This window comes from Mercenaria mercenaria, chromosome 7, assembly GCF_021730395.1.
Source record: "Mercenaria mercenaria strain notata chromosome 7, MADL_Memer_1, whole genome shotgun sequence".
NCBI lineage: Eukaryota > Metazoa > Mollusca > Bivalvia > Venerida > Veneridae > Mercenaria > Mercenaria mercenaria.
In genome coordinates this window covers 51,733,873-52,022,230 of record NC_069367.1, presented here as the reverse complement: position 1 = coordinate 52,022,230, position 288,358 = coordinate 51,733,873, and the positions used below count along the sequence as shown (strand labels likewise).

At 34.6% G+C, this 288,358-nt stretch overlaps 4 protein-coding genes across 7 annotated transcripts; 2 read left to right on the top strand and 2 right to left on the bottom strand.

Moving 5' to 3' along the window:
• Nucleotides 1-20,491: 20,491 nt before the first annotated feature.
• On the bottom strand, nt 20,492-24,798 carry LOC123564956 (uncharacterized). The gene is made up of 2 exons (XM_053547175.1): nt 23,910-24,798; nt 20,492-23,304 (listed from the first exon to the last, which is right to left on the bottom strand). Exons 1-2 carry the CDS (start codon nt 24,796-24,798, stop codon nt 20,492-20,494), a joined length of 3,702 nt encoding a protein of 1,233 aa, XP_053403150.1.
• A 61,741-nt stretch (nt 24,799-86,539) lies between these two features.
• LOC123554163 (tyrosine-protein kinase SRK3-like) lies at nt 86,540-201,141 on the top strand. Of its 4 annotated transcripts, none has more exons than XM_045344104.2 (10): nt 86,540-86,963; nt 154,600-154,709; nt 180,863-181,262; nt 181,718-181,821; nt 183,828-183,992; nt 188,793-188,957; nt 190,715-190,971; nt 191,715-191,868; nt 192,232-192,363; nt 193,391-201,141. In XM_045344104.2, exons 1-10 carry the CDS (start codon nt 86,881-86,883, stop codon nt 193,567-193,569), a joined length of 1,749 nt encoding a protein of 582 aa, XP_045200039.2. In that variant the 5' UTR covers nt 86,540-86,880; the 3' UTR covers nt 193,570-201,141. The 4 variants fall into 4 exon arrangements, with proteins under 4 accessions (XP_045200039.2, XP_045200041.2, XP_045200042.2 ...); XM_045344103.2 differs by lacking the exons at nt 86,540-86,963; nt 154,600-154,709 and adding exons at nt 175,418-175,571; nt 178,539-179,493; XM_045344106.2 differs by lacking the exons at nt 86,540-86,963; nt 154,600-154,709 and adding an exon at nt 154,769-154,885.
• A 24,065-nt stretch (nt 201,142-225,206) lies between these two features.
• On the top strand, nt 225,207-235,426 carry LOC123554165 (galactose-3-O-sulfotransferase 3-like). The gene is made up of 5 exons (XM_045344109.2): nt 225,207-225,444; nt 229,549-229,586; nt 230,356-230,482; nt 231,236-231,342; nt 232,881-235,426. The coding sequence occupies exons 1-5, from the start codon at nt 225,442-225,444 to the stop codon at nt 233,803-233,805; spliced, it is 1,200 nt and encodes a 399-aa protein (XP_045200044.2). The 5' UTR covers nt 225,207-225,441; the 3' UTR covers nt 233,806-235,426.
• A 5,948-nt stretch (nt 235,427-241,374) lies between these two features.
• Nucleotides 241,375-285,881, bottom strand: LOC123554166 (importin-5-like). Its single transcript, XM_045344110.2, has 26 exons — nt 285,728-285,881; nt 280,885-280,965; nt 275,364-275,556; nt 271,388-271,490; nt 270,311-270,512; nt 269,470-269,595; nt 268,839-268,959; nt 268,329-268,416; nt 267,432-267,538; nt 263,028-263,152; nt 262,168-262,257; nt 261,572-261,745; nt 260,915-261,015; nt 259,749-259,866; nt 257,824-257,907; nt 256,454-256,586; nt 255,777-255,838; nt 255,301-255,457; nt 252,993-253,165; nt 251,596-251,763; nt 250,792-250,914; nt 249,195-249,269; nt 248,674-248,818; nt 246,035-246,263; nt 245,119-245,260; nt 241,375-244,643 (listed from the first exon to the last, which is right to left on the bottom strand). The coding sequence occupies exons 1-26, from the start codon at nt 285,806-285,808 to the stop codon at nt 244,539-244,541; spliced, it is 3,306 nt and encodes a 1,101-aa protein (XP_045200045.2). The 5' UTR covers nt 285,809-285,881; the 3' UTR covers nt 241,375-244,538.
• Nucleotides 285,882-288,358: the final 2,477 nt, after the last annotated feature.

The window sequence follows — 288,358 nt, the reverse complement described above, 5'->3', positions numbered from 1 at the left end:
AAATGTATGTCGTAAACATACCACCGTACACAAGCGACCTGTATGTCTTATTTTCCATAATTAATTTCAAGGATTCCTTGGTTCAAGTCGGAGAAGGCTTCAGTCGACGGGAAATTACAGTTACAAACCAAGTACTTCTACATTAGCATTCACTATCAATGATCGACTTTCAAGATATAAAAAGGCCTTTATTTATATTTTAGGTGCTCGTATAAATCCCATTCCAAAAACATAAACTCTAAGGACAATCTCAATATGTTGGTGTCATGAAACACAAATATATTAACCACAACTTCCCTGTCAGTCATGTGTGCCTACTTTTTATCGAGTCAACACAGAAAACGTCTTTTTGCAGATGTAAGTTTTCATGTTTATGTTAATAAAATGGCCACAAATCACATGCAGATGAGATACATGGCTAATGAATTAATTCCTGCTGTGCCGATATAATTGCTGACTTGAAATGTCATTCTGAACTCGTATGTAAAAGCTGTGGAATTTCAGATGTTATTTTGCGGTTATAAATAACTTTGCTGTCACACAATTCTAAAGTTGTTGTCCAAATCTGTCAACTTTCTAGTGCTCTAAAAAAGTTGCTATCAGTGCTTCCATTTTCTCCAAAACAAATTATTGTTCGTAGCAGATGTTAAATAAAGCAAACATTTTTGTATGTCAACAAATTTGATATGTACAATGTATCTCGGCAATACATGCTGCGGTTTCTTCTAATGCTGTTATATGTATATATACTACTCAAAACTCAAGGGCCACTGTTTTCTCCGATGCTAGCTGTCAGGTTGTAATTAATGCTCGTGGACACCATACAAGATATTGAAATTTATTCCATGCAGCATTTGGAAAAAAATCACTTTTACAAATTTCCACCTACTTACGTATTTTCAAGTTTTTGCGCTTAGCCCTTACCATGCTAAATTTCTATTATGGACTGGTCCATCTTCCAATTTGGGCAGTCCCATTTATCATTTGAAGGGGTGTTTACTAAAAATTTACTGACTGAATAGCGAACAGTGCAGACCATGATCAGACTGCACGGATGTGCAGGTTGATCTTGGTCTGCACTGGTCGCAAAGGCAGAATCACTTGCCGCCAGCAGGCTAAGGGTTAGATAACTTTACACTCATGTTCTAGTTCAATAATTCAACTCAGATGACTAGTTAATCGATTTTATCAAATAAACAATGCAACAAAAACTAAATATATCATAAACTGTTCACTGTGTTAACCCAAACAATACAAGTTACAGAATGTGGACCATATCAAATTTTGAGTAGTATATATAAATGTTTTGTAAACGATATATTAATACATGTATCTCTTATTTCACTTTTCCAGTTAAATATATATAGATATAAAACAAAACGAGTCAATTTCAACATAGTTATATGCATGTTTCTTAGGATAACTAGAAAAAGATCTTTCAGAAGATTCTTAGAAGGCATTGAACGCAACCAAGTCAGCCAAGTGCAGACTCAGTTTGATTGAGTGATTTAACGAAAGGTACTAAAAAATATTCAGCACCCATTACGCCCACACCCTCACCTTAAACCGGCGCAAGCGGAACTTTATTATACTAATACAGATATGGAACTCATCGAAGTGTGTGGGAATCAATTTATAACAATATGGCACGTAATAAATCATTGCACATTTAATCAATTTGATCAAATACCGTACCTTATATAATAGAGCAGTATAAATCAATGCTATTTAACATATGGCTAGGCTATTTTCAATGAAAGTAATTTCTTTGCTTCCTGTTAGTTCTTAGAAAGGATTAGTGGTATCTTTGATCATTCATCTATAGAAACTTTCAACACAAGAGTGTGGACGAAACATATGCACTGTTATGATTATTATAGAAATATTAATTGCTAGATACAAATTAAGACAAATGAGTCATTTATTACATAAACCTAGTATATGCGTATTTGATTTTTCTGACCTGATCTATGTTTGCCTTGTTATGATAATAGGTCAGACTCTGGTCATAATTGTTTTTACATTCATTTTTACTATAACAGACTTCCGCTTACGCTGGTGCTAGGGGATCGTGAGAGGAACATAGTCAAACCGAGTCTGTTATTATGTTACTTGCTTGCGTTTTATACTTCCAAAGGATCTTTTTATAGATTTTATCACTTATCCTAACAGCGGTCTTTAAGTGCCGTATGGTAGCACTAAAATGTCTCCCCGTACTTGTACCCAGTGTAGTTATATTTTCTGGTCCATCATTCAGTTTTACCATACTCTGCTGAAGCGTAAGAGGTGTTGCACATTTCTTAACCTTTCAATTAAACCGTGTCCACGATTATGCTCTGTTGCGTTCTATGATTCTAAAAGATCATTTCACAGATTTTATTAAAATACGCATCTTTTCTTTGAGAATTGTCTTTGGCTGTATAGTACAATTACAGGTACAAAACTAAAGTATTGCTTATAGTAATGTGAATAAAATGTGTATTCAATACATTTATCTCTTAGTTTGTACGTATTATACAATTTGTTATTGCATGACTTCTTATATAAATAACCGGTCCGTAGTTGTGATATAGACTTGTCTACACTTCAGCACCATATTGCTACGATAAAGCCAAACCTTGAAATAAAAAATACGGAAAAAATATTCTGATATTATATTGTATAACACATTAAATCGATTGTTGGTCAATAGTAAAAACTATTGACTTCCTTTGGGCCTACTACAATAGCTTTGGCTATAAACTTGCAGGTTATTTAATAAATGTAGTTTTATATTCACAAGCTTTACCCGTCCGAACCCCTGTATCTTAGTAATTGATTCTGTTTGAATTATTGAAAAAAGTAGAACACATACCAAAGCATTTCTGATTTAAAGGACATTTAGCTCACTGGTAGGCGTAATGATCATGCAACATGCAATATGTTCTTTATGGTGTACTCTGCTGGTTGTAGTTGTCGTTTGTAATAAATCAAATGGAATATAATATCAAAGTAGGTACATTTCATAATTAACGTGTAGGTGAGAAGCGGGATGCAGAATATGGCGAAGTTTTCAATTTTTTATATGTATATAGTTAAACAAATAAGATTGCATTAATATCACTTAAAGCTCAAACAGTTTTGATGAGAGAAAAAATCAGAAATGTATTTCTGCAAAGCGAGTAGAAAATTTCTTTTGAAATGTTCTGAGGTCTGAATAGTAGGCTTTCCAAAATATATGCTTGTCGCTTTTTAGGTTGGTGCGTTGGTGTGCACATGAGAATCAGATAGTGTATGGTGTAGGAGTTTTTAGCTCACCTGAGCCAAAGGCTCATGGTGAGCTTTTGTGACCGCTTAATGTCCGTCGTCAGTCGTTTCGTGCATCGTGCGTCGTCCGTCCGTCAACATTTTCTTAAAAAATCTTCTTCTTGAAAACCACTGGGCAGAATTAAACCCAACTTTACAGGTAGCCCCCTTTGAAAATTGTGCAAAGAATTGAACTCCATGCAGAACTCTGGTCGCCATGGCAACCGAAAGGAAACATTTAAAAAATCTTCTTGTCCAAAACCACAAGGCATAGAGCCTTGATATTTGGCGTGTAACATCATTTAATGGTCACAATTTTTACATAGCCTTATATAGGAATAAACTTTAAAAAGACCTAGGCCTTTGATATTTGGTATGTAGCATTGCCTTGTGATTTTCTACCAAATTTATTCAAATTATACCCCAGGGGTGAAAAGAGGCCCTGGGGGTCTCAAGTTTTACATAGACTTTTATAGGGGGAAAAATGAAACTGCAAGGTATATGTTTTTGATATTTGGTGTGTTGCTTTGCCTAGTGTTCCTCTACCAAAATTGTTCAAATTAAGTCCCAAGGTTCAAAAGTGGCCCTGCCCAAGAGGTCCCAAGTTTAACATAGACTTATATAGGAATAAAAGAATACAAGTCCTCTTGTCTGAAAGTTCAAGGCCTAGGCCTTTGATATTTGGTACTAATACGTAGCATTGCCTAGTGGATCTATTTTTAGACTGTTCAAATTATGCCCCTGGGATGAAAAGAGGCCCCGCCCTGAGGGTCACTTGTTATATGATTTATATAGGAAAATATACTTCAAAAATTATCAGATCATATTTCCTAGACTGTTTAATTATGATTTCCTGATGTCCCCAAGTGAATGGCTCACTAGACAGTGACCTTGACCTACTTTCTTGTTGTTTTTTTTAACATACAGCCTTGAAATTTAGATGACATGTACAGTTTTTCACACCAATCTTAAAACTGACTTTCAGTGACCGTGAATGTGACCTACTGACCTACTTTCTTAATATCTTAGCATCAGTTTGCCATTTGAAACAGGTGGCTCATATTACTCAGGTGAGCAATTCAGGGTCATCATGACCCTCTTATTTGATGACCCTCTTGTTTAAAAGTTGATGAAACATATAAAAGTTGATGAAATATTTCATCGGTCTTTGATTGTTTCATTGAATAAGTATCATTTCATATTTGCATACTTCTCAGTATTGTACAGTTTTGTTTGTCTTGTAGACAAAATTATAACACTTGATTTAAAGTTTATCATAATAATAATTGTAGTATCTCAATGCTTAAAACAGTTAAAACTGAGGACGACACCAATCAGTTTGGATACGATTTCTCACAGTTTAGACTAGATACTTGTTTCTCTGAGGGCGATCCTTCGTTCTAGTATTAGTAGCCTGTGATTGTAATCCTGTGGATTTTTTCCTATATTTTGAAAAGTTATGTTTTTATGAAAGCTTATGTGATACCTTAAAAGAATTCCATTGGTAACACTTTTGTCGACCATCAGTATGGCGGCCATCTTGAATTTCAAAATGGCTGCTATATTTCAATAAGTACGCCATTATATATTCAATCTAGCCTTCAAATAAAACTTTTTTTTCTAAGACCTAAAAATTTACATTTCTAAATGGTAAAGGCTTGTATATATAATGTTTCTTTAAAGTTTTAATTAAGGTTTTATATGAAAAACATAATTTTCAAATGCAAATATAGGTAGAAAATAGTCTTTTTCAATAATTTAATTATTAAATGATAAAATAAGTCATTTTTTAAAAGAAGTAATATAACTACTGTAAGTACAAGCGTAAGACATTCATCTGAAACATAAGATCAATTGTTTAAAGACATTGTATTTATAAATCATAATTGACAGAGTGAAGCAAAAGCCCCAGCTGCAATGAATATCTATTATGATGTAAGAAAATACAAATATGGTGATGAAATTAGAGTTGTTACCTGAAATTCCTCTCAAATAAATATCACCACTTAAACTAGAAAGTCAGTTCTTTACATGTAAGGGTACAGCTTTTCCTTAAGCTAATACAGGAAGCTTGCTACAAATAAAATATAATAGTGACACTGTCATAAATTAAGATACTGTTGTAGAAAATGATAAGTTTAAGCATTAGCAGATGTGAATTACTTAAGTATAAAAGTAAGATATGACTTTTATAAACTGTCTGCAGCCTTACACAGACAAGCATTGTTAATAGCAATTTCAGTTTATGAACTAGTTGAAGTAACATCTGTACATCTAAATTCGGATATAAATAAGTCTATCTCTATGAAATATGACGAATTCCATCCCTCCCCCTTTCCTTCATACACTCACTGTATCTTTGACATTTCCCACACATGCACACTCGCTATACCTTTGATAACTCTTTTATTCTAACTGTCACTATTATAGTCTCAAATATCTATATGTATAAGAAGTCCATTGTGCTACGGAAGGCATCAGTCAAACTGTGAATAGATACATGCAGTTTAAGTGCAGAATGTTAATTCTGATACGTGTTCTTTCATGATTTGATGATTTCAGTCACATTTAATTCAATATCTCCAGACAACTGAGTATAAACAGTTGCAAATTGGGAACGTAAGTATCACAATCGCCCAATAAATGAGTCCTGAACAGGTCTTATCATAACATTTACTTGAAAAATGCATGACTGTGGCTGCTTGATTAAATAAAAGTTTCTTCAACAAAGCTGCCAACCGTAGGTATGGCAATAACATCGTTAGTCCATAGTAACGTAGTATGGGAATCAATGTTCAAATCTAATTCCTTTCTATATTGTATTAACTATTTCTTGAAATGTCGACTAACTGATGAGTCTAAAGTTGAATAAACAAAATGAAATGCCACAGAACAAAACTGAAGTCCCTTGACTTCCTTGACCTCTTGTGGTATCGGCGTCTTTAGTATTGTGTGAAATTTCCGAGATTATAAAACGTTTTACTACACATGCTTATGAGTATAAATATGGTCATTTCTAGAAATTACTCTGGTTGAGCATCACTAAGTTTTACATTTTTGATAACAAATTCATTGAATATCACATTACACTGCCCAGAAATGTAAAAGTTCTATTGAATAATATTTCATTTTTAACAATCTAACTGTTCTAGATGTACAATTAATAAGGTATCTCCATAGCCCAGTGGTGGAGGATGTTACTATCAAATCACTTGGCCATAGTCTTTGAGGGTTCGAGTCCAGCTTTGGTCATCACATGAGTCTGCTTGCGGTAGGTCAGCGGTTCTACCAGGTGCCCACCTATGCCGAAATAATGCACAGAATGGAACACGAGTCTTCCTCAACAATTGCAGCTAAAAAGTTGCGGTATGTCCTGCACTGTGTCTAGGTGATATAAAACTTCAACATATATGTACAGCATAAACTGGGCCATGAACTTTTGTTTTGCTAGAGTTTATGTCCCATCAAAACAATTTAAGAATATGGCAATTTTCAGTTTTGAATGGTAAAGGAAGCCCTCGCGCCCGCCATTATAGGCGTGGGCAGATGTCTGGGTGGAACCAACAATCTTCGGTAAACCAGTTGCATTGCTAACTTGCCCAAAAAACTTTACGTCACTTGAAGGGTTTCAACCCCATATAGGTGATTGCAAAATGATTTGCAAGTCAACGGCCAGCTTTGAATGGTAAAAGAAGGCCCGATAGCCACTCAGATATGCATTGCTCTGAAATTTTCGCCTTTTGATATCAGTATAACACCACAAAAAGAACATTTGATAACGATAACAACAATGTGTCTTAAAATTACTTCCTGGTATTTCCTATTTATTTCATTCAAGTTAAAAAATTTGGAATAAAACATTGTATATTATAACACAATTGCAGTTGATTTATTTAGCTCCGAAATTGAGAAAAAGATACAATGTGGATGTTCATTCTAAAATATCTGGATATATCTCTCACATTTTGTAATTATCTCCCTCTTTGTTAAACCTAAAAATACATACAGATAATAACGCACAAAGTTCAGCTTGACTTATTTAATGTAATAAATGCAATCATTTCAATGATAACTGAATAATATCAATAATATAGGATGTCATTAAGCAAATGCACATTTTTTTGTTTTTTACCTCCCTTTACTGTCTTTATCATATGTTATCGATGTGCTTTAAATTGTAAAGATTAACTCAGTAGACATACAGTATTGTATATTTAGATATTTTTTGTATAAAAGAATGTATATTGTTAGTTGCATGTCTCTATTTTGAAGATATTGCAAATTATACTAAATTTATAAAGTTACAAGTGATTTATCTCCCTTTAAGCACAAATAACTCCATTTTAAAGATACATTATAGAATAAAATGTTCTATTCGAACTTGTTTAATACACTCTAGTATTTATGTAACATACAAAGTGCATACAGTACATTTTAGAGAATTTCAATTGGTAAGAAAATGGAAAATAGCATAATTTGAGGCGGCTATTTTGAAATCAAGATGGCCGCCAAAATAATGATGATAAAAATTTTACCAATAGATTTGAGAGACTTGGTGTTTAAACTTTCAGAAAAATACAACTTCGTAAAATATAGCAAACAAAATCACAAACTCATATTTTCGGACAATTTGCCACAGACTATAGTTTGAATTGTTTGCATTTTTACGGTAATATATCTTGAAATTTAAGCTCCAATAAAGATAAAAGAAGTCGTTTTTTTCTATTCATGATAATGAAAATGTTACTACGAGAAATGTACTTCTGTTGCTTAGGTTCCTGAAAAAATATATATCGATACAAACCAACTTAAAAAGGTTATTGGACGCTATTCGTTCCTAATGATATGTAAAACGTAATTTTCATTGAAATCACACAGTACCTCGGTGTGAAAAGATTTCCATAGAAAATATTAAACAAATTGATTATAAAACTGTTGCAAAACCGTAAGTTCTTACAACAAGCAGCGTATGCTCTAAAACTGGAAACTGGAAGGACACCCAGACATCTTTCGAGACATTGCATGAATTTCTACATACCTTAATGCGATACGCTAAAATTGAATTTCATGCGTATTTTGAGGTTACAATAATCATATGACGTTTAAAAGTGATAAATGGATAAGGACCAGTTCAGGTTTTGCTGTGTGATATTAAAGGCACTGACCTTAGATTTGGCTAAACAAATTATCTTTCTTTAAACTTGAAGTCTGGTCATATTATGAACATTAGGAATTTTTTTGATTCTACAAATCTTAAAAAAAGCCAAATTAAGAAAATACATGCTCGATTCAGGAATCGGATCCGGGTAGCCATGGCAATAAATATGTTCCTTCGGTCTTCAACAATACAGCACGGAGGAATACGCACTTCATGATCGTTAAATATAAAGCTTTATAATTAAGACAGTTTAACATTGAAAGTGGTCAGTCTGCACTCACTGTCCGCGGTTTAACTGTTCAGCATTATATCTGGTCTCTTGGAGAACTCATATTTCAACATTTTTCCAGACGCCAAAGCAAAGTGCTGAACTCTCCGTAACATATATAACTTTTTGAATAATTTCAGTTTTATATATAATTTATTTTCATTGCTATTTCAAAGTATCAGCTGTCATATATTCTTTACTTTGATATCAATAACAAAACGCATCTGTGTATCTCTTGGGCCTCTTGTTTAATGATATATTGCATTTTCTCATTTATATCGCAAGTTCATAATTACAGAACAATAGGTCGTAGTCTTTTTTGCTTCGTTTACAGTAGTTGCGGCGAAGTTTATACACATTGTTAGGTTTTAGCATAACGTTCTAAAACACGCTGAATCTGAGTAAATCAGCAGCATGATATTATGTTTTCAATATGAGAAGATCATGAAGCAAACTACATGAGAATAACGTTTCCTGAATTTAATGGAACAAATACATATGGAAACTGATTTTCCGGATTAAGTCTGTCCTTTAGATTTCATAAGAACGTTCAACATATAACTACAAACAACTTTCAAAACTGAGATGTGTTTTAGGCAGTGCAACATATCTGTATAAATTGTTCATGCACTTGCAACATAATTGCAACAAGTGTAGTCATTTTGTATAAAAATAGATTACATGAATTTACTATGCAGCTACCGAATTGAGATTTGAGTATCTTGAATTACTGATTTCAGGCCAAGAGTCGAAATGCTAAGGTCTTGAAACAACCAATATTATTTAATCATTATTGTTACTTTGCGGTAGGAGTTACAGAATTACTTCAGTTTTGGCATAATTTGTGTCCAGATGTATTCGGGAAGTGTACGTCAGTTTACTTTGAGCTCTTATTTAATTACCTCTACTATAACTTTCAGCGAAGATGATTTTCTGGACATGGTGGTGTTATTAATAAGAAATCTTTAGTTATATCAGCTTTTACATGATTCAATGAAACTTTTGTCTGTTCATGTCAAGTATCTATGATATTTTACACGATATGTGGAGTGTCTCGAAACTAGTAAATGGTATTTAAATGTTTCTTAATTCAACTGTTTTTGTTAACGAAATATGCCAGCGTACATTGCATATAATTTTGATGCTGTCTGAGATTTTAAGGAAATTTGTAAAGTTAAAGTAATCCGTAAGCGATATAACAGCTTATGTATTCTATTAGAGGATACTACGTGGTTTCTCTGAATCGTAAGATGTAAAACAAAATTAATCTGTCAACTGATATGTCAGAGGATCCTTTGGAAGCAGCCAAGTCAAAAAATAGCAGACACTAGATTAAGCCTATTTATGAAGGATAACGAAACATGCATCGCCCATAACGCCCATCAACACTAGCTTTAACGGACCTCTATATGAAATAGACACTATGGCCAACAAAAGACCAGAAAATATAGCAACGCACTGAGGGAAGGTTGTTTTTTTTTCAACAAATTTAACTCTGAAATAGCAACTGGACACAAAATATGCAAATGAAAATAACCTGTAATAATCCTAAACCTAAACTAATAAGATTATTAACGTCGTCATGATAAAGACAAAAAAAATCATAGGAAAATTATTTAATTTTTTGGCATACCAATATTGTACTACTTCTTTTAACATGTACAAGAGAGATACAACGTCGTATCCTCATGATTGTTTTTCATATCTGGCAACATAATATGAAGAAATTTAATCGAAATATATCTGGATCAATAGATGAAAATGTAGTACATAATAAATGAATGAACATTGAATGCTTAAATGAGTTCGATTACATACCTCACATGAAAATTTTCAACGACATCAATTTCTGACTCTCTGTTCTTTCTTTGAATACGGAGTCTTTTTTTAGCTTTATCCATTCATTTATATAGATATTTAGGAAGAAGAGTGGACGAATTATTAAACTCCATCATATTAATAAAACGTTTAATTGAGGTGTATTCTTCACGTTGCTTTGAAAATAATGATTTTCAAAAGTTTTCCTTTGAACCCAGAAGATATGGGCAAATAAAAAGTAAAATGTCTTGTTTGTTTAATATAACAACTCCTTCCAAAATTATTTCTTTATTCTTTTATGTGACATGGTTATAATTTTGGTTCAAATTTCAATTTCACAGAATCATTGCTTCTTTGTTTATAAAAAGGCAGACGGCAGTTTACCTCGAAGCCGTGGTGCCGGTAACATGATATCACCATACATCATTTGTCAGCAGTTCTTATGTGTTGCTGTTTGAATGTACAAGTAATTTATGAAAATCTTAATCTCGTGAACCAGGTTCGCTATTATTTTGCTTAGTTGCAGTCTATGCTTCTAAACGATGTATTCATACATTTTATTTACAATATTTTAATATTTCAAAATGTACAACCAAAATAACATATTACAAAACAGTCCATATTTTGAACTTTCAAAGATGGATGGACAAAGAACGTATGGGTTCAAGATATCAATCCATGATATTTATACTACTATTTGTTTCCTACTCCGTTTTTCTGCTTTTTCCGGCTTTTGTGCCCAAGCCTGCGTCGGGGCTATATGTCACTTACAATGACATTTCTTTTTTTTCTCAATGTCTAAAGCTACATTCAATACAGTTATCTTTACTACGTTTACACATACATATTATTTGCTGATAAAATCTTAGCTGCAGTAGTCCACTCGAAAATAATAATGCGTTTAATTATCTAATTTTTTTGGTTTTGAATAACTGAGGAAAGGAATTGCAAACAAAACATATTTGATATATTAAAAGATACCAACTCACTAGTAGGCGTAATGAACATGCAACATGCAATTTATTCTTTGAAATACACTGCGATGCTAATTGTAAGACAAGAATAGCTACTGCCGTTTGTTCTAAATGCAATGCAAACAAATCCAATAGAAGATATGGTAGTTTTGATTTTTGCGAGGTTACGAATATTGTCGAAATATTGAACAGGCTAAATAATGGTGAAACGTCTCTCATAAACAGACTAAGAGTCTGATACCGTTTTGCTTAGTTGTGTACTATGTTTCCAAATGATCTCCTTATATATTTTTATCAAATATCACAACAACATTGTGCTAGTCGTCGAAGCGAACTTCAACTCAGTGTGGTTATTCTTATGGTCCGTTATGATGATTGAGTCTAATCAACGTTTCTAGATATGAATTGAATTCCGTTCAGGACATGAGAGTTGTTGTTCATTTTATTATTTCTCAGGAACTGATTCGGAAAATAAAATCTGTAAGAAGATCCCTTGTAAGCATAGAATACAACCTAGCAAAATAATAGCAAACTCGGTTTTATGGAGTGAAACACCCATCACGCCCTCTAGCACTGGCTTTAGAGGAACTCTATTACACAGATTCCATGATCCCAAACCTAATTCTATGCTTCGAAATGACTTCTTACAACTTTTATTACTTTTGTCAACCTGGAATCATAAGTAAAGAGAAGCATTCTAAATGTGTTTTATCGTCGTTGTATAAAGCAGTCCTATAAATATAAATATATTCAAAGGAATTATTATTTGAATTCATATTGATGTCAGTTGGCTTCATTGCAACTGCACAATATGATGTGACTCGATGTCTTTGTTGATCTTGTTACTGATATTTTTGCAATATAAGTCGTCCAAAAATTACCAAATTAACAAAGTGTAATCACTATTATCACAAATACAGGGTATGGACTTTGATGGGGTGTTGTTTAACTAGGTATTCGCTATTTATTTATGGATATTACATATTTAAATTAAGTTTACTGTGGTATGGTACATGTCTCTATCTTTAGATTTCTTTTTCTGGCTGTAACTTTGATATGAGGATTTTTAACCTTTGCACAATATTCAAACATATTGATGCGATGTGCAAAGCGCATGCTTGGCTCACCTTGAGCCAGTGTCAAGGTCGTACAATGATGTTATAAGACATTTTGATGTAATTTCCTGCCCGTTTCATATTGCATCATTCTCAGAAAATATTTTCCTGAAATACCGGCGAGCAAGCATATCTGTTATCTCAACGAGGCTTGGCCGAGTGGTTAGTAATTTAGGGTGTAGAACGTACGATCAGAAGGCCGTACGTTTGAACCCCACGCAGAATACGCAACCGATAAAACTGGTGAGAAGCAAGGGAAATGATTAATCATTAGTGTATACATGTATATCAAACATTTATCATTTTTACACAACTTCTTATGTAAATCGCCTATATTTTGTGCTGTATAAACGATCAGTTTATATATACTCTTTTTAGGTCAAACACTTTTTAAAACATGAAAACTAATGTCTTATATCATATGAAAAAAACAATATTGGGAATATATTAATCAAAATGTGGACATTAATCAACCGTGTACAGCCATGCAACTGCAGGACAAACCATGGACGAGACCATGGTTTCGGCAAAGCGGCTAATTAAAGACCATCATTCCTAGAATATAGGAAATATGTATCCTTCCATAATTTTTTTTTTAATTTTATATTGATAAATTAATATTTATATGTGATCGTCAAATAATGCTAGCTTTAACTGCACCAACCTTGAAATTCCATGTAGAAATGACAATACCTGAGCTGATCATGCAAAGAAACTGACATTTTTCTCCCGCCCCTTCTAAAAATTACAGTAACAAGTGTGATTACACTAGGCAACTTTGTTGCTTGCTACGATAATCATGGAGTTTTGCGTCGGTGTAAGCATACTTGTTTTATTGACACATCCGACACTCTAATCGCCTTTACCCTGTATTTAAGATGCTTAGTTGGATTCATATTCAACAACATCTTGAGTAAAAACATGATTTACTGCCGCTGTAAAACGTGTTTTTTTAACTTGCAATTAGTGAGTAAATGTGTTGGTGCATGCTGTTTTTGGTTTTATGATAAAACGTCACAATTTAACGTTAGTTTCAACAAGTCCATTTCCATTTAAAATGCTAGTTTACTGATGCATCGGAATCTATAACATCAATGTAAGGCTAGATAGCCTGCCCGCTTAGCTCAGTAGGGAGAGCGTTCGTCTACGGATCGCGGGGTCGCGAGTTCGATCCCCGGGCGGAGCGTATGTTCTCCGTGACGATTTGATAAAAGACATTGTGTCTGAAATCATTCGTCCTCCACCTCTGATAATTCATATGGGGAAGTTGGCAGTTACTTGCCAAGAACAGGTTTGTACTAGTACAGAATCAAGGAACACTGGTTAGGTTAACTGTCCGCCGTTACATGTCTGAAATACTGTTGAAAACGGCGTTAAACCCAACACAAAAAAAAAGAAAATGTAAGGCTACATTATGATCTATGCCAATTTATGTATATGACAGAGCGAAAAGAAAGTTACACATTATAAAATATACGTGTAATTTTCAAACTTTGATGAATACAGGTCCAGACTAAGGCAGTTTCATACGTGGCAATTCCAAACGCTCTACTTTTATATCCTTTAGACACCTGTACCATGTTTCCGATATTACGACTTTGGTACTTTCACGCTTTTGTAGCAATCATTTTGCCCAGCCGTCGAATGAATAAAGCTTAACCTAGTATTCGTGCACACATGGTACCATCGCCATGAATACAGGCCTGGCCGTTCGAAAAACAAATAAAATGGCTTTGTACAAAAATTTCTGCCAGTTTCATACGAGACATTGTCAGTTCAAAAACAGTTAAAAGTTTTAACTAGTTTTGAAATTCATGGCATGTCGAAAATCAATACTTGAAGATGATCAAATGACATATTAAGCCTTGAATACATCCACCCTCTCTGCAAATCAAGTTTCTTTTGTCGTCAAGTACCAAGGATGATGTGTCAAGGAGAAATGATTTTTGTAACAAGTTATAACTCTCTTATTTCCATTTTGTGTTTAAATGTTCCTAATATATATTCTAACATTCCATACAAGTTCTAAGACATTATGTTATCTCTTTTCAACTCTTTGATCCTCTAAACGCCTTAAACTTTTGTTACTTGTGTTTCATACTTTTGATTAAAACGCTTTTCTTGTACAAGATTAGCCGTAAGGAAAATACAGCGTTTCTTTGAAAATTCAATTTATTTTGATTAACTTAGACACAGGCTTTACATTTAGACTGGAGTCTTAGTCGTGGAAATTTCTTTCATTTACAAAATTATTATTTCCTTTTGAACAAAAACCTACAAGAATAACAAAGGTATGATTTTCCCATTAAATATCACTGTTTAAAACATTTTCCTTATACGATTAATAACATTTCACAGTATCTTACGTTTCATTTCTTTCGTTCGCTGCGCCCCGAGGACATTACATTCCAAAATAGTATGTTAGGTACAATAAAATAGTATAATAGATACCGCAAAATATTTTGCATTAAACAAAAGATGAGATGAAGCATCAGATTTGCTTGCCAGCTTGTTAAGGAAATATTACCTAAACGAGTGGCACAATGATTAAACAATTTTAACTGTCTTTTTACTTTAGTAAACAGGGTTAATATAGCTTGGAGAAGCAGCACCAGTAGATTAAGAACACAAATTCTGCAATCTTAAAAGTTAGTCTATGTAACTCGTTTTCTTTCCCTTATCGGAATCCTGCTTAAATATACGTGAGAAAAAAAAACAATGCTTTCATGAATTCCAAATGAAATATGCTTTATGACTAAACTGCCTTTATAGACTATTCTCCAATGGATTAACCAAAAAAAAATGTTTGTTTCGTACTATTCCGGAAAATTGTCCTGACATTCTAAAATATTATTTTTCGAGGAGCTTTGCAGGAATTTTAGGAATATTTTATGATTAATTCATATACAATTACAATAATGTGTAATAATACATTTTGTCATTCCTTTCAGATCTTTGTTCTTGTTAAACATTCAGAGATTCCCATTTTCGAAACACATTGAAAGTCATTTGACAAAAGCTTATATATCTGCAGACGCTTTTTATATTGACAGTACCTATATAAAATGGCACTGCTATTGTTTATGATTATAATCATAAATTTGTAAGTTTCAAGTTCATAAACTTTAGAATTAAATGAAACTTGATCAGAATAAATATGACACTATATGTAACAATTCTGGTATATTTAGGTAATATACTAACACATCACACTTGTTCTTAAATGTAGAAAACCCTACGATAATTAAAAGTATTGTCACTGTACATTGCCTGGACATAAACACTGATCAAAAGAAGGGTATTATGGGGTATTAAGAACGACAGGAAAATGCCATGGGCCAATTTAGTATCCAAGATACACCAAAATATATCTTTCGAGAATGTTACACGCAGAAAAGTCTATTTAGTTTAATGCGATACTTTGAAACTAGATGTCATACGTATTTTGACATAACGGATATGTTAAAACGGTAAGAAGATACATTTAAAAAAAACAGTAAAATATAGCTTTAAGTAAGATCTATGTTGTATTTCTGCTTTAATTGTAGTTTTTTATGATAATATGGTAACTTTGTGTGCTTGTCAAGCAAGTAGTCAAATTGTCATTTCGATTCATTTCTCTCTTACTTCAACGCTGACACTTTGTGGTGCGACCTTTTCATTTTCATTCATAATTACTTTAATGTATCATCTGCCACATATTCATTATTTTAATATTGATAACAAAACACAATCTGCTCCCTCTTGGGTCTCTTGTTTAATGATATATTGATCTCTATTATTTCATTTCTCCCTCATGTAAATAAAAATCCACTGACAATTCAATGTGTTACGTATTACATTTACAGCGCATGTGCCAAAATCTGTCTTTTTATTTCATCAACATGGTTAGACTAAAGCGTCACCAACCGAAACACTGTCGAGGTACGTTAATGGCAAAGTAAATCCCCTATATAAGTGACCCCCACCCGCACACACACACTTCTTCCGGAATGCCAGACATCTTAATCCCCCCACCCTCAATAAACAGGATCCTGTCTGGTCCGGTCTGATAAGGGTCCATAAAACCCCTGCAGACGTGTCGGAGGATCATAAATTTTATTGATATGTACAGGTAATTGGTTATTTCCTATGTTTTGCATTTTATTGACTGAAACGCAACTTTTTTCAGAATATACACAAAATTATGTTCAGTCATGTTGAGTAATGTCTTGGCCAATTAAATTATAAGTCTTACAGCAAAGCAATTCTCAACCTTTTAGAAAACTCTCACCTTTATTTAATAAAAAATAAAATAATTATTTAAAACTGAATAACAGAAATGACAAGTATTTTTATTCAATAATTATTATTATTATCTTTATATCTAAGTAACAAAATAAAACCAGAAAAATGATCATTGCTGGATTTTATTAGAAATTAAAGAAGCGTTTAGTTGCATTTTTGATAAATAAAAAAGAAATATGGACAGATTGATTGTATCTTATCACTTTGTTTGTTTAGCCCAAATTTAATCAGGCTTTCTAAACTCGTTATAAAGGTGAGAACTGGTTTGCTATAAAGGTGCGAAATATCACATGCAATCTATGTACTGCGCAGTAGCTATACAAGTTTATTAGTTTATTTAAGTCTCATTCATGTATAAAACAAACATTGACATTTACAATATAAAAAAACATTAAGACAACATATACATGACCAATCTATAAAGATTTACAGGAGACTAAAACATACACATTTTATGAATTGCACGTGGTTTCGAAACAATATACCAATTAAAACAGGCAACCTAGAACTTTGCTGTCTCATTCATTTATAAAACCAACATTGACCATTACAATAAACAGCTCGTCCGACTTTTCAGTGCTTGACTATGAATTAGAGCTACGCAAGTATAAAACAAAAAAAAATACACAAAAGGGGCCTAACTCTGTCAAAATTCAGATAAGAGCTATGGGGATACAGTAGCTTATGATGATGAACAGAAGCTAGTCTATCAATGGTCCAGTCTTGTATATTGGCCGTTACCGCCAATACGCAGACCGTATCATCCCCATAGGCCACATACCTCGCATACCAGAACCAGTGTCTTTAAATACGAATAAATCAGCTGCATCATATTATGTATAAATGACAAAATGACAGCAATTTAAAAACATAGAGTAAAACGGTATCGGTAAAGTACATTAAATGTTTACGAGAATATAGAAGAAGCATATTTATCGATATGACACAATTATGCAGTAGGCGTGGCGTGTAATCTATAAATAACCTGTGTACTGACAACAATCGAACGTATATAAATGATTTGTATTAGATGTGTTTTTAAAGTTTTAAAAGTTTATGGTTAATAAAACAAGAAACGCGGCAATGCCACGAAACCAGGTTTTCAAGACTTTTCATAAGAATAAAAAAGTATACTGAATCACAGTGCACCACTTTAAAGCACAATCCATTTCTAGTTGTTATGTGCATGACAAGATGGAATACATTAGCTTGTTACAGAAGCATGCAAACTACACATAAGCTGGTGTTAGGCAAGCAAACTGAAGTACACCAGCATTTGTTTTACCAAAGTAAGTGAAATAATCATTGATAATAGGCTTCTGAAAACTATATCAAACATGTAAAATTTAAATACTGTGGTATAACCTTTATTGGAGTAGCTAATTTTGCACAATCTTGTCTCACAATTAAATGGTTCTATAGCATTTAAATGGATACAAGAGTTCAACAAATCAAGAATACCTTTAAATAGCAGCCCAGATCATTTTATGATCACTCCAGTATGTCTCGAGAGTGCCGCCTTTGGTCCCAGGATCTGTACTGTACACCTGGTCAAGGGCTGAATGGTAGTCTGTCGTTTCTTCATGGATGACGGGTTTGGCTCTAAACTGTCTGTACATAGAGTCTACAAGTTGGATACATTTAGATGGGTCCAGATGGTTAATGTTGAAGTCTCCAACAATTATGGTAGTAATGTTCATTGATCGGAGCCTGCATGAAAGGTTCATGATATTTTCAGCGTTTCCTGGTGGTCTACAGTATATTGATAGTATTTCATACTGGAGATTGTCCTTAGAAACCACCAAACTAGCCCCCTCAATACTAGGTTCTGTGTACTGCTGGCTTGACAATACTTCAACACCTATTCTGACATAAATGAATGTTCCTGAGTGAGGCCGGTGTCTTTTTCTATCTGTGTATACACATATTGGGTTTTGGAAACCAGCCAGTTGATATTGATCAATTTGATCATTACGTGAAGCCCAGGTTTCTTGGATAATCAGTACATCTACGTTGGAAAGCCTGTCATCTACGCGATAATGTTTCACATGCTTATGTAGTGAACGAGCATTGTGGCACACAACAGTGATGGAACATTCTTCCTCAATTCCATGTTCACATACAAACATTCCCTCAGTTCGTAGACGATTTATTTCTTCTTGAACAAGTGGGTCCACTGCAATGGATTTTGGATCGAAGTCCAGCAAACGAAGTCCTTCCAGTGTACGTAGTCTGCTCAAGGCAACATAGACCATATGTTTCTGAATTGTACCTTTAAGTGAGATTGCAGCCTTATCCATCGTGGAGCCCTGCGATTTATGGATTGTGATAGCCTCAGCAGGCGTGAGGGGGAACTGTTTTCTTACAACTCTAACTTTACTGTTATTACCGACCTGAAATTCCTTCTGGACCCTTAAAATTGGCGTCCATGATTTGCTTATATCTGCACTTGCTAAGTAGAGGTGCCTGTTCTGCTGTCTTGTCACTGCACCTATATCTTCTTCAGGAAATATGATCCAGGCAACAGAGGAATTATTGTTGACACACTGAACCATCATTATTTTGCAGGTGGCACCATTAGTGAGACCATCAGAGGTATTTATATTGTGTGTAATCATATAGTTACCAGACTCCTTTAGTAACAGATTGTAGAGCAAGTTCTGTGTCTTCTTAGGTTGAAGTGCTTTAGCTTGTTCTAGAAGTGTCCTTGCTCCACTTGCTGAGACATGCCCCTGCAGGTAAACAGAAGCCACTGATATGAATCTCAGTCCTCCTTTCTGTGACAGTGCACGGTTGTTGTAGTCATTCACATCAGCATTTCGACTATACAAGTGCAGATAATCACTCAAGTCTTCATTTTTGGACAATTTAGAGGATATAAGATCTACATCCGATTTTGTGTGTTTGCACTCTCTTATACGGTTCAAACAGTGGGCAAACTGAGCATCATCTTTCTGACGCATGACTGTAGTCAACTCATACATATGGACCATATCCTGTCAAAGGTTGTTCATTAAAGGTCCATACTGATCTCCATTGTTGGCAAACACCCATGAGTCTCCAACCGGTCGGAGCTGAAACAGATCACCTACAAGGATGAGTGAAACTCCACCAAATGGTTTGGTTGAATCAAATATTTGCAGAAGTCTGCTGCAAACAAAGTTGAACAGATTTACCCCAACCATTGAAATCTCATCGATGATCAACACCTTGAGCATTTGAAATTGGCATCGTAGAGTATTGAGTGTACTGTGATCACAGGGGACATAGGTCGCCAGACTTTTGATGGGTGGACTATTGAATAAGCTGTGGAGTGTGTTCCCAATAACATTATAAGCAGCTTTTCCAGTGGGTGCAGCAATAACAACCTTCATGTTATCAGGATTTTCCCCTGGAACTTTATCAAAGTAGCGTGACAAAGCCTGGTAGACTAGTTTAAGGACATGACTTTTGCCCACACCAGCTCCTCCCGAAAGGAATGCACAATAGGACACTGTTGCATTTTTTGTTCTAGATAAGATTTCATAGAAGATCTGCCTCTGTTCTTTGTTCAGGGACAAAGCTAGCTCAAGGTATTCATGATCACTTAGTCTATATTTGGAATTGTCACTTCTTGTTTATCTACAGATCCTCCTATATCAAGAGCCACATCGTACACTGCCATCCTCTCATTTGGAGGTTGAAGTAGGGAATTTTGGTCTTCTTTGTCCATTCTAGCATCATCTTCTGACTGTCGAGCTGCAGGTGCTACCTCATCCAGTTCTTCATCTAATCTCTCTTCAGCAATAGCTTTTATCGCCTTTTCCATAGCATCTGTGGCTGTCTGAAACTTTTGCCGTAGTTCCAAGATCTGTTCACGCCATTTTGTGTACTCTTGTTCATATGTGCTTGATCTTTCTTTTAGTTTTAACTCATCTCTAAAGGGTCTGAAAAGCATCAACTGTTCTCTATAGTGCAACTCTGGATCTTTCCTTACATTAAATTTGACATAGCGAATAACTTTTGGAGTTGTTCGTCGTACAAGACGATATCCATCTGCAAGTCTGATATCCATTCCAGGCGTTATATTTTCAACATTATTGTCAATTTCGTCTATGTTAATTTCTAGTTCCTTTGTTGATTCTACTTTCCTTGGTGGTTTTCTTTCGAACAATGAGGCAAATTCTGCAAGACATACATTTTCTAACACTTTTGGTCTATTTTGATATTTGTCGATCATTCCTGAGCATGTTACATCAGTGGAGTTGTTGGGCAGATGTTCAATCTGTGACATGGGTCTAAGAATTTCCACACGTTTTTCAGGTGGTGAGGTGTTTATGAATATAACATCCCGTGAGCTTTGTGTCAAAGGAAGTTGAAGTAGCAGATAGATAGCTTCCTGTGCAGAAACTTCGCAGTGGTTGAGGAACTTGTTTGCTATAAGTCTGACTTTCTCACAGAGTTTCAGGTTCCCTCGTTTGGCTTCTTCCGTTGCAGTTTGTAATAACTGACTCATTCCACGCTGGGATTTCATGATGTAGCTGGCGATGTAAACGCACACAGCCCAAGGGTCTAAGACATACTGTAGATCTGTATTGGCTTGCCAAATCTTCGAAACCTGTAGGTTGTACCCATTGACTCTTACATCTTTGACCTGCCTCTTGAGTAGAACTTGCTTCTTCTTCAGTGATGATCGCACAGCATCCAGGTATTGTTCATATGTTAAGTCACATTTCTGGAGGAACTGTTCAAAGTCAAGATTTTCATCTTTAGCTAGAGTTTTCATAACTTTCATGACTTTTTCATAGTTTTGTTTACTGGTTTTGAGTACATCCTTGTTTGTGGTTGAGTCAAATGGTTCTAGAATTTTAGTCTCCTTCATAGGTGGCAGGGGGAATCCATAACGACAAATTTCCTTCCCCTTTTTCTTACATGATTTTGAATGGCGATGGACTTGTAACTGAATGTATTGCATACTCTTGTCCTCTACATCTGAAGAAGTAGTAATGTTCATACCAATGAATTTTATGACCTTCTCATCGCTGTCAATACCATACACAGGGGCATCCTTGGCCCAAAAGAGGCAATGGAGGTGTGGAGATCCTCTTTGTTGGAACTCAACACGTATGAAGTAGTCCTCTAATTTCCCAATTGGAGACACACTAGATCTCAGGATGTTATTGAGAAAGAGTTGAGTTCGGTAATGAAAATGACGTGCACATGTTGTGGGATTTTTCTGTATAAGGTCGCATTTTTCCATCCATGACAAGTCTGCAATGTCATCTTCTGTGAAGTTTTTGCCATTCTTTTTGCACAAAAGTGCCAGTAGGTCAGTCCATCTGGTTTCTGCTGCTGAAAATGTTGCAAAAAATGTTGGGAGTCCAAGCTGGTTGATCACTGCAAACAATTCTTTTTGCTTTGTTTGGTAATATGATGGTGATGACCGCAAATTCTTCAAGAATCGAAAGCCTTCATCATGTTTTAGAATATGTTCTATCTGAACTGATGATTTTAGTTCTCCAGCTGTGAATGAGACATTTTTTGTCTTTCTCAGTGCTGTGGTAGCCATGTATTTGACCTGGAGGGCCTGTAGCTTCTTGAGTTTGAAGAATATGTTTGGTACTGACTTTGAAAATCTTCCATCCACATGCCTTAGCTCTGCTTTACAGATGGAGCTATACTTCACTGGAACTAATCTGTCTTCATCTTCACACCTTTTTTGACCAGCAAATAGTACAGGGAATGACTTTTCTTCTGCATATGTATCCATGAATAAGCTTATAGGATGGCTGTTTTCACCTGGAGCAATCTGTAAGGCATGTACACCATCATCAGTGAAATCTGTGTTTTGGAACAAGGTATCTTTATTGCCAGCCCCTGCTTGTTCCTCTTCACTAAGCTCATTCCATGTGTCCTCCAACTCATCTATTTGGTCACCATGGTTAGCATCCTTATCTCTGGATTGGAGTTCCTTTAGGTCATCTTCAGATGCAAAACTGATCTCATTCTTTTCTTCATGCTGAAACCATTCTTCATTCAACAGCACCCCTTCTTCTTGGTAAAGAACACTGTTTTCTATGAAGTATTTGGTTAAGTCATAGATAACCTTTGGTCTTACAGTTTCATGGTAAAGAGCCGATTTGTACCGAGTTCTTCTTTTGAACAGCAAGTGAATTGTCTCAGTATCTGTAAACCTTCTAGGAAGACTGGAGACTACCTGTGATGGGTCCATTGGTACATTTACTGTATTCCCATATATACCTATTTGCTTTCCAACCCCTAGCTGTTTTAATTGCATGAAAGGAATTCTGAGTGCACAGCATCTCTCCTCTGTCTCTGTAGGGTTAACTGATGATAAATGGTCTGGTAGCTCAGGTAAAGTAAATCCATTTGCTGCTGAAAGTGGTGGTATCTTAGCCGCTGTAACATATTTATAGCATGTTTTACACACCCACTCTTCATCTGACACACTTGTGTAATTAGTCAATACAGTGTCTAAAAATTCCTCAGAAATTCTCTTGTTAATTAGGTGTTGGCGCCCAACAGTATACACACTGTGCTGGTTGAAAGTTTGATGGCAACATGTACAAACAAAATCATCACCTCTTTTCAAAAGATCACTAAAAATATTTACTTGCTGTTCAAGCGATGGGACTTTCCCACGAACTTTTCACTTTCCTGCTGCAAAATTCTCTCTCTGATTTTTCTTTTTCCAGCAGATCTCCATTTCTTTCTGGTATGCATTTCCTTTCTTTTACGGATTGAATCAGAACGTACTTTCTTTTTGATAGCAGATGTGGCAATATTTTCTTTTTTTCGGTAGCTATCATCGAGTCTTTTAAATCTACGTGTTTTATTTCTCTGTTGGTTTTCAGCTTCCTTTGCACCGTCATGACTTCTGATCACGTGGCGCAGCTTGTTTCTTTTTATATTTTCAGTAAGTCTTTCATTTGGATTTTTCCTTTTTAAATGGCGTGTTATATTCCTGTTTTCATTTTCTGCCCGCTTAATGTCTGGATCACTACGTTTCACATGTCTCTTTTCATTTTCTGCCCGCTTAATGTCTGGATCACTACGTTTCACATGTCTCTTTTCATTTTCAATCCGCTTAATGTCTGGATCACTACGTTTCACTCGTCTCTTTTCATTTTCAATCCGCTTAATGTCTGGATCACTACGTTTCACATGTCTCTTTTCATTTTCAATCCGCTTATTGTCTGGATCACTACGTTTCACTCGTCTCTTTTCATTTTCAATCCGCTTAATGTCTGGATCACTACGTTTCACTCGTCTCTTTTCCTTTTCAATCCGCTTATTGTCTGGATCACTACGTTTCACTCGTCTCTTTTCATTTTCAATCCGCTTAATGTCTGGATCACTACGTTTCACATGTCTCTTTTCATTTTCTGCCCGCTTAATGTCTGGATCACTACGTTTCACTCGTCTCTTTTCATTTTCAATCCGCTTATTGTCTGGATCACTACGTTTCACTCGTCTCTTTTCCCTTTCAATCCGCTTATTGTCTGGATCACTACGTTTCACTCGTCTCTTTTCCCTTTCAAAATCTCTCTTAGAGGGAATATTTCTCTGTCTCTGTTTATATTGTCGGTTATATTCCTGTTTTGTCAAGTTGGCTTGTTTCAGAACTTCACTCCAAAGCATTGACTTTTCCCCAACATTGTTTCCTGCTTTCTCAGGTCCGACAGTGATAACCACATCGAAGTGATCCCCTGTGTGATGATCCAGATAAATACTCTTTTCATTCAGCTGCACAGAATTATCTACAAAGTGTGCTGTATGATTTAGCCACTTCATCTGATTTCCATATTTGGAATATGTGTAAATGTTTGTTCTAAGCAGATGTGCCATGGAAATTATTTCTGCCTGTGTAGCCCAAACATTATTTTCTGTCATTCTTGACTGGGTGATATACTGGGCCATGGAAGTATTCGGTGGAAGCAGTGTACTTAAAACTTGACTGTAACTGCACATGTGTAGCACCAGAACTAGTCTCATATAATTTGTAGTATGATTGATCTCCACACACAAGGTAGGACATACATCTAAAAAAACAATTCCCATCACCTCTGATTTTCACACATTTTCCTGGAGCCTCGATATTACGTGGCTGACTTGAAGTTAGATTTTCAACAATGTTCAGCTGCACATCATAAACTTCATTTATTTCCAGACATTTGCTTACTTGCCAGTTCAAGTCAACATTATTAAACACAATTGGTTGCTGATTTTCTTCAGTAATACATGCTGGTTTTGTTTTCTCAGTTTGCTTCCTTTGTTTATCAAGTTGCCTTTTTTTATCTTCAGAGAGTTTCTTAAGACGAGGCATCTTGTGTTACTGAAAATATATTGACAGAGTTTAATTGAGAAAACGAGAAAAAGGAGTATTAGGCCAGGTAACCAAAACACGTCAAAGATTTTCCCCAGCCAATTGCTTTTTTTCGGCCTCCTCCACCCCTACAGCCGACCTATCCACCCATTCTGCATTTTATTTTAATATGTTACAATTGTTTTCAATGTTAACAAACAGCCTTAAATCAGACAAGTATTACAGATGAATAAAATATTAGTGAAAATTACTGGCAAAACAGAAAATTTACTAACAAATAATGACATGCTTAAAAACACTTTTTTATCTTCAAATGAAAACTGTCTTAGCCACTGAATTTCAAAACTGGTCCATAAAAAATACAACTGGTTGACTGGGGTTAAATCTTTTTGTGAAAATACAGACAGGCATGCAACTACATATATATATATATATAACTTGCATATGTTAAGTTACTATATGATTGTTAAACTACAAATGTCCAAATCATGCACAAATCATTTCATGACAGCAAAAGTGATTGTTTCATCCAAATCTTATAACAACAGAACAGTTAGTGTCCAACATATTGAAGGGCTTAGATATAAATTCACTAGCTTGTTTTCTAACAATCATTGGTGCATAGCATTCCTTGGCAGTGAATAAAATATCTTCATACCGGTAATGGTTCCATCATGTCAAGTGTCACAAAAATGAACTAAGAACTGATTTTCTACAGTCAACTGCCCTTTAAAATGAGGGTGTAAATAGTGAACTGATCACAAATTGTTAATTGCTCTCCCTTGGCAGTGAATAAAATATCTTCATACCGGTAATGGTTCCACCATGTCAAGTGTCACAAAAATGAACTAAGAATTGATATCTTCATAATGGTTAAACCATGTCAAGTGTCACAAAAATGAACTAAGAACTGATTTTCTACAGTCAACTGCCCTTTAAATGAGGGTGTAAATAGTGAACTGATCACAAATTGTTAATTGCTCTCCCTTGGCAGTGAATAAAATATCTTCATACCGGTAATGGTTCCACCATGTCAAGTGTCACAAAAATGAACTAAGAATTGATATCTTCATAATGGTTCCACCATGTCAAGTGTCACAAAAATGAACTAAGAACTGATTTTCTACAGTCAACTGCCCTTTAAATGAGGGTGTAAATAGTGAACTGATCACAAATTGTTAATTGCTCTCCCTTGGCAGTGAATAAAATATCTTCATACCGGTAATGGTTCCACCATGTCAAGTGTCACAAAAATGAACTAAGAATTGATATCTTCATAATGGTTAAACCATGTCAAGTGTCACAAAAATGAACTAAGAACTGATTTTCTACAGTCAACTGCCCTTTAAATGAGGGTGTAAATAGTGAACTGATCACAAATTGTTAATTGCTTTCGCAGTCATCTGGACTGGCCTTGGAAGTTGAGCATGTGTCAGAGCTTGTGATCTTGAATGATGAACAAGTGTTTTTCTGGCTTTCCTCTTCCATGCTAATGTCTATTTCGGAAACACTTGTGTCTGGGAAAGTGTCATCCAGCTCTTCTTTAAGACGCTTGATCTCTTTCTCCATTCTGTCATTCTTCAAACCCAGTTCATATTGTCTCTTTACAGCCACTCGTTGCTGTCTGTCAGCCTCCTGTTTTTCCTTCTCTAGTTCTCTGATCATTTCCTTTGATCTTTTCTCCAGCTGCCTGACCTTAGTTCTCACCCTGTTGAAGGTCTGAGTTCCTGACTCCTTGTCCGCTGTAAACATGTCAAATCCTGCTGCTTTCAGGTGAGTGTCTATATCTTCCACTGCCTCTGTCAGCATATCCTTGAATTTTGTGGGGGTATTTGAAGCTATTTTTGGTTAGATATTATTAGATTAGTACTGAAAGAGAGCAAGATACCATGAATTCTCAAGTTTATAATTTGAACTGCCTCATGTTAAATGCATCAAAATATTTAACGACGCATTAAAATGTCCCCACCCCACTTCCAGGGGAAGGAGACATAATTGAAAATAAGTGTTCCAATTTTAGAAAAGAATGTGTATCAGTCCCAATTTTTAGAAAAAAAAATATTTGGATGCATGAACATGGACAAACAATGCATATATATTGAACACAAAAATTGCAAGATTAGTGTGCTGACTCATGAGAAAAAGTCCCTGAAAAGACCGTGGAAGATGTACCGGAAACTGGAGTCAAAGGTGCTCCATGAAAGCATTGGTTTAAGATTCAGTTGGGTATTCTGTTTGGAAGTACTTAACTAAACAATGACAAATAATATTAAACTTGTGACATTACATAAAGTTTAATGCATAAATGAAATTTAAAGTTTTTTTCTCATGAAGCGACTCACTTTGAAGACTCTTTAGCCTAAACCACTGTCAATGTGGGCATATACACCCCAAAACAAGACAACCTTACTCCCAATAATTTTGATATTTTGGGGGTTTTTTATGTTAGATGCAATGCTTAGCTGCTGCAGAAGGTGATATAGAAAGCTGTTGCAACACAAAGCCAGCAAGGTTATTATACTGTTAAACATGCAATCACAACAACCAAATGTGATTAAATATGGGATGAGATGGTGAAGCCTGAATGCAAAAGGTTAAACTATCTACAGTTTGAAGGAACTACTCTAGTTTTCTCTGATACGAAGTTGTGCTCATTACTTGATGTTTTATTTCATGACGATATCAGTCATGCAGCATGTATATATATATATATATATATATATATATATATATATATATATAGACATATGAAATAAAACCATTTGAAAAATATAAAATGATTAAAGCAGTCAACCACAACGTGTATACACGTACCTATTTGAATAAATCTGCTAAATACTTTAAGAACTAATATATTTTTCACACAAACAGACAAAACGCCAAACAGACAAAACGCCTGTCAAACTGCATTCAACCGCATATCAAAAGTCAACAACACATCCTAACAAGAGGGCCATGATGGCCCTATATCGCTCACCTGTTATCATTGCACTTGAGGACAAGAAGGTCCTCCGAAATAATATCTAAGTCCAAAGGACAGGAACATCAAAGGGAAGAAATTTAACCAAAAAGAAAAAAAATTCTTACAAGGTACAGATATGTCAAAATACACCTAAAATTGGAGGTACCATCCATGTTGTTCCACAGAAAAGTGGTCTCGGTTTTTCCCTACGGCCAATAATAAAAAAGTTACTAAAAATAAGCTATTTATAGTAACGTAAAAGGGAAGTAATTAAAAAAAAATTATTGTAAGTGAACAAAAGAAGGATCTGCCAAATAAATCTGTTGACATAAATGAAATTTCAGATCAGTATCTTCATTAGTTACGGAGATATACCCATTTTAATTTGAAATAAAGGGAGGTAATTTGACATAAAATCAGTCCATAGTTATCTACCCTGATTGGCTCAGTCCAACTAATGACAATAATGAAATTTCAAATAAGTCCTATAAGTACTTACTGATATAAATCCATTTTGATTACAATCAGGGGAGGTAATCAGATATAAAATAACTCTGGAACCTACGATTGGATCTGATTTGTCATGGAATCCAAGATTTATTGTTGTTGAAGATATTTTGGAAGTTTGTATCAAATAAAACCATAAATGAAGTATCTATATGGCTGCAAAAGCCAAAATAGCCAATTTTGGACCTTTAAGGGGCCATAACTCTGGAACCCATGATGGAATCTGGCCAGTTCAAGAAAGGAACCAAGATTTTGTGGTAATACAAGTTGTGTGCAAGTTTGGTTAAAATCAAATCATAAATGAAGCTGCTATTGTGCAGACAAGGTCAAAATAGCTAATTTTGGCCCTTTCAGGGGCCATAACTCTGGAACCCATTATGGGATCTGGCCGGTTTAAAAAAGGAATTGAGATCCTATGGTGACACAAGTTTTGTGCAAGTTTGATTAAATTCAAATCATAAATGAAGCTGCTATTGTGCAGACAAGGTCAAAATAGCTAATTCTGACCCTTTCAGGGGCCATAACTCTGGAACCCATAATGGAATTTTGCCAGTTCAAGAAAGGAACCAAGATCTTATGGTGATACACGTTGTGTGCAAGTTTGGTTAAAATAAAATCATAAACGAAACCACTATCGTGCTGACAATAAATTGTTGACGCACGCACGCACGCACGGACGCACAGACCACGGACGACGGGTGATCACAAAAGCTCACGTTGTCACTATGTGACAGGTGAGCTAAAAATAGCCGCTGGGAAAATACCTAATCAGCAGAAAACACCTTTGTCTTGATATAAGCTATATACATATATCTTCAGATGATAAGCTTAATGTACACTAAGTTTCATCATAATAGCTCATTCCTAACTGAAGTTATTGACCGAAAACTGAAGTTATTGACCGAAAACTGTTTTTCTATTTTTAGTAACAATGACCTTGACCTTGATCCCAGAAACCCCAAAATCAATCCCAGCCTTTGTCTTGATATAAGCGACATACATACCTGTATTTGCAGATGTAATTTTAATTTTGTGGTTGTTTAGTAATCATTGTAATTCTTTTGTTTTTCTAAGTCCACAAAAAACTCCTTACCAGGTAGAGATACCTTAAAATACACCTTAAATTAGAAAGTAACAACTATGTTGTACCACAGAAAAGTGGTCTTGGTTTTTCCCTACGGTCAATTATAAAAAAAGTTACAATATAAGTTATTTATAGTAACAACTAAGGGAAGTTAATATTAAAAGAAAAAAAATACAAAAATACAAAAATACAAAAAAAAACAAGCAAATTCGATGAATTGGTACCCCCCGCCGAAAGGGTTTGTGGTGAGGAATGGCAAAAAAATATATCCGTCCAAAAGTTAAAGATGTTAATAATTAAGAAGCAAATAAATTCATTAGTCAAAATCAATTTAACAGAAAACAAATGTTTAATTAAAGAGTACACAATAAATGTATGATACTTTGATCCTGACTAAAGAATTTATTTTGAATGGGATATGCTTTTTGTGATAAGCTTAGCTTTTAAAATTAAATGCAGTTAATTGAAATGTGAGCTTGAAGTTTAACTGGAATGAAATATTTCTTTGAGTGGTTTGGCACCAGGTGTTGCTGATTAACATGTACATTTGAACTTAAAAGAACAGATGTCCTTAAGAGAACACAGGTAAGATATTTTGAACATGGCTGAGGGCAAGGTTTGTGCAGTCACAACTTAACATGTTGAAAGTTTGAACATTTAAAAAAAAAAAAAAAAAAAAGGAATGGAAATATAATTATATATGTATATATTTATTTTTTTAGGGGGAGGGTGTGCGGGGGAACGGGAGAGGAAACAAAATTTCACATGTTGATTATAAATATTGATGGAAAATTAAAAATGAAAAAAAAAAGGTAAAAGGGTGAAGTTGGGGGGGGGAGAGGGGGGCTGCAGAGGATGCATGATCAGTGGTGGGCATGAATGTATGGAGGAGTGAGGTGGGGGAACTTGCATGCTGATAAATAATCATGGAAGGTTTGAAAAAAAATCTAAAATAAGAAATGAAAAAAAATAAATTATTATTTGTTTTTTTTGCGGGGAAGGGGGTTGGGAGGGGGAGGGGGTGTGACCAAGGCAAGTGGGTGACCAGGTGTAGGTGCGCAACTTCACATGTTTCTAATAAATGTTCACAGAAAAGAATGAAAGAAATTTAATGAAATTCTGCCGAATGGTAAGTTTGTTATGTACAAATATGTGGATTTTTAGACAATTAAAGGGCAATAACTCTGAAGTTACAAAAGAAATCCGTACAAAATTGTGAGTGCACAACCACATTATAGTGCTCTAAATTCTGTTAAAGTTTCATAGTTCAAGGTCAAATATATCAAAAGTTATGATGCAGAAATTGCCATATTTATAGTACCCTATATAGTTAACACTAGAAACTTCTAAGGGCCATAACTCTGGTGTTACTTGGGCAATCTGACTGAAACTTGACGGGCCGCAAGAACTCATAGTAGTGAACACGTATATGAAGTTTTAAATAAATATTCCCAACCATTTCCTAGATATGGCTCCGGACAGACGGACGGACGGACGGAAAGACGGACGGAAGGACGGACGGACGGACAACGCCAAAACTATATCCCTCCGACTTTCGTCGGGGGATAATAAACATGCAAGGTTTTATGAATCTATATCAAATACTTTTTGAGGTAGGCGTGTCACAAGGTGAAAATAATCATTTTTTACTATTTCAGGGGCCATAACTCTATAAATAGGGGGCGGAGCCAGACGAAAAATAGGAGGTGCGCAAGTTCATATCATGATAAAGACTCATGGAAGGTTTCATAAATTTATATCAAATACTTTTTGAGCTAGGTGTATCACGAACTTCGGATGGACGGACAGACGGATGGACGGACAGACAGACAAGACCAAATCTATATGCCCCCACCACTCATGGGGGTCGGGGGGCACAAAATTTAACTTCTAAGAATCTATTAAAAATTTAGAATAGACAAACTTACCATCAATGTTTGCACTCAAGCAGGTGATAACTGATTATGAAATATAAGCTTGTAAAATAACTGTGAACTGAAGCCATGAGGAAAGTGTGCATATTTTGTATTTGTGACAAACAAATACAGGTAATCTTTTGTCTGCCTGATTAGTTGCGTGGAAAAGGGCCTATTTAAATGTATCTCAATTTTGATTAGCTTTTATGGCTTCAGTTTATTGGTGAATAGACAGATCCAAAACTGTCAATCATTAATGTTTACATAAACAGACTATCCAATCAGGACTGTCAAACTTGTGAGCAATTGACATTGGTATGAATAAAATAACAAAAGGGGGAGGAGTAAGATGAAAGTGGAATTGTCCATTCAGAGGCTCACTTTTGATTAGCTTTCAGGCTTTAAGTTTATTGGTCAATTCAGAGTTGCTACCCTTGAATCTTCTTAAGTAGATAATTATCATCTGTAAATAATTTGTAGAAAAAGACAATACAACCATGTAACTACTGATAATTTCCAGAAAATTAGACACCAGTGAAAAATCTATATTTGTCATAAAACATAATAACATTATACTGAAAAAAAAATCAGAATAGATATTTTTCCTTATTTTGATTGAATCAATTAGCAGTTTTGCATATAGGATTCAATGGAAGTGGGAATAGGAAGGATTTTTATTATCTGAAAACAATTGTTGAATCTGCATAGAATTTGGGGGAGGGAGTGTATTCAGCCAAAAATATATGTCTAATACAAATAAATTGACAAACATTCAGCAGTAATAAAAATCATTCTTTTACATGTGCACAATACAATTTGACCACTGAGCATTTATAGCTTTTTTGGTGAGGCTGATATGTGGATTTAATGACTGCAGTTGATATTGCTTTCATCAGGTTGATAAATCCACATATCGACCAAATTCAAAAGGCAACAGTTGTTTTATTATTAACTGCAGCCTACTCATAAGTATCAACAGTAAGTGTAATTATCTGCAGCCTTTGGTCACTTTTCATGGTAATTCATGTATGTTGTCACACTGTTTTGACATGAAAACGTGATGACGTCAAAGCTGGATGTCAATACGAGTTTTTGGCCCCATCTTCAAGTCAATACGACTTTTTATCATTGATCATGTGACTACATGTATACAAATGGAAAGAACTATAGATATATATTTAATTATGATATTTTATGGTCACTGCTAAGAATGAAAAAAAAATTGACTTTTAGCCACAGCTTCCATGAGATGAGCCAAAACGGTTCATAACCATACACTGATATCCATGTATGAAACTGTTATAAACCATTATTCAGTAAGGACTCAGTATATACTAAAGAAAAAAGTGACAATGACCAAAGTAAAACATCTATAACACTACAAGTTAGAAATCTTGAACATGGCTGGCCATGGTGTGGTTGGGATGTTGAAGAATTGAACATTTTTTTAATAAAGCAATTTACATGTTGATAATTATTTGTTGATAATTATTTATGGAATGTTTGAAAAGAACTTAGCATGAGGAATGAAAAAAAATTGTTTTCTTTTGGCATGGGGGTTGGGGGGGGGGGGAATTGCAAGGGGGGGGGGGGGGGGGATCCGGTGTTGGTATACAACTTCTCATGTTTATTATAATTTTCATGGTAAAGAATGAAAGAAGTCTGATGAAATATTACCATTTTGTTGTTTCGTTACATAAAAATTTGTGGATTTTTAAATAATAAAAGGGCAATAACTCTGAAGTTAGTAAAGAGATTCTGACAAAATTGTGTGTGCACAACCACATTATGGTGATCTAAATTCTGTTTAAGTTTCATAGTTCTAGGTAAAATATATCAAAAGTTATGATGCAGAAATTGCCATATGTATAGATCTATAGTACCCTATAGAGTTAACACCAGAAACTTCTAAGGGCCGGACAACGCCAAAACTATATCCCTCCGACTTCGTCGGGGGATAAAAAATTGTAAGTCCACACAGAAATCCTTACCAGGTAGAGATTGGTCAAAATACACCTCAAAATTGGATGTAACATGCATGTTGTACTACAGAAAAGTGGTCTCGATTTTTCCCTAAGTCTAGTAATGAAAAAGTTACAATATAAGCTATTTATAGTAACAACAAAGGGAAGTAATTCTAAAGAAGGGAACTGCGCAAGACACTTCGTCTCATGATGGTGTATAATTGTGCCAAGTTACATCAAAATCCCTCTATGCATGAAGAGGATATGCTCCGGACAAAGTTTTCATTCTTGTATCCTTTGACCTCTAAGTGTGACCTTGACCTTAGACCTAGGGACCTGGTTCTTGCGCATGACACTCCGTCTCATGATGGTGAACAATTGTGCCAACTTTCATCAAAATCCCTCCATGCATATAGAAGATATGCTAACCCTAACCCTAACCTAACCCTAACCCTATTTTTAGTAACAATGACCTTGACCTTGATCCCAGAAACCCCAAAAACAATCCCAAGCTACAACTTTATATAAGTTTTCTATACACCAAGTTTCATCATGATAGCTCATTCCTAAGTTAAGTTATTGACCGGAAACCCTTTTACTATTTTAAGTAACAGTGACCTTGACCTTGACCCCAGAAACCCCAAAATCAATCCCAGTCTTTGTCTTGATATAAGCTACGTACATACCAAGTTTTATTCAAATATCTTTACCGAAACAAAAGTTATTGACCGGAAACACCAGTCTGACGCCGCCGCCGCCGCCGCCGCCGCCCGCCCGCCCGACCGACATCTACCCCAATCTAATAACTCAGGTTTTCGTTGAAAACCTGGTTAATAAAGCAGTAGAGTATAGATGTAGTTCATGGTCAGTGGCAGTTTTTCTCAGGCGTTTAAGGAGTGTAAGAAAGGTAATCGCGGCTCTTACCCGGGATGACAAAATTCAATAAATTTAAATATATATATCATAATCTATTTATTATTTTGGAAATTTAGACACAGTTTAGAGGGGTATAACATTTAAAAACATTACAATAACAATAAATACTCCAGCCAAGACCCAGACATGTTCCAAAACTAACACCCGGGCCTTGAATTAAGACCCCTTTTTAATTATATCATATGAATCTAATTCTTTGGAATCAATCCAGGCGCCGACCTGTATCTGGCAACGGGTCTCAAAATTCAAGTCTCGCTGGGCCTACGATTGATTAGTTAGACTAGAAACAGTCATAACTACGCAGCGCAGCGTAAACAAATAAAAACGGATAAAACAAAACAAAACAAAGCATCATATTATGCTCCTAATACAAGCATGATCATGAAGCAAAAACATATGAACACGTAAATAAATTTTCTTACGGAGAACAAACAAAAAGTGAAAGTAACTGCGATCGATTTTAGAATCATGCAGTCCTGCTATGATTATATTGTATTAATTACGACGTTTAAGAGATGATTTGACGGTCAGTGCCAAGCGTTTATATCTCTCTGTCGTGATATACATCTCTAAATGTAAAAACACAGAAGCGATAATGAGTTATTAGAGGAAATAATGTATGGCATTTTTATGTACACAAATGCATTCTCCATAGAGGAAACTAATTATCCGGATAGCTTCTTTCATTGTACAAAACTGCTGTACATTTTATGTGATGACAGCATTGCTAAAATTGAATTTGATAATGTGCAAGAACGTGTGAAATATAACTACATTAAAGTCCACTGAAAATTAAAAGTTTTAATGATATACATCACATCTACAGCTACTTTTCATACATAATATACCTAAACATTGACACAAATGTAGTCAACTACAGGGTTTATTATGTTACCTATACTACATATATACCATGGAAATATTCTCTGTAAGATAATGAGCGGGAAAAAAAGATATCTTTATATATTCTTGCTTTCTTTCTTTTTGCTTCGTTTATCGATTGCTTCACATTTTAGGGAAATGCTTAAATATCAATTAACAGATCATTCCAAATTATGTTTAATTCATTTCCGCACATTATTTCTGTGTGTCCGCTAAAATGTAAAGCTAACAACTGTGAAATTGTAGCTGTTACATTAATGACTGTATCCATTCAAATTGTTGCAAATACTAATGGCAACTTGCACATATTTCACACATAAAATATTGTGGTACACAGATTGGTAAGTATCCAAGTTCATAATAATTTATATTGAAAACATATACTTTGTTCTATACCTGTGTTTGAAATATTCAGCAAAATGGTGTATTTTCTAATCTGAAAGTGACAATGTGCGCATCTTACTGCATATAGTATTTGAAATGTAGGTTTATTCCTGTCTCAGTCATTCGTAGATAGGTGATGATAGTTACCTATCAGAGACTTTGTTTTGAGCTTAGCCTAGCTTTCGGTTCCGTCGTGGAACCTAGCATATAGTATGTTTTTGGTGAATGGTTTATAAAAGCCATTTTTGGTTGCTATGCATTTAAATGTGTTAACGACAATGCCGCACAAGTATTTGAAGTTGATTCTTTAGAAAAAAAGAAATCGGACTAATTAAATAATAGTTCTTTCTTCAATCTTCTACGCAATTATCTCCCTTAGAGATTTCTGAAGTTGAAGGGAAGCAACTCCTGCGTGCAGTCTGACTTTTCTTAAAAAGACTGTCCCAGTCTAAATAAGAAAAATCATATTTGAAAAGTTATTATTTCGTACTGGTAGCAGGAAGAGTTTGGTATATCGGGTTAAAAGCAGCTATGATTTCCTCCACTCGTTTTACATAAACATCTATTTCAGCCGGATGTTTACTTGATAAATGCATTTAATTCCACTTTAACATAGCAGTAAGTATAGTTTTATAAAGAAACATAGAAATATATCCTCCAAACATATGAACAGGCCTACGAATATCAAATTGTGCATTTGTAAGTACAACAAATGCAATAGCACCATAATTTGAACTGTAAACCAGCACTTTTGTGTTCAGATATGTATAAACTAAAAGTTAAATCTTAACGGTATTCCTACTTTTAAATATTGTACACTACTTCGTTGTTAGTTACTTAAAACATATTTAATTAAACATGTGTTTTTCATTTTTAAACTTGTACGAGGTAAAATAAGAGAAAACTGTATTGAAGTACTTTTAAAATTATATTAAATCGGAGTAGTTCTGAAGAAAATAATTCGATACTTTTGTCACATGAACTTTTTATGCTGAATATTATCATGTTTATTATGTTTATGACTGTTAAAATATAAATGCAGGGAAGACATTGAACTTTGTGCTAGTGGTCTGAATGTTGCGCACGACATGTAGTCTCATTATAGGAAATATCCGTGCCAAGAAGTATAAAAAGCCCTTCATGAATGACAAAGGTATAAACCGAAGGTATAATCCGACCGGAAAGGAAAATAATTGACTTTTTAAGTTTCAAATGCTGTGGTCTGGGCATTGTTGCTTTCAATACATCGTCTGATTAAATTTGAGTTAGGGACCTGGTTAAAGTAGCTGTAACTAAATATGTGTGCCAAGTAATATTGTAATCCAGTCCCTCAGTGGATGGCAGAGTCCTTGACCGGAAATGTAACAGACCATGTTAATACCATGTTAGCCAGTTATTAGCCTGATTTTGTCTTGTTTTGTGTCTGACATGACATCTTATTGTCGAAAACATTTGTGCTAGGTAATACTAAAATACCTTCACGGAGTCATGGACCGGACAGGATTATTGAAAATTCATCTTCTTGTGTGACCTTGATCTTGACCTTCAAAATTCCTAGGAAGATTGAACTTACAAAGTAGATGACCTCTATGGTGAAGCCAATTGGTTTGATATCAGTCAATTAAAAGGTCTACATTACTGAGATCTTCAGCATGGTGTGTCATTTCATTATCTTCTTCATATACTTGGCATCATTCAAATAACCTAAACAGTTTGTTTGTTGTTGTTTTTTCAGCAGTATTTATTTGTGTCAAAGCCCGTCTATCTGTCTGTCTGTCGACCATTGGATTTCTATTGATAACTGAAGAATACTTCGGTCTAAAGGCGCTAGAAGATAACCCCTATTGTTTTAGCGGTCAGTTGAGAAAAGCACATAGTGATCCCGGGAGGTCATTATAGGGAACATGCGTATTTTAAAGACACAAATGTGATGTGTGACAGTCTTATTATTAATAGAAAAAAAACTGATGAAAAATTTTAACAGCAATCATGTAACATGTTCTGTACATGGCGTATGCCTCACAATACATGTTACTGGTTAACAAATGTAAAAACAATTTTACAAGAGATGGGATTATTATGCGTCAGTCTTCTTTATATTATATTTTATTAATATAATCCTCTTTTGAGTCCGGCTCAAAAGACTTATCGCAACGCCGTGAGGGTGTACGTAACTCTAGTGTAATGACACTAGGACCATTCCCTGTGATATGAAATACATATACCATTTCAGTGCAGGTACCATTCAGTATGCACATAGTCAATACATAGTATATATTTTTTGATGTACACGACTAGAGGCCTTTTTCGCTTGCTGCATCTGTTTTGCTGTTTGAAAACAACAAAAACCTGACTAACTTAATTGTATCGCTCGCTGGTGGGCGTAATTTCAAAGCAGTATACAACAATTTCCTTTTGAAGCACACTTAGAGCTATGATATGAATCTCTTTTGTCATGTGTTTTATGTGACATGTAAATCAAATTAAATGGAATAAGATGCTAAAATAGATACGTTTGAATATATTTCAGACTCGTGCATTCGAATATATGTGGGTAGCTATTACAATGGCGAATGCTGAAAAACCTTGACAATTTCATGCCTAATTTTGGAGATTACGTAAAATCGCTATTGATATATTTAACTGAAAAGGCATTAGTCCTAATGAATAGGCCTAAACAGTTTTATTATGTTTACGAGTACAGGTAAATGTAGATTGATGAGTTTTTTAAAATTCAAAAATGGCATCTGTAATTATCTTTCATTTGATTTGGAAAGTAATGATTAAATAAACATAATGTTTGGCTTCAAATACTAAAAGTTCGTTGCTGAAAACATTTACTTAATGAAACCTAGAGTTTCCATAGATCTTATATATGATTTTAGATTTCGTATAAAAACACAACTTTATGAAAAAGTATGAGCATTAGGTCGATTTGACTTCAGGTCTTTGTGAGTTGCCGCGGCAACGGCAATGATAACGATGATGTTGCTGGTGTGTTATATATTTGAAAACTACTAGATTGATATTACAGAAAAATCAGTTTAGGGGTGAAACAGTGAATGGTTCGTAATCAGCTTTTACTACGATATGTAAATACCCATATGTCACTTTAGTCAGAGACAAGAATGAATGGAATCCGAAATGCCTCCAAGATATTATTCAAAATAATTGTGGGTCTTGGTAATTGATATTTGTCCTTTACCATGCAAATTTAATCTGCATTAATGTACTTGATTTAATTTACTAGGAAATATTAAAACCAAAGGCCGTGTTGCGTTGTAACACTTTGATTAAGACTTTCTATATAATTCTAATAAACTGTTATTCTGAGGACTACCTCTGTAATTAGATTTATTAACTAACTGCCGATGGTGGAAACATTGTTTACGGTGCCTACGTGCTCTCGTGATAATCAATGACTGGTGGTGTATGCAGATAAATTGTCCTCTCTAAAAACAGAAGTATTATGTTTTACTCTCAGAAACGATCTAAAGGAAAAGGATAATACCATGTTGGATAAGGTAAAGTGTGTTACCAATCTTGTAATATAATTATGTATGTAAACATGTATGTAACAGATATTCTTCGATGGCAATCATTCTAAGCAATTTGTCTGTTAGCGTTGAGTAAATATTTGAATCCTCAGTCAACTCTACAAGTGTAGGCAGGAATAAATAATCGAATCTGTGATACGGAATCTTTTGAAACTTTGAAAAAGAAATGGTCCATCATTGGAAAGTGTATTATGGCAACATGTTTAAGAAAAATTATATTTGTCAAATACTTGTCTCAAATTAGATCAACAAACAGGCTTAATTGAAAGCAGGTGCATATTCCTAGACGTGTGCGTTAAATCAATTAATAAATATAATGCGGTTTCATTAAAGACATACATTATTATATCATTAACGTTCGGACTCTGTGTTTCCATCTTTATGTGTATCTTAAACTTTTATTGAAAATTATAATTATAAACAAGTAGTCCAGAAAGCAAAGCTTCTGCAGATTCTTATTATAACTTACAGAAAGTGCGAATCAATGCGATAGGTGGTATATAGTCAGGCATAAAGTTTGATATTCTTTTGACACCCTGAAATACTATATAAATCAAACAAACTTTGAACCAGAAGGCAATATCAGAATGTATTAAAAGAGTACTCACCAAGCCAGTATAAATAGTACGTTCTCGTACACCATTTTCATCAATGTTTATACATCGAATATGACCATAATATATTCGCAGTGATCAAACAAATTAAAGACCTGTTTAAAAAGATCATGTATTACGATTCCTGTATAACTCCAGGACCGAGACAGATATAATAAATAACAGTTAAAAGAAGATACTTTTTAACTATGAAGGCAGAGATTAAACATGTGCTCAAATACAGAGACAACCATGTTTAGAAAACAGGGCCTTTTATTTTGAAAAGTCAAGATGAAATTTCAGTTATTATCCCCCGCCGATGAAATCGGGAGCGGGGTATTGAAATGGCGTTGTCCTTCCGCCAGTCCGTGCGTCCGTCCGTCCGCAGCCATTTCTTAGTAACTAGCAATTAGAATTTCACGAAACTTGAAATAAACGTGAACCAAAATGCCCGTCAATTTTTTTATTTATTTTTTTGATTGGTCAATTTCCCTTAGAGTTATTACCCCTTGATTTAATGAAAAATGCCCAAAAATGTCCGTCCGCAGCCATTTCTCAGTAACTATCAGGTAGAATTTCATAAAACTTGAAATAAACATGCACCAACATACTGATGATGCCCGTCAAGTTTTGTTTTTTTTGGATTGGTCAATTTACCTTAGGGTTATTGCCCTTGATTTAATGAAAAATCCACGTCTGCAGCCATTTCTCAGTAACAAGCTGGTAGAATTTCAACTTGAAATAAATATGAACCAACATACTTCGATGATGCCTGTCATTTTGTTTTTCAATTGGTCAATTTTCCTTAGATTTATTGCCCTTTAATTGTTTAAAAATCTACAGAATTGTACATAACAAACCAACCAATTGGTAGAATTTCATTAAACTTCGTTCATTCTTTTCCATGAACATTTATTATAAACATGTGAAGTTTTGTACCCACACCTGGTCACCACCTTGCCTTTGTCACGCCCCCCCCCCCCCCCCCCCCCACGCGCACGCCACGACAAAATTATTCATTCCTTTCCTTTTTATTATTTTTTTTCAAACCTTCCATGAAAATTTATTAGCATGCAAAGTTGTACCGTTCCCCCACCTCACTCTCCATTCATTGTTGCCCACCACCCCGATCATGCATCCCCATTCCCCACCCATTTTTTTTTTTTTTTTTTTTTTTCATTTTTAATTTTCCATCAATATTTATAATCAACATGTGAAATTTGGTGCCCTCACCCGGTCACCCCCCCCATCCCCCCCCCCCCCCCCCCCCCCCCCACACACACACACAAAAAAATCATTTTCTGTTAAAATGATTTTGACTATGAAATTATTTGCTTCTTAGTAACATACTTATATTTTGCCAGATATATTTTTTGCCATTCCTCACCTCAAGTCCTTTCGGCGGGGGATACCAATTCATCGAATTTGCTTGTTTGAATATATTTATAGTTAGCAAACAGAACAAAAATTTTATACACGTATCAATCTACCCTTGTCACTAATTTGTTTCTCTTAATGTATAACGTTCGGCAATATTGAATTATTTGAGTTATTTAATCAAGTATAATTCTGTGAAGTGCCCGGTAATTTACTTCTTCGCAAGTCAATGTGCATCGTATATTCTTGAGTAATTCAATGAAATAGCTTAGCCATCAACAGAAGCAGTAGTATTAGATAAAAGAGCAGGTTGATCGAAGCTAAGTGATATATTAACAAAATGATTGTAATAAGAACTATTCTAGATGTATTTTTCTGGATTTTGACTGAATGGAGCATTGAATATCATCTGCTAGGATGTAAGGTAACGTTATAACTGAGCGACATCATTTGTTTACACTTAAAATATATATATATATTGCATCTCCGAGAACTTTTATTTCGTCATATTTTATTTTGACATACACTGATTCATGAGTTTAATGACTTAGCATATTCTGCATACGAATAATACTCATTCCTAGTGTGTAAAATTTTATACAAACTAATGCCAGATGTTACAAAAAAAAACTTCATCTCACGCTGATAAACTAAATAAAAGCCAAGGGTCTGTGGCAGTGTATGTTTTCTGCCCTGTACTCGGCTCTGTTAAACACTTTTTGCTTGTATAACATGTTTCAGATTAAAATGGTTCTCTTGTACAAGATTAGCTTTAAGGGGTTTCCTATGTGTCCGTGAAGATTCAGTTAATTTTGATTAACTAAGTGCAGACAATGTTCCTAGACAAGAATCAAAGCCAGAGAAATTTCGTCCATTTCTTCAGACAAAATATGTATGGAAATGCATGCTATGTAAGGGACATTTTATCAGATAGCAATCCGTTTGGAATTAATGTTGTATCTATTACAGATTGTTTTTTCTTGCTTTTCTTGTCAATTGATGTTATAGGTTTGCATTACAAACTTCTTGAAAAATACATCGCCCAAAGGTTTATATGTGCATGTTAAGACCAAGATATGTTTTATAAATTTGTCTGTGTTTTAAAAACTTTGAAAACGAATATACTCATACAGATAGTTAGATAGAAAACCGTTTCCTTTTGTCACAGGCCTACAGGGTATAAATTGGAGTTATGTCATTCTAGTGAATATTACTTTTTATGAATCTTCAAATAAGGAAATATTCTGTATTTACTTTACAATTCTGAATAATGTATGTGTATGTAAAATTTATTTTATCAACGATAAATGTATTCCTCTTGGAAACAAGTTAAACAGATATGTTGATAGCACAATTTTCTGAGCGACATCTTTTAAATTGAAGTGTCTGTGTACCTTAAAGGAAACGTGTATATATTATTGAATATTAACATTGAAAAAATGCATGCCAAGTTCACTGTAAAGCAGAACAAAACATTATATGATATATGTCTGTCCTAACTCAGAATTCTCTCCCTTTACTTATACAATCCAAAGTAAGTACTCGAAAAAACATGTGAAATAACGAAAAATAAATATAAGGTACAGATCTATTTACAGTGAACTACGGCAGACATAAGTTTTGATATTCTTTTGACACAGGACCAAACAAACATTCATTGTGCTAATCGTACAAATGTGCTTTGTATCAGAAGGTAGTACATTCTCGTACACTATATTTTATCAATGTTTATACATCGAATATGACAATAATATATTCGCATTCAATTTGAGCAAACAAATTAAAGACCTGTTTAAAAAGTTATTCCGATTTCCTTATGACTCTAGGACCGAGATCATATATAAAGAATAAAAGTTACCGTATTCTCGTCTAGTAGGCAGACAGAGATTACACATGTTCTCAAATACAGATAAAGATAGAAGTTGGGCGTTATTTTAAATGTGTCTGAGTAGAAGTAAAGATGAAATTCCAATTATATGATTATTTGCAAAAGTTAACAAACAGAACGAAAATTATATACACATATCAATCTAACCTTGCCACTTATTTGTTTCATTTAATTATATTTTCATAAATGTACAACGTTCGGCAATACTGAATTATTTGAGTTATTTAATTCAAAATAACTCAGCGAAATGCCACGTACTCATTCAATGGTAATGTTGTACTTCACAAATCAATGTGCATTGTATATTCTAGAGTAATTCGATTAAAGCTTATATATCAAAAGAAGCAATAGCATAAGATAAATGGGCAGGTTGATTGAGGCTATGTGATATATTTACAAATCATTTCTATAAATGATTGTAATTAGAGCTATCTTGAATGAGATTCGTTTTAATTCGTTTTTATTGTTTGAAATGGTCTTAATAAATATACATATACTTATTGTTAATTTCAAACTTTAAATAAAAGGTACACTTACTTTTTTGTCCAGCACGAAACCTTATGATTCTGTATTTTCCGGATGTACATGCTTTTCAGTGAATTTAATGCTTTTGAGAAGAAAACATCTATCATTTTTTAATGATAATTTAATTAAATTAAACATGACAAGGTAACTCATAACACACGCTATGTTTAGATAAAAAAGAAAAACCGTGCCAAAATACACTAAGAGCACATAATGGTTTCCCGTTCTGTAAAGTGAATATGTATTGCATCTCTGTGCAGGTCTATGTCCTTAGATTTTATTATTTTAATATACACAGATATATTATAAGCTTCATAGCTAAGCATTTCTTAGTATTCAAAAAAACACACATTTCTTGTGTGTGTGAAATTTTATACAGACCAATGCCAAATGTTACAAAAGACTTCGTATTACACTATTAAACTCAATAAATATGTGATCAAACAGCCAAAGTTCTGAGTCAGTATGTTTTCTCCCTTCTACTCGGATCTATCAAACGATTTCAGATTGTATTACATGTTTTAGGTGAAAATGATTTTCTTGTACAAGATTACTTTGAAGGATTATCATGTGTTTCTGTGAAAATTCAATTAATATTGATTTACCCCGTATACACAATGTACATGTACTTAGACAAGAATCTGTGCCAGGGAAATTTTCTCAATTTCGTCAGAAAACTGTATCGAAAGGCACATTTTATCTGATAGCAACCAATTTAGAATTACTGCTGCATTTATTACAGTTTGTTTTTTCGTGTTTTTCCTGTCGGTTGCCTTATTGGTGAATCAAAATATAGTTGATGTTATAAGATTGCATTACATCGTTTTGAAAAATACTGTATCTTCGTCCAAAGGATTATATGTGCATATAAAGACCAAGAGACTTCTTGCAAATTAGTCTGTTTACTTATATTTAAAACAAATGAAACAAATACTTATAAAATATATAACGGAAAACCGTTCTCTTTTCTCACAAGCGTACAGGGTCTAATCATAAATAAGTGAGTTATGATATCAATTTTAGGGATCGCCAAATAAGGAAATATTCAGAATGTTATTTTACATTTCTGAATTATTTACAATTCTTTAACATTTATCTAATAACAGCCAACAGGATATCTTTGCAAAACCAGGATTTGGGCAAATTTCACTACATTTTTAAGTGACTTAGGAACTTCTATTTTGGTTTAAATGGTAGTTTAGGGACCATGGGGCAATAAATGAATGAGTTTTGAATATTTCAAAATTATGTATGCACAAAAAAAATCAATTAAATATATTTTCCGATCAGATCTTCCCAAAATCCAGTTGGATATTTTCCCATATTTCGGCTTGCTGGATTTTTTTCCGGGCGGACATGATGAAATTTTAAAAGTTGGGTAAAAATGCTTGGATAGTGTTAAAATGGTATGTATGAACTTTATCATTTTTGTTTTCAATCGGAATTTTTTCCAGTAATAAAAACTGGAAAAAAATCCGATTGGAAATTTTATTTTTGTTTTCGTATTTGTACATAGACATGATTTTCGAGAATATTTTGTATGCTTTAAGTGAGTATGCAATATATATCACATGGAAGTGAGACAACTTAAAATCCTTTCACCAGCACATAGCGCGAGTGACAATGGGACAATTGCCTTGTGAGATATATTTCATATTCACAAACAAATATTTTTTTAATTGAGCCAGTTGGACATGGCATTACTAAGATGTTGAACATATTCTCAACAAAAACAATAGGCAGCTACTAACAATGGCTGCAAGGAGTATGTTCATTTGCTTTTTGGATGCAGTAAAACAGAGTAACACAATGTGAGTGAAAACTATCATTTTTAATTTCTTACCAGAGTATTTTGAATGTTGTAGCCTTGTACTGACTAACAAATTTACCGAAAATCCCAAAATAATTTAAATCGGTGAACTAAAATTTACATAGTGGAATAATTAGTTTAAAACACACAAGCTTGTAAAACAATATTTACCACACTGTCTTTATAGCAGCCTTGTGCTAAACTACGATAAATGTTCATCTCGCAAGGGCGATTTTCGGCACTCGTATATACTGTTTAACAGCTTGCGATTTCCAAAGACTCATTTTCATGATTGCATCCTCAGAGAAATCTCTTATAGAAGCGTATGACTAAACGAATGTGTTTTATAGTGAGAGGAATCACCAGGAGGCAAATCTTTGTCTTACACGTTTCCATTTATCATCTTTTCGATGTTGTCATCACGTATTTGCGTTAAGCAATTGATGTGTGTGTTTGTTCGGGTTTAAATCTTTATCAACACTGTATAGAAACGAAAGTTGAAGGTTTGCTTCTTAAGTGCAATAAATCCGTTTCTCCTGGAAAAACATTAAACAGACATGTTTTCTTTTTTTAAACAACTTTAATATAACAGTATCATGTATGTATTTCAAAGAAAAGTGTCTTTATTATTAAATATAAATATAGAAGATGCATGCCAAGTTAACTGTTAATCAAAACAAAATATTAAGTGGAATATGTCTGTCAAAGAGCCAGATTTGTCTCCCTTTACTTATAAAGTCGAAAATAAGTACTCGGTAAGTCATGTTTGAGACCGATAGATGTCGGCCCGGTATCATTTCTCCATTTTTGCTGTATACCAGAACAATCGTTTTGTGGACATTTGGACAATTATGAATTTCAATAGTGAAATGTCGTCCTGCAGAAAACAGACACAACAACTGTTAAAGACAAAATTTACATAATGTCAATAAATACGCAGTCAAAATAGGGATGACTTGAAATTGGAAACTTCAAAATTTCAAAGAACTACTTACTAGGATACAACGACCGGGAAGTACTTCAAGACCGGGAGACACCAGAGTAAGTAATTTATATAATACAAAATCTCTTTACACTGAATAATAGCCAATGTATGTATTACTCTCCCAAAGGATATTGTCACCATTACTTTAGTTAGAAAACCTTCACTCGAGAAACAAAATGTTTTAAATTATGGTTTATACATCGAGAAACAATATCAAAATGTTTTAAATTATAGTTTAAACATCGAGAAACAAAATGTTTTAAATTATGGTTTATACATAATGAAAATATTAACTGAAACCAATACGTTCAAAGAAGTCACTGCCCTCTATCTGGAACACAACGAACTTTAAAAGATTTATTTATTTATTTATTTGGGTTTTACGGCGCACCAACAGGGGCGTAGGGACGATTTGAGCATTGGGGCGGCGGAGGGGGTGGGTGTGGGAGGGGGTATCCCCCTCCTATGAACGGGGTCCGGGAAAATTTTGCATATAGCTAGAGTAAATGGTGCAATCTGGCGACTTCTTGGATTGCTCAGTATCTGTTGATCATACTCGTTTTTTTTCGAGTTTTCACCCCTATTTACAGTTTACTATGTTTAAACACTGTAATGGCGGTACGATGTTAGATACGGACAATGTCTTGCCAGGGTAAAACCAGTAATGTCTAAGTAGGGGATCGAGCACAAGACCCTGACTTAAAGGGGTAATCCAATCCTTACAGCATTTTAGTCATTAAATGGCATTATAAAGGTAAAACGCAATTCACTGTTTTCTTTGAACCATTGAGGGTTCTTTTTACCAAATGATCGATTTGGAAATGCAAAATTGCGAGGCAAAAAATTGATTGGCCTTTTATATTTTTATGTAGAAGCTGTAATACTTGTTAATTTTACTAGATCTGTAAAATCTACGAGGATTTTTCTACATTTTATGCGTTGAATTTAATCATTATGATTGGTGCCTTTAATTTTCAAACAACATGTTTAAGTGTCAAAAATATTTAATTTAATATATTTTATGTAAAGACATCTAAAGATCCCGACTTGCATTTGTGTTTTACTCAAGATACTTTCCTTTGTCAGGAGAATTTGAGACACAACATTAATTGCAATTAATCGCAAGTTTGGCAGTAAACAATTAAAAACGATTAACTTTCATTAATTGAATTAATGTATTGTCTATAATCCGAGTCTGCGGGGCGTGAAAATACGGCGACCTTGGTCGTTGCGGATTATCGATTTTGTACAATACCCGGTCACCAAGGGGATCTAGCAAGGTGTCGGTGATATGACAAGATTCTGTGTACATATCAGTCGCCGATGCACTTCATGATAAATGGAAGACCGCTGTATTTATTTTCAATTATATTTTCTAGCCTTTTCAAAATTTACGAGTTCGGCATTTCGCCGCTCCTCGACATATTGGGGCGGCGGGCGCCGCCCCTGCCGCCCCAGCTCCTACGCCCTTGACCAACACAATATAGGTTATATGGCGCCAAACAGGACTACAAATTTTGGTTTCATATCTCATTTACATCGAAATAAAAATATGAGGTATGGAATCAAAATTTGCATACCTGCTGGAATCACAGAGTTACAGCAAAACCAAGTGTTAAGACCCTATTAGTCGCCTCTTACGATCGTGCAAGGGTAAGGCAGTGGTTCCAATTCTTTTCATACATAGATCGTCCCAGAACCACATGGGGCGAACTTTAGAAGAAATCAGTAAATGCGATAATAGAAATTTTACATTAAGCTTTTACCAATGTCTTAGGTTCGAGAAGACATTCATGAGAGAGATGAATATGCAAGATGCGTTTATCAAACCAGTACATTCAACGAAATCAGTTCACTTATCCGCAATACGGGGAAGGAAAATAGTTTAACAAACCGTAGAAAAACAAACAACAATATCCAACTAACTTAATGTTATTCTCTTTTGTCAACAGAAATTGGATGGAAAAAAACGGGCAACCTTCGGAAAGTATGCTAAATCATAGGCATTCAGTGGAAATTTCTATTTACATTCATGTGATGCGCTTATATCCTTTCTACGGACCTAGCGTAATGAAACGTATAGAAAAATCGATCTCTTAAAAACCACTTGCTACACACATAAAACGTCAATAACGTAATTAAACGGTATGAAAAATAGCCTTCCTGAAAGCCATGTACATTTAGACTAGAAAGGCCACCATTTTTCAATTTCTGTATAACTTTGACATGTACTTATATTCATTACAATACGAGTTTGAAAAAATAACTTCAAAAACATTTGCTAAATATCTATTTTATTATGATATTATGATATAGGGTTAACAAATTGGTAAGATGTAAATATAATTACATAATGAAATCAATTCATCTGTAGCAGTCAAATTCTGAAGCAATTAGATGCAAAGAACAAAACTTAAATTTGTCAAGCTATATTCGTAAAAATCGAAAATTATTGATTTCAAATTATTACGTATCGAAACTCTGTGGATCGTTCACTAAATATCATTTAATAAATGAAATAAACGTATTTTTCTTGTAGCAATATAGCCCATTACGGTACGTTTTGTTGCTAAAACGCCATAACGTAATTTATTGTTGTTCAAATATACATTACGGATTTTTCGTATTCTTCCAATAAAATTCCAAAATTTGTGCATTTTGTTCTAGTTAGTATTATATGTTATTGAAAAAATCCATTACAGTACTTTTTGTAAAGATAACGTAATGTATTGCTGTACAAATGTGCATTAGGAAGTCTACTATGTATGAAAAACGTTTTTACGTACTGTTACGTTATATCTAAGCGTTTTACATATTTTTACGCAGTGGCTATATGGATAGCTAAATTTCCTACCGTTTTATTACGCAACGGCCGTGTACCTAGTATTGAGCTTGGCTTTTGGGAACACATAATTTCGAAACGCGTTATTACGTCATGGCTGTTCTACACGTATACCTCGTGGCCGTCGAAAGGATATTTCATGCATGTTTTGACTCGCAACTTGGAAATGATGTGAATACAACGGCTTGACTAATTGTAGTGTTGACAACTGCATGAAATGAAACAACCGATTTTTTTTGAGGTTTTGAAATTCGTTTTTTAAAAAAAAAAACAAATAGATATAGGTTTTGATATATAGCAAGTACTTTTACCAAACAACATTTAAAATGTTTTCCTTTTCAATGGGATTTATGATTTTCTTGAATGATATTTTATAGTATGGTTTGAAAAGACAATGAAACACTTTACAGTCCGTCCTTAATCAAGTAGTAGTTGTTGTAGCAGAAACAGTAGCAGCAAAATTGTGCCAGTAGTAGTAGTAAAAGTAGTAGAAGTAGTAGTAGTGTGAGAATGAGGCAGCTGCAGCAGTGGTGGTAGTTAATGAATTAGCAGTAGAAGTAGTAAGTAGTAATAACAGTAGCAACAGTACCAGCAGCAGTAGTATTAGCACTTGTAACAACTGAAGCAGTAGCAGTAGTAGCAGCCTTAGAATAAGAAATAACTGTAGCAGCAGCAACAGCAGTAGTAGCAGTAGACTTGATAGTAGAAAGAGTAGTAGCAGAAGCAGCAGCAACAGCAGCAGTAGTAGTAGCAGCAGAAAACTCAGATGAAGCGTTTTGCGGAGAAAGCATTATTTAGTCTAACAATGCATCCGTAGGCTCTTTATCAAAATCCGAGAATGGGTTTAGAATAAGGTTTCCCCATTATATTAAGTTTAGAAAAAGAAGTTAAATTACCATAAGTCTTACACAAAATAAACTAATGGAGCACAAAGGTGGTAGTCACAACTAGGCTCGTGTGAATTAGGTATGTGATTATGGACGGATGGACGACCGGACGTAAAGATGCCGAAAGCAAAGCAATGATAAATATATATATCTGTACCTCAAGATGACTATAGAATACGATTCGACACTAAATAGCACGGAAAGAACCTGTGAAAAGTATGATTTTCTTGTTCACGCCGACTTTGGACAGACACACAGGTCGCGTTTAAAAATGTGAACAATAGGATTTTCTTCAAAAGTGTGAGTAACTGGTTAAAAGAAAAAGGATCTGTGAGAAACTTAGTCCTAAGTATTCATGTATTGAATCACGGAAACTTACGATTGTGTAGTAACTTACGAGAATAGCTTCCGAAAGACATATTGATAAGGAATCGCCAGTTTATTAGCGCTATTTAATTACAAGACGCTAAATTTGACAGCAATGGCTATTATAAATATCCATTATGTCTGACATTGATTTTGACGAATACAAATAAATGCCACAGAAAGGATAGAAATTACTCACGCCATTTTGCTGATTGATAGAAAAATAAATATTCATATTTTGGGCGAGATTATTCCGTGGTTTGAGATTACATTCGCGCTGATGTACTTTTTATGTCAGAATATTTCTCTTTTTTTTGTATTTACTGCATTTGCTGTCATTGGAGTTACCGGAACAACGATTAGATAGCAGCGAGATATTTTTGCATGACACGTCGTCTAATCTAGGAAAATATTTGGGCAAACTGTTTTGTACGACAAGGTTATGGACCAGACAGGGAAAAAGCCTTTTAACCTTTGATAAATAATGATATTCAAGATGATGTGAGCTCAAATTTGGACAGAACTCAGTCATCATATTCAATGAAATTTTCTTTCTTCATACACTGAAAATTTCTGTGAGAAATCCTTTTCGTTCTACACTAATCTCAACAGTCATTAAAGTCAGAGATAATTATGCCAGAAAGAGGATTTTATGGCAAAAGACACTATCGACTGATGCCCAGTCCGGTAAATTACTAGTTTCTTCTGAATTTTAATATATAAGAAGTCCTCCTTGAAAAAATCTTAACTAAAGATTGATTTACAATGCCCCGTTTTTCTTGCAAAGGAAATATTAGCATATATTTTCTATTGATAAAAGAAAAGGCAAACAATCGCCCCAGGCATGTTGTCAGGTAGCCTTACGTGAATATTATATCTTCAAGCACAGACTACCAGCAGAAAGAAACAGTTGAAATAGTATTTCCTTCCTTTGGACACTTTGAAAGTGAAATAGTTTATCATACGGGTGTGAATTGTGACAATGGTTCATGAATTATTAGTAAAAACAAAATCATTAAAGGATTATGAAATACAATTAAAAAGATAATATTGTAAAATAAAGAAAGAAATTTATACATGCGAGATATACATTCATATTGTTTTGCTACTATGTTTATTCAAGGAGAAAACACAATTTTGCACGATACAGACACGCTAGTCTATTTAAGTGGATGAATGGGCCAAATTGACGTGTAAATTATGTGTGATTAAGATAAACATGCAGTTCCTATTCAATATTAGCGATTTTTGTCTTGGTGTCCTATCGATATCTTTCAGATTACGCAATTTCAACGTCGTCAGTTACTTTCAAAAAAGTAAAATTTAATTACTTCGCATCGATAAAAACACGTGCTTGATTTTCTGTTTTCGTGAAGATGGATAAACTGTCGTGTGATTAGTTTAAATGGAAACCAAGATACAATATAACTCCATCTTATTTCTAAAAAAACCCATATAATTCAATTGTTAAATCCTTTGACACTAGTGCGCCATACTGAGAAAAAATCTATAGGATATAATGTTATATATGATTTTATTGTTTCAAAAACGTTTCGGAATATTGACTTATTTGAGTGATGTGGTGTCTAGGACTCAGGAAATGGCAAGGTTGCACTTAATGATATCAATTTGCATTGCGTGCCCTTCATCTCGGAGATATAAACAGAAGCAATGATATTAGATAACAGTGCATGTTTGATCGAAGCTAAGTGATATATTGACAGGTCGTTATAAACGCTTTTGATCATCGTGATATCTTATCCTAGGTTCTATCAACTATAACAAATTGCACGACACACTCGCTTAGCGCAATGCATGGTTACTATTACATTCTAGATTATACGTATTAATTGGCAAACTGTTATACTATAATGCTTTGACAACAATTGACTGGATATATATTGTGTCTGTCGTTCCAACCGGAGTCGTCGGCTTTATAGCACGCTTTGGTAATAAGCATGGCTGGACAAGAAAATGAACCGAGCTCACAAGTTCTCTATAACTGAATTACTATAAATAAAGAAACTTCGACTGCAAATAAAAGCAAATGTCAGCTTGACAGTTTTCTGCAAGATAAACCTATATTTGTTATTTGTTCTACGTGACAAGTAAAACAGATCAGCAAGAATAAAATGTCATAAATATCTGTGAAAGCGTGATGTTTGTGAAATTGAGAACTTTCTCGAAATCTTGTAAAATATTTTTGATGAAATAGGATTGTTATTATATGACCTTGATCTATAATGTTGTGTTCGGTTCGAATGGAGGGCTGATATAATCCACTTAAGCCGAATGCATGATTGCATATCAATTTAATGTTAACGGACCATTTTATCTCTACTAATGTAATTTTTTTCATATAGAAGAGCTATTATTTTTACTCTTTCGTCGGTGTCCTCGTCCGCATTACAACGTTTTGCAGATTTTGAACTAAAATGTGGTCATTTTCCAACAAAGAAAAGTTTTCTAAAGCTTTGTATGTAAGCTGGGCTTCAAATAGTCAGGCACCCTGTAATTAGACAGCTGTTGTTATTATAGACATCCACATATGTTTGTATTATCTTATACATCCACATATTTTTGTATTATCTTAAACAAGAAAGACTATGATTTTAGGCACTCATTTGAAACGGTCCACACATTTTCACATGGAACGTCCAGACGCCATAAATTAATGTACACATCATTTATGACGTAACACTAGTCGTCACGAATAAAGCAAGTTCTCCTAACATTGTCGTTATTTTTCCATATCTGATGAGAACTTAGTATTCTTTGTGAAATACAAACTGTTTATCAAAAGGAAAATATGCAGGTATATAATTGAAGTTCTAAGTTAAACATAATCTTATTTATCAGTTAACTGCAATCAGTAAAACGTTTCAAAAACACTCCTCACGCATCGTTTCAAACAGAGACAAAATAGACATCAATACGAAATATAAGATATTGGTCAAAATAATTGGGTTTTAGGGTAAATGGGACAGGTTTTTTGCATGATTTTTTTATTATATCGTAAAATAATAAAACAGATGCATTGTGCGTTGCAACGCGTGTATATTTTCAATTTGATTATCAGACTGAATATAAATAATGCTAATAAAACGTACTACTGAGGATGACCTAGGAAATTAGACTTATTAACTAATGATCAATGCTGGAAACAGTGTTCGTGGTAATTATCTTGCCTCCCAGCACGTGTCCACGTGTTTGCGTGATAATAAATGTATTGAATGTGTTAATTGGTTTGTGCAGATGAATAGTTATGTCAATTTATTTCTGCCTGTAGGCATATGTCATAGTGTTTTCACTTTCAGAAACTGTCTGAGATAAATGTGTAATATAATATTCATTTCACACTATATTAACAAAATATAATAAACGGATTGAACAGTAAAAGTTAATCGACATTATTCATCATTCTTTAGTCTGTTTGATCCATCAAACGTTTAATGTTTATTCGTATTTAAACGGTTTGTTCTCTTGTGCGACATAAGCTGTGTTTTGAAAACGCACACCGCGTAGATATGTCCCTTAGACAAAACTGCAGCACTTTCGTCCTATTCCGCTTAAAAAGTAAAGTGTTAAATTTGGCAAATTAAGAGTTCACAGATAAGTATTGATTTCATATTACATCAAACGATAAAGTGAGAAAAAATGGGAATGCTTTACGAGTTCATGAATTCAAAATGAAATGAGCCGTGCCATGAGAAAACCAACAAACAACGTTTGCGACCAGCATGGATCCAGGCGAGCCTGCGCATCCGCGCAGTCTGGTCATGATCCATGCTGTTCGCTTTCAAAGCCTACTGTAATTAGGGAAACCGTTAGTGAACAGCATGGATCCTGACCAGACTGTGCGGATGCGCAGGCTCGTCTGGATCAATGCTGGTCACAAACGCACTATGTTGGTTTTTTCATTGCCCGGTTCAAATAAGTTTAGAGCTCAACGACTTTTGTAGATTATTTTACAATTACTTTATTAAAGCAAATTATTCACAATTTTCTGGGAAACCGATTTACATGTTATTTTTCTAGAAACAAAGCATTCCTGGAAATTATAAACCAATTGAAGAGGAATATATTATTATTACTGTGCAGAAATAAGAGTGGTAATTATTAGAAGTACACAGTTTGGATTTCGATAACCTTGTATTGAATAGAATCGCTTAAAACTCTGGTCTTCCATAAACTGACAATGGGTATATTAGATAAAAAGTTAAATTTTTATAGTTATAATTGCAAGTTGTGCTCAATAATATGTTATGAAATATTTATGATGTACAACCGATTATATATTTGATGTATATCTTATTTAACTATTACAACTAACTTGACATTGACTTCGAAAAAAGGTAATAAACTAACAGAAAAATGAAGCATCAGTCATACAAACTTAATCTCACTTTTGACAAGTCGTTGAGCGATATAAATGTGGATAAATAAGTCAGTGACATGTCGAGAATCACTATGCAAGAAAAACTTAGGTGAGTATACCTTTAAAACTTTTAGTGTTCGTACTAAACCGGGATATTTTGTAAATGTTTCTTTATCTTTTACTTGACTTGTTTTACAAAACTAACATTTCATTACAATTTATGAAGAACTTAATTTTCAGATTCATCGATATCGACGATTTTTTATCACGTGGATGAAAGATGAAATGTGTATAAAATGGTAGCATCCAACTGTTGCTGAACGAACTATATTTTCAACATTGTCGAGGCCACTTTGTAATACCCAGGTTATATCGGTACTACTTTATTAAGTTTATTAAGAAAAATAGCATTATAAATTGAATAAAGTCTTGATGCAATTATCCTTTCTTAAGCGTCTGATCTCCGGAAAATCTGGAAAAGATGTGTAGCAAAAAAGGAAAACTCGAGATTTAACCCGATATAGGCATAGATGCATTATATCTTGTAGAATTTATTGTTTCAAATGTTAACTTGTGTAGGTCAGGTTAGCAAAATCATTAAAACAGCAATACTGTTCAAGTAATATACGTGTCTGCCGAACTATGAATATTTAAATGTTGTTTCTTCTTCCATGATCAGAAGACGTTTAATAGTTTGACCAATACATGACCTGTATCTTAATCAGTGCCATCTATATTTCCCGAAATTGCTACGAATCATTATTAATGACGTATTTACTGGGAATGGTAATGTGGTAATGGACAATATCAAGCGATTGAATGATCTTGAACAGTGCAATGTATGTATAACGTGTTTCAATAAACTTGTAAAATTGAATGTTTCATTACATTTAAACGTAATGCATTTCGAATAGTCAAACACACAATTTAAAATGAATGCTTCTGACATTCTAAGATTGTGGAAGTCAGGCCCAGCTATATACCTGCGTTAGTACCTGGATATGGCTTCAGAATGCAAAAAAAAAAAATGGCCGCGGATATAATTAATATATGTTCGTCAATACCATTCTGCATATACATAATAAATGACTGTTATACAAAGGCAGTGATCAAACTTATCTTCGACACGGTTAATGAGATGTCCCGATTATCACATAGGTAAGGTTTGCTCCTACAATTAAGTTTAACTTTCCACACAAACTGATTAACTCCTTGTCTTCCCTACACATCTTGGGAAATGTAACATGCCTGGCAGTAAGAAGAGAAAACGGTAATTGTTTAGAAAATCAAAATGAATTTCAAATCAGGAAATGTTACCAACCATATAAAAGTATGGCAATCGTAAGTTTTCTCAGTACTCAGTACGTATTATTTTTCTGACCCTTTCGTATCATGAGCTTAAGCCGGTGTTAGGGATATACATAGCGGATGCTGCACATTTCATTACCCCTTATGAACAGACTTATTCAAATCGAGTTTGCTATTAGACCGTTACCTTTTCTGTCTAAGAGATACCGGTATGTGGTTACTCTATATGCTACTTTTTAATTCCATTTTAATCCACGTGTATCGCCCTCTGATACGTTTCGTCTTTCTTTCAAGTTAAAGCAATTGGTTGTAATGGCACATCCGAAACAAGAAATATCTTTAAAAATGATGGTCGGCGAATTGTAATAAGGAAAGAAGTTTATGAATTTTTCATCTAACATTCATCTTTCATCTAACATTTTTCAAATTGCAAAACTAAACACCGCACTTTAACAATATAAATGGTTCTCTTTTAATTTTTCGCAAAGGTTTCGTAGGGTTGCAATTTTGTTTCGTTTATCCTTAGACGAATAATTACAGCAGTAGTTTGATGAAGATTCATGAAGCGGTTCATGAGAAGAGGTCATTAAACGTGTTTATATTTTTAGCTAAATTGGTTTCTATCCCCATTTGTAACAAAATAGCAGGAGACCTTACGATATTGTTACACATCGAGTTTGATAAAAATCCATTACATTTTAGTGGTTAATGCGTATCTACTTTTAGCTATAGTGGTCCCTAATAGGGCCCAAGTTCCTATATAGATAAATTTGGAAGAGGACCTTATAATGATGCTCCAGACCAAGTATGACAAAGATCCACCAAGCTGTTCATGAGACGCAGTATAAACGCATTTCTAGTTTTAGCTATTGCAGCCCCTAAAAGGGGTCAAATGTCCCAGCTGAACAAAGTTGGCTGCGGGCCTAATAAAGATGCTACAACTCAAGTTTGATTAGAATACATGAGAAAAAATCAATTAAAGGATTTTTTTTATTTATTATTTTTATTTATTTCTAAAATAGGCCAACTGATCCGGCTTTAACAAATGCATATTCGCTATTCATGAATCTTTGGACGATGACTAACACCTATAAAAAAAGTGAAGGTCAAGCAAAACATACAATTGTAATTATTTCAATATTACTGTTTTATAAACAAAGTTTGACCGTAGTCATATCACATAGATAAACTGTATGCAGCGTACCTTCATTTCAGGCTAATTAGATTCAGTCATTATATAGCATATATATAATGAAACAGAATTCAATTGAGTTCAATATTTGCATACAATACTAAAGAAAAATATTCATATATAATAAATCAGTTAAATAATTTAAAACAAATATATCAAAGCAAACAAGTACTCGTTTTGATATGCAATCTGAATATGTCACAAAAGCAAGAAAACTTTTCATATACAGACGACAACTGTAACAAGGAAAATCTTTTAAAAAGCACTTCTCTACATAAAAGACTCTTATTACACCCTTATTCATGTGATACGCAGACCGTATTCAGCTCTTTCTTTAATTTGATATATGTTGGTATTTGAACAGGTTTTTATCATATTTATTAAACTTACTTATCATTTTGAGATATATCAATATTCTTGCTAAATATACTGAGCCAAAGTTAGCTTTAAAACTGTAAACAGCGTCGTTTAGGATAAACGTTTTGTCTACATTTCACTCAGCGTAACACAATCAACAGAGTGAAAGAAATTGACACTCTCGTCCAATCAGGCAGAGTGTTGCATAAATCTTCCATTTTGATGAATTATCTATTATGCGTTATCAAGTAGTTTGATTTGCAAACTGAAGTCACGTGGCATAGGTAACGGAAACGAATTTAGACGGCGTCGCCGAAAAATTGAAAAACTACAATTTCACCATTTAGTCATGTGAAATAATACTTCCTTGTTTCAATCAATTTTCGAAATATTGACTTATTGTAAAACACCTCATCTCAGTCAATGACAATGAGGCACTTAATAAATCAATGTGCACTGTACGCTTTTGATACCGGAGATATTAAAAGAAGCAATGCTTTTAGATAATAGGGCGTGTTTAATTGAAGCTAAGTGATAGATTGACAAATAATAATATAATGTTATTAATCAAGCAATTTCATATTGGCCTTGTTATTTGTCCAAGGGTTGTCGTCTTTAAAGCCAATATGAAATTGCTTGATTAATGATAGTATTATTATTCAACTTTAGACTGTTGGCGGTAACAGTATAAGAACTCTGTGAGTTACCTTACTGCAGCTATGCGCGTTCAGGTGAAAAAACTTGACAAGTTGTTAAACTTATTTTAGACATCATAATCATTTTAGCCGGTAAAACAGAATGAATTGTATGATTGTATGTAGGTACTTGAGACTAATTTTGAGAGATGTTTTTGATGTGACATAATCAAGAGTAACTAAAAATTACCTTATTTTTGAATTCCTATTTATTTTCTTTAGTGAGTTATCTTAGCATTTGAACTGCGATAAAAACGTCTTTAAAAGGCATTTCCTTTTAGGCTGCAGGCAACGAGACACAAAATTGTACACATATGTGTTGATCAAGATAATAGAACCAACCAAGCACAAATTATACACTCTTATGCCTCGTTTAATTCTTATCCGAAATTGTTTGCAGTTCACAACTGACACTCTTGTTCGCCAATTTATTTATCCACTTTCCAGCATTTGAATCGCTATTTATCGTTGCACAAATAGTCCATACTGTCAAAATGTCTGTTAAAGATAAGCCTCATCCTTTTAATTAATCTGAGTTTCCGTGTTTTCTCATTATTTTCCTTGACAACTAAGGAAACACTTGCATTTTACACAATACCGAATAAGCGAAAGAATCGTTGTAATCTATGAACACGTACATCCCGCTCAGTCATACTTGGTTATTACATGAACATGTTAGATGATTTTTTGTCAAAATGTGAAAAAAAAATGTAATCTATAACTCTGATGTAAAAACAAAATGGCGTCATTTAAAATCTAACGGAAGTAAACTTCTCCGTATTGGCCCTTCTCTTTTGAACCATCAAAATGCTTGAATTCCGTATTGGCCCTGTTTTTCTCGTATTGGCCCTGTTTTTTTTCATATTGGCTCAGTTATGTTTTGTATTAGCTCTGTCTGTTTCATATGATGTTTGCAATTGATCTTATACAATGTGTAATATTGTAAAGTTGAATAATAATAAACTATTTTAAGCGCCATGCTATTGTAATATAGGCCGTTTTTCTTTGTTTCATACCACTCTTACAAACACAGATATGACATGACTGTACATACTCGGTAAAATTTATATAATACCCGAGATTGTATTAAAATATGGTATAAATAAAACATTTTTCTGACTCTCTTCACGCCATAGATCTTCAACTTTTAAGTAAATACAATCTGCTATGTAAAGATAGCACTAATAATTTCTGTTGGCATCCTGGTTATACATGAATTCAAGGAAACGATGAAATTTAGAAGGCTGCGACAGCGATCCTAAACTTGAATATTTCTCAATTAAAGTCCCTTTTACAGATTTTGAATATGATATTAATACGTATATTTGTTGTTAATGTTACTTATTGTTTATGGCAAGATCCCAAGACGATGGCCGTCTTGGGATCTTGCCATAAACAATAAGTAACAATGTATCAATCCAAAACTTGCCAAATGGTATCCTAGCAATAGGATTATCCGTCGAGAAGAAGTTATTTAAGCTCAGTGCAGTATAGGGCACGCGCGATGTACCCATTCATAACTTTTAAAACGAGAAACTGTTTCAGAATGTGCGCCCCGTTTTGCACCGCCCGAGTAAAGTACTACAGTTTGCATGTAATAAAGGTCAACCGAGCACGAACCAAGTTGATACAGATGAATCGAAAAATACACGAATGTCATATAATATTCAAGAATTGTACATTGTAACTGAGTTTCCGTTACATATTCGACTACAACAATTATAACTAAACGCATGTCTTCTTCCACTTACCACGCAGAAATTGCAAAATGCCACAAATAGGGCCATAACTCCGCTGCATATCATTGAACCATAATATTAAACGATGCACACAATTAAGCTTGGCAGTGATATAAATGTTTTCGAGGAACACACAAGCAAATTATATTTTATGCAAAGTGAATGTCGTCAAGTTCCGAACCCAAACGGTAGAGAATTGGTTGAACATACTCGGTGTGCTAAACCGCTAAGATAATTTGTTATTAGAATGGAAAGAAAAACAAGTATTTAGTTTTTGACAAGTTACAATGTTTTTATCTATTTATTTATAGTTATGATGTTAAGTCTCGTGTTATCGTTCGGGAATAGTCCAGCTGGTAAAATTATGCCATAATCACTGTTTCTCTGAATGCGAGAACTGAATTTATCATTTCTGTGGATAACCAATTACCGGCTTCAAGAAAATCATTTACCAATTATCTAATATGTATCCAGTCGTGTGCTACCTTATGTCAAAATTCTAATGTTTTACTTCTACGTGAAACAAAGATGCATTAAATTTGAAATGCTAAGATATTATTCAAATTAACTGGGTTGAGGACAATTGAAATATGTCATTTTATGCACATTGATTTTAGTCTTTAATCTTAGTTTTGTGAGATAAAAACATTCCGCGGTGTAACACATGTATATTTTCAATCTGATCTTATGACAGTGTTTATAGATAATGTTAATAATATGTATTAGAGGGGATCGTTGTTCTGTTACTACCGCGGTAATTAGATTTATTAACTAACTGTCGTTGCTGGAAACATTGTTAACGGTAATTATCTGGTCTTCCCTCTACGTTCGCCAGTGATAATAAATGAAGTGAATGCGTTAATTGGTATGTGCGTATAGATAGCTATGTCAAATTCATTTCTGTCTGTAGACAAAGTAATAGTGTTTTGACTTCGAAAAAAACCGTATTGGATGCATAAACAATTTACTAGAAAACAGGTACGACTAATTGTCTTTGTGTTATTTTGCTATTTCTGTATCATGTGTTGAATCGTAGGGTTAAATTCATTAACTAAAAGATTATGTTGTAAGTGCGTCATAAAAATGTATTTCTATTGATAAAAGCTTTATTCAATGCATTTTTTAAAGTAAAGATACTAAAATAATTAATCATTTTATTGCTGGCTATAGAGTATAATATTACAGGGTTGATTACTGCGTTGCATATTTTCTTTTGAATACATTTTTGAATGTTAGTTTGAACATACTATAACATTCATCAGGTTCAGATTTTAAAAAAATTGTATTATTCCAGTGAAAACAAAATTAATTCCAGATTAAATAGTGTTTATTGTTTTGACTGGCGGCACAAACAAATCGAAAGCAGTTTTTTTCAAAATGTCTAGTTCAGACTAAAACCACTGTATAGGACATTATCTAATTAAGAAAATAAGTGTTCACACGAATGTTTTTGTCCCTCAAATATGAAATATGTGGGTTTTTTTTTTCAAAATGTTCTTTGACCGTTATTTTGATATACTTTATTTGTATCTCTTTGAAATTAAAACAACTCACAATTTAAATGAATAAATATAATAGTCTGTGCTATCAGAGAGATAAAACTTCGAAACGTTTGGCATTAGAAGGTCCTCATATTTGAAAGTTCTGCGCGTTACGAAGTATAGAGTAGAACGTATGTCTTAACGTAGCGGGGTACAAATGCATTGAGTCATTTGTGCGTGAAAGTCACGTGGTAATTTGGCGGGACAAATGTACAAGATAACGTAGCGTTTTCAGTTCTAGGCTTGACTTCGTCGATACAACACGTCAGCTTTTCGAAAACAGTGTTCTAGTTTCAGTTTATATTATATCTTAACAGAGCGGCTGTTACAAGTATTTTTGTATTATCAACGTGGCCTTGTTTAACCCAAAGGTTCATATACTTGAATATTTCTGGTTATGTTTGTCACATGAATTTTAAACATACTTTACTGTATTGTTCACACAAATATGCTCGGACAAATCTAGTAATTCTTGAAAGACTGTTACGTTAAAACTTGGAGCATTAAGTACGTGAAATGCCTCGAATTTAAAAATCCCGTAAAACGTTATCCTGAGGGCAGCTTGACACTTGCAACGGGTAAAGGTTTCCTCCTTTAAAAAAAGTGGGGGTTTTCCTGAGCGGTCATGGTGTTTTATCAATAACGGATAATATTTTTTGTACGAGGTAAAATACATTATAGAAATTTAAGCAAGGAGTTGCAAAAAATCCAATATGTAATGTAAATGATCATGAAAAACGTAGTTAAAACAGGTATTCTCTAAGACATTTACTATCTTAGTAAATCATACTGTTGTAGAGTTATACGTATACAGCATATTGTAATATTCAAACAGAAAATGCCTTTACAGTGCATGGTTGGTGTTTTTTATTTTGAGATTTTATTTGTTAATTTTATGAGTCACCTGTAAACATGAACTGTATCATATTTCATATGAAAAAAAAATGTATTTATTAGCAACTCCTCCAAAATAAATCGAAGTCTTGCTCACTGCAAGTAGTGTTTGTTATTTGTGAGAGGTACGTTAAACGTAGAATTGTCATACGGACTAACTATAAATGCGTCTTTGCGTTCATGATTACCATATGGACTGATATAATATGTGCCATTTTGGCAGGCATTTTACTGAAATGGTGCAAGGTGAAATAATGAGTTTTGTCACTGCCGGCAGTTTTTCGTGGGCTCGCTAAACGTTAATATCTGTCATTTATAACGTTGTGGCAACACGCAATTATGTAGACTTATAATACATATAAGATTTGAATGTGCATTAATCTTTAACATCTATGGGCTACATATGTTTCCGAGATTGGAGGATATAAACCAATAGCTCTGAACACTGTGCGGGAGTTTACTTATTCACATTTTAATTTCTTACAGCCTGCGTAATCAGTGTAAAGGTTGGGCTTTCGTTTTAAACCAGTACTACATCATAGAATGTATACTATGTTACATAAACTAATTCCAAATGTTCCAATAAATTTAGTTCAAATAACCAAAATTCTGAGGATTATCTTTTCTTTGAGTTTATGTTTCTTATTTCTGATTTACTAAAGGAACTAAAGCTTGAGGGAGTTAGTGTGGAGTTTGTTAATAATTCATAATACCCAGTTCTATGCGAGTATAAGCTATACTGATCGTCTTTGAAACTGCGCAGTTTTTGAGACTGTGCCAGTACTTATAAGGTATCTAGACATATAAGGTATAATTTCTAACATCTATTTTGAAATTGTTCATGCTTCAAAATAAATTGGATGATTTATTGAGAAAATCATGTTTTTCAAATTGCGATGAATTTTAAGCAATATACGATGTAAATATGGTGCAAAATGATTGTCTCGCAGCTGGCTGACTGGAGGAAAACATTATATTTCACTGATATAGATTTTTAATGGCGGCATCTTCCAAAATCACGTCACAAGAGAGGTTGTCTTGCAATGTAGTCAGAAATGTTGACGCAGTTCATACAAATGGGTTGATTGTGTACACTTTATATGTATCTTAAACGATATAGTATGTCGTTCCCTGTAAAATGTCTTAATTTTTTGGTAATTTTAGTCCCATTCTCAAAATGGATAATTAAACGAATTTAAGGTCAAAGTTAATATGAACGAATATAAGCTGCATCGACATTAAAAGGCATCAACAAGTATCAAATGAAAAAAGTTTTGACTTTGGAACCGCAATCAAAAGTGACTTAGAGCTACGTCTTTAAATACTTTAAATTTGCTACTCAGAGTTAAGAGAGATGTGCTTTTTCAAAACCGTGAAGTGTACGATAACTGCATAAAGATTCGTTATAGATGATGCGTATATTGAATTAAAACTTTAAAGTTCTTATACATGCATACCTAGCTCAGTTATATAGAATAATCATTAAATATTTGTTATTACATAATCACCAAATGCCGAATAAAATCAGGTGAGTACTCGTATCAAACACCTATATGTAGATTACAGGGATAACTCAAAGTGGTAGTATAAAATTGTTTTATCAAATTGAACCATGAAGAATATCTTTCGAATATAACAGCATACTTTCTTCATCGACTGCGAAATCTTTCTACTGGTGGGTGATTTTCACTTCCACTTCCACGTTTCTCGAAGTTAAACACAAGGAGCACTTAGCATGTTGAGGGAAACTTCGAAGGGAACCAGCTACTAGATGGTTCGATTAGTCTTTCGCCCCTATATCCAAGTTTGACGATCGATTTGCACGTCAGAATCGCTGCGGGCCTCCAGTAATATAAAAACTTGTCAAGACGTATCATGAAAAAATACATATTCAGCATGTTGCATATAAACTCACAGAAGCTAAAATATGAAAGTATTTCCACTATTAGAGCAGGAGATCTAGAAATAATGAAAATGGTTTAGAAACTACAATAAAACAGCGACTTCTAATTATAAGCAACATTTTCTGGAAATCCAGGCATCCTTCGGGAATACTGCTGATCATAAATACCATACGGAAATTTCTATTTACTTTGATTAGATACTCTGAAATTGGATTTCATGCCTGCTGTGACACAACAATGATGATATAAACTAGAAAGTGATACATGAATGCAGCAATTTATTTCAGGCTAAACAAGATTGGTTATTTGTATCCGATTTATACGCATTTGTACCGGGAAATTAAAAACAAAACCACAGATATTTCTTTGTACTGACATGTTTGCATAGACAGAATTTGAAATTATTATGAAAAAAGTTTAATCAAAAATAGATCTTTTTCTATAGATGCACATGCATTATGTTCTCAGAATTCTCGTCTTAACTAAGGTTTGTCAGGTTTGCCAAGTCAGAAATTTGTCAAGCAGGTCTTCTATGTCATTTGCATGCATGCTGATTTATGACTGCTATGATTAAAAATTGATGTTTCTTTTGTAAATGATTAGGACATATGTAAAGGTATGTCCGTTATCTGACCTGTATCTTCAACAATAACATATCTTCCACATTTGCTATGTGTCAAACCGTCTGTAGAATGAATACAGATTGAATTTCTTCTGAATACTTATTTGGATATTGGAAAAAATTACAAAGATATATATGATAGTTCAAATGCTTTGGGACACCTTTAATTAAAATTATACCAATACATTTGTCCCAGATATTCGTAAGGATTTGAAAAAATAAATGAAATCATTGAACTCTTTAGGGTGGTTTCTAAATAAAGAGGTAAAGACGTTGGAAAACATTTTATACTGTAGAAAGAAAATGAGAAGAGACCAAATACTATTTTGTAATATCATTTCATTATCCGTTGTAATGGGAATTTAATTCGATAAAATGTTTCTATATCTTTTCCTTGATCACGCTTGGAAAAGTTTTTTACCCGCTAAGAATGTCCATTTCTAACATTTTTTTTTTTTTTAGAATAACTTTCATTCAAAATAAAATATTAGTGCAAATCCACACAGTTCTACGGTACATGTACAAGTGCCTTTACTTTATAAAAAATAAAAAATACAAATTAATTGTTAACTTAATCATCGGTTCATACCGAACAACGTGGGCACAATTTTCGCAAAAAGTGTACTTGTGAAAGCACAGTTTTTACATATGAGCCGAGCCATGAGAAAACCAACATAGTGGGTGTGCGACCAGCATGGATCCAGACCAGCCTGCGCATCCGCGCAGTCTGGTCAGGATCCATGCTGTTCGCTAACAGTTTCTCCAATTCCAATAGGCTTTAAAAGCGTACAGCATGGAGCCTGACCATGGCACGGCTCATATAAAGATTTCGTAATTTTTACATTATCTGATCCATGCTGTTCGCTAACAGTTTCTCCAATTCCAATAGGCTTTAAAAGCGAACAGCATGGAGCGGATTCGCAGGCTGGTCTGGATCCATGCTGGTTGCAAACCCACTATCTTGGTTTTCTCATGGCACGGCTCATATAATGTAAATTGCTATCACAACAACTATAGAACTATAGACCAGACACTTATTGACAGCAAATCTTTTTTTTTTTTTTTTTGTAATGTTATTGCGGTACGATTTATATATGAATTCTTATTCTGAGCCGGAACTATTTTCATTAAAATTCAAGTAGAAATGTCAATACAAAAAAGATTGCTGTCTACATAATTTTCAGAAACAATTTCTGTATATTTAGAACATAGTTTTTTTCTGTTATGTTGCCTGTTACGCGAAACCTCATATACTGCACATCTATTATTTGTAATTCCATGCATAAGGTACTATATATCAACATTTTTATCATTATGAATACATAATTAGCTAACTATCTGGTCTCTACTTTAATGGTTTATTTTAATATTCAATTCATTTTCCTTTGCTTTGGCTATAAATCACAATTCTATACCTCTCTATCGATATAAAATCTTTGCTTTGGCAGTCTTTGAAAATTATTTATACCTCTCTACCGAGATAAACATCCCCTTTGATGAATACAAAGACGATAATTATTTCCTGGAGAAAACAATTAATTTTGTTTTTATGTACATCATCACTGAAAATTCATTTTTCATGTGGGCAATTATTTATCCATTAAAGTTTCCTGTTTCTTTGGGGTTTTTTTACCAATTTCGACTGATTTAGTGATATATTACGGTTACAAATGTATGAAAATGCTTTTATATACAAAAATAATACTTTAACAAGTAAACACCTTGTCCGGTTAAATGCTTTGCGTTTCAATGCATAACAGGTCAGGTTACAGGTATTTTCCCCAGTGGCCATTGACCGTTCCAAGGCGGTGCCCCACTGTGTTCCTTTGTTTGTTCGTTTTGTCCTCATGTTTTGGCGTTGTGTGTGCGCGCGTGTATGTGTATGTGTGCGTGTGTGTGTGCTTGTTGGTTTCGGTTTGGGGAGGCTGCGTTTTTGGTACGTGGCATTCCCTGTTTGATATTTGTCTTTGTTTTTTAAATATTTTTGACAGATTGTGAAAAATACGACTATGTAGTGAAAAATTACTGCCCCATCATCCCAAAAACTCAACATATTTTCTTTCAATTTTAAAAGTTATTGTTAAACACACAAGTTTACATATTGCAAAACTGAACAGTATTATATTTTTTCCGATTTCCATATATCCATACCGTTATTTCATATTGATATTTAGCAAAAATGATATATAAAAGTATAGCGGTTGTATACCAGCAATTATATTATAAACCAGTATTTTTATGTCTTCTTAATTAAAGTACTAGCACAGTCTTACAGAAAGGACTCAAAAGAGTGAGAAAAGGAATGGCCAAAGGTAACATGTCAAATATGCAAGCAAAATAATGGTTAAGACATTTAGGTACAATCAATACAGGAGACAAGAATCAAGATATTAAAGATATTGAGCAGAGAACACATACTTTTTTCTTTTGAAAATCATGATGCCTTAGTTATCAATGCATATCAATATGAAATTAATGTTATATTTAGGAAAGGGAATTTGTATATTACAGATATAACGACGATCCATGTACCACTAGCACTTTTTTCTAAATAAGTTAAACCGTGAACACCAGGCGTTACTGTATTAAACCATAAAAGTGTTTCTGGGAATTTTCTACTTGCTTTGATGTGGTAACCGGGAATAGGATTTAGTGTGTATTTAGATTAAACAATGATGTTATATTGACTCGAAACCGATACATAAATACCTTTGTTAGTTCTACATGTAATGGTGTCCGTTGACCATCTACTACTTGATTAGAAATGAAGAATAAATTCGTTTCTTTCTTTCTTTCTTTCTTTAAATAAAACCTTCATTTGAAGCACTCGAATAATTGGTTATTATTATAGGGAAAAAGCTATTCGATTAAGCTGTGTGGTAGGTCATAATTGAACAACTTCAAGTCAGTATACCTTTGACAAGTTTGAACTATATCAGAATCCTTCTACTTGTGTCTGGCTTAAAATAGTTGCTTAAAAACTTGCCGTGCTGGTAAATAAGTTCAATTCTGTGTACCTTTTTCAAACCTAAATGATGTTAATTTCCCATATGTTCGTCCTCTACATATGTTTATGTAGCGAAAATATCATTTATTTGCTAAGCACAAGGTTACACTCCCTGAAAACTTTTTAATATTGCATTAAGTTTGATTTCAAATGTAGTCTTAAGCTTTTTTGTTAAGCTTTCAAAGCGACATTGCATATTCTACTTTATTAGTGTTTTTGTTGCGTATGTTTCTCGTAAACTGTTTCCTTCCATCCAAACTTTAATATATTGGTATACTAACTACTACTACAAAATGATGGCAAATATCGTATAAAAAAATCTGATTTATGATTGGTACATTTTAACTTTTAATAATATTTTCCATTGAAAATTACTTCAGGCATGTTACCTACCAGATTTGAGGAATATTGGAATATTCAGTCAAGTCTACAAGGCAAATACTCTGAATAAAACTTCCTTTTGTGCTTTGGTATGTTCGGAAACTTTTCAAGGGAGTTTCTCAAATGAGAATGGATTTTTACGCCGCTTTATTACCATTAAAGGATTATGCTCTATGTTGATATATTTTTGTATTATGACTTACAAAACAGTTTTTATATTTAAAATGTTTGTGAAAACCAAATACTTATAGAACCTAGAGTGGAAATGCATTGCATTAAAACCAAACGCACGATTCAAAATGATACGCACAAAGACGTTCTTTGACCGATTAGATATACTTATTGGGTAATAAATCTTTAAATGATTCAATATGTTTACCACCATGTATAAATAAAGATTAAGATTATGATTCCGCGGAAAAAAATCGTTTTATTTTTCACTGTGCAGACAAGTTATTTTAGTTTAATAATAAAATGGTCAAGCAAAACTGACGATTAAATGCAGTGTAATGTTGATAAATTGTGATTTTATTGTCTTGTTGAAATATTAGATAAGTATTGCAGCACGTAGTTATCAGTTTCTGTCCTTGATACTCATAAAGAGAAATAAGTAATTATATTTTCTTCATACTCTTATAAATTAAAACATACCGTACGCTAGAAACTTTGCGCAAACGCTGATTAGTGTAGTCAGAGTGTTGTCACTGGACCAAGATAAAGTACAATTCCAATGAAAACTATTTTCACATCACTTAAATGCGGCAGGATCATCACAATACCGCTGAATCATTAAAACTTAAGACATTAAATTATCTGTATAACTTCGTGTTTCAAATCGTTTGTAATATTCATTATTTTGAGCTAATATGTAATTCAAATTCCCACAGTTTCCGGAACTCAGCCATTGACAAGGTGATACCTTACAAATCAATGCTCATTGTATGCTCATGGTGAAATCAATCAACTGTAAGAGATAATAACTAAAAGCAATATTAGATAATGAAGCAGGTTTGATTGAAGGTAAGTGATATATTGATAATCGTTTGACGCCGTGGGAATGCAATAAAGCCATTACATAATGTTGGTAGTTACTAGTGTACTGACAATACTTTGGCCGAGTTGACTTTGTTCATAGAAGTTAAAGAAAGAGGAAATTGTGATGCTTCTGCGGGAAAAACTATTTGATTAATAGATTACACTGTATCACATAATCTGTTGCTATTTTGCTAGGTTATTCCGCTCGGTTTAATGAATTTATAACACAGTATTTACCCTAAGGGGTACCAAATGTTTGTCATTTTGATAAAGGCCTTAATAGGGCCGAAACGTTAATAAAACTGAGTGGGAACTATAGAGTCTTTAATGAATTTAGTTTTGAAAATGTGAATAGGGATTTTTATGTTCGTCGTGCTATTGTTTTAAGTGTGATTTTTTAAATATTATATACACAAGTACGTTGAAACTGTACACACGCATATTTTTTATTGTAACAATGTCCAGACAATGTTTATAAATAATGCTACTTATCGCCGCTGTTCGGTTACTGCCACTTTGATTAGGTTTATCAACTAACTACTATTGTTGGAAACAGTAATAAGGGTAATTAATTTGTTTCTTAGCACGATCTCGCGTTGCTGTGTACTAATAAACGAAATGAATGTGTTAACTTGTATATGCAGGTAAATAGTTACGACTGTAACCACAATAATATAGTGGTTTTACTATATGAAAGTGTCTTGAAATATAATGAAGTTGGATAAATACAAACAACCTTCATATAGGTAGGATTAATTTACTAAAACTTTGTCTCTGAATATTACTGCATGTTCCTGTTGCATCGAACAAAAACTTCATAAATTAACGAAATTTCTTACAAATAATGTAATTTTATACATAGAAGTTTAATTCTATTTATGTTTAGAATATATAGTACGAGTTCTGAAAAAAAACTCCTCTTTTCATGCTGTCTGCTCTAGAAAACTCATGAGGTTTTTAAAGATAAGTATTATACCGTTATTATGCTTACGTTCTTCTTGCCTGTCCATCTTAAAATTCACAGTGGAAATTAAATATTAAATTAAGTTTTTTATTGTTACTTATAATTGCGGAAGTATATTCCTAACCATTCTCTAGACTTAATTTTCTCATCTACTGACATAAAATGTGTTTTTGTTATCAGGATTATTACATATGGACTGACAAATTGTGTGTCTCTGTTTTCCGGATAACTATAAGGAAAGATATGTTTCTTTGTTTTGGAAGTCGTAATGAAAACAAAGCAATTATTTGCTAGGAAACGGTACAATGAGAAATAAAGAAATGTTGTTACAGTGCATATCACCTGTTTCGATTTCCTAAAGATATATAGAACTCAAGCCGTGTTTTTTTTTCATCATAAAACATTTGACAACACTCCAAATACGATTGTTGTGTTTGGAAACTGATCCCTAGGTGAATATGTTTTTGGAAATCTAAACCTCATAGACCATTACTATTCATAATGTTTATACTGAATTTTTGAGAAGTAATTTAAGATACATTTCGTCGTATCAACGTGCTTTGCCTGTACAACACACGTATTGTTTTGTAGAAAATACCAAATTCCTTGTTGAAAAGACGTTTGCTCTTTCACTGTATGTTGGTTGTGTGTGTAAAATATATATCTAGATACAGTAACGAAAATGGTTAACTTCTATATTGAAACATAGCTGTAATTTGTCATGTACATGTTTTATAATATTTTTAACTGTGGGGGTACCTGGAACAATATCTTAGGAACACAATAGTTATAGACATTATGACAAAATTATATAGAAATTGAAGTTTGATATCACCTACAAAATAGAACACGGACAGTCGAAATACATGTGATATAAAACATATTTTTTTGTTCAAAACAGAACAATATCTCTTAAAAGCCTCTTTTACTTGTTCTGAACAGTATGGTATTTTGTTTATAAAAAGCAAATGTCTAAGAGGCATAAAACCCTGAAACAAAAGTTCACTTCAGGTTTTAAAAGAAGACCGTTATGAGCGACTTTATATCACAAGAGTTGGTGTGTTCAATTAATTTGTAATCATAATATTCCTTTCATCTCATTTTTATTTCAATGCTGAAAGCAAGGTCGTTGTAGAGTAAGGAGGATCCGCAATATAGCTGGCTTCGAAGAAAAGACAAAAAAAGGAATAAAACTTCCATGACACGGGAAAGAAAGAGAAAAAGTCAAGGATCCGTAGAATCAATTCATTGAAGATAGTTGGCTTACACGCAAACAATATGATAGTGAATTCTGTACAATGTCCATTTTCCCATAATAGGCAAGTGTTTCTAGTTTGCTTTCCTATAAAATGTATTGAAACTCACGAATCTTGATTTACATATCCCGAGTTAACAGAAAATAGTGAGAGAAAATGAATACTTGATGAGCTCTTGAATTTGAAATGAAATATGCTTTATGACTTAATGGCTTTTATAGATTAGTCTGTAATAAATTAACCAAGGCTGATTGTTTCAAACCAGTCATGCTTCGAAAACTTCTTTTGACATTTTGCTTTTGGAATTTCTAGCAACCAAGAACTCCAAAACATTTGTGATAAATAATATATATTTAAAAGGATTCTAGTCAGTAAGACCGATTTTCGAAATATATTCAGTTTTCGATGACCTTTATATTAGTTGCAATGACTCAGGTGTAAAACTATTATGTCTGCTTATTGTTTCATTACTGCAACTGCGTGTGTAAAGTTCAAACTTCGTATGCTTACTAACTCTGTCTAACTATTATTATGAAAGGTATGTAATTATATGGACTGTTTACTGATGTTTTATCAAACTGATCCTGTTATTTACTGTGACTGGGAAAGAGTGATAAATTAACTGAGAACATCTATAAAACTATCAACACTATACTGTGAAACGATTGGTAATGTCTGAAAGGATATAAATGTAGATCTGGAATAAATCAGGGAGTTTTACCATTTCCAAACTATGTCAGGTGAGTGTGTGTGTGTGTGTGTGTGTGTGTGTGTGTGTGTGTGTGTGTGTGTGTGTGTGTGTTCGGGTTTAACGTCTTTTTCAACAAATTTTCAGTCATATAAACGACGGTGTCTACTTGTAGCAGTGAGCACAATGCCCAACTTTATAGTGCTGCCTCAATGGAATATCACGCCGTAGACATGTGACATGATACCCCACCCAGTCACATTATACTGACACCGGGCTGACCAGTCCTAGCACTACCCTCTTAATGCTGAGCGCCAAGCGAGGAAGCTACTAGTACCATTTTTTACGTCTTTGGTATGACGCGGCCGAGGATCGAACCCACGACCTCCCGCAAGCGAAGCGGACGCTCTACCACTAGTCTACCGAGGCGGTTATGTCAGGTGAGTACTCATTTTAAAACATTTTTGTACGATATTAGATATTTTTTATATCGAAGACTACTTTTACAAAGTGTATAGCATTGAGATTCCACCCTTAAAATATAAAAGGCACTCCCAAATTTAGTAGTAGCAAGTCTATCCTTGTTATTTTAATCTAATAGATTTAATATTTTCAATTTTTTCTCCTATTACAAAACCTTCAGTACGTGATATGGAAAAATTCTCCCACGGGTGACCGAGTTGGGTTTTTTTTTTCTTTTTTTTTTTTTTTGGTTTTTTTTTTTTTTTTTTTTTTTTTCAAAATTATTGACATGTCATCGAGGGACGTTATATATGTGTCACACATTTTTTAGAGGTAATACGTAAACAGATTTAATCATACCGTTCCCTGCATATCACTTTTGAGGTACTTTAAGTACGAAAACTGTTTCCACTACCACAGCAGGAAATTAAGAAGGAATAACAATAATGAAGAAACGAAAATAAAGCAGCTATTTTCTTATTATAAGAAACACAAACATCCCTCAGGAATAATTCTGTATTATATAAACTATACGGAGCTTTCTATTTGGTTTAATACGATACTCTGAAACTGGATTCAATACGTGTTTTGGACCAAGAGTGATGCCAAAAAGTAAACCATTCGTATATAAAACGATATGATTAGGATATAAAAACAGTGAGCAGGGTTTTTTATTTCAAAAGGCTGCAGCACACACCAGGACCCATTTTAGATATCCATTTAACACTCAAAATAAAAGAGGGAATCAGGTTTGATGCATGAGAAGTATTTTTAGCCTCATAACACACTGCAGAATCAGTTGACAATTATACCCAAAATTGCAATAGCTGTATATGACTTATATTGCAATGACTAATATAACACTGCAATTGTTTTATAATGAAAATACGAAATGGTGGCATTTTACTTAAGTCAATAACAGAAAATGTAATGTTTTGGATGTATAAATTCCTGCGACAGGAGAGAAAGTAAGCTGTGAATGAGTATTCTAACCGTAAATGAATGTCCAATCGGTTCTTTAACATATATATGCTTACTAGTAGTTCACGGTTCTGTGTCCAGTATGTTTGACCATTTAACTCTAACGGATATAGGTAAATCAGGAAGTGATATATTATTACAACAATAGGAAAAAGCATAATACAACAATATGAATCGAAGTGTTTTAAATTACTTTACATACGTTCAGAACTGTAAGTAGTTCTTGGCAGTGTTACTGATCCTTTCAATTAAATTTTCATCTGTTTCGAGTAAGAACAGTGTGTTACAAGGATTTTATTTCTTGCTAGAGATTGTATTTGTACCATTTTATTTGGTTATTGAAAACAAATAAAGAAGTCAATGTATTAAATAAAAGCTTGCTACAAGTGTTTTATACGTATGTTAAATTATGAATAAAAGGTAATCTAAGATTATACTTTATGGAATTTATCATTCTAACTTGATATGCACACGTCAGGTTTCTACCATAAAAACGCACACAAGTCTTAAAAGTAATATATATGTTTCTGCTGAATTATGGCCTTATGAAATGATGTTTTTTTATGAATATTCAGAGGACATTCAATGTCATGACCGATGCTTACCCTGTATCTTCCTAAATAATATTAGGCTATTTCTTCCACAACTGCAGCGTATCAAATCTATTCTGGAATGATTGCTGATTGAATTGTGGTATTCCCTGTGAACGGCTGTGTGGATATTGGAAAATATCGAATTACTCTTTCCATTCTGTATGATAGTATAAAATACTCTGGACAAACGTTATTAAAAGTTTACAAACAGTTTTACAAAAATTAGTTGGAGACTTTCGCTTATCTATAGATTTTTGCATGCAAAATCAATGGCATTTAAGTGGCAAATTAATGGGCTAAGTCAAGTTAAGATAACTTTAAATTAAAGATGCGAACTATATGGTTAGTTTCACTTTAATATGGCAATTGAATTGTGGAGAAGTAGGGGCTCCGTGGTTAAGTTGTTATTACCGTTCGCTTCGGGTTACTTGCCCCGCATGGCTGTTATGTTCAAAACCTCGCTTGGGTGTAGAATTCTTTCATGTGTAGAAGTCATCCAGCTGATTTGTTTTACCCAGGTTCCATCTCGTGCCTGAAATGATGTCTTGAAAGGGCACATTGGGTCTTCCTACAATAATATAATTATAACCTAAAGTAGACTTACAAAGTCTGTTGAGATCAAGTAATCTGTAATGAGTTTTTTTTCTTTCATCATAACGACACTGATATTTTCTAAGAAAACTCTTTCCTCATTAGGTTCATCTCAACAGAGTCAGAGATAAGATATATTGTATTTTGTTTTCAGAAAGTGCTATTTGGGAGGACTTCATGGCAGAGATATTTGTTTTAAAGAACTCTTACGACTGATGCCAGTCTAAACCGAATCTCGGATACAAATATTAAGAAATAAAAAAGCAGAGAAAGATTCGAAACATAAACCAACAAGTCTGGCTTGTGACCTGTGGAGTTTCCACTTTTTCCATTGTATTCTGTGTGATTTTACTTGCAAGTCGCTATATGACATGTAATTTTGTCGTAAAACTGGAGAGAAAAAAAATGCATCAGTGGTAAAGTTACACCAAACAAAAAAGGTAATTTGTACATTTATGAGAATCCCATAGAAATAATTTTGTTGTCTTCAGTAATTTTCTATCAGATATAAATAAATAATATGTAAACCAAGAACTGATATGATATTAGTTTGGTTTCGTCTTCTAGTAGGAAAGATTGTATAACATTTGCAAATTCATGTTCAAATTGAAGAAAGTAATGTTCAGTTTGAATGTTATTTTGCAAATGCAATATCATATATAAACCCAGAAAAGAAAAATAATCCGTCCCTAGTCCTTATAATGCAAATAAAACAATTTTCAAGTCCGACCTAACGGTGTTTTAAATTAGACTCTTCGTAAACAAAATTTGTCCAGTCTTTCTGGTCAAGACAGTTACTGTGAGGAGAAAATGAATAGCTTTTACGAAAGGTTTTGTCTGGAAGCTATAACGTTATTACCAATATCCATTTTAACTGATGTCTGTTTCATCACAATGAGGACGTCAGAATTGGTTTTGATCGTTGTTTGCCTCTGTTCTCAATGAAACATCTCTAAAGGGCAATTCTCCTTATGACAGTAATCACGTTTCAATAAAAGCTGGAAGTGAGAGCAATACTTGAGAGCAATACTTTAATATTAAAAAGATATAAGTGGCATTAGCCATCGAGTTTATCGAAGTACAAACTCTGTCTACATTACTATTTTCGAGTTGAAATCATTATCTGTATACACACTAGTAGTGGTTTTACAAAGATTTGTTTCGATATTCCTTTCGATAATCATAACCTGGAAACGCTTTTCGCCATCAGACCGATGTTCTTTAACCCTTGCTGGCGGCAAGTGATCCTGCCTTTGCGACCAGTGCAGACCAAAATCAGCCTGCACATCCGTGCAGTCTGATCATGGTCTGCACTGTTCGCCATTCAGTCGGTATCTTTTTGGTAAGCAGCCCTTTTAACTATTAATGGTACTGTCCAAATTGAAAGATGGAAAAGTTCATAATAGAAAAGCAGGGTAAAGGTTAAAGATACTGTTAGTGAAAAGAATGTAATAACGTCCTATTTCAGTCCAAAAAATGTTCTTTCTAAAGTAACGAAATATGGAAACGTAAATTTTACCTTCTACGTTGCCGCCTGAACAGTCACGTTTACCATATGAACACTTACAAAAGTAATTGAATGGTTACCATGTTAACGGAGACGTTGTGGAATATGAAGCGAGTAAATAAAGGTATATTATAGATTCTGTTTTCATCACAGAACAATGTTTAAAATCAAAGTTTACTGTAGCACCTACAAACCACACACTCTTTTATCTATATAATGCTGTATTGCGGACAATTTATTACAATGTTTATCAAAATGCTGGAGACATCTTTTAATAGGCCCCCAAGAGGTCGTTTGATAGATTGCCGTCTAGATAATTTACTTATAAAATTCTGTACTTAGATTTTAGATAGAGTTTGGCTATAACGTTACAAGTATCGTCCCTAATATTGTGTGGTCATTATTAATATCATTATACCAATTTGCGATTAATAGCTAGGCATAACAAGCTATTTCTTGGGTCATTATCTTACTGTCATATTGATCTGTATATTAATATTTGCTTTCACAGTCTTTGGCAATCATTTATACCTCTCGATCGGGATTACCATCTTTGCTTCGGCTGGTAGTCAGTGGCATTTATACCCTTCTATCGCGAAGAACATCTTTGTTTGGCTGTCACTGGCAATCATTTATAACTCTCTATTACAGAAGTGGTAATGAGTTATTGGAGAAAACTATCACTGAAATGCATTTGTCATATGGGAAGCTAACTATTTGATAACTGGATAATTATTGCTGTTTTTTCCACAGTTCGAACACGGGATTGCAGTGGTTATAAAAGATAATAAAGACATTGGTAAAGTAAAAGAATGATATCCATAAAAATACACAGGAAATCCAAACTTTTTTTCCGGGAACTATAATACGAATAACGACATTTATTATATACCTATATAAATTTTGTAAAAAATCGGCTTGTATTTCACAATTAAATATGAACAGACAGACAAAAATTCCGTACTGTACCTTTTAAATTCCGTATTGTACCTTCCGTATTGTATGCTGCCGGACTATTTTCATTAATATGCATGACCCGACACATTTCTATAAATAGCGCACATAAAAAACTTCACTAAGTTCCATTTAATATCGATAAACATTGAAGATTTTGTTCAAGAACAAAACAAGAATCAAAATGGTAAAGGTATATAATAAAAGGGTCATTATAACAGTAGCTAGATCTGGGACTTTGTATTCGGCTCTCGTGGATCTTGCAAGGTCGGATCACACTCGGCGCTTGCGCGCCTCGTGAGATCCGATCTGGCAAAATCCACTCGAGCCGAATACTGCATCCCAGATCGAGCTACTGTTATAATAACCCTATTATATAATAACAATAGTAAGACTTAGAATATGAATACTACGACACTGGATAACAATATCAAAGATACAGTAACAATAACGAAATATAGAATAACAATAATGCTTTTACCATAAGAATATCGAACATACAATAAGAATAACGACATATACAATAACAATAGTAAGATTTAGAATATGAATACTACGACACTGGATAACAATATCAAAGATACAGTAACAATAACGAAATATAGAATAACAATAATGCTTTTACCATAAGAATATCGATTATACAATAAGAATATTAGCAATTAGGAGTGACCTGTCGCTTTTATTTTTAGATTTGGATTTTCCAGACTGTTCCATTTATTAAATAAGGGGTTGAAAGCTATTTGACTTTTTTTAAACTATAAATATATTTCAAATAATGCACAGATTGAAATTGCATCTGTAGCTCAGTTAGTACGATTGAGGAATCTTGTTAGTGAATTAACTTTTGCGATTAGGAGGCTGTTGGTTCGAATCCCATACAGGGCGATTTGTTTTATGATTGAATTTGTTTTATTTACATTTTTCATGTTCATTTTTTTTAAATTTCATTTTATTTCATCATTTCAATTTCATTTTTAATTTCATTCGTACAAGTTCAATACATTCAATACATTTCAAACACACGCGTCCAATCGAGCATCTTCACACTCGCTGGCGGTGTCGGTTTCCTCCGAATCAGTGTCATCAGCTAGTTGAATGACCAAATTGTCAAGAGCTATGTCAACCATGTTGAATAATTCACAATGAAGAAGATATTTGAAAAACCTATGTTATATGCGAAAATAGCAAAATGATACAAGTAATGCGATTCAAATACATGTTTAACATTAACATCATTTTAAAATGTATATTAGCAAAATATAAAATGAAAAGTAGAGATAGTACCTAAATTTTTCAAATCATAGGTTTGAAGTTAAAAAGCTTTGAAATGAATACAAATGTCCATATATTTCTCAAAAACAGAAATATAGACAATATTTTAACCAGAAGTGTGGAGTTATGAGCATTTAATATGTTCATGTTAACGAAAATTTTGTGATCAAGGAAATGTAACTCTTCTTGAACATGGAGAGCATAAACATCAAAGGGACATAATATAGTCAATATTTTCTAATTGGGTGCATTTGATTTAACATTCAACTTTGATCTGGATTGCTAAATAGTGATCCATGATACTGTGTGCTAAAAATTTAGAACATCTGGAACAGTCTATTAACAGCAAAACTATGCTTTGGCAGAATCTAAATAGTTAAGCTCTAACTGGGACTCGAACCCAGGACCTCTCACACCTAAGGCAGACACTCTACCACTTCCCTATAACAGCAGTAGCTAATAGCTATGCAGTTTAATTGCTGGATTACATTGCGTGAACTGGAACAATAATCGGTGAACTCCGGATTATTGGCGCATTCGCTTTGTTACCTAACGGCAATTTTTGTGTAAAAAAAAAAATATAATCTAATGCTGCCAACGTCATAATCGGTCAAATCTGCCCAAATTTCTCTGACGTGTTGTTCAGAGTATGAACTTACTAACTGGTAGTACCAGTGAAATATTACTTACACTGAATCTTTTATATTTGCCCTTTTTGCAGCTGTCGAACGGCAAAGATGGTGAGTTTTGTCCAAATATAAGTAATTATTTTATCAGTTTTGAGAGGATTTCAATTGATGGGAAATTACAGTTACAAACTAAATACCTTTCTGCAACACATGGAGTCATTAGCATTCACTGTCAGTCAGTATTATGACTAAGATCGACTGTCATTCATTCATTTCAAAGTTTCATAGACAGAGTCCGTTGTTTACATTTTTATCGTAACCGGTGCACTTGTAAAAATCACTTTAGTTTGAAAAATCAAAGTATGCGAAGAGCTATGGTACGGTCTCTATGAAAAGAAAAAATTTAATCTCCGTTGGAATTCGAACTCACAAAAGTTAGATTCTAGAGCAGCCACGCTTACCACTGCATCACGGCGTCTAATTGTCGAAGAAGGCAGTCATTTAAATATTCATTATAAAAATAAGTTATAAAAAGGTAAGGTACTCCTTTACTAAAGTAACCTTTCAAATCTATTAATAAAAGCGACAGGTCACTCCTAAATGCTAGTAACGACATATACAATAACAATAGCAAAATTAAGAATATGAATGAAATGACATTGAATAACAATAACAGACATACAATAATAATAAAATAGATTATATAATTTAGCTACGTTTGACATGCCATATATGTCTTCCTTTCTTCAAAATCCTTTGATATTTTGTACTACTCAAATAGTGGAAAATGTAAAAAAAAATCATGATAAGTGTTTTCCAATTTATACCTGGAACATGTGAAATATTAGCAGATATTTTCCATTGACAATCAGTCTAGGCATGTTGTCAATTAGCCTTGAGTAAATATTGGAATATCCAGCAAACACTACATCTCTACAGGCCGGAATAATAGTTCTTTCTGCGATGTGGTATCTTTGGAGACTTCAAAAATTGGAAAATTTATTATTCGAGAGTGGATTATGACAACACATCTTGATTAATTAATATTAGCATAAAAGGATTGATACACATACAATTTTTGAAACCAGTTTTAGTTGGAAAAGGTATGGATTTTTTTGTTATATTTTCTGGTCCTTCGGGATCATTGATTTTAACTCATTTAGATTTGAAGATTGAATACTGCTTAAGCCGGTGCTAGGGGGCGTGGGCAGTGTTGCATTTTCCATTACTGCTCATGAACAGACTCAATCAAACCGAGTCTGCAATTTTCACTGTTTGCTTTGTTTTCGGTGCTTCCGAGGGATCTAATTTCCAGATTTTATTTACTTCACAACAGCGGGTGTTAAGTGCTGTGTGGCGGCCGTAAAAAGTCGCCCCGACTTCATCTCAGTGTTGTTATATTTTCTGGTCCTTCGGGATCATTGAATGCAACTCATTTAGATTTGAAGATTGAATACTGCTTAAGCCGGTGCTAGGGGGCGTGGGCAGTGTTGCATTTTCCATTACTGCTCATGAACAGACTCAATCAAACCGAGTCTGCAATTTTCACTGTTTGCTTTGTTTTCGGTGCTTCCGAGGGATCTAATTTCCAGATTTTATATTCTATCCAACTATAGCTGTGAACACTAACACATTTTCATTTCATCTTTACATCTCATGCAATTATTGTATGCCCTCACAGGCACTTTCAATAACCTATAGAAAATGCAGTTATACCAAAATACGCAAAATATGATTTAGATCTCCTTATCTAAAGTTGGGAATGCTTGGCCAGTTATATGTATTTCAACTACGTATACATGAACGTTTCTTCTTATCGAGAAAATGGACATATGTTCAGAAAATATTTAGATCAATATGTGCGTATACATAATACATGACAGATATATAATGACAGGCATCAAACTAATTAACGACAAGGATAAATAACGCCTAATTATTCCAGGACCGGGGTATTCTCTGTAGAAAGTCAATTACTTAACTCTCACAACAAATTTATTTGGCAGAGAAATAGGCCTTTTTCCCTCTGTCTAATGATAACACATATTTTCGCGGGAAAAAAAAACTATATTTTGTCTGATTTTTTACACAGATATAATTATAGTCATATGGCAACTTTGTGGCTATAAATGGTGGAGGAAGACCACCCAGGTGCACCCACGAGCATTATTTAAGGCATGGAGAGCACCTTGGCTTCCTCAGGCTAGCTGTTTGGTTTCCAGACATGAAAGATTTCACATCGAGAGAGAGGTTTCGAGTGTAAACGGAAATGGGCAAGAGCAACATTTATAGCATGTATAAAAAGGCATTGTTTATGAAACGGATATTATGTATCTGCGAATAAATTTGTTTTTGCACTCTGCAGACACGTTATTCTTCCTAAGTGGATAGAAGAGGCCAAGTTGACCGATAAATGCAGAGTAATGCTGATGCATGAGCAATATCCTCTTTGTGATAGTGACTTTTGTCATTTATGGTCATTGTCATAATTCTGTATTAACTTGTAAGTGCGTAGGTATCAATTTAAGTCTGCTATACATAGAAAAAGAAGTAAATAACTGACTTTAGATTTTCTCATAATGTACGCCAGACCAGATTGATGTTTATTTGTGCAAAGGTGGTCGAAACTCTCGATTACCGGTTACTTCAGCCACGGAAACATAATTAATATGTTGTTAATACGACAGAATTCCTTTCGAATATCTACACTCGGACCATATATAATTAGATATGTCTTTATCATAATCTCATCTACATATTGAACATAAAGAAGTTACCTTATACAACGAATCCATACACAGCACGTCAGTAAAAGAATCATATCATAGTAGGTATAATCAAACACAGACATATGGACAACATTGCATAAAAAATCCGTGCAGTTGTTGCTAATTTCAAAGTAAAAATGTAAAATAATACAGAAAATGCGGGTTCTTCTCGTACAAAAACTAAAATCAAGCAATATGTTCTGTATTTTTTAAACTGCCGTTTGTGTGCGTAAAACATGTTGCATGTTATTTTCTATGCCAAGAACGTTTCGTAATATTTACCATTTTGAGTAAATATGTAATTTAAACAGCGTAGCGTCTGGGACTCAGTCAATGACAATGTGGTACTTAATAAATCAATGTGTAATGTATGCTTTTGACGAGTTTGATTAAATACAGATCTCAACAGATGCAATATTAGATAATAGAGCAGGCTTGATTGAAACTGAATGATGTATTCGTAAATCATTATAAAGATTTTATATCACCATGCTTAGGTCAGTAATTCAAATCCTTCTTTGTTTCATATAAAAAAACGACAACTTCAGGTCGTCTTTACGTATCTTTAGAGAACATCACTTTTTCCTACACCTATTTTTCATGAAAGTTCTATCACAAATTAACGAAAAAATGAAAAGAAAATAGGGGGTTATGTAGTTCCTAGTGAAATGCCAGTCAGTTGTGGTCTGCTACCCTAAAAATGGCGCATATTGCAATAAACACCTACTTCCGGTTTCGATCTGCAAAACTTGCCATGTGGGGTCTATGAACATGAAAACCGTCTCATTTCATGCAGAATGTATTCTAGTAGTGAAAAATGGTGATTAAAGCACTCGTTCTACACGAATTTGCGCAAAAAAAAGGAAAATTAGGATCTATTTATTATGGACTTCTTTCGACTACACCACGGAAGCACATTTTCGACCGAATTACTGACCTTATTCCACAGTGGTACGTTTAGGACACACACTTAATTTTTTCTAGATTACGTTAGGTCGTGCGTTCACCATCTTTTCACGAGCGTACGACATATTATGTAATAATATGTATTAAGGGTGTGTAGTAAATTCGTTCCTATTCGTTTTTGTAACCCTGATAAACTGAATAGTGTCGAATGGATTTTGTTGCACGTCTTGCATTGTTACTGTAAAACCTGTTTAGTATACAAGAATGCCATCAAATGCAATTAAGCATGTAGACCGTAAGCTAGATTTCACATTTAAAAAGTGTGCCAAGTTTGGATAATGCCATTTCGGATAAAATCAAGCTGTTGAATATTTTACAGGCTAGCTTTTCAATTCCATAACTAATATTGATTGAACGTTTTCATACCTATAAGCTACTTTAGCCAGAACCATGAATTTATTTAAGTGACCAGTACATGTAAACTGTATAATTCAGTGGATGGAAGCAGTGAAAATATTTGCCTTTTCGGAATTGAGTGATTTCAAAATATATATGTTTTATAGACAAAGAATCCAGTTTGTCCGGAAATTATAATGTTTTTCTTCAATTTTCTTAAACTGATATACGTTCTTGTTTGAATGTTTAAATTACAGCGGTACTTAAAAACTCATTTGAAAATGAAGCCTATGGTGAAAATAGGAACAAACTTACACTCTTTATTATGTGGAGCGTTCGAGATCATTTAGTCTTAAAGAAATACCTTCTATGCATATACGTATAGTACTGTTAAAATACATAAACTTGTTGATTCATGTTTACATAAACTGTATTTAGTTAGTGTTCATGGTTTTAAATATGAAATTTCGGTCTAGTATACCTTTATAGTTACTTGGAATGAAAAAAAAGTCTTTTTAATAGGCCTTAATATTTTACGAGATACCAAATCCCTAATTTTAACAAAGTTTTTAAGACACGTTGTAAGATTGTCTGGGTCTAATAATTAGTTATTCCTTCGCAAGTCTCTACCGATATATTACCGTCTTTACTGATATGTTTGCGAATACATTAGAGAATCTATAGAGATTTTTTTGCGAATACCTTGGCGAGTCTATGCTGACATCTTCTGTGAGTATCTACTGATATCATCGCGATGATAACGATTACGATGATAATGTCGAGATATTGGTGGAACAATATTACCTCTAATATATTCAGAATCATCGTAAAACAATTATCCAATGAGTGCAATCGTTTGCAACTATATGTCAGTAGTCCCAAGTTTCACATCAGAGACAATGATGCATTGAATATCAGATGCCTTTAAGATACTCAAAATAATTGGGTTTCAAGAAAATTGAGATATTTCTTTTGAAAGCAAATTTGATTAATCACTACTTGATATAAATTACCAGAGAATTTTGAAATGGAGCCTTTTATTAATTGTAACATGGTTTTGCAATATCTTATAATGCACTAATGAAATTTCTCACATGATTTGAAAAGTACATTTTAATAGCATTTTAATTATTCAACAGTGATGTGTTCATGTGACTTTTTTAACCAAAAAAAACGGATTGAGGTCGTAGGATAGCAGTGTGTTTACTATCTCTCTAATTAGATTTATTAACTGCCAATGCTGGAAGCATTGTTAACGGTAATTATCTTGTCTCCCAGCACGTGCTCACGTGCTCATGTAATAATAAATGAATTGAATGTGTTAATTGGGGTCTGCAGATAACTAGTTATGTCGATTTGCTTCTGTCTGTATAGAGCAATTGTGATCTTACAGCCAGAAACTGTCTGAAATAAAGGAGTGATATTTTACTGGATAAAGATAAAGGTAAGCTTTATTGCCCTTGTAATATATTTGTTAAAATGTTTGCAGTGAATAGTTTTGTTGTACACATTTTTTCATTCGCAATAGCTTAATTCTGTGCAAATAATGGTAATGTTTAGTAAGAATTTATTGCCAGTTACAGAATCTACTAACTACGTTATGTAAATGTATTTTGTGTAAATATATATATATACACGACTTTTATCAAATTACATAGAGAAAACTAAATAACAGGAACACAGACATTATTCAAGATGTATGAATATGTTTAGTCTTTTTTCGGAAAATGCTATACAAATATTCAAGAACATCACACAAGTGAGAGTACATGATTCTTTGCATTCTGTTTTTATCATACTTATGTCTTTGTTTCTGAAAATTCTTTAGACATTTTAGAGTTTGTCATCAAAATCATAGAAAAGATGCATTGCTGGGATATCTAAGGCGATTAACTTTTCATTCAAGTATGTTTTAACATGTTTTTAATTTGTAAAAGTTAGAACCAAGCGATTTTCAAGTGAGAGTATTTCATAAAGGGGGAGAAATGAAAGGCTTAAAAGCAAACGTTTCCATTTTATCGGCAAGTCAGTATATATAAAAGCTAAGTTTACATAAAAAAGTTTCGCCTGATCAAATAGCCAAAGTTATGAGGCATTACATTTCATCCTTTGATCACTCAGATCCATCAAACGTTTTAATTTCATGTTTCTTGTTTCAGATTGAAACATTTAATCTCTTGTACGAAATAAGCCTTGAGGGAAATACTTTTTTTTGTTTTTTTTTTCATTACCTAAGTACAGATAGGTCACTCTGACAATTATTAGATCTCACCAATAGGAATTCCACCCGTTTATTCACAGAAAATATGTGGAGGGTGACATGTATTATGTACAGCTTTCTGGTTTAACACGTCGTTAAGAACCGCATCAGAGTTTGCTATAAATTTATTGGATTAACTAAAAGATGTTTCCGGGATTGTCACTTCGACAGGTATCAAATCTCAGATCTCACCCATGGGAATCATATAAATTATGTGGATGGTAACATGTATCTGGTTTTATTCATCGTCATAAAAAAACACGTCAGATTTATGTAAAAAGTTGCTGGTAAAACTAAAAGATGTTTTGTTGTTGTTGTTTTTTCCCGTGAGGTTTTGTTTAGTATCACTCACTGGAGCATATTTAAATACAATGAAGAACGATTATATATCTGCATAATTAAGTTGTAAGTTATATTTTTATTTCAGTGCTGAGCCGTTAGAACAAAGATCATCTGTGTTAGATTCAACAAAATAGCTAAGTTCAAGGAGAACCACACAAAGCATACGGATAAATCTCCCTATATTTAATAATTTAATATATTTCCTTCTTTTTAAACATATTGGAATGTACAAATAAGTGTTGATTTACATATCAGTGCTATTGGAAAATGCGATAAAAGAGAATGCCTGATACGTGCATGACTTCGAAATAAATTATGCTTCATGACTAAATGGATTTTATAGATTATATTACAACTACCTAACTCAAACGGATTGTTTCAAACCATTCTGGGAAAACGGTTTTTGATGTGTTACTTTCTAGCTACAAAACATTCCGGAAAATTATATACCGTTGGAGAGGAATAAATCCTGTATAACGAACATAAACAGAATTCATGATAACAACATTAAATAAATGTCATATATCACTGTATATTGACTGGAAATGTCTGACGATTCATGAAAGGATATAAATGTGGATATACAATGATCGGGAATAAGTCAAGGACATGCCGAGTATCACCCATTCCAGACAAAGTCAGGTGAGTACTTCTGTTTTTATGTACTTTACAAAAACAAATGTACTTTACACAAATTCACGGCCATTTTTATAAAATTATAAGTGTTAAACATTAATTGATCTATTTTCACCCCGGAAGTGTGGAAAAGTCGCAATAAAATCAAGGTGGCACTGCGTCTATTATTATGATTTAAGTTCTGCCGAGAAAAATTAACATGGTACTCTACTTCCATGACTAAATTTTCCGAACGTTAAATGAAAAAAATCTTCTTTGGATGAACTATTTTTACTTCCATTGCCGAAGTGTGAGACATAACAGTGAGAACGGTACGTGAAATATACTTATTTACAGCTATCATAAATAAAAATACTATCAACCTTGCTTAAGAAACTATTAACAAACCACTTTTTCAGTTCCTTTTGTTTGGTTTAAGAATGAATTTAATTGCTGATTGTAATACAATACCAAACAGCTATTTCTCCTAATAACAAACAACATTTCTAGAAATCCAGAAATCCTTCGAAAGATTGCTAAATCATAGACAAAAGGCTATGCGGAAATTCGTATATTTACTTTAATGTGATAGGCTGAAATTGGATTTCTTGCCTTAGATGATGTAATACTCGAAAACAATTCATGAATACGAGCACTTAATAAAGACTTTAAAACAACATTGGTGATATTTGTACCCTACATATGGTAACCAATAACATAAGTACTGACATAAAACATAAAATGTAAATGTTAGTGAAATTAAATGTTGTAGGCTGAAATTGTTGTCAAGTGAGGACAGATAATAAACAAAGACGGCCACGAACGTCGTTCCAATTTTACCTTGAAGTGGTCTTGTGAGAAAACTCGCAATTATGTGCGTATTTGACTATTATTCTGTCGTTTTTAATTTCACGGTGTCTGGTTTTATGAGGGTTTTAAAAAGTAATAAGTTGTCATGCGTGAAAGCGTGAAGTTCATACTAATGTGAAGAAGTGAAGTGACAAGATTTCACAGTTTTAAGTTGAACATTGCGAAATCATGAAAAACACTAATAAATTCGCAGCAAACACTTCTTTGAAAGCGATATGTGACAGTGTCTTGTTCTCATAAACGATGTAATGTTACGCTAAAGTACCACCTTTTCATTATCTCTATACCCTTTTCATTGTGTATCAATTTATTATTGATACGAACACACAATTAGCTCTCTCTTGGGTCACTGCTTAATGATATATTGATCTGTATGTTCATTTTTCTTTACTTTGGCAATCATTGGTAAACGTTTATACCTCTATTGAGATAAACATCACGTTAAAGAGAGCACAGAAGCGGTAATGAGTTTCTGAGTAAATAATTGTCAATTACTGAAATACAGTTTTCATACAGGCAGGTAATTATCCTTTGCAGATTTGGTTGATTTGCCGTAGATTAATGCAATTGATTTTATGATATTATAATTATGGTTATAAACGCATGGTAATATGCTAAGCAAAGGATTAAAGCTTTAGCGGTTTGTTGTTGTTGCTGTTGTTTTGTTTTGTGTGTGTGTGTGTGTGTGTGTGTGTGTGTGTGTTTTGTTGTTGTTTTGTTGGGGGTGGGGGTTGTTGTTTGTTTTGTTTTTTGTTGTTGTGAGGGGATTTTTTTGTTTCGTAACATCGGGATATCGCTGGGATGTTTACTTGAGTATATGAATTATACACGTTCATACATACACTGATGGCTACGATTGTAGAATGCGTCGTTCTTATCACTTGTCTTTTCCTAATGAATTCTGGGTATAATAGTCAAAATTGCATGTAGTGCATGTGTTATATAGCCAAAGAAAGTTTTGCGTATTAGAAAATCAGGAACCACTCCTCCAAATTTCGTACGTTATTCAACATTTGTGGTTTGCACACTGGCCTTCCAATCCTGAGGTCGGGGGTTCGATCCCTGGCAGCTACTCGGGAATTTTCAGAAACGCTTTTTAGTGTTTCCCACCCAACTAGAGGTGTACTGGTCAGGAACCCAGGCAATCCTTGCGTGTATCAGTGCTATACACTGGACACGTTAAAGAACCAGACTGTCTATTCGCAACGAGCTAGGCTAAGTTAGCCGGACAAGCTTGTATCTGATTTCTGATCTCTCTGTCGTGGGGCTTTGTCTCACTCTGTCCGTCTGGTCAGATCGCTCTGTCTGTACTAGTAGAGGATGAATTATGCGCCCTTTGTGGCTGCATTTGAACTATGTAAAACGCCTTTGAACGTGAAATTGATCATGAAAAAGGCGCTATATAAATCTGGTATAATAATAATAATGATAATAATAATAATAATATAATAACATTATCCATATTTTATATAAACTGTATATATCTTAAATATTGAAATTTTATTAATGCATAATAACAAATAATTCCTCAGCCAAATGCAAAATGGAGTAACAGCAGTAGCTGATATATATGTCATTATTATACATATCTATTATCTCTTCTGACATTTATTTTGGCGAGTACAAATGAGGGGAACAGCAATGTGATTTGTATTAGACAGACAATCAATCACGCCCGGGTGATGAAGTTATTGCACAGATTCATAGACATGTTATTATCCCTATTCTGATCAAGCTGTTCTTCAGTTTACGTGTTCTGGCATTCGCTATAACACTGCCATTCCAAATTAGCGTGATATTTGAACAAAGTTTACTGTGAGTATAAGCTAAGAAGTCTGAATTTACATAGACATCATTCGAAGCAAAGTAAATATTTACATGAATGGCTAACATAACAGTCTATCAAAGAAAACACAATTGCTGAGAATATGAAGTTTGGTAAAGGACGCCATATATGTTAGAAATAACTCGCTGTTAAAAATTTAACTTTATTGCATACACCCTGCTTACGTTTCACAATAAAATGTTAGAAGTTTGATATCTACTTTTCATAGATCTTCAATCAGCTTCTTAATTATTATCTCCCTATATACATTCTACGTGTGCACGGAAGTGTTGTTTTTTTTTTTTTTTTTTTTGTTTTGTTTTTTTTTGTTTTTTTGTTTTTTTGGTTGTTGTTGTTGTTTTCAGCTTCATTTGTGTGTTTCATTTTGGTTTAGTGAACATTTTTTTCAGGAATCGTATACCTGCCAGCCCTGCAGAGTCAATGCAAATGAAAGGGTAATAACGCCAAAAAGTAATAACACCTGACAACTCTGCAGCGTAAATGTCGATATATTGGTGGAACAGTATTACCTGTAAAATATCAGAATTATCGTAAAACAATTATCCAATGAGATGAGTGCAGTCTTTTGCAACCATATGTCAGTAGTCCAAAGTTTCACATCAGAAACAATGATGCATTGAATATTAGATGCCTTTAAGATACTCAAAATAATTGGGTTTCAAGAAAATTGAGATATTTCTTTTGAAAGCAAATTTGATCAATCACTATTTGATACAATTTACTAGAGAATAGTGAAATGGGGCCTTTTATTAATTGCAATATATTTTTGCAATATCTTATAATGCACTTATGAAATTTCTCACATGTTTAGAAAAATACATTTTAACAGCATATTAAACGTAATGAGTTTCTGTGTAAATAATTGTCAATTACTGAAATACATTTTTCATACAGGCAGGTAATTATCCTTCGCAGATTTGGTTGATTTGCCGTAGATAAATGCAGTTGATTTTATGGTATTATAATTATGGTTATAAATGCATGATAATATGTAAAGCAAAGGATTAAAGCTTTAGCGTTTTTGTTCTGTGGGGATTTTTTTTTTTTTTTTTTTTTTTTTTTTTTTTGTAACATCGGAATATCGCCGGGATGTTACTTTGGGTATATGAATTATACACTTTCATACATACACTTATGGCTACGATTGTAGAATTCTTCGTTCTTATCACTTGCCTTTTCCTATTGAATTCTGGGTATAAATTGCACGTAGTGCATGTGTTATATAGCAAAAGAAAGTTTTATCCGGGTATTAGAAAATCAGAAACCACTCCTCCCAATTTCGTACATTATTCAGCATTATGCATATAATATAAACTGTATATCTTAAATATTGAAATCTTATTAATACGTAATAACCAACAATTCCTCAGCCAAATGCAAAAAGGAGTAACAGCAGTAGCTGATATATATATCATTATTATACATATCTATTATCGCTTCTGACATTTATTTTGGCGAGTACAAATGAGGGGAACAGCAATGTGATTTGTATTAAACAGACAATCAATCACGCCCGGGTGATGAAGTTATTGCACAGATTCATAGATACGTTATTATCCCTGTTCTGTAATTTCTGATCATGCTGTTCTTCGGTTTACATGTTCTGGCATTCGCTATAACACTAGCGTAATACTTGAAGAAACTTTACTGTATAAGTTAAGAAATGTGATTGTACGTAGACAGATTCATCCGTAAGGAACCATGTAAATATTTACATTACTGGCTAACATAATATCTATTGAAGGAAATAAAATTGTTGAGAATATGAAGTTTGGTACAGAAAGCCACATATTTTAGAAAAAAATCGCTTTTTTAAATTTAATTGTACTGCATCCACTCTGCATACGTTTCACAATAATTATTTTTTGATTATCTACTGTCAGTACAATTTATTATACTCGCTAAATGTTATTGGTAAATCGTCCAGTAATTTGTTCGCTTTCGATCAGCTTCTAAGTCATTATGTCCCAATATACATTCTAAGTGTCCGTGGCATTTTTCAGCTTCATTTGTGTGTTTTACATGGGTTTAGTAAACTTTTTTTCACTAATCGTATACCTGCCAACCGTGCAGAGTCCATGCAAATGAAAGAGTAATAACGCCTGACAACTCTGCAGCGTCAATGCAAATTAAAGAGTATTAACAGATATCTACCCTGCAGAGTGAATACAATTTAAAGTGTAATTACCCATGACAGCTCTGCAGATTCACTACAAATGAAAACGTAATAGAAGATACCCCTGCAGAGTTAGTGCAATTAAACGAGTAAATCCAAATGGAATATTCATAGTAAGCATAAAAATATATTATGCATGAAATGAAAGAAAATGTTTTGCGGAGTATACATATCTAGACATGATTTTGTGATATTTAAAATGTATATAAATGATATGTCATGTAGGATTCACAATTAAAAGGATTTGCTTTGGTTAAAAAAAGATACTATTATTGATGATAATTTGCGAATTTGCGACTGTCCATGCTAATTATCAGGGAGCTTCTAAAACCAGCGTTATGTTGACGTCATTCAGTGAAACGCTTGAACCTAAATTATAGCCGAGAACTGGAAACTTGTTCTCAGGAAGATAGTAGCATATTTAATATAACATATCTTGAATTAAAAAAAATACAGCTTTATCAAATAAGTCAGCGTAATTTGATTTAAAGAAGTCTTTTACGATTAACATCTCTTCTCTTATACAATTGTCAAGAAAAACATCATCTTTGCATAAGCAAAGAGTAGAGCGGGAATTCCATAAATACGTAAAGCAGAATCAGCCATTGTGCTTCTAGTATGCAGTTGGCATTCATATATTCATATCCTAAGACGTGTAAAAATTATTTAAAAACGGGCATGTTGCATTATGAAGTAGGAGAAGCAAAATATGAGCCAGTTTCACTGCAAGTGCAGAACTTTCATTATTGAAACTACCGGAGAAACTGTAGTAAAAATATAACTTTGAATTAGAAGTAAAAGAAGACATCATCCGGGGTTGAGCTATAATAAATACATTTGAAATACTTTTTGTGGGATATGTTGAATTCAAATCCCATACATGTAGTGACATTAGTATAAAGTGATACAAGAAATACAACGGCTTTGATCTTAAAAGACATAATTTGTTTTCTTTGGTGTTTTGACTTCGTTGTTGCAAGCTGATTATTTTCTGATTAATATTCTCTCTCTCTCTCTCTCTCTCTCTCTCTCTCTCTCTCTCTCTCTCTCTCTCTTCTCTTCTCTTTTTTAAAGTGGGGGTCCGAGGGGTTTCGAAATCTTCTGATTGGGTTAATTTCAAAATTGCAGATTTGATATATAGACTGAGGCAGTACCTTTCGCTACAGACTCTCCGCAAAGTAGTATGAGCTTAAAGTCAAGAGCGGCTTCTGATGTAATACGTATCTTTTTATTTATATTTACTAACAATATCAAAATACATCCCGGAGAAATCGTCCTTGTGTCTATGTGTCTGTGCACAAGATATGTTAGCCCGGAGAAAACAGTGGCGTCCAAAATGAGCGTGTCTAACGCAATTAAGAATTAAGCTAGTCGGACAACCCGTCTAATACAATATCCAGAAAGCATTAAGTCCCAATTTGGGCAATTTATATTATTCGTTCTGCATTCATCTAGTATGCCGAAATATTAATTCTATACGAATCCCAGAGGAATCTTTTGGTTAGCTGAAAAAAAATGGACACAAATGTAGCAATTATAGATCAGCGTCAAATAATATCAAATGATTGAAACTGCTTTTGCCCCGCCATCTTATGATCCGATGCAGTTTGAGCAGATGCACAGACATCTGATTTGATTTTTATGCTAGGCAACTGAAGTTTTGATTTGTTTGATCTCCAAGTCCTAGAAGCTAAACGTTACATCTCCCACTTAATAGACGGCTGATGCTCTGTTGTCATATCAATAAACTGATTGAAAGAGTTCGACATCTGTCAAAATAGATATATGTACGTTTGTTTCTGGGAAAATATTTTGAAATAAAAAAAACGTGCGGCGTGTGTGTACAACCCTGACTAGGAAAAAGTAAAATAAACAAATGACACACTGAATATAGAGAATAGAATCGAAGCCACGTTAAACCTTATGACAAAAAATATGAGAGCACTGAGGTGTTTTCCCTATATATATACTTAAACAATAATAGTTATTTGTTAAAAGATCCTTTGAAAGCATAAAACCCAAGCAAGCAGCATAATAGCAGACTGAGTCTTTACATGAGAGATAACGGAATGTGGGCCCCTAGCACCGCCTTAAGCGGTTATCATAGTAAAAATGAATGTACTCCATGATCCAAAAGGACCTGAAAATATAACAACACGAGTTCGTTGGAGACAATAATATAATGTAAGCAAACTATAATGTGATAGCTTACTCTCCTTGCCAAAAAAATTCTTTTTATACTCATGGGTGATGGAGAAGGGGGTCGGCTATAAATTGTTAATAATTACTTCAGTTTTAATTTAATCAACCTTTTAGTGTAAGAAATGATAATCTTGTTTGATAAAAATGGCATCTGACACAACAATATTTAGTATCTCTTTTAGTTTTTCAAAGTAACATTTACTCGTGTACAGTGATATGAATAACATTTTGACTGAAGAAAAAACATACTGACTTCATAGTAACACGTTTGAACAAATAGACATTTTCTAAATTTTACTTTTTATTGATGTTTATACGGAATCATAGCCGCATATTTTGTTTTTCACATTGTTATTTCTATAATGCTTCCATATGATGATGACCACGGCACTCTTTCTAGGACATTTCCAATAAAATACAAATAATACTTAAAGTTCTTTATTATTGCCAATTAGATATCAATTAGGTATTCTCTTCATTCATTGACAAAAATTGTAATAACTGATTATGTGTTAAACGAGAACTGAAGACCAGTTTGGCTGTTTACTATTTATTTTCGTGTTAGAGCACAGTGTACTTCTTTAAATTCACCTAAAATATCAGAACTGGTGTCATGTGAAAAATGTGCTAAAGATATCAGGAATACTCGATACCATAACGTCCGGTTTGATTTGCCGATGTAATACCAGCCAAATCATCACTGTCTAATAACATTTATTAGAAAATAAATTATACGACATAGAGCTACTTTGACGTCGTACCTAGACGATTCTACTGCAGATTTAGCTTTAACGTTTAATATTTAATGTTTGTTCATCAGTAAAAAGATAATAATAAATGCCCTTATAACTGTGCGTCAATAATAGGTATCGTTGGTCAATTATGTCGTATTTTCAGAAAAGTGACAATAAAGTGCTCAACGTCCCTATCATTTTCGTTACTAAAAATTTGAGCTTAATGCAGGATCCCTTGCAGTCGCAAACTGGATGCATTGCACCAACATTGTCATATTGTCTGATTTTTGCTTATATATGCAAAACCTTAATATATTAATCCCGTATCAGTGTTACAATAGTAATATTGTGTACAATATGGCATACCTTATTATATAGAAGCCAAAGAGATTATTTATCAGAAGCTATATTGATTACAGATTTGCAAGTTCCCTGGCTTGATTTTGTTGCAATACGCCAGAAATGACAACAGTGGCTATTATGTATACCCATTATGTCTACCGACATTCATTTCGGGAAATACAAATTCGGGGTTGTATTAGATAGACAATCAGTCATGTCTGACTGATTGGATCATTGCTATGAATGACAGTCGATACACTACAGGCAAATGCAATAACACTCAAAAAAAATGTTGCCATAATATAGCAGAATTTTATTTACTATGTTTCTTTCTCTGTTGTTCACAAATAAAAATGTTTAAGCTGCTCTTGTGACTACTAATACTAATACGACTACTGTAAATAACACTGCTCCTGCTGCTGGTGCTGCTGCTACTACTACTACTACTACTGCTGCTGCTGCTCCTACTGAAATGTACTTTCTCTGCTACAGTCATCATCGGTAGCAGGTCATCAGGAGCAATACTCGTATATAATGGATTTAATAATTTAATATCGTAAATATATCATACCTAGATTGTCTTAAATTGATGATTTTTTTCTACCAGAACTTCTAAATACAATATATGCAATATACTATGGTTTCTGATGCTTAAATAGGGTTTTATTTTAGTTAACTTCTTTTCATTTGACCACCAACCCGTGTAAATTTAAAAGCAAGACAAAATGGCTGTTGCGCAAATATGCTTAGGTAGCAGGGTACACTTTCGAATTTTGGCCCCCGTTAATATTTGTTATAAAGAGAACATTGTGATTTTGGATGTCTGTAAATTAAGGTGTGAGATAATGATTATTAATTCTTTAGAAAATTTATACAGCCGATACATGTAAAATTCTGATGTCAGTTGGAAAACTAACTGCTGGTAGCTTTGTATGATCAATGAGACACCATTTCGCGGAAAAATTCAATTCACGGAAGGGTTCTGTGCTTGTTGATTGATACTCAGGAACATTTTCGTTATTTTCCGAAAAAACGAGCTGGATGGGCCCCCATTCCGTTTATGTCCTGACGTTCAGTAAGGACTATTAAATTAAGAAATGCAATAAAATTGGACAGTGTTCTTGCAGCGGGATCATTGTAGACTGTTCAAAAGGTGCAAAATTGATGATTTTGGCACGCTGTTTTTCATGGATGATGTAAACCTTTCGCTTTGATAACTTTCTTTATTCTTGTATGAGAATCCTGATCTTGCCATTAATTAAAAGCACAAAACATGCACACAATCTATAAAATAGCCGCCCAAATTTTGCTCATAGGGGAAGTGCAATATTGCGACTCGCTACATGTAAGACCGTCCGTGCCCAAAATTTTCGCATCTAAGTGTACCTTGCTACCTTATTTACACATGTAATCCTGAGGCAAAAGAGGTTTGTTCGTCGAATACGTTGACTATGATGAGCATAGATGTTCCAATCTAACCACAATACCGTCACCGATTGAGCTGTAACACCGGAAGAAGTTGGCATCAACTCAGATAAAATGTATGACATCAGGCAGTGAATCTATGTATAAAATGAATAATAAATATTTGAAAACAAATATGTAATATATTTTATGGCTACACAGATAGCAAGTTGGGAAATCAAGATACAACTTTCAAACCCCATTTCATATTATAAAAACTGCTCAATATCTCGAATTAGGAAATCAAGATACAACCTTCAAAATGTAGATTATTCAATGTCTCTGAAGTAACAAAATATATTCAGACCTTTTCTGTTCGAGACATTTGATCAATCACGGCGGATTGATGTTCTTTTTTTTCTATATCTCGTAATATGTAAATATTCTGTACCGTTACATAGCGGATAGGGGAGAGGAGAATTTCAAACAATTTGTAGGAGGTATCAATAGAAGTGATAATGGATATTGAAATATTGATCTGATGCTCCTTTTTTGTTTGCTTTGCCAGACATTGGTCATCATTTTCCCCTGTCTGTTGAGATGTACAGCTTTGCTTTTGCAGTCTTTAGCATTGATATACATATTTGCTCTGGCAATCCTTGGCATTGTCTGATACCTCTCATTCGAATTAAACATTTTGTTTCGGCATTATCAAAAAAAGAAAATTATCTTTGCTTTGGCAGTCATCTGCTGTCATTTATATCAGCTGTTGTCATTTTTTTGTATATCAAAACACTGAAAAACATTTTTTTCATGTGCAACTGACATAAAACTTTTTATTTACGTGAAAAGGAATATCAGATTTCCTTTTGGAAATATGCTTATTAATAATAATCAAAAGTACTCTATAAAAATTTCTGTACCCTGAAATTAGAATTTGTGCCTGTTTCGAGGGAACTGTGATGATATCAACTCTTATTGTGATACATGGAAACAAAAGATTGATTTAAGACAAGCGTGTAGTTTTCAGGAAGCTGTATGTAATTGTCTTGATTTAGTGATGTGAAAAGCGAAATGAAAATGTTGGTCTTATTCTTCTTTTTCTTCTTTGTTTCTTTGCTTGGGAGGGTGGTGTTAATTTTCCAGATAATTTCAAAAATACAGATTTGATAATTTAGGGCTGACCGTTCGCTGAATACTTTTGCAGTATGTTAGACGTGTTTTTAATAATTCAAAGTTGTTTGTTTTTTTTAGTAATATTAGTTTGAGCATTTCGTGTCCAACTGTTCATCATTTAAACTGTAGGGGTTTTGTGAACTTTTATTTTGCAGAAACTGACGTTATCAAACTGTGATGTTTACTAACACTATCAAAACATTTGTAAGAGATCTTCCTTGTGTCGACATTTCCATGCACATTTACTCGTTCTGCATTCCTCAAGTATGCTAAAGTAAGAACGCTATATGAATCATAGAGAAACCACTGGATTAGTTAAAAGACATAAGTGCAAGTAATTTTATCTGTTATATATAAGCTTGATCGAAATGGCTTTTGGTATGTTTGTGTAAATGCACAAAAGTAATAGACGTTTAAAATATTTAAGTATTGTGTAGCTGCAAATGCACATGTATCAGCAAATAATATTGCGATTCGTTTTGTTTCTCAAAGACATTGATGTTAGAAATTTGACCTCTAAGCTCTCTGTTTTGTCTCTTATCCCTAGATCTTTGAATTCCCTGTCGTGGATGTCTGATGTTATCTAATTATTCTGCAGTTACTGTGGCATTTATCAATAAATGAAAACAAGGAATCGTTGTATTGAAAAAGAGTGAAATGAAAGGATGTGTGCTTGAAACCCTTTTGATTAATTTAAAAAAAAAAACAATTATCAACATTACTAGTTTAATAGGAATCTTGTGAAGGAATAAGTTATTGCATATTAGTACAAAATCAGCTATTATTTGAATTAACATTTACTTATATGACAAAAGGCGCCTATATCTGTCAAAAATAGAGGAAAATTAGTATTTGTATTATAATTTGTGTCTAATGAACTTTAGCTGCGTTGTGAGAAACGGTTTTCTTCCTGAAAAACTAAAGTTGTAGTTGTTAATTATTGGAAATGGAATGGGAAAAATGTAAAACCCCTTACATTGCAGAAATAGACCAAGAATCAACAGCGGCATTTTCAGCATACAGTTACATCGGGACCCCTTAATGCATATTCAACATGCTATCAAGAGTACATTTATATGGTATCAATTTTTGGTTGCGGGTTTATCCCGCTACCAAAGTTAAGTGTATTTCTGACAATCATGTAGTATCTTTATTTGATTCCAAATCACATCCAAAGGAAGGATGTTCATGTGCTACACAAAGTAGTCCCATTCAAGAACACTGCGGATGAATTATCAATGATCAAGTAGTTCTTATTCATCCTCCATCCATTCACACTGGTCATTTAGATTATATAAGATCTGTCAATGATTAGGTATTCCAGCCCATGGTTAAATCACTGACTTCCCGCTGTTCATGTAAGGTCAGGCAGAGTTTATCTTAGATATGAGGCACATTAGTATTTGTTTCTTATACATATATATTTATAGATTTGCATTTTAAATGAAAATAATTCTAGCAAAACCCGCAACCACCAGACATCTCAAGGCTTTAATTATAAAGGGTGTCACAGTTTGTAACAGAGAGAAGCCAAAGACAAGCGATTGATACAGACTTGCCGTTTTACAACAGTACACCAGCACGGGCAACTTTTGTTAGTATGTATATCCATTATGTCTACTGACATTCGTTTCGGCAAGACAATCAACACGCCTTGTTTATTGAAATCACTTTACTGATTGATAGTCGATACTTTACGGCAACATGTTTTCATTTCTAAATAAATTCATGTAAAAACTTTAATATACAACGACGTTTCAGACACAAATCAAGAGGTGTCGAAGATAAAGTATGTAAGCTTTTAAGTTATTGTCTTTTATTCTCTTCAACAACACATACAAATTTTAAAAAGAGGGACAAAACGGCTGAATATTGTAGGAATTATAAACTCGGTCCAGTCAAACTGCAGTGACATCCGTCTTAGGAAAAATGAACTGTACAACAGGAAGATTCGTCAATTTAAGTAGAAATAAAGATATGGCATTCAACGCTGGCTAATTGTATATATAAATATAAATTTAAAAAAAAAGATATTGTACATACAAAGATAGCAGTGAATGAGCTGGAACATCTAGATACGACTATATAATATGATGTCATGAAGCAGAATTGATGAAAATGTTTCGCAACTGACAAAAAAGCGTACGACCTTTTCTAGACGACATTTGATCAATCAACATTGATTGATATTCCACTTTCTGCCTTATCTAAGAAAATGTAAATACTCTGTGATAAAGGACAAGAAATGTTCAAAGAACAAAAAATTCATTGATAGTGTTTACTGTATTGGCTGAAAATCCATTTTATTTGATGCATTCTAAAGTAAAATGTATTTTTTTCTACACCTTGACATTTTTATATCATATTTACTGTACGATTTCTGGTGTTTCAATATGCTTTCATCCCCTTACGTTATTTTTCTTTTACGATTAAAAGATTGTAATGTCTATAAAAGAAAAAGAGGCGGATACTACATCAATTATATCTTTTTAGAAAGGACAATGAGTTTATGATTTCTTAATTCACGAAACGTTTATTCAGATGACCAAATACACAAGTCCATATATTTATTACCTGAAAAAGATATATGTATGTAAGTTGTAGACTGTCTTGGGCAGTACTGAGCAGTCAATCAATGAAACAAACTCATCGGTCTATTTTGACGTGACTGGGTGTCTATTTATTACGAAATATTATTTTGTTCCTTTATCTATGAATGATAGTTGACTTTGTGGATATACGTTATAGCCACTGCAATCATGCCTGGCGTATTTTAGTAAAGGGCGCTGTTTATTTCGGAGTAGAAGTACAAAAAGCACAGAGAAAAAACTTTTGATAAATAATCTCTTTAGGTTAACAATGTTTAAAAGACATACTCTGTGTTACGTATATTGTTCGTTTTAACCTAGAGTATATATTGACATTAAATGCTGTGCGGCGAAAACAAAACACGACAATTTCGTAGCTTATATACACTTTTTAACACTATGAAATGACAAAGCACTGTGAAAATAGTTTAATGTTTTTCATGGTTTAATTGTAATACTGATCTTACTTACATTGCCTATGACTGAATCTAAATAAGGCAAACATTGAACAAAGTCAATACAGGAGTTGTTCATTTTGCTTCAGATATTTTACACGGTCATTTTCTAAATATCAAGTAATAGATTTTCTGTTTTCACAATGCGATGAGGATAATGTCATTTAATTTACTTGCATTTAGCTATCGTTTCACACTAAAAATACTGTCGAATTTGATATTTTTGATAGTATCTCTAAATACTTTTTTGGAAAACTCAGTGTGAGCATTCATGTGCAGTGTTTAAATACGGAAACAGCTAAACAGATTTTAACCCGATAACTCGACAAGAGATTTGAATAGTGACACAATTAACTACTTCACAAGCTGATGCAACAAAAGTACTTTCTTTTAGGGTAACTGCGCAAAAGTTACGTAATGAGAAGTTAAATTGATATGAACGAGTTCTGTTCGGCATCTAGGGGTAATGACATACAACGGTGTGATTGTTTACTATTCCCAAGCCCCTGACAGTTGATATTGATGTACATATCAAATATATTGCGTTGCGTTCATATGCACTCAGAACATCATTTTTTTAATTGTCTTTTAATGAATATTTCAGCATGTGGTGGAAATAATGTTTTAGTTCTATTGCCAATCATGCATTTTGCCTTAGGTCGATTCATTAATGAAACAATAAACCAAAATGTATCTCCAATGGGACGAAAAGTGATTTCCTACACTTGCTATGCAAATGATTAACGTTTTGAAATGAAATGAGAATGTGCACGTATTGAGGAAATTTTGCTACATGTCAGTTCTGTCAGCATTTCTCTATGATCTACCTTTCTGAAATACCTACGCAAACCTGACTGGCTCACGAAGTACACGAACTGATGATACAAGTTATCCTTTACATGACTAACTGGTATTCTGTGTGTGGGACTTTGATTTTGCTTAATAAAATATTCTTGCTCCAACATACTGAACAAATTTCTGCTTTCCAAATCACTGAAAGAAAAATCTGGCTCCAAGTCAGGTTTTTTCTTCAATATTTCCATTACTCTGGAAGCCATATTCTATGCTATGAAATAGCTTTAATATTTATTATTCTATAATTCTATAATAAGGTTTAAAGTCTTATATAAATTACCGAAGAAGAGTGCGAGATTGGTTTGAAAGTATTAAAGCTGTGTATTGTAATTTTCTCTACAATATGTTATACTGATAGTTTCAGTATATGAACAGTTTTATATACCTTATACATAGGCGTAAGAACGGGACACAATCTTTTGAGTATATATAGATATATATTAATTATTTCCTTTTTATTTATAAGACCATAGTGAAAATTTTATAACTGATACTGATATCTTGTAAAAGCTCACCAGATTTCAGCATTTAGCTTTTGAAATATTCAAAACCATCTGCACTACCACTACCTACAAGGATCACACACCCTAATTAAGATTTCTATTCAACATACCCTTTTTTCCAAGGCTTGTTAACATTATATAACTTAAACCTAAAGTTATCGACATCCATAATAAGTGTTGAGATCCTCTTAGAGTTCAGGATTTGGTATACACAAATTATAAAATTTTACGGGGAAGGACTGCCATACCACCTCATATAAAAATATCACAACACGTTCTCAGAATAAGATAACCATTTTATTGATAACAGCACTCAAACACCAAATAATATTAGTAACTATTTATAATTTTTAACTCTTTATAATAAAAGGTTTATTCAAAATACATACTTCTCTTCAGATAGACACTTGATGGTAGAAATGGCTTTATCTTAAATGCAGGATTTCAGGAGTTGGTGTTTAAAATACCAATATATTGCAGGATGCGGATATCCTCCCCCATCCTTCTACATCCTGGTTTTACATACACACATATATAGTATCTTATTCAGAGATGCATCCAACGCAACATTTTCCAAAACTACTGCAAGCATACATTTTTAAAGCCTAGTATCCAGATCTCGGGGCATTTCAAAAGAAATTGTCTGCTCGATGTTCTCGCAAATCTTGTATTAGTAATGTTATATTAAGCTGAAGTCCAGGAAAGAGCAGAAAACAAAGCCACTGTGTTTTAGTTATACAAGATATTTTACTTCTTCTACCTTTTTCTATCCATTAGACTGCCTGCACCTTGTGTTACGTCTAGACAGTTATCACCTTTGTTTATCTGAGAGCATTTATTTAAAAAAGGGTGAACTTTATTGCATTTACATCAGATAAGCCACACAGGTCCAGAGGCCAATGCATGCACATGATGTTCACAGGTAGTACAATTTATTATATGGAAAAAAAATCCAAGAAATGGGGAAAGTGTATCTCCAAATATACATCAAAATGCACAAGAACTGTTCTGAAATATTTTTTTTGTTTAAGCATGCCCCCGGACCCCTTAATTTGTCCCAATCAACATCCAATTCGGCTGGCTCTGCTCCTTTGGGTTCATTCAATTATATGATTTAAATGTATGAACATTAAAAGCAATTTTTCCTACCATTTTTGCTTACAGAAGTATATTACTGTGCTCAAAATAAGGAACAGTAATTTAGGTCAATTGCTTCTATCTAAAAATTCAATCAAAGAGACTTGCATTTAGCAATTTCATGTGTAGTATCATCATATATCAAAAAAGTACAACTAAATGTCTTTTAAAATTTCAGTCATATAAAGTAATTTAAATTTTAATCTGCATAAGTATAACGTCCGAGGGGCAATAAGAAAGCCACATTCAAAGAACACAGCCGCCCATACAACACTCCACACGAAAAATGTGTATGCGTACCCTTTATCGATTCAAGAATACACGCATATTCGATGTGAAGTTGTATGTTAATATTCAGTGTGTTCGAGTTTAACGTCTTTTTCAACAATTTTTTGTTCAGAATCTTTTAATACATTAAGCAGGCCTGTTTCCATATACCGAATAGACTATACACATGGCTTTTACATACAAACTCTAGCCAGGATTGTGTGCAATCTAACAGATCGTATAAGTGAACTCGGAATCTTTTAATACATTAAGCAGGCCTGTTTCCATATACCGAACAGACCATACACATAGCTTTTACATACAAACTCTAGCCAGGATTGTGTGCAATCTAACAGATCGTATACCTTAAAGTATGATTATGTGGAAGCCAGTGAGATTATTTAGAATGGCTCTATTGATACAGAAATGCCATTTCTCTGGCTTGATGTTATTGAAATACGCCAGAAATGACAACAGCGGCTATTTAGTTTATCCATTATGTCTTCCAGTTTTCTTTCTGCAATTACAAATTACTTGGAAATAATTTTGTTTCGTATTACGCGGACAATCAATCATTCAGATTTATGTGAGCTTTTCACTGATTGATAAAGATTGGCTTATAACTACGATCAGTCAGATTTGTGTAACGAACTTGCGAATCGCATACATCAGGGTTTGTTTACCCTTTGACCATTGTGCATTAGAATGTGTTTGCAATGCATCAAAAATAAAAAAGAAACCGAAAATAACCAGAGCCCTGGATATGCCCTGGAAAATATTTATGTCTTTACACGTTTTCTGCATACTGCCTTGAACTTAAAAATGCATGAGCGCAATTTCAACCGCGAAAGTAATGTCTGGTTTAATGTAGATCTACACAAAGTCTTTATCTTACATCTTGGTGGTAAAACGAAATAGTAGTTCTCCAAACGAACATGATACCTTTTGACAAAAATCATTAAATGGTATAAATCAAATTGACTCATTCAGGGCTGTATCATGTAAATGTGCAATTAACGCAGACTATAATATTTGTTTATCATTGCAAGAGCATTTAACGACTCAGGCATACGAATGCTAAATGAGCCGCAGCATGAGAAAACCAACATAGTGGGTTTGCGACCAGCATGGATCCAGACCAGCCTGCGCATCCGCGCAGTCTGGTCAGGCTCCATGCTGTTCGCTTTTATAGCCTATTGGAATTGGAGAAACTGTTAGCGAACAGCATGGATCCTGACCAGACTGCGCGGATGCGCAGGCTGGTCTGGATCCATGCTGGTCGCAAACCCACTATGTTGGTTTTCCCATGGCACGGCTCAAATATGCATATGTGTTGTAAGTTGATCATTTTGAATTAAGTTTGTTTCGTTTAGCAGAATGTATGTTAACCGCAATAATTTAACATGTTTTCTCAAAAAGTATAATTCTTGAGATTTGGGATAAAATTACTTTAGGCTGAACAGTCGGCTGATAATAAGGATTTTTGAAACGTATCCGTATTTTTAAGTCAGCTATGAAAATATGTAAGTAGAAAATATTGCTAAAGCCCAAATGATATGCCGTTTAAATATGCTAAAATGATAATAATACAATAATAATAATAATATTTTAGTAAAGTGTACATAACAAAAGAAAGCATGCAAACTTATTTCCAATTATGACATTCTTTCAGCAAGAGTAAGAAAGGTAAAGAAAAAACTATGCATACATATCCTTCGCTCAATAACATATTTTTCATATGATATATATCTTATTCATTCGACACACTCCTGAGCCAATTATAATGTCAGTTAATAAAAGCATCTTTAGTGGCTCCAAGTGCTTAACATAAGGCAATAGTCAAGAAAAGAGTTATGGTTAATGGCCGCCATGATGAAAAGAATGTATAAAAATCAAAATTGTAGAAATCAGGAAATGTGGACATAAAAATACCAAGAAATACAAATTTTCTAAGATTAAAAGGGCCATAACTCTAACAAAACGCAGTATAGAATTATCGTTCTCTACCTACTTACTAATCTGATCATAATAAGTATGTATGGTATACATGTGTACAAGGTGTCAGATCTGTTACTTTCATAGTATTCAGTTAAAGTAAAGTGACACAAAATATTTAACCAAGAAATTCCAATTTTCTTAGTACAAAAAATTCCTTATTTCTGACAAAGTGCATGCAAGAGTTATTGTTCTTGGACTAGGTACTCATCTAATGATGATAAACAATATTACAAAGTTTTTCTGACAGTATTCAATTAATATGGACCAAAACAAAGTATTTAAGGAAGAAATTCCAATTATGTAGGTATAAAAATGCCCATAATTCTGACAAAATGCGTACGAGAAGTATTGTTCTACTTATCTTACGATGCTTAATAATAATAAAAAAAACGTTTTAAAGATATAGATCTTATAGTTAGAAAATACAGACCTAAACAAAAGTCATAACTAGACGGCAATACTCCGTAGATGTTATTCAAACATTAAACGAGCTGAAATACATATTAAGTATTAGGTAAAAATAAAAAGATAAGTCAGTCGCCTAAATAGTATTCCCTATATATTCTACATAAAATGGACAATTTCCGCAGAGCTGCCACACATAGCTAGACACATTTCAGAGAACAAATCCTTACCTTATTTAAAGTCTTATGACATGACAAAATTGAAACAGAATGTCTATTGGAGAGAAAAGCAAATATCATGTATCTTCTAAAAGAGATTTCTCTTGTCACATTAGCTTACTGTAAACCCACATCAAACACACTGCTGTGACCCGGTTGTACTACTTCTACTACAGTTGACTCACTTTCTCTCATATTGTTTCTCCCAAAATGTCAAAATTACATCAACAATGAAATTTAAACAACTAGCATCAATTTAGACCTATTTGGCCGTGTTACGTTATTTTCGCAGGGTCAAAAAAAACGAGAAGGGAATTCTAGAAATATTTTCATTCCGTTTACACTGTGTTCAATAAATTTTCCTCCATAACGTGACACCACCAGGTGGCCTTTAGTATAGCCAGGCCTAATTAAAAAATATGTTTTTTTAGTTTTCAGGAATTTAATTGTACTGTTGAAGGAAACTACATCCCTCTGATACAAATCTGGGACGGTTTCAGTCACAAATGCAAGTGAATATATATATGTATGTATGAAATCATTCGAAACAGAAAATAGATTTTTAGCGAATATACAAATACGAAAACCTGAGCTAAGAAACCTATTTATGTCTTTTAATCTCCATTTAATATGAAAAAGCAGAGCTTTGTTTCCTTAAATCGAAGGAAATGTTAAGAAAAAATAATAGCTGTCGGGATTTGATGGAAAACATTTCATGCGTCACGACTGACTTGTATTTCCTACATTTTTTGAAAAAGTAAATATATTTTCGCAAGGTCAAACAACGAGAAGGGAATTCTAGAAATATTTTTATTCCGTTTACACTGTTGACATTTTAATGATTGTTGATTAAGATGCCGCATCTCAAGATACGAACCCATGCAAAAGCAGGTATTTCGTGATGTAAACCAAAATATACACCGCACATAATTCTGCTTAAGTTATGTGTTTTGTGACAATTTTTGGACACTGTGCAAAGTATGCGATTACTCAGATTTTGCGCTTGAGTATTATTTCGTCATGTTAACTTATATTAAAAGTACATCCGCGAAAATTGTAGGAAAATTTAGTTTGGGATTGATTTATAAATGTTAAAACAGTAGTTACACAGATGTAAGTTCAGTTCTTGGATCATGGACTGAAGATCATTACCTGTGGGAAGGCTATTGTTGTATATGTAAACCTATTTTTAAGACTAAACAAATGCAGATATTTTGTCGCTATGTTGGCTGATCGAAGACACGAAAGATACAGCAGGACGACAAAGAAGGGCGTCAGAATGACATTTTCGTGCCTGCAAACAGAACAATGAAAATTTGACATGCCGGAAATCAGTCATCATGACATCTTTTAGCTTGTTACACTAAACACTTTGAATAATGACTTTGCTCTAGTGACATTGTGTATTCCTGTACACTAACGATGGCATTGTCACTGGTACAGAGACAAACGAAAGATGTTATCTTTTAACTTGTGACATGCACTTTTCAACGACACTGATAACTCCGAAATGTAGTTTTGCGACGGTGAACTGCGTTACATTTAATATGTCATTAAACGACATTTCCTCATAAAGGATAATATTCATATGGCGATGCGTTTTCATGCAAATTAATTGACTTGCTATTTGAAAGAGATTGAAATACAGTGTGATTTCCAGTGAAAATGTCTTTATATGAGACTATGCCTGCAAAATAGTTTGTCTTCTGCATTCCATATAAACTTACTACCAATTGATGGCAACATATAAAAAAGATTTATGTAACATTCTGTCGTTTATAATAAATTCTTTCATAATGAAAGTTACTTTTTCGGCTAAATATCAGTTGTAATGCACGCCTTCTAATTTCTATTTTTTTATTTTTTTATATATATCACACCTCGAGATGTCATATATCGTACTTACTGAAATAACTTTTCTGGTGTTTTAAAATCTTTTCATAATACATCATTTTAATGATTTGCGGTCTGTAGATATCCTTCTATGATATTCATCTAGTGCTTACTGATGTTATGTTGCGGGGTTGTTTCCGACATGAAATGTATCACCTCATTTTAATCATAGTTCCCCACGTGCCTGTACTATATAATGAGGGGATTAAACTACCATCCTCTGTAGGTCTCCTAGCGCAACCAGCGAAATAGTGGAGACTGAGTATCTGGCTGTATACATAGACTGCAACTAGTTGAATAGTATAATAATTGGTTTTTGTTGTTGTTTTAAACGTCACACCTGCACAGTTGTATGTCATATGGTGACTTACCAGGTTCAGACGGTGGAAGAAGACACTAGCTGGATCTCTGGGCAATTTCAGGCAGGCTTAGGTAGAACCACTGACATTTCATATGCAAGCTGGAAGGCTTCTTTGTGTTTGCCAGTTTTTAAACATGAAGTGTTTGATATAATGAATGGTAAAGAAATTAAACCAACTTTCTCATATTTCATGCAATAAAAATATAATTGCATTACTTTTAGTAATCATTATTCATAAATATTAATGGTGAGTACTAAACGGTGATAGCGAGCCTGACGTGATTATTAACATGACTATACTTATATTTGCACCGGGCGTAGCGTTACTGGCATAGGTTACAGGATTCTGTCCTTTGCCATTTTTTACTATTTATAAGTATATCAATAAATTAATAATTCAGTGTAATTCCTAGAAATACGTTTTGCATATTTGTACAATATGCTAATATCAATAGTTTACAAATGTACCATGTATATGCCATTCTAAGCAAAAGATTGTTTTAGACTTTTTAGCACCTTCAGTAATATAATGTTGTTTTTCTCAGTTAAAAAAAATTTCTTTCAGCTCTGCTAGGAAGTGTAATTACTATATGAATTCTAGTTTATATAGCCGTTCATTTTACGAAGGATTTTTCAGTAGGCAATCAGTATCAAACTTCACCGGAAAGATATTGAATTGGGCAAAGTGCAAGAAATGATATCCTCTGAACCTCAGTGGCATCCAGTATGGCGTGTCTGGGGCAATTAGGGACTTAATTTGCTTGGATACACTATCTAATATAATATTTGTTAGGTCTGATTTTGGCCAATTTGGAATACACAACAAACATTCATCATGTCTGTCGAAATAGGAGCTACTTATAAATCCCAGTGGAATCATTTGCTTTCCTTTAAGAAATTACTGAAATGGTTTTTATCAGTTATAGATTAGTTGCAAAGCCAATAACTCAACATAATTTGTGTTGATTAATAATCAATCCAATGCGGTAATCGCAAATAAACAAATAAACTCAAGTATGACCAGTTTTATGATGTTTGATATTATGCCATCACAATCAGTTTTCTGTAAAAACTGAGAATCCGAGGATTTTATACCTTAATTGAAACAAATATAACTTTTGCGAAAAAAAAGAAACAAATTGATAAATATTTCAGTTATGTTGAAATGTATTAACAAATTAAACAATCATATTGCCTTTTTTGCAGTTAAAACATTTGATACAGTGATTTTGTTTACGTATTAAGAGATAAAAATTGTGGGGAATTTAGTTATGAAATAGTTGAATAGAAACAGATGTTTTAACCTTTTTTCCAAAAGCATTACAAGTGAAGTCATTCTCACCCATGTATCTTTCATATATGCTTGTGGGTAACTACTTCAGCTTTAACATTATTAATGTATTGGCAGTCACCTATAGAGCTAGCAGAGAAGCGTTACTTAGAATATACATGCGCAAGTCTTTTTTATCAAAACTGCTGGGTTATATTATTATCATTATTGTATTCAAGACAGTAAGAATAGTTCTTGATACATCCAAAATGTTGAATTTTTATGTTGTTAGCATGTTATAAATGATTTCATATTGTATGAAGACGTCCGCGGTGCAATGTTTTCACAATTTTTCAGTCAACCATGTAAACAGCATGTCTGAGACCAATAAATGTGTTAAAATACTCTTTGATGTTACCACAGTGCACAATATTTACATTTTCCTAGAGAAGAGACAAAGGGAACATCAATCAGCTGTGATAGATCAAATGTCTTGAAGACAGAGACTGCTGGCTATTTTGCCTTTCCAAACATTTCCAACGACTTACAGACCATGCTATGACATATGATTCATTTGTCATTCTGCAAGACAAATTGTTGGTCGTTTGTCTTTTTGTTTTTCAGATATCAAGCATGTTGATAAACTCAAATCTATAATCTCTTCGTTTCGTGAATGTACCACCATTTTAACATTATTAGTAAGTACAAAATCTATAGACAATACGCCGACGTCAAATGCTGTCCCGGGTTATAAATAATGATCTTATAACTTTTTATATACACTTTTCAACGACATAAAGTATGCCCATGATTTTCATGGTTTAATTGAAATTCTGATCTTACATACATTTCTGTAAACAATTCTGTTAAGGTATTAAAGAAGGCAAACAAGTAATAGAAAACAGACATTAGATTTCATAATGTTGAAATGTTATAGGTATCTTGTTTGTTATTTGTTCAGTTAGGTTCATGCAAATGTATATTTACTGTTTAGTACTGACTTTGCAATCGTGGTCAAATAGTCCAACAAATCTAAATATTATTCCTATACATATTCTACATAAAACGGGCTATGCTCATAGAACTGTCACATATAGCTAAACCCAGTTCAAATAAAAATCCTTACCTCATTTTAAGGGCTTATCCTAAACCTGACCCAAAAATGTAATATGGTGAAATGTAGGGGGTCATACTTATTCTAAGAGAGATTTTGCCTCTCACGTATTCTTTATTTTATTTACTTATTGTTTTTGCAAAATTCACATCAATATTTTTAATAAAACAGATCTATTGTCTGAAACCCTGATTATATAAATCAGTGAGATTATTTATTAATGTCTCTGTTGATACGGAATTGCCATTTCTCTGCCTTGATGCTATTGAGATAAGCCAGAAATGACAACAGTGGCTATTTAGTTTATCCATTATATATGCCGGGTTTTTTTTCTTTCTGCAATTACAACTGATGGGGAAAGAATTGTGTTTCATATTACGTGGACAATCAATCATTCAGATTTATTTGAGCATTTCTCTGATTGATGGACATTGGCCTGTAAGAGTAGTCAGATTTATGTATTGAACTTGCAGATTACAAGCTGCGGATTTTTGTTATTTTGTTTACCCTTCGAACCTTCCAAGGTAGAATGCATAAGATCAGAATCTGAATGCAATTCATCAAATAAAACTGGAAACTGGAAAAGATTCTCCGCGTGTGCTTTTAACTGCAAAAAAGTGCATGAACGAAATGGTTTTAATTTTTAGAAATAGTGTCTGGTTTATACCATTTAACATTTAAATGGTTTAGCAAAAATACAATTCCCCAAATGTATATTATAATGATCTGGATATACATCTGAATGATAAAACGACGGTGCAATATACATGCTAAAAATTATAAAAAAAATTATAAAACGACTCATTCAGTTATGTCATGTTGAATGTGCAATCGATACACACTGTGATACAATAAACGAGTTAGTCATATTAATCATAAATACGCAGGTGATCATTTTGAATTAAATGTTTTAAGTTTAATAAAAATGAATGTTGTAGAAAATTTGAAAACAGCTAATTCAACATGATAGTGGTTCAGGAAAACAGTTTTTGATCTGAGAAAAAAACTGTTTTAAGCTGAAAAATGTAAAATGCACAGTTTCATTTTAGTGCGTTTATCTGAATCTTAACATCTTACCTTGCTGTGTATGCAATAAGTCTCTTTAATTAACCCTTAGCCTGCTGCAGGCGAATTTAACAGCCTTTGCAAACAGCTTGGAACCAGATCAGACGCCGATTAAATCTGCGTCTGATCAGGTTCCAAGCTGTTTACTACTCTGACAATATTTCTTCCAATTTTGGAGCAAATTGAATGAACTTTACAATTTTAGTAGATGACATTTCCAGCAGACGACAATTTATCTAGCATGCTAAGGGTTAATACACACACCAAAACCACGGGTTTGCGCATCAGATAACAAGATCACAACATACATGAATAAACAATGTTGCTTAAACCCAAATGTTACGCGACTAAACCAAGCTTTAATTCGTATATGATAGTAATATTAAAAACCTTTATTTAGTGAAGGTGACACACAAAGTGAACATAACAAAGGAAAGCATGGAAACGAATTTCTGGTATGACCTTCTTTTTTACAATAGAAAAAAAGACGTATGAATGCTGATCATTTGCCCGGTCATATACTTTCTTCAATATAATATATCTCATTCGTTTGACAGACACTCATTAACATGAAAATTCTACTTAACAAAAGCACTACTTGACATAAGACAACATAAAGAAAAGTGTTATGGTTTTTGGCCGTCATGATGGAGAAAAAGTTTCAAAAGTTTCAAGAAATGGGACATAAACAAAACTCAGTCAAGAAATACCTTCTTTTCAGGTAAAATGAACAGTAATTATGACGGAATGCAAGAGAGAGTTATGTTTCTTGACCTACTTATTAATCTCATGACAAGAATTGTGCAAAGTTTCAGCTTTTATAGTATACAAGAAGTTTAAATTTTCTGAGCGATTAAGGGATCATAATAAGACAGACTGATGGTTGTTGGCTTACGTACTCGCGTTATGATGATAAACAAGTGTACAAGGTTTCAAAGCTATGCCACTCAAATTAATCGAGTAAGGTTGACCTAAACAAAATATTTAACAAAGAAATTCTAACAAAAAAAAATATGATATTTTTTAAAAAATGTACGCGAGAGTTAAGTTTCTCGGCCTACATACTTAACTTGTGGTGATCAGCAACTTTCCATAGTTGCTGTTAAAGTATTTAATTAAAGTAGAACTAAATACATTTTTGACAAAGAACTTGCAATTTTCAAAGTACAAGAAAGGCCATAATTTTGATAAAATTCATGTTAGAGTTATGGTTTTGGGTCTATTTATTCATTTAATGATGATAAGTAAGTTTTAAAGCAATAGCTCTTACAGGTTTCAGAAAAGTCTTAACAAAAGCAAATGCCGACGCCAAAAATTAAGAGACGGCAATACTCTTAGATGATTTTCAAAATTTGAGTTTTCAAGAATGTTTAAAGCAAACTGTATCCCTCTCATAGACGTCGAGAATGGTGTCAATGACAAACTGTATGCATGAAATATTTCGAAAGATACGGTATATATTAATGAATACACAATAAGCAAACCCTGTGCTGGGAAAACCAGATATGTCTTGTAAATTCCATGCAGTATCAAAAGGCAGAGCGCTGTTTCCGCAAATAGAAGGAAATGTACCTGACGGTCTATTGTGTGCGAGACATTTCATCAATCATGACTCACTGATATTCCCTTTCTTCTTGCACATTGTATAGCAAGGTCAGTAGGAGACAAGGTAATTTCGAGATATATGTACATTCCATTTACGTTCTTTGCATTGTAATGATTGTTGGCCGAACACACTGCATCATATAAAAATGGGTACACAATTTTAAAATTCCATTTGTCGAACTTACATTGGTATTTGCTAACGTTGTGAATATCATTTCACAATCTTTACAGATTCGACAACATGTAATTCTTCTGACGTCATGTTGGCGGGGCGAAAACAGGAACATACTATAGGAAAACTTAGGACAGGGGTCAGAGGAACATTCTCATGCCCGCCAACACAACAGAAAAAAAATCGACAGGCATGTCATCTTGTAGCTTTATACACAAAACACCTTGAATAATGACTGCACTATTCATATATACTCTAGTGTCTCTCCTTGGGAATGTCACTAGTATAGAGACAATAAAATTCTATCTTTTAACTTGTGACATGCACTTTCCAACGACACGAATAACTCCGAAATGTAACTTTGGAACCGGTAAACTGCATTAAACGAGTCTAATGGGGGTTTGTACTCTGCTTCCTTTGATTTGCAGAGAAGGCACAAGATTTGACGAGGTATCCGTCCATACCATCAGAAGCTACAGTCGTATCCAACATTTATAATTGTAATCATTTAATATGGTATATATGCGATGAATCATTTATCTTCATTTTAGTCTGTAAATGAAATTATATACTACGATTCCTCAAACATAAATCAAGAGGTTTCGAACATAAAGACTTAAGCTTATTTCAGTTGTATTTGTTTTCCTTTTATTTCATCTCGACCCGTCAACAACACGGACAAAATAGCTGTTAGTATATCATATACACGAAAGTTTTTCTTATGTACATACATCTGTGACAGAAGCTTTTTTCTCATTAATGGCAGCAAGCAAAAAAAAAAGATATGTGTAACATTCAACGCACACGGTGCTTCCAAACAAACAGCAATGACAACCACCTTAGACAGAAGCTGGTGCCAATGACAGATGATTGTGAATACGTCAATAATATATAGTTGTAAATATACAGTCAGTTCTGTAGATAAATGGAAACCCCAGATACAACTTAGAAACATGATATTTTATCAGAAAGGAGATTATTGTCTCTGAATCGACGAACATGTTTAGCAACTGACAAAATAGCGTACGGCCTTTTGTATTCAAGACATTTGATCAATCACAATTGATTGATATTCTCCTTTGTTCCTTATCTAGGAAATGTAAATATTCTGTACCGTGATAGAGTCGATGGAACACGAGACAATTTCAAACAATCATATTTCATTCATAGTGTTTACTTTGCGAGCTTAAAATCCATTTTAATACATTACTTTTCAAGCATTATTTTTACTTTAATACATCACACGTTCTTATGCCTTACCGTCTATAGTAACTTTTTCCTGGTGGCTTTCACCATCCTTTCATAGTACACCATTTATAATGAAGTGTCTTTCAAAGACCACCAGTACTTGTACATGTTGGGTTCTTGTCAGCATGAAATGTATCACGTTTATAAGATTCTTTCACTGGTTGTAGGTGCAGATGGGAATATCCTGCCTCGAGGGTAACTGTTTGGAAGTGTCTAGGGGTACGGATCCGTACCTCCAGAATCTGATTCTAGAGGTACGGATCCGTACCTCTAGACAAGCCTGTTAGGGGTTTTCTAGGGGTACGGACCTCCGTTTTTCTAGAGATTAAAGGTCATTTACATTTCAAATTTTGTTGAAAATGAAATAACAAATAACATTTCATCAGAATTCACCTTAAACCTGGATCTAAATGGTTTACAGATAACAACATTCATCCGATTTGTTACATTTTCTTTCGGAACGTAAATAACCGAGGAACACCAAATAAATCACGAAGTTTCGAACTGGCAGAAAAAAAAAGATATAAAGATTAAACAAAATAATTCTAAGTATGTTGGGGGAAAACTATTTTTAATTGATAATTAGCCCTTATGTATTTACGCGTTTTTCACACATTTGGTTGCCGTTACGAGATACATGGGACGTTTTCACAAACAGTTTCTTTTACTTAATGTTGCTTAATTGATTATTAAAGTTCCGTGCCGATTATCATTATACACCAATGTACATTGTTAAATAACAAAAAAGATTGGTGCATATTATTATGCCTAATTTATTTATTTATTTGCTGAATTTCAAATAGAATTCATTTAAGGGATAGATTCATTCATTAATCTAGCTGTTATCAACAGTTTATTTGATAACAAACTATATATAATTCCTATCGGCACAGAACAGTGTATTCATTTGGAGTTCCTCGAATATTTAGGTTTTGAAAGAGAAGGTAAACAATCGGACGAAAGCTGGTATCTGTAAACCAATTAGATCCAAGTTTTAAGTGAAGACTGGTTAAGACTTTGTTGTTATTTCATTTTCAACAAAATTTAAGATATAAATAACCCTAAATCTCTAGAAAAAAGAGGTCCGTACCCCTAGAAAACCCCTAACAGGCTTGTCTAGAGGTACGGATCCGTACCTCTAGAATCAGATTCTAGAGGTACGGATCCGTACCCCTAGACACTTCCTAACTGTTTAGGGGGTAACGAGGCTCCCTGCCGAGTTACCGCCTAAACAGTTACCCGAGAGCCGGATATTTCCATCTGCACATATAACCAGTGACAGAATCTTTTTCTTGCATATCGATTTCAAGAAATAATAATAATAATAAAATCAATCGGACGGCTTTCTTTTTAGAACTATTTCTTATAGCAGTGTATTTAAACAAAGCGCGGGAAACCAACGTCCGTAAACAGGAAGGACGTCATGACGTTTCAAAACAAATAATAATGTTTAGTTCCGGTATTGTTTTATCAGTTGCAGCGTAACGTTATGAATGTTTGATAAAATAACGTGATTTGAATAGAGAAATATACTATCAGGAACTAATAGGAACTGTCAGGGTATTGAATTTTTATTCCGTTTTTTAAATAAAATATAAATTACTACATAAATCTTCTACATATATGTAGTTCGTAATACGTCATTTACAGCACGAGAGTCATCTTACACCCCGGGGTGTAAGATGGAGTTTTCCAGCACCGGTAAAAATACCGGAAATCCCCGTCTGGTATGCAAGAAATTTTAATCTTAGTTGCCCCTGTTCATGTCCGTGACATAAGCAATTAAGCTACCTGACTGTTATTAGTCAAGTTTTACCTAAGAAGGTTCTGAGAGCAACGTACAGGGGGAGGGGTAAATGTCATACCGACACAGTTATAGGTCATATGGCGTTTTCCGGCTTTTGACGGTGGAGGAAGACGACAGGTTCATTTCGGACAATTTCAAAATAGAGCGGACAACTAAGACCATTGAATTTCCGTAAGCCAAATAGATGCCTTCTTCGTGTTTAAAAGTAAGACGCTCAAAGATTTTTCGAGCTACAGCGATGAAAGGCAAGTGACCGGTATACCAACAGATCTATTATTTTGCACTTTCATCTCCCTCGTCCATCTCGTCCCCCTCCACCCCCCTCGCCCTTTCAGTTTTAACATGAAATATAGGATTAAACACTAAACTTAATATTAAAGAATTACATTCAACTTTCATATTCTTGTTAATGATCAACATTCATAAAAATAAAACCTCAATACAATGTTTCTTCCCTGAACATACAAGCTGGTAAGATTTTCATTGATAGCATTTTTGCTTGTTATTTAAAAGACATAAACTAACTGTATACAAAAAAAATGACATTGCGAGTCACAACATGCTGGGAACAGATAACTCATTTTGTTAAGGCGTAAAAAATTGTTTGTTTCCGGTGTCCCGACCTACCCTTAATTTTTGGCCCGACCCTAAATGTTTTTATGGCCTTGGAGAATATGTTTTTCAACTTTTTAACAAAAAGTTGCAAAAAAGCACTTTTTATGCCCTAAACATGGTCAGTGGTGTTAGAAATCAACTTACTGATGCTCTAAAGGCATAACCCCCTTATCTGTATTCATTTTTGACACAAAAATAATTTCCGAAAAGTCTCCCTTAAATTAAAAAAAAAAAATTTAAAAAAAATTCCGACCTACCTACCCAATTTTTGTTAGCATTTTTTGTTAGCATGTTACCGGAAACAAAGAATTGTTTAGGCCTAAAGCACACCATTTAATCTGGCTGTTCTTTATTTCATATAAATCCTATTTACTTATGTTATTTCAACATTTTCTAGAATATCAGATTTTCAAAGACTTACATTCCCATAAAAAAACTATATTGCTACCATAGAAAAACGGTGCAAATTTTACATAAGAACGTTACTTTCCATTTAAAACAACCGTCTAAATGAACTCCCTTTCGCTTTTTTCAATGTCTTTTGTAGAGACATTTAATCGTACACCTCCATTTTTCTGGCATGCTATAAGGCCACAAATAAATACTAAAAATCAGTAATAGGGCACGGGGAAGAAAAGAGAGATGAGAACTATTTTCATTTGGATTACTTTTGTAATTTGATAGTGATCTGTCTTTACAATAAATACACACTGAAAGATTGAATTAATGGAAAGTTGATTCAAAAACATAACAGTTGAATATGTCTGAAACAAAACATGCTTACACACGTATTTTCATGTATGAGAGGATTTTTGCTTGTTTGTTTATTATTCTGGCAATCGTAAATAAAAGGTTTATTGTTGTACTTGTCATATAAAACAAAAAATATATATTGGCAAGTTTTATTGACACTGTACGTAATTAAATCACGAAGTGAAAAGTAAATAATAAAATGTTTAGCATTATATTTAGTTCTACTTGAAAGCGTAATTGATGTATGAATCATTCATATCTATGAAGAGTTTATGAGATTTGGAAAATACCATTTGCCTCCTCTGCTCTAAAAGTCTGTAAAAAAGTGTTTTTGAACAATAATAATCAAAATACATTTTTCAAGAGTCTTAACTCGGTCTTTAAAAGATAGAGCAAAGTACGGAATATTGTTATCCTGTTAATGTCTTCCAAATTGGCGTGTCTGATGCAATTAGGGAATTGAGCTGCTTGGATAAACTATCTAATGTCTAATTTGGGCAATTTGGAACACATGCAAAACCTTCCAATATATCAGTCGAAATAAGAACTCTACAAATCCTAACGGAATCTTTTACTTTCCTTTATATCCTTATCAATTATTGATGAGTGGCATAACCTATTTCTTATCCTAAATTGTGTTTGATTTTATTATCCAATGAAGTAATAGTAAATGAATAAATATGATATTTGAAATTTGTTTTAAGGAAATATGGATGTGGCTAGTTTCTGTTCGTTAACTTATAGATGTTTTGTTCCATGCTGTCACATCCAGTTTTCTGCCAAAACCCATTCCTAGGATTCCGGCTATACCTAAACTGAAATATATATAAACTTTGCAGATGAAAGAAATCTACTTAAATATATTTGAGTCATGATCAAAGGTGGTAACCAGTTGTATTTGTTCTATGCTTTTTCAAATAAGATATTTCGTAAAAAGCTTTTATCCTCGTCTATATATCAAATTTCATCAAGACATTAAACATGCGGAATGATAAAGAAAATCCCCATGCTCTCTTGTACTTTGAAAATTATCAAAATATTTTTGGATTTTTCCAGACACTTTACATATTTATCCATTCTTTTTCAGTGTATCTTTCATGTCTAAACATAGTTAGTTGCTTGTTGATAACTACTTAAATAACACACGTATGATTATTTTAAATATTTTACATGTATTACCATTATGGTATAATAGACGGTGTGATTAATTTTTAATCTTGTTTTGTTGCAAGTTGTTGACGGTTTCATCCTGCGTTACTATATTAAACTTTCATCCATTCATTCTTGTACATGGTGCTGTTAGCTCGGCATGCTGCCGTGTTTTCACAATTATTCAGACATATGTAAACAACATGACAGAGATTAATAGTTATGCTAAAATACCCTTGTCCAGTTCTGATCTTAACACAATATTTACATTTTCCTAGCAAAGAAACAAAGGAATATCAGTCGGCCCTAATTGATAAAAAGGCTTAAACACAAAGGTGTTCACAGTTTGTAGATCATGTTAAAATACATTATGATATATGACATATTATTGCACGTTTGCGTTTTTGTTTTAGATATCGAATATGTTGATGAACTAAAAACGATACCCTCTTCGTTTTTTCTTTGATTAAAACAAATTACCACGTTTCCAAATTATATAAAAGTTTTATAAAAGTTATTATTTAGGAGTTAATAACGCTACAATCTCCATTGATTTCTGATTTTACTCCAGAGAGTTTTCAATGTTTATACATATCTTCTGCTCGCAAATAGTAAAACATCATTTCCATTATGACTTAACGTAATAAATATCAAGAGACGCTCTTAAATGTGCAGGGAAATGTAGGAAATACATGCATACAAATACAGATACAAATCACCAAACACAATGCATGGAAGAAACTTAAACTGTCCTCTTAAACTACAATACAAACCTTACCCTGTCCTTTACAGCCCCAGATTTAACAAGGTTTGTTTCCATTCAAATAAATAGTTACTTTTATTTCATAATGCTATGCTACTGATATGACACTGGTTGGTTCCATACCTACAAGCATTGACATTAATCGTATAATTTAGTGAAGAACAGCTCATCAAATCATTGTGACCATGTGTATCTATTGAATACAAAACACAAGTTTCTGTTCCCATCATGAATGAATGTCGGTAGATACTAGTATCATGAGTATGAATAATTGTCTCATAATGCTATCATGTCCGACATATCTAGAGAGATGGCCTGGCAGCCTACAGTTGTCCGCCAGTGGAAAAGTGTGATTAATTTTTGGGCTCGGCTGTGTAATACTGGTAATGTTCGTTTGAATAAGAGGGTCGCACTGTGGGCAGCATCAAGGGCTACCAACTCTCGTAAAACTTGGTACACCGTAGTAAAGGCTAAACTGATTGAATGTCATTTGCATATGTACTGTGATATTAGGAATCCTGCTCCTAAGCAATATATTACTGAGACCGTCTGTAAATCACTCATGGACAAGTTTGTAAATGATTGGAAGGAAAGTTTAAACAGTCAAGTTGGTAAATCGAGAAAAGGTAGAAATAAGCTTAGAACATATTGTACTTTCAAAAGAGAATTTAGTGTAGAAAAATATTGTCAAATGATATTACCACCTTCACACAGGTCGGCATACTGTAAATTTAGGTGTGGGGTAGCACCAATCAGACTGGAAACTGGTCGGTATGAGAATTTAGCCATTGAAGAAAGAAAATGCCCATTTTGTGATACCGTTGAGACAGAGTCACATGTACTGTTTAACTGCTACTTGTATGATGACTTACGAAAAAGTCTTTTTGAAAAAGCTTTGTCTGTAAATCCTTTGTTTGAAAATATGCCAGAATCCGAAAAGCTAGCATTTATTTTTACAAATAAGGAGACAATTAGATCATGTGCCAGAACCTGTTTTCTTATTCTTAATAGAAGAAAGTCTTATCTTTGTAAATAATGTCATTATAATTCTTAACCTAGTCATATTCGTTTAGCTCATCTAAGTAACAGTCGCTAATCAGTTCATCTTAGATCTGATCTGGGTGATATATGATTTTTTAAAAAGTTTTTTATATAAGCGCATTAGTGCCTGTATTTCTTCTCAAAATTGTAATCTTGAACTTCGTCTTAGTTGTGTTTTAATGAAAGATTAGCAGCTACTACTTAGTTTTACCATGTACTGTAGATTATATAATCAATTTTATTATGTACCTTTCAAAGTGCATCATTTTGTATTGTAAGAGGCAAAATGGCCCCTTCTTGCTGTGGTGCATTTGGAATGCACGACTCTGAAACAATTTCATGAATTTATTAGCTCGTCTTTTCGAAGGATATGTAGAGCTATTGCATTCGCATATGCGGATAAAGTCAAGTGTCTGTGTTACTGGCTATTGACTTAGAATCTAAATAGGTGTTGATTATCAAAATGTACGCCAGGAGTGACACTCACCATAACTATATTTGAATTTGACAGAATTATGCCCCTTTAATTGTAATGTAGTGGTTTTGGATAAAGTTTCTGACAAGTTACATACTATTGTCACTATTACAGATTTTGACTTGAAGCTTAAAGTAGTAATTATTATAGTAATCTACACCAGGAGAAACAACCTCCATAACTCTTATTTGAATTTTGGTAGAATTATGCCTGTTTTTTAACTCTTAATTAAGAGTCAGGCACTGAGAAAGGTCAAGCGTGCTGTATTACGGACAGCTCTTGGTTGCATTTATGGTTTCTGAGTGGTGGGTCCCAGGTGCATTGGAGCAAGTGGTGTCACAGCTGATACAGTCTCTTATAGTCCTACTTATAGAGCGGCTATGTACTTAGTTTTATTTATGTATAATTGAATTGTAAACTTGCATGTTTGCATAAAGATGAGACTAAAATAAAAAATAAAACAATACATGCATGCACAACACAACACAACCACAACCACAACATAGTATACACATACACACAACTTCAGTACACACACGCACACACACACACACACACACACAAACATGCACCACTTGAAATGAACACAACACAATATGCAACACAATACACTTGCAATAGTTTTACTGTGATTTTAATAGTGTAATGTACTATTTTTTTAAAAAAAAAGTCTCTTGTAATTCTATATAGAATGGCCATTTACTTGTATGATATGTGATTTTTTATTGTTTGTATATGTGTATAAAATGTAAATGGATGAGACTCTAATAAAATAAAATATATATCTACATAACTGGAAAGAACACAATAAGTATCTTTTGACCCTAAGTATCAGTGTTTTAACACATGCACTATGTTAAATTGCACACTTCTGACCAGAGAATACAACGATGCCAAATACTGTGCTAAGCAAACGAAACGTGTCATCTTGTAACGCGTTTCATAGATTTACCAGCGACGCAAAGAATATTGAAAACATTTCCATGTCTTTTATACATTTTTTTTAAATTGTTCTTACGTACGTTGCTCATGCAAATGCTTAAATTTAATTTACAGGAATAAAGCAAACAATTAATGATAAAAACAGACTTCAGAATTTCATAACGTTGAAATGATATGGGTGTCTTTAACGTCTGACGTTTTCCATCGGACGAAGAATTTATAATGATTTTGCAAGCTAAATAAAGGAAACAAATCTAATACTGTTTGTTGGATAATTCATATCCAATGTTCTGTGATCAAAATGATAAAGGGCACACGTTAGACTGCCTAGATTTACAGGGGCCTTAATGTGGTGACAAGATTAACGATTTCACAAGTAGATGCATAACTGCGCAAAGTTAAATTGATCAATGAGGTCTGTTTAGTATCTGATTGAGGGGAAGGGAGTGCAATAGTATGCATTGCTGCGAGTGCCTTTGATTCTCAACTCTCTGATGGTTGATATTGATGTACATATTAATTGTATGATATTGCATTTATATGCAGACGACATGTAATTTTTTTTTTTATTATCTATTAATGAATATTTCAACATATGGCGGAAATAATATAGCAGTTCTAACGGCAATCATGCATTTGCCTCAACTTATTTCATTAATGAAATAGTAAACCAAAATATATTTCCTGTGGGACGAACAGTAATGCGATTTCCTACATTTTATATGCTGATGATTTTCATTTTGAAATTAAATGAGAATGTGCACATCCACCGATTTTTCCTGTCAACATTTCTCTATGACATGCTGTCCTGAAGTACCTACACAAAACTAACTGGTTCGGGATTTACACGAATTAGTACATGCTGACCTAAAAGGAATATTGCTCCCGTTTTCATTGGCAGACACGAATTTTCTTGAAAATGTCGGAATTGCGTTCTTACTATACAAGGAACTAATTATCCTTTAACGGTTTAACGGAGTTTATTGCTAACTAATAGCGCATTAATGATTTGCCCATTTTACAAAATGCAAAAAGGTTTCAATTGATATTTCCTGCTTTGATTTTGCTTTCCGACGGCTTATATTGTATCATCTCTCAGCAGAAGAAAGTATGCAGCAGATAGCCCTTTGATGTATGCACCAGTGAGAAAAAAATAATTTAAAAAGATTGTCGTGTTCTGAACAATTGTTACTTAAAAGCAAAGAAAATCTCCTATATAAATGACCCCCCTCCACCCCCAAATACCAGACTTTTTAATCCCCAATATACAAGATCCTGTCTGGTCCAGTCTGATAACGGTCCATAAAACCCCTGTAGACTTGACATGTAGCCTAACCCAGCGGGCACAACAACGTTGAAACAACGTTGAAACAACGTCAGACTTCATCGTTGAAACAACGTTGAAATATAGTTGGATTTGAAAGGTGAAATGACGTTGAAATTTCAACGTTGAAAGCACGTCAGGATTTCAACCATATTTCAACGTTGAAATATGGTTGAAGTCCTGGCGGTTGGTGGTTGAAATATGGTTGAAATCCCGACGGTTTTTCAAATTTGAAATATGACGTATCTTAAAAGACATTTTTGTGATGCATTATAATGATGTCTTTATGACAAGAAAAAATAAGGCATTAATGTCTGTTTTAAATGTGAATTCCAACCATAATCCAACGAATATAAAAGAACTGGTATTTTAGGCATTGTTTTTTTTTTATTTATCTAGCACTTGTAATCAGCATGTATATTTTCTGATCTTTATTACATAGATCTGTGATCGTCTTTTATCTAAATAACATAGTAAGTCCATTAATAGCTTAGTTCTCAAAATCTTCATCACGGCAAAACAACTGGACCTGGTATCACCTGAAATGTATTAAAGGATTTGAGTGTTTTACAATTATCATTTAAAATTTTCATGTAAATCAAATAAAAATGCAAAAACAGTGATGATGAATAACGTGCTGATAAAACAATTAATGGATGCATTTAAAATATTATCAACATTTTCTGATTAAGCTATATCCCCTCCAAGTTTTTAAGTATGAGTCGATTTTAAAGAAAAATGCAGATTTAAAAAAAAACTAATGATATTAAAGTACATACACGTCAGTTTATTTAAATATAATATTATTGATGAATATAATTACTAAGTTATAATAATGTTTTAAGTATTGTACTCACTTCCTCTGCGTCATTCTTTTGTACATGATGTATAAACAGCTAGTTAAACCTCTATCAGACTTACTGAATTAATGTGTAAACTAATACCAGGATACAGGCGTGACTAATAGATAACATGTGTAGAGAGAGATGGACCTTTGGTTACCATGGTTACAAACGTGTTATAAATTTTCCCAACAAATCCCAGTATAATCATCCCGAATATTTTAAAATGTATGAATATTATTATTAAAAGTAATTAAACCATTTCGAAAAGAGCTAGACAGCACCCAAATTACAATAACAATGAGGAACATTTTTCGGGAAGTGCAAAAATATCATCTACAAGTTTTAGTCTATTTTCATGAATTTTGGAACGCTAATAAATACATTGTATTTTGAAAATACAATCAAAAAAAATTTTACCTGTCAGTTCTACAATGAATTAAGGAAATTATCAAACTTTTGAACCAGCATATCTATCTAATTTCATATTTTTTCCCCAACAGTTTAAATACATGTTCATTTTTCCGTGGAAACTTAAGGTAGATTTCTTATACTACATAGGTATTTGTAGATGCCATTTGAATTATGTTTTGTTTCAAACTAAAAAAATCAGAAAGACAATGCATATATATGTATATATAGTTTATATCTCTGACATTGGTCAGATATCAACCTTATTTCAACGTTGAAACAACGTTGATTTTCGACACCATCTCTTCGTTGAGAGTTCGACGTTGAATCAACGTTGGATCAACGTTGTTTTATGACCTGACCATATTTCAACCATATTTCAACGTTGAAATGACGTCGTGTGCCCGCTGGGTAATTATTGTCAGAGATTCATAAATTTTATTGCCTACAGATAAATTGGTTATTTCCTGTGTTTTGCATTTTATTGATTAAAATGCTGTTTTTTTTTTTTTTTGTTTTTTTTTTTTGTTCTAAAAAGAATGTACACAAAATTATTTTAACTGATGTTGAGTAATGTCCCGACCAATTAAATAATAACTCTTATAGCGAAGTAATTCTTCTCACTCCTTAACAATTAAATAATTACTTAAAATTTGATAAAACAAATTAAAAGTTTGTTTATTCAATGATTATGATCTTTTTATCAAAAGTAACAAAATAAAACCAGGGAAAGAAATGATAATTGCTGGATTTTATTAGAAATTAAAGAAGCGTTCAGTTGCATTTTTAATAGATAAAATGGAATATGGACAGAAGGATTCTACATATTAAAAATGCATAATTCCCCTTGTGTTGTCTATATATAACGATTCTTTTATGTATAATAAAATCCAGCAATAAAGAGATATCATTGTTCAAAATACACATAATTTATAATTTCTAAAAGCTATGTGCCTGAATGCATTTTTTGTATTTTTGATTAAAAAAAACAAAAAAAAAAAAAAAAAAAAAACAACGCAATGATGAAATTTAATTGTTAAAAAACTTTGATTATTGAAAATATGAAAAAAACACTGTTGTATCTTATCACTTTGTTTATTAAGCCCTAATTCAATCAAGCTTTCTAAACTCGTTATAAAGGTGAGAACTGATTTGCTATGAAGGTGAGAAATATCACCTGTAATTTATGTACTGCACAGTAGCTATACAGTAGCTTATTATGATAAACAGAAACAAGTCTATCAATGGTCCAGTCTTGTGTATTGGCCCTTACCACCAATACGCAGACCTTATCATTCCCATAGGCCACATACCTGGCATACTAGAATCAGTGTCTTTAAAGGCCTAGATTTTGGCAGTGGGCCAAGGGATTTCTGTCTTCATCAGCACAGTTGGGGGCTAATGACCATCACAGTATGGTTCCAATAAACAAGGGTCATTGTTTATTGGAGAGTCAGTGTACCTTTCAAGTGTATCAATTAGTGAGAAGGGGAAACAATGTAATTTATTTTAAATTAATGAATAATTAATAATATTAAATTTTTACAAGGATTTTTTTTTTGGTGCGGGGGGAGGGGCATTTCTATGTTAAGAAAAATATTGTTGATCAAACACAATAATAAAATAATCAGAAACTTATTTTCACACTAATAAAATAATGAGAAACTTACTTAAAGAAATATGCAAGTTTTTATTTTTTCAAATTCTGTCTGGAGAATTGTGATATTTCAGAAAAATGTGACTTTCACTCATCTAAAGCTGGAAGAATACTGTAGATAACATTTGTCTAAAATTGAAAACAGTATGTGCATTACAAAGTTACAAAGCAAAGCAGCATACTAAAAATGAAAATTGAGTGTAGGTGGAACATAATAATTTTATATTAATTTGTTTGTCAGCACAAAGAACTCATGAAGTTTTCACAATACTTGTGTTTTATTATCAGTATTATTTTCAAATTTATTACTGTATCTTTTATCATCCTTTATGTAATATAGTAATAATAATTATAATGATTATTATTATTATTATTATTATTATTATTATTATTATTATAACATTAAAGTAATAGTTATTATCATCTATATAATATCAAAATAATAATTATTATTATTATCATTCCACATTCACTAAGAAAAATTAATTTCTTTCAACTCCACTGCACACATCTTCATGGTCTAGTTGGGGCCCCTGCTGCGCTAATTGCCCTCTAATCAGTTACTGTTACATAATCCCTGATAAGCAGCAGATAAGATGGGAGTTGTATATTGGATTTCGGGGGGGGGGGGGGGGGGCACTTATATAGTAGTGAATCTCTAATGACGAGAAAGTTGGTTACTTATTCCTTATTCCTTATTCCTTTTTCGAATAAGGAATAAGTAATTAGTTACTTTTTGTTACTTATTCCTTATTCAAATGCGAATAAGTAACAGACACATTAACACCAGATAAAGTCTCATCTCTACAAAACGTGTTCTGGAACACATCTATATCTATTTCGCCAAAGCAATGATAAAAGTCGAATAAGGAATAAAGTAACGGGATTCATTTTGTTAACTTATTCCTTATTCAAACGCGAATAAGTAACACACAAATTTACAACAAAATAAAGTGTCATCGCGTTTACGTTTTCTTCAGCATGATTTAATTATTAGTGTTTAAGTACTACTAAGCGTGTTCTGAATACATGTCATATGTTTTCTCCGAGAAAATGAAAAAACTCGACATCTGGAATAAGTAACTGGCGTTATTTGGTTATTATTCCTTATTCCAAACGCGAATAAAGTAACAGCAAATGAATACCATATTAAAGTCTCACCTGATCACATTCTTCAACATGAATTTAATTATTCACTATTAGACCTACAAAAACGTGTTAGGAAACACCATGTCATATTGTTTTCTCCGAGAAATGAAATAATCGAATAGATAGTAACTGGCGTTATTTTTGTCACTTATTCCTTATTCTGAAACGCGATTAAGTAACAGGCAAATGAATACCAATATAAAGTTCTCACCTCTTGTCACCATTTCTTCAACATGATTTAATTATCACTATTAGACTACAAACGTGTTTGTGAAACAGATGTCATATTGTTTTCTCCGAGAATAAAAAAAACTCGAATAAGGAAATAAGTAAACTGCGTTATTTTGTTACTTATTCCTTATTCCCTTCCACAGGTAAACAGGCAAATGAATACCATACCCAAATGGTCTCACTCGTTCACCATTTTTTCAACATGATTTAATTACTCACTATTAGACTACAAAATGTGTTCTGGAACATTTCATATTCGTTTTCGCCGGACACTGTATTACGGCGAATAAGGAATAAGTAACTGGATTCATTTTGTTACTTTTCTTATTCAACGCGAATAAGTAACAGACAAAATTAACAACAAAAAAAAGTCTTCATCGCGTTCACTATTTTTTCAACATCATTTAATTACTCACTATAAGCCTACAAAATGTGTTATGAACACATGCCATGTCTTTTTTCGCCTAGATATTTTAATAGCCGAATAAGGAATAAGTAATCCTTAGTTTCATTGTGGTACTACATATTCCTTATTTCCTTATTCAAACGCGGAATAAGTTACAGAGAATAACACCAGATTAAGTCTATCACGTCACATTTTTTTTTAATTATTGATTTAGTAAACACTCTTTTCAACCTACCAAACGTCGATTCGAACACTGACATTTTTCCTTCAATCAGATAAATTGCAGAATTCGAATAATTAGAACTGGAAAAAGTAAAAGATGATGAACTTTGATAAAACTCATCTCGTTCATCATTTTTCAACTAGATTTGATTATTCACTGTAACACCTACTAACGTGTTTTTTCTGAACACATGTCATAATCGCTTTTCGCCGAGAACTGATATATGTCGAATAAGGAATAAGTTAACTGGATTCATTTTGTTACTTATTTCTTATTCATACACCACGAATAAAGTAACAGACAAATTAACAGCAAGAATGTCTAAGCGCGTTCACGATTTCTTCAACATTATTTTTTACTCACTATAAGACCTACAAACGTGTTCTGAAACATGGCCAGATGTCTTTTTTTCGCCTGAAAATATTACATGTCGATAATATTAGGTAAAACTAGTTTCATTTTGTTACTATTCCTTATTTCTTATTCAATCGCGGAAAAAAGTAACAGAGAAATAAACACCAGATTTAAGGTCATATCACGTTCTCATTTTTTTCAGTAAATTTGTAACAACGTTTCAACCTACAAAATCGTGTCCGCCACAACTGACATTTTCATTTCATCTGAAAATGCAGAAGTCGAATAATTAGACTGGAAAAGTAAAAGATGATGAACTTAGATAACAACGTTATCGGTCATTTCATTTCTTCAACTTGATTTTATACTCTCCATATCTCACGTGTTCTGAACACATGACTTATCGTTTTCGCCCGGAACTGACTACGTCGAATATGGTATCAGTAACTGGATTCATTTGGTTACTTATCCGTATTCAATCGCTTATATGTAAATGACAATTTAACAACAAAAAATGTCATCGCGTTCACTCTTTCTTCAACATCTTTTAATTTACTCAAATATAAGACTAGACCCCCCCCTTACAAAACGTGTCTGAAACACATGCCATGTCTTTTTTGTTTCGCCTAGAAATATTACATGTCGAAAAAGGAATAGTAACTAGTTTCAGTTTGTGACTTATTCATTATTTCTTATTCAAACGCGAATAAGTAACAGAGAAATAACACCAGTTTAAGTCTCTTCACGTTCACCATTTTTGTCAATATGATTTTTTTAGTAACACACTTTTCAAACATACAAAAGTGTTCGTAACACATGACATTTTTCTTGTATCTGAAAATTGCCGATGTTCGAATATTTAGAACTGGAAAAGTAAATGATGTATGAACTTAAGATAACACTCATCTCGTTCATCATTTCTTCAACTTGATTTTATTTACTCACTATAACACCTACAAAACGTACTGTTCTGACACATGTTCATATCGTGTTTCAACGAGAGCTGATATACTTCGAATAAGGAATAAGTATACTGGATTCATGTTGTTACTTTTTCCTTATTCTAACGCGAATAAGTAACGGACAATTTACAGCAAATAAAAGTGTCAAAGCTTTTCACTATGTCTCAGGCATGATTTTAATTATTCAGTTTAAGACCTACTAAACGTGTTCTGAAACCTCATGTCATTATTGTTTCTCGAGAATTGAAAAAAACTCGAATAAGGTATAGTTAATTGGTTTCATTTTTGTTACTTAGTCCTTAATTCAAAAAGGAATAAGTAACAAAAAAATTAAACATGTCTCCTCTCTGAAATTAATCACAGTGTTACTTTTTTATGTATGAAATTATACCAAACAGAAATATAGGACAGTATCTTTCAATGATTATTACAGAAAAAAAGAATTGTGAAATGTCTTCCGTTTTCATGTAGAAACAGTAAAAATGCCACAAATAAAATATGGTAACATGTTTCAGTGGTAAAATTAAACCATAGTTTTATCTTTAATAACTATTAACAACAATTCTGTTCTGTAAGTTCATTCTAGTGTTATGGAACCTTTAAAAAGAAAACATTCTTGTTTAGATAAAATGAAAAAGAGCACTGCTTAATTCGGGAATCCGATCCGACTTCAACTCATCGATACCATTTGAAAAGAACTGTATATTGATGGCAAGGGAACGTAGGCACATTTTTCAAGTCAATAGTAAATATTCCATTCGGTATATTGCTTGTTACCGATAGAGGAATCAATACTGATTTTCACCCATTTCACCAGGATCGGTTCCTTTGTCAATCTTAAGGTAGATTTTTGAATAAAAAACAACACTGAAATATTTTGTACTTAATATGCAATACGTTGCGGTTCAGACATGTAATGTGGATCTTATTTAGGCATGAAAAAAACGTATACTTCCAAAAATCCAAAATCAGACTCTCTGTGCGCGGTTCGTAACGGAAGTACACATTTTCTATTCGATTACTATATTCTCTCTCTGTACATCGCATGCTACTGTGAAGGCATGGGATGTTCGGTAGGTTTGGTTCCCGATTATTTTGGAGTAGTGATCACCAAAAAGTATGTTGTAAGGGGACGTTGGAGAAGAAAACATCTATAGGACAAATTACAGCATTAGAGCCATAAGTTCTTGCATGCGTTTTATACCAATATATATTTGATGGACACGAAGTTTAAATCTTCGATATAATACACATCCTTGAAAACAGTATTTTCTTTGAAGCTGCAATTAAATAATATTTATGTCATAAAATGGTGGATATTGGCACATTACGCTCATCAGTAGTAAATATTGCGGTGACTAGAAAGATCTTTAGTAGTTACAGAGGATATGTACTTGCTTAATTACATAAAAGGGGCATAAATTTTGCTGATTATACAGCTAAACAGTTCTGGGACTTGGCCAGTTACCTAACATAATGACACTGAAGAAATGTGTGAACTTTCGACCAAATACCTGAACTTTCACGCACAACTTATTGGAAAAACATTAAGTGACGCGATGCCTACGTTCAGTATGAGTAGAAAAGCTCTTTCTTTTTCTTTTCTTCGAAAAGTGGACCTTCAATTTTTGCAACAAAGCGGGGGAAAAGTTTTCATTTGTCTGTGTACGCGCCCAGGATAAAATATTCTGGTCTTTCCCTTGGGAAAAACGTTGTCTAAATAGCGTGCTACTTTGGTTACGTTCACATAGTACTGGCAACTATTACGGACGTTCAAAAACTATAAAAATAATTGCAACGGAACATACCCCAACCTACTGTGACAACGATCTATTTGAAATGTGATAGGCAAGAAAAATGATTTTGCATGTGATGCTGTGTAAGGAACACGCTGGTTTTCCACACACTTGGTCGGTTTTGGTAAAAAAAAACTCCCTAACACTCGTTTTTTCCATTCCACCCACTGTCCTTCGGTTAGGGAAAAACTGGTCTTACACAAACAGTAAGATCCTTATAGCCACTATCTTCTCAATATCTCCAAACTAATATTATATATATAGATATATATATATATATATATATATATATATATATATATATATATATATATATATACACAACAAAAAATACTTTTAAAATCATCGCATGATCACTTTGTTCAAATGTGTCATAAATGTTCCCACGGAATGGTCAATTGCCTTCGTTGTGTACATCTGTAAACAAAGGTCTTAAATTGATCTACCTCAAATGCTTTTTCAATTTATTGCAAGGGCTTTTTATTAAAGTTTTCTATTGACTAAGGAACTAGCAATTGCAAAAATTAAATTACGTGCTTCTGTTCAGTGTAGCAAGTTACAATAACCTACCATATACTTTTGTAAGTCATATCAGGATATAGTTTCTTACATTTGCATACCTAGCAAAACAAAATGTCATGCATTACACATGATGTTTTTTTTTTTTAATATAATATAAAAAGTTTCATCAAACAAGTTCAGCTATTGTAGCATTATCATTTTTGTACACTTCTTGAAATAATTGACGAATCGTTCTGGCGGGGTACTAACAGAAGTTTAAGTCAATAATATGGATAAGGGAATTGATTATGTATTGTTCTCGGTAACAACATAAGCATCTGTCATACGTATAAAGCATTGTACAGACAGACAAATGAAAGTTTTAAAAACTATAAAATCCTCTGTTAAACAGGTAGAGACAAATACTAATTTTATTAGGATTTATGGTACGCGTATCACGTATTAATTAACAAAAACATCACGAAATAACTGTGTGCCAATTGGCTAGCAAAGATACATTTTTGTTTCAAGAATATAATTGATTATACAAAAAAATATATAATTACTCATCTGTTAGATATAACAAAGAGAATAAAATTTATTTAATAGCTGACTGGAAAAATAATATAAACACATTCCCAATATCCAGACGTCTATAAAATATTGGACCTGTTTCTGCCATGATTAGTTAAAATGATATAAAACATTATGGTCAAGATTAGGTCAAACAGCAGCAATTAATGAGAGGGATGTCGCGTCAGCACAGCAGCCATGGAGATTTAATGGGATATTACAGTTACGATTTATGTGCCTAGCTGATAATGCCAATGCTAGAGTTCAGTAACCTTCTTGGACATTTTGGTAGATTTGAACACACTTTTATGTTGACCATGATTAAGTAACTATTAAAAGTACATATAAATTGTTTCTGAACATTAGGTCTGTATTATATTCAAATCGTACGTTTCTTATTTTTCTTGGTGCACGGATTAAGTTAACCATGTACAAGCACCCAATGCAGTCCAAAATCTTATGATCAGCATGCTTTAGAGCCCTTAACAAGTCCTATAAATCAGAATTTTGAACATGTCAGATCAATATATTGAACCCGCACGTAACTTGTTACTTATTCGGCCGCGAACGAATAAGTAACAGATGAAATACCACCACATGAATTCGTAAATCGAAACAAACTTATGTTGAGTATGATTAAGAAAGCTTAACAACTCATATAAGTTTGCGTTTCCGTACACATTGTCTGCACATCTATCAAAATCCGTCGTTTCTCTATTACTTCTTTGTGCACGAATAAGTTAAAACTTATATTAGCACCAGGATATAGTGCCAAATCTTTTGTTCAGCATGATTGACTAATCATCAAACAAGTCCTTAAAACAATTTTGAACAAAAGTCTGATATTATATTGACCCCTTAACCCGCACGTTTCTTGTTACTTATTTGTCCGCGATAAGTGTAACCGTTGACGTACCACAGATAATGCGTACCGAACTTTTATATTGTGTATGATTGAATTAGCTATAACAAGTCATTTAATTGAATTCTGAACATGTCTGAATTAGAAATTAAACCCCGTACAGTTACTTATTATGCCAGTAACTAAGTATGCTTGGGTCTATGATCACATTGTTACGGAGGTCAACTTATGACGGATAAATGACCCAAAATTATTGATTTGTGGTCAACGCCCCTCATACCCAACGGGATATGGCAAGCCAAGTTTACGGTCGTAAACATAGTATAACGACGTAATTTTAGTTCAATTCGTGAAAACCCGTGTTTATCGAACGTAAGCCATGGTTTACGTTTGATATAATAGGATTTTGAAATCAACTATAATTCGGCCGTTAACCTAATGTTTACGGTCGTGAAACTATATTTACGAGCGAGTGAACATTGGTTTACTGCCGTGGAACTACAGTTTACGTCGTAAAACCGTGTTTATCGATTTGTAAACAATTTGGCATAGCCAATTGTCCAATAAATTACGTGAACCCTAGTTCACGGTCGAAAAACTGGATTTTTAACGATCGTTATCTAGGTTTTTCGAACGTAAAACTAGGTTTGCGAATACTAACCTATATTTGTCGAGCGAAAACACTAGGATTACGATAGTTTATGAAGGTTCACGATTGTAAACCCCCAGTTCACGGTTCATAAACATAGTGTTCACGTTCGTAAACTATGGTTTACGAGCGTGAACCAGGGTTTACGTGCGTAAACATTTAGGATGACGATCGTAACATAGGATAACGATCGAAACTCATAGTTAATCGAGAAACTAGTTTATCAAAACGTTAACCATGGTTTACGGTCGCTATATTAGGATTATAGATTCAACAATCGAATTTCGGGCGTGTTTACGTGACGTGAACCTATGTTTACGACCGTGATCCTTAGTTATGGACCTGAACCTATTTTCGTGCGTGAACTATTTTTACGAACGTGAACGTGGGTTTACGAGCGGGAACTTAGGTTTACGTTCGATAAAACCAGGTTTACACGTAAAACAGGTTTTTCAATTACTAACCTATTTTTTCGAGCGAAAACATAGAGATAACGTCTAAACCGTTTGTTCACGCCCTTCGTAAAGTAGGTTCACGTTCGTAAACTAAATTTTACGGTCCGTAAACATAGGATAACGACCGTAAATTCATAGTTCAAACGAGATAACCTGTTTTCGAACGTAAACTGGGTTCACGAGCGTAAACTATGGTTTACGCCCCGGTATTATGGATGTTTCATCGAAAAATATAGGTTAGTATTTGAAAAACCTAGTTTTACGTTTCGAAAAAAAAAAAAAACCTAGTTTATTCGATCGTTAATCCTAATTTTTCGACCGTGAACTGGGTTTCACGTAATTTATGGGAAACATTGGCTGCCATAAAGGAGGATCTCTTTCTTAATGAATATTAATAAAGTGAACCCATGACTGAAAACTGATTGCAATTGTCTTGATATTTCCTTGGTACATGATGTAGTTTAGTTCTATACTGGAAATAAAATTGATTATATGTGTCAACAGACAATTTAATTGAATTCTAGCAGGTCTGAGTATGAACTAGATTAGAGAATGTTCTTATTTTACGTGCTTTACTTGCATGCGCTCAACTGTGCAGTTAGTAGGAAGTAATAATCTATTTACGTTCGCAGTGCAGTTTGGCATTGATACGAAGAAGAGAAGTTAAATTGATCGTGATTTTGTGTGACATTACGAGTGATCTTTTGGTCCCGTCCATTATTAAGGATCAGTTAGAAGTTTTGTAGCTTGAACCTATATTTTCAATATTTCAGACACAAATAATATGTGGCAGCACTAGTCATGGGCGAATTTTAAATGTCTGTAGCTTACTTTTTGGATACATATGATAATGTTGAAAGAAAACAAAAAAAGTAGTATGAGTAATGCCTAATGGCCAAAGTAAAAAAGGTATTTTTCAGTCAAACAAGCCACTAAAAGTATGCGGTTTGTCAATCTGACTAAAGTACATCTCCTATTACGCTACGTAACGAAGATCAGTACTTTCAAGTCGATTGCTGTTGACTTTACTTTCCCCGGTAATTATTTTCATGATTCAGAAAAGTGTTGCGGTGAAAGTGTTTGGAAAAATATGCTCTGGGAACTTTGAAAATCTGCCGGTATGCGACTTGCATGTTTTTGCGGCAATTTCCTACTTTGTTCAGAGGGAAATAATCATTTTCTATAGACACACATTGTAATGTTTTGTATTTATGGCCTTTCCTAAACATTTAAACTTTTGATGCCACCTACTTCAGGATGAAATAACTATCGTAGGCTATTACAAAACTGCATTATAATATACCCGTTGACTATCATTTTGGGTTTTTTTTCTCTGTGAACTCGGTTACGCATAGTCAGTAGTGATTGATTATTTTAATGAAAATATCATTGGAACAAACATACAAGTTTGTAACTCAAAATTCATCATTTTTTAATAAATTTGACCAAATAAATCAATGGGTTTAAAATTCCTATGTATACGTTTTCAACCATTAGAAGCCCTGTGAGTTGTTCCTTCTGGACCTGAAGAGTCTCTGTTACTACTCGTTTCGTTGGGTAAGTTACGTGCGCTTCAATTCGTGACACCCAACCAAGTCATGCTAATAGGACCCACTGAAACGCAGGCACATTTCGGTGTTACGATCACGTGATCAGAAAATCCGGCTTGGTAATGTTCCGTTGCTGGCACGGGGGAGGCCAGGGTCATACCTTTTTTAAAATAATTCATAATTGGTACTCCTTTCCACAGTATTGGTCTAGACTAGATGCTGGGGAGGTAAATATGACGCCTGCAATATCTTGTATCAGGTATTTAGATGTATTTTAAAGATTAAAAGAACGTCATTCTGAAATATATTACACTGTAAATCGTGTCCGTAATTCGCTCCGAGCAACGAAGAAGACTCAAGGAGAATTTGTCAATATTGCATTTCTTCTTCTGTCTTCGTTTTGTTTTACTTAAATGCCTCGTGTGGTCAGGTCTTCGGTACTTCGCCCCCAGACACATGAGACATTCTAAGGCTCAGGCATTTCGCACTTTTCTCCTTTTCATATCTTTATGTCTTAATATGTGTGCTATCTTACGAATACTGTTCTCTGTTGTTTGACCTGTTGAAATAACTAAACAGTCACTACCATTTTGCAAACGCAATGTCTTTCAGTATTGTCCGAAAGCGCTATAAGCCAAAAGTATTATATGCATATTTTTTTTTTATAAAAGTCTGTTTACTTTTTTTTATAGCGAACTTAATGTCGGGGAGGGAGCACCAGTAAAAATGAAAGTTTTGAAAATAGGTTTTCTCAAATTTCAGCGGTACATCGGTAAATGACGAACAATACATATTTGGTGTGTACTTAGATCATGTATATCTATTTTAAATAATTGAATGTGATAGGCGAATGAAAAAATTCTTCCAAAGATCACTTCAAAGAGCGGTCCAAGTTGTCCTGAAGTTTTGTATTTAACTTCAAAACATTATCACTTCAGAGTTGCTTTCCTACCGGCATCATAGCGCTAATTGGGAAAGGTGGTGAATAATTTACGACGTTCTCACTCTGTCGCTGTCTAAGAACTGCATTGAATGCTTCAACAACGATTTTTGCAATAAAAATGCATTCATTGAGTAATACATTTCATTCAGCTTTTGTATTTATACATTTGATAAAGATGTAATTAAAAGTTACTGTAACTGTAGATATTTTCCAATAATTTGAAGTTGCAGAACCTATGACAAATATTAACGTTAATTTCTAACACAGCTGCTGGGGTTAGTCTCACGCAATCTTATGCCTCTTTATGATTTGTTTTTCAGAAATTTCTCTCGCACAACGAGGTCCATACTGTTTTAACTGTGATACAGTTGTTGACTCTAAGGCTTGCAGTGATGTAACTGTCTGTGGTAAAAACGAGGTAGTAACCAAAATTTTATAATACATGTAAAATTACCTATAAGTGATATTCTTCTATATTTTACGTCCTTATAAATAATTGTTCTCTATGATTTACAAAAACAATCCGTCCGGTTTTAACGCCAACCAATCATGTCGATGAAAAACCAGTATATCATTGTTGCTTAATACACATTTAAAAATATTAAAATGGTTAAAACTCATCATTCACATTTTGTGTAAACAAATTTAAGTTTATGCCTATTTTACAAGAGAATACTTTTGTCAAATCTTAGGAATGTTTTGTTTAGTATTAAATTAACTAACATTCAAAATGTTCAAGACCTTTATGCCCTTTGAGATCATAATTACCTAAATATGTAAACGAGAGTCCTAAAAATGTTAAAAATACTTCAGTAGTTAATAATTCATTGAAATAATACATTCGAGCCGTTCCATGACAAAATGTTTAGTGGTGACAAAAATCAAAATTAAGATAACAAACTATTCATGAGGAAGAATCATTTACCTTTAAAATAAAAAAATGAAGAAAAAAATGAAGAAATTATCTTTACTATTTCAAGACTTAGAATACTTTTAAATAAGTTACTGAAGGCCTTTAGATACGTGACGTTAAGGTGCTTTGCATAGGCTATGATCATGAAAAGGGTTTTGTTACAATTTCAGCATGCTTTAAAACTAAACTGCACCATTTCCCATCAATTCTCTTTGAAAGTAAATATAGGCAACTGTGAAATCTACTCTTGGAATACATTCTGAAATATATAAATCGGGTATGAAATTAACACACTAACGACTATATCACTTCATATGATCACCAATACCAATTTTAGTACTCGACTACAATATGTCAGACAGGGATCAATTTGTAGGGAAGTATTCAGACAAATGAAATCTATCGTTCTTTTAATGCTAGATTATTGACTAATAATTGGCAGGGGCAGAGGAGGGTGGCGGGTCCTGGCCCTAAGTGTACCAAGTTGCATAAGAACGGACGGACGTACGGAAGGAGACACGGACAATGAGACCGTTTCGTAGGGGAATACTTCAGTAGAAAAATTAAATTCGAAATCCTATGTGAAGTTTGCCTCTTGCAATATATGCAGTATTAAAAAACCTGGCCCTCCTTAACAAACTACTACTTTCTGTAAGTTCAGAAATGCCTTCAACCACAAACAAAGTCTTTCGAAATAGATTTGCAACAGCCTAGTAAAGACGAATGAGAATGGGTTAAGTAGTCTTTGATTCCTCAGCCACATTTGTTTCACTTTTACTCCTATTGTGCCAGAAAGTTAGCACCATATTAGCCCATTGAGAAGCTTTCTTACTATTGTATTTTTTTTAGTTATTTATATGTGCCCAATTTTATTTTAGCTGTGTATGTTGTATTCTCCGGTGGAGTATGAAAACTTTCCGCAAACAATCTATAGAGGCCAATGTGGAACGCAGTCGGTAATGTTTGATAATTAAACATCATATATAGAGTCAGCAGGTATCAATATATTCTATGTAAATATCAATATTTGGGATAATTAATGTTTAGTTCGAAATAAAGTGAATAAAAAGTTTGGTATTAAGGTAATAAAAGAGTTATACAAAATAAGGTTGGTTTTTAATTTTATGATCTGATTGTTCTTAAACATTGATTAACTCAAACAAGTATGTAAAATAAATTGAGCCGCGCCATGAGAAAACCAAACATAGTGGTTTGCGCCAGCATGGATCCAGCAATTCATTAGGCATTTAAGCGAACAGGCATGGATCCATGCTGGTCGCAAACCACTATGTTGTTTGTCATGGCACGGCTCATATTGTTTAAGAAGAAACTGCAAATTATCAACTGACTTGCACATGCGTTTGCTCCCCATTACGTGGCCTTTGTATTTTAGTAGCAAACATATATGGCGTTGTTAAAAACACAGTCAAAATAAAAATTCGATGTGTTGCGATGGCCATTATTCATTGTGCAAATAATGTATTTTAAGCAATTACATGTAAAGTGAATGTTGCCAAATGAATATTTAGAAGATGTCGTCTCTGATAGTTCCGAACATTTACCTGTAAGGTCACTCATTATATGCATCGTATAAGTTGTCAAACATTATTAAGTACAGGAGAATTACGTTATCCTTCTCGTAACACAAGTACATAAACTTTATACGATCAATAGGATTAATATATAGAACAATGTTTGAATACATTTATTTATAAAAAACGATTCTAGATCTATATTTTTATTTTTTCTCAAGGATTAATCATTTTGAAGGTGTGTGATGTGGAATCTAAAAGCACACAACCGTTCACATGTGTCCTCATATGTTGTAAACTGATTTCTGTAACGATTCATTGTGGAACTGTTTCAAAACATAATCAGGACGACAGAGCATCCATAAACAACACTTCAATTGTTTCGTTCGAGACACCTTACTACTAATGCCGCACAAACAAAGCACCGGCTGTAAATCTGTCAACAAACACAGCTCTCACCAACACAAGGTACTTTGTCGTGTGGAGGGGATTATCTTACACATTGAAAATTTTTAAACTAAATATCAACAAAGATCACGTTACGTTTTTAACAGGTCGTTTCTTTATTTCAGATCTGAAACTGTTTGGATTTTAAAATAATTCTAAAATAAACTTCCCTAACCTTTTGTACTAGTTTTTTTTAAATTTAAAAACGCCACCATAAAATGATGAAATATGACCTGGTTTCAAACGGTGTGCTGTGCTGTGTGTAATAAGACACGTGTTCTATCTTTGCCCCCAAACTTCGGGACATTTAGATTTCACTTAGTTCTCATTACTATTTCCTGATCCGACCTGTTTCAGTTAAATCAAATCATGAGTAAAAAAAACCTAACACGATAAGACATTATACAAGAAGTGCATTTAAATCCACTGAGTTTTGTTTGTTCTTGATGAATTCCTATTATTATATTTCTGTATGCTCTTTTCCTATATTTTACATTATTACACTTAACTTCAGAGTAGAGGTCATAAGTATTTGTATTAAAGATGATAGTGAGATGTTGAGAGTTATTAATCATCGAATTATGGATACAAGAAAATTGTATTCTATTCGTGATAACTTTTTTAAAATATTCAAAAACATGTGATGACGAAAATTAAAAGTGAAATTAACATTTTTAGGTCTGGTCACAGTGAATCTTGGATAGGGGCCCGAGACTTCCACCGAAAACAATAATTTCCTATGGATCGAACAAACCACCAGTTGTTGGTTCCTTTTGCAGATGGGCACACGGTCAACCACAATCATGTTCCGCTACGGATTGATCATAGTCTTGTATAATCATGGCTAAAAATTTCAAGTGGCCGACAAAGATTGTGACAAACATAATTTCTTTTACATATGTGAACGGAAATAAAAAATGTTAAATTCTGTTTTTGTAATTTCTTGAATCTATTTCCCCCCAAACGTAGTTGGCAAGGCTTATCAAAATTATTATTCGAGTGAAGCTTAGTCTTTTTTCAAAACACTTTTCATTTTTGTGTATAAAGAGTTTTGGCCGGTTGTATGATTTTGTTTGGTGCGTGGTGTGTGTGTGGTGTTTTGTTGTGTGTGTGGCTCTTAGGAGGGTTTTTTCACTATTCTAGAGGTAAAGTTTGAATTATGTTAGATAAGTGAAATAAAAAAAAATAAATCCCTCATTATTAAAACGTTCTTTGCTTAATTGTTCTGCTGCAAACAATTTTTTCCCTCTTTTTGTATATTTCATTTTTCACTGTATCAGGGGGCCCATTTTTGTTTCGTTTTTTGCGGCCCTCTCTTTTTCCCCGGGCGTTCTTTTGACTTCCCGGCATGCCCTGGTTACCCGGGCGTACGACGATGTGCGCCGGTTACAAATAGAAAAACCCGGCAAATTATTTATTTTGCGATTAAATGGGAAACCTTTGGAAGTTTGGTGCAATACCATAAAGGTAAAAACATACCACAAAAAAAATATTGAAAACTTATTTGGAAAAAAGCGGGTCTTGACTTTTTTAAATTGATCAATGCATTTTGATTTTTTTTGCTGGTTTTGGCCAATGTATACCAAACAACTTGACTGTTATTACAAATGTAACAAATTAAAACGTACGAAAAGAGAGATTAGAAGTCATGCTTGTTTAAACAGTATTTACGAGGGGGTTTTCAAAATACGAGAAAAATTGCTCTAATATCTTTTTTTTTATCCCAAATTTGCTTTTAAGTTTGAAAATATGAAAGATGAGAAAATTTCAAAAAAATTTAAATTCAGAATACAGAAAATTAATTTTCATTTACCGTCCCAGGAAACAGCATACTTTTAAAGCGACACAACGTCGTTAGGCTGCCCTTGAACTTAATTTTAAATTATGCTGTACAAGGCTCTTTAATTTTTCAAACGGACTGAACGTCAAAATGTTTTCTGACGTCTGAACCGCATCGTCAGCAATATTTTGCTGTCGCTTTTAAACCTTCCGTGCCGATAAAAAAAGGTTTTTTCTTCAGAGCATTACCCTTAATAAAATCTGTAAAAAAGATCCTTTGGAACCAAGCAATAATAATAGCAGACTCGGTTTGATTCAGTCTGTTCATGAGAGGTAATGAAATGTGTAACATACCTCTCAGGTCTCCTAGCACCGGCTTAAGCGGAACTCTATTACACATTCTATTGAATGAACTCCATGATCACAAAGAACCAGACAATATAACAACACTAAATCCAAGTACGGGGAGACTTTTTACAGCCACCACACGGCACTTAAAGATTTAAACCTTATACAGCATATTATTTGTCTTTTTACTTGATTTTAGGAGAGAAAAAAAGACAAAATTGAGCCAGATAAAATCATATGATGTTATTATGGGGACTAACATTTACTTATTATTTGCTTAAAGAAAATATAACTTTGACATACCAACTAAGTATTCCCTAATCTACATCATGCAATAGTTCCGTTGACTTTTGATGATACATGAAGAAATGGGTGCGCTTTGCAGGTTATGTATTGAATACCCGTCTTACATTTTACATCTTATAATGGCGAAGACTTTGGCCCCCGTAATATTGCTACAGATATAACTAAAAGCATCTGAAGCATGAACAAATCGTTTGCTGAATTTTATCAACGTAGATTCGAATTTTACCTACTAACAAAAGGCACTTATGAGTGTATTACCCACTCTGGTAAGTGGGTGATGAAAAACTGTCACACTGTCTTGTAATATAGGTGCATTGTGGAGGTTAAAAGGTGAGGATATGTACCATTAAACTACTTTGTGTGAGGAGGTGCCCTTCATGTATGCTTGTGTCAGTTTGTCAATTCTAAATTAACTGCAATAATTTGTGTTTAACCTTTAGACTGGCAACCAGTGCAGACCAAGACCAGGATGTGCAGGCTGATCATGGTTTGCACAGTTCGCTCAATAAATTTTCAGTAAACAATCTTTTAACAATAAGTGGAACTGCCCAAATTGATTTATGGACCAGTCCATTTCAAAAATTTAGCGGGAAAAGGTTAAGAATGCATGTGCTTAATCGGTGTACATATTTATATCCATTTCAAAATCGGCTCTTGTCGCTTCTGGTCCTCGAGTAAGGGCTAGGACAAGTTGTTCAAGATCAATTTGACAAACTGGATGAGTTGGTTTTATTTTGCCTTTGTGAAAAACTATACTCACATTAATTACGTACCTTCACTTTTTCTTAAGGCTAATTGTCAACCGGCGTTTTGCTTTTTCACAACATGTAACAAGGGGTATTAGCTATCTAACTTGGAATATTACCCGGGATTCACCTACAGTCTTAGAACTTTTCGAAAGTGAAATGGGCTGTTGATGTGTTTGGTCCTGGAAGTTGGGGTAGGTTAGGTTTATGGAGGTCGATTTTTTTGAAAAGTTGTTAAAATGGATGAGTTTTGGGTTTGTTTTAAGTTTGAATGTGATTAAACTATAATCGCATTAATGATTTTTACCGTCGGTTTTACTTGAGGACGAGTATCAACTGGCGTTTTTTTTTTTTCTCATAAAAGTACTAATGGGGATACCTTGTTAAAATCACGGATTCACCTAAGCTTTTAATTTTAGGTAAGGGTTGGGCTTTGGGTATTTTTGAAAAAGTAACAAAAGAATCCATTTAAATTTTTCCCTTATTGAGTTTTTTATTTTCGGAGAAAAATATGACATGAATTAAAAAAACACGTTGTAGGTCTTAAAGTGAAAATTAAATCATGCTGGAGAAATGTGAAAGCGATGACACTTTATTTTGTTGTAAATGTGTGTGTTACTTATTCGCGTTTGAATAAGGAATAAGTAACAAAATGAATCCAGTTACTTATTCTTATTCGACTTTTTCATTGCTTGGCGAAATAGATATGAGATGTGTTCAGAACACGTTTTTGTAGGAGATGAGACTTTATCTGGTGTTAATGTGTCTGTTACTTATTCGAATTTGAATAAGAAATAAGTAACAAAAAGTACCTAGTTACTTATTCCTTATTCGAAAAAGGAATAAGGAATAAGGAATAAGTAACCAACTTTCTCGTCATGAATCTCTAGGCCTTTAATATTACCGAAACTTATACTCAGTTCCAAAAGAAAGTGTACACTTTTTAAGTTTAAATATTTTAAACACCTTTCCTATTTCGATTAAAAGCAACCACTTAAAGCGACTGCAACTCAAAATCTAAAATGCATACCAATTTGTTTACGAACTGATTTAAATTTTGGCACCAAACATTATAAGTTTTCATGAAAATAACCTAGAAAAAATAACAGAAAACTAAGTGCACACTTTCTTTTGGAACTGAGTGTATATTAGTACTAAACAAAATTTGAAAACATAGGACAGATGTCCAACGAAAGAAGCCATATTCAAAGATCGTAGCCGCCCACACAGCATTTCAAATAGAAGTAGGGTATGTATACGTGTACTCGGAAACCCTTTATCAATACAAGAATGCACCAATATTCGACGTCAGTTTGTATGTTTTGGTTGTTCTGCACGTTGGATACAAATATTGTTCAACAATGTAAAAATCATCAAGCCATATTTTCTCAAGACCCCATTGTATCGAAAGGAACTTGAACCAATAAAAAAAACATGGTCGTATGCTAGATCAGACCTCTGATCAAGGCGTTAGTAAAGTTTCTAGAGTAAATGACGTTACGTCGTCACTTCCGGTTAATCAAACATGCAGAACTACCTTAATATCCAGTGAACGCAGAATCCTTTAAGCTGGTATGTACTCTACCGTTGCTTTCAATATGCTGAACAGACCATACCTATATCCAGTTTTTTAGCAGATACAGACAATCTCTAGCCAAGATTGTGCAATATAAAAGAACGTATGCCTCAAAATATGATTATATAGAAGCCAGTGAAATTATTTATTAATGGCTATATTGATACAGAAATGTCATTTCTCCGCTTGATGTTATTGAAATACGCCGGAAATTGACAACGTCGGCTATTTAGTTTATCTCTTATACCTTCCTGTTTTTCTTCAGTCAATTACGAATGGGAAAGAATTGTGTTTTGTATTACGTAGACGATCAGTCATTATGATATATGTGAGCATTTCTTTGTTTGATAGAGGTTGGCCTATATGTACTGTCGAGATTTGTGTGGTGAACTTGCGAATCACATACAATAGTGGTTCCTTCATCATTTACATGAAAGTTTGTTTACCAGAACATTGAAAGATACAGGTGAATATTTGTATACATGAAATAGTTCAATCAATCCAGGCCAGGCAATAGATATTAACGAATATCCATTTAACCAAATCTGAGCTGAGAAAACCATGTCCGTGTAGTATCAAAAAGCAGAACGTTGTTTCCGCAAATAGAAGGAAATGTAGCTGACGGTCTTTTGTGTGTGAGACATTTCATCAATCATGACTGACTGATATTCCCTTTCTTATTGAAAAATGTAAGTATTATAGATCGCACCGAGGTCAATAGAAGACCTGGGAATTTCGACAATGTTCATCCCTTTTGCGTTATTTATAATGAAATACTACCGCATCAAATCGGTAAACAAATAACATTGTGTTTTGTAACATATTACTATTTCGAAATATCATTTCTCGGAATATCATTTCACAAGCTTTACATAATACCAAAACATATACATCTTTTCTAATGCTGTGATATGCACATTATATATTTCCGACTCATTTAGAAATGCTTGTGCGCAAGATTTGTATCCGGGTGCACACATTGCGACCATGCAAAGGCGGACCTTTCGGCGTGTTAATCAAAATTTTGGAACTGGATTTTTTTGGAATATTTGAGCCTACGCAAAATTTGCCCGAGTGTATTATTTCGTTATGTGAACTAACAGTAAACTACGCGTGTGTAAATTGTTTGAAAACTTATTTTGGTATTTTGAGATTGATTTTCAAATGAGATGTATTCTTTTGTTTTCTTTCCTTTTTCTTAAAAGAATTGCAAAGTTTATAACCAAATATATGTCATCATATTATTGTTTCAGATTCCGTTATCAAGCTAAACATTTTGATAATCACGTGACAGAAACACGTATACTAACAGCATTAATACCAGTATAATAGTTGAATTTCTATAGGTTATATTTTATTATTATATCTTTGACAATAACTTTTAAATGTGTATTTGTTGTTTGGTATTATTTGCTTTTCAAAAGTTTATCACATATCATATTTAGCACTGTTTTGGAAAGGCTGTGTTCATGTGCAACATTCTAAGGTTAAATATTTTAAGAGCACATGGTAAACACAGATAGACAGTTTAAGGGATTGGGCTATTGTCGCTAATATTTTCAAAAATAGGAATGTTTCTTTTAAGGAATATGGACAAAGCGTATATAGTATGTTAAATTAATATAAGTTAGTTCTGTTCGGCATATAAATGCAATAGCAAAATTTGCGAATTTGCGAGTCTCTTGATGCGTATATAAAATATATTAATATACTGAATTCATATGAACTTTCTATATCAGTTCAGTTTCAATATTTCATTAATGAACATTTCTGCATGTCGACGGAAATAATACAGTAGTTCCAATGCCAGTAATATATATTACTTAGTATTTCATCGATGATAAAGAAAAAACGTATATCTCCCATGGGACAAAGTCCAAAGTAATTGCATTTGCAACACACACATTTGCTTTAACATTAACACTGAATCGGCAATGTACACTTGGCGACTTTACATTGTACATAAAACATGAAAACGGTTCTGTCTGTTCTGACAGATCTAAGTGTATACGATATGTTAAACAATATTGTTTTCGATGTTTCATTTTCCATACACATTACTTTCTCTTTCAATAAATTCTACAAGAAGTGTCTGTGCAAACATAGAAATCAACCAAGCAAACTAAAAGCACAAAGACCGAGATATATAACATCACTAAGCCCAAATCTGCGGAGACGTTTGCACTTTAAATGATGATCATTTGGAAACATAGTAAGCAACCAAGCAAAGTAATAGCAGACACGGTTTGACTGAGTCTGTTCGTGAAAGACGTGAGACAATATATTATTCATGACGTTCTCCACGTTACACTAAAAATTTTTGACGTTTTGGCTGAAACCGTAGTTTATAGTTATCTACGTTTCTGGTGCGCATAGCATCATATTCAAAGTAAAAAGGAACAGTTTTATTTTGCATAGCATACTAACCAGACTGACCGACTTCCTTAGTAACTGTGCAACAGCAAATTTTATGCACCATTTTCATAGAGTTACATCCGACGTCTATATGAATATCCAGGTGACTATTTTATGTAACTGTGCAATCAGCATCGTGGCAAATATTGTGCAATGTCATGTGACAATTTGTGCTAATCAAAATTCGTTTATTTATAGGCTATAGTAATAAATTAACTTTAACCACGGGCAAAGATATTAATATATTCTTACTGCTATTCATTTATTAATTTGTAATAACAAAATATAGCTGAAACTCCCTGTGTCTCCTGAGCCCCTTAATTAATGATATATTGATCAATAGTAGGTTCATTTATTTCTCATATAAATAATAAAAAAAATCTTCATTATTTGTTCCCAATCAAATTTTATCGTTCTATATTTTATTGTTGTCTGTCCTTCTGGGGAATGAACGCGATGAACGAGTTTTTTCTCTTCATTAACCAGAAGCATTTGTTTGAAAATGTTGTTGCATGGTAGTGGTGATCATGACTGCTCTTTCTTATCTGAAATGGCGTTGAACACAAACTTACACTGCCAATAGTTTCAATACTATGTAAATGATAAATCGCTGCCAACTATGAACACGTTTGATTGCATCTTGTCGTTGGTCGGGACCGTATGCATATTTTAGAAAATGCAATGGGTACATAGACCGCGACATTATTCCAAATCTCTGTTCCGTACATTACAAATTTATCTCCAGATGGGAAATATCTGATTACGTTTGTTGTAACTAAAAATGTTTCTGGTGGAGCAGACTTCACTGGGACCAGGATCTCTAAGACAAGTTTACACGTTGAATCCCATCATTAAAAAGTACAGTACTAAAACGAATTTGTTCATATTGTTTAATTAAAAATATATTATATATAAGTCAGTACTTACGAAAGATAGGAAGATACAGCAAATGCATATGTATGACTAGGAGCACCAAACTTATTGCATAACATGACCAACAAATTAGAGAGATCAATTGCTATTATATATAGTTATCAAAGTTCATTGATTGTTATGTGAATAGTCATTTATTACAGGTACTATGTGTACTAACAGTACTAAAAAATATCTAGCAAAGACCTATCTCGTGTCTGAAGAGGTTATTGACGTCAGATGCCTTGGTCATTTAGGCAGATTAAATTGTCATGACACGGCTATTTCTTGTATAATACAGGTTCACATTCATCATAACTGTCGAGAAATGATATCTCTGTAAAAGTCCCAGAGGAACCGTTTTGCTATGCTTAAAGAAATATGTACAACGACTTTCATTAATTATAAACATGAGGAAAAACACGATAACGAACTGGAAAATATGAGCCTCGCCATGAGAAAACCAACATAGTACGTTTGCGACCAGCATGGATCCAGACCAGCCTGCGCATCCGCGCAGTCTGGTCAGGATCCATGCTGTTCGCTAATGGTTTCTCTAATTGCAATAGGCTTTGAAAGCGAACAGCATGGATCCTGACCAGACTGCGCGGATGCGCAGGCTGGTCTGGATCCATGCTGGTCGCAAACACACTATGTTGGTGTTCCCATGGCCCGGCTCATATTTTGATTGATGATCTTATAATAGTCAATGAACAGAAATCGGCTTAGATTTCAACGTGCAGGAAACGAATTTATAATTCATTTTGTAAAGTAATATAATTTGCAAGTAAGAAGTTCGCGTTGGCCTCTTTTTTTGTGAATATAACCGGAAATACAACGAAATTTAAAACTAAATGTGGCGAAGATACATTCAAAACTGAACTAGCGTACAAAAATCTTTATAGCTTATAATTTTTATAAATGCATGATAATGAATAAATGTGCAAAGCACGCAATGACATTACGTCTGGAACAACCCTCGTATTTCTATTAATCAAAACCTAGAACACGTACTTGTCTAAGTAATACGTTGGCCTCTATGATGCTTACTTTTATTTCGTGTAAATATAATAACGAAGCAACGTGTTTTCTCTTTCACTATTTCTTTTTATCTCTATCACAGGTACCAATAGCAGTTTTTAGTGTTTAATGATCGTGTCCATTTTACGCAAATTCATCAACTTTCTATTGACAAAATGCTTGTTATTACAAGGGCCAACAATTGGATGAAACTTCAGTGTAGTGGCAAAGGTGTCGGCTGTCCAAGTCCGCTCAAATTAGGGATGGTTTACGACCGCTTCTCCCCGTGCGCACTCTAAAATTTAATAGAACCAAAGTATTGAGATCAATCTAAATATAAAGATAACAATCTTGACATTATGTCACTAAGAAACAATTGCTTAGATGCTAGTGCTGAAACTGGGTTGGTTTAACCTCGAACTCTTGTGTATCATGCATATATGCATTTTGCATTTTTCACGTCCAGCTATCCATTAATATAATTATGTACTCTACGACACTAGAGTACTGTATAATTTCTAACCAACCGCAATGGATTCTTTGACATTTCATGGTTATATAATAAAGCCGACTCTTAATTTAAAATTTTAAACGAAAGTACAATGTTATGTTACAAAACGTTCAGTGAAAACTCTAAACTTCTTATTTGATTTTGCATTTATGAAATGCAGGTTTAATATGAATACCATAATTGAATCGCGCCATGAGAAAACCAACATAGTGGTTTTGCGACCAGCATGGATCCAGACCAGCCTGCGCATCCGCGCAGTCTGGTCAGGATCCATGCTGTTCGCTTTCAAAGCCTATTGCAATTACAGAAACCGTTAGCGAACAGCATGGATCCTGACCAGCCTGCGCGCGGATGCGCAGACTGGTCTGGATCCATGCTGGTCGCAAAGCCACTATGTTGGTTTTTTCATGGCGCGGCTGATATATTACTGAAGCTGATATGATCAAATCTTTAAATTGCAGTCTTTCTTTTCTTTACTGTACATAATATACAGTATCAAGAAAATAATATTTTCATCTGAAAACCAAGTTTTGTACATGTATTACGAAAATATTGCTTTTAAATAAATGGTGTTTGTATGTGTTTGGTATCAGTATACAGCAAAAATCAATGTTTTCCTAGTAATTGTTTTGAATAAATATGGAACGTTCAAACTAGTACACTGTAAAATCGGCTCAGAAAGACTTAAATGGTAGGGGTAGTATATATGCTTCAAGTTTCCTTCGTAGTGCACTTATTTCATGATTAAAATAACATAGATCTTTCACGTGACTTCAACAAGATATTTCAATGAAGTCCAGGGAAAATATTGAAGCAAGCAAACCCCGACATTAGGTGATGTTTTTCTCGCCAGTGGTGCTTCTTTGTGTCTGTAAACCTATAAAGACTCCACTATAAATACCAGTTTAACTACTGGAGTTCGACACAATCAGTTACTGATACAAAAAAAAATGTGAAATATAACAAAACATTGTTGCACAGGAGCCAGTGATATTGATACGGAATTGCCAGTTCCCTGACTTTATCTAATTAAAATACACCAGAAATGACAGCGGTGGCTATTACGTATATCTATTATGTCTACTGGCACTAATTTCGGCGAACAAACTATGTTTTGTATATTAGATTGGCACGTGCTATATTGATGAGATTGCTACTGTAAATATTCCTCATCAGTTCAATGGTGCCTGTGGAAACACTATGGCATACTGGCTTTTCTTTCTAAAATGTAATAGGTCCGCATGTCAAGCGTTTGTCATAGGTTTGATATCCGCGTTTTTTCAATGGATAACATAAATAATGAAGTGTTTTGATATATTTATCGACAGAAAAAATGTGTATTTGAAGTCTGCTCTGGTGAGAAAGTACCGAAGAAGCTTATAGTTCCTTATGCTGTTTATTGCGTGACACAAACTGAACTGTGATTTTGAGATGTTGGAAAGTGTTTTGCAAGAGCATTTAATTCCAGGTACCATAAAAAACGTTATTAATAGTGATGTCTATCATCGGCATTGTAAAAGAAAAAAAAGACTTTCATCTTTTGAATTTTTAACCAGTATGTTGCCTTAGACATTGACAACCGGTATTAGAATCGTGACTGACTTTTCGGTTGAGGTTAAACTATTGTTTGGTTCACCATTTCCTAACACGTTTTTCCCCCTTATTTTTTCCTTATACACAAGGCAATATAATTCATATTATCATCGTACAAAATGTATACATCACTTTAAAGAACTATGACTTTTTAAAACTTTCAGTAGATATGTCTTAATTTAGAGCTGCAACACATACCGGGACCCTTTCAAATGCCCGTAACTTAATTTCTTAAAGGAAACGCTTGACTACTAAATATTTTTTAAGAAACGTGATACTAGAACACTTTTCTCAGTCACGCAAACACGGTGTAGTACAGCTCAGAAAAGGACACCAAATTGCCCAGTGTTAGTGTATGACCTACCCTCTATACATAGTGCAATTATTTCATGGTTATCATGCTGTGATTTCAGCAAGATATTGCAACAGAGCAAAACAACTGAGCCCTATTTAAATCCATCGTTACGCGACTTTGTTCGTGCCATTTTGGCTATTTAGTGCCTACATTTTATCAGACATAAATTTCTAATTTTCCACTTGCGTTCAATTAACATGTTACTGTTTCAGCGAAAAGTGTAATGAAAAGTTCACTGGGGTCGGGGTTATTCACATCAGTTCCCTGACTCGATTTAATTAAAACGTACCAAAATGACAGCAGCGGCTATTATATATGTCCATTATGTCTACTGCCTTCCATTTCTACAAGTTCAACTGAGTGTTTTGTACAAGACAGATAATCAATCAAGACTGACGAAATCATTTCACTGATTGATGATTGGTAGACATGTTAATATCACTCGCCGGCTCAGAACTGCACGGGAAGCACGAGACATTAGTATAAAATTGATTATGATAGCACTGCTGTTAATTCGTACTTATATTTTTTTGTTCTACAGCGGTGGCAGCTTACAAGCAGGACTGGTGTCAGTTAAGAAAGTGCGTTCGTAACCTAGTGAAACTCGAACACACGACCTCTTGGCTAAGCTGCCGACACCTAAATAACTAGATTCACTTCTGGAATGCTGGGATCGTGAACGAAATGTCCTAAATTATCCTGAAAATCGGTCATGTGGTAAATGACTGCTGCAATAAAAAGTCCTGTTCTGTGGAGTCATCCATGTCATAATAGTACCCGCACAAAATAACTCTTAACCAAAGTAGCATTGTCTTCTGTTCTATCACATTGACAACAATTCATTTGACCTCTACTGTCTCTCTAGCACTTACTCCTTAGTTCGGCATATTTCTTTTGAACAAAAATCGGTTCACTCATGTATCAAAAGAGTGTTTATAGACCGACAGGTTGAAAAGTGGACCTTTTCAGCAACTTGACCTCTTACATGATATATTCATAGTGTATCTACTGATTTTCACAAGGGATACAAATATAGACATAACATTTATATTCCTGTCACAGTTACTTCCCTTTACATGGCTAAATATCTGCTAAAATAAAAAATAACTGCTCTTTTCCTACAAATTGTGATAAAGTAAAAATATCTCCCGCTCACATGCAACAAATAGAGCGTTATACATATTTGGTGAGTCACTATGTACACCAAAATGACGGGATATTTGATTAAAGCGGCATTTTTGTTAATAGTCAAGTCTAAGCTTCGCTCAGGATATTTAATTAAAGCGGCATTTTTGTTAACTTGGTGAGTCACTATGTCCAGTAGAGTCAAAAATCATAGCATTTTTTACTTCTTTCTTAGGGCCTCACTCATGATCGATTGCCTTTTTGGTGTAAATGCCATTCAATTTGATTCTGCACGGAAGCGGTAGCATTTTAATAAACAAACTACTGAATAGAGTCTCACCTTGGTGTCAAGATATTAAAGGGGTCTTTTATTGCTCTGTCAGTATATATATTGTTTAACTAATATGAATGATATATATATATATATATATATGACAGACATTTATCATACATTCTATGTCAGACCCACAGTCCGTCCAAGAGACTTACATCCGTCTGTACGGTACTGATATATATATATAAAGAAGATGATGCTTGTCACTAAAAAAAATGAAAATAAATGTTACTTTCGATGTTTTCGCAGAAATATGCTTTTTCAACCGGTTTTTAGTGGTCAATCACATTTGAGAAACATTTTCTGACGTTTTTCAGTTCTCATATATATTCTGTTAGAGATTCATTTAAGGAACAAAACGATCCACTACATAGAAATAGATCCCTGATGGAAATGTACTATTTATTACTTTTTATGAAATTTTGTAATTATCTCCCTTTAATACAAAAGAGTTTAAAAGTGGATTATTTCTTTTAATTTCAACATAAGTTCTAGTTTTAGATTTGCATTTGATATATATTAGAATATTTCAACTATCTGAAGTAAAAGGCAGGTTTTGAAACAACGTGTAGCTTTGAAATTAATTTATTTTCAATCTATCTTGGTTGCGCAACACAGATAGACGAAGGGAGGTAATAATAATTTTATAAACTTGCATTTCTAATGAAATTTGTCAAAACATGTCCATGTCAATGTAAATCTTTGACAACTCTGATTCAGTAGTGCTTATATTCATAACATTCCTTAGGCAAAATATGTTTATTAAATTTATAGTTATGCTAGCATAACGCTATCTTGGTTGGGAAACCAGGATAGGAAAATCAAGGGTTTAATATACTTCCGTGTATTTAGATTCGATGAACACAAATAAGTGTAAATGATCAGTTGGTAAAGTTTTAAAAAATTCCATTAGTTGACCAAAACAGGGCCGACTTACTTAAATAAATCAGTTCCCTAACTAAGTTTTACCAGATTAAAGTCTAAGTCATTAGAAATAGCTCTTTAAATTTCTTTCTTTTTTTTAAAGACGAAATTACATATATTCATACGCTTGATAAATGTATAAAGTTCGTCAACTTTGCCCGTTTTGAAAAAAAAAGCAAAAACGTAGTTTCAGATGAGCACTGGGAAATTGGCTTCATCATTTTGTTTAAAATGTGCATATGAAAATGCCAACATATTTATAAAAGAAATAAATATTTGCGCTGATTAGATTAAATTTAGTCTAATGATTTAGATTGGCCAAAAGTGAATAAGTAAAAATAGATAAAATCAGTTTAATTCCGTGCCTAATTTTCCTGCATTTTTTACATCGTATATATAAATGTTAACAGGACTGTCAGACCACAGGTTCTATCTAATTTATCAGCATATTAAATTTATCAAATTAAAATTTGTGTTGTTGTTTTTTCAGTTTAGACGAAAAAGGCGTCAGCATGAAGTATTTCGCAGCATTCACGTCTATACCGGGAAACATGAACAACTTTAGAAGAGAAAGTCGAAATTCCTGTCCGGTTTACACAGGTAAATTAATCCCCTTATTGGGCCTCTAATTTGGAATTCCCCTCCAAACTAATTCCGCGCGCACCTGTGACCTTGACTTTCTTCAAAACAGAACGTCAACACGAGGTATAACTCCAATGTTTACAGTCTGAAATATGCAGGAATATACGGTTGCAAAGTGTTTTGGTATTGTAAAGGTGAATATTTTCTCTGATATATTCTTGTACTTTATGAATGTTAAAGCGTGTTGTTTGACACGCAGTGAAATTAGGCGATGTGTATTAGGATTGGTGGTAGCCAAGTGTCAAAACCAATATGGCCGCTGTCACTTCCTGTGTGAGTTAGGGTCAACTTTTTTTGCATTTCACAGGTTTGTCAAATGACATTTGTTCTAATGTAAGCATTTTGATTTCTGTTATTATTTCAATGTTTTGACAGAATGTAAATTCTAGCACAAACTGAATGCGTAACTATTGTGTTTTGAATGAATGTTAATTTTTTTAATGGCTTTTTAGGATTGTGGTAGCCTATAGTCACAAATGGACGGGCTCACATTTGTTGAGATAGGTCAACTTTTGATTCACAGTTGCAAATGACATTGTTAATGTAAGCATTGATTTGTTATTATTTCAAGTTTTGACAGATAATTCTAGCACAAACTGATGCTAACTATGGTGTTTGCAACAAGATGATTTCCACCATGTTCTTTCAAGATTATGAGATACAGTTTATAATAGGTCTCAATTTGTTGAAAGAGAATAACAGCATTTGCATACATACTGTTGTGGCAATATATCGATAGTTCTAGACTACAGTCGAGACTCCCTCCTGGTGAATTGAGAGACAGTCTCTAGATCTAAACACTGTCTCTCGTTTAAAAAATATCTTTCGATCGAAAGACTTTATTTAGCTTAAGTGTTGAAAAAACATGAAATCATTATTAAAACAATCATTTCATTACAGTCACATTATTTATTCATTGAAAAAACTTGTTATTTCAAGTAAACATTACAAGAAACACATTGTCATAGAATTTTGCTTTTAAAAGCATTATAATGCTTAAACAAAATTCCCAAAATAATTTTGATTTTGAAAATTTGATAAAAAAAAGATAATTTTCTATATTTGAAATAAATTTGCTCATTCTAAAAAGAGAGTTTTAATTATAATATTCTTTCAATGATTTTCATTGCTTAAGCTAATTTGAGTCTTACCTTACCCCCAGCAGTTTGCTGACCAGTACCCATTTACAGCTGGGCTGACTGAGGCAGTTTTGATAAAGAGCATTGCTCGAGGACACACCACAATAGGAGTAGCCAAGAATCGAACTCAGGGCCTTCACATCTGTAGGGAAGCGTCTTTGCCTCTCGACTAATGCGTCCACATAAGAAGAAAACAGCTATTAAATATATGCATGGTTATACAGCGTTAAGCACAATGTAAAGTAATGCCATATTTGTCCACCAAAGGTTATCCACTGCTTATAAACAGAATGAATATTTCAAGGTACAAAGCTAGATCTCTCTGCAAAAATGTTTTGTGTATTCAGATGTCGTCGGTAAATAATAGTTCCCTATAAAAATTCAAATTCACTTGCACCATGCACTTAAAATTTGACAGAGATGTTGTGCTTTCCAATAACTGCTATCCAGCATAGGTGTGTGACGAAAGAAAATGCGCCTACAATGATGTAAGAAGGATGTGACGTTATCAATGATAAAAAAACAAGTAGAAAGTGTAGGTCAGTTGTTGAGTCTTCCGGAGCTGTGAAATGCTCATGTCATGACAAGTCACATAATTACTATGACTTTTATGTGATGTACAAAACAAACATAAGAGAAAATTTGCTATTCATATATATTTTTCTTTTTCCCATTAAAATCATCATTGTGTCAACAGTCAGGTCAAGGAGACAGAAGTACCTTAGTCATGCAGAGTTTTAATCGTCGTTCCTTGTGACTCTGAGGACAGACTTGTCAGGGGAGGTAATTAGATTCAGAGGCTGGGGTAAGGTAACAATCTAGATGTTCGTGGAGGCTGAAAACGGATGTTTTCTTAAAATTTATTTGACCGTTGTATTCTTTATTGTATTTCACGGTGGCAAGTGGCAGCGGCTAGTCATACTAGTAAATCTAATCAATATTTCAGCTCATCTGAACCAAAGGCTCAGGGTGAGCTATTAGTATGGATGGATGGTCTGTATTCTATCATCAACAGTTTACTGGTCAGAATTGCATTCTGACAAGGGCCTATCTCAAGTTTGTTAAAATGGTTCCCTTTGTGTCTATTATTTAATATTCAGTTTAGTTCAGAAAGCTTATAATTTATGTGCTGTCTGTTCTGTATTTGGTTCTAGACCTAAGATGAAATGTAAACGCTTTAATTATAAATCAGAGATCAATTAAAGCACTGTGCTAGACTGAAAGTTGAAATTCTGACTGTCCTTGTTTTTTTAGTGCTTATTTATAATTTTTGGAAGCATATGATTTCAATGTTTGAATGTATTAGTGAGGCATCTCTTTTGCAAAGATGTTATTTTGAATATCATTCTAGATTAAAATGAATTCTAGAAAGTACAATCCTTATGTATTTTTATCATTGCTCACTGGACAGTATTTTATTGATTTTGTATAACACCTGTTCCGCAATCCCACTTTGATAATTATCGATTTTTAATTTCAGCCAGTTTAGTGTTTTATACACAGCGTGTTTCAAACTCTGGATAATACATGTACCAGAACTTGTACAACTTTATACTTCCTCCAGTTCTTCTTAATCTGTTAGATCTGTATTAGTAATTTTATTTATCCCACTGAATGGGAAAATGTGCAGAATTAACAAATTTATATAATATGTTAGTACATTGCATGTTTAAATTAAATTATATACACAGATTGTTGTAACTAAATACTTTCCATTCACAAGATTGTCTTGTTTGTTAAAATAGGTCGAGCATATTGAAACCATCGAGTAGGCTGTATCCAGTTACTGTTCAGCCTGTTTCCAATGGTCCATTCATAAAATGTTGTGAATCTTTGAGATATGTAATTTAAATAAAAGCTGTTTTCTCATTTAAAGGTTTATTCAATGTCCACAGTCATGTTTCCATCCATGTTGCTGTTAATCGGTTCTTGTAACCATCAAGAAAGCTTCTATGCCTCCTCCAAATATATATGTACAGTGTACATCTTTCATTATACATAGAATTACATTGAACATTACATTCAGGCTTAAACCTGTAAGGGACCCAGGCCTGTTATTGGGGGTGGGGATTGCTTGGTAGTAAAGAGTAAGGGATCCAGGCCTGTCATTGGGGTGGGGATTGCTTGGTAGTAAAGGGTAAGGGACCCAGGCCTGTTATTGGGGGTGGGGATTGCTTGGTAGTAAAGGGCAGTGGACCCAGGCCTGTCATTGGGGGTGGGGATTGCTTGGTAGTAAAGGATAAGGAACCCAGGCCTGTTATTGGGGGTGGGAATTGCTTGGTAGTAAAGGGTAAGGAACCCAGGCCTGTTATTGGGGGTGGGAATTGCTTGGTAGTAAAGGGTAAGGGACCCAGGCCTGTTACTGGGGATGGGCATTGCTTGGTAGTATTACTAGTAAAGGGAATAAAATTTCTGATGTAAGTAAGATTTAGGGAAAACTGTGTGATTTGAAAGCAATTTTTGGAAGGGAATCTTGAGGCTTTTTAATGGCCCTCAGTTTACAAGAAAAAAGTCCTAGATCGAAATATCAAATCATAGAAAAAACACATGTATCCAGGCAATATGTGGTAGGTTCAAATCCTAGGCTTGGCATATTGTTCTCCAAGAAACTGAAGTTCACAACATCTTTACCTCTTATTCTTTTGGAGGAGTAGTTGAAAACAGGAATTAAGGAATACTGGTAATAGGTTAACTGACAAGTGTATAAACACTGTTTTATATAAATAACTTTTCCTATTGAATTGTCATCCTTGCTTTTTTTCCACTTCCCCCAACACCCCAACCTTTTATCTGCCTCGTACCCATTTTTAGCTCATCTGATTTTTTGAAAAAAAATGATGAGTTATTGTCATCACTTGAGCGGTTGTCGGCGTCGGCGTCGGTGTCGGCGTCGGCGTCTGCGTCGGCGTTGCCTGGTTAAGTTTTATGTTTAGGTCAGCTTTTCTCCTAAACTATCAAAGCTATTGCTTTGAAACTTGGAATACTTGTTCACCATCATAAGCTGACCCTGTATAGCAAGAAACATAACTCCATCTTGCTTTTTGCAAGATTTATGGCCCCTTTTGTACTTAGAAAATATCAGATTTCTTGGTTAAGTTTTATGTTTAGGTCAACTTTTCTCCCAAACTGTCAAAGCTATTGCTTTGAAACTTGGAATACTTGTTCACCATCATAAGCTGACCCTGTACAGCAAGAAACATAACTCCATCTTGCTTTTTGCAAGATTTATTGCCCCTTTTGGACTTAGAAAATCAGTTTTCTTGGTTAAGTTTTATGTTTAGGTCAGCTTTTATCCTAAACTATCAAAGCTATTGCTTTAAAACTTGCAGCACTTGTTCACCATCATAAGTTGACCCTGTACAGCAAGAAACATAACTCCATCCTGCTTTTTGCAAGATTTATGGCCCCTTTTGGACTTAGAAAATATCAGATTTCTTGGTTAAGTTTTATGTTTAGGTCAACTTTTTCTCTTAAACTATCAAAGCTATTGCTTTGAAACTTGCAACACTTGTTCACCATCATAAGCTGACCCTGTACAGCAAGCAGCGTAACTCCATCCTGATTTTTGCAATAATTATTGCCCCTTTTGGACTTAGAAAATCATTTTCTTGGTTGAGTATTATGTTTAAGTCAACTTTTCTCATAAACTATCAAAGCTATTGCTTTAAAACTTTCAACAGTTTTTCACCATCATAAGTGGACAATGTACATCAAAAAACATAACTCTATCCTGCTTTTTGCAAGAATGATGGCCCTTTTTAGCTCATCTGATTTTTTGAAAAAAAATGATGAGTTATTGTCATCACTTGAGCGGTTGTCGGCGTCGGCGTCGGCGTTGCCTGGTTAAGTTTTATGTTTAGGTCAGCTTTTCTCCTAAACTATCAAAGCTATTGCTTTGAAACTTGGAATACTTGTTCACCATCATAAGCTGACCCTGTATAGCAAGAAACATAACTCCATCTTGCTTTTTGCAAGATTTATGGCCCCTTTTGTACTTAGAAAATATCAGATTTCTTGGTTAAGTTTTATGTTTAGGTCAACTTTTCTCCTAAACTATCAAAGCTATTGCTTTGAAACTTGGAATACTTGTTCACCATCATAAGCAGACCCTGTACATCAAGAAACATAACTCCATCTTTCTTTTTGCAAGATTTATTGCCCTTTTGGACTTAGAAAATCAGTTTTCTTGGTTAAGTTTTATGTTTAGATCAGCTTTTATCCTAAACTATCAATGCTATTGCTTTAAAACTTGCAACACTTGTTCACCATCATAAGTTGACCCTGTATAGCAAGAAACATAACTCCGTCCTGCTTTTTGCAAGATTTATGGCCGCTTTTGGACTTAGAAAATATCAGATTTCTCGGTTAAGTTTTATGTTTAAGTCAACTTTTTCTCTTAAACTATCAAAGCTATTGCTTTGAAACTTGCAACACTTGTTCACCATCATAAGCTGACCCTGTACAGCAAGCAACATAACTCCATCCTGCTTTTTGCAATAATTATTGCCCCTTTTGGACTTAGAAAATCATTTTCTTGGTTGAGTATTATGTTTAAGTCAACTTTTCTCATAAACTATCAAAGCTATTGCTTTAAAACTTGCAACAGTTTTTCACCATCATAAGTGGACACTGTACATCAAGAAACATAACTCTATCCTGCTTTTTGCAAGAATGATGGCCCTTTTTAGACTTAGAAAATCATGGGTAGGACAATATTTCTATTACACAAAAAAAATCAGATGAGCGTCAGCACCCGCAAGGCGGTGCTCTTGTTGTATTTTGCATATAATTAAAATGTATATGTCAACCCATCTGCTATATTTTTCAGTTTCTTTTTGCTTTGGGCCTACTTGCAGTGTGTTGCTCTCTGGCTGTGTTTGGGGTGCTCTGTGCTTCGGGGAAATCTATCTTACCTTTCATTTCTTGAACACCTGGTCCCACCCCTCCCCTACCTCGACAAAACAAGCAGCAACAGACAGATCATTGTACTGATAGTCTGATACTTTAATGCAGTATATGTTCCAGTGCAACATGCTACAGTGCAATTTTATACTAAAGTGTGCAAACTGAGAAATTCTCACAAACTGCAGTTAACTTCAGTATATCATCTAGCCTAAGGAACAATTATTTCAGTTGAAATATATTGGTTGATCTCTAATAGTTTACCTGGAGTGAGAAATGTTTGATCTATGAATAGAATCAGAAAATTTTGAGCTTTATATTTTGATATTAGGAATCTGATGAAAAGTTTCAAGTCTTCATAATTTTCATTTTTATTATTAGTTGTAAAAAATACCATCATGTTTAATGCATAATACATGTCATCTTCCTGTTCCTTTAAGAACTTCAGATTCTTTGGGGAAAAATTTCCAGCAATTTAAGGAACCACTGTGCCATTTCATGAAACTGCCAGGCTGGACTTTTATCTGGTGGCTCAGGAAATGAGGTTGTTTCTTTATGTAAAGTCTAGTTTTATTAACTCGACTTTTTGAAGAAAAAGTAGAGCTATTGCATTTGCCACGGCTTTGGCATCGCCGTTGGTTGAATTTTTTTTATAAAGTCAAATATCTCTTGTTACTATCAAAGCAATTGAATTGAAACTTAAAGTATCAAAGTCTACACCAGGAGAAACAATCCCCATAATTCTGATTTTAATTTTGACAGTGTTATGCCCCTTTCTAACTTAGAATTTTTGGTACTATAAAGTTTTTACTGGCAAAGCTCTAATTCAGAGTCAAGCACTAAGAAAAGTAGAGCGTGCTGTCTTATAGACAGCTCTTGTTACTTTTGCACTGAAGTGGATGAAAAAGGTTTTGGAGCCTTTGGAATCTCTGAATTCTGATAGTGAAATACATTTACTTAAATTTATTAAATTAAAAGTGAGAATGAAATTAAACTGAACTTTCTAACAGTGGATGTTGTGTAGTTGATGAAACAAGGACCTAATTGCATGAAGGTTTAAACCTCAGTAGGGTCTCAGTCAAGCTAAAATATATACCTAATCTTGATTTCACCTTAACAAGATATTAATTTAAAAAGAAAAAACTTCAATAACATAGTTTAGCAAAATTCTGTCTCATTTTTCTGTTGCCCGATTAATTTATTTCAGTTAGCGCATTTTTTATATATGCCTATTTTTTATGAACCTTTTTGGCATGCCAAAAAATTCTGCCAAGAATAATTGTTATGAAACAAAACTCCAGTGTTTGAATTCCAATAGATTATTATTGTTGATTTATAGCTCTATAGTATATTTTCAAACAGTTGCCAACTATATCATAGTTAACATTCCTCTAGGCTCATGAGTCTTGAAAACATTCATATTTACATATTTACCTGGTTTCTACTTTTCCTTTGAACTTTGCACTTCAATGAAGGTGGCTTTGAGACTGAGGAAGTTGAATTTTTCCCTCAGAACATTGATTTAAAGAGGCTTGTTCCAAGATCTATGTGGGTTTCTTCTATTCATTAAGAAAGCTGTTTTTTTTTACATAATTATATACTTTGTACATAATGATTTGTGTCATAGCCACAGTAGTCCTTATTTGCAAGTGGTCAATAATCATAAAATGAAAAAAATGTACACTACAATTAACACCAGCTTTGATTGTATTTGTAAATTAGGGGAAAAAATGAAATTCAGGAAGTTACTTAAATATGATCTGTACATATATAGTAACAGATTTTGAACTGCAGCTTAAATATTTATCCACAAAATAATATGAATTTCTGATATACAATAATTAATTATTAAACTTTTAAATTTCTCCCTGTGTTAAAGTTTTGATATTTTGAATTTGAAGTACATTTATAGGCCGACTGCTTTAATTGTAATTCATGTAAAAGGAAAACTAAGGCTTGGCTTAAATCCTGTAGATAACTGGTCTGAGATGTACATGTGGTATAAGGCTTGGCTCAGTGGTTAGTTGAGCAAACAATTAAGCATTTTTTATTCCCTATTAAATGTATCAATTTTAAGCATCTGATGAGTTTAAATGAATTATATATCAATTTAGAACAATCCTGCCAAACAGGATAGAAGGTTTATTTGTAATTAGTAGAGAAATTCCGTAGAAAATCAAAGAGACTACTCAAAGCTTTTTTATTCAATATTATACAAGCATGATCATTGTTATAGCCGGATGATTTCAGGCCAGTGATTTTTCAGGAAGAACTGGTTTTATTGCAATAGAGTGCTATCAGGCAACTCCTGGAATGTTGAGAGTGGTTGGAATCTTTGTGAGAGGAAAGTTAGAAACGGTTACTTCGATACAAGTACCTTTAAGTTCCAAGTTTGAAGACCAGATTTTGAATACAGACTAGCCATTGGTCAATATCAAATCAGATTTAACAATCAACCAGTAAGATGCTGGAATTAAGACTGGTTCCTAAAGTTAATTCAAGTTTTATATTATCTTCAAGTTTTATTTGAAGACAGCCAGAAGGATAGCAGTCCCCAGACATAGTTATAGTTCAACTTGCAAGGATTTACTGTTTGATATAAGGCTTTTTCGGCGACTTCATGAATGAACCAGACTTGTTTTGCTGGTATATAATGCATGTACACAGGACACCACAGTAATGTCATGCGGTCCCTGTAGGGTAAATGGATGTAAATGATGGTATTACACTGTATAATTTCCTCCAGTATGCATGTTTTATATTAATTAATGATAATTTGATACAAAAACGGTCATCCCATGGACAGACCAGTATAATCAATAACATTACTGTCACTGGACTGGGCAATGGTATGATGTTAATTTGGATATGTCTGGATGTAACCTCACATTTTCTAGAATATATGGCACATATAGTGCAAACATGTCACAAAAAGTGCTAAAGTAACACACTCTTTGAATAATTTGGCTCACACAGTGGTACTTACTATCAGAGGTCATACCCTTTGTCAGCAATGCTTGTAAATGAAATAAGTGCCATGTCTGGAAAGTAAAAATGAGCCGCGCCATGGGAAAACCAACATTGTGGCTTTGCGACCAGCATGGATCCAGACCAGCCTGCGCATCCGCGCAGTCTGGTCAGGCTCCATGCTGTTCGCTTTCAAAGCCTATTGGAATTGGAGAAACTGTTAGCGAACAGCATGGATCCTGACCAGACTGCGCGGATGCGCAGGCTGGTCTGGATCCTTGCTGGTCGCATACCCACTATGTTGGTTTTCTCATGGCACGGCTCAAATGCTCTCATTGTCATTAAGATACTTTCAGTGCTCAGAGAAACATCAGTCTTTAAACTCCTGTAGCTGATTTGTCAACAGTTAAGTGGTTAAGTTGGCTGACTTCAAATGCCTTTCCCCTCATCAGTGTGGGTTTGAAACCTTGCCAGGGCTGCAGAATACTTCATGTGAAAAAGCCATCTAGCTGGCTTACTGAAGGGTAGTAGTTCTTAGGTGAAATATTGCCTAAATGGGCACCTGAGATTTTCCTCCAATTATTTAAAGTTGGAAGTCACAATATGACCAATACTCTAAACTCCAACAAAAAACCTAACAAAACATTTTTTCACCATTCTCTTCATTCTACTGCAGCTTTTTAAAATGTACCCAAAACAGTAGTTTTATATTTGAATTTAGAAAAAAAAAATCATTTATTGACCTTTCAGAATTATAAAGGCACAATGTCCAAGACATGACCTTTAAACTCGAACTATTTCTTTCTTTAGCTTAGAAAAGTAACTTTTTGATCACCACATACTTTGTTGTGCACTTTTTATCTTTAAACAGATTAAAGGAATTTATTTAAATGTGATGCCTTATCTTTTCAAGATAATTTATCTGATTGTCTGAAATTTGATTTATGTCTTATCAGTAGGAGGATTCTGGCAATTTGTGGGAAAACAGCTTTTCTTTTTTTGCTGGTGAATTGAACAGCTATTTTGGTATTAAATTAATTTTTCTTCTTTGAAGATTTGAATTGATTTTAAGCGTATGTAGGCGTTTGTTTCTGAGATGCAGCTGTATTGTAGAAATACATTGAACCACAGCAAAAGTTGACACATTTTGTTTTGAGTTTTTGCTAAAACGTATGTGACAAACATTATTTTAAAATGCCACATAGAAATATTTCTTAGAAAATAAAATCTAGCTTGGAATATAAATGATACTGAGCCATTTTCTTGCAAAAAGATTGCAGCAACATGAATTAATTAATAAATGGTTTAAAATATGAAAACTGTCATGCAGGGTCTCAAAATTGTACCTATCAATATCAGTACTAGTCTTGTATCTTAACATTTGAAAAGCATAAGTATATAAAATTAGTATGGGTTCAATAATGTACTACAATTCCAGTAGGCTGGATAGATCAAACTTAAAGGTAAGGTTACATAGCCGGGACTCGAGGTCATAAGAGTTAGGTGTGTTGAATGATTAAAGGCTCAGCTGGTGGGGGACAGGATTGAGGGGTATAGAATTAAGATTACATGAAAGCTTAATGAAACTTGGTTAGAATGTCTGTCTCTGTGAAATCCTGGTGAAATTCAAAACAGGGTTACCTGAACTCAAAATCTAGGCCATTATATCTGGTGTTTACTCTGTAGACTTGATCATTATAAGTCTTTATCTAGGCCACTAGATCAATAATTATTGTTTTACTTCAGATTTTTACTTGATCTGCATTGGATTTGGTCAGAATGATTGTCTTTTTAGCTCATCTGATTTTTTGAAGAAAGAAAATGAATGAGTTATTGTCATCACTTGATCAGCGTTGGCATTGCCTGGTTAAGTTTTGTGTTTAGGTCAGCTTTTCTACTAAACAATCAAAGCTATTGCTTTAAAACTTGCAACACTTGTTCACCATCAATAGCTGGCTAAGTACAGCAAGAAACTTAACTCCATCCTGCTTTTTGCTAGAATTATGGCCCCTTTTGTACTTAGAAAATATCAGATTTCCTGATTAAGTTTTGCGTTTAGGTCGGCTTTTCTCCTTAAAGATCAAAGCTGTTGCTTTAAAACTTGGAGCAGTTGTTCACCACTAAAAGCTGACTCTGCCCAGCAAGTACCTTAACTCTGCTTTGCTTTTTGCAAGAATTATGGCCCCTTTTGGACTTAGAAAATCAGATTTCTTGGTTAAGTTTTGTGTTTTGGTCACCGTCAGCTTTTCTCCTAAACAATCAAAGCTATTGCTTTAAAACTTGCAACACTTGTTCACTATCAAAAGCTGACTCTGTACAGAAAGAAACTTAACTCCATCCTGCTTTTGCAAGAATTATGGCCCCTTTTGGACTTAGAAAATATACAGAGACAAAAAAAAAATGAGATGTGTGTCTGCATCCCCTCTTGTTAAGATTTAAGATACATTTTAACTGGGTCACTTTGTCAAAAACTAGGTCACTAGGCTAATCATTGAAAAACTTTATTCATGATCTACCTGATTTACATTTATAAAACATTCAGAAATCTAGATTAAATAAGTTGCTAGGTAATCTGTGGTAAAAACTAGGCCAGATGAGGGATGCATCTTGTCTAATTGATCATGACCTGCTTGTGACCTTGTCCTGGTTACTAGGTTACCTGTGGTAAAAACTAGGCCAGATGAGGGATACATCTTGTTTAATTGACCTGCTTGTGACCTTGTTCTGGTTACTAGGTTACCTGTGGTAAAAACTAGGCCAGATGAGGGATACATCTTGTTTAATTGACCTGCCTGTGACCTTGTTCTAAAGGTTAAAACATCTCTTAACTGTAATCTTAACCTTGTTTCATGAGTTAAAATCACATTGTACAAATTTTGGTTTTAAGATTATATTGGTAAAACTGTTGCAGTTGAGAATTTTGACTTTGACCTACTTACTGGTAATCCAATTGGTTGCTATGATTATACATAACACATAAAATTAACACTGAAATTACTCTTTTGTTGTTGTTGTTTTCATTAGAAGTAATAATTAATATTGAAATGCAGGATTTTACATGAATTGCTAATATTTGAAATATTTATCAGATATTAATTATCAGTGAAAGAAAGTGCGTTTCATATTTCCGGAAAATTAATAAATTTTAAATGTCAAAGTTCTATAAATGAAAGAGATACTGCGACCATTATGATAAATTGTTGAAATATTAACGTTGTGGAAGATTTTGTCGATGATGTTGCCTAGTGACAGTGTCTGATACTGTATTATATACATGTTTGGAATTTATGCCTTTGGAAAATTACCGTGCGTTTTAACTGATAAAGCAGCAGTTAGAGTAGAAAATTATTCCGAAATAAAAAATTTGCTAACAGTTTAAAGATTTTTTTAGAAACAGGATGGAGTTATGTACAATTCCGTTGGACAATAATGACACAGGTATGAATTTTAATAATAATAAAATAAGTTTTTTAGCTCATCTGATTTTTTGAAAAAAAATGATGAGTTATTGTCATCACTTGAGCGGTTGTCAGCGTCGGCGTCTGCGTCGGCGTTGCCTGGTTAAGTTTTATGTTTAGGTCATCTTTTCTCCTAAACTATCAAAGCTATTGCTTTGAAACTTGGAATACTTGTTCACCATCATAAACTGACCCTGTATAGCAAGAAACATAACTCCATCTTGCTTTTTGCAAGATTTATGGCCCCTTTTGTACTTAGAAAATATCAGATTTCTTGGTTAAGTTTTATGTTTAGGTCAACTTTTCTCCTAAACTATCAAAGCTTTTGCTTTGAAACTTGGAATACTTGTTCACCATCATAAGCAGACCCTGTACATCAAGAAACATAACTCCACCTTGCTTTTTGCAAGAATTATTGCCCCTTTTGGACTTAGAAAATCAGTTTTCTTGGTTAAGTTTTATGTTTAGGTCAGCTTTTATCCTAAACTACCGTATCAAAGCTATTCCTTTAAAACTTGCAACACTTGTTCACCATCATAAGCTGACCCTGTACAGCAAGAAACATAACTCCATCCTGCTTTTTGCAAGATTTATGGCCCCTTTTGGACTTAGAAAATATCAGATTTCTTGGTTAAGTTTTATGTTTAGGTCAACTTTTTCTCTTAAACTATCAAAGCTATTGCTTTAAAACTTGCAACTCTTGTTCACCATCATAAGCTGACCCTGTACAGCAAGCAACATAACTCCATCCTGCTTTTGCAATAATTATTGCCCCTTTGACTTGGAAATTCAAATTTTTGTTAAGTTTATGTTTAGGTCGCTTTTCCCTTAATGGTCAAAGCTATGCTTTGAAACTTGCAACACTTATTCCCATCAAAGCTGACCCTGTACAGCAAGAAACATAACTTCATCCCGCTTTTTGCAAGATTAGGCCTTTTGGACTTGGAATATCAATTTCTTGGTTGAATATTATGTTTAAGTCAACTTTTCTCATAAACTATCAAAGCTATTGCTTTAAAACTTGCAACAGTTTTTCACCATCATAAGTGGACACTGTACATCAAGAAACATAACTCTATCCTGCTTTTTGCAAGAGTGATGGCCCTTTTTAGACTTAGAAAATCATGGGTAGGACAATATTTCTATTATACAAAAAAAATCAGATGAGCGTCAGCACCCGCAAGGCGGTGCTCTTGTTTTAATTAATTATTTCACATACTTTGAAAGACAAAAACTAGATGCCACATACCACCCACTGCTTAATTGTGTTTAGGAAATATGAGGTAATGGGCATTATTAATAAAAAAAAATTGTATACCCTGAAATGCAGGTGATTTTATTTTTCTAAGAAATCAAATGTACCATAAGGAATTGAGGAGTGGAGGTCATATTAAACCTGAACAATAGCAGCATAAAATCAGTCAAATTTATACGCCTTGAAAGAGAAAAAAACCTTTTTTTTTTATTCATTTCACATAGATGGTGTATAAAGAATGTATTTCTGTAAATTGATAGAATGTGTCAAAAGTTCCGTTGTGTTCAATGTAAGATGATCTGGGTTATTTTGTAACGTGGAGTTTTTGTTCTCAAACATTTTAAACCTTGTCATAGCAATATCGAATTCATCACACTTTCCTATCTCAACTAAAATCTAGAAATTGTAGCTTTTTTTATGAAATTGGTTTTAAAAAAAAAATCGCCTGTTATCAGATAAAAGTTTAGTTACAGTTTTTGATAGCATAGAAAATGTAGAGGCAGCATTTAAGTGGTGTGAAGTGCGAGAATTTGAAATTTAACTGTAATGTCTAAAGAACTAGTTTTATTGTAGATCTGAAGTGAGCTGCATTTAATTTTATTGTTTCTGTCAATTACATGCATAGCTGTTACTTTTTGAAATCAAGATTTAGTAGTGCTGCATCAGTGTTGTTGTTGTTGTTGTTGGAAAAAGGTTTCATTAAATAATTATATGCAGGTATAGATACAAATATAAGAATATTTCTATTTTCTTAGTGTTAAAGGATATATCCTTACTAGAAAGTAGAATTATTCCTATTTAATTAACATATTAGTATTTCACAAATGGTTCTGCCCACCAGGGAGACCATGTGGATGCAAGACTTACAAAGTTTGTGGTTTGCTCCCTTGGCACAATGGAAGTTTGGCAAAAAGGAAAGTTTCAAATAAGCCGTCCTTTCTCCTCATCAGATTTTGCCAAAATTATGGCCCTTTTTGTACTTAGAAATTCTCAACTAGCTCTCTTTTCTTACATATTGTCCTACACTTGCAGACGAGCGATGGCACCTGTAGGCGGTGCTCTTGTTTGTTATTGCATGAACATTATTTTGTTTTGTGTGGTCTAGCACTGTGAGTTATGAAGAAATATATTGCAGTTTTATGAAAACATTTTCATCTTGAATTGACAAGTACATTTCACCAGGTATTATTTTCTAGGTCCTTTGTAACATGTGGAGACAGATTATATGTGAATCATTCATTTCTAGAAATGATTTTTTTAAATCTTTAATACACTGCTTAAGATTTTATTTTCCTTTTAAGTTTTCTATCATATGTTACATAATCTCTGAATCCATGGCGCTTGTCTTAAATACATTTTAATCATCTTTGTTTGGGGAATATGTTACAATAATTGTATGTAGTTGAAATAGGTTTGCGTTGAGAACAGGAACAAGTTTTGTGGATGTTGCAAGAAACATAGTGAGTGAAATTATTTGAGATTTGGTAATGTTACACAGTATTCTTTATGATTCAGTGGGTAAGGTTGCTGACTTTGAATTACTTACCGGTACATGTCACTGCTGTGGGTTTGAAACCATGCTTGGGGTGAAAAAATTATCAATTTGAGGAAGCCATCCAACTGGCTATCATGGAAAGTTGATGGTTCTACCCAAGTTCCAATCCATGCCTGAAACAGTGCCCCAAAGGCACCTGAAAGCAGCAAGACTTAGTTTTATCATTTAAAATATTGGTCATTCTTCTATGAGCCTTAGAAATAAAACAAGTAATTTCTTTTCTGCTTAATAACAGTGCAGGCACAATGCACATGGTTAGGGATGATTTTGAGGTCAGTGGGTCAGAGGTCAAGGTCACAGTGTCTGTATAGTATTGAAAGCATTTCCACTCAGTATATTTAGAGCACCTTGACCTACGTTTCTCAGACATGGCTGCGAGGCACAGCAATGAATGACCCCTGTTAATTTTAGATTGGATGAAAGGTCAAGGTTACAGACAGACTGTTTCTTTTTACTTGACAGGGATATTTCTCATGTGCATTTGAGGGTAAGTGTGTGATAGGTCAATGTCATACTGACTGTAGTTACAAAACTTTTTACTTCTTAATATTTTGAGAACAACTTGACCTACAGCTTGCAGACTTGGCAGGCACATTGCCAGTTGGCAGAAAATGATGCCTAATGATTTTGAGGTCACTAGTTTTAAGGTCAAGGTCACTCACATTGACCATTGGTAAAAAAAAGAACGTTCACCATGGGCCTTTTTCAGCTTTTAGGCTTCTTAGTCAAGATTCTTGGTCATTCTTGTATTGAGTGATCAAAAGGAAGTGATACAGTCAAACCTGCTTAAGAGACCACCTGTATTAAGCAAAAACCTGTGTTTTAAGACCGTTAATTTTAGGTCCCTCTATAGAACATTTCATATAGATTTAAACTGTATTAAAAGACCACCAGTCCTGTCTTATGAGACCACTTTTTTGCTGACCCTTAAAACATGTTTCACTGTATGTGATGATGCTGGTCAACTGTCTGTTTCCAGTTTTGTTTCTGTTCAGTAATGTTTTAACCTGTGGTCCTCAAACTTTATATGCATATTGCTCAATGTATTTTGATGCACACAGTGGTGTGCTCTTGTTTCCAAGTTGCAATATAATATAATCGCTGTTAACAACAGTTTTTCAGAGTGCAAACATCTTTCCAAAAAGTTTGATTTCTGTCCTGTTAAATTAACTTCATCAAAGAAACAATCTTTATACAGTAAGCATATTTTTATCATGCAATCAGTTGGTGTTTGCTCTGGAAAGGTTATGCTGAAGGCATTCATTTCTTTTTGATGTTCAGAAGAATGGTCTGTATGAATTTTAATTTATGTTGTTGTTGTTTTTCTTGTGAGTCCGCAGAATGAAGTGACATACTTCAGTTTTACTGCTGAAATCTGTGTCATTACGGAGATGTTTTCCTATATCTCCTGGCTGATATCTAGATTATCTTGAAAGATAAACCAATTAGATAAGAGGCTCCCTGCAGCTTCTAACTGTTGCCTTGATGGCTTATCAGTTAACATGTGATTATAATCTGGATAAAAAATAGCATAAATATATAAGCAGTCTTTTGGCTAGCCATAACAAGTAAGTTTTTTTTGCCACAGGAATGTGAAGAAAATATGAAAAGCAAAATTGATATTCAAAGATTTGTTCTTTAAAATTGTAGTACATATTTCATTCAGGGATTGTAATTTTATTTTTCAGAGACTGAGCAAAGACATCTTTTTTTAATTGTTTGAAAACCATTAATATTTTTCGCTTGTGGATTGAATTTAAGTTAATATTTTGCGCTTTGGAGAATTTTTCTGTAGAAAATTTGGTCTATTTTTTGTACAGAAGTTATATTTGCATTGTGTGTAAACGGCATGTTAAAGCTACTTGCCCAGTTTGGGTGAATTTTTTTCAACATGTTCGTTTCCACCAAGTTTGGCGTAGAATGTATATATGTAGGCGAAAATAAACGTTAGATCATATGTCCACTAGTCACTTTCAGATTACTCACTTCATATGAATTTTTGAGAGAAATTGTTCGCCTAAAATGTGTGAGTTAGTCCCTTTAAATGAGAGATAGTACCACTATCCCTGCAGTCATTGTGTTCAATTTCATTGAAGAAAGAAGTGCAGGTTTATACAAATGTATGTACTCTAATCCCAGAAGCCAGGTTTTGGCATAGAGTCTTGAAACGCTACCAGAAAGTCAAGAATGCCACACAGAGTGGAATAGACTTGTTGCCAAATTGTAAATAGGTAGAATACATCTTCATTGATGAGTTTGATATGTTACCACCCTGGTTAACCCTCACCAGGAACTGAAGGAATATGAAAATGTAGCACTATTGCTAATAAATGTTTAGTTACTCTGATCACCCTTCAAGAATATAAAATGTTAACTCTTGTTCAGCTGTTGCAATTTTTGTACATTTTTTACCATGCTGGGTTTGGAGTGTTTCAGATGATATTCAGTACTGCAGGTACACATAGGGTGTGTTGTATGTTCCTCTTTGATAACATTGACTGTGGCCATCTTGGAGCATGTTGTATTGATATATGCTTCTATCTGAGCATCCACTAAAATCTTGATACCCAGAGCTTCAGAAACAACATTGACTGTTAGCTAGGGTGAATAGTTTAATGGCACATTCTTCACAACAGCCTGTGCTTAAAACAAGATAGTGCCATCCTGTCTGCAGCAGTTTGCCTAGGGTGGATCTAGACATCGACAGTAAGCCAGAGTGAATTGTTTCAAAATCTCTTATACAACTGGCACAGTTTTCATAGCAGGTGATTAAACTTCGAAAAAAAAATGTGCCTTCCTGTCTACAGCTGCTTGCCTGGAGTGAATCTAGACCCTTTCATTGATCGGCAAGATATAGTACTGGCACAGTATCCATAGCAGGTGATTAAACTGAAAACAAAAAAAGTTTTCCAAGAAATTAGATCTCAGGCAGCATTAATAGCATGACAACAGGTTTTGATAAATACTTTGGCAGAGTTGGTTAGAGAAACGCTCCGATATTTCCTGAATGTTTTAATAAAATTACTGGCAGAGTACAGTTATTAGCAAAAAATGTTTTATGTAGATAAACGTGCTGATTTACTAGAAACGCCAATATGTTTGAAAAAAATATGTAATTCTTGCCAAGTTTAAGTAGGAATACATTTTATTTGGCAATTACCTGTTTAAAATTTAGTTACCTTCCATACCTTTTGACATTAAATAGTTGAGACCGTAAATTTTTATCCTTGGGCAACATAATGTTCTCTGTAATGATTCCAGTCCGCCGCTAAGAAGTGATGCGTACATAATCAAGGGTTAACTGACCGCTTATTAAGCATTTACTCAAATAGTTTAAAAAATGGTGTTAAACCCAGTCAGTACCTACAGAAAAAAGTTTATATGAGCGAGTGGTTACAGTGTCTTACTTTGAAGCATTTGCTCCACACTTTTGTGGGTTCGAGCATCAGTTGATGCCCTATAGGGCTCACAACCAAACCTTCTCATATGACTCTCAATTATGAGATGAGTTACTGAAATACTTCTCGCTTTCATCAGTCAAGCTAATACAACTATAAGCTAACTGTTGTCAAATTCTGAGGTGTCAGCAGTGTCGATTCAAATCCCGGTGTCTGAAATTTTGAGCGAAAACGTTCTGCAAATTTCAGCTCATTTCTGTCGAAACATTATCTGATGCAGTATAGCCAATCACATTAATGATCGCTGCCTGGTGGCTGCGATCAAATGGAATAGGTGAAGTATATGCGCGCTGGGGAAAATATTTCATGATGGACCTGTGAATTCTTTACTTATGGGTGAAACAGGTCTCATAGGCGTAAATACGACTAGCTTAATTCTACTGATTATAAAACATACCATACGATTTGTTGTGAATTAACTGTTGTTGTACTTTTTGTAGTTCAACCGCCACCCTTGTTTAAGAGCAACATTTAAAAAACACATTTTTTTTCATCAAGTAATATGTAAGTAGACTTGCCCAGTGTAATCAATAACCCACAATTGACCGACCCCTCTGGTACAGTATCAAGACGCATAATCTAACTCTATGCATAGAGCGCCTACTTCACCCTGTTTACATTCAGAACATTTTCACGCGTTTCAGGCTTTATCGTATGTTTAACATGGGATTTTTGAACCGTCCAAAGATGTTGGAAATGTTTGTCTCATTGTTTTGGTTTTTTTTTAAATAAAAATGTTACTGCTTTCATTGTCTACCACTTTTTTTCCACCCTTGCCTGAAAAAACAGTAATGAGTTTGTACACTGTTCAGACAATTGTGCTCTGTTGAAATTTAACCAAACACAAGTTTACCTGCCTAAACAGAAAGCATGATATCTTAAACGTATACATCACTATACCTGTCCAGAACTGGACATTATGGTAAAGGCTTCTTTCCTGCACAAATGACAATTTCGCAACTTCTGTCCGGTTTGTACAAATTTCTGGCGCGATAAACCATTTGACTTGTTTCAATGTGAAATAGGCAGAACAACCCCTTATCTTATAGGATTTTTTGCTCTGAAAATTGTGCGCTTACAGGATCTTGATTTGACTTTTGCAGTTGCAGGTTTTAAGCAACTTGAAAAGCCACCATATTGTTGTAAGCCATAATTCTTTTTTGTATTAATTAAATAAAAGTAACAAGTACTAACAAACGAGTGAATATCTAAGGGTCTGCTATTTTTTTTAGCCAGCAGAAAAAGATTTGTATACAGTTTAATAAGATCAAAGATTCCCTTATTGCATTACGCCAGCTCTGTTTGACATAAAACATGATTTAAAACTAGTTCAAAAGACTTTTGGTCCAAAGGACTCTATATTTATTCTGTCCTCAAAAGTTGCCATTTTGCAGTTATGGTGTTCTGGATTGACACTGTTGAGATGACGAAGAAATCATCTAGCAGGCTTATGGAAGTTCAGTGGTCTTCTGTAGTGTCTGCATGTAGTACCTTCCTACTGCCGAGGATCTAAAGTCTTCCAATCCTCCACCGTTCAACTCTTCAACAGAAATCTTCATTAAAAAAATAAAAAGTTTCTGCATCCGTTCTGTTCAATGTTGAAGTTCCTGTTGTTGGCATATCAGCAGTTTAAATTTACGCTCAGAGGAGTTACAACTGGCTAAAGCTCAAACACACAACCTTCTGCACTACACACAGTCTTCTATCATAAAATAATAAGAAAAACAACACATATTTTATACTGTAATTAACAATATAAATAGTGCACTCCACGGCTTAGCCCATTAATAAAACATCTTAAAACCAGCGCTTCCTGTTGTCTATTTGTACTCATGAAAAATTTGGAAACTATTCAAACATAACAGAGTTTTATGAAATGGCTTGATTGGAGCATCTTCCGAGGCATTGAATACCTAGCGAAATATCGCATGAATTTTAAGGATTGTAGTTTTAAAACAAGAATTCTCTTAGAAGTTATAGCTTATTAAATATTGGAAGCTCCTAAGGGAGGAATTTTTTTTCATCTTTGTGAATGTTAAAACTGCTGCATGTATTTCTTCATTTGCAAGCTGTAAACGAATAATCGGTAATGAAATTGTGTGTGTGTTGTAATGAAATAACAGCAAATAGTTTAAATTTCATGACTTTTGTGGTTAATGTTGGAAGTATTTCAATAAGCACGGAAATTACTGTGGACTGACGATACATTGCATGCAGATCCAGGAACGAAAATATTTGGATTTAATTGAAAGTTATTATATCAAATAATTCTAGGTCAAGGAATATAAATGATTAATTCATTAAGATTTTTTGTTCTGGATAAATTTGAGGAGTATTATTGAAAGAGCAACCCTTAGAGGGGTACACATCAAGATTTATTTAATAAAAATACTTTCATTTTTTTTTTTTTTTTTTTTTTTTTTTAATTGTGAACTGTCAAACATAATTATGTTATTTCAGCGAATTTCTTGGAAATATTTTTTTTAAGAAAGAGTTGTCTTGTAGTGAAATATATAGAACACTATGCAGCTGGGCTATCTCCTAAGTAAAAAAAAAAAAAACATTGCAAATAAGGTAAAGAAAGTTTACAGCAGAATGACTCCTGAAATTTCAGCTAAAATAATTTCAGTTTGAATTTTGATTGTTTATTAAATTTTGCTTTCTATAATAATGCTTCTATGGTAATGAACATTATGATGGTGAGCATGATCTAAAGGCATATCATTTTAAAATACTTTGGTGAATTAAAAAGAGGATAGGCATGCAATGTTTATTTTTTATTAGTAGCAAATTTGAAGGAAACTCATTAAAAAAAGAAGAGAATACAGCCCAAATAAGGAAAAAACTGCAGGGCAAACAATTTCATTGTTGAAATTGATGAATGAAGTTATAAATGCTGCTTGTATACACCTATATATTGTATAGATGGTGAGCAGGTGTGTTACTTCCTGGAATAAAAAAAATGGTGTTTTACTTCTATGGTATTAATTAGTGAAATAGGAAAAATCTGTTGTATCTATAATAACATAGGATCTTAACAATAGGAAGTAGAGGCTTGTTTTTGATCCATGCGGGGCATTTCCGGAGGTTTTAGGTACTTTAGTGATGTTTCTAATTAACAGTGCATAGAACTACATCCAGGCTATGTCAGATTAATAGGTTTTTCTTACAAACTTGTCTGCAAAAATGCTTAGTTTCTTTTATGAAGTGTACGAAGGTGAAATTTGTGCTTTGGCACTTTAATATAGATGCAATGCAGTTTAGAGAAATTGATTCACAGATATATTGTTTTGACACACAGTTGAAACTGGCTTACCGGGCACCTGTATCAAACTGCCACTTTCCTCGTAAGCAGTCAGTCAGCTTACTTCCTATATTGATTTAGCTCTTGTTTCAATCTGTTTAAGAGAAGCGATGGTCTTGTGGATAAGGTGTCGGCCGCTTAATCCAGGGGTTGTGGGTTCGAGACCCACTGGGGTCACGATCATGACTTCTCATAATGACAAAGTCCTGAGTACTGTTTATTCTAGGAAGCAGACTCGAGAGTGGTTCCAATAAGCTTGAAGCTTTCATCACAATCACACTAAAACAAATTAGTATAACATGTTTTAAGCAGTCGCTCAATTTTGAAGAAAAGAAAAACACTAATGAATTTTTTTATTTGTTAAGCAGTTAAATCTAGGCTCAAAGTTTGTAGCATTGTGTATATATCTAAATGAGTTAATCAAAGTCATGAAGAAAAAAAATGGGGAAAAAAAGAATATTTTTGGTTTAGATAGCTTAATTTATGACAGTGTGCCAAACTTGAAACAAACATATTTTTATTAAATACCTTCTGTACTAGTTATATTAATGTATTCTAATTAGATAGCAGGGCCGCAAACCATAGTATAGGTTACACAGGTTTTCCATTCGTACTTATGTTAATTAACCTGGCTGTACACTTGCCTACCTGAAGCCTTCCTCCTCATTTTAAGGCAAATCTTAAAAATTGTTGTTTTTCTCTTCATACTTAAAAATGTTGTGGTCCTGGGCAAATGCAGTTACTTCAAGAAGACATAAATTTGTGGGTAATACATTTCAAAGGTTAAGTGAATGGCCTATGTCGATCAGCCTGGATTTAATTTTGTTGATTGCCACGAAAATTTGTTCCTGACTATTTTGCTAGTTCAACAAACTATAATAACAATAATAAAGACTATTTAAACGAGGCTACATATTCACCAAAATGCTCTTCCATATGTGCCTCAGTGTGGAATGGACTAAAAAGAATTTTAGATAAAATGGTAGAAAAGATAATTATTATTTTACCTTTTGATTTAAATTTATCTATATCATTAAGGGCAACTTCAATGGATTAGATCTTTTGAAGCTAGAAAACAAGTTATTTTGAGGATGGCCTTATAGTGAAAAGTAAAAAGTAAAAAAAGTAGGAGTGTACAAGCCAGCCATTCACATTCCCTCAAGATAGGAAACTGCAAGCATATGCTGTCTATATCTTCATAAAATCTAGATGATGATGATGATAATTACCTGATTATAGATTCTGGCAAAGTTTTAGCCCTGACCTCAATCACATATATTCATTCATTAATAAAACACAAGAGCCAGGAATTTTGTTGAAGTATGCTAGCAGAAAAAAATCAAAGTGAGCTGCCTTGCCAAGATTTACCAGTAGTGAAGTGTTGGATGGATTTAGTGAATACATTTTAAAATATATCAGTTTTGGAAAAAGATCAAGTAAAAGTAACAAAATATGTACAAAGTAAGAATAAATACAGTAACTGTTGAAGTTTGGAATATTTATTTTTGAATATACTACTGATATTTAATTAATTTTTTTTTAGAAGTTTAGTTTTGGTGGTCATTTAACATTCAACTTCCAAATTAATGTGGTGTTCAGAAGAGAATATCTGAAAAAGGAAAACAGAATTATGAAAAGCATTAAGCATTAAAAAAAAGAAAGGCTTTGCTTAGAAAATGTTCTTCAATTTATATTTTTATTTGTTTTAGATAGCTGTTAATTGATTATTTCATGTATTTCACAAACTAGGATTCCTAGGAATATTGATCAGAAGTCTATAAAACAGTAGACAGAAAATGTCACGAGGGAAAATGTCACAGAAAAACTATCAGCTTACTGAGACCATGTGCCAATTTTATATTATACCTCCCTCGGGGCCTGAATAATTGAGTTTGCACAGGATTTTTGTATCAAACGGTGGAAATGTGTATGGGAATTCACAGAGTAGAGCCTGCAAATTACTGAATTAGGACAAAATTGCAAGCCGAAGGTTGTTTACGAGAAGAATAGCAAGATAATTGGCTTCTTTGCTTAGAAGTTTGCGGTAAATTGAAACATATTATTCATGTTATTGAAAACAGTAGCTTAGTGAATAATGAACATATAGGAAAAAGGATCTTTTCTGAGTGTTTTTTGAATTTTTCAAAGGATTTTCAGCTTCAGGAAAACTTTATTTTGTCGAGAATTTTTAAATTACTTTTTCATGAATTAATAATGGAGAAAAAAGGTGAAAGCAAAGAAAAACGTAAAGTTTCTGTTGGTAGAAGTTTGACCATGAGATTTTCTAACTACCGGAACCGTGGTAAGTCAGTTGATAAATGCGGAAGACTGACCGGAAACGTTACTAATTTCGGAAAGCCTCTAACTACCTCAGTATCGATGGGCGATATGGACCGAATGCAGAGTATCTGTGACCATCAGACTGCATGTAATTGTGACGTTAATAGGAGTAATTTAGCGTCATCAAAATTGAAAGGAAAATCTGCAGAAAAATTAACATGTTCTCAGTGTGAAAGCGAGAGGTTGAAATGCTCAGGAGTTGTAAGGTTGGATTCTATGAATGTTAGATGTGTACAAATGTTTGGGTCACCAGGTTGCACCCGGTCCCCAGCACCTCAGGGACCCCCTCCCTGCCCGCCCCTACCTGGGAAAAGTGAGGGGGCATTGGCAAAGAGTTGGGATAAGATATATGCCTCTAGAAAAGGTTGGTTTCTCTGTTGGTGTCAGATGTCTAGATGCATGTATGGATTATGCATGGATGTTTTGCATGGTTTTCTTCTGTATCGAAATATTAAATGCTTGTTGGTAAATGAAACAATTTGAAAGTTGAAAACTGTATTTTATGAAAAATATTGTTTTAGATTTATTTTACTGCAATGCCAAAACACCACATTTTTTCTACTTTTAACAAATTGTAATTTTTATGAATTTCTGGCCTTTCAAACTTTGGGACTTAGGTAGATCTCTGCATAATCCAAAATGTGTTTAACTTAAAAGAATGCAAAATTTTCTGCTAGGAATTTTACTGGAAAATCAACTTGGAACTTTGTTTAATTACTTTTTAAGATAAGAAATTATGAGATTATTTACATGTGCCAAGAAAGATTAATTGCTTTTTAGTGGATTATTGAATAATTGGAATGCAGGTAGAAGTTGATAGATAGCTCTGAGCTGGAAATGATAAAGTACTAAAAAAAAGTTACAAAATTATAATTTGTTACAATTTTAAAATAGAAATGAACAGGAGCCAAGGTCTAAAACCTTTTTAACTGTGTGCTTTGACCTGCTTAGCTTTGATCTTGGTCTTCTTAAAAATGATCTACACACATTGCAAAAATCCAGGGAGAGTATAGGGCATGCTCCAGGTTAAAACACCACTTGTTAAGAGTGTCTGCTTCTAATTTTCTAAACATTTTGTATCATGTATATAAACTCTGGAGTCTGGCTGCAAAACACATGTGACTGGCGTAGCTATTTTCTCAGGTATAACGGGATTGTGCAAAAAGTTTATTTTTTGATCTGTGTTTTTTCATCTTTCATTGTGTATGTTAAAAAGTTTTAAAAATATGGATTAAGATATGGAATATGAAACAAACTGTAACTGATAAAGATGTATTAGACAAGAAATGTTGCAGTGGTGAGCTTGTCTGGGTAAACTGTGATAGTAGGTAGCAGGAGTAGGTATAATAAAAAGTTCAGGAAATATCTTACAAAATGTGCTGCCTATTGAAATTAATTATGAATAGGTTGCAAAATGAGCCTTACCTGTGAAATCATAATAATATTAATGCAAGTTAAATTTCGTGGTTAATAATACCTGACCTGTATAATTAAATCAAGTTTGATTATGAACAAATAAGATTCCCAAATGAATTTTATCTCCACTTATTAATGAAAAATTGTTGAAAAAGACGTTAACCCGATCACACACACACACAATGCCCCCCCATATAAGTCTTTTGGCAGAAATCGCCAAAAAAATAATGCTAATGAAATTAAAAATTAAATGATTTTACAGTATTTGGAAATTTATTTTAAGAGATAATAATGGTAGGTATATGGTCTATTTTCAGAATGGCTAAATATGGCAAAGTCCCATAACGGTAGGTCAAGTCTGAAGGAAAAGTTACAAGAAGAGTTCTTGTCGTGCAAGATCTGTCTCGAGCCGTATCAACGACCAAAAGCCTTACCCTGCCTTCATAGTTTCTGCAAACACTGTCTACAGGACTATGTAAGACGACATACGGGGCATCGCCCCGGATACTTCCCCTGCCCAATGTGTCGGAAAGATATTCGCATCCCCGAAGGAGGGATTGAGCAGTTTCAGGATAATTTCTTCTTGTTAAGTTTGTCTGACACGCTAGAAGAGGACGACGATGTGACTGTATGGCAGGATCCATACCAGCAACATTTGTCGCCACCAAGAAGTATCGCCCCACCCACACCTTTAGAACAGAAACTGAAAGAATATGAGTAAGTTATTATTTTGTCTTTGGTCTTGTGTCTGAAAGGTTGAAATGTGTCAGTGTTAAATGGAGATTCAGGGATTTTTGCATGAGTTAGATTCTTACTCTATTTCCAAATTTTACAGAATTGTTAATGAAATTAAAGGAAGTTGTTTTATCAACAATGAAAAACTGCAGCATATGTACAGAATTACATCCATCTGACCTGATGATATTTTTGTGGACACGAAGTCCATTAAGCATTGAAAAAGCCTGGCAATAATAAAGTATCCAGGAAGTCTTTGTCTGACATTTGCTAGTAAAAATGACAATTCCAGTTAGCATATTTTTGTTGATAGTTTTGTTTATTTTAAAACTTTGAATGCAGTGTGTTTGCAATTGCAGGGTCAGAAATTGACATTGAATTTATTGAATAACAGAACATGATGGCACTTTAAAATGATTTTTACATTTCTGTTGCAGTTGGTATTTTGGCAAAGTGAGTCGAAATGCTTCAGAAGAGTGGTTATTGTCTATAGGTTATCCAAAAGGTTCATTCCTAGTACGGCAAGGCGAGGCTTCACCAGGTATTATTCACACAAATTATCATTAACTTAGTTTACTTTGCACTAACATGTTTTAGCTGGATTTTGATGAAACTTAAAACTTTATTGTATCATTCTTGAGGCCACTTCCTTGAAAAACTAATACTGGTGTCAGTGGAGAAGAAGTGATTGTGATGCTGTTATGGCCTTCGGGTTAAGCAGCTGACCCCATACCGCCTTGACGACTGCTATCCCACTGATACTTACAGGCCTTAACTAACGCTCTGTAACATAGCTTTTGAGCATTATTCAGTACGCCTATGTTTACAAGACAGTTAGTTCTGTAACATTTTGTGACTCACTTATAAGGTTTAAATGATGATAGGGTTTCTTAAGAAACCTTACACAAGCGTTAATGTTATGAGCCGTGCCATGAGAAAACCAACATAGTGGCTTTGCGACCAGCATGGATCCAGACCAGCCTGCGCATCCGCGCAGTCTGGTCAGGATCCATGCTGTTCGCTAACAGTTTCTCCAATTCCAATAGGCTTTAAAAGCGAACAGCATGGAATCTGACCAGACTGCGCATCCGCGCTGGTCTGGATCCATGCTGGTCGCAAACCCACTATGTTGATTTTCTCATGGCACAACTCATATATTGAAAAAATGTGTATAAACAAGTCAGGTCTGGTGTTCTAAGGTCACAGACAAGGAAGTCAAACCTAACTGTGTGTTGTGTACTTGTTTCTTTGAGGCTCAGGAATTTTATATAAACCATAAAATAATTTACATGTATCACTTGTTCATTTTTAGTGATCACCCATCGTCAGTGCGTCCGTCAACAATTTCTTGTCTGCACAATAGAGGTTTCATTTATGATTTTATTTTAACCAAACTTGCACACAACTTGTATCACCATAAGTTCTCGGTTCCTTTCTTGAATTGGCCAGATTCCTTTATGGGTTCAAGAGTTATGGCCCCTAAAAGGGCCAGAATTAGCTATTTTCACCTTGTCTGCACAATAGCAGCTTCATTTATGATTTGATTTTAACCAAACTTGCACACAACTTGTATCACCACAAGATCTTGAACTGGCCAGATTCCATCATGGGTTCTAGAGTTACGGCCCCTTAAATGTCCAAAATATGCTATTTTGGCTTTTGCAGCCATGTAGAGACTTCATTTATGGTTTGATTTGATACAAACTTCCAAAATATCTTCAACAACAATAAATCTTGGATTCCATGACGAATCTGTCAGATCCAGTCATAGGTTCCAGAGTTATTTTATATATCTGATTACCTCCCCTGATTGTAATCAAAATGGATTTATATCAGTAAGTACTTACAGGACTTATTTGAAATTTCATTATTGTTGTAAGTTGGACTGAGACAATCAGGGTAGATAACTATGGACTGATTTTATGTCAGATTACCTCCCTTTATTTCAAATTAAAATGGGTATAGCTCCGTAACTAATGAAGATACTGATCTGAAATTTCATTTATGTCAACAGATGGACTTGGACAATCAGTGAAGATACATATTGACTGAATTTATGACAAAGTACCTCCCTTTATTTTTTATCTGAATGAATACACCTTAGCAGCTTCTAATGAGATTGGTTTGAAACGATACTTATGTCTTCCATCAGAGCTCCAGATAAGCTGCGTATTTGCGTATTTATGCAGTTAAAATTGCAGAAAACCCAATTGAATTCATATAGTGTGCGTACCCTGGGCGAGTGGTATGTTCTCTGTTAACGATTGATAAGACATTGTGGCTGAAATCATTTTTCCTCCACTTCTGATTCATGTGGGGAAGTTGGCAGTTACTTGCAGAAAACAGGTTAGTACAGGTACAGAATCCAGGAAAACTGGTGAGGTTAACTGCCAGCCATCACATAACTGAAATACTGTTGAAAAATGTCACTTAACCCAAAGCAAAGCAAAGCAAATGTTTGCAATGTTTGAAAATTTTAATACGCATATTATGAACCTTAGTAATGTTTAGTACACACAAACATCTTCATTCTGTTGTACATTTCAGATACCCTTACACTGTCGGTACGCGACCTAGATGAACTTCAGGGGTACATCGTGAAACATTACAAAATATATACACAGAGGATGGGAAGCCCCCTTACAGAGTATTATTTCATTACACCAAAGCGGAAATTCAGATGTTTGAACGAGCTTGTAAAACATTATTCAGGTAAACATTTGGATATGTCATCTAGGTCAGTGTTACTAAAAATAGAAAGAAAAAAAATTCCTGTTCAGTAACTGGATTAAGGAATGATGAACTGCTATGAAACTTGGTATGTATGAAGTTTAGTAGGAAAAGATTGGTATTGCAGTTTGGACTGCAAGGTAAGGATCATTCTCACTGGAAGTAAAATTTTTAAAAAATTCTCTGGCCAATAACTTAAGTAAATTGGTATAATATATGACAAAACTGGTTTTACTGTTACTTTAAGCTGGTTTTTGTCAAGAAAAAATGTGACATATTTTTAAAATAAAAGAGCCACTGTCCATCTTCGGTCAAATGATTTCTGAAATTATAAACAGTCAAGCATGTTACAAAATGAAAAAAACAAACATTTACAGGTCTTTATATACAGGTTCAGATACAAGTTGCAAAAGTTTAAATCAGAAATGGAATAAGTGTCCTTTAAATGTTTGTGGTTACTGTTCTCTGGAGGTCAATGTTCTCAGGTAGCCACTGTGGTCAGTGTTCTTATTTGGTCACTGTTCTCAGGTAATCACTGTTTTGGGGGAGTCACTGTTCTTAGTTTGACACTGTTCTTTGGTGGTCAATGTTCTCAGGTAGTCACTGTTTTACTGTTCACAGTTTGACATTGTTCTTTGGTGGTCACTTTTCTCAGGTTGTCACTGTTCTCAAATGGTCAGTGTTCTCAGGTATTCACTGTTTCCAGTTAGTAACTGTTCTCAGTTTGACACTGTTCTTTGGTCATCACTGTTCTCAGTTGGTCACTGTTCTTTGGTGGTCACTTTTCTCAGGATGTCACTGCTCTCAGATAGTCACTGTTCTCAAATGGTCACTGTTCTCAGTTAGACCTTGTTCTCAGATGGTCACTGTTTTCAGTTGGTCATTGTTCTCAGGTGTTCACTGTTCTCAGTTGGTCACTATTTTCAGGTTGTCACTGTTCCCATTTGGTCGCTTTTCTTAGGTGGTCACTGTTCTCAGTTGGCCACTTTTGTCAGGTGATCACTGTTCTCTGGTTGTATTTTGTTCTTGGAAAGCATTTCTCTTTAGCATAGTGTTGACTGATCAGAGCAGTTTTGGAAAATGTTATGTTATTTTGAATACAGCAGATTCTGTATTAGCAATTACAGAAACATGTCCACACAATCTCAGTTGAATAAAAAAGTTTAAATTTGAAGTACATGGCAATTAAAGCTGAGAGATTTTTTTGTATTCACAAAACTGCCTTCACTTACCAATTAACATGAATACAACATTCAGTTTCTAAATTCAGTTTCTGTCTTGTCCCCTCTTTAGATATTTTACAGCTCTTAAGAAAATTGATGCAATTATTTTTGATTTCTTTTACAAGAAGAAAAATTAACTACTTTTTCAGGGGTTTTTTTTTTAGGATTGACAGGGAAATTGTTACGGATCAGAATTGTTAAAAAATTTCTATAAAGAGAGTTTTTATTGAATATGTATTGAATTTATGGCTAGGCAATTTTATTTTTTAAGAAAAGAAGGTTGGTACTGTGTAAATTCAGAGGTATAAAAAATAATGAACAAACATTTAGGATAATTGAAAAATTGGTTCAAACTTCTTTAATACAAGCTTAAGTTATACTGAAAAAAAAGAAGTTATTTTTTGTACTGTATGACCTTAAAGTGTTGCTATTTTTAGACAGAATGTTCTGCTCTCTGGAGTATTGGATAATGATAGAAAACAGATCTACCTCAAACCTTCAGTATTTCCTTGTACAAATTTAAATGGGTCTGGTTTTACTTCCAGGCCTTTTGATAATTTGATAAACTCTTTCTTTTCTACATAATGATTCATTATCCTCAACTTTTTTTTAAGACTTCCTCAGGCAGTGAAAATGTTTAGTTCACTGACTGCAAAAATTGCATATCTCTTGTTCTGTTTGTAGTCTGGTCAAGATATTGAAAAGAAGATTGTTCTTCATTATCCAAGCAAATTTTTAGCCCTTGTTTTGAAACTTCTTTCCTTTGGAATGCTTGTATGGATGTATAATAAGGAATCTTTTTGAATTTACCAACTCGATCTACCGACTCCTAATTTTATACAACACAAAAACGAGAATGGAGGCCTGTCGTAAGACTTGATCATCTAGTTGGTTGCTTGCAAGCACAAATTTTCATTGATAAGTCTTATTATCACCTTAGACCTAATATGAGCTTCTCCAGAAGGCTACCAGCATATTTCTTTTTGGAGAGTGAGTTGGGTTGAGTATAAATGATATACATAATTATGGAATCAGCAATTAGTATAGTACTATAAGAACTATATATATTTATGAGAAGGATTAAGAAATGGATATAAGGATAATATTAAGATTAGCCTGAAATCTTTACAAGACGCTCCTTGGCAGAAGAGATAAGTGGCCTTTTATGGCTGTTATGTTAAACTTAACCCTTAGCCTGCTGGCGGCAAGTGTTTCTGCCTTTGCGACCAGTGCAGACCAAGATCAGCCTGCACATCCGTGCAGTCTGATCATGGTCTGCACTGTTCGCTATTCAGTCAGTAAATTTTCAGTGAAAATCCCTTCGAATAATAAATGGTATTGCCCATATTGAATGATGGACCAGTCCATTTTAGAAATTTAGCAGGCTAAGGGTTCAAGTTTCATTACAGATAAAATATTTTCATATAAGAAGACATGCAGCTGGCATGGGTTCTATCCAGGTTCTTGCCTGTGTCTGACACAAGATGCACCATGGTTCTTCCTCTCTGATTAAAACTGGAAAGTCGCCATATCATTCTTCACTCTTGTTGAATTGAAACTCAACAAATAGAAAAAAATGTTTAAAACTGCATCATAAAAGATTTTATAAAATCTTTGAATTGAGTGTGGATTCTTTTGATTTACCTGAATACAGTAATGTAGTTTTTTCTTATGTTTAATTCATTTCCTATTCATTTTGTAGTGGGCGATATCGTAAAGATTTTATATGTAAATTATGCTTAATATGTAAATTTAGATTTGAAATGTCAAAATTGGAAAACAGGCCAGATATAAAATTTTACAAAACTCGGCAAAGGTATTTGTCCCACAGTCGGTAGTTTCCTGTATTCATGTGTAAATTGTACGTAATTATCTTCTCTCTTTTGTAGGAAAATTGCCGTATGATTATCTCAAGATTAGAGCACTTGTACTCAATATTTTTTCTCACTTCCTGTCATTTGGGAGAGTTTTAACTTGACTTTTTAAGGATATTGGTCCCTGACATTCAACACTGACCTTCAGATTGTTTGAAACTGAGTTGTACCATCATATAATTAGGAGTGGAAAGGAGAAAATAAAGTTATAAAATGTTGGTGGTTTTTTTATGAAAAGTATTTTGATGACATACTGAAAGAGGGATAGAAAAAGGTATTAACCCTTACCCTGCTAAATTTCTATAATGAACTTGTCCATCTTTCAATTTGGACAATACCATTAGCTGTTAAAAGGGGTGTTTACCAAAAGATACTGACTGAATGGCGAACAGTGCAGATCATGATCAGACTGCACAAATGTGCAGGCTGGTCATGATCTACAGCGGTCGCAAAGGCAGAATCAGTCATGTCCAGCATTATAAGGGTTATTGACTGCCAATTATTTTCAGAAATCTTACCTATTGCAAAAAAAATTGCCTTACAACTTTGATTATCAGCATACTAGAATAGGATGTAAGATTATGAAATTGAGTTTGCAGTCTTGAAACTGAAGCATATGATAGGTTGTTTCCAAGCTCAATCTTAATATTAAAAAATGGCAAGGTTTCAGTCTCGGGATGGTCTCAAAACTCGGGTTTTATTTCCTGTGAACCTGTCCTGATTTTCTTATATTATCACCAGTCTGTCTGTCAGATATTTTCTATGACTTCATGTTAACCTATTATAATTCCCCTCCAAGAGAATAAGACAAGTTCTATAAGTGAATTTTTTTGTTTTATCACCAGGATTCTAAATATCTAAAACACAGAAAGAGATAATCCAAGCTCTTTGATGTTTCTGCTAGCAGAAAGTATTAATAATCCTGTAGATTAAGAGCTTGTGCGCTAGGAAACATGATATATTCATCCCTGAGTTTTTACTGTCATGACTAAGTCTTGAATATTAAGTAATATCAAAGCTTCGATGTTGCTAAGCTTTTACTGGTAAGTCTGCCTTTACGTGTGCCAGTAAGTAGAGCACAAGACTAGAGTTATTTCCTGGACTAAGTAAGAATTATGCATATCTGTAACATTTATCATCCAACACTAGTTCATGTGTATTTTGTCCGCTATGGTTTTGCATATCATCTCCTGACCTGACTGATTGTTTCTGTGAGCAGTTTTAAATGTGACCAATGGCAAGAACTTAGCTTGACGTTCTTAAGACTTGGAATCATCCTGAGTGACAGAAGACTGAAGTCATTTGATTCTCATGGCCATGATCACTAGATCAAGTGGGGAAGTTGTCATTTTCTTGAAAAGAATGAGTAGGAACTGGTATGGAGAAGGGGTTTCATTAATTATTGAAGTAGACAGTGGAGATTGCAAAGCAGAAGCGGGTCTTGGAGCCCTCCCATTTCTAACTTGACTTGTTGCAGGAATAGTAGCCAAGGCTTCAGACCACTATAGCAAGGGAAATTCCCCTCTCCCCATCTCTGGCCCTTAATGAAACCCCTGATGGAGTGAAGATATATTGGCTATTTTAACTGACTGCAGTGACACAAAAAAAGCAGCATTTCTTTTTTAAAAAGTGCCGTGACATATGAAACAAGCAGACATAACAAACAAATTGTTTTCTTATTTCAGAAGCGGCAGATGGTTTGTGTTGTAAACTTACACAGGTGTGTGGTAAGCCTCGGTCATTGTCGTGGGCATCAGAACGGGGCAAGGATGATGACTACACATCCTTGAAGGAAACTGTTCAACTAACAAAACGAATAGGCAGCGGACAGTTTGCTGATGTTTGGTTAGGTAATGAATGAAGCCATGTCTGAAATATCTCTATTAAATTTTTACAAATAGATAATAATAGTGAAAAAGGTGTGTGTACTTTGTTAAAGGGAAAGCTAATATTGTTCTGATGTTAATTCTTTGTCAAATTGTGCTAGAACTTCTTAAATCATTCAAGAAAGTGAAAAGGATTTTTAAAATCGGCCTAAAAATGAAGAAGATATGAACATTTCAATATTATTTATAAAGATAAGTAATACCGTATTTTCCCGAATTAAGGCCCCCCCTCTAATTAACGCCCCCCACCCGTTTTGGAGGGGGAAAAAAGTCAATAAGAACGAAAAAAAATCACCTACCTCATTTTTATAAGTCCACATAATAAGTAATTTACAGTAAGTATCCAATGTATTAAGAATTAAACACTTTTAAACAGTACATGTACTGTAAATCCAAAACATTTATACGGTACGTATCCAATCATCAAATAGAAAATTAAACGGTAAATCCATTTTTGGTTTGTTTTTGCACCACCCGCGCACAAGCTTCCTGTCGACTTTAAACAAATTTGCGGCAAAGTGTTAACCTTTTCTTCGGCAGTTTTAATAACTTTTAATTTAAAAGCCGGCACATAAGCAGCTTGTCAAACCACTGACATTGTGTATTGCTACCCGCATGTACTAAGGAAAATATTATCGGAGTACACAGCTGTTTGGGTATGATGACGTAATGTGTAATGTCGCGAGCGTGTCACGGAATACATGAGGTACCGTATTTAAATGCATAATTTTAAGACACACTGCATTAAATTGGATGCCAAATAATTACGTTTTGGGGCAATTAAACAACACAGAAACACTTTACAGTTGGTTTGAACGATGTTTTTAAGTTTTGTAAAAAAATTATTTTTTTATTTTTTTACCTCAATGTAACGCCCCCGGGGGCGTTTATTCGGGAAAAGACGGTATATAATATTTATTTATATATACATCTTTCTCCACATCTTTTTTCCCCTGTGTGTGTATATATATATGATTTCAGCAGTGAATCAGTAGATTTTAAACTATTTCCATTACTGGAAATTATACCACATAGAAATATTTGGACTTATGTAAAGTACAGGAGTTGTTGGGATATATAATATAATTTATATGTATTTTTGTTAAAAAAAAGGATGTTACATAATGCATGTCCATATTGTATTTTTTCTTCCATACTAAATAATCTAGAAATTGGTAGATTGTTATTTAAGCCCCAGCAATAATGTGGATGACATATTTTGATTAATTTGTCTGACTGAAAGATTAAATAATACATAACTCAGACAAAAATAAATTGCACAAAATCTTTTCATTTCATTCCTTATATCTGACATTTCAGCGTAGAGAACAAATAGACATATTTACAGATATATCACTTCGATGGAGTTTTCAAGTCCAGTTTATTTATTTGCAGTCATAGAGAACAGTTTTAAGGATTATTAGTTAGTCTTCCATGACTGGAAGAAAACTGCAGTGAAGTAGTGTTCTATTGTTATGTGAGGAAGCCTTTAAAGGTCTGTGGTTCTACCCAGATGTGTACCCAAGCCTTAAATTATGCCAGGTGGCGCACTTAGGGTTTAGAAAGTAGCCATTTTACTTGACTTGTATCTGTGTAGCTTAAAGCCCAATATAATTAGTGAAGATATGGCCAGTTTTAAAGCTAGGTCAGGGGCAAACTAAATTTTACTAATATTAACTTCCCAATAATTTCTCACTAAAGTACATTCTAAAATTTTACAGGTAAATGGCACCAGCGTGATGTAGCAGTGAAAATTCAGCGTCCAGATACTGTAAAAATGGCAGCTTTTCTTGACGAAGCACAAATATTAAAAACATTAGATCACCCGAACATTTTAAAATTGTTAGCAGTGTGTAATGAAAAGGAACCTGTATATCTAGTCACAGAGTATTTGACAAACGGACGGTTGTCTCTGTATCTTAGGGAAGGTAAAGGGAGTGAACTCAAGCTGACAGCATTGACATGGATCTGTGCGCAGGTACTTGTTTTATACATTGTCATATTTTCTTTTCGTGCCTTTCAAGAACTCATGGATTCTGTGACAGTCTAACTGCTATTCTTGTGTCCATTCTACTACTAACCGCATCGCTTTCAAAATCTGATGTGTTCCTCAGTGATTTAACCAGATACAAGATGTCTGTAATCGTTTCTCAGGCACTTCTGTTTTATACACACACAAAAAATACCGTTTTTGAAATGTTTGTAACAATAGCATTAAACAAAACTCAACCTAATTCGAACTGAAGGGTCATTCAGTTTAATTTGAACTGCAGTAGATACTTTCTCCCAGACAGTATTATATCGAAGGAACTTCATTCTACACTTAGGCTGTATTTCAGAGACAAATGCAAAGGGCTATAACCTTGTTTTATTCATAGAAGATAAGAACATTTATAAAGAACCAGATTAAAACAATTATGATAAAAAAAAATTGAAGTGAATGACAGCCATTTGGATATATTGGAATCTTTCAGTCTTTACCTAAGGGAGTTAAGCGAGAATTCAAGAACAGAATGAAGTGAGTAGCAAAAATTACATCACAGAAAATAACTGTGCAAAGGAGAATAATTGAATTTCATACATGAAATTAAATATGCTTAGTTTGAAAGTGTGACTTTAAACCCAAATGCAGGACTTGCCCTTAATGCCCAAGACTTGACCTTAATGCCTAAGACTTGACAATGTTGTAAACTAAATTTATAATATATACACAAATTCCAGCTTGCGGATGCCCTTGCCTATATGGAGAAAGAAAAGTTTATACATCGGAACTTAGGGGCACGGAATATAATTGTTGGTGAACAAAACAAGGTGAAGATTGCAGGGTTTGGTATGACCAAGTGTGCTGATGATCCTGACTTCAATTTTAGAAGAGGTATGTATACTTAAAGCTGGTGTCACGAGTTGATTATCTTCCCTCAAGTAAATTTTCCTTTAAGAATTTAATTCTTCCTACATCAAAACCAATCTAACAACCTGCTTCCAGATATGCATTGAATCATTAGCTATTTTAACAGTTGAAATTATTGATTTGAAAAAGCAATTTGTAAATTAATTTTTACTTTACAAGGTAATAATTGATTTAAACTTGTGTATATAAAGATGATAAATAGTATTCATTTTTCAATTGCTTTATTTTCCGACTGACTTAAAATTCTACATATTTGAATAGCAGAACTCTGGCTGATTATTTAGTTTTTTTGATGGAAATGAAAAATACAAATGATTTGTTTAACAGGATTAAAGATGGCGATCAAATGGATGGCACCCGAGGTTTTATTGTATAACAAATATAGCACAAAAGCAGATGTGTGGTCATTCGGTATTTTAATGATGGAAGTGTTCATGCATGGGAAGGAACCTTATGAAGGTAAAAAACATGCTAGTTTGAAAAAATGTAATCACTTCTGGTCTGTGGGTCTTGCAGTCTGTAAAGAGAAAGTGAACACTTTTATCATCATTCATCTAATATTGCTCAAACTAGCACATGGTTTCCAAAATGAAATCATAGAGAATACATGTTTGATATTAGAGGAGGTTGCATATTGTCATATTTCAGCTACCTGAAGAGAAAAATAAATCAAATTGCTGATACTGAAGGTCTGTACTGTTATGGAAGAAAGGAAGACTGTCCAGGTCAAATGACTGGCTTTACATAATAGAAATACTGATTGAAAATGTGTAAAGTTGTAAATCAAACTAAAAACCAGACATACTTAAGTGTTTTAGAGACACCAGTTTTAGGTAGATTTGCTGTGATAGCCCTGGCAAGTATCTGTGATCTACGTAATCATCTGCCGGACTGAAGTCTTATCTCATACAAAAACCATGCATTCTCATACATATTTAATCAAGATTGTTTTTTTCCCTCTCTATACACTTACCTCTGACTGATTGATTGGGTTTTTTACTTGATTACATACTGTAGAATGTGTGTGTTTCAGTGATGAATGTTTTGAAAATTTCTTGGAAGGATTTTGTTGTTTCAATGATATCTGGGAACATGACATTTATCAACAGAATTGGGACTTTCAGATTATTTGTATATGCTTGTTGTAAAGATGGATTAAGAATCCATAAGAAAAATGTAGACAGACCCCTGGAAAATAAATTATGGTCACAGCAGTGTAATTTTCATTTTGTATTAAATTTGTATGTAAGTATGTAGCATATCTTACAGTGTATTCTATACCAAAATGGAAGTTACTAGCCCCATTTTGGATTTCATGTTTTTATATCTCAAGATTGTTTTAATATTTCCTGGCAGTGTAACTTAAGTACTTCTGAAGTTAGCGGACATTGCTGTTTTGCATATTACACATTTATTTTGAAATCTGAATGGATGTATGCTTAAATGGTTCTTCTATTAAAAACAAAACTTTCTGTTATCTGTATAGGAATGGGAAGTAAAGAAGCGTTTGAGAATGTTCAACAGGGTTACAGAATGCCTAAACCAGACTCGTGTCCGTCTGAAATATACGATGTGATTCTGTCGTGCTGGAGCACAAATCCACCATCGAGACCTTCCTTTGATTTTCTGAACACATTTTTACATGACTGGCAGTCACCTTCATGACATCAGTGCTCATTGTCAACTCTTTGTTGTGCTTAAATCTGTTGTTTATAAACATGTTTTCCAAATGTTGTGATATTCAGCTTCTGAGCTAATCTTTTGGAGTTGGCAAAGAGCTAAAAATAGCTGGCAGGAAGTGCATCTTTATACAAAATGAGGCGGGATTGAAATGAGAAGTGGGAGTAGTTAAAAAATGCATCTTGAGACAGAATGAGGCGGGATTAAAAGGAAGGTAGGAGCAGTTGACTGATGGTGATGTGAGTTCGTTTTTACACAAAATGAGGTGGAATGTAATAAAAAGTGGCGCTAAATTTAAACATGGAGGCAGGGTTTGATTAAAACTTGGGAGTGGTCAAGTTTGCTTGAATATGAGTATTTGCCTGTTTAAATGATATGCTGAACAAACAGCTTTCAGATTAGGGTCGTAAGATGTGCAGATGGTAGGTCAGCTTGGAAGAGGACAAGAGGGTTAACTAGGAAACTGATCAGCAGAGAAGAAGGACTTTTAAACAATATGGAGAGCACCACCCACACAATGTCTTTTATTTGCTAAATGCTAATCAGTCAATGGGTTTGATGTAAAGACATTAAATATGCATGCACTAGTTCAAGTAAAACTGTTTCTAGGTCATAATGAAATAGCAATGGAAGACTGGTATATTAAAGCACAATTGTACTTAGTGATGTACATCTGTTCTAGATTTTCAATTAATTAATACACATGAGAATGTGACACACATTGCTAATTGTGATATTTTGCTACTTAAACAAATGAAATGAAGCTTGGAGTGTAATAAAACATGTCCAAGCTCTCATTCAATTAAATGGATGTGAAAATGTTCCAGGCTTCAGTGAACTATAATGTGCTAATTTTTTTTTTCCTTGAATAATCTTTTGTTACTACGCAAAAATATCAGAATAACAAAAAAGAACTGTTTCCATTATGTTAGTGATTGTGCTTTATAGAATAGTTTCCATTTGAGCTGCGCCATGAGAAAACCAACATAGTGGCTTTGCGACCAGCATGGATCCAGACCAGCCTGCGCATCCGCGCAGTCTGGTCAGGATCCATGCTGTTCGCTAACAGTTTCTCTAATTCCAATAGGCTTTGAAAGCGAACAGCATGGAGCCTGACCAGACTGCGCGAATGCGCAGGCTGGTCTGGATCCATGCTGGTCACAAAGCCACTATGTTGGTTTTCTCATGGCGCGGCCCATTTATTGCTTGTTTTCCAGTGGAATATTGAAAGGTAATGGTGAAATATATCTGGTAATTTCACGGTGAGAAACACATTACTGTAAAATACGGTAACTGGTATGTGCAGGCAAAATGGGTAAATATGGTTAAAACCTTTGGAAAGACATGAAATAAAGAGAAATTTTATTATTCAAACTTCCTTTCTCTTATGAACTTCAAATGTGTATATTCATTCTTCACTTAAGTTTAATTTTTACAGCTGGAATTTGATGTAAAACAATGTAATCTTCTCTGTACAATGTGACTGATTCAATATCTAGTCCAGGGTGATGTAATCATAGAATGTATTGTGGAAAAAAGCTAATTTAACTACAAAATAAATTTAACTTTTTCACATACAATTAAAACTCTTGGACTAAACACTTACATATAATGTGTAACCAATTAGCATATGATAAGTCTAGATATGACTTGATTATTTTTAGTGCGATGATGTTGCGAATTTTCTGTTTTCATATACAGCAACCACTCCTATGCTCTGATGAAAAACTGTTACAAGTTTTATAGTGACCTAAGGTTTAGTCTTAAGCAGCCTATGGTCACAGATAAAAAAGTTTGAGTTTGGAGACCAGTCTTGTAATTCAGGCAGCTGATTGATTGATTCTGAGCACAGTCTTAAAATTGACCAATGGCAAGCTAGCATACTGGGACTGGTCTCTTAATTTAGTTTTATTATTTAAGAGCCCAATAAAAAGTCTGGTTGTGAATATTATTCAAATGGTTGATAGGTATTCGCTCAGAAGATTTTTCCATGACCATTTTGTGTTGTTTAAGGTATACTATTTCTCAATTTTCAAATGGCATATCTTTTTACTAAATTCAGGTTGAAAAGCAGCTAATGTTAGTGTCTGATTGCAGCTTTTATCTATGTTTTGAGACTAATGCATTTTCTTGTTGTAAAATTCTACACTAGGCTTGTTTGTTATTTTTCATTATATAAAGGTTGTGTGAATATACATGGTGTCAATAAACAATACTTTATACGTTGTTAAGCAGTGAAACCCTGTCATTCATATAACCCTTTTCAGCTAATTAATAATAATGTCAATTATTTAAAGAGGTGTTTAAAGTGGATTTAAGGGCTGGGCTGTAATCATGTTAGTTCCACAAAATGACAATTTTAGGACTATTTGTGGGGGTAGATTATTTGTATAGAGAAACTTCTGTTTTGTTCAAGTCATAGATTTTGTGTTCTTTCATGTGACAAAGCTATCCAAATGTCCTACAGAAAGTTGTTTGTTTTACCCAAGTGCCAGTCTCTGCATAAAATAGTGCATGGCAGGACAACTGACATCTTCCTGGAAAGTTGCCCTATGACCTAAATCGTGTTTGACTTGAAACTCGACGACAGCAAACAATGGGTAGTTCATTACACACTTGTGAACATTTCAAGATTCACTGTATTTGAATGTGTTCCTTGTTTTATTGGTATCTGTATAGTCAACTTTTCTACAAATGTTTCTGAGGAAACCATTCAAAATGTTTTGTTTTAGTAAGCAAGACTGGATTACCCAATTTGAATTTTCAAAGATAGTTTATGTTATTACAGTATTATTAAAGCCAGGTTCAGTTCAGATGTTACAGGGTTTGAGAATATCTTCATATTAAACATTCAATGTTTCATAGCATCTTAGCTCTATGGGACATATACTTGACTACTTTATTTCATTTTGAAGAAAGAAACAAGCCTACTTTTCAAACTACCAATTGTGCACACAGGATGGAATAAAAGTTTTATTATACCACTGTAAATAAAATTCAGATGGGTACGTAGGAGTCTTCTTACAATTGATCTGTCCGTCCATTGCTAAGAAGTTATTACAGGGGCTTCTATACTTTGATTAGGTTCATTGAAACTTAATACACATTATTTTCAAAAATTCTAGATGTTGATGGCACTTTTTTGTCCATGGTTAATCAAAGCATTGCAGAGGTAACAACCCTTATCTCCTCTAACAAAGCAATATTGTAGGGGTATTTATCACATTCGGTGATAGCTCTAGCTTTTGGTACAGAGAAAAATTGTTAACATTGTCAATTTAAGTGTATAAAATAGTGTCAATAATGACTGTGTACAGATACATATTTTACCATTTGTTAATATCTCACAAAACTATTGTATATTTAGCACAGGTTGTGAAATAATACATATTTAATATCGTGTTATAGAGTTATCTAAATTGTATGTTGTAAAATATGCTGTTGATGCTTTGTGCTTGAGAATCCTATAAATTGTTGTTTTTTTCTCTCCGGCCATTAAATGAAAGTTCAGCTGTTAGCTCAGTATGTACAGGGGGGGGAGGTTGTGAGATCAGTCTTCATTCAAAGAAATTTTTTCATGAAAGTTTGACAGGAGACAGTTTTCCTCGAGTCATTTGTCCACCATATCTGATTTAGATTTGAAATTTTTGATATTTTGGGAGAACTGATGAATTCTTGTTTGGAATTTAGTAGATTGACTTATTATCATTACAGAAATGTTAAAGTGTTAGTCAATATGGTTAAATTTGTTTTTTTATCATATAATCAAATGTTAACAGAATACAGAGTTTCATGCAAATCTGAAGTTTTTTCCTTGTGATCTTTTAAGTATCCTGATTCTCTAAAAAAATTTCCCTTTACTGTCTCTTACTTTTTCACCGTTTTTGACAGCTTGAACAAAAGTAATTGGAAGCCTCTCATTAACGAAAGTTCCCTTTGTTGAGCTGCAGATAACTATTGCTTTAGTAGAAAGTTAATATTGAGTGAAAATTTCAAGCTGACTGTGGTATCAGTGACATTTTCAGTTGAATTCATAAAATTTTGAGCAGTGCCATTAGAAAACCAACATAGTGCATTTGCGACCAGCATGGATCCAGACCAGCCTGCACACCACGCAGTCTGGTCAGGATCCATGCTGTTCGCTAACAAAGCCTATTGCAATTAGAGAAACCGTTAGTGAACAGCATGGATCCTGACCAGACTGTGTGGATGCGCAGGCTGGTCCTGATCCATGCTGGTAGCAAATGCACTATGTTGGTTTTCTCGTGGTGTGGCTCATTAATGTATTATTTTTCTTGTACACTTGTTTCAGTTTTTCACTGCCAGATTTTTATGTTGAAGGCCAGCTTGCATTATTTCATTTGTTGATTGTTTACATTAACATTGTACTAGGTATTACCATTATCAGTCATTTAGATTTTATGTTTCCATATTTATTGAGATTTATGTTCATACAAATTGTGTATTCAACATGAAATATTCATTTATATTATATTTCACTGATATACCGGTACTACTGGTACAAATAACTTCATATATTCTTTGCTTAAACTCCAGGGTTTCCATAACTTTTAACCTGCTAAATTTCTAAAATGAACTGGTCCATCATTCAGTTTGGGCAATACCATTTATTATTCAAAGAGGTGTTCACTGAAAATTTACTAACTGAATAGCAAACAGTACAGGCCATGATCAGCCTAATCTTGGTCGCAAAGGCAGAATCACAAAGGCTAAATTTAAGATAGTGATAGCTAATTCCTTTTTTCGCTACTTAATTTCTGTATATGGAAAACCTTTTGCTAGATAAATTTAATTTTTTTTTCATCAATTTCTTGGACCAGTAGGTAAATATTTGTAAAATGTCTTCTTTTTTTTTGTTGGTGAGAAGCTTACGTAAGCCATTATAACCTTTGTTTCTAATATTTTATATTGAACTTATAAAAAGAGATATCCCAGGTTTTAATGGATTAAATGCTTACTTTTTTCAGGCAATATTGTTGGTGCATAAATTTCATATAGATTAAAAAAGCCTGTTTGAGGTTTAAGCCATAAATTTTTTTGTTCTTGAGTAAAAAAAAAATGTAGTAGTATAAACTTGTGTAAGGGGCATTTTAGTTATCATTCCATTATTTTTGCAAAATTTAATGGCATAAATTATTAATATGTTTATCCTTATTTATATCATTACTGGGGTTCATTAAATACTATATAAGGCATTAACTGTATTCATTTACTTTCTCTTTCTCACAATATTTGTTTAACAAATGAACTACTCAAGACAACTAAATGTGTTCAGTTAAATTTTGACATTGTGCCACAGTATTTACATGTTTTGTACATTCAAATGACATGCCTCCAGGTTTATGTAAAATGTTCAAGAAAATGTTTTTGTACATTTGTAATTCAAAATTTGAAAGTAGTGTGATTCAGTGTTTATTTGAAAAAAATGAAAAACCAAGCCTCAAGTTGCATGTAAAATGTATGAAAAACCTCTACCTACGTGTTATGGGGCACAATCTTAATGTGGAATAGTTGGACTGTAGCTGTATTTAACTACATACACCGAAAGTGTCAACCTCAATAACATTGAGCCCATCGGCTAACTTCATAAGGAAGGGGATGGAACACTTCCAAACTCAAGATGGGATGTTCTGATTCAGCACGGTCTTGGGCAAGATGGTTGATCCACTTAATTATTAAGGCCATGTATTAAAGTTTCATGATCCTCCATCTTTAAATCTTGTAGGAAAGATGTTAGTTTCTTGCAGTAACAAATCAATACTAGTGCTGAATTCAGTTTCATAACTGACTGCCACTACCATATTTAACAAATGACACAACACACAGATGAAACAAAATGAAGTAACTTTCTTTTATAATTAGATATATCATAGACATTTCTATATAAAAATAATTGACATGTATCTAGGGACATTTTGCTTCAGAAAATATATTGTAGAAGTGAAAGTGTCATTACCATACTGGCTGTAATTTACATTTTTGTTATTTTCTGCATGTACTTGTTATGCATGTATAGTCCAATTCAAAATGACCTTCTGGGCAAAGTTGTATGTGCACTATAATAAAATGGAAGTATAATGAAATAGTGTTTGGGGTGTCTAAATACAAAGCATGATGTTTCTGTAAGCATGTTTTATGTACATTTTAAAGTGTAGAACACTCATTAATGTTAGGGACAGTCCTCATTGGTCAGGTTATTAAGGTCTTATCGATGTTGGTTCGAAACATGTGATGTATAATTCTGCATGTGGGGAAGCTGCCCATCAGGCTTATGGCAGGTCTGTTTCCAGCCAGGTTCTTGCTCGGGTCTGAAATAATTCCAGGAGGGGCACCTAGGGTCTGTCTCCACCATCAAAAGCTGTAGACTTCGCCATACAACCTAAATTGTTCTGATGTGACTCTAAAGCAAACATTAATGTTAGGCAGAACTGTGTAACCAGCTACAAACTAGGAATTTTAACAACATATATATATCTATTGTCTTCAAAATCACCATAGAAACTCTACATAAAAACACAAATCTACAATCATATCTGCAACAGTCCTTAAGGGGAGCGGTGGTGTAGTGGATATGGTGTCGGCCGCTCAATCCAGGGGTTGTGGGTTTGAGCCCCACTGGGGTCACGACCATGACTTCTCATATGACACCAGTACTATTTTTTTCCAGGAAGCAGACTCAATCACAATTGAGCTAAAAAAAATTAGTTTAAACTAACAGTCCTATAATTATATGCATTGTTAGCTCATCTGATTTTTTGAAAAAAAATGATGAGTTATTGTCATCACTTGAGCGGTTGTCGGCGTCGGTGTCTGCGTCGGCGTTGCCTGGTTAAGTTTTATGTTTAGGTCAGCTTTTCTCCTAAACTATCAAAGCTATTGCTTTGAAACTTGGAATACTTGTTCCCCATCATAAGCTGACCCTGTATAGCAAGAAACATAACTCCATCTTGCTTTTTGCAAGATTTATGGCCCCTTTTGGACTTAGAAAATCAGTTTTCTTGGTTAAGTTTTATGTTTAGGTCAGCTTTTATCCTAAACTATCAAAGCTATTGCTTTAAAACTTGCAACACTTGTTCACCATCATAAGTTGACCCTGTACAGCAAGAAACATAACTCCATCCTGCTTTTTGCAAGATTTATGGCCCCTTTTGGACTTAGAAAATATCAGATTTCTTGGTTAAGTTTTATGTTTAGGTCAACTTTTTCTCTTAAACTATCAAAGCTATTGCTTTGAAACTTGCAACACTTGTTCACCATCATAAGCTGACCCTGTACAGCAAGCAGCGTAACTCCATCCTGCTTTTTGCAATAATTATTGCCCCTTTTGGACTTAGAAAATCATTTTCTTGGTTGAGTATTATGTTTAAGTCAACTTTTCTCATAAACTATCAAAGCTATTGCTTTAAAACTTGCAACAGTTTTTCACCATCATAAGTGGACACTGTACATCAAGAAACATAACTCTATCCTGCTTTTTGCAAGAATGATGGCCCTTTTTAGACTTAGAAAATCATGGGTAGGACAATATTTCTATTAGGCCATACCAAATTGATTAATAGTTCTTCGGAAAATTTTCAAAAAAAATAGGAGCAAGCGAGCGAAATTTTTATTTTATTTTTTTTTTCTCAATTTTCATTTTTTCAGAGGCGGGTAGATTTTACATGGAGCGAGCGGGCTTTTTTTATTTTTTTTTCCCAACTTGGACCCTTGAGGAGGCGGTTATGATTATACATGAAGTTAACATTTCTTTAGAAATAACACAGAAATCAAACATTTACAGTGTGGGTAACACAGTATATAGCTTTTCTATATGTTTTAAAGACTACATGAATGATTTTGCAAATAAATTCTTGCCAAATCTCACTGAATCACTTTGTTTCTTTTTTATTTTGTAATTATAATTACTAAGGGATGAGTGTCTTATTTTTATTTTTTATTTTTCTACATTAATCTGAAGACGTGCCTATTTAACGGCACAGGATGAGGAATATTTAAGACCAAATAGGCACATGTGTGGAATAACATTTCTGAAACACAGTTAGATGGCTTCGAAACATGAACAACTTTGTGCGTGGCATTCCCTGTTTGATAATTTTCTTTGTTTTTTTTTGTGTGCCCCTAGTGGAACTCCAATCCATAGAGGTGAGGGGAAGTAATAAACCACTTGACCGGTGAGACCAAACAGAGTTGGGCATACAGATGCTTCGACATTGCTCGAATCCCTTTGGAATAATTTCTTAACAGATCAGGCTGGCTTAAGTTTTTGTGGTAGAGATTCATTTCAGGCAAAAATGATAACAGACGGACAAAGTATGATCCCAATAAGTCCACCCTTAAAAGTGTTATTTGTTGTGCTTTGACTGAACTAGAAATTTAGAGTTGGGGAGGTCTGGTTTTTTTCAGTTTCTTTCGTTCAATCAATTCACAGCCAATTAATATACAAACAGGCAAAATTGGGGTTACAAAAGGACAGATTTTGTTAGAAATTATTTTCATATCTACACTACATATTTGAAAAGCTAAACAATTTTTAAATTGACTAAATGTGTTTTGATAGAATATCTGACTGCTGTAGATCTACTAAAGAAGTTTTGGGTCGAGATAATGTGATGGGTCGGTCAGGATCTGTGAACAAACATTTTTTTAAGATAGTAGTCGGCCTCGGCTTTGGGCTCTAGATCTAACATACTGAACTAAACAACTGATAACAAATGGTTTGAAAACTTTATATCTGAACAATATTTCTATGTTTAATCCAAATATTTTTAACTGCATCCCCGTGCACGTCTTACAAGTCGGGCTTCATTCTTTTCACTGTATAGAGCAAAAGTAGAACGTGGCTACTTCATTACCTACTGGCACATCGAAGGCCATGTGTGGCACTAGCACAGACACTTCAGATATAAAACAAATGATGGACAACACCATAATTCCTGACTTTTTGAGTTTGGGTCATCAGCTACATGTATTACGGACGCACGAAATCCGATCAATATCACTTTGACGCATTAAAACAGCGATAAAACCTGTTTTGCCGTTATTATTCCGGACCGCGTAATCGGAAAAAAAATATTTTTTTCGAAGATTTTTATGTACGTGCGGGCGGGTGATTTTTATTTTTTTTTCTCGGGTATGAAATTATTGATGCGGTAGTTCCGACGAACGACATATCAATTTGGTATGGCCTTACACAAAAAAAATCAGATGAGCGTCAGCACCCGCAAGGCGGTGCTCTTGTTTTTCTATGTATTTGATCTTTAAATAAATATGCATACAACCTTTCCCAAGGTGATATTGAATATGACTATAGTTGATTGTCTCATTTGAATTGTTATGATTTGCCTTATTTTTTTTTACATGACAACATGAATTTGAAATGTTTTGCAGATAGAAATTTGCTACAGTCATTGAATTTTGAAGCCTTGAAGTTTGTAAAGCCAATATTTTTAATATGCTTTCTTGTGTATAGATAGTTTTGGAAATTATTTTATGCAACAATCTGATTTTTGGTAACATTCTGAGAATTACTTTAAGAGTAATCAAGGTATCAATATATTGATATTTAAGCAAAGTGACATTTAATTGAAATTTGACTCTGATGTTACAACTTCAGAAGTATGTTAACTGGTTATGTTCCTCTGTAGGGGGAATATCCTTGGATATTATCTGGTTATGTTCCTCTGTAGGGGGAATATCCTTGGATATTAACTTGTTATGTTCCCTTGTAGGGGGAATATCCTTGGAAATTATCTGGTTATGTTTGTAGGTTATGTTCCTCTGTAGGGGGAATATCCTTGGATATTATCTGGTTATGTTCCTCTGTAGGGGGAATATCCTTGGATATTATCTGGTTATGTTCCTCTGTAGGGGGAATATCCTTAGATATTATCTGTTTTTGTTCTTCTATAGGGGGAATATCCTTGGATATTATCTGGTTATGTTCCTGTGTAGGGGGAATATCCTTGGATATTATCTGGTTATGTTCCTGTGTAGGGGGAATATCCTTGGATATTATCTGGTTACGTTCCTCTATAAGGGGAATATCCTTGGATATTATCTGGTTATGTTCCCTTGTAGAGGAATATCCTTGGATATTATCATGAACATATTTCTATTTAAGCAATACTTCAGGGTATACTGTGTTCATTCATTATCAACATTTATTGTTCACACTTGCGAATTTTATGGAAATTGAATTCATCTATAATTTATTTACATTTTATGGACATAACAACATGAAATATTAAAACGTGCAAGTCTCCAGACAAATATTGCTTTATAAATTGTAATGTCATGTTCCAGTTGTCTGTAATGCTTATTACTGGTAATTGTTATATATGAAATAACACTTTATCTTCTTTTCATCACATGTGCTATTATTTCTGTTACATTGTTTTGTCTATCTGAGTAGCTTGTCTTTATGTACTTCTCTCGTCTTTACTTCTTGTTATTTTTGTCATGCCATACTGTTGAAATTAATAAAATCCATGTAAAGTATTCATATATTTGTTGCGGTTTTTTTTTTTTTGTTGAACCGGCTTGTGGAAGCGAAGACATAGTTGTCCCAATGACTGTTCGGTGTATGTGCATGCATCCGGATTCGTTTGTCCAGACCATAACTTTGACATGCATAGAGCAATCTTATTTATATTTGGCATGAATGTTAACCTCAGTGAGACAGAGTGTCATGCACACACCCCAGGTTCCTATCTCGAAGGTCAAGGTCACAGCTGGAGGTCAAAGGTCATGTCAGATCTTGTCCGGCCCATAACTTTGACATGCACTGAGGAATCTTGTTTATATTTTGCATAATTGTTTAAACTCGATGAGACGGAGTGTCATGTGCAAACCCCAGGTTCCTATTTCAAGGGACATTTTAGAGCTTGTCCAGGCCAACACTGATAAGTATGGAGCAAACTTTTTATGCCCCGGAAGGGAGGCATATTAGTTTTCAACTGTCCGTTTGTTCGTCACAATGTTAAATTTTTGCATGAAGGCAGCGTTAGCTTTTTGCATGAAGGCACTTTACCCGCGAACCACTGCACCCAGGACCTTCAAACTTCACATGCTGATAGTACTTATTGAGTACACGACCCCTACTGACTTTGGGGTCACCAGGTCAAAGGTCAAGGCGCTGCGGGGGCTTTTGTCACCATTAGTGACAGCTCTTCTTTTTCTTTGGCTTAAATGTTCACCTCTATGAGACCGAGTGTTGTGCGCAAACTGCAGCTCCCTGTCTCAAAGGTCAAGGTCACACTTCAGGGTCAAAGGTCATTTTAGAGCTTGTCCAGGCTGTAACTTTGCCATGCATGAAGCAATCTATTTTAGCTCACCTGAGCAATGCTCGGTGAGTTATTGTGATCGCTCTATGTCCATTGTCTGTCAAGATTTAGCTTGTGCATGCGATAGAGGCTGTATTTTTCAATTGATTTTCATGAAATTTGGTCAGAATGATTGCCTTGCTGAAATCTAGGTCAAGTTCGAATACGGGTCAACTGGGGTCAAAAACTGGACACTAGGTCAAATCGAAGAAAAACCTAGGGTATGCAATAGGGACTGCATTTTTCACCGAACCTTGTGAAATTTGATCAGAATATTTGTCTGGATGAAAGTCAAGTTCAAATATGGGTCATCTGGGGTCAAAACTTCAAACTAGGTCCAGAATGGTTGCCTTGATGAAATCTAGGTCAAGTTCGAATATGGGTCATCGGGGCTCAAAAAGTAGGTCTCGAGGTCAAATCAAAGAAAACCTTTGTGTATGCAATAGGAACTGCATTTTACACTGGATCTTCATGAAATTTTATCACAATGATTGTCTGGATGAAATCTGGGTCAAGTTCGAATATGGGTCATCTGAAGTCAAAAACCAAGTCAACTGGTCAAATCAAAGAAAAACCTTGTGTATGCAATAGGGGCTGCATTTTACACTGGATATTCATAAAATTTAGTCAGAATGGTTGCCTTGATGAAATCTAGACCAATTCGAATATGGGTAATCTGGGGTCAAAAAGTAGGTCGATATTTTAAATCAAAGAAAAACCTTTAGTATGCAATAGGGTCTGCATTTTACACTGGATATTCATGAAATTCAATCACAATGTTTGTCTGGATGAAGTCTAGGTCAAGTTCGAATATGGGTCCTCTTGTTTCAAAAACTAGGTCACAAGGTCAAATCAAAGAAAAACATTGTGTATGCAATTGTGGCTGCATTTTACACTAGATATTTATGATATTTGATCAGAATGTTTGTCTTGATGAAATCTAGGTTGAGTCCAACTAGGGGTCATCTGGGGTCAAAAACTAGGTCACCCAATAAAATCAAAGAAAAACTTTGTGAATGCAATATGGGCTACATTTTAGGCAGAATGTTCAAGGAATTTGATGAAAATGTTTGCTCTGATGAAATCTAGGTCAACTTCAAACATGGGTCATGTTGGGTCAAAAGCTAGGTCACCTGGTCAAATCAAAGAATAACCTTGTGTGTGAAATAGGGGCTACATTTTTCACTGGATCTTCATGAAATTTGGTCAGAATGATTGCCTTGCTGAAATCTAGGTCAAGTTCGAATACGGGTCAACTGGGGTCAAAAACTGGACACTAGGTCAAATCGAAGAAAAACCTAGGGTATGCAATAGGGACTGCATTTTTCACCGAACCTTGTGAAATTTGATCAGAATATTTGTCTGGATGAAATTTAAGTCAAGTTCAAATATGGGTCATCTGGGGTCAAAACTTCAAACTAGGTCCAGAATGGTTGCCTTGATGAAATCTAGGTCAAGTTCGAATATGGGTCATCGGGGCTCAAAAAGTAGGTCTCTAGGTCAAATCAAAGAAAACCTTTGTGTATGCAATAGGGACTGCATTTTACACTGGATCTTCATGAAATTTTATCACAATGATTGTCTGGATGAAATCTGGGTCAAGTTCGAATATGGGTCATCTGAAGTCAAAAACCAAGTCAACTGGTCAAATCAAAGAAAAACCTTGTGTATGCAATAGGGGCTGCATTTTACACTGGATATTCATAAAATTTAGTCAGAATGGTTGCCTTGATGAAATCTAGATCAAATTCGAATATGGGTAATCTGGGGTCAAAAAGTAGGTCGATAGGTCAAATCAAAGAAAAACCTTTAGTATGCAATAGGGTCTGCATTTTACACTGGATATTCATGAAATTCAATCACAATGTTTGTCTGGATGAAGTCTAGGTCAAGTTCGAATATGGGTCCTCTTGTTTCAAAAACTAGGTCACAAGGTCAAATCAAAGAAAAACATTGTGTATGCAATTGTGGCTGCATTTTACACTAGATATTTATGATATTTGATCAGAATGTTTGTCTTGATGAAATCTAGGTTGAGTCTAACTAGGGGTCATCTGGGGTCAAAAACTAGGTCACCCAATAAAATCAAAGAAAAACTTCGTGAATGCAATATGGGCTACATTTTAGGCAGAATGTTCAAGGAATTTGATGAAAATGTTTGCTCTGATGAAATCTAGGTCAACTTCAAACATGGGTCATGTTGGGTCAAAAGCTAGGTCACCTGGTCAAATCAAAGAATAACCTTGTGTGTGAAATAGGGGCTACATTTTTCACTGGATCTTCATGAAATTTGGTCAGAATGTTTGTCTTGATGAAATCTAGGTCGAGTTTAAATAGCGGTCGTCTGGGGGTTAAGAACTAGGTCACCCGGTAAAATCAAAGAAAAACTTTATGAATGAAATAGGGGCTACATTTTATACAGGATGTTCATGAAATTTGATGAAAATGTTTGCTTTGATGAAATTTAGATCAAGTTCAGATATGGGTCATGTTGGGTCAAAAACTAGGTCACCTGATCAAATCAAAGAATAACCTTGTGTATGCAAAAGGGGTCGCATTTTAAGCTGGATATTCATTAAATTTGATCAAAATGTTTGTCTTGATGAAAGTAGGAGTTGCAGTTTTCGGTGGATCTTCATGAAATTTGATCAGAATGTTTGTCTTGATGAAAGCTAGGCCGAGTTCAAATATGGGTCATGTTTGATTAAAAAACAGGTCACCTGGTCAAATCAAAGAAATACCTTGCCTATGCAAAAGGGGCCGCATTTTAAGCAGGATATTCATTAAATTTTATCAAAATGTTTCTTTTGATGCAATCTAGGGCAGGTTCAAATATGGATCATCTTGGATCAAAAACTAGGTCACCCGATCAAATTAAAGATATGCCTTGTGTATGCATTAGGGGCTGCATTTTGGACTGGATATTCATTAAATTTTATCAGGCTGTTTGTCTGGTTGAAATCTTTGTCAGTTTCAAATATGGGTCATCTTGGGTAAAAAAAAAATAGGTCACCCGGTCAAATCAAAGAAATACCTTGTGTAAGTGTTAGGGGCTGCGCTTTAGACTGGATATTCAAGAAATTTGATCCTGCCGATTGTTTTGATGAAATCTAGGTCAGGTTCAAATATGGGTCATCTTGGGTAAAAAAAAATAGGTCAACCGGTCAAATTAAAGAAGTACCTTGTTCTAGCTGTACTCAGGTGAGCGACCTAGGACCAGTTGTTCCTCTTGTTTTATTTGGCATAAATGTTTGCCTCAATGAGACAGAGTGCTGTGTGCAACTCCCAGACCCCTACCTCAAAGATCAAGGTCATACTTAGTGGTCAAAGGTTAAGCTAGGTGCTGTTAGTCCTTTTGACAACTGGCAGGCTCGACATGTTGCCCTTGGTCATCTAGTCTTTTAACAAAAGTGCCTGTCCTGGTAGTTTGGTACATACAAAGTCCATTCAAAAACCTTTGTAGGTAGAAAGTCCCTGTCCAGATAGCTTGGTAGGTAAAATGTACCTGTCTAGCTAGTCTGGTACGTACACAGTCCATTCAAAAACCTTTGCAGGTAGAAAGTCCCTGCCGAGGTAGCTTGGTAGGTACAATGTACCTGTCTAGCTAGTTTGGTACGTACAAAGTCCATACAAAAACCTTTGCAGGTAGAAGGTCCCTGTTTAGGTAGCTTGGTAGCTTGGTAGATACAATGTACCTGTCTAGCTAGTTTGGTACGTACAAAGTCCATTCAAAAACCTTTGCAGGTAGAAAGTCCCTGTCCAGGTAGCTTGGTAGGTACAATGTATCTGTCTAGCTAGTTTGGTACGTACACAGTCCATTCAAAAACCTTTGCAGGTAGAAAGTCCCTGTCCAGGTAGCTTGGTATGTAAAATGTACCTGTCTTGCTAGTTTGGTACGTACAAAGTCCGTTCAAAAACCTTTGCAGGTAGAACGTCCCTGTCCATGTAGCTTGTTAGGTACAATGTACCTGTCTAGCTAGTTTGGTACGTACAAAGTCCGTTCAAAAACCTTTGCAGGTAGAAAGTCCCTGTCCAGGTAGCTTGGTAGGTACAATGTACCTGTCTAGCTAGTTTGGTACGTACAAAGCCCAGTCAAAAACCTTTGTAGGTAGAAAGTCCCTGTCCAGGTAGCTTGATATGTAGAGCACAAGATTGTCATTGTAAACGGAAGTCCCTGTCCAGGTAGCTTGGTAGGTAAGAAGTCCATTTCCAGGTAGCTTTAAGATATTATGTCCCTTTCCAGGTATCTTGGCTGGTAGAAGGACGCTGTCTAGATAGCATGATCGGTAGGAAGTTCCTGTCTATGTAGCATGGTAGACAGGAAGTCCTTGCATGTAAAAAGTCCCTGTAGGTAGGATGTCCCTGTCCAGGTAGCTTGGTAGGCAGAAAGTACCTGTCAAGGTAGCATGGTAATAAGAAAGTCCATGTCCTTGTAGCATGGTAGAAAGAAAGTCCCTGAACACGTAGCATGAGATATAGAAAGTCCCAGTCCAGATATTTTGGTAGATAGGAAGTCCCTGTCTAAGTAGCATGGTAGACAAAAAGTCCCAGTCCAGGTAGCTTGGTAGATAGGAAGTCTCTGTCTATGTAGCATGGTAGAAAGAAAGTCCCAGTCTAGGTAGCTTGGTAGATAAAGAGTCCCAGTGCAGGTAGCATGATAGGTAGGAAGTCCCAGTCCAGGTAGCATGGTAGATAGGAAGTCCCAGTTCAGGTAGCATGGTAGATAGGAAGTCCTTGTCCAGGTAGCATGGTAGATAGGAAGTCCCAGTCCAGGTAGCATGGTAGATAGGAAGTCCCTGTCCAGGTAGCATGGTAGATAGAAAGTCCTTGTCCATGTAACTTGGTAGATAGGAAGTCCTAATCCAGGTAGCAGGGTAGATAAAAGTACCAGTCCAGGTAGCATGGTAGAAAGGAAGTCACTTGGTCTGTGGGCCAGTTTCTGTAAGACCTCTATTTTTTCGATTTCGTAACCCAGAAATTAGGCAAAGGTTCATCCACTTCAGCCATTAATACATTCATTCCAGGTTTGTTTAAGACCGGATGTCGCTTTCTACCTAATGTCAAATAAAAATTATACTCATTTTAGTAAACCTTGTGTATGAAAAATGCGGAATTCGCTCTCTTTGAAAGTATTGTTGGCTACACACGAATTCTTAACAGATTGTTTCAATACTGACCTTCAGATATTAGAGTTTTGCTTATGTAACTGTTTTAAATCAATTTAAGGTTCACTGTAACAATGTTTTCCAAATTTTGACGATTTCTACCAAAATTTAGGGGTCAAAGTACCCCACCCACCCGAGCTACATTTTGCCATTTTAAATAGCACATAAAATTATCAAAATTACTATATTTTTTAATAAGACATCATCAAATAACTGTGTTAAGATTCACAATTTTTTATATTTCCATGAGAAAATATAAAATATTGCAATCAGTTTAGGTTATAGACAACGTGCATGCAAATGTAATACATATAAATCACATGCTGTTTCTCAATAAATCAAGCCTATTTGTGTTTCATTCAGAAAGGTTTTGGGTACCAATAGTTTTCTTCTATTTTAGATGTCAAAGTAAGCTTACATGTATAATTTTGACCTTTATTTGATCAAGATACTTTAAAATGTAACATACGTAACAGCCGCCACTCAAATTTTCCACCTTGAAGAGTTAGCAACATTGAAAATACTCCAGTAATTGCATTTGTATGCTTTTAATCGAAATAAACTATGTTTACTGAACATGCACACATGACCGTTATAATTTTGTTGGACTTAACCCTGTAGCTATTCTCAATTATAGGATGTCGACAAACTACAGTAAAACAACAGTGCCTCTTTTAGCATCACTGTAAAGATAGCATAGATTTAATAGCATTTTTTGGCTTCTGCTTCAAAAGATAGCATATTGATAATTAACAGTAGACTTGGTTACAGTTTGTACGCAGTCTGAATATTTTTGTCTTTCATTCAAAATAAATACAGAACGTGAGGGTGTCTAAGAATCAAATGTACGTTACCTAGGTTTTAGTTTATACTAATTTGTTATAGCTGGATTGTAATGAAAGCTGCAAGCTTTTTGAAACCACTCTTGAGTCCGCTTCCTAGAAAAAACAATACTGGTGCCATACGAGAGGTCATGGTCGTGACCCCAGTGGGGCTCGAACCCACAACCACTGGATTGAGCGGCCGGTACCCTATCCACTAGACCTCCTCTCCTACCTAGGTTTCAAAGGTCACCTATTCAATTTTATATTTCGTATATAATTAGTCTAGGCTAATACATATATCATGCTTATTGGCATTGCAAAGCACCTTTTCAGTCAGTTTTTACAGCATTACAAAGATGAAATGAATCATATAGTATGAAACATACGTTACCAAGATTACACAGAACATTAAGTAATATTAAAGCTACATTAAGTAATATTAAAGCTATAATTATAGTTTTGAGGTTTCGATGGACTTTTTCAAGGGAGTTTCAAGTGGTTTCAAGACAAAGGATTTTATATTTTAATGCGTTGTTTTGATATTCACGGAAGGTAAGATTGTATTCATCATTGAAATTATCGGTTTATATGCATTATGTGTTCAAAGTTGCTGATGTAATTCCTGAAGTAAATAAACACATTTTGAACTTATGGAGCATCATACATATACAGTACAACATGGGTACATGTAGTGAAACAAATGACACTTTTGATAAAACATGCTTTTTAAAGTAGTTGTGTTTCTTTGACCATGATGATTTTCAAATATCACTTAAAATGTGGGACGGAATTATTGAACTACGAATTCATATTACATTCCCTTAATGAAAACATAGATAAGCTCCTTGTTCATATCCTGGTTGTCGTATCATTATTGTCAGTTCTGCGTTCTTACTAAAATTCAATATTCTATTTTCAAAACTATTAACAAATACAAAGAAACTAGTTCGTTCAAAAACTGGTGTATTTCAGCTGTTACATTTAGATTACCTTGGTATGTAACTGTGTTTCAACCATTAAGTCTAGTAACTACCTTAATCTAATTTCGGTAACGTATGTTTCAGAACTACACAAGAGGACACATTATAACACCTATGTACACAATATGACAGAAATATACTCTAAATTTTGATATGAGAGGTTGCGAGGAGTCACTTTTCGGTATCAGTATCAGAATAGACTTAGAGTCTGTACTATTTGCTTGGAAAACGCCAGTGGTATATTGATATCTTAATGACATATCTGTAAAAACTCCTTTTAGTTAAGTGCTTTATTCCGTAGTAAAATTATTAAGCTACATCCTAAAATGGATTGAAAAATACGTTACTATAAATATTAATTACAACAATACCAATAGTTATTACTCATACAACTAAATAAAAAAACAGATATGATACACGACGTTTTGATTCCAGGACTTGCTCAAATTATAGCTGCGAAGCTCTGTACTACCTGTTCATTATGTCAAGCAAATGCATGACAATAGATATATTCATAATAGTTTGGCACTATTTCAGAGGAATACGCATTGAAAGGATTTTGTTGAATGATGTATGATATATCTGACAATTTCTATTTCAAATAAAACAGATAAAACGTTCAAGCACAACCAAAAGGTACATCAATATATATGTATCTTTAATTGCTTTGATAGGTTTAGAACTGTATATGCTCATTTCTGTTTGTGCAATTAGAAAGTGCTCTGTCCTTTAAAAAGAGGTCGAACATACTTAGTTTCTTGTGACAGAAATATGCAATTTGCATTTAAACATAAACATTATAAATCCTTTTAAATGTTTTAAAAAGACATAACTGTTTGTACAATGATCTTTTTCACTACCTCAAAAGAAAGTAACAATTTAATTATATGTTCCATTCTCCATTTCTTTTTATTTTACTAGGATACACTGTATATGTAACATCTATCAGGCAGCCATTCTGATACAAATTAATATTACATTTTAGCTACATTCAAAATCATTTGAATGAAAATTGAGAGTAACATGTTTAGATTTAAAAGAAATAAAAGCAGTATTTAAATCATATTACTGTTATGTCTTTTATGGTACGGATGTTGAAAATGACACCATCTTGATTAAAACAATAGAAGTAGTTCATATTGGTAACGTAGTTTTAAACTGAAATTATTTTAACTTCTATTACAGCAATGATTACTTAGATCTAATCCATATGTAAGTTTGCAAACTTACTTTTGGTGACCAGTTTGAAAATGACAGGACAGTATCTTTATTAGATTGGTCTGGATAACCAATCTTCAATTCTTGGAAACTTATTTGGTTTGTTTTATAATACTGAATATTTAAACAGTAGTAGCTCATCAATATTTGTACATGTAACCGATTTCAGGTGGTCATTTTGTGAGCGGTAAAATCCATTGTAACATGTTTCAATCAATATCAAGTGATTCTTGTTATAGTTTTGACTTTTAAAGAGCTACGCCTCTTTCATATGTGCATGTTTGATCAAATTTAAAGCAGTTATTTGGAAATTTGGAAAGTGGTGGCCGTCTTTATTTGAATAGTCTGCGTAACTAAATAACCTAATTTGTTGGTAGTTTAACAAACATAAATTTTGGGTGATTTAATAACTACGTACAAAATGACTACTAAGAAGACATAAGCTAGCATAAAAGAGAATTGACTCAATTAATTTTGGATTAATTTGAAATAGCTGTCATCTTGAATAAATAAAATCTGGAAAGTAGATCCCTCGGAAGCACCGAAAACAAGGCAAACAGTGAACATTGCAGACTCGGTTTGATTGAGTCTGTTCATGAGCAGTAATGGAAAATGCAACACTACCCACGCCCCCTAGCACCGGCTTAAGCAGTATTCAATCTTCAAATCTAAATGAGTTGAAATCAATGATCCCGAAGGACCAGAAAATATAACAACACTGAGATGAAGTCGGGGCGACTTATACTGCTATATCTGCTTCCATTTTGATGTTCTCCATAGGGAACTTCCATAAAACTTTTGAGGTCGTTTTAGTTTTTGCAATACTTTCATCATTTCTACTGCACTTGCAAAGAATAGGTCTGTCAGTATGCAATTCGCCCAGAAATGAAACACAAACCATAGGTTTAGCCAACTGACATTAAATTGCAAAGGTGTCTGAAATTTTAGTTAATTATTCATTCATTTCGTTTTCTTTACTGTAAACATTAGGATTCTGTTCCTTTATAAAGGCTTAAAAGTTCTAAAGATTTCCCGCATAAGTATATGTACTAATGTGGTGGGTGGGGTACATCAACCTCTACGTTTTACATTTTATTCAGTGTATAATACATATCGTAATATTTTTTGACAACAAAAGTTAATTATTGATTATTTCAGGCATAAAAAGATACGATTTGTTATAAGAAATGTCGCATAAATATCTCTTTTACCATCCAAATCAGCGATATCGCTATGCCATGCTAAATTGTATTTATTATACACCAACGTTTTTAAAATCGTCATTAAATTTTACTGACATGTCGCTCAGACCGACATCCACCATTAAAAGTTTCCTGAATGATAGTATAACATCATGGTATAGCTCAACATTTGCCTAATTTCTGGGTTACGACTTTCAAATTTTTTGGCCTTGGCCCACAGACCAACTGTCCAGGTACCATGGTAGATAGAAAGTCCCAGTCCAGGTAGCTTGGTAGATAGGAAGTCCCTGTCCATGTAACTTGGTAGATAGAAAGTCCCAGTCCAGGTAGCATGGTAGATAGAAAGTCCCAGTCCAGGTAGTTTGGTAGATAGGAACTCCCTGTCCAGGTAACATGGTAGATAGGAAGTCCCTGCCCATGTAACTTGGTAGATAGGAAGTCCCAGTCCAGGTAGCATGGTAAATAGAAAGTCCTTGTCCAGGTAGCATGGTAGAAAAAAAGTCCTAGTTCAGGTAGCATGGTAGATAGGAAGTCCCTGTCCAGGTAGGATGGTAGATAAAAAGTCCCAGTCCAGGTAGCACGGTAGAAAAAAGTCCCAGTTCAGGTAGCATGGTAAATAGAAAGTCCTTGTCCAGGTAGCATGGTAGAAAAAAGTCCTAGTTCAGGTAGCATGGTAGATAGGAAGTCCCTGACCAGGTAGCTTGGTAGATAGGAAGTCCCAGTCCAGGTAGCATGGTAAATAGAAAGTCCTTGTCCAGGTAGCATGGTAGAAAAAAGTCCTAGTTCAGGTAGCATGGTAGATAGGAAGTCCCCGTCCAGGTAGGATGGTAGATAAAAAGTCCCAGTCCAGGTAGCACGGTAGAAAAAAGTCCTAGTTCAGGTAGCATGGTAGATAGGAAGTCCCTGACCAGGTAGCTTGGTAGATAGGAAGTCCCAGTCCAGGTAGCATGGTAAATAGAAAGTCCTTGTCCAGGTAGCATGGTAGAAAAAAGTCCTAGTTCAGGTAGCATGGTAGATAGGAAGTCCCTGTCGAGGTAGCATGGTAGATAGGAAGTCCCTTTCCAGGTAGCATGGTTGATAGAAAGTCCCTGTCCATGTAACTTGGTAGATAGGAAGTCCCAGTCAAGGTAGCATGGTAAATAGAAAGTCCTTGTCCAGGTAGCATGGTAGAAAAAAGTCCTAGTTCAGGTAGCATGGTAGATAGGAAGTCCCTGTCCAGGTAGGATGGTAGATAAAAAGTCCCTGTCCAGGTAGCACGGTAGAAAAAAGTCCCAGTTCAGGTAGCATGGTAGAAAGGAAGCCCCTGTCCATGTAGCATAGTAGATAGAAAGTCCCAGTCCAGGTAGCTTGGTAGATAGGAACTCCCTGTGCATGTAACTTGGTAGATAGGAAGTCCCTGTCCAGATAGCATGGTTGATAGAAAGTCCCAGTCCAGGTAGCATGGTAGATAGGAAGTCCCTGTCCAGGTAGGATGGTAGATAGAAAGTCCCTGTCCATGTAATTTGATAGATAGGAAGTCCCAGTCCAGGTAGTATGGTAGATAGAAAGTCCATGTCCAGGTAGCATGGTAGACAGAAAGTCCCAGTCCAGGTAGCATGGTAGATAGAAAGTCCCAGTCCAGGTAGCTTGGTAGATAGGAAGTCCCTGTCCAGGTAGCATGGTAGATAGAAAGTCCCAGTCTAAGTAGCATGGTAGATAGGAAGTCCCTGTCCAGGTAGCATGGTAGATAGAAAGTCCCTGTCCATGTAATTTGATAGATAGGAAGTCCATGTCCAGGTAGCACGGTAGATAGAATGTCCCAGTCTAAGTAGCATGGTAGATAGGAAGTCCCTGTCCAGGTAGCATGGTAGATAGGAAGTCCCTGTCCAGGTAGCATGGTAGATAGAAAGTCCCTGTCCATGTAATTTGATAGATAGGAAGTCCCTGTCCAGGTAGCATGGTAGATAGGAAGTCCCTGTCCAGGTAGCTTGGTAGATAGAAAGTCCCAGTGCAGGTAGCATGGTAGATAGGAAGTCCCTGTCCAGGTAGCATGGTAGATAGGAAGTCCCAGTCCAGGTAGCATGGTAGATAGAAAGTCCCAGTCCAGGTAGCATGGTAGATAGGAAGTCCCTGTCCAGGTAGCATGGTAGATAGGAAGTCCCTGTCCAGGTAGCACGGTAGATAGAAATTCCCAGTGTAAGTAGCATGGTAGATAGGAAGTCCCTGTCCAGGTAGCATGGTAGATAGGAAGTCCCTGTCCAGGTAGCATGGTTGATAGAAAGTCCCAGTCCAGGTAGCTTGGTAGATAGAAAGTCCCAGTCCAGGTAGCTTGGTAGACAGAAAGTCCCAGTCCAGGTAGCATGGTAGGTAGGAAGTGCCAGGTAGGTAGGTAGCGTGGTAGGCATGAAGTCAAAGTCCATGTAGCTTGGTCCTAGTCCAGGTAGATTAGCAGACAAAAAGTCCCTTTCCAGGTAGCTCGGTAGACAGAAAGTCTATGTCCAGGTAGCTTGGTAGGTAAAAAGTCCAAGTCCAGGTACAAATGTAGCTTGATAGACAGAAAGTCCCTATCTAGGTAAAGCATAGTACAAATGTAGATAGAAAGTCCATGTCCAGGTAGTTTGGTAGGTAGAAAGTTCCTTTTTAGGTAACATGGTAGGTAGAACGTCCTAGCCGAGGTAGCTTTTCAAATCTGCCAGGGACTAGATAAGTGCGGAATATTCAGGAAACCGGCCGGACATCTTTTAAGTCTTAAGTCTGGCGGCGACCAGCCAGTTACCAGGTGGTGACCAGACGATTGTACTTAGAGCTTCCTCAGCGACCAGATCGTCTATGAATAATGCAAGCCGCTTGCAGACTCTCTTACTGGTTGAGAAAAAGTCTCCGATATTGCGGTCTAACAAGTGCAGTCTTCTTGGTTGAACAATTGATGAATGAAGTAGGAGGTAACAATGTAAAATTTCAGTAGTGAATGGAGCACCGGTGTGCCGTCCGGCCGTCAACCGGAAAGAATACTTTCTGTACAGCAAAAAAATCGCCGCCATGTGCTCTCACGGATAACATTCGATACCAGGACGATTATTATACATCTGATTGGGCCTTTTAGGGTTCTTACAGATGCCTGGACGGTACAAGGTTGGTCGATTTCGAAGGTAACGTTTGGAACAGAAAACTGCATTGTCACCGTCCTATTTAAGCAAGTACCGCCCGGGCCGTTTCCACCTTTCCCAGACCAAAACTAGCCCTGCAACCGTCCAGTTTAACCTGCCGCAGATCGGATGTCGGAAGATTTTGCCCGATTATTCCTCAAATACGCACCGCCCGTTGGCAGTCCATTATTGGTGACATCGGCATTACTTGGATCTCTAAATTTTGTTCAAATGCTTTCGCTCAAAAGCACACATGGACAGCCGTAGTTCAAAAAATATATGAAAAAAGTTAAGCAACTTTTTCTCATTAACCACTTGGTGGATCGTCACCAACTAGATTTGTATCGCCCTTACATTGATCTTCCGCTCGATTGTTCACTTGAATTCCCCACCCCGGTTAGCTATGTTCACTCACCAGATAATGAACAGAGAGGTTGTGAAATGCCAGGACGAGGCAGATGCACTCTCTGATTGACAGTAGACAATATGGCTGAAATCGACAGTTATTTGCCGAGAAACAAGTTAGATCACGAACACTGGTTATGTAGGATACATAATAGAAATTAAATAATGTTCAAAACTACCCAACGCCTGTATCGATCCAACAAATATTTGAACCCTGTATCGATCTAACAAATATTGAACGTTTTTGCCTCTTTATGTGTTTTGTAACACAAGAAAACACTGGGTATGTTTAGTACTTGGTATTTCAGGACTTCAATACTCGATTTTTATGATAGAAATTGCTAAAGCTGGTCGTACTTTACGTAAAACGATGTTCATACCATAGAAATAAAATAAAAGATTTGGGCGAGAGGTTGAGAGTTCAGTACGTGTACGTACGTATGTTATACAAAAAACTTTCGGTATTCACACACATACAAAGCTGTCCTGTACACACTAAAGGTGCGTGAACGATGAATGCTATTATTTGACACTTTTACAAGTAGCGTTTCAAATGTACACGACTTTTGTAATCCTTAATGGAAATTGTTTGAAACTGCCTTTCAGTCTCTGACTGTAGATGGCATCGGCAGTCATATTTCAATATTATTTCTGCACTTTTATTCCAAAAGCCGATTTCACATAGTATCCAACATATTCTTAACACTTCAGTCATTTATTACTTGTAAGTGGCTGGCTAACAAAACAAAAGATATTACCAACTACAAGGTTGCGATGAACTTTAAAAGAAACATGCGTCATTTATAATTAAAATGGTCTTTTGACCTTGAAAATATAACGGCCCTAGATTCAGTCAATCAGGACCATTGGAACAGCCAACTTAGCACAACTGTTCACCACAATTATTTGATGCGTCATTCGCATGACCCTGGGACAGGTTTCACAAACGCCCACTGTTTGAGATTACAATTCTGGAGATTTACGAGAAAAGGTCACATAAGATGGATTGTGTAATACCTTTTAAAAGTAAATGCAAGGTAAACATGCAACCTTTATCCACCAAAAACCTTTAGAATATTTCAGTGTTGTTTAATATAATGAAATACAATGAAATAATCCAACCCGGTAGTGAATTTAATTCCGAGGGTTACCGATTAAATTATTCGCCGAGAGTTGCCGAGGTTGGTCGAGAAAATATCGCTCCTAAATTGTTACATCTGTTTTAAAGTTAAGGTTCAGTGGCATATTTTGTTTGTCTGTCCATTACTCGACTAAATGTTGGCACCTTGGAAACATGAACCTTATTATTATTACTGAATATTCAGGATAAATACTTTATGCGACTTGGAACGATAACAATATATCACATTAGGACCCCCAATGGGAAACGTTTTGATAAAAATATGTTCCGAATTCATAAAATGAATATACTAAAAAATGTAATCTTGTTGCTCTGCTATATATGTTAGTAACTGTCCGCGAAATTCTGGATCAACCCTCGTATGTAGATTTAGACTGTAATTATCAAATGCAATGAAGCCTACTCTTGGAACTTACTTCTAAATTTCAGTAGAACATGTAAAAATGAGCACAGCCCCCGATGTAGAAAAAAGTACCAAAATACGTTCCATTCCATGATCCTTAATACATCATATGTACCCTTGTAACACATTTTGTAGCTACCAAAACTCAGCCAAATTTTTGCAGTGACTACCAAAATGCGTTGCTACCATTTTGAGGTGTGACAAAGCGACAAAAATGACGTAGTTTAGAGTCAAACGTTTATAGCTCCATTTGTGCTATAAAATCGACATCTTTATTGTCGGTCAGCTATGAGGTATCGAACATAAATTTGTCAGAATATAACATCACGCCACCCTTAGCCCCAAAATCACAAGAAATGCTTATGATTCTCATCTATCAGAAGTTCATTATAAGCCCGAGACAAACTACCAGAAAACTATGGTAAGCATGTGCTATGCGAGAATATGTATTATTTTTCGTTTTTTTTTTTAATTTAATCAAAACATTTATTAAAACTGTGTTTCCAGGGTCGGAATCATTTCATTGTAGACTGTATTTTAACGATTGGATTACATCTAATATTCGACAAAACCATAGCATTGAAATTAACACATTTAAAACGCAAGTACTTATTGCGTAATTCAAACGTTTTCTAATATCTATTGATCGAGACAAACATAGAATTGAATCCAAAAGAGTCCTTCATAATTATAAAATATTTTTCAACGATAACATCATGTTGACGGTCAAATTCCGCACCGACCTTCATACATTTATATACATTATCATGGCATATACATTATCATGGCATAATTTTGTCATTTTAGGTTCAAATTGAAATTGAGTTTCGGTGTAGTGGAAGGTTGCCAAATGCATCGCATGGGTCATTAACAGTAATGAAAGACAATTTGCAATCAAGTATCAATATAAAACTATTTAGATTTATATTAACTTTGTTTTTATAACCTGATAGGATATGAGGACATTTGATTTAAAATCATTTTAAACAAGAGTTGTCTAATGACATCGGGCTTGACTGTTTGAGACACTTCCATATAAAACTAACAAAAAGTAGCTTATCTGCACTAAGTTGAAAAAAAACGGGCATTATTTTTTTTAACTGTGAGTCAGATATATGGAACATGATGCAGAATGTATCTTAGTACGGTATGAAAACATTCAATACAATAGTTCCCAAGAAATGCAGGCTTACATGGAAAACTACCAGAAATGTCGCATACATTTGAAAAAAAAATGTAAGTTCAAGTTATAAAACTTGCTGTGAGATTATCTTATGGTGCAAAAGACTTGTGGTAAATTTGAAAGCATTTTTCTCATGTATTCATATACAATACTGTCATAAAGTTTCTTTGTTGAATTTGACAAAATATAAGCTAGAGTCAGTATGCGAAGACCCAGTGGCAAGTTGTTTCTGAGAAGCTTGCTTAAATGTATTACTTTAACCTTAATTTCTAACTTAAAGGGGAACATTATTTGCTAGAGTTAATGTAACTTGTTCTGTGAGGTCATCTCATGATTCCACAGACAGATTTGATGTTAGAAAGCATATGGCTAAGTAGTTGTTTAGAGATACATGCTTTCATCTACCTTGTGACGTGGACGCGGACAGAAGAAAGGTTGATACCAAAAACTCTTAAACTTTGACACGCTCTCACTTCCGTATTTATAAGACCTTTACGTGTTAGGTTAATTTCCATGAGCAGTCTCGACAATAATAAAACTGAGGTTCAAAATTTCATTAAAGTCGAGCTAAGTACATTAGATTATACACTGTCTGAGGAGGCATAGAAACAACCGTATTGTCAAGGTAACTCTAGACGCCTAGGTGTTCCGTTGCTATGGCTTAAAGTTATGAAGTCTAAAAAAACTTAGAAAATAGTCTGACTGACAAAAGCTTGATCGGAACCAAATGGAAGACAATACTCCTACACACTGCCTCATTGGCAAAAGCTTCATTACATGGAACACAAAGCTCCAACACATAAACTCACTGCTCAAAGCTCAATCACGACAATATGTATGGCGAACCTTTTTGGTCGAAAGCAAATAAGTACGGAAGCGCACCTGCAGGTACATTTTTATACCTGCAGGTATATTTTTATTACTACTTGGTGTATCTCTTTACTTTTAACCCTATATGGTACGCCATAAATATGGAGCACACATTCTCGCTAACCAAGGCTTGATCAGAAATATATTGAACACAAAGCTGCTCCATAAGCCGTGTACAAGTAAAAGCTTGATCAGAACAATATAGAACAGAAAGCGAGACACTTGTTTCTGCACAACATTGTGATCAAATTTAGATTATATGTCTTATATTTAAACAACCATCTTTGCAGCATTTTTCTGTAGATTTATATACCGCATGCACCATTTCCACCCCCTATAAACAACTGTACTCGCCCTCTTCCTGTTGCGACTGATCTAAACAAACAACTGACAAGCCGAAGGTCGTCTTCAAATTAATTATTTTGCTTTATACGGTCTGTGTATTTAAGTTTTACTATAAGTTGAACATAAATATGTGTATGTAGTGATATAACAGATGAAACTGACAAGTAATGTTTACAAAATGCTGACAAAATGTTGACTGATCACAGTCATTGCATGGAAATTCACGCGACCAAGTCAGGAAACTGGTGTATAACATGTCAAATTGATTTGCAGTTGTTTTCTGAAAAAAAGTATGCATACTCCATAAATATATGTAAATATGATGTTGCATAGCTGTTGTGATTTTGAAAGAAATTACTTTTTATCTAGAAGGTAAAAAACATTCGCTGTATGCCGACTTGCCAATTTTGATATTTGATCTGAACTCTTAATTATTTGCGACTGACCCTGTATTCACTTTGATTTATGTCCTTTAAGGGCGTAGATGAAATAAAAATACATACCTAAAAATACATACCGAAGTGTCTTTATCGATCAGTCTTCATGTATATAATGTCATTTAATGTCAAACCCCTCGTGCAATGCATGTAGGGGTGTTTACTGATCGACGCCGTCAATACTGCAGTCCACAAACGGTCAGTGGCTTCGATCTGGCGCCGTTTCACTACCAATCTTCTAACACCCCATTTTCTTTTCATATATGTAAGGGTTTCAATGGGTTGAAATACTAGACAGTATAGTAAATGGATCTAAACTGTGGCTTATTTACACTAGAACCCTATGGGAAATGTTTTACTGGTATATAACCTCTACAATAACACGCATTCTCCATTTTATGTGTAACAAACGTAGAAAAGGCACGCATATAAACCGTATTTCTATCTTTCTAGAAGCTAGAGCTGCCGCCTAACGGTCGCTAAATTATACCCCCGCTTCCGCCATCCTGAACCAATTCATTTTAAAAATAAAAAGTACAAGCGGAGACAAGGATTATATACAATTGTATATTAGGATGCATAAACAAGTAACATAAGTTATGGTGCAGACATGAAAAATCGTCCCTTTATTTTAACCTTGGAGCAAGGGACAAGCTGGGGTCAGTCTTATCGAAACATCGTATCGTACGACCAAAATTTTGTCTGAACACTCTTGCTGGTACCAGAAACAAATGTTCAAGATTTTTTGTGTAGGCCTACGGACAGGTAACATGTTTTCTGTATAATGTGTCCATATTCTAAGAAAACAGATATCACAGTTTTGACCTATGATCGATTTTAGTCGTAACTGTGTTTAATAGGACGGGTCCCTGTGTCTTATGCGCTACACATCGGCTTATGATGGTGAATATTTGTAACTGGTTATTTCAGAATCCTTTCATGCATAAAGACGTTATGGCCCGGAGACGAAAAATAAACCGATCCTATTTTTGACATTTGACCTCGAAATGTGACCTTGACCTTGGAGCTTGGGAACTGTGTCTTGTGGTAAAAACATCGTCTCATGATGATGAACATTTGTGTTAGGTTATTTTAGAACCCCTTAATGCACAAAGAAGTTATGGCATGGACACGAGAAATGGGCATTTATTACCTTTGACCTCTTAAGTGTGATACTGACTTTAAAGAGAAAAGAAAAAGAAGAGGACGGGCGTTAACTACATATTGCCTATGTGTGTGTGAAGTTTGAGAGAGGTAGGTGTAATAGTATTCAAGTAATTGTAGGACCAAATTTATGCGGACACATACAAACAGACCGGACAGACAGAGCGCATGGTGACTCCTATATACACCCCACCCCCCACCCCTTGCGGGTTATAATTATGAAGAAATACTACAGGGGCAAGGGAAAATAAACAATAAACAAGTCAGTTGCTAGCAGGCATAGAGTCTTTTTTACGAAAGTCGCAAACATTTGTACATTACTTCAAGCAAACATGCATACAGTCAGGACATCGCACCGAATCCTCTTTCATTAAGGTTTTAGCAATGATTTTATTTAATTTTATCAAACAAGTATTGTTTCTTTATCCACGAAATAGTGGGATTTATATGTAGATCATTCTTCAAGCAAGAAAATATGTACTTTTCATGCTGACAATGTGCAATTTCTGGACAAAATCAGTGATCAATCAAGTTTGTTGCTAACTACCACATTATATAAAGAAACAAATTATGTTCAGCTTCCAATAAAATATAAATACACACACCAACAAAGCACGTTTATCACCTTAAAATAGTTTTGTCCAACTTTTAGCGGTCAGCTTGTTGTTTTGATCGGTCGCAACAGGAAGAGGGGGAGTACAGTCGTTTATAGGGGATGATTTCTGTTTAAACATTACACTTCTCCTGAGCTCCCGCCACGCGCACATCGCGGAGAAGGCATGCAGCTCCACCGTCATAAATATATTGAGGTCAGCTGTTGGAGTTGCAACGAAGGGCGGGAGCAGTGGTCCTAAGAAGGGTGGTTTACCTTCCTCAGTTCAGAGTTGTCTACGAACGCAGAACATAGTACTCCGAGAGGATTACGACAGATCAGCATGAAAAGACACCCGTCGACACTCTACGATGAAGACGATGGCGCAGATATTCTCTCTCATATGGGTCTCCCGGCAGAAAGTATAAATAAACTTAAATGAAGAAGAAAAATAAACATCACATTTCAGTGCAAAACACCAGATGGTCCTCAGGTTAAACTGTGCTTGGTTTCAATAAAAATAGGCAAAAGTACAAATATTGCGGCCGATTAGTTCAATAGGGAGAAAGCAGATGATAACTGTTGGAAGAGTCCCGTGACGATATTTCTGAGGTTACTCGACCTCCATCCACGAGAACTAGCGTTTTGCAGGATCCATAGATTCTAAGTAGCGTTGAATGTTAAAAAACATCATAAGATAGGATAAGATCAGATTTATGTTGATAAGGCAAGATTATTTTTGTGTCGGCAAGACTACATCAATTAAACATATAGAGGATATTTGTTTGATCAAAATCAAGATCAAAATATATATATTTCACCAAGCGAACACCATGCAATATTTGATATGAGAATGTAAATTAAGATCTTCACAAGTGAAATATATTTTGATCTTGCATGTAAAACAAACACATCTTCTCTTCATTTCATGTTTTTACTAAGTTTACCCATATTTTAGTTTCTTACCAGTGATAAATTTACTGTGAAAAATTCCAGATATAATACTCTATGATTTCGATAATTCACTGAAAAGGATGTAATAAAAGCGGTGTAAAGAGCGCATTTTACCAACAATTAAGTTAAATTAATATAAATGAAAGAACGTTAAAAACCGTTACGATAAAACTTGCATTATATATAATTTGTAATTGCTTTTCAATTACTTCGCTCGAAAAGTGGTATAGTATTTGTAATAGGTACACAAAAGGATCATAGTTATTCTTACCGAGCCCATGCGTTTGTCACGGCTGGTATTGTGTTAAAATTAGTCACCCGTACGAAATATACTTGCCCATGCGGAAAGGTGTATGTTATATTTGGGAGAAAAATGTGGTTTAATATGGATCTGTGTAACTAAAAGGAACAAAAATTGACCTACGGCTAGTTAGAAATCGAGAATTTTCGGACACAAATGATGACCAATCTTTAAACATGGATAACTGAAGCGGATTTTTAACAAAAATGGTAAGTTTGGTTACTGATTTACTTCTTGTACCAGTCGTGTTTACCCTGTTTACAATAATGTCTGGCTATGTAGCTTAACCTAACCTAAAGAAATAATAATTATGTAAAATATAAATAAAATAGTATGTCGCTTGAGAACGTCATATATCTGATAACCAGCATAGACCAGTGGTAGTATTATATTTATTATATTATATTTATTGAATGGCTTGTCAGCCAACAGGTCAGTAGTCTAAACTATTACCCGAAGAAGGAGGTCCTCGGGCAATAGTTTTGACTGTTGACCGGCTTGACATTCAAATGCGCTTTTGTAATTTAAGGACTATAATTGGTTATAAATAGACCAGAAATAGTCCTGCGCATGTACTGTTCACAATATCAGAACATGTAAGAACGAGAGTACCAGACTAGCAGCTTCACAAACTACTTTATTAACCCTTACCATGCTAAATTTCTATAATGAACTTGTCCATCTTTCAATTTGGACAGTACCATTAACTGTTAAATAGGGTGCTTTAATATCAAAAATACTAACTGAATGGCGAACAGTGCAGATCATAATCAGACTGATCGTAAGTGCAGAATCAATCGTGTCTAGCATGAAGGGTTAAGGGAGATTTTTTGATAATAATGATTTTAAACAGATAAATATTAACTATGTTGTGGTTCTGTATATAACATGAAGAAATTCTGATGTGGAAATAACAGTTTGTGCTTACCAGGCTATAATAATGTATATAGGCGTCGCCTGCTATAAACTGTGAACTACAACTCATGGGGAGTCAGTAGCGCAGTGGTTGCCAAGGTGAAGTTAAACTAAAAGGCCAGCGATCCTGGTTCAGTTCCCGGCCGCGGCTGATATCCCGATTAGACTTTAGTTCTGGCTGATTTAGTTAAACTGGTTCTGTCTTAACCCAGCATACTGGGGAGGTCTATATGACCCCTCCGTGGGCTCGGATGGACCATCCATTCCAGGTGGGGACTTTCGTGGACTTAACCTGCGTTAAAACATGAAACTTTACCTTTAGCTTTTACCAGATTACTTTTACATAGTATACAGTAATGTCATTATACATTTATCAAAAAATATAACAATAGGCCGATTGAAAGGAGTCAATGACATCGATCAGTATACATGTTCAGACCGCTTATGCAATATAATACATGTTTATCACTCGGAGTTGTAAATTAAATTAGTTTAAAACACAAAAGATGTCCTGATATAATGTACATCCAAGTTCTGCCTTACGGACCGTTTAATTAAACCCTAGAATTCTAGGAAGAGGTAGGTGCTGGAACTAAAAATACAAACTTCAAGTAGGCACTACATTTTTTAGATATATGTATAGTTAACTGCATCAAAGTACACAGTCTGAAAAATAATTAAAATGTAATTTTCTGAAAAAGAGTTATTTGAGCTGAAAAAAAATGATCCTGGGTAAAGTATTTGGAAAAAATTGAGACAACTCTGCTAGAACCTCATGTAGCAACAACCACCACTTTTTGTTAATCCCCCGCCACGAGTGGTTGGGGGAGGGGGGCGGGGTTATTGGAATGGTATCCGTCCCGTCCTTCCTTCCTTCCGTAACATTTTGTGTCTGTATCTCCTAAACTCCTTGAAGGATTTTCATGAAACTTGGGTCAAATGATCTCTCATCAAGACAATGTGCAGAACCCATGGGTCAGCCATGTCGGCTCAAGGTCAAGGTCACATCTCAAGGTCAAAGGTTTGAGCCTTTCATTTCGTGCCCGCTCTGTATCTCCTAAATCCCTTGGAGGATAATCATGAAACTTGGACCAAATGATCACCTCATCAAGACGATTTGGAGAACCCATGAGTCAGCCATGTCGGCTCAAGGTCAAGGTCACAACTCAAGGTCAAAGGTTTGAGCCTTCAATTTTGTGTCCGCTCTGTATCTCATAAACCCCTTGAAGGATAATTATGAATCTTGGGTCAAATGATTATCTCATCAAGACGATGTGAAGAACTTATGAGTTAACCATGTTGGCCCAAGATCAAGGTCACAACTCCGGGTCAAATGTAGGAGCCTTCCATTTTGTGTCCGCTCTGTATTTCCTAAACCCCTTGAAGGATTTTGATGAAACTTGGGTCAATTAATCACCTCATCAAGACGATATGCAGAACTTATGTGTCAGCCATGTTGGCTCAATGTCAAGGTCACAACTCAAGGTCAAAGGTTTGAGCGTGCAGAATTCAAAATTCACCCCTGCCAGCTTAAGGTCAAGGTCACAACTCGACAATTTAATGGTACCACCCAATACCGTAACCCCTTTCACTATCCATAACAATGGCGGGGGATATAGCTGTCTTTCACACTGCCTTGTTAGTTTTGATTTTAATACTGGAATGAAATTATGTTTTTGGACTCTTATATGTGTATAAATGACAAATCAATGGTGTTTTTGATCATAAATATTACTGATAATTTTTATGGAGTGTTAAAGTGTCCTAGATTTTGACAGGTAACAACTTTTTTTCAGTTTTTTTTTTGTGCAAAAGTGACCGCAGTTAATTGCATTTTTTCTGCTACATGTATTCGATTTATTTTAACATGACTTATTCATCCATTGTAAAGGAAGATTTCCCTAGTTTCTTTAGAGAGATTACGAAGCCATTCAATAGATAAATATAAGTGAAAAATTAGCCCCATTCAAATACATGGTACTTTCACTTTGGAAAACAGTGTATAATTTCTAATCAGAAATCTGCACGTCTTTAAGTATTAAAAATCATATAGTATTTTAAATACCCTCAATGTAACATGATAGGATTGGAATACAAGCATTTCAATTTTTTGTGGACACATTTTTTCATGCAACCCATGCATTTTTAACCTCTAGGTATGAAAAAAGCATGCATAATTACCACCACAATCAGCAGTCTGAAAAGAGAACTATGTAAAGATCAAACCAGTTAAATGTCCCTGGAAAAAGTTTATGGAGAAAGTTTAACATTTTTTTGTGGTGAAATTTGTCAACAAACGGACGATTTGTTTGACAAAATGTCAAAACCCACAGAATTTCACATTTAAAAAGCTACTGCTGGAAAGAGAACAATATCTCCATATATATGTGTCTTAGTATGGAAAATATCTAGAAATATGAGAAAATCAAAGAAAATAATTCAGGACTGTTTGATGAATGACTGTGATATCCTGCATAGCACTTCACATAGATAGCTTTCTCAAAGTTTCCATTGCGAACAGGACGGTGTTCACTCAACAATTTCACTCTATAAACAGATAGTTTCCCTTGCATAAAGTCTCTAGAAGAGATCTACTGTTATATAATATAACTTATATAAATAATTAATTATTACGTGCACTGCCTAAGGTTACAAAACTGAAACTGGATACCTGTCTCAAAACTCCGGCATCTGATTGGTCTGTCCTGATCACAATCTTGGAATAGACCAATGACATGGCTTCATTTTTAGACTGGGCTCAAAATTTAGTTTTGTTACATTGGATGCGGGCGTTGAATGCATTCAGTATGCCGGAAGAAATTCGGATATATCACTGCTTCGTGTGGGCAAGTTGTCAGATACTTACGGTGAATAAGTTAATTCTGGTAGATTTAATATAACTCAGAAACATTTTGAAGTTAATGATCAATACTGAATTAGAAAAGAGCAAATTTGCAAACGATAACTTACATTCGAACAATTGAGGGATTGGGAATCGATGTATTTCATCTGCCTAGGAAAAAGACAAACAGTGTTATGTCAACATTGAGAATACCATGTCAATAACCGATGTGTGATCAGCGAACAATGCTAAATATTGACAAATTGACTAGTTATCAATTAATTTTGCTAAGTGGATTCGTGCGTAATAGCCCGTGAGACGAGTTTATATCATATGTAGTAAGCTATACCACGGCGTATCTTTTGGGTAAAGAAGTATGTCAAATCAAAATTTTACTTGTAGGTACAAAAAGTATACCAACATGTAGAAAACAAAACATAAAGGTACAAATCAGAAAATCAATGTACGCGGAGGTGTAATTTATATATCATAATTTACACATACACTTTTATACTTGCATGCACTTTTGAAAATACATCTAGTTTCTATTTTGCAGATTCGGGCACTGGAACTCTTCGTCAAAAGAAACTACCAGTAAGTATAAACTAAACAGGTTTAAAAGAAGCAACACATGTTTTTGGTAGAAATAACTACACCCGATTTGAGCATTAGCCGAAACGTGCCGGATGATCTTGTCGTCGGCGTACCCAAAGAAAACATTAACTAAAGATAAAATATTGTGACCACTATATACCTTTCCGTTACTAAGTCAATTAAGTAGGTTTTAGTTTGTCAGTCATACGGTGTCCAGTTAAGGCCATCGTGCAAAGAACACGTGATGCTACGACAGTATGATGGCACGATAGTAAGGACATGACAGTTCGATAGCACGGTGGTGGAGCAAAGACACAATTGCGATGTAACAAAATCACAGTGATGATGGAACAAAGTCAAAGTGGTGACGGATCGAAGACACGATGGGGATGGAGAGAACACAAGTGCCGAAGACGCAATACTACGATGACAGGATGATGACGGAGCGATATAACAAAAAGCACGACGCAGGAGACGCGGCCTTTTTCACTGTGAATTCGCTTCATCACCATCGTGTTATCGTACTGTTATAATAGCGCATCTTCGACCAGTCATAGAATCTCTCCATCATTGTTCCATGAGGCATCCTAGTATCGTGTCTCCTTCATCTTGCATTTCATCACCATCGTGCCATCGTACCGTCGTATCATCAACATCCTGTCGTGCCATTCCGTGTATTTGATGCGATAGCGATATCACGATGGTCCTGTCGAGACACCTTACTTATATTTGGTCAGATATATATATATATTTATTTTGTCAATTACAGATTGATTTTGGTAGCGATAGTGTTGTTTGCTGTTCTGTCAATAAGACTGCCTCCCTCCTCCAGCCAGTATTATCGTACTCCTGGTGACATTTACCGTCGTCTGGAACTCGAGAATTCTCCATTCAAGGTTTGTTTTGCCCTTTCAGTTTCACTAACCAAAGTTAGCATGTGTTCTCAATATACATGTATGTTTATAAAATGACTACTAATACACGCAACATGAAAGAGTTGCAGTTATTTTCGGCACGTGGTGATAACTTCCTAAAACAATTCTGACAATACTAGTATAATGTATAAATCTCGTGAAATGAACATGTTCGATACGGTTTTACAAGAATCTGTCTCTTGTTGAAGGTGCGGATAGAAGTATCTGGCTTGCCATCCACAACTACAACCCGTATTAAAGGAAACGAACTTAAAGGAATCTTTAAAGCACTGTTTTATTATAGTCGCATATGAATTTGCGAATTCATTCATTCATTAATTACAGCACATTAGCCATCTTAACATGGGGCAACATTTCAAGCTGGCCGGTAGTCGTAGAAAAGAGTGTATATCAACCCCATCAAACCTATTAACTGGCGTACAAACCCCTAACAGCAGGGAACAATCCTGTATAACATAAGATATATAGATTCAGTGCTCCAATATATATGTTTGTTAAGGCATGTATTTGCTATGCAAGCTTAATTATACAGTGTATGCGATCAGTAAATCACAATATACGGAGTAGAGAGTATTCATTTTAGTAGATTTGTCCCCCGTAGAATTATCTATCACTTTAACAGTGTCATCATATATAGATAGGAATTCAAATTGCGCTTCCTCGCAAATAATCAAAAACAAACAACTGCACCAGCTAAAACTATTCTGATTTCAGGTCATAACAACAACAGCAGAAAAGGTAATTGACAATAGGATATATCACGTTGCTTTTCTGAAGGTTCACAAGAGCGGAAGTACAACTGCACAGAATATTTTTCTGCGGTAAGCTTATATTTAGTGCAATTAATTCATGAACTATGCTTGTGTGATCTTGTTATATGTACACGTTTTGGCAAGACGTCAAATTTTCTTGTCTCCGTATCAGTTTTTCATCACTTCTTTATTTTGAAATACATTTGTAAATAGTGATCTTAATTTTAGAAAATAATTGTAAGAACTACCTGGCAGGCTTCTAAAATGGTTTGTACATCTATGGGCTAACTGATTATAAAACGGTTATATATTATACGGAAATTCTTTTTAAAACTGGTTTGATTTTCTTTCTTTAGCGCAGTTAATTCATATTACATCCAGGGTTTCAGAAATCCCATGTCCGGAGCCCGGGGGCTACCAGAAAATTCTGTCGGGCTACTAATTTTTTTCAGAGCGTGTCTGGCGGGCTACCTTGAAACTCCGTATCGAGTAGCCCGGAAATCAATAATTTAGTCTTCAAATATAATTTTGATAGCTGTCTATAATCCCCTTGTTTATCAGAAGATACATGCCCGAGGCTTTAATTATCTTAACACCTGCTGTCACATTCGGCAAACAATTAACAGTTTAATCGTACCCGCAGGCAAATGTTTACAAAACATGTGCAAGATTGATTTTAGACTGATCCAGTAACATCAAAGTCGTTGATTGGTACTGTCTAAAACAATATGCAAACCAGTCTTAAAATTACGTCATTTTAGCGCCACCTGCCAAAGTGTACTTTCGGTTTCGCTGACCTCAATATTTATCGAGCGATATTTGGTATTGAGGCAGTTTAGTGCTTACATTGATTGTTTATGCTTTTCAATTTAAATACTTGCCTAACATGCAAAAAAAATCGACCATGATTTTGCAAAATATCCGAAAGTATACAGAATTTTGGACAAACATAAATTCGAATAAGCGAAAACACATTGTCAAAAAACTGAGAGACGTTATATATGCGGTTCTAGTCCGTTTATTAAACCATGCAGATGTTAAGAATGAGACAGGATCAACTTTAAATAATTTTGAGATAAATTACAATTCATACAGCTCTAAATTAGTAAGTTTTAAGGAATTTGCAAGTTTATAAAAAATTATTTGCATTCCTTTTATTTTATTGCCATGTTGCAATAATTATCAGGAGTATTCCTGATAATATTTCTCAGTTTAAAAACATGTAGTTTTATCTTTTAAAATGAGAAAAAGGAGTAATGATAATTGCTATTTAAGAGAACAAAATTTATAACAATCTGCGTATGGCTAAAATTATGAAACCTCTAATAATTTAATCATTCCATTTGCTGTAATAAATTTGCAGATTTCTGAAACCCTGTACATCACACCTTATTTGTCTATATTGTATTCTGCATGTTTTCAGATAACATGAAAGTCCGATTAAATAAGCGAATATGGTCTTCATTTTGGGATTTATGCAAATTATTTTGAGAAAATGCATGTTTATTAAAACGTCGCTAGCAAAATCCCATCTGAGTGCCACACAGTAACTGTTTTCCTAACACATTCTTTTGGTCTAGAGTATATTATACTGATATTTTTTTCAGGTTCGGCTGGGAGCACAACCTAACATTCGTCCTTCCGCCAGCTCATAATGTATTTAAATACCCAAACATTATAAGTCTTCGAGAAGCTATGCACAAAAACAACACTTTGCCGCCGCCGAAAGGGAAACTCTACGAAATGTTGTGTAACCATGTGATCTACAATCGCGAAGTGTTCCGAAGTTACATGCCAAACGACACTTTTTATGTAGGAATTTTACGAGAACCATACGAATTCTTTAAGTCCACTTTAAATTATCTAAGACCTGGATATTTGTATAATAAAATTAAAACTAGTGTCCCGGCTTCAGATTTCCTTAAAAATCCTCTGAAATATGAGCCAAAGAGCGCGCTGTTTTCATTTACAAATAACAGAATGGCGGTGGAGTTTGGCTGTCCAGAAGATGTCGTGAAATCTAATGACATACAGAAAATTGCTGAGTTTGTGAAGAATGTGGATACAGACTTTAATCTAGTCATTATCGCCGAGCACTTTGAGGAGTCAGTTGTTCTGTTGCGACGATATCTACGCTGGTCAACAAAGGAAGTTCTATATTTAGATAAAAATATCGCAAAACATAAAAATGAAACGAAACTAGTTGGGCCATACGATAGGCAGATGTACAAACGTTGGGCTAGAATAGACTATGCCCTGTATGAACATTTTTTTAAGAAGCTCCGAGATCAAATCCGGGAAGAAGGGTACGATTTTGATGATGAATTGTTGCATTTCAAAGAAATTCGTAGAATGGTTTCAGAATTTTGTGGCGGTGATTCAAAGAAAACTGGCGCAAAATTGGTTGTTCAAAAATCTAAATGGAGCGTTGGCTTTGAAGTTACCAATAATGACTGTGTTCTTCTCAAAAAATCAGAAATTCCATTTGTACAAGATATAAGACTCAGACAATATGGTTCGAAAGACATCTAGGCTGTGGAATTATTTGATATAAGCATTATCGTCTAAACGTGAATTTCATATCCGTCCTAGATCTATGTTTTTCGTTGAATTCTCGTTTTTCGTTATAGTTTGATACATTTAGTAAGCAATAGTAAAATAACTTATCATTATTTTGTAATTTAAAACTTTCCTTCCTTGTAAATACATATTAAGCCTCTTGTAAGACAAGGAATTTATTTCTGGCGTCGGGACAGTTACTTTCATTGAGATCACAAATCATACTGACTTTCTTTTGGATATTTTGTTTTGTAATTCAGTTGAATGCAGTTTGTCTGGTACGAAATCTAGATGTAATAGAGACAATCCTCAGTAGGCCAGTTATGGTGGCTGATTTCTGCTATTGCATGTTCGCGCATTGGAAGGACGCCAGAACGACAAATAGTTGCATTTCGTTTTGTCGTATTGACACGCTAGTTTGTCGTTTTGACGCTCTTCAAGTGGCAGAAATCAATCATCATAGTCAGTCTGATGAAATTTTATAGCAAGGACTATCTCCCACATATATTTTAATATAAGGGGACACCACTGTGTAGGAATTAGATTCATACCTGTATAAAAAATATTTACATTCTCCCAGTTCTTTCCTTTGAAAATTATGACGTTCATTTTTATGGACTGCAAAAGTTAAAGCCTATAGACGTTATTTGTTTGTCTCAGTGTAAGATATTTATGCTAGTATAGCTATTTAGTAGGGTCATTTTATCTGTAGATCTACCTTGATCTGCCTCGAATGTGATCCGGCTGGGCAAAATACACGAAAGCCAAATGCATCATTGCAGATCTATGCACTGCTTTAATACCCTTTTATTATATACATATACATATTTCTAAACATTAACTATACTTTCGGGCAAGTAAGACTGAAAAATTGTTTGAAATGCTGAATTTTTTCACAGTGGCAGACGTCATCATTGCGTCATGTCTGACGTCCTATTTGATGTTACAACTAAACCAAGAAATATTTTCCGTATCTAATCAGAGTTGAATACAGGGTTATGTATACAGGTTGTATTTCAGACACGGAATTCGTATATAGATTTTCCGATTATTTATAATTCATTTTTTTTTTTGCATTCAAGTGCGGTTCCGTACCAGTGAAATTAAAAAATGGTATTTTCACTGAAACAGTGAAAATCACTGATATATTCCAGTATTAGTATTTCACCGAAACGCACCGCTGGCATAAACTCACGGGGAAAGTTCCTTAGAATACGTCATAGTTGATCATAATTAAATACAACAAAATAATTATGTGCAATCTTTTAAAAATAAAATATAATGTAAATAGGAGAAATGAAATAACGTTTTTGAAGTTTAATGCGGAATTAACCTAGAATATGGATATGCCGTTCATTTCGCGTAAACTCCGAAAAATGAATAAATTCATTTCTTAAAAACGATTTCTGAATCAAAAATTACATTTTATCTCCTATTGGAAGCTGTTCAAAGCAGGTAATGTGTATTACTTAAATGTTTATTTCTATTTTATTTTTCATTTTATTTGAATGTATCTGTTTATACATTGCATCTGTTTGTTTTGTAAACAATCAGCATATTTGCAGAATGCAATAAAATGTTACGAATTCTTTTATATTATCTTATATCTTGTATTAGCAGACTATATTATCATAATTTAATGGTAAAAAGTATGACTACATTTGAGCTATGGCCAACAAAGCATCACAGGCGAAAAACCTAGGTTAATCTATAAAATACTGCACAAGACCCGTACTCATCAAATTTTAAAGTCTGAAACTTTGATTTAAACAAAAAGGGCAAATATTCATTAAAGAAATTAATGAAACATTGCATGTGTCTTTATCATGATATGAACTTGCGCACCTTCTATTTTTCGTCTGACTCCGCCCCCTATTTCCACAGCTATGGCCCTGAATAGTCAAAAATGCACATTTTCACCTTGTGACGCGCCTAGCTAAAAAGTATTTGATTTAAATTAATGAAATCTTGCATGTGTCTTTATCATGATATGAACTTGCGCACCTCCTATTTTTCGTCTGGCTCCGCCCCCTATTTCTAGAGTTATGGTCCATGAAACAGTCAAAAATGCACATTTTCACCTTGTGACACGCCTAGCTCAAAAAGTATTTAATAAGAATTGATTAAACCTTGCAGGAGTCTTTATCATGATATGAACTTGCGCACCTTCTATTTTTCATCTGGGTCCGCCCCCTATTTCCAGAGTTATGGCCCCTGAAATACACATTTTCATCTTGTGGAGCGTCTAACTCAAAAAGTATTTCATATAAATGGATGAAACCTTGCATGAGTCTTTATCATAACATGAACTTGCGCACCTCCTATTTTTATGCCCCGGCATCTACTGATGCGGGAGGCATATAGTGATCGTCCTGTCCGTCCGTCCGTACGAGGTTATCCAAATGGGACCGTTTCGTCTAGCATCAATATCCCTTACTAGAATGACTTGATACTAATGCAGATGTAACCTGTGACCATTCCTCATCTTCAGACATCACCTGACCTCAGTTTGACCTTGACCTTTACCTCATTTTGGACTTAGGTTGCTTCATATGGGCCATCTCTTGGTTAACCAAATGGGACCGTTTCGTCTAGCATCAATACCGCTTACAAGAATGAATTGCTACTAATACAGATGTAACCTGTGACCATTCCTCATCTTCAAACATCACCTGACCTTAGTTTGACCTTGACCTTATTTTGGACTTAGGTTGCTTTGTATCGACAAGGATGCCACCGGGGGCATCAAGCGTTTATTGAACGCAGCTCCTTGTTTTTGTCTGCCTCCGCCCCCTATTTCCAGTTATTGCCCCTGAAATAGTTAGTTAAAATGCACATTTTCACCTTCTGATGCATCTAGCTAAAAAAGAATATGATATAAATGGATGAAAACTTGCACGAGTCTTTATCATGATTTGTGCACCTCTTATTTTTTGGCAGGCTCCAGCCCCTATTTTTTTAGTTATGGCCCCTGAAATAGTCAGAAATGCATTTTTTTCACCTAATAATGTGCCTAGCTCAAAAAGTATTTGGTGTTAATTCATGAAACCTTGCTTGAGTCTTTATTATGATGTCATGTAATTTTTAGCACAAATGGTGTGAAAGGTCATTTGCCACTTTCTATTGTAGAAATGTCTTTTTGAAGTTTGTCTGTATTAGGATTTTGTAAACGAGACAGACGTCAGTAAAGAGCCTTAATGGTGAGCTAACAGTGGAAACAAGAGCAGCGCCTTGCGGGTGCAGACGCTCATCTGATTTGTTTGTCTCTGGATAATAGAAATATTGTCCTACCCACGAGTCCAAAAGGGGCCATAATTCTTGCAAAAAAACACAACAAAACAATGTAGAGTTATGGTACTTGCTGTGCAAAGTCAGCTTTAAGGGTGAATAATTGCTCCAAGTTTTAAAGCAATAGCTTTGACCGTTAAGGAGAAAAAACGACCTAAACATAAAACTTAACCAAGAAATTTGATATTTTCCAAGTCCAAAAGGGGCCATAATTCTTGCAAAAAGCGGGATGAAGTTATGTTTCTTGCTGTACAGGGTCAGCTTTGATGGTGAATAAGTGTTGCAAGTTTCAAAGCAATAGCTTTGACCGTTAAGGAGAAAAAATGACCTAAACATAAAACTTAACCAAGAAATTTGATATTTTCCAAGTCCAAAAGGGGCCATAATTCTTGCAAAAAGCGGGATGAAGTTATGTTTCTTGCTGTACAGGGTCAGCTTTTGATGGTGAATAAGTGTTGCAAGTTTCAAAGCAATAGCTTTGATAGTTTAGGAGAAAAGCTGACATAAACATAAAACTTAACCAAAAGATCTGATATTTTCTAAGTCCAAAAGGCGACATAATTCTTGCAAAAAGCAGGACAGAGTTATGTTGTTTTTTTTCTGTACAGTCAGCTATTGATGGTGTAACAAGTGTTGCAAGTTATAAAGCAATAGCTTTGATAGTTTAGGAAAAAGCTGACCTAAACATAAATAAATACCAGGCAACGCCAACGCCGACGCTGACCAAGTGATGACAATAACTTTTTTTTTTAAAAATCAGATGAGCTAAAAAGGGGTCATTAATGAATGATACAAAGAGAAGTGGGTCGATGGTTGTTCCTTAACCACCGAGGTGACATCGGCTAAAGTTGAAACAGAATCTTACATCAGTCCAGAACGTACTAAAAGGTGTAAAGAAAGTTCGTTCCAGTTGTAAATGTAAATCCGTTGCACCAAGTGACCTACTTTTCCAAGATAACCCAGTTTTAAACTCTGCCTAGATTACATAAAGGCAAACATTCTGACCAAATTTCATGCACATTTTGTTTGTTTTGGGGTTTTCAACAGTATTTCAGTTATGTAACGGCGGGCAGTTAACCTAACCAGTGTTCCTGGATTCTGTACCAATACAAGCCTGTTCTCCGCAAGTAAATGCCATCTTCCCATGAATCAAAGGTGGAGGACGAATGATTTCAGACACGGTGTCTTTTATCAAATCGTCACGGAGAACATATGCCCCGCCCGGGGATCGAACTCACGACCCCTGCGCTCTCCCTATTGTGCTAAGCGGGCGGGCTTCATGTACATCAGGCAGTAAATATGGCCTATTAAATGATGAGACCTAGTTTTTGACCAAAGATTCAAACTTTACCTAGATTTTATGGAAAAAAAAAACATTCTGACTGGGTTTCATGTTGATCAAGCAGAACTTGTAGTCTGTAGCGCTCACCATATTTTTCCAGAATTTGGCCTCCTGACATTGTTTAGAACCAAGATTTTTCATAAAATCTGTAAAAAAAGACCCTTTGGACAAACAGACTCAGGTTTCTTGATTCAAATCAATTTAAAAAAATTGTCATTTTTGCTACGTGGTGCAATTTCATGTAGAGAAGATAGAACATACATATCTGAGTGTTAACAAGGCTCTTCTTTGATTTCACCCAATGACATTCAAATTACAATAAAATTGCTCATATACACCTACCACTGCATACACGTGGCAATTTCTCTCTCCAAATTTTCCCGTTTTTTAAGTGACTGAATAAGTGACCACAACATCCATGTTTCCAAAATTTCGATCTGTCAGATTAATGTCATAAAATCTTGCAAATCCACGACTATGAAAACAAGAGCTCGTCGGACACGAAATGCCCCCCTTGATGCATTCAGTAATTGCACAAGGAACAGAAATTATATGCTCACTGTAAACAAAAGTTCTACCCTTCTGGTTTAATCTGACCTTGACCTTTAACCTAACAAGAGATTACAGAGTGATCTTGGCGCCATCCACTGAGCCATTTTTGAATGTTCCAAATTTCAAGACTAGCTCAAGGTCAAAATCAATGTCAAATTTCATTTCGGTACGAAACAATGTGTATGTTGTCCAAATTTGAAAGCTGTGGCTTGAGAAATGTGAAAGCAGGTCACTAGGTCAATTTCAAGGTCAAAGTTCATTTCGGTAGACAGAACTATGCATGTGCTTCAAATTTGAAGGCTGTAGCTTGAGAAATGTGAAAGTAAGTCACAAGGTCAAAATCAAGGTCAAATTTTATTTCGGAACACAAAACTATGCAAGTGGTCCAAATTTGAAGCCTGTACCTTCAGAAATGTGAAAGTAGGTCACTAGGTCAATAGCAAGATCAAAGTTCATTTCAGAACACAAAACTATGCTTGTGGTTCAAATTTGAAGGCTGTAGCTTGAGAAATGTGAAAGTAGGTCACTAGGTCAAATTTTATTTTGGAACAAAAAACTATGCATGTGGTCCAAATTTGAAGCCTGTACCTTCAAAAATGTGAAAGTAGGTCACTAGGTCAATAACAAGGTCAAAGTTTTTTTTCGGTACACAAACCTATGCATGTGGTCCAAATTTGAAGGCTGTAGCTACAGAAATGTGAAAGTAGGTCACTAGGTCAAGATCAAGGTCAACTCATGTCAAGGTTCATCTTGCCACTCAAAACTATACATGTGGTCCAAATTTGAATGATGTAAGTTATGGACATGAAGTTTCTAAGTTTTTCCCTATATAAGTCTATATGAACCATATGACCTCTGGGGCGGGGCCATATTTGACCATAGGGGGATAATTTGAACAAACTTGGTTGAGAACCACTAAATGATGCTACATTTCAAAATATCAAAGCCATAGTCTTTGTGGTTTGGACAAGAAGATTTTCAAGTTTTTCCCTATATAAGTTTATGTAAACCATGTGACCCCCAGGGCGGAGCCATATTTGACCCTAGGGGAATAATTTGAACAATCTTAGTAGAGGACCACTAGATGATGTCATATACAAAATATCAAAGCCCTAGGCCCTGTGGTTTTTGACAAGAGGTTTTTCAAATTTTTTTCCTATATAAGTCTATATAAACCATGTGACCCCCGGGGTGGGGCCATATTTAACCTCTGGGAAATAATCTGAACAATCTTGGTAGAGGACCACTAGATTTTGCTACATACCAAATATCAAAGCCCTAGGTCCTATGGTTTTGGACAAGATCAGAAACCGTTTAAACTGTTCCTGGCCAATGTGACCTTGACCTTTGACCTAATGACTTCAAAATCAATAGGGGTCATCTGCTGGTCATGGCCAACCTATCAATTTTCCTGACACTAGGCCCAAGAGTTCTAGAGTTATTGCCTGGAAACCGTTTTACTGTTCAGGGTCAATGTGACCTTGACCTTTAACATACTGACCTCAAAATCAATAGGGGTCATCTGCTGGTCATTACCAACCTCCCTATCAATTTTCATGATCCTAGGCCCAAGTGTTCTTGAGTTATCATCCGGAAACCGTTTTACTATTCAGGGTCACTGTGACCTTGACCTTTGACATACAGACCTCAAAATCAATAGGGGTCATCTGCTGGTGATGATCGACCTCCCTATCAACTTTCATGATCCTAGGCCAAAGTGTTCTCGAGTTATCATCCGGAAACTGATTGGTTTACATTCCGACTGACCGACCTACATCTGCAAAACAATATATCCCGCCTTCTTCGAAGGGGGGCATAATAATCTAAATCCGTTACAGACAGGGTCAAGCTATATAAAGGCGATCACAAGTTCAGGTTAAGACTGTATTTCTCCCCCTTCAAACCTCCGAGTTGCTGACGAAATGCCTTTAAAGTTTTGGATATTAAAATGAGCAGTATTATTTCAAAATTCAAGTTTATTTTTGTGTTGTATTTAGTTTCAATGAATAGCATCAAATGTAAGGTATTTCAAGGTCTGCGGCACTGCAAATACTGTTATAGTCCTTGCAGCACTTCCAATGAACGTCCAGAAAGCTTATACCATTTAAGAAATGTTTTCAGTTCTATGACAAACAACTGTATATGTATACTTAATGTCAAACAGTGAACGAGTTTTGACTTTTGTACAAGAACTTTTTGAACATCTGCCACCACTCCAGTCAAATGAATGGAAACACAATTTATATAAAATATCTAATAAACAAAAGCTAGGTGATGACATTTGGGGGGGACGATTGTGCCCACTTATTCCACCAAATACATCACCTTTCAACAGGGAAAAAATAACAAATTCAATAAAGTTGGTGAATGATATACATGTTTTTTTTTATTTCTTTTTACAGCATTTACATGGAATTATCTGAGAAATGAATTCATGGGCATGTTTGACAAAAAAGCATCAACAATTCAATGAGAAAATCAACAAACAATCCCCTAATATATCACTTGATTAACAAAAGCATAGCACTTTGAATGCACCAAAACATCAAAACGAAGGAGAAAGTTAGACAGTAAAATGCATCAACATTTTCAACCTAGAATTTACACAAAGACACTTGGAAACTTCATTTATTCAACTTGCCAAAACTTTCTTCTAAGTTTCTCTACATTGCTGAAAGTAACTATTCATTGGAGCTACATTTGTACAGTTTATAATATCTTATTCAAGCCCCTAATAAAATCATTAGTTTATAAATCAAGGGCCATAATCCAAGTGTGTCTGGGGCAATTTTGCTGGTTATCAAACTTGGCTGAGATATTATGCTCACAAACATTGTCAGCAAGTTTGGGGAATATCGGATGAAAACTGTTCAATTTAGACAGTGGACAAGGCTAAATTTGCAGATTTCGAGTAATTCAAGGGCCATAATACCAGTGCCTGGGTCGTTTTGGCTGGTTATTGAACTTGGCTGAGATATTATATTATGCCCACAAACATTATCTGCAAGTTTGTGGAAGACTGGATGAAAACTGTTTGACTTAGACCGCGGACAAGGCTAAATTTGCATTTTTTTTTAATAATTCAAGCGCCATAATTCGAGAGTGCCTAGGGTGCTTTGGCTGGTTATCGAACTTTGTCGAAATATTATGCCCACAAATAATCCAAGAGCACCTAGAACGATCTGGCTGGTTATCAAACTTGGCTGAGATATTATGCCCACAAACATTGTCACAAAGTTTGGTGAAGATCGGATGAAAATTGTTTGACTTAGAGAGCGGAGAAGGCTAAATTCGCAGTTTTTCAAGTAATTCAAGGGCAATAATCCAAGAGTGCCTGGGGCAATTTGGCTGCTTATCGAACTTGGCCGATATATTATGGCCACAAACATTGTCACCAAGTTTGGTAAAGATCGGATGAAAACTGTTAGACTTTGAGAGCGGACATGCTTTTGGACGCCAACCGCCCGCCCGCCACAGGTGTTCACATAATACGCCCTGCTCTTTCAGAGACAGGCGTATAAAAAGGATAGTGAATAAAAACTACCACCCTTGAATTTCAAATTAAGACGGGGCTAGTTAAGCACACATTACAAGAAAATTAATTCTTTTACAAATGGCATTGTAAACTCACAACCTCTTTACAAAATATATGCATCACTTTATTAAAAACTTTCATATTTGTAAAGATTTTGAAATCAAAGTTTTAGATGAACAGAGATTTTTTTTTCTTTTCCTTTCTTCTGTTCACATACATTTATTTATTTGGGTTTTACGGCGCACCAACACAGTATAGGTTATATGGCGCCAAACAGGACTACAAATTTTGGTTTCACATCTCATTTACATCGAAATAAAAACATGAGGTATGGAATCAAAATTTGCATACCTGCTGGCATCACAGAGTTACAGCAAAACCAAGTGTTAAGACCCTATTAGTCGCCTCTTACGATCATGCAAGGGTAAGGCAGTGGTATACATAGATCGTCCCAGAACCACATGGGGCCTGTTCACATACAGGGGTTGTTTATTACAATCATACTAAATAAAACATTTTAATACATGTAAAACACACTTTAACACATGATCCTGAGAAATGTATGTCTGACCTTGCTAAACACACATATAACTTACATAGAATGCTAGTACACAAGTAAGTAATGGACACAGAATATATTAAATGTTGATTCTATGACATGATGATTTAAATATATGTATATATGTTGCATACAAAATATATTTACAAGATTTCAATCATTTTTCTATTTGGGATTTAAAAAAAACATGAAAATTGCAAGAAACCTTGAAATCCTTTTGAAATAGCATTTGAACTTAACAAAATGTTTAGCAAAGCTTGTAAAAATCTCAAACTGATAAGCCAATCATGCATAATATATTTCACAACAAAATACACACTGACCATAAACAGGTAGTCACAAATATTCAATTCTGAATGTTTAAACTATGTCTAAACATTAAAACTTCATTTATTTTTAATTCAATTGTGTAACACAAGTATTAAGACAATGGCAGCACTTATGTAAAATTCAAACTCAAATCAAACAAGATTGGTGTTAAAAAAATCTTCAAACAGAAACAGTCTCTTTAGTTTATACTAATTTGTTTTGTCTCTATTTTGATTAAAGCTTCAAGCTTATTGGAACCACCCTTGAGTCCCCTTCCTGGAAAAACCAGTACTGGCATCATATGAGAAGTAATGCTCATGACCCCAGTGGGGCTCGAACACACGACCCCTGGATTGAGCAGCCTCTTTAATGTCTTACTATTTAAGAGATTAATTTTAAATACAGAACTCCACAAAATTTCAAAGATCTTTTTACCGTATCTAAATTATAAAATGTTTTGTAACTGATTGTATACAATCAAACATGTTGCATATAGACTCATAAAAATTGCACTTGTCTGCGAAGGCCAGATTGCCATTCTTCATAAATTTTGCCATGCAATTTCAAACAGTAGCAACAAATAATCTTGGACAAAAATAACACATGCGAATTCAACACCAAATGAAAGACAAAAAGCTGTTAGGGTATCAATTTGAATACGTAGTTATACCCTTTCTATCAAGCTGTAACACACAGCTGAATTTTTCACTCTTATTAAGTTTCCTGAAAATCTGCTTTCCCAGAAAAGAACTTTGATAGCATTATTTCAGAAACAACTGTGTGGTGTATGTCTCAATTCAGCTAAACAATTGTTACTTTCCCTCGTTGGTAGCATTTTCAAATGCAGCAGTTGCCAGCAAGCACGGGGAAGACTTCCTTCTGAGGAAATAACTTCACTCGTTAAGTCTGTAATTGCAGGAATATGCAAACAGGTGAATGGAAAACTTCATTGGAAAATTTTTTCTCTCATCAAAGCACTTTGAAGAAATGCAAAGCAGGCAAAATTATTTTCTAAAGTTTATTGAAACTTGATCATCCTGCTCTTTTCACTATATTGAAAAATTTATTTGCAGATGTGATTGGTTTTTCAATGTTTTTTTCCGACTAATTCATTCTTGTTGTCATTGTTGTGGGGCAGGTACTGGTTTAGAGAGTTCGTCCTGTAATGCCGTCTTCTGGTCCTCGTTCAGTATACTTAAACAGGCTTGACACACTTCTTGGTTTGCCTATAAAATTAATTGTGCAAAAAAAAATCAAACATAGCAACAGACTGTGTAAATTATAATCTTACAAACATATTAGATACAGTCATCAAATCGTCACAGAGAACATACGCACCGCCCAGGAATCGAACTTGCGACCCTGCGATCCGTAGACCTATGCTCTCCCTATTGAACTAAACTGGTGGGCTTATTTTTGCTCACACTTGATAGGTTTATACAATAAGTACAGTATAAAACTCTATGTAGTAATGTCTTTGGGACAAACATATTTCATGACCTACCAGCCAGGAGTTGTTATACACAAATGAGTTAAGTTTGGACCACTTGTGTATAACATGACCGTCGTTCGCATTTGAAAAATCCTTAAATGTAATGAAAATACACAACTAAATACAAATGTGAATCATATTCCCAAGCTGCGTAAAAACATCACAAAACAACATGATTTTAAGACAAATAACTAAAATAACAATTGTACCATTGCAGTTCTTGCAAGGCCAAGTACTCTATTTTTCACTTCTTCATCTTTGTCTAGAACACTGTGGTGTAAAGCTTCAGCGATTATCTGTACAAGGATTGGTAAGTTCCGATGATTCTCACCCAAAACTAGTGCATTATTGCTGAAAATAATGATGAAAAGTGTAATAATGTGGCATAGGTCAACATACATCTAAGTACTATTCAAAGTGGTTCCCAAATTTATGTTTGTCAGCCAATCTGAATGATACTTGCAGGGCTGCACCGACCTGGATCAGTTAACATACTGATATCCTTCCAACCATGGCTGAGATATGACTCTGGATGGACATAAATGGAATAAAACATGTATTTATTAAATATCTACATGTCCAAATGGACATTATTCTGGTCTTACTCAGGCAATCTGACTGAAACTTGCAGGATGACATTTCCCTACAGCAGTTAACATTTCTACTGTTTTATTAAATCACTCAAACCATGTCATAGATATGACTTCTGACAGACAGACGGACAACACAAAAACTATATTCCCATCTTCGGTAAGATAATAAGGCATCTGGCTTTGCCTAGAATTCAGAGATACACATTCATTATAAATTTATTCCAAGAAAATGTACTCTAGTTACTGAGTGAACACTGTCAGTTTTAGCAATTTTGAGAAATTCATTAAGTCCAGAGTAACTGAGACGGTCTGACTTGTTATCAACCCTGACTGAGCTATTTTGCCATCATCGTTGACATCCCTAACATGACAAAAACTTAAAATACCGACAATGCAAATTTAGTTTAGTTCCAAATGTTAGGAGTCTATACAAGCCTTCCAGTGATTTTATTTTCAATCTGAAAAAAAAAAAAAAAAAAATCCAACAAAAAACAAAAACTTTAATTCTAATAAAATCAAAGCTTGTGCTTACCTTTCCATCAAGTCACACAAGTATCCATATATATGACAAGCCTCATCTTCATCTTCTGTTACTGGTAACCATGACAGCCACATGGGAAGTAACTCTGTTAGGTTAACTTTATCACCATGGTATTTACAGATCTTTGTAACAGCTGATATAGCATTCTCTGTGGGATTCATGTTTTCCACGGATCTCGATTCTGGATCTTGTATCACTTGTAATAATCGTGGCATAATTTCTAAAATAAAGGAAGCAAATCTGATTATCATTTCACCCTGTGAAATGTGTACCTGGTCTAGATCAGTTAAGAAAACCAAAGTCTTTGATGATCTGGTCATTGAAAATGAACATTAACCCTTAGCCTGCTGGCGGCAGGTTATTCTGCCTTTGCGACCAGTGCAGACCAAGATTAGCCTGCACATCCGTGCAGGCTAATCATGGTCTGCACTGTTCGCTATTCAGTCAGCAAGTTTTCAGTGAACACCCCTTTGAGTCTTTGCTCTGCTTTGGGTTTAGCGCCATTTTTCATTAGTATTTCAGTCATGTAATGGAAGGCAGTTAAATAAACCAGTTTTCTCGAATTTGTACCAGTCAAAACCTGTTCTCTGCAATTAAATGTCAACTTCCCCACACTAATCAGAGCTGGAACATGGTTCATACAGAATATCAGAGACAAAATTCAAGAACTTTTCAAGGACTTTTTACAATTTTTCAAGCACTATTTTTTTCAAAACCACAACCTAATCTGAACAACTTTTATTATGTAATGCAAAAATAAATCAACCATCACTTGTCACACCTTTGAAAATGACGTAATTCGATTATTAGATTGATGTGATTCACTATTTTGCTGAGGTTTATCGCTTTTCTTGTGATTTTTCAGCGCACTCCTACTATTATGATACCTCAAAATTTTGTCACACGACGTACAAATACACTTCGTTCTGTCTGCTCTATAGGGCTTCAGCCACTGTTTACATTCGTCTTTTGTCTCCCGCTTACTTGAGTAAACATGTTATTTTTCTTACTCATTTTAATTCACTGGAAACACTCGCAAATAGCTAAAAATTGCGAGTTATTATTCCCCTTACTTTTTTAAACGGAAACATGCAAACGGTGATATAGTAGAAATAGCACTCTGTAAATATCGATAAAGTGTGGCCGTAGACCACTATAATAGCATACGAGTGACCCGATCCTGCAATTTCACGAATTTATTTTCATTTCTCGATTTATTTTAAGCCTTAATTCTTTTTGCAAAGCAAAGTTACGGAAAGAATATATTCAAGGAGTGAAAGGTCAAATTCAACGAGTTTTTTTCAAAATTCAAGTACTTTTCCAGGTTTTTTTAAGGGTTTTTGTCATTTTCAAGGAGTTTTCAAGGACTACCATCGAATTCAAGGACTTTTCAAGGCCTGTGCGAACCCTGTGGAATATGAATGTCTTTTATCAATCATCACCGAGAACATGCGTCTCGCCCAGGGTCACACAATCCATATTTCTGCTCTCTCCATACTGAGCTAAGCGGGCAGACTAAATATACACATATACAGACTTGTAGGTCTAAAACTGTTATTCCTTGTCTAGCCACTTCAGCGGCTATAACTGTCATATAAATTGCAGCAAGAGAGATGACATCTGCTGTGAGGTATATAAAACCATTCACACAAGTCAATTTGGCACTGGAGGGAAATAAATTGCTATTTCTTTAGTATAAAGGAAATAAATCAGGTGTAAACTGGAGTCAGATAATATTCTGAAAAGCATCCTCAAGTTAATACAAACATTAACAAGTAATATCTACTAACGGAAAGTTAATCAGTAACCAGAGCTCTAACAGAAGACAGAGCGCTCCACTATTTTGATGCTATATAGTGAAATTAGGCATGTCTGAGGAAGCTAGAGCTGTCACTGGAGTGTTTAATGACTCTGATGTTGATGAAGATGAAGGACAATTGCTTGTGTCTGTGTTAAATGTTGTTTTTTTTACAAACAGAGATAGTGTATCAAAATTTGCCCGCCTGCTTAGCTCAGTAGGGAGAGCAAAAGTGCATCATAACAACATGAAATTCTAAGTCAAAAGGGACATAACTCATAACATATTTGTGCAAGGGGTATGGACCTTGTGCAATTTGATAAAGATGATGATATGGAACAACAGTTTTAAGTTTTAATCAAATCCATTTAGTAACAACAAATATGGTGAAAAAGCATCAAAATTAAAATTGAAATTTTAAGTAAAAAGGGGATATAATTCTTGGAATATCTTCGCCAGAGTTATGGACCTTGTGTCATATGATGTGGGAGATGGTTTGGAACAACTATTTTAATCCATCAAATAATTACAAAGATAAAGTATAAGTGCACCAAAACTTTAACCAAGGTGTGGATGCGCAGGTACACAGATGCTGACTACAGGTAAAGTAGGATTGCCCTCCATATACTTTGTAAAGTCAAGATAAAAATATGCAGAATATCAGCTCAGAAAAAACATAAGCACAATGTTAATGACTACCCATTACTATGGTATGACTTAAGAGAGTGAGCAAAATTTATATCCCTCTTCTTTTTGGGGAATATAGAGACTTTCAGGCTCTTTAAAATATACACAAAATTTTTCTTGTGTGTAGCACAAATGCACAATATACCTGGAAATATATGAACATATGCATCTCCTCCGAACATTGCCATAATGCCCACACCATATACAGCGGCCTGCCTCACCTCCGCTTGTTTATCACAGACACTATTGAGTAAACTTTGTAGGAAAAATTCCTGATATTTCACAGACCGCTGAAATAAGTGTCAAATACAATTTTAAATATTTTGAAATAACTGCATCTTACCGCATTGTCCTATCTTTCATCATAACAGCGTCATTTGGTATGAAACTGACGCCAAAAATATTTTTTCTTTATATTATTTTATGATGTATCTTAGAATACTCAGCATCAAAAAGAGTGAACAAATTTTATATCTGAATAATTATGAGTTTTTTCTAAAATGAAAGAACACTTGTAACCATGAAAAGTCCTAGTACACTGAATGTAAACATTTTTCTATTAAAACTATGAAGTGACAAAGACTTCTAACAATTAAAACTTTTGATACCAGGTGGTAACTAGCATTTCAAAAGTACACATTATTATACAAATACAAATATACATACAGGTCCTTCATGTTCAAGAACATCATCAAATATACAAAGACCCCACTGCCTGTCTGGCCATGGTCTGTCAGGACCCTGAAATGAAATATGCTTACTTACAGTATAAGAACTTCACTGGTTGAAGGCGAAGACGGAAATATCTGGCTCAAGGGTAACTGTTAAGACTGTCAAAGAGGCTCTGCTGAGTTATCCGATAGCCAGATATTTCCATCCACACATTCAGCTACTCATAGATACTTCTTGCATGCCTTATTCTTTAATTAACAGAGAGTGTGTGTGTTCGGGTTTAACGTCTTTTTCAACAATTTTTCAGTCATATAAACGTCGGTGTCTACTTGTAGCAGTGAGCACAATGCCCAACTTTATAGTGCTGCCTCACTGGAATAACACATCGTAGACACGTGGCATGATACCCCATCCAGTCACATTATACTGACACCAATTAACAGAAGAAATAAAGTAAAACAAATGCTTTTCCGTTAAGCACTATTTCATTATAGTAGCGTATGAATTTATGCATTCATTCATGAATTACAGCACGAGAGTCATCTTAAACTCCAGGGTACAAGAGTTTTTCAAGCAACTCAATTCTACTACAATTGGCAAGGTATTTCAAACTGTATGAGATACTATCTAGCAAGCAGGCAATGTGTCTCTGTATCCCAGTATGGAATACACCATCTACAACTATACAGACCAATCTTAAAATATATTTGTTTCCCCTTCCATAATAGTAAAGGCTGGGTAGGTGGGTTGGGAAAATATATTTTTATATAATTCTTTGATGCTAATACAGTGCCAATTAATATGTAACACTCTTTTTTTTTTTTGGTTGGGTTTAACGTCGCACCAACACAAGTATATAGGTCATATGGCAACTTTCCAGTTTTGATGGTGGAGGAAGACCCCCAGGTGCCCCTCTGTGCATTACTTCATTACGAGCGGGCACCTGGGTAGAACCATCGACCTTCTGTAAGCCAGCTGAATGGCTTCCTCACTTTGAGAATTCAATGCCCCGGGTGAGGCTTGAACCCACATCAGTGAGGGACAGGCCCCTTGTCATATAACACTGCTTTCATATTTGTGCAGGGCATAACATCAAGGCTGTAGTAAGTGATGTATCCTTGTTAAAACCTGAATTTCATGTGCAAGTGGGCATAATTTAACACCGTAAACATAAAACAATAGCCTGCCAGAAAGATACAGAATGAATTGCTTTGCCAGTAGCAACCTCAGCATTAGCTATAATCTTTGACCATCAAGCTACAGGGTTAGATCTATCAATGCTGAAATTCGAATTTCAAGGGCAAGTAGGCTTAGTCTTATTTCTAACACTGCAGATGCCACAAACAACACTTATGCTAACTATTCAGGTAAAAGATGGTCACTGTGAATCAATTGCTTTACCAGTAGTAATCTTAACATTAGCCATAATTATTTGCCCATCAAGACTGAAAGTGTTTTATCATTGCTCAACTCTACGGATACAATAAAATCACTAAAACCACGAAATATCACATCAATTGTACAGTACTCCACAAGCTGTCGGACCTGCTTTGAAATACTTCAAGGTTTATAGAACTACCAAGATACTTACCACAAGTTTGACGAAATAAGGCAGCAAGGTATCAAAGTGCACACTGAAGTCCTCTTTATACGTTCCATATAATGAGTGAATTATATCAGATATTTTACTAAGAATATATACATCTTCATCATCCTGTAACATAATAAAACTTGTTAGAACAGGCAGCATCCTGATAGTAAAATTCGTAGTAAAATATACAAATGCAAGTAAAAAGATGGCCACCCAATGAACGTGGGTCCTATTTTTTATATTATCAATTTCACAATGATGTAGAAGAATTTTCTGTAAAATCATTTGAAGTCCTTTAGAACATTGAGCTTTCTAGAACAAAACAGATTATTTCCAGTATACACCGATATAAAATGAATGCATATGCTGTATCATTTCAAAGACCTAGACCAGAATAATAATGCACTCACACCTTTGTGCAATATCTCTGTAGCAGTACTTACCTGTCATTCCTGGATACAGAAGTAAACTATAGCATGGCAAAATCTGGTTGGAAAATTGAATCTGCTCGACAAAAATGGCTAAGTCCAACATGGAGGGTTGGGAGTTGGACCTTAAGTCTGATCCGGTAAGGACTGCGTTGGGTTTACTACCTCCAAAGTGTTTTTACAGCACAAATTTCTTACACACCTGTTCATTTTTCATCTAATTGTTTTTGCTTACTCTTTAAGGAATGTTTTCGGTCAGACAAGTTTCCATTAATTCGGTCAGACAGGTTATCCTATGTCCTCTGACCTTACGTAAGACTAGTCTTGAAAAGCTTTCACCCTGACTGGAATTTTAATCATTTCTTTCAACACTTACCTCTTCCATCAGTTGCTCTTCTGTAACATCATCGTAATCTTCGTCTTTTCTTTTCTCTTGTCGTTCATGTTGTCTTTCAAAATGTGATTTTAACTGTTTATCTAATATTTGCATTAACTGATTCATCATCTCCGGGTTTAAACATCCTTTTCCCAGAATTTCTATACACTGTAACAGCACAAAATAGACAATATTAAAATAATACAAAATGGAAAATACTGTCTATTTTTCTATATATTCCCTGTCCTAACAATAGTTTAATAATCACCACCCAGTAAAAGGAACAGATGGTGTGTGTGTGTGTGTGTGTGTGTGTGTGGTGTGTGTGTGTGTGTGTGTGTTCAGGTTTAACGTCTTTTTCAACAATTTTTCAGTCATAAACAACGTTGTCCACTTGTGGCAGTGAGCATAATGTCCAACTTTATAGTATTGCCTCACTGGAATATCACACCGTAGAGATGTGACATGATACCCCACCCAGTCAAATTATACTGATACTGGGCTGACCAGTTCTAGTACTATCTTCTTAATGCTGAGCTCCAAGAAAGGAAGCTACTAGTACCATTTTTTATGTCTTTGGTATGATGTGGCCAGGGATATGTTGTTTACTTTAGCTTTTGTATTTATTGAACTTGCACTCTTTATAACATAATGAATGCATTTCAAACCTGTAATATATTAAAATGATTCTGAAAAATCTTCAAGTAGCTCACACAAAAAAAAGCCTTTTGGGCATCTTTCAGAACAGAACATTCAGAACATTTGTGTACCAATAATACTGTGAAATCATCATTTTATCCCAAAGAAAAAACAAATTCACATTCATATGATCTTCAAAAGTTCAAAATTAGTTGATCTCACAGAATACTGTTTGCCATGACACTGCATTTTCAGAAATGTTTAAAACAATGGGTGAAAAGTAAGAATAACACTGCTTTAAACAGATGAAAATTTGAATAAGTGAATCATATCAAACTTCCAACACTTATGAGTAGTGTCACACTGATTTATCAAGACGTCAACCAAACATGGCTAAATGGTACATGTCATGATCAGCAAAATCCTGGATTTGCTGACAAATTAATTTCAAGGTGTTCAAAAAAGTACCTAACTCCCTACAAAAAGTACGACTTGGTAGACAGAAACTGCCACTAATATTCATAAATTTGGATGTAACAAGAGTTTTAGCTAACAGATCTAGAGTCTACCAGTTACCAGTTTTTTTCTTAAAATACCATAACTATTCCAGCGTAAAAAATCCAGTATAGTTTATACAATATTTTCTGTAAATGATAGCCGATTTCACTCATAGTAAATTTAAAATATGACTATTTTTAACTAGTTAGTGAACCAAAACCGATTCCACACCACTTCTGACTAACAACAAATACACTTACTTTAGCTAAAGCTCCCATATGTTCTGGTAAGACAGATATTTCTGGTTCCAGCTCTATGGCTTTCAGAAGATTTGGACAAATGTATTTCCACATTTCCTCTACATATTTTTCTCCCCGGATCTGTGCACATTCTATGAGGTATGGTAAACTTTCTGCCGCTGACGTTCTTACCTCTGATCAATAGTTAAGGAATTTAATTACTTTTCACACAAAATTTATACCTATAAATTTTGCTATTCTGTTTTGAAGTAAAATTACTTTGTTGTTGTGGAACAAATACATTCATACATTGTACAGCTTGGACTCAAACTTACAAATCTTTTTGAACACATGTATCTTTGAAGATTAAAATCATTTAAAGCTTTTGATTGTTTTGGTTTGTTTGTTTTGTTGGGTGTAAAGTCACACCAATAAAGTTAATGTCATAAGGCAACTCCCAGCTTTACCGGTGGACGTAGAACCATAGTGTCCATCCAGACAGTACTTTCAGGCAATGGTAAAAACCACCAACTTTCTGTAAGCCAGCTAGATGCCTTCCTCACATCATCCAGGCAGAGCTCAAACCAACGGAGTTGAGAGGCAAGTTAAAGCTGGTAACCTTAACCATTTTGTCAGGGAGTCCCATCCCCTTGCTCAATTTTAATGATGGAAAAAAGTATTTAAGATAAGTTTTCAACTACTGACAAATAAACACACATTACTCTTAAAACAGAGTATAGGCATATGTTGTATCAGATACTATCTAGCAAGTAGGCACAGTCATTGAGACCAGGTCTCTCTGTATCCCAGTATGGTATACATCATACACAACATTCATCATAAATATACTTCCCCACTGCCATTTTACTGTATAGGTTAACTGTAAAACAATAGTATTCAAGAAATACCCATGTGAGATAATCCTGTTTTCTATTGCTTGTCTCAAATTGGTAACAGACTACTTTATATAACTACATCTTTGATTTACTGCATTATTTTTGTCTTGATTATGCTAATGTTCTCTAGATTAACAGTGTTAGATAGCTCTCTCTTTTTCAAAACTCAATAATGTTACCAAAGTACACACCATAAAAAAGGGCATTTGTTACAACGTAACTGTTACAGTCTGCTTAGTATATAAAACTAGATGCCCATGGGCAACATGTCGAGCCTGACAACATTTATGATACTATTTGGCGGCAACAGAACTGATTGCAGCAAACATTTTTGCCAAGTCATTATGAACATCTCCATCTATGGTTAAGTTACAGCCCAGACAAGAAAAACTGCATCAACTTTTGACCTTTGACCCCAAGTGTGACCTTGACCTTTCAACTACTTATGCCTGACAGACTTTCTCATTGAGGCAAACAATTGTGCCAAGTTATTTAAGAAACACTTAATCCATGGCTGAGTTACAGCCCAGACAAGCAAAACAGCACAGAGTTTAGACTTTTGACCTCAAAGTATGACCTTGACCTTTAAGCTACCAATCTGGTTCTTACACACCACACCCTGTGTCATTGGGGCAAACATATGTGCCAAGTTATATAAGAATCCCTTGATCCATGATAAGTTACAGCCCGAACAAACTCGGACGGATGCTTGTGCGCACACATACACCGAACCGCGCCAGAAGGCTCAACAAAAATGACCAGTACTATGCAAATATAAATTTGTTACACTAATTCAATTGTGGTAGTAAGCTAATCATATTTATTTTAGAGAAGTTCAAATTCTCCTCAGATGGGATTTTCTTATCCTCAGCTTTAAAACTCCCTATCTCAACATAATCTTACAAATTTTATTGACAAGTTGTATCAGATACTATCTAGCAAGTAGGTACAGTCAATGAGATGTTATCTCTCTGTATCCCAGTATGGTATACATCATCTACAACTGCATTTGCTCTGTAAAATGTTTAGCATCTTCAATGGAATTCGTAAATTTTTATGGATAAATAAATGTAATTACATATTCAACCCAAAACATCTTTCCTTGAGTAAGTAAATACCTTCCACCATTTTCCACGATGTAATTTCATTTCAGTAACTATGTTAAGTTATTCTAAACATGTCTGCCAAAATTACAACCATTCCTTATACTGTATCTTCTCTCCATACGACAACATCCTAACATCGGCTACTGACTTTGCAACCTCTACATCACTGATTTTATGCTGGCACAATCATAACAGGCAATAAGATACATGTATAGTGCAGTCAGGATTTATTTAACAGTGGTACTACTTAAATAATTAACAACTACTCATCAAGTCCACTGGTCAACACTGTTTCAAGTCTTCATTTATTTCTGAAACAAAGGATACCATCGTGGAAAAAGAACTTAAGCAGTGGCACCATTATATTGACTACTTCTTCTGTATATGATGCAAACCCCTCCTTTAACTCTCTTGCGTAACATACCAACATCTGACAGGCTGTGGATTTCTCCTCTAGACCAGCTGTTTTGATACCGAAACTTTGCTGCAAGTAAATATATTGAAATATATATTTGAATCTCTGCTTTCACCAATTTTTCTTCTATATTGAATAAACATGTCTAAATCAACAGCTGTATGATGACATAATTCGTAGCTGCATTTTATTTACTAACAGCAAACATTACAGAAAACTGAACATGGATCATTGAAAAATTTATTGCTTACACAGAGAATAAAGCCACTGTAATAACTGCATTGCCATTATTTTCCACTTTAGTTCAGTTATGTAACAGGTAAGATGTGTTCAGTGTGGCAGGCAAAGTATTTACATTTAATGCCCTATTATTTAAATGATCTCGTACCTGATCACCGAGGGTAACAAACTGCCAGTCTGTATCATTTTCAACCTCTGGAAGATCTTCACCTGAAATATATAGAGAAGGAGTAAATATTTGTATGTGCACTGACAAATACAGAGGCTGCAATTTCACACCTGCATTGATACATATACATGGATTTTATTTTTCCTAAAATTGCAGGTAATTTACACAATAAACTGTACACATTCAAAGTATATGTTTGTAAAATCATGTTTAAACCTGTAGAATCAAGTGTAGTGGCAACTCGTAAATTTATCAGACATTTATCAGACATTAATTTCTATCCGAACATCAGAAATTATTACATTTATATAATATTGAAATTGCAACCTCCCTAGTAATTGTGGGATCTTTCAGCACTACTGCTTGGCTGCTTTCGTGCTAACTGACTGAACCAGTTACAACTTTCTACCGTAACATTTAGGCACTTTTTTGTAAGTTATTAAGCTATTCCAGTAAACCCTGTTCTAGCTCACAGCTTTTCACACGGCATGTTACATTATTTCATTTACATCATCCAGGAACTTCAAATCCTTTTCCAGGCGTAAGTTTGTGAAAAGATTCTTTCAGTTCACTTTTATATGTTCATTTCTTTTTTCTATCTAACATCTAACATGTGTTTAAAAAGTTTGTAATGACACTGCAAGAAGATCACTTACTGTCCAATACAGCCACCTCTGGTTTCAAAGATGCTGCTCGTAGTACAGGGCCCATAACTAATGGAAGGTATTGCTCAAAATCTTTGCCGAGTATTTTACACATTCTTGCCCATGCTGCAATCATGTACGAAATCTGAAAGAATAGTCAACAGACATGCAGTCCTGGCAACAGTACCAATGTACATGTTTAATGAAATATTTTCAAATACCACGATACATCAATGAGCTCTACTGTGATAAAAGCTTTCATCTTATTTGCACCACTCTCAAGTCCACTCCATGAGTAACCAGTACTGGTGTAATATGAGATGTAGTTGTGACCCCAGTGAAGCTCAAACCAAGGATTAATAGGCTGAAAGGTTGACACCTTAACCATCAGACCACCACACCCTTTCTTAAACTAAGTGAAAGGATGATGTATATTGGACTTAAAATATTCAATCATGGTTCATACTTCAAAACAAAATTTAAGTACTTTTCAAGTATTTTTTCCCAATTTTCAAGGACTACAAAATCACATTTGTCGCATTTATTTCTTTTACTCATAATGGATTCTGTCAATTTTCTACAAAATTAACACTGCGACAATAACCCAGGAATGACCTAATTCAGCACCTATAAAATTTCATGTTGTAATAATGGTTTCATGTACGAGTATTTATCTCGACCAAATTATTTATTAATGCTGATGCATGACATTCGCAGGAAGACTCTCAATTATCCCAAAATTCCAAGTTTTAAAATGTCTTAGCAGACTTTCACTGAAGAAGCTCATTTATCTCAGACCAAATTTTTATTAATGTGAATAGCAGTGACATTGTGTCAGTGAAGACTGCAAAGTATCAAAATCCAAATTTTAGAATGTCTTAGAGACTTTCCCTAAAACCTCTTTACTGAAGGGAACCCAGGTTTGCAGTGTGAAAACTGTTCAGCAACCTCTGTCAATCTTAATCCTATCCATGTTATTTCAATGCAGTGGCTCAAATAACTATTGGTTTGTTTTTTTTTTTTTTGTTTTTTTTTTTCAGACTGTGAACTCTGATGTAGTTAACTACACAAATATCTAAAATAAGTAATGTCTTTCTGAAGTTTGTATTTTTAGTTCTGGTGCCTATTTATTAACCTTTAGCCTGCTGGTGGCAAGTGATTCTGCCTTTGCGACCAGTGCAGACCAAGATCAAGATCATGATCTGCACTGTTCCCTATTTGCTCAGTGCATTTTCAGTGAATACCCCTTTGAATAATAAATATTACTGCTGGTATTGAATGATGGACCAAAATTTAGCAGGGTAAGGGTTAACAGCAAATATTCCAATGGAACAAAGGACTTCACCACTGAATAGAACACTAATGAGAATGTATGAACTAACCTGTGGATCATCATCAGCAAGGTCAGTCATATCTGTCTGTGTTTTCAACAATAACTGCATCACATCACTGCAATCCTGCATAAACTGTAACATAAAATACACAATATGACATTTAAGGAATGTATACAATGAAACCTTTCCACCTGGAGAAGGCTGTGAAATTATTCTAAAATTCAGCTAATAGTGTCTGAGAAAATTTTCAAAATTTTCCATATACATATATTGGGAAAACTAGCTCCACCCCCTTTGCGGCCACACTTTCAGACAACTCAGAATTCCTGTGGTCTTGCATAATGAACATTTGTGAACGTATTTGAAATCGGGCCAGAGTTGAGATTTTTAACTTATTTCCCTTTTTGTTCACATGACAAACAGGATTCTGCCAAGAATGATCAATATTTGAAGGAATCTGAAAGAAGACCAATCACAGAATATTCAATGTTTTCGACATTCTTTAAAGAAACTGCAGACGATGAACAAGGGGCATAAAACAATTTCAAAATATAACGGTTTATAAAATGCAGCTGTATCAGATACTATCTAGCAAGTAGGTACAGTCACAGAGACTGTGTCTCTCTGTATCCCAGTGTGGTGTACATCATCTACAGCCACACAATATACATAATATATATGACCCCTGTTTTATAACAAAGCCCTTTCCTCCGTCACAGCAAACAACAGAAAACATGTCACTTTTTTTCTAAGTTGTTTTATTGAACGGTTTACCACATTTAGGTAACTTGTGATGTATCGCATTGTTAAAACATGTAAAGTCTATCATAGAATGGTTTATTGTACTTTTCATTTCTTTTTTCACATATGTTTTTGGTAGATTTAACGTCACACATTCAAAAATATTAGACATATTGTTGCTTTCTAGCTTGTGATGGTGGAGGAACACCTCAAATGCTCCATCAGGTATAATCACTGACATTCTCAAGGCCAAATGGATAGTTTGCTGACATGCAAGTGTTCTTCACTCAAAGCAAGGTTTCGACCCACAACTGCCCAAGTGATTCAATGTCAGCCACCTTAACCACTCTGCCACAGTTGCCCCTGGATTACTGTAAACAGTGATCAAAGGTGTACTGGATGATTGAACACACTGTTTTACTAGTTCATACAGTGATCAGTGCTTCCCTAACCAGACTGGGTTAAAAATTTCAGGGTACTGAAATTTTGATTCAAGGAAATCTATGGGACCTACTGACTTAAATACAACATGTCTTGAACTGGAAGTTGTATCAGATACTATCTAGCAAGTAGGCACAGTCATTGAGACAATGTCTCTCTGTATCCCAGTATGGTATACATCATCTACAACTGCTCCAGTATAGTCAGGTTTGAAATCTACTGTGTCAATGTATCAAAAAGCAGCCATGCCAAAATAGGTGGTTTTAAATAAATGTGCCATCTTATCCAAAATATTACCAACCCGTCTGTATCACTCTACTACAAATGCTGGAAATTCACCCTTACATTGGTGTAATTACAACCTCAACAAAGTGAAATTTGTTAACACCCTTATTCCTGATGTCATGAAGAATACTTTCTTTTTGGGTAGGAAAGGGGGCTGGGGGAGGGAAAAATACAATGACAGACAAATGAGCCCCTGATATATACATAGCTGACATCAGCATAGAAAATGATACCATTTTTATCTAGCTAAGATCTTCTCAGAAAATGATATGTAATTATCCAACAAAGACCAGCAGAGAGAATAAGGTTATTACCTAGCAAAGATAGAGCACAGAGAATGACAATGTTGTTAACAAGCTACAATCAGCTCAGAGAATGATAATGTTAGTACCGAGCTATGATCAGCTCAGAGAAAGTTCTTACTGAGCCAAGATCAGCTCGGAAAATGTAGTTACCGAGCTAAAATCCACTCAAATAATGTTATTACTGTTTGAGAATGTTATTACCTTTTCCCTGCCTACTGCTAAACCTATCAAGCTGATACATTCTATTGTCTTTCCTCTCAATAATTTGTAGTTTGTGTTGTCTGCATGTTGTACTATATACTTCAGAACTGGCATAAATCTGCAAACATTGTCCACATTGAGAAAATTGTATCGATAAATCAAGTAAACACTTAATCATAATAGTACAAAGCTTTTTCAAGTTCTACTTGTAGACATTGAAAGGAATTACTAGTTTACAACCTTGGAGAATTTTTTGTTTTTCAGGCTTTTTCTTACTTTCTAATTTTATCTTTGGATTGGGAGTTTTTTGCTTTAAACTGGTAAAAAGTAGGCCTAATTGGCATTTGCAATGGGGCCAGTATTTGGCCCCGTCAGATAGATGCAAAAAAAGCCCAAACCTACGAGAAAAACAGGACTATTTATAACAAATTCAAGTATCTGCTTTTATTATTACAAAACTCTCCAATATCGCAAAAAAAAAAATTCATTGCACAATTTTCTGAATTTACAGTTTAATCTGACAGAAAAGTTAGGCAGGTAAAGAAGTTTGTTAAGTTCAACAACTGGTTGAACAGCTACATTGTTAGCCTTGGTTAAACACCTTTGTAGCAAATGATAAAAACTTTCATAAAAGAAGCATATAAAATGTCTTCTGTCAAATCTTAAAGAGAACATTAACCCCTGTTTATCTTGCAATCTAATTTACAAAATATAAAATCCTTGTCATAGTGCTCTATATCTACAAAACTAACCCTGCGAGCTCTGTTCCACGCAAGAACAGTGAAATTGGTTTTCCACAAGACTACTGGTAACATGTAATTGTTACACCGAGTGTATTAAATTACATACAATCATACATTTCATTGTTATTCTAGAACAGTACTTTCAGTTTATTATTTCTGAAACCGTCAACTTTAACCACCAAATTGGATCCAATTTTCTTTTTAGCACAACTGGCATTCACTGGTTTTAATGTGCTCAACAACTAATTAGAAGTGTATAATTACTTCCTCAGAACAAGCTGCTGAAAAATTTCTAACATAAAAATCAAGACTTTTTCTTTGGATGGCATCACACTATTCAACATAAAGTACTTAACGAATTGTAGAAAATTTCAAATGAAAAGTCATGATTTTCCTCCCTTTAAATTCTTCTATTATGTGTACCTGTCATAATAATTTGTAAATTTTTCCTCTGCTGTATCTGCCACTGAAGCCAGTGTGGTCACCATCTGTTCAAGAACCATCTTTGTACCTTTCTCCATTAGCTGAAATACAAACATTACTTGTACAATAAACACACTTTCATGTAGCAATATCTGCAAAATACTGAGAAACTGGTTAGAGAACATAGGGATTCGGCAGATTTTGATTCATGAAACGAACATGATATCGCTAGCCTTGCATCAAACAGTTTGTTTTTTCATTATTTCATCTTTTTTACTGTTGAATAACTATGTAAGTAACAATTTTAAAGCCTCTTGAAGACAAATCAAATCTGCAAAATAATACATGCAATGTGACTCACATTAGACAATAACAGAGTCAAACATTATAAAGCCATGTTTGAAGACCAGTCACAAATCTAAAGCAAATGAGCTCTATAAAGAAACTGACCAATGACAAAGCTGTACTGTAATTCACGTTGCCAAGTTTTTTAAAATCCTGGACCCTTGTTTCAAAAATGTGGACTTAAGCCGATTCAAGTTAGCCTGTAACTTTCAACATAATTGAGATAAAGATGTTTGAAATATAAGGACAACTATTTTTTTAAAAATCTTGCAGAACAATTTTTGTATAACAAAGACCTTTATTTAACCATACCTCTTTCATTTTATTAGACAGCACTTTTTCTAGTTTGTTCATTATTGCATCAATATACTGTACAAGGATTCCTTTTGGGCAATCTTCACTGAAGTTGACTAGGGCGGCTGCTCCATGTGTCTGTACCCTGGGGTTTGAGTCATCATCCATCACAGACAACACTTCAAGTACAACCTGACAGGTGAATCATAGAAATGCTAGTGATTAATGCACATCTATAAAAGATCAAAACTAGTTATAACTTCAGCCACTATTCTTGACGTAAACTGTGATATACAACTACAATTTCATTACATCTATTTTACAATGTAGCCAATGAAGTAATTGAAAGAACTTTTCTGTACATTTTACCGAATACAAGTGTTTTAACAAAAAATATATTCAGAAGTCAATTTATTATTTCTTTTTACTTCTTATTTATAATTTACTATTATAAGCAAATAGCCAAAATTACATTCAGCAGTACATATACAAGAATCTACCACCTATGTCAACTTCTTAGGAACTACTGTGGAATTTCAAACATGTAAATTAACTTCAAGTTACGAAAAAATAGCTTATGGAAGCAGACCAGTCTGCTTATTGTCTCCCCTCACCTTTTCATGAAATTTCTTCTGGAAATTGGGACCAAAGTCAGTGGAGAGTTGCCCTATAGCATTACAGGCTGCATACCTTACTCTAGGATGCTGAAACAAGATTTTTACTTGTTTTTCATAAGGGTTTTCTTTACAGCTACACACGATACAATGACATTAAAACTTGTCAAGTTTAGCACTTCAGAATGATATACTGTGAAAAATGACATTTCACACAATCCAAACAGTGAATAAACATGACTTTTTGATTAAAGAGTCATCTAGTGCTATCACCTAACAACAGTATATGGTGACGAACTAAAAAACAACAACTCCAAAAAGTCTTTTAGTGCAACAATAAGTTTCACGTTATTCACAGTTTCGGAAAAGTGACCTTTTAACTGCTTATCACTGTTCATGAGCATTCAGTACTTTTGACCTTTCCTCTTCACAATAACCTGAAGCAAAAGAATCTTTCCTTCTGATTTCAAAAACAAAAGACAATCTTTATTATTTCTCAGCAGACTTTCAAATAACTAAAATTAAAAGTTTGATACCATGCTATCAAAATATTCTTTAAAATATCAAACGAACCATAAATAATATTTAAATTGATATTTCACTGTAAACTAAGAAGTACAGCTATCAATATATAATACATACTATCTTAATTGACAGGGTATGAAGCTTTCCAATACATTCTACTATAAACTATTAGAGTTTTTGTTTTAAAAACAGCAAATAAAATTTGACAATTTACATTCAGCACAACAGTGCATTCCAAAGTTCAAAACAACTGAGTTAAATCTAGATTCCGAATACTTTTAACTTACACTTACTGTCGTAACAGGTAAAAATGTCTGGGAATATAGAAAACTTACTGGATCTTTCAAGAAAGGGAGAATACCCTCTAAAATGCTGCCGAGCATATGCTCCATCTGTGCATGACAACCCTCTCCCGATGCTGACACTGCCATCAAAGCTGCATGCCTGTACCTCCAGTCACCTAAAATGCCATATAACAATTTCAATTATTTCCAGCAACAAATATAGTGTCAAGGTGTCAAAGTGTGTAAAGAGTACAATGCCTCCAAATTATTTGTTTTGTTTTAAATTCTAACATCCGAGTTGAATCTTGTCTGAACTGAATACTTTCTGTTGCTATATGATAAAAGTATGTGAACATTGTTCTAGCTAATTCAAACCCACAAGCCCTGCTTGAAAGGCAAACACCTACAGCACAAGATCATCACTCCCCATAGATTGTTCACTTCAAGTCAGCTAGTTCAAACCCACAAACCCTGCTAGAAAGGCAAACACCTACAGCACAAGATCATCACTCCCCAAAGATTGTTCACTTCAAGTCAGCTAGTTCAAACCCACAAACCCTGCTTGAAAGGCAAACACCTACAGCACAAGATCATCACTCCCCAAAGATTGTTCACTTCAAGTCAGCTAGTTCAAACCCACAAACCCTGCTTGAAAGGCTAACACCTACAGCACAAGATCATCACTCCCCATAGATTGTTCACTTCAAGTCAGCTAGTTCAAACCCACAAACCCTGCTAGAAAGGCTAACACCTACAGCACAAGATCATCACTCCCCATAGATTGTTCACTTCAAGTCAGCTAGTTCAAACCCACAAACCCTGCTAGAAAGGCAAACACCTACAGCACAAGATCATCACTCCCCATAGATTGTTCACTTCAAGTCAGCTAGTTCAAACCCACAAACCCTGCTTGAAAGGCTAACACCTACAGCACAAGATCATCACTCCCCATAGATTGTTCACTTCAAGTCAGCTAGTTCAAACCCACAAACCCTGCTTGAAAGGCAAACACCTACAGCACAAGATCATCACTCCCCATAGATTGTTCACTTCAAGTCAGCTAGTTCAAACCCACAAGCCCTGCTTGAAAGGCAAACACCTACAGCACAAGATCATCACTCCCCATAGATTGTTCACTTCAAGTCAGCTAGTTCAAACCCACAAGCCCTGCTTGAAAGGCAAACACCTACAGCACAAGATCATCACTCCCCATAGATTGTTCACTTCAAGTCAGCTAGTTCAAACCCACAAGCCCTGCTTGAAAGGCAAACACCTACAGCACAAGATCATCACTCCCCATAGATTGTTCACTTCAAGTCAGCTAGTTCAAACCCACAAGCCCTGCTTGAAAGGCAAACACCTACAGCACAAGATCATCACTCCCCATAGATTGTTCACTTCAAGTCAGCTAGTTCAAACCCACAAGCCCTGCTTGAAAGGCAAACACCTACAGCACAAGATCATCACTCCCCATAGATTGTTCACTTCAAGTCAGCTAGTTCAAACCCACAAGCCCTGCTTGAAAGGCTAACACCTACAGCACAAGATCATCACTCCCCATAGATTGTTCACTTCAAGTCAGCTAGTTCAAACCCACAAGCCCTGCTTGAAAGGCTAACACCTACAGCACAAGATCATCACTCCCCATAGATTGTTCACTTCAAGTCAGCTAGTTCAAACCCACAAACCCTGCTTGAAAGGCTAACACCTACAGCACAAGATCATCACTCCCCATAGATTGTTCACTTCAAGTCAGCTAGTTCAAACCCACAAACCCTGCTTGAAAGGCTAACACCTACAGCACAAGATCATCACTCCCCATAGATTGTTCACTTCAAGTCAGCTAGTTCAAACCCACAAGCCCTGCTAGAAAGGCTAACACCTACAGCACAAGATCATCACTCCCCATAGATTGTTCACTTCAAGTCAGCTAGTTCAAACCCACAAACCCTGCTTGAAAGGCTAACACCTACAGCACAAGATCATCACTCCCCAAAGATTGTTCATTTCAAGTCAGCTAGTTCAAACCCACAAGCCATGCTTGAAAGGCTAACACCTACAGCACAAGATCATCACTCCCCAAAGATTGTTCATTTCAAGTCAGCTAGTTCAAACCCACAAACCCTGCTAGAAAGGCAAACACCTACAGCACAAGATCATCACTCCCCAAAGATTGTTCACTTCAAGTCAGCTAGTTCAAACCCACAAACCCTGCTAGAAAGGCAAACACCTACAGCACAAGATCATCACTCCCCAAAGATTGTTCACTTCAAGTCAGCTAGTTCAAACCCACAAACCCTGCTAGAAAGGCTAACACCTACAGCACAAGATCATCACTCCCCAAAGATTGTTCACTTCAAGTCAGCTAGTTCAAACCCACAAACCCTGCTAGAAAGGCAAACACCTACAGCACAAGATCATCACTCCCCATAGATTGTTCACTTCAAGTCAGCTAGTTCAAACCCACAAGCCCTGCTAGAAAGGCTAACACCTACAGCACAAGATCATCACTCCCCATAGATTGTTCACTTCAAGTCAGCTAGTTCAAACCCACAAACCCTGCTTGAAAGGCTAACACCTACAGCACAAGATCATCACTCCCCATAGATTGTTCACTTCAAGTCAGCTAGTTCAAACCCACAAGCCCTGCTTGAAAGGCTAACACCTACAGCACAAGATCATCACTCCCCATAGATTGTTCACTTCAAGTCAGCTAGTTCAAACCCACAAACCCTGCTAGAAAGGCAAACACCTACAGCACAAGATCATCACTCCCCATAGATTGTTCACTTCAAGTCAGCTAGTTCAAACCCACAAGCCCTGCTTGAAAGGCTAACACCTACAGCACAAGATCATCACTCCCCAAAGATTGTTCACTTCAAGTCAGCTAGTTCAAACCCACAAGCCATGCTTGAAAGGCTAACACCTACAGCACAAGATCATCACTCCCCATAGATTGTTCACTTCAAGTCAGCTAGTTCAAACCCACAAGCCCTGCTTGAAAGGCTAACACCTACAGCACAAGATCATCACTCCCCATAGATTGTTCACTTCAAGTCAGCTAGTTCAAACCCACAAACCCTGCTTGAAAGGCTAACACCTACAGCACAAGATCATCACTCCCCAAAGATTGTTCACTTCAAGTCAGCTAGTTCAAACCCACAAACCCTGCTTGAAAGGCTAACACCTACAGCACAAGATCATCACTCCCCAAAGATTGTTCACTTCAAGTCAGCTAGTTCAAACCCACAAGCCCTGCTTGAAAGGCAAACACCTACAGCACAAGATCATCACTCCCCATAGATTGTTCACTTCAAGTCAGCTAGTTCAAACCCACAAGCCCTGCTTAAAAGGCTAACACCTACAGCACAAGATCATCACTCCCCATAGATTGTTCACTTCAAGTCAGCTAGTTCAAACCCACAAGCCCTGCTTGAAAGGCTAACACCTACAGCACAAGATCATCACTCCCCATAGATTGTTCACTTCAAGTCAGCTAGTTCAAACCCACAAGCCCTGCTTGAAAGGCTAACACCTACAGCACAAGATCATCACTCCCCATAGATTGTTCACTTCAAGTCAGCTAGTTCAAACCCACAAACCCTGCTTGAAAGGCTAACACCTACAGCACAAGATCATCACTCCCCAAAGATTGTTCACTTCAAGTCAGCTAGTTCAAACCCACAAGCCCTGCTTGAAAGGCTAACACCTACAGCACAAGATCATCACTCCCCATAGATTGTTCACTTCAAGTCAGCTAGTTCAAACCCACAAGCCCTGCTTGAAAGGCTAACACCTACAGCACAAGATCATCACTCCCCATAGATTGTTCACTTCAAGTCAGCTAGTTCAAACCCACAAACCCTGCTTGAAAGGCTAACACCTACAGCACAAGATCATCACTCCCCAAAGATTGTTCACTTCAAGTCAGCTAGTTCAAACCCACAAACCCTGCTTGAAAGGCTAACACCTACAGCACAAGATCATCACTCCCCAAAGATTGTTCATTTCAAGTCAGCTAGTTCAAACCCACAAGCCCTGCTTGAAAGGCTAACACCTACAGCACAAGATCACATCACCCCCCATAGATTGTTCACTTCAAGTCAGCTAGTTCAAACCCACAAACCCTGCTTGAAAGGCTAACACCTACAGCACAAGATCATCACTCCCCATAGATTGTTCACTTCAAGTCAGCTAGTTCAAACCCACAAACCCTGCTAGAAAGGCAAACACCTACAGCACATGATCATCACTCCCCATAGATTGTTCATTTCAAGTCAGCTAGTTCTTTTGGCAAGCTTGAAATTGAACTAGAAAAGGAGAAATTTGCAGTGTGATATAAAAAGCAATTTCTTCTAAAAAGTATGGATGGTTTATCAATTGGTTCAAAACATGATTTTTTTCTAAATTTTGATTCTACTGACCTATTAGTAAAACATGACCAAATATACTCACTGTTTTGCAACATCTGCGGTACATTAGCTAGTACATGCGGTAACATGGTTTTTCCTGTAAGGGCACAACACAGTCTGTCTAAGGCACTTTCTCCAGCCACTGAGTTACTAAAAAACAAGTTTTCAAATTGGAAAAATCTATGCTTAAAATGGTGTATTGTTCTGGTGAAAACTTAAGAAAGAACAGAAGCCTACTGTTACAGCTTTTTAACACAAATTTCTTATAAAATGTTCATAAAAATTAAATATTTTTAAAATATGTCCGACTAAAAAAATGTCATAAAATTCGAAGAAAAAGTTCTGTTCTTTTCATGAATGCTACCAAAAACCTTTTGCACATCTGTTGTCTTTCAGACACTTAAAGTTCAGTCAATGTGCATGTCGGGATCCGTTCTGGGGCTACAACAAGGTTCATACATTTATTTAGGCAGTTTCATGAAGTGTAGTCTTGTTAAAATACAAAATACCAGAAGTGGTGTAAAACAGTATTTATACATGTCCAAATCTTTAAATCTAAGTTCTAGAATCCTGTTCATATTTTGTATCTGTATATGCTAAATGTGTGTTATGTAATTGTAAAGCGCAATAGAATATTTTATAATTTTTGCGCTATATAAATGCCATGAATTTGTATTTTTATTCATAACTCTATGCGTATCTGGTTGCCTACTGTTAAACTTAATCAAGATCTAGTGGCCATTTACATTCTAAAGTTTCTTGAAAACTGCTCAAGAAATGTCAATAAAAATTGTTGATAGACAACAAGCTAAAAATCCGCAGACATTTAATTAATGGTATATGTTCCCTTTTTTACAATTGTCTAACGAAAGACATGATAGAAGGGATAAATGACCCCGACCAGTATATAAACGAGCCTGATCTATATTTAGATATTTACCTGTCCTCATCTTCATTATCTACCTCGTCCTGTACTGCCCAATCCTCCTCTTCTTCCAGATCTACCATCATAGCCAACACTTGGGGTACTAAAAATACAGTAATTTCAAAATTACATTCATTAATTCATAAAAAAATCAAATTTTTAAGACCCCTCTCTGTCTCAAAACATTTCTATTACTACAATACAAATTTTCATTTTGAGGGAAAACAAGAAATATGTTTTCAAATGCCCAGAAATGGCAGACCTGATACAAGGTTAAGGCCCTTGTCCATGACCTTTTAAGTACAGTCATCCAACTCTTACATTTGACACACTTTTTCCACAAGAAACATTTGTTTAAAGCTTCAATGGAATCCAGTGATCTCTATTAAAGTTACACACGGAGATACAAGATGTTTTGGATGGACAAATTAATGTACAGACTTGACAGTCTCATTAAGGGACTAAGTACTATGTACTTATGGGTGGAGGGAGTGGAAAAAGTGGGCATACAAATACCATTCTTACCTAACATTGGTATAAGTTTTGCACATTTCCTGACCATTCCTGGTGCAGACTCAGCCAGTGTAACAATTGCCTCCAGTCCTAGCTGCCTCCAAGTATCTGGCAAGTTAGTATCAGACAACACCTAAACACAGAAAGAAAATATAGGTCAATTAAAATAAGGTTTTGAACAAGGAAAGTTTTTTTTGTATCTTTTCTCAAAAATGCTATGTTGCCCATGTGTTCTAACTTGTAAGGAAAGGGTGTAATATCACATGCTCAGAAATAACAGCAATATAGACATTCAGGTTTACAACAGCAAAAATTGGCCATGTGAAGTACTTTCTTCAGGAAAACAGGAGGTTTCTAAAGTGAAGTTAGTGAAATGTCTATAAATTCACATCACAATTTAGTTTTCAATATATATAATGGCAGTTGCAATTTTCATCATTAATTTATCACTTTTACCAATATATAGTTCATTACAACATTTTTTAAGATTTTTTTTTTTTAAAAAAAGCAACCACACTAGGCTTCAAATAAAGACAGCTTTTGGAATTCAAGTTTTACCTTTTTCTAAATTGGAAAAATATCGATACTAGGACAGTGACAGAAAAACGCTTTTTTATACTTTTCTTAATAAACTAAAACTTACCTTCATTGCAAATGTAAGGACATTTTCCACTTGTGGCCGAAGAAATTTTGGCACATTTTCTGCCAGTTCTATTAAACATTTCAATACAGTGTCGTCATCCTGCTGGTTAACACTTTCCGAAACAGCCTGAAAGGAGTGGGCAATAATGTTCTTCATCTGCCATCACTTGAACTAATCTACATATTCCCGTTTCATAAAGTCTCTAATAATAATAATGTCATCGCAATTAGTTTTTAGACGTTCCAGAAATAAAAGGTTGTTAATGTTACTTACTACCTACTGACCTATACATTTCGAAAAAACAGCAGGAAAAAAAAACCACTAGAAAGTTATAAGAAATTAGAAATTAGCACTTTTTTCCACACAAATGACCAGTGTACTCTCGGTTGGGTGAAATGAATCGGCCCTAAATCAAAGAATGAACTTACAAATGAACTCCATTTATTATAAGATGTTTCAGCAAAAGAGATGTATAGATATTACATCTTAGGCTGTACAGCAGGAATGTTCTCATTTTAAAAGTAGTCTGGCATAATTGCATGATTTGAAAACTGCTTTTCCCATTATTTAGCTATAAAACTAACCAGAAATCTAACAATCAGACTTAAATCTTGGTCATTACCAGCACTGTCACATACATAAATACAGTAAAACCTGTTACAACGACCATCTGCCTCTACAGACTTGTTAACCTTTGATTAGAGACAAGTTTTTCCCTCTCACATATGTGATCCTTATATGTGCTAGTCCGGCTGTATATGTAAGGGAAGCATTTTGATTTTAAGTGCATTTAGTGACAAAACTGATATGGCACAAGAAAAACTTTTCTTTAATTATATACTTGTATGACTCCTGGAAGTAAATCTCGAAAATGGTGTACAATCGAGGCCTCCCCTTCATTTGTGGTGAGAAATGCTGTAAGGGCTTTCACAGCCTCGAATCCGACACTGGGTGCATCCTGGACCGCCAGGCTCTGAGCCAACATCTGTTTTATCACATCTAAATATTGGGTTTGGGCGTCTCCAAATATTCCAGGCACCACACTGAAATAATATATGTAGACTATGCACATATCTTCCTACCATTTCCGTTACTCGAAATATACTTAATCTTTTCTAAAATCGGACTGGTCTTTCATTCAATTTCGGCAGTACCATTTATTATTCGGAGGAATGTTCAATGAAAATTTACAGACCGAATAGCTAACAGTGCAGACCATGATCAGCCTGCACAGCAGAATCACGCCACCAGCTGGCTAAATGTTAATTGACCAGCCCTGCATAAAAATTAGTAAGAAGAATGAAGTACTTTCAAAATAAAAATGATAACGATTTAATCTGAAAGATTTCCTTATTTCGTTTTTTTTTTCAATTAAAACTGATAATCTGATAATGCAATTAGAATATTTTGCTATGTATTGCAATTGCTACTATAAAATATTATTGTCTGTCAAGCTGCACATTTTTCTACGAAACTAATGGCAGTGTTTTTCTACTGTAAATCTATTTCATTACTGGCTACTCCTCTCCCGAGACACTTTAACAACATATCTGTGTATTTCTTATAATCTTACTTTCATTACAGTTTCCACTAGTTACCCATACAGGTGACTCCACATAACTTATTCAAAGTTTTCAGGGTACTGTAAGATACAGAAAATGACAGTCAAAACTCTAAAAGCTGTCTCTTTTATGGTAAAACACTTGTAGATGGGGTTCTAATAAAGTCTGTCAGCAACTTTTATTTGGAGGAGCAAGTGCTAAAACTCATGACCCTTGGTTTCATAGTCCAGCATTATACAACAAGACCAGAGAACCAGTCATTCATTCATTATCATTAAGAATCAGCTTGCATAATTTAAATTAAACATCCTTAAGTGAACTTGCTGTTGTGGCTTTCATTTTATTCATCTACACACCTGAATATATGAAGTGCACTTTCTTTCAAACTAACGTCCTCTGCGCTAGCACACTCAAACATAAACTTTAGAAAGTCCCCCCAGGTCTGTGTGTTACTTTCATCTGAAACAAAAAAGCATACATACAGAGGATATTACATGAGTGTCTAGCCAAGCATTTTATCAATTTTATTCAACGAGTTTAATAAATTCAATGTGGAAAGTCACAAATGTAATATTCTTTTTATCACGTTAGCTTTTCCTGTCGAAAACTCATACATTCTACTTTCTTTTACTATATAAACAAGTCAATTTGACCAACGTCTCCAACGCTATAAATGACGTCGATGTCAAAGCTTTATTCCACTAGTGTATTATCATTTTTATTTAATGGCTTTCTTACACTCCCGCGATGTCAAACATGTGATAAATGTATATATATATATATAACATACATGTCAAGTTCCGTGGATAATTTTCCAGGAGATTTCAGTTGAAAATCCAGGATATTTGATGAAAATCCAGGAGATTTTTTCGAGGAGCATTTTTTAGGAAATTTTTGGTCGAATATAAAACTGTGTAACAGATAAGATCTGATTTGGGCAATGTTTTTAGGTACTAAAGTTGCATTTTAAACGTGTTAACCTAAATTCTGTTGAATACGATTGATTCTACCTTTGGGACGAGTGTAAATTGTCCATGCAGTCTGATCATGATCTGCACTTTTGCCATATATCAGTATCTTTTTATAAGCACCCTTTGAAAGATTGGAAAAGTTTATTTTAGAAATTCTGCAATGTAAACAAAAAAAATTATATACATATAATTATAGTAACTTTATTCAGTTATTACAATTTACAGTATGGTTTGAGCAGAGGAATTGGAATTTGGATGAATTTCTATACTGGCGAGTTTCTTTAATGTGAATAATCTGCAGTTGCTTTTTTTTACAGTCTTAGATTTTTTTTTGCAAATGAACAGGATCTAACATTGATTGGAAATAAATCTATTTCACCATTTTGAATCTATACTGAGAAATGCTTTTTACTCATCAAAATGAAAATTAATTGAAAATCATAGCTGTTGAAAGAATGTTATAACCTATCTCTAGTTGTTTTCTCCATCAGTGGTAATGACTGCCATCACTCCAATAAAGGTCGGCTCTTTAAGTATCCTTAAATATATCTTTTCACACTTAAAATCTTCAATAAACAAGTTCCTGTCTTATCATCATATTATGTCAGTTTCACCACTCGCCAATTAACACAATCTAAAAATAGCACAGTACACACCTGTCTGCAGAATGTCATCAGTGCGTGACCTTGTTAAACTCTTATCAATATACCAGTAGAGTGATAAATTACGTAAGGCAAAGTGTGTAATTAGGGATTAAGTTTGATGTAGGAAACCATTATCTTGGAATTTTGGATTTCCGGGAGAAATAATTGATTTCCGTATGTCCAGGAAATGGACAAAAAATCCGTGAGACTCCCGGACGATCCGGGAAACTTGACATGTATGATATAATAGCCATGGCATCAAGAATTTTTATAAAGATTTTATTCCTGCACAATTACAAGAATTAAGTAAATTGTTTTGCTTTTTTCTCTCAAACAAAAATATCCTAGGTGTCATAGTTCAGAATATTACATACATGTTTTCTAACCCTACCGAGTTACAATGGAACCTAAAACATCAATTTTTCTTAAACTGATCTTCAGACTTCATATCAGAGACTGACTCCTTGTAACTGCATTTTCAGATCAGCTGTCAAGTTAATGATGATATTTCCCTTTTATTCGGGCTAAAGATCAACATTATGACATTAAATGTCATTTATAATCTTTTAGTAACAGCAGATGCGTATGTAATAAAAAGATTAAAATATCTTTGCATCAAGAAATATGCACTCGTTCTTTAACTCGTGCCTTTGCAGAATACTACTGTGCTACTGAAGTTTCTGTATACTTCTACTGCAGAACTCGCCCATAGTTTTTGATAAACAAGAGCTGTCATAGGATAGCAACACTCCCAACTGTTCGACAGCCTTGTCAATTGAAAGAAAATAAAAGTTGAAAAGAGGGCCATAATTTTGTAAAATAGCAAAATAGACAGAGTTTTTTTTAATTCTATAGCAGAGGCCGAATATCGGCCTCGTCCCCCAGCCGAGGATTTCCCCACAGCCAAGGATTTCCCCTACCGCAGTCGAAATTCCCCTATGTCCGAAATTCCCCCCTCCAAAATCGTAAACAAAGCAATGGAGATTACTCCCAGCGATTTTCCCGACCGAATATCGGACCCGTTCACAATTGCAGACGGTCTTTCACAATTTTCAATGGGTGTGAAAACCTTTAGAAATAGCAGAAAAATGTTAGAAGAGCGTTCAGTGGACCTGAGGTTCCGGTTTTGACCAGCGAAAATCGATAAAAACTCGTATCTGACCCGCACATAATATGCCGTGGGCGTCTGCTTGTCTCGCGGTAATACTCTTTGATGCGTAACAAGTTCGAAAACTCTGCCCCTTGTCAATCAAAATCCCAGTGAACTTCATACTGTTTGTCGACACCAGCGTAAGTATGACAGTAGGCGGAGCGTCGTATGTTAATTAGCTACTGACAGATGTCAATCACGCCACGAACCGACTGACACGTGGTTATCATCAGTATGTAATATAGATGATTGATAAACAATGCAGTGTCAGATTATCGTGTTTGTACCTCTTGGTAATTAGCGGCAACAGCTTATGCTGTATTGTGTAATATGTGTTGTTAATTTAAAGTAATTATTTTATGTGCTTGATTCGATTAAATAAGCCGGTCGGCCGTTACGCAAATTTATTATCTTTGCCGAGGTATTTTGCTAGAGCAAAATAAAATATAAATGTTTTAAGTAATCAGATATTATAAGTATGGAATAGTTCTGGTGAAAATATGAAATTTAAAACGGGTATTTTATCAAGAATTTTTAATGTTTGCTTTCGTTTTTTCATATTTGTCACACGTTTTCGCGATCGTGATTTTCGGACTTTTTTATCCTTTCTCACAAGATTTTCTAGTACAATTGAAATAAAAAGCCAACAAAAGTATGCATTTAATAATAATATGATGACTCTTGCAAAAGCAACTTTTATTTTAAAGCATTTTTTGTGAATAAAAGCATGTGACCTTTAAATATTCAATGATTTGAGCATTTCAACTCTCCCCACCCACCTTGTTACAATGATAAGTGAACATTAGTGCAAGTCCATCTATTAAGTGACAGTGTGTATAGTTGCTAAAAGTTGCAAGAATATGTAATAAAAACATAGTTTAAAGTGTTTATTATACATAATTGTAAATTCCCCCGAGTGAAAAAATCCCCCAAAACTGCTCGTCGCACGCTATTTTCTTCCCCCAATGACAGGCTGGGGCCTCTTCCCCCAGTCGTAAAAAAAACCCTGATAGAGTTATGGGACCTGTCAAATATAAGTCAGTTTTTCACAGTGAATAAGTGTGTGAAGTTTAAATCCATTGCCACAAGAGGTTACTGAGATACCAGCTAACATACAAAAACTTAACCAAACTGAGACGCCGGCGCAGACGCACGGTTGAGTCCAAAAGCTCTATCTATTCCTTGAATAGTCAAGCTAAAAACCAAGAACCTAAAAACATTACGCATTTCACACACTATAGCAATCAATGTTCCTGTAAATATCAAATAAAGTTTTAAATCTCAGAAATTCAACTTATCTAATAACTGATGTTATGCCATAACTTTTGCTAAACTGTAACAAAACATTACAAGATTTTTTTCTTTTATAATGCAGCCCATGCAATGACCAAAATTTCTTTGATGTAACAATGCACAAATTGATTTTTCCTCTATATTACAGGAGCAGCAAACTGACTATTGACAGCTGAAAACCAGTGGGTTTTTTCTTCATATTTTTGGAAAAAGGCCCGCTGCCAAAGTGAAATTTTATTTAGACCTGGATATTACGACATTATTTCTTTCTTACCAATCAAATTTCTGGCCAACTCGGCAGTAGCATCACACACTTTTCTCTTCACAGGGGGCGTCAACTCCTCTTGAATACCTTTCATAAGTTCTGTTTTGACCCCTGCCTGAAGTTCCGGAGAAATCTTTGGCCACCATTCATTAAAGTCATTGGTAAACAAGCGCCGCAACAAAACAGCTGCTAAAGTTCGAACCTGTAACAAAATTTCGAAAAGTTCCAACTTGATATGATTTTTCAGGTGTCATTTGTGGGAGCGAGGTGAACAGTTCAGTATTTGGGCAAAGGGGAATAACAATCGTGCTGCAAGGTAATGTTTTATGAGAAAATTGCATATCTGAATGAAATGTTTCTAGTGGAAGAGGCCTTTAAACAGTAAAGTATAGAAGATAACAAGGAGCTGCGTTTTCAAAACGCAAAATCATGCCCCCGGGTGTATGACCACTTTGGCTTTTTTTGAGGTTTCAAGTTTCAAGGGGACAGTCAAATGATGCTCAAAGTCATGAAAATACAAGTCAGTCTGTAAGTCTTGCCACAAAATTTGTTGAGTGCGAGTATGAACTGAATTGAGTCATTTATGTGGGCTTTAAGACCAAAAACGTATATTAACGGTAAGGTCATACGAGGGTCAAGGTCATTTAAATGTAGGCCAATTTCAAGGTCTTGCCATAAGGATTGTTGATTGTGAGTATGAACTATATCAAGGCATTCATTTGGGCTGTAGGTGAAACTGTAAAGTCTTGCAAGGACAGACAAACAAACAGACGATACATACCCGGGGGCATATAAAGTTCCGGCAATATATGTTTTCGAGAGGGAATGGGGGTATTCTTTTTGATTAATCATATACTGAAGCTTACATGACAATGACACAATTAAATGCAATAAACATGTTAAGAAAGCACTTTAGAAGTCTTATCAAACAGTAACGATACAATGTAAAAATTTAATTACTTCCTTCAGCAATTGAAGAACATCTCTCATCCATACCCTACATATACTTGTAATAGATAGGCTGCTAAAGTTATAAACAAGTCAGCATTCCCATTCACGCAAAAATCCGTGTAATTCACGCATAAAAGGTCACTTGCACGCAAGTTTTAAAATTCCACGGGTACAATGCACGCGTAAAAAATCTGACAGAAAATACGCTGTTCGTCGTTAAAGAGCTGAAATTCAAGTAACCAGACATTATTTTTGATCCGTACACGTAAATTTCCGCAATACACACTGTTGACAATTTGCTACATGTCAAGATGAGTTGAATTTACATGCCGATAGCATAATTCAAGCTCCGCCTACTCAAGGTACTTGTGAGATTTTCGCGAGAACTGTGACAGCGAATCAAATAATTTGTAAAACTAGTCGTGATAGTATTCAGCCAATCAACGATGCAGTTGCATCTCTAACACTTTCCGATAATTGTCAACATGTGCGAGTGCAAAAACAATGATTTTGGCATTTTTTCAACGAGTTGTTGAATAATTAAGTGGTCAGCAGGCGTCCACTACACAATTATTTGGTCTCCATTGTAAAAGAAAGACTCGTAAGCTGCTTGTTTATTAATATTTACAAAATGACCGGTTGCGGACTGACTTTCATCGGGCAATTTTTCATTTTTATTCAAGTCCGATACTGTTCATGCTAAATAAGTATTACCCGCCGAGTTTTTATTTTATAACATTTTTTTTTTTGTTGCTATAATGTTGCAGCAAGATATAGCAGCAAAAAACTGTTACAAAAACTCGGCGGGTGATACTTATCAGCGTCTGCTTGAATTTTTGAAAACGTTTTTTTTTTTTTCAGAACTATGGAATAAAGAACAAGAGGACCATGATGGTCCTGAATCGCTCACCTCTTCCCACATGACCCAGTTTTGAGTATGACAACGTTTTTTCTATTATTTGACATAGTGACCTAGTTTTTGAGCTCATGTGACCCAGTTTTGAACTTGACCTAGATATAATCAAGATAAAAATTCTGACCAATTTTCATGAAGATCCATTTAAAAATATGGTCTCTAGAGAGGTCACAAGGTTTTTCTATTATTTGACCTATTGACCTAGTTTTCGAAGATACGTGACCCTGTTTTGAACTTTACCTAGATATCATTAAGTTGAACATTCTCACTAATTTTCATGAAGATCTCATGAAAAATATGGCCTCTAGAGAGGTCACAAGGTTTTTCTATTTTTATACCTACTGGTTTAGTTTTTGAACGCACGTGACCCAGTTTCGAAACTGACCTAGATATCATCAAGGTGAACATTCAGATCAATTTTCATGAAGATCCATTGAAAAATATGGCCTCTAGAGAGGTCAAAAGATTTTAATAATTTTAGACCTACTGACCTAGTTTTTGACCGCAGTTGACCCAGTTTCGAACTTGACCTAGACATCATCAAGATGAATATTCAGACCAACTTTCATACAGACCCCATGAAAAGTATGGTCTCTAGAGGTCATAAGGTTTTTTTATTATTTGACCTACTGACCTAGTTTTTAAGGCAACGTGTCCCAGTTTCAAAATTGACCTAGATATCATCAAGGTGAACATTTTGACCAATTTTTATGGAGATCCATTCACAAGTATGGCCTCTAGAGAGGTCACATGTTTTTTCTATTTTTAGACCTACTGACCTAGTTTTTGACCGCACATGACCCTGTTTCGAACTTGACCTAGATATTATCAAGATGAATATTCAGACCAATTTTCATACAGATCCCATGAAAAATATGGCCTCTAGAGAGGTCACATGGTTTTTCTATTATTTGACCTACTGACCTAGTTTTTGACCGCACATGATCCTGTTCCGAACTTGATCTAGATATCATCAAGATGAACATTCAGACCAATTTTCATACAGATCCCATGAAAAATATGGCCTTTAGAGAGGTCACAAGGTTTTTCTATTATTTGACCTACTGACCTAGTTTTTGAAGGCACGTGACCCAGTTTCAAACTTGACCTAGATATCATCAAGATGAACATTCAGACCAACTTTCATACAGATCCCATGAAAAATATGGCCTCTAGAGAGGTCACAATGTTTTTCTATTAATTGACCTACTGACCTAGTTTTTGACGGCACGTGACCCACTTTCGAACTTGACCTAGATATCATCAAGGTGAACATTCTGACCAATTTTCATGAAGATCTCATGAAAAATATGGCCTCTAGAGAGGTCACAAGGTTTTTTCTATTTTTAGACCTACTGACCTAGTTTTTGACCGCAAGTGATCCAGTTTCGAACTTGACCTAGATATCATCAAGATGAACATTCAGACCAACTTTCATACAGATCCCATGAAAAATTTGGCCTTTAGAGAGGTCACAAGGTTTTTCTATTATTTGACCTACTGACCTCCTTTTAGAAGGCACGTGAATCAGTTTCGAACTTGACCTAAATATCATCAAGGTGAACGTTCTGACCAATTTTCATGAAGATCTTTTGAAATATATGGCCTCTAGAGAGGTCACAAGGTTTTTCTATTTTTAGACCTACTGACCTAGTTTTTGATGGCACGTGACCCAGTTTCGAACTTGACCTAGATATCATCAAGGTGAACATTCTGACTAATTTTCATGAAGATCTTGTGAAATATATGGCCTCTAGAGAGGTCACAAGGTTTTTCTATTTTTAGACCTACTGACCTAGTTTTTGACGGCACGTGACCCAGTTTCGAACTTGACCTAGATATCATCAAGGTGAACATTCTGACCAACTTTCAAAAAGATTCCATGAAAAATGTGATCTCTAGAGTGGTCACAAGCAAAAGTTTACGGACGCACGCACGCACAGACGGACGACGGACACCGCGCAATCACAAAAGCTCACCTTGTCACTCTGTGACAGGTGAGCTAAAAACTCTTTGCATGGAAAATGATTATCTAAGAAAATGAATAGTCACATCAATAGTTTTTATCCATCTTGAAACAAGAAAATTATAGCCATCTTTTCAAATTGCTTCACAAGCTTACTTGGTGTGTGTGTGGTGGGGTGGTGGGGGGGGGGGATATACTGAGTTAGAAATGATGTTCATAAATTTCTATTTTTCAACTAGAAGTCTCTCCACTTTTCTATAAGGCTGTATCCCTGTGGTGCATGTATAAAACAAACCACTGTCATTAACACAGGCTGAATAAAAGTGTCACTTCCCATATTCTTTATAATTTTGTTTCAGTTGGAACATATTTTTCAATTTGTATGCTTTGTACCCAACTTTTTTATCATGTACCCACATTTTCTAAAGTATGTGGGTACATGTACCCACTTTTCAAAAAGTCAGTGGGAATGCTGCAAGTATGTTTGGGACCTTGGGCATCAAAGAAAGCAAGAAAATCTGTAGTCTTGGCTAAAAGCAGGCGTAATTGGCCAGTTTCCTTTTTCTATGTTGAAACGAACTACACTGGTGGCTGTTACAGACAAGTATTCACTATAGCCTGAATATCACTACCACTGCTTGGTGACCAAGGCAAGTTGGTGCGCAACTTCACGTTTATAATAAATGTTCACAGAAAAGAATGAAAGAAATTTAATGAAATTCTGCCAAATGGTAAATCTGTTGTGTACAAATATGTGGATTTTTAGAAAATTAAAGGGCAATAACTCTGAAGTTACAAAAGAAACCCGTTCGAAATTGTGTGTGCACAACCACATTATAGTGCTCTAAATTCTGTTAAAGTTTCATAGTTCAAGGTCAAATATATCAAAAGTTATGATGCAGAAATTGCCACATCTATAGATCTATATAGTACCCTATATGGTTAACTCTGGAAACTTCTAAGGGCCATAACTCTGGCGTTACTTGGGCAATCTGTCTGAAACTTGATGGGCCCCATAACCTCATAGTGGTGAACATGAATATGAAGTTTGTTTAAAAACATTTAAATAAGGATTTTTTTTTTTTGATTTTTTTTTCTTTTGGGGGGGGGGGGGGGGGGGGGGGGGGGGATGAGGGAGTCGGGGGATAGGGAGGGGGATCAAGGTAAGGGGGTGACTAGGTGTGGGTACACAACTTCACATGTTTACAATAAATTTTCATGGAAAAGAATGAAAGAAATTTAATGAAATTCTACCAAATGGTAAGTTTGTGATGTACAAATATGTGGATTTTTATACAATTAAAGGGCAATAACTCTTTACAAATAAATCCGAACAAAATTGTGTATACACAACCACATTATGGTGATCTAAATTCTGTTTAAGTTCCATAGTTCTAGGTCAAATATATCAAAAATTATGATGCAGAAATTGCCATATTTATAGTACCCTATATAGTTAACACTAGAAATTCCTAAGGGCCATAACTCTGGTGTTACTTTGGCAATCTGACTGAAACTTGACGGGCCACAAGAACTCATAGTGGTGAACATGTATATGAAGTTTTAAATAAATATTCCCGACCATTTCCTAGATATGGCTCCGCAATGACAGAAAGACGGACGACGCCAAAACTATATCCCTCCGACTTTCGTCGGGGGATAATAAAGGCAAAATTAGAATTGCATCAAAAACAAACCTCAATTGCATTGTCCGCACTTCTCAAGGCTGTAACTAGGTAAGTGACTTTCTGTGAAATATCAATCTTGTCATAAATGTCCTGAAAATAAACAAGGCAAATAAAAATTTTGCTAAACCTCTCTTGCATACAATGTATAGTAAATAGCAGAAACTAAATTTTGCTAAAGCCCTCTTGCTTACTATCAGAGCTCCAGATAAGCTTTTGGTGGCATTGGGTATTTACCCATCACTTTTTGTCTGAACTGGGTACTGGAAATCTAAATTGGGTAAAAATGATATTACCAAGGCTTTTCAAAAGTAACTGGGTATTTGCTAAAACCAGTTGGATTGGTGACCAATCTCGCACAAACAATTGAGTATTTTTTTCTTGTGGCTAAATTGTACTGGATGAAACATGCATTTATCATTAACCAGGTTTGACTATTTTTCTACATGCCTGTAAGGAAAGTAAACATGTGTATTTTGATTTATAGTTCTATTACAAATGTATGTGTAATTTCAACCAATGATGTTTTTTTCTCCAATCGTTTCATGTTTTCTGGGAAACTTTAGTTCCATCGTATTTTTGGCACTTTAAATGCAGTCGGAGATCAATTAATCCACAATATGATGAATATCCCAAACGATGTATTCACTGCGATATGTGCTCCCCCGTAAGATGTCGGCCAGTATCGGTGGCACTTTATTATCACAAACAGACAAACTGTCTTTGCTGACCAACAAAATATCCTTCTGTTTTGTTTGTTTGTGTTGCAACAATGTTTTTCTGCGAAGTGGTCAATTTATCGGCTAATTTTTTTTTTGCAAAGCATCCAAATAACACTGATCAGACTGAATGGTCCTGTGCTTTTTCTTATAAATAAATACCTGTTTTGCCATAACATATAACCAGTCTGTTGTCTAGCCTTAATGTGTCGTACCCGTTCTATAATATGGAAAATGAGATATGCAAGTGATCTTTAATGAATTGGGTATTAGGAATTCTAATTGCGTTTCAGTACGCACACTGTATGAATTAAATTGGGTTTTCTGCAACTTTAATTGCATAAATACGCAAATACGCAGCTTATCTGGAGCTCTGTACTATGTATAGTAGATGGAAGAAATTAAGTCATTTTGAGCTAGGGTTCGACTTGAGCGAAAATAGTCGCTCTGGAGCTCCCCACTTCGCTTTAATCTGACAAGAACGAGAAATTTAAGTCGCCCGATTTTCTATCTTTACCTTGACAATTTGCAAGCTTGTCAACTTGACATAAATACAAAATCGCATAATTTAAGCTACACCTACTTCAACACATCTGAAACTTTCCCAAAAAAGGTAAAGATAAACCAAGCAGAAAGGACTGATATTACATTAACTTGACATTCTCTTTTGTGCTTTAGAAAGTATCTTGCCTCGAATCCACTGAATTTTACTTGTATTTTTAAAACACTATAAATCACCCACTGTGATATCAAGAGCTGTCTGTTGACAGCACACTCAACTATTCAAATAACTGATGGAATTATGGGGTCAAAATATTACCAGGAATTTTCAAACAAAAGAAGCAAAATACATAAGACAAACAATGCACCTGTATTTGTGGATTTGGATAAGTCTTGCACTATACGGCAATGTGTGACCATGATGGTAAGCAAGTGTTCAAAGTTTCAAACCATCAAACAGAAAAGACAAAATATGGAATGGTATGCCAAACTCAACTAATTTCTATGTAAAAAAACCATAACTGAGCTAAAGTCCTTGTCCTTGTTAAGTAGCCTTGCCTACGTAGACTAAGAGGTAAACAAGTGGTCAAAGTTTCAAAGCCATATGACAAACAGGTAAGGCAAAATATGGAATGGTATGAAAAATTTAACTGATTTCCAAGTTAACAAGAGCTGTCCATAAGACAGCGCGCTCGACTTTTCTCAGTGCTTGACTCTGAATTTGAGCTTTGCCAGTAAAAAAAAAAATCCAATTTAAAAAGGGGCATAACTCTGTTAAAATTTAAATTATAGTTATGTGAATTGTGTCTCCTGGTGTAGACTTTGATAGTAAATAACTATTTTGAGTTTCAAGTCAAAAGCTTTAATAGTAACAGAGATATTTGACTTTATCAAAAATTTTAACAAAAAATAAATCTTAGTTAAAAGGGGCATAATTCTGTCAAAATTCAAATCAGAGTTATGGGGATTGTTTCTCCTGGTCTAGACTTTCATAGTAAATAAGTATTTTAAGTTTCAAGTCAATAGTTTTGATAGTAACAGAGATATTTGACTTTATCAAAAACTTTAACCAACGGCGACACCGACGCCGGGGCGAGTGCAATAGCTCTACATTTTCTTCGAAGAGTCGAGCTAAAAAAGTGCCATAATTCAGCCAAAATAGTTGACAGAGATATGTACTCTTACCTACAGATGGAGTTTCATGACGATAAACAGGTGTTCAAAGTTTCAAAGCCACATGCCAAATAATTTTGACAAAACATTGACTTGTACAAAAACTGAGTCAATTTCCAAGTCCAAAAAGGGCCATAATTCAGCCAAAATAGTTGACAGAGTTATGTATTATTATTATTATTATACCAGATTTGTATAGCGCCCTTTTCATGATCAATTTCACGTTCAAAGGCGCTTTACATAGTTCAAATGCAGCCACACAGGGCGCATATACTCTTGCCTACAGGTAGTCTATTTGTTTGTTTTGGGTTTAACGCTGTTCTTCAGAAGTATTTCATTATGTAACGACTGACAGTTAACCTAACCAGTGTTCCTGGATTCTGTTCTAGTACAAACCTGTTCTCCGCAAGTAACGGCCAACTTCCCCACATGAGCCAGAGGTGGAGGACGATTGATTTTAGAAACAAAGTCTTTTATCAAACTTTCACAGAGAACATATGACCCGCCCGAGGATTGAACTCATGACCCTGCTATCAGTAGATCTGCGCTCTCCCTATTGAGCTAATCAGGCGGGTTTGCCTACTGATAACGACTATAATAATAAACAAGTGTTTCAAGTTTGGAGTAAATATCTTTGATTTCATAAAAACTTTAACCAATGCCGACACTGGGGTGAGTCGTATAGCTCTCCATATTCTTCAAATAGTCAAGCTAAGAATGATACTCTTCAAAAAGCCGAGCTAAAAATGACTTAACTGAAACTGACGCACATTTTGACAGCCAAACCGTAAACTTGGTTGAACCTGTTGGGACAACTTTTCTTTTGACGTATGCAGACACTAGTGAGATCAAAGAAACATGTTGATTCCATGTGACGTCACTGGATGTTGACAAATATTTGATTCAGGGCCAGTGCAATACACATTTAATATTATTAAAAGGGCTTGGGAAATGCCTTTATGTGTTAATTTTGGTGATTTAACTTTTAATGCAGTTAATAGCACTAGAAACTTGATTTCTCTTTTAAATATTGTTGTTATTTTAATACTTTTAAGTTATAGTCCTGTTCAGAATAGATTCCACAAAGAATGTAATAGAAAAATCATTTTTTTACAGGAAACGCATAAAACTTCCATTAACGAAGACATTGGATGGATAATTTTACTTGTAAATGGATCAATTCCGCTGAAGGAGATGAATTTACAAATGTTAAGTTTCGATTTCAGTGACTCAATCGCCATCATTCAGATATGCCCATAAGGAGTCAAGAAGAGCTAATTTGCATACGCTAAAGGATGTGTATCTGTATAAAAACTTGAAAAAGCCTCTAAGACTATTCGTAGGCTCTCCCATACAAACAGTGAAATAGCCCGCAGGTGGCTATTCGGACGACAGTTTTGTATTAAATTGTAATGAAGTCATGTAGTCTAAATAATGAGACCTCGGGCAGACCGATTTTACATTTTGATATTTTACGTTGTCTACCTAGAGGTCTCAACCAGAAACAATCAAAACTGTGGTAGAAACTGTGGTCAATTGAAATTACGATTTATCAGTAGTCACGATTTTTCTTTAGCCCTAACTGCTTACCTGTTGTTTTAAATCATAAATAGTAAATAAAAACATAAGAACAGGACATATTTATCAAGAATTCCTGTTGTAAAAAAAATTAAACCTCTAATGTTTCGATCGTCTTCATGTAATGGCGGTCAGAGGCGTGACCAATGAAAACGCTTCGTGTAGTAATGTGTTTACCGGTGATCGGCCATTTTCCAATATGTAGTACACTCGTGATAAACCTTGGCAATTTTTTAACTGCCATAGTTTGAATTTTTCTCAAGAAATCTCGGTAATATATACATCATTGAAAAGGAAAAATTACAGGCTTTATATGTATGTATTTCTTTTTTTTATCCGTTGCATTATTATAACATAATTCCCGCCCAACGAATTCCATTGGGTGTTACTTACGCAAAGAAGAGGACAGTGCTACCACATTCTTTACCTTTTCTGGTTTGTACTCGGAGGCAGATATCGACAAGTCGAAATAATATAACGATATTCAACTCTCGAGTACAATTATTTGGACTATGAAGTCATGCAACTGATAAATTTTTCAATAGATTTACTTCTTCACCCCCTTTACATTTCCTCTCGGAAAAATAAGGTGCAAGACTGGGTGAAAATCTAGTTTCTACGTCAAAATTAAGCTGAAATGCCTAAACTTTGAATGAAACAAAGAACAATTTCTGTTATTGGTATAAAACTAGTTAATTTGTCTGGGAAGTTTAACAGTTCCCCACCCACAAAAGTAAGCATTGTCCTTCACGTGGAGCTGTCAAATTCAACGGTGTTATCCGAAAATTCCGAATAATACTTTTATAAGAAAGTTGAAGACAGCAGCTTTCCTTGGGTTACGTGTACTTTACTTGCCATATAATATCTAAAACAACATCTGATACCTCAGTCTCTGTTCTTTTATCATTCTCGGGGCTCATCAAAGCCTCTAATAAGGTCTCAAACTGTTTCTGGTCGCCGGCCATTTTCGCTCTCCGGTCTCGGCTATATTATTTAACCTTTGACCTCTGTCATTCCCGCGAATGGTTGTCTCCCTTCGTGAAAGGCGTATTTGAGGCCCTAATATGTGGTTTATGGTCTACTTTGTTATGCATTTGCCCTCTGGGCTGGCTGTGTTTCCAAAGGGGGTGCTCTGTGTTTCCGGGAAAAATACCTGTCAAATAGCATCATGCCAATACATTCGATCAGCCGTTTAGACATCTGGTACAGGCCCGTGTCCAGGATTTTTTTGCTGGGAGGGGGGGGGGGGGGCCAACCTGGGGTGGGTTCGGGGGGGGATACCCCTCCCGATGTCGAAAATTTTCTAATATGGCACATGAAAAGATGCATTTTCCTGCTACCTGAAACACCTTTAAGGATGCATGAATGTATTATTTTTTAAAGAAAAGTCTATTTTTTAATCATTTCATCAAGCCTTTTGAATGTATGTATGATTGTACAGTCACAGTGTATGTACTTAATTTTTCTGTCGAAAACCCAGGTCTCAGTGTATTGGCTCTGATATCTACCAATCCAATGTATAACCAGCTACTGGTAATAAAGAAGCTAGTGGTTTGTAAACCAACTTTATTTATCATAATAAAACAAACTATATGATTGTCAGCAATAATTATACTACATTTTAATCAAATGAATAAAACTTCATTCATTCTACCCTTTTTTTTTCAATCATAATATAAAAAAAAAAACTTTTTTCTAATTAAAAAATTAATAGTTTTGCACCAAGCCCTCGATGTGTAATTTCACTATTTAATGAAAGTTATCAAAAACTGCTCAAAATTGATATACAAAATGACATGATTTGTAGAAAAATGATTTACTGAGTTCACAAATGAATATTAATAATAAAATAAATAATAACACAAAAATATTTTTTGAACTTTTTCTGAATTTCATGTGTTCTAAGCAAAAATAAATGGAAAAAAACATGTTGAAATTTTAAGATGATTGATTTATTTGCAAAATGGCCAAATGTTTTTAGATTTCCAACAAAACAAAGTATTATGACAATTACTATTTACATTATAGATTTTAATTGACAATGAACTCTTAACTGTACAAACTTTAACATCACAGCACATATTTTTATGTACAAAACCCCTCATAAGTAACGAGTTTTAGATGCGTTTTGTAAGATTTACTGAGAAACTACTTTTAAAACCATGAGCGTTTTTAAGTAAGGTTATTGGACCAAAAAGAGTAAACTTGAGAAGTAGTTTCAAATTCATAACTGTTGTGAAATTACAATGCCGTACAAAATCTCATGTATCGGGCAACCTCATCGGTCAGTTGCTCTCTACTACCCAATCAAGTACTACGTTTAAAAAGCAAGCGGTCAACGAAGCATGTACAGATAAAACTTTTACCTGTAACATGCCTGGGGCTAATTTCAACTACCGGACACGGTTTTATGGCTCTTTAGCCAAATCAAGCCAATTGCGCTGGTGTGTATAAATTTGTAAATTGAGGGGCCCATAGTAATAAAATTCGTAACTAGCCAGCCAACTGGGGGGGGGGGGGGCGGCCCCCTGGCCCCCCACCTGGACACGTGCCTGTGGTAGAAGGTTGTAGTACAGATCCCAATCCTCTGGAATATACTCGTACTACATCTACATCTTTCACCCAACTATCAATGGGCAGTGCTGTCAGAGAAACAGTTGTTAAAGAAATGATATGTTGCGAATGTTAAGAGAATAAAAGCTAAAAAGACAGCATGCTACAGTTAAAATAGGACAGAAGCGATGCAATTACATATTGACCATTGCCAGCCTCTCTCTAAAGATACTGAGACTGGGGCTAGATTCTTTATTTTACGTCGGATATAGTATAACAAGGGGGCCATGATAGCCCTATATCGCTCACCTGAGTACCATTGCTCTTAATGATAAGATCAAGTTTTGACATAGATCACATAGGCATACACTTTAAATATCATCAGGATAAATATTTTCTTGCAACAGTCCCTTTTGACTTATGGGTCTACTAGTCAGGGCCAATCTCCATACCAAGTTTGAGGGTCCTAGGCTCAAATGCTGCATTTTTGTACTAGCATGACTATTCCTTACCCTATAAGACTTAAATAACATCTAAAACAAATCTCATTAGATGCTGCTGAGGGGCCATAAGTCTAAAACCCATGATGGGATCTGACCAGTTTTCGAAAGGAACCGAGATATTATGCCAATACAAGTTGTGTGCAAGTTTGATTAAAGCTGATTGCAAAATGTGGTCTCTTTCATGTTCACAAGCCTAAAATGGCAAATTTTGGCCCTTTAAGGGACCATAACTCTGCAACCTATGATGGGATTTGTCCAGTTTTCGAAAGGAACCGAGATACTATGCCAGTACAAGTTGTGTGCAAGTTTGATTAAAGTTGACTGCAAAATGTTGTCTCTATCGTGTTCACAAACCAAAAATAGCAAATTTTGACCCTTTAAAGGGCCATAACCCATGATGGAATCTGGCCAGTTTTCGAAAGGAACCGAGATATTGTGGTCTTACAAGTTGAGTGCAAG

Excerpts from the sequence above, each read along its gene's own strand:
- LOC123564956 (XM_053547175.1), bottom strand. The coding sequence starts at position 24,798 with ATGACAGAAAATAATGTTTGGGCTACACAGGCAGAAATAATTTCCATG. Across the intron at positions 23,305-23,909 it reads TGAAAAGAGACATGTGAAAC|CGGCTAAGATACCACCACTT; the intron begins GTAGTGATCCAG and ends AATATGTTACAG.
- LOC123554163 (XM_045344103.2), top strand. The coding sequence starts at position 179,004 with ATGGAGAAAAAAGGTGAAAGCAAAGAAAAACGTAAAGTTTCTGTTGGT. Across the intron at positions 181,822-183,827 it reads GCAAGGCGAGGCTTCACCAG|ATACCCTTACACTGTCGGTA; the intron begins GTATTATTCACA and ends TGTACATTTCAG. Across the intron at positions 190,972-191,714 it reads TGACATGGATCTGTGCGCAG|CTTGCGGATGCCCTTGCCTA; the intron begins GTACTTGTTTTA and ends CACAAATTCCAG.
- LOC123554165 (XM_045344109.2), top strand. Across the intron at positions 229,587-230,355 it reads TTCGTCAAAAGAAACTACCA|ATTGATTTTGGTAGCGATAG; the intron begins GTAAGTATAAAC and ends TGTCAATTACAG. Across the intron at positions 231,343-232,880 it reads GCACAGAATATTTTTCTGCG|GTTCGGCTGGGAGCACAACC; the intron begins GTAAGCTTATAT and ends TATTTTTTTCAG.
- LOC123554166 (XM_045344110.2), bottom strand. The coding sequence starts at position 285,808 with ATGGCCGGCGACCAGAAACAGTTTGAGACCTTATTAGAGGCTTTGATG. Across the intron at positions 275,557-280,884 it reads GTGCGGACAATGCAATTGAG|GTTCGAACTTTAGCAGCTGT; the intron begins GTTTGTTTTTGA and ends ATTTTGTTACAG. Across the intron at positions 245,261-246,034 it reads TTGTGTGACTTGATGGAAAG|CAATAATGCACTAGTTTTGG; the intron begins GTAAGCACAAGC and ends CATTATTTTCAG.